The sequence below is a fragment of the Falco rusticolus genome, chromosome 2 (assembly GCF_015220075.1).
Source record: "Falco rusticolus isolate bFalRus1 chromosome 2, bFalRus1.pri, whole genome shotgun sequence".
Lineage (NCBI taxonomy): Eukaryota > Metazoa > Chordata > Aves > Falconiformes > Falconidae > Falco > Falco rusticolus.
The window spans coordinates 100,829,690-101,107,446 of NC_051188.1; the positions used below are offsets into that span (position 1 = coordinate 100,829,690).

At 41.3% G+C, this 277,757-nt stretch overlaps 2 protein-coding genes across 6 annotated transcripts; one reads left to right on the forward strand and one right to left on the reverse strand.

Moving 5' to 3' along the window:
• The first annotated feature begins 4,269 nt into the window (after nt 1-4,269).
• Nucleotides 4,270-181,595, forward strand: GRIK1 (glutamate ionotropic receptor kainate type subunit 1). 3 transcript variants are annotated; one of them, XM_037377668.1, is made up of 18 exons: nt 4,270-4,535; nt 97,087-97,254; nt 99,659-99,916; nt 107,443-107,624; nt 116,965-117,018; nt 118,688-118,861; nt 122,360-122,503; nt 139,196-139,303; nt 140,054-140,098; nt 143,122-143,235; nt 144,450-144,653; nt 145,279-145,502; nt 150,777-150,895; nt 155,074-155,291; nt 160,779-161,004; nt 165,313-165,563; nt 167,964-168,129; nt 178,133-181,595. In XM_037377668.1, exons 1-17 carry the CDS (start codon nt 4,397-4,399, stop codon nt 168,111-168,113), a joined length of 2,778 nt encoding a protein of 925 aa, XP_037233565.1. In that variant the 5' UTR covers nt 4,270-4,396; the 3' UTR covers nt 168,114-168,129; nt 178,133-181,595. The 3 variants fall into 3 exon arrangements, with proteins under 3 accessions (XP_037233565.1, XP_037233564.1, XP_037233567.1); XM_037377667.1 differs by lacking the exon at nt 167,964-168,129; XM_037377670.1 differs by lacking the exons at nt 140,054-140,098; nt 167,964-168,129 and having other exon boundaries at nt 178,133-178,620.
• Nucleotides 181,596-211,152: 29,557 nt separating this feature from the next.
• On the reverse strand, nt 211,153-255,802 carry BACH1 (BTB domain and CNC homolog 1). Of its 3 annotated transcripts, XM_037377672.1 has the most exons (6): nt 255,646-255,802; nt 252,231-252,382; nt 238,437-238,734; nt 233,428-234,816; nt 231,470-231,676; nt 222,939-226,427 (listed from the first exon to the last, which is right to left on the reverse strand). In XM_037377672.1, the coding sequence occupies exons 3-6, from the start codon at nt 238,674-238,676 to the stop codon at nt 225,966-225,968; spliced, it is 2,298 nt and encodes a 765-aa protein (XP_037233569.1). In that variant the 5' UTR covers nt 238,677-238,734; nt 252,231-252,382; nt 255,646-255,802; the 3' UTR covers nt 222,939-225,965. The 3 variants fall into 3 exon arrangements, with proteins under 3 accessions (XP_037233570.1, XP_037233569.1, XP_037233568.1); XM_037377673.1 differs by lacking the exons at nt 222,939-226,427; nt 252,231-252,382; nt 255,646-255,802 and adding exons at nt 211,153-212,842; nt 251,484-251,616; XM_037377671.1 differs by lacking the exons at nt 252,231-252,382; nt 255,646-255,802 and adding an exon at nt 251,484-251,616.
• Between the last annotated feature and the right edge of the window lie 21,955 nt (nt 255,803-277,757).

Consider the following 277,757-nt stretch of genomic DNA (forward strand, 5'->3'; position numbering starts at 1 on the left):
TGCTGATTTGGTGTGGCTGGTTTCAGATGATGCGGAAAACACAGCCTTCCCAAATGAATGCTAACTGCAGCCTGTGGTCTCAACTTAGTAAGGAAGTAGTTTAGACTGGATAAGGTCTGGTTAAAGTCCCAAGGACAACACAACACAACACAAGTAAAATTTCTCAGAACTTGACCAAGAAATTGAGAAAATTTCCAGGTTTTCCTACATGTTTGCATACACTTGCCCTGATATTTTGACTACATCTGAACTCAAAACCAAAATTCTGAAATGGATGCAAAATGTGAGGGAGGTGGTTTACATCTCCCAACTCAGTCATGAGGCCCTGATATCAGGCAAGGTTTTAGCTATTAGCCTAATAGTATGACTTACACTGCAAATTGCATATTGATTGCACTTTATATTTAACTGGAATTTGATACTGTGAAACAAGAATAAAACCTTCAAATTCCTGTGTAAAGAACTCTTGTGTAACCATTTGTAATATTAATGTGCTATGTGGTAAGAACAGGCTTTGATTACACACACTACCTTTCATTCTCAAGGTATTCCAACATATCTCACTAATAAATTCATCTAAATTTTGGCAATGCAATGAATGAGTAAGCAAATGGGGCAGCCAGTATGAGCTGAACAACAGCTCACATGTTAAGGCTCTGGGCATTCGAACTTGCTTAACTGGGAGAAAAATAATTGGCAAGAGACCCGGGCTTGTTCCCTAACCTTTCTGAACAAAGTCCAAAAGGAGATTAAAGATTTGAGACTATCACTAACTGAAGAGCAGCAAGATGAACTGCATTGAGACTTCTCATTTTAAACATTATCCAGAAATAAAGCAACACTCCCTGTAAAGCATGCCATGATTTTGTGAGATAGAGCTTACTGGGTGATTTAATACATCGCAAACAAGAGCACCATATGGATTAGAGTTTACTGTAAAAATTTGAAACCTGGAGGACAATTCCAAAGAAATTTCAGTGAGTTTATATTTTTTTCTGTTCTTTCATGTTTTAAAATGGCCCCTTTCTAATTCTAAAATATTTTTTCAGAAACAACTCTGAGAAAACACAACCTTCCACTTCATGTCTGGTCTCACCAGTACAGGACACAGGGGTCATATACACAAATAAAACCATCAAAACTGAGAAAAAAAAGATCTTCCACAATAGAAAATTGGCTATTTCTCATTATAAAGCTTGAACTTTTCCGTAACTGTTTGTAGCTGTTTTAAAAGCCATAGGTCTTCGTGTATTAGGCTGTGGAATACAAACTAGGCAACGCTTAGCCATACCCTGAAGCAGGAGCTGGTACCTCTTTCAAGTTTCCTATGAGCCACTCCTGTCACAGGGGTTAGCAGAGTTTGAGCTGTCCAGGTTCAGGTTCCAACTACCGGTAGCAAGTATCTGCAGAGCTCTGCCACCCTCTCGCAGTCATTACTGAGCTCTTATTTTCCCCATTCTGTTCAGTCCATATTCTTAAGGGCTTCAAAGAAGCAGAAAGCTAAAAGCAGTGGTATTTTCAAAAGCATATAGCTCTGGCCAACTTCTTATCTCACTGAGATGAAAGTTGAGGTGTCTTTGACTTTTGCAGGAATCCATTTAGGCTGGGGAGAAGTGGTTCTGAAAATACAGGTAGGAGTATTTTCCTGATAAAGTATTTTCCCTTTTTTCCTTCAAAACATTACCATTTCTCAGTCAAGTGGAACTAATATGACCTCCCTTCAGTAACCGGTACTTGCTGTTGTATCCCTGTTATTTGCCATGCCAGCGTGACTGTGAAAATAAAACTTGGCAGTCCAGTCACAGCTGCTTCTCCTGCACGGGTTCCTACGGTGGTTGAACATGTACCCCAAGGGCAGCTGTTACTGGCCATTGCTCAGGGGCTGAGATTTTCCTGGGTTAGTAGGTGGACGCCTTCTCTCACCTATAGCGATTTGAAAGGCAATGACAGGTTATAAAATTACGTCACATTCAGTCCAGTCCAGGGTGGCCTGACAGATTCCTTCTCTGCCGCCTACACGAGAGCGTACGCTGCAGTTAATCACACAAGTGATTTAATGTAATTGTCACCTTTAGCCGGTGTGACGTGTGTGAGGCAGGCGCGGGCGTGGGCTGAGCCTCTCTCACCCCCTGTTCGGGAACATCCCGCAGGAGCAAGAGGTGGGGGCGGCTGGAGCAGTGATGCCAACAGCTGCTGCTGGCCCATGGAGCTGCGGAGCGGCGGTGGCCCCAGAGGAGGCACAGGCCAAGCTACGTGCCAGCACTGTGGCAGGGAGCAGGAGAGGAGGCATGAAGGCTAACGGGAAAGGTAGCAGCATCACCCTGGGGGGCTGGCAGGGAGCTTGCGCCTGCTGATGGACTTAGCTCTGTTCCTAAGGAGACGACGGACGTCTCTCAGGTAAACAAACAAGAAATAAACATCATGAGCAAAAATCCTCCGAGATGCCTGTAAAATGTGCTGTAAGAAATGTAAAGTGGGGCACTAAGCAGCGCCCTGGCTGGGAATCTCGGTAGCGGGAACTCCTGAATAGCCTAAATTGCTCTGCAAACAGTAGAGGCAGGCTTTCCAGGAAACATTTGAGCCTGACTGGGAGATATAATGTAGGTGCTTACATTGCCATTGCACTTCAGCATGTGCTTCGACTGCTCCGAGGAGTTAATTTCTGGAACAATAGTTAGACAGACAAGAGGGGAATACAAACCAAACAAATTTAAATTATTTCAGTTTTGGATCTCAGCTATGCAATTTTAGTTCTGTTGCTAGGTGGGAGTCATTCTCCTGTTACATTTTTTTCCTTTTTCAGATCAGCTCAGGACCCATATGTTTACATAATAGTGAAGCATTTTGAGTTTCACCGAACCTTTTGAACTGAGATTTTAAAAATAATCTGGGAACGTCCAGAAAAAAGCTATCTGCTGGCCAAGCCAAGGATGGGGAGTGTTACGGTTCCTGTGCCCAGTGGTTCAAAACTGGCAAACTGGCTTGGAGCTTTCATCACCCTGTGAAGTGCTGCTCCTCGGTGAGCAGCCCTGCAGTCCCCTTCCCAAGGCTCCTGCCACACCTGGGGAGATACCCTGTGTGGACATGTCTCCTGTCCCTGGCTCTGCTGCAGAGGTCCAGGGTAGCACACGCACCTCAGAAAGTGCTGCGTTCCTGCCACCGTGTCCCCACGGGCTTCCCTCAGCCTCCTGACACCACGCATCATCTCCTTATCCCGTGCCCGGCCCCCGAGAAGGGAGTTGCACACACATGGGGGCCTCCTGCCCCGGCTTCACCGCCTGTGTTTCCAACCCCCGTACAGCCAGGGGGTGAAAAAGCAGGAGCTGCGGGGCCGACGGGCCCGGGTGTGTGTGTGTGGGGGGGGAAGCGTCCCCCGGCCAGGGAGGGGCCTCTGGCCTTGCGGGGAGAGACCCGCGGGGCCGGGGCGGCAGGCAGCGCAACGCGGGGCGAGCAGGCTGGCGGGACCGGGGGCATCTCTGCCCCTGCCGTGCCCTGCCCTGCCCCTGCGCTGCTCCCGCCCCGTCCCTGCCCCTGCCCCTGCCCCTGCCCCTGCCCCGTCCCTGCCCCTGCCCCTGCGCCTGCCCCTGCCCCTGCGCTGCTCCCGCCCCGTCCCTGCCCCTGCCCCTGCCCCGTCCCTGCTCCTGCCCCTGCCCCTGCCCCGTCCCTGCCCCTGCCCCGTCCCTGCTCCTGCCCCTGCCCCGTCCCTGCTCCCGCCCCGTCCCTGCTCCTGCTCCTGCCCCGTCCCTGCTCCCGCCCCGTCCCTGCCCCTGCCCCGTCCCTGCCCCTGCCCCTGCCCCGTCCCTGCTCCCGCCCCATCCCTGCGCCTGCCCCTGCCCCATCCCTGAGCCTGCCCCTGCCCCGTCCCTGCGCCTGCCCCTGCCCCATCCCTGCGCCTGCCCCTGCCCCGTCCCTGCGCCTGCCCCTGCCCCTGCCCCGTCCCTGCTCCTGCCCCTGCCCCTGCGCCTGCCCCTGCCCCTGCGCCTGCCCCGTCCCCGCCCCTGTCCTGCCCGGCGCGGGCCCGGCCGTGTCGGGGCGAAGCGGGACGTGTTACTGTGCGCGTGTGTCGCGGTGCGCGTGTCCCCCCGCGTGCGTGGCGCCCCACCTCGCCGCCTCGCCCCGCCCGGGGCCGCCCCATCGGGAGGAGCCGTCCCCTCCCGTCCCCTCCTTCTCCCCCCCCCCCGGCGGCGGCGGCGGAGGGGGGCGAGGGCAGCGGGAGCCGCGGGTGGCGGCGCAGCGCAGCGCAGAGCGGCAGCGGCGGGAGCGCGGGCGGCGGGCGCGGAGCCCCCGCGCCATGGGCGGGCGGCGCGGAGCGGCGGCGCTCAGCCGGCCCCGCCGGGGGTAGCCGCCCGCGCCCCGCACCCGCGGAGCCCGGCATGAACTGAGGCGGGCGCGGAGGATGGCGAGCGCCCTCGGCCCGCGGTGGCCCCTGCGCCCGGCCCCGGGCGGCGGCGGCGGCGGCAGCGGGGGGCTCCTCTTCGTGCTGCTGTGCGCCTCGGCCGGCCTGCCCTGGAGCGGCCAGCAAGTGCTGCGGATCGGTGAGTGCCGCCCGCGGGCCCTGCGCGCTCCGCTCCGCGGGCGCCGCCGGCTCCCGCCGCCGAGGGCTTCTCGCTCCCGGGCGCTTCCCCTCCCGCCGGCCCCGGGCGCGGCGCGGGTGCCTGCTGGTGCCGGGGCAGCGGGACCCGCGCTCCTCCCGCGGGGTGCGGGGCTCGGCACAGCCCGCCGGCAGCCGCCGCGCCGGGGCCGGGGCTGGGGCTGCGGGCGGCGCCGGCTGGGCAGCCCCCAGCCCGTGGCTCTCCTCGGCGGGGCGTTTGCCCGCCTCGTGTGCGGCGCTGCCGCGCTCTGCGGGGCTCCGCGGGTGCCGCTTCCGAAAGTTTGTCCCGGTGCGCGGCAGCGGGACGCGGGAAGTTGGGCGCGGGGATGCCGGCGGGGGCGGAGCGGAGCGGGGCCGGGGGAGCGTCCCGGGAGCATCCCGGGAGCCGCCGCGGGCGAGGGGGCGGCTCCGCTGAAGCGCTCCGCGGCAGCGGGTGTGGGGTGCGCCCGGAGCCGGTCGAACCCCGCTCCCCGCGCCGCGCCGGCGGGCCCGCAGGAGCGGTTCGGTGACCTTAAAATGCGGCCGAAAAGTGCGGAGGTGCGCTGGGGCGGAGCGGAGTGCGGGCAGCTGCAGCGTGCGGAGGGGTAAGCTGTTAGGGTGGGGGACGTGTTTGCCCCCGCTTCGCCCTCGGCCCCCAACCCGGGGCGGGGGGAGCTCCGCGAGTGCTGGACCTACGTGTAGCCCCAGAAAACAGGAATTTATTTTAAGTAGAAAACTCCGCACCATGGAAACGGGGCTCGGTTCACAGGAAGCCTCTCGCCCTACAGTGGGTTTCTTGTGCCAGTCAAGTGAGACAGTGAATGCAAAGTATCAGAAGAGTTAGGGGTTAGGAGAAACTGTGGAAAAGATGTAGGCAGAATCTGTCACACGTCTGTTTCTCTGCCTATCCCTCTTTTGCTTGACAAACACTGAATATGAAGCAACATAGAAGGAGAAAAGAAGCTGTTTGTGCCACCTGGGGAGATGCATTCCGAAAGGCTGTTCCTCTTCGAAGTAAAGGATTGATGCCTTTTGGCCCGGCAAGCATTAACCCCACTCAGCTTTCCTCACATGAGTTCGTCTTTAAACATTAAGTGGAAGGCTCCTGGTATGCTTAGAGAACAAGGGACCCGATGACTGAAACATTTAAATAAATTAAGGGGCACAGTCCCTCAAAGTGCTAAGCAAAGGCAAGGGGTGGGGGGTGGGAAGAAAAGCTGAAGGCACTCAGCACCTTGCAGCTGAAAATTTATAATTAAAGTTCATAACTGCACATATTCAGTGTGTGCTCATTTTTTTCTCCCGGGATGCAGGTGAAGTTCGCTGTTTCTCAGCTCACCACTACAGTGTAACCGTGCCACATTTGGAGCCGAGGGGAATGTCAGTGCCCATGCACAGAGCACGGGAAGCACAAAGCTTTGCGCTCTCACAGATGGGTAAATTCAGGGCCAACAGAACTTGTGGAAGAAAGTAAACCATGTTCAAATAACTTAGTTACATGCTACATCAGGATGCTTTGAAAATACACAAGCATCATCACTGCTAATAGGCAGCCTTAACTTGCTTATCTTTAATGGGAATAAGGAAAAAGGAGCATGACAGAGTTTAAAGGGAAACATACTTGCTTGAATGTAGTCTAAATGCTTAGCTCTGTGCAGGATGAAACCTTGGCTTCACAGCTGGCATCAGCATTGCAGGGACCCAGGCAGAGATTTAGGGTGTGCACTCCTCCTCCCTCTGTCCACCTCCCCATAGCATAACTTTACTGCTTCTGCTTGGTCTAGCGAGGCTCTCAGGCAATTGCCCACGTTGCTTTTCCCTAAAATTACTCTGCGTGGTTTGTAGACTCTCTCCTGCAAGATCTGTGTGTATCTCTTGTTCGGATTCACTCTTTCAGTGCATGCAGCGACGGTACCCTAATACTGCTTTGACCCTGTTATTTCCACCCCAATATAAACAAAAATAAGTACGACAAACTGCTCAGCTTTCAATCGCAGCAGCCAAATACACGTCCAAAGAGATGCTGCCAGGGAGTGAATGCTCCTTGTGTGTTATGTGGTTGTGAATGCATAAAATATTAAATGTATTCTTATTACAATAGTTATCCTGCCTATAAAGTAATGATGTTATAAAATATTAATCCTTCACATCCATTAACAGCAGCAAGTTTCTCCATGGAAGCTGTCACTTTTAGAGGTGACAAACAGAAGTAATGGCAGTAACTCCTCCAACACTCTTTGTGATAACATAAAATAATCTCAAAGCATTTCCGACAGTGAAGAAAATGCTATTAAGCCATCAGATTTTCTTCTTCATGTTCTAGTTAATTAAGGAGAGGAAAGCACTGCTATAGAATGGTGCAGCAGTTTGCACCTGAATTAATACACTGGTAGTTTAATTGCATTTTCCACTGTTAGGGAGCTTTTGGATGTGTGGTTTTTTGTTGGTTGTTTTTTTTTTTTTTTTTTAGTTTTTCTGGTTTATAATACAAATGAATGGATTCTCTTGTTGGTATTAAATTAGTTGAGAAAGGACATGAGAGCGATAGAAATTCTGGCTATTTCTCAGCTACTTTTCTAGCCATCTAAACAAGGAAATGAGGGATGGCAATATGACCAGTAAAACTAACTCATTAGGATAAAAATAATGGATTTTGAGATAAGATACATTTTTCAGTTTCAGGTAATACAATACTTAATTTTTAGTGTCTTACTATTTCTTTCATGTTCATGTTAAAAAGCTTTTCCCTTGTTACATGAACTAATAGAGCTGTCCAAGGAAATACCATCTTTATCTACACATAACCCACTATATTATATTATATTATACGAAGGTATATTTAAAGTTCATGACTTTATATTTTTTATTCAATGCCAAGGAATTTCTGATTTTTACGCTGAGTCAATCTAACCTTATCTGTCCTACTTGTACCGCTTATATAAAATAAAGGAACTCAAATAACAAGGAAGAAAAGAAGTTAAGACAAGCAGGTGCTAAGTTGCAGAAACAGCTTCCAAAGCACTGAAGTCTCAGCAGCAAAAAAATTTATTTGTTAATACTGGGCACAGAGCTTTCTCATTTCTTACTGTACATCCTTAAGGCCATTACAATTTCTGGCTAGGTTATAAGAATATACTTCAGCAATATTACATGAAAATCTATAAATGGTAGTCGTTCAAACTACGCTGAATTAGAACTAACCAATAGTTGAGAAAAAAGTTATTAACATATCACTGGAGTTAATTAAAAAGAATGTGGCGGTTTCAACAAATACCTGTAGGAAGTTATACTTGGATCAGTCTTGGAATTAATCTCTAAAATTAGCAACTCCTGAAAATAAGCCAAAAAGTGATTTTTAGGTTTCGTAGAAGCTGCTTTAGGTGATGAAATAGATAGCCTTCAGTTTGTACTAGAAGTAATTTTCAGTAATTTGTGTTTCTGAACTGAAATGGAATATTTAAGTGTGTGTTCATACTCTGCACTGATTTATTGCTTACTTACGCAAAATTCCCAATGGTTTAGTGAATTGTATTTTCAAAGATGCAGGATTAGCCCCATAATATTTCTCTCCAAATATTGAGAAACATAAGTTTAAAAAAGACACACGTAAGTCAGTGTAACCTGAAAAATATTATTTTCTAATAAGGTAAAATTTTCAATTTCAATTGGAATCTGTTTCAAAATATAGGTCTCTATTTCCCCAAGCAGGGCTAGAGCTGTGATGTTTTTCCTGGATGATATTACCGTTCCCACATTGTGAGAATGATAAAGACAAAAACCTAATTAATTTCACCACAAATTTGCTACTTTTTGTCAACTCTTTCTGAGATTTTGTTTGTGAAGGGAATGGTATTAATACACAATTGTATGCATATCATATATGTATACATATAACACATATAATCAGTGTTATGTGGCAAAGCCTGTATTTGGAAAGTCTCAATCAGATTTGAACATAACTAAAAATGTTAATTTTCAAAAATGTTTAAATGTTTCTTACTAGGTGTCTACAAGTTACCCTATTCCATAATATTATGGGAAGTAGGACTGCATTTTCTATCATTAGATGATGATGCATTAACTACATTTTGTTCACCAGCTCCTGAGTGCTCAGTTTATCATTTCACTGTAATACAATTTGCCTGAATTTCCACATTTTACACTTAACAGAAAACTAGTTTGCTACAAATATTTGTAAAGGATTGCTACTAAAACATCCAAACATTAATTTTTATGCATCTTCCTCCTCACTGGATTTGACAGTACTGTACGAGCACGAGCCAGTGCCCTGGTTGGCTTGCATGCTTTAAATGGGTAATCAAGTTAATAATACCCTAGAAAAGGCAGATGAAAATTGTATTACCAACACCTTAGGAGGGCACTCCAGCAAGGCTACACTTGTGCAATGAAATGTCAGTGGAGCCAAGTGGCCTCAGTGCCTACAGGGAGCTCAGGGAAAACACGTTGATTCCACGATGATTTGCATGATTTCACCCTAAATTATTAAAATCAAAATCTCATTGGTGACGTCTTTGTGTTCTGCCATTTAGGCTTGATGATGCAGAGGGACGGGGTACTTCGGGTTCCATACAGCTGTATTTCCAGGCTTTTATACCATGGAAGGCATTTGTCGTACTTGCTTGCTTTGTTGGAGAGTATTAAAAAGTTGTGAAGCCAGTGCTCAGCTGATGAAATGGGCATCCTTTCAGTGAAGTCAAGGGAGCTCTGCCAGTTTGAATTGCCTGAAGAGCTGCCTGGACATACTTAATGTATGGAGAATGAGGAAACTTTTGTAATTCCTTCAACTGACATACCTACTTATCACCCTTCTAATGGTGGGTAGGATCCGACAATGTCAGGTCCCATCCGTCTTTAGCTCATCTTACGCAGGTGTACCTACAGAGCATTTCTGAAGCTCGCCTCTGAGGCCGAGCAATGGTGGGCATGGGGTGCATGAAGCTTGCCAGCCTTGTGGTGACCCACTACTCCGTCAGCTTGTGGTGCCTCAGTAAGGGTGTTTGCTGAGCGGCTGTGCCGTGGCCAGAACGTCCTTATTGCTGGGGCTGTGGAAAGTGCTGCTCGGGATTTGAAGAAATCATGGAGGAGACCTTTACTTTCCAGAAAATCAGCGGTTTGTGTCTCTGTTGTCAGCATATACCTACATCCAAAATATCTGCTTTAGTATGAAATAGATGAGTTGTAAAAGTGCATGATAGACTTCAAATAGTCTATAATAGTGTGGGTTGATGATTATGCAGCAGGCAGCCAGCCACCCAGGGCTGTATTAACAAAAACATCGAGCTTGAGTTGCTTCTGTCCTGGACCACTGGTCAGTAAAGGCTGATGGAAGGTAACAAAGGTCCTGAGACCAGACAATGAAAACTAAGGAAGCAAGGCTGGATTTGCCTAGATTGGATCAGAGCTAGGATGGTTTAGACAGTGCTGAGGGAGATAGAAACATTTAAAAAACACATCATGAAGATATGTTAGTCCTGCCTTTCGTGTCTTGGGAGATTTGTGGTTAACTATGGGAAATTTAACATAGCTATCTTGGTGAAAAGTCAGGCGGGTTGTAGGAGAATGAAATGGAAGGCAAGTCAAGGCATTGATATCTGTGCTGTAGTATTTTAACAGTTTCTCTTATACAAGGCACATCCTATTGTGTCTCTGTGCAAAATAGGTCCATAGTGCTGCAGTGAGCTCCAGGTGGGCAGATAAATAGGACATCCTGCTGTGGTTCACCAAGGCTTCAAATGCATTTATGTAACATGTGTGCACCAGTTCAGACAGTTAAGATTTTGGTAAAATACAGAATGAAATCTTTAAAACAATGAAATCAATGAAATTTTGCCAAATTATAAGAATTTTTTATCAAATATTTTGTTTATGCAAAATGTTTGATGCTTAACCTAGTACTTTTTCAATTAACAATTCGTGCACAGTACAGTGATCATTGCAGGGTGAACAATCCTTATAAACAGAATTTATATTAATAATATAAATTTCTCTGAATTTCATTTTTTCCTTAATGGTCTGTTTGTAGTGTTCAGGTATAATAATTTTTCTTAAATTCCTGAGACTTTCCTATAAATCCTAATTTCACTTATTCAGAGGGCATTTGCCTCAGCATCAGTTCTTGCTGTAACTATAAGCTCCTCCATATGGCCCTGTCTTTGCTTAATATTTTCCATTCAGACTACAAGTACAATCTCAATGCTGTTTTTTCATTACAGTCTGTTTTGTAGATCCTGGTCAGTAATAAAGCTTAAATCCTGCTTCTCCCCCAAATATTTTAAACAACGGCCTCTAATCTTCTTTTCTCAGAAAGGCTTGATTTGACCAACTAGACTATAGATTGTACTGCAGTAAAAAAAAAAAAAAAAAGATATCCTATCCAAGAACTGATTAGTTTTACTCCACAGCTTTGGATCTGTAACCTGCAAGCCCAGTATGTCCTAGTTTTTGGTTGACTTTAGATTTTAGTTTACAGTAATGAGTTTATGATTTTGGGAAAGCTTTGCAGTAGGAATGTTATTAACCTTCTCTCTCTCTCTTTCTGCTGAAGGTGATACAGTATTATCTAGAACATGATTAACTTTCAAATGATGAATTTGCTTTCACTGAGCAAAATCAAAATTCAAAACTAAATTCATTATTCCAAATAGGCATCTTTTTTACTTCAGCTAAAGGAGTGAGTATCTGATAGGGCTGCTAAAATATATTTCCTTTTTTTCTTTTTTTTTTTTTTTTTGTTATTCCTCTGACAGTGCAGAAGGTTCCTTATATTATCTTTACAGCTTCACCCATACCAAAACACTAAATTAGGGTGTCACAAACATGGGGAAATGTGAATCAGTTATATGGCCTGGCAGTATGGACAAAGAGAAGTGGTCTCAAAGACTCAGTTTTGACCTTTTTTTTTCTTGGGTTCATCAGGCTCTTTACAATTACATCTTCTAGTTGTTTTTTCCTTTGGGCTTGCAGACTGCACCACCACAAGTTTAAAAAAGGACCACTATGAATTCGGTTAGCGTTGAAATTGTTCCCACATTCTGCCATCAGATCTGCACATGCAAACTTCGTCTATTTAAAGGAAAATTATGTTATAGCACGTTGATTCTGGCTGGGGTTCAGGACCAGCCATCCTTCCATATTACTAAATGGCACGGAGATCCTGGTGCAATGCTGAATAGGTGGAAGTGACAGTCGGCATCCAGAATTACCTCTAGAAACGTGGAGCAGGACTTGTTTTGAGTGAGCAGGTATGTGAAATTCATTGTTCTACCTACAAATGAAGGAGCAGTGAAACTTAACAACAGCTGTTATGTCCAAGCGACACTTCTACTAGAAGCATTGTCACAGACGCTGAGGCTTTGCTTTGGCTCTCAGGTGGAGAAGTAACAGAGCCCTGCCTGAATTCAGTGGTATAGCACTGAGGCCTTAAAGTCACTGTGATTTTTGCATGCTGTCCTACAGAGGAAAAAAAATCCCCAACAAACCTAAACCAACACAAACCCAACACTCTTAAAAGATCAAGCATGCTAAAACACAGTAAGAGCCATTCATTAGGTTAACTAATACAGACTTTTCAGCTGTAAAAGTTTTGGACAGAATAAGCAGGAAAAGACACGTAGTGTGTGCTGTGGATCAAAGGGTTTGGAAAAAAAATGCTATTTTAGAAGAGCATTATTAGGTAGCTGCAAGAAAATAAGAAAAAATGTTTGAAGATATGAGTTTATTCTCCCCTTCCCCTGGGATGAGTGATGGAGCACAGCGCTGCCAGGATGTTTGTATGGCGCTTGCTGCCACTCACTTCTACTAAAGATCACCTCCCCATCCCCTCCCAGAGAGAGATGTGTCATTAATGTCCACAGCATGCAAGCCAGATCCCCAGGTGAGTAATTAGGCTTGCCTAATCTGCCACCGCTGTTTCTGCAGTTAATGGCAGCCTGTAAGTCAGCCCAAAGTATCCTAAGTATTACTTTAGTTGCTTACTTCTTTAGTGCTGTCTTCTGCTACCTGAGAGCTTTGGCTTTCATGGTCCGTGAGACACATGGCACACAGAAGCCAGTAGGTTTCTAACTCTGCTTTCCTGCAGTGAATGAATAGCAAGAGCAGCCCACGCATCCTGGCTTGCAGCTATGACTCTAAGCAGGTAAATCAAAGGATGCTACTTCTTTTTACAAGTCTTGCCTTGCCATAGCTTTGCCTAGCTATAGTAACACTACTACTGTGTATTGTAATTCAGTAGAACAATTAAAACAATGAACAACTACTATGAATCGTGCTATCTTTAGGTGAAGCTGTATTATATAAATTGAGTTTAGCGTGATTCTGCAAGACAGTACTGAGAAGAAAATCTGTATGTACCTTATATTCTTGTATCATATAATTAGAAGGCAAGTCCATGGATACTGGTGCTTTTGGAGTCTACCATGTGGTGAAGGGTTGTATTGAACTAGTTTTCTTACTGCTTTGTCTCATGTACTATAAACTGTGTTATACTTCAGTAAGAATTGTAATGAAAAATAACAACACAGATCTTCTGAAGCAGTAGAGCTCAGAGTACTTCACAAAGCACATACAATTAATTTTATTTTATGATTGAGGAAGCCAATGCCAGATACCTAAAGTGTTTTGCTGGCAGACTTGCGGCAAAGCTGGGAGCGACTCCAGGTCTCTGGAGTGCTGTCACCCCAGACCTCTGCCCACTGCATCACAACTTTGACATTTCCTTATAGTTTGTGTATTAGCTGAAGATTTGCATAGATACTTTGGAAATTAGTAGTATGAAATGCTAAGTGTTGCCGCTACACAGGCCCAAGTGTATTTAACTAAATTTATAAGTAGGTGTTTTATGGACTGAATGGTTTGCACATGCTTGGAGCTCAGCCTTGGATGTGCAGCGCAAAGCGACAATGCTGAAGGTTTTCCCTGACACCGGACGGTTCTCTGAAGAAGCAAAGCACATGCCTTCCTCTCCCGATCTGGGTAGTTGCCAAATAGTAGGTGCTCTGTCTGACCTTAGCAGAAGCTCCCAACATCCATGATCCTTGGAAGTGTCTGCTCAGATTTCTGCTGAGCATCTTTTCAGCATGGTTTGCCGTGTCTTCTCCAGCCTTCGGCTTCGCATCTGCTGAGCAGGGTAGTGTTCTGTTGAAGATAAGGTGTGGTGAGTCTTAGCAAGGATGGACACCTTTAGGGTGCAGATTAATTTCAGTTTTTTCCCCCCGTTTTGGCACTTCCATGGCACACTATGGCACACAAGCCCTCTGTGATTATGTACATTTTGAATACAGAAACATTTTGCTGTTTATGCCCTTTCTAGAAGGAACTTATGTACATTGGCAAGGTGGTTAAGTGTTTTACTAGGCTGCAATTCCCAGGCAAGTACAGCAACCAGTGTGAATTGGCCTGACTCGTTCTTTTGCATTGTGTTTGTTCCAGCACATTGTTTCCCTTTTCTCCCTGAAGAAAGGGTCTAAGCAGTCCGAAAGAGGCTTTCAGAGCATTTGAGCCATGTGCAGTGATGTAGACTGTACCATCAAAATTGCTGAAGTCTTTATCAAATATTCAGGTATCCTTATAAAATTCTACAGCCCTTAGCTAGGAATTAACTCTGGCTTCAGGAATTACACATCTCAGTGCTTACAGCCCTTTGCTTTAACTGTCTTGGTCTCATCCCTGATGAAGATAGGGAGAACTGAAAATTAGATGCACTGAGATGTAGATATCCAGAGGAAAAAAAAACCCAAAACAAAATAACTTTTGCTTTCACAAAAAGAACCTTTTCTCTGCTTACATTAAAGTAAAAAAATACCAGAGAAGCAAAAGCTTAGGACTGGTGGAATGTGAAAAGTAGTTTACATGTAATAGTTCATTTTTGAGCAACTGCAGATTAATCCTGATTTCTTTGGAATGGTCCCAACAGATTAATCTCAAGACATCTGAGTCCATGTCAGGCTTAGAGGCTCCCTATCAGTAGTCAGAGAAGAGGAGGCCAGGTTGCTGCAGCAACAGTGTGACACATGTAAAACTCGGTTTGATTATGTCAGTATCACAGAGGAAGCTGTTTAAAAGTTAGGTCAGGTTTTTTAGCTGTACTATACTTTTCCAGAGACTGTCAGTCACTGTCAGATTGGCCAATGAGTCAAAATGCATGATGAATAACTTCAGCAATCTCATGTGGATAAAAAGTTAGCTGTCCACATAAAATAATATAGTAATAAGCTATTGAGAACTATGAAAGAAACTAGTAGTAAGCCACTTAAGAATTCTTCCCTGCAATTTGGAGACAAATAAAATTATTGGTTCAATTTCTGATTAAAATATTTTCATGTTTTGCTTTTGAATGCTTTTATTCATCTTAGGATTCAGAAGGAACATATGAAATTACTTAAATATCAAAGAGATGATCTTTGATAGTCTTTTGGAATGGGAGATAAATGAGTAAAAAACTTGTACAGGGCACAAGAGGGACAGGGAGTCACTGCTGTACTATTTTGCCTTATGATTCTGCAAATGGATTTTGCATGATAAGCCATGCTCATGCTAAGAAAAATGGCTTGCTTAATAGAATACATTATCCCCAATTTATTCGTCCATACTTAAAAATATTAAATGCAAAAGGCTTTAGTAAAGGAGCGCAGTAAATGAGGCAGAAATCCTGAAGAATGATATATATAGTTAGGTGATAAAAGATGGGATTTTGAAGTTGCTCAGTCAACATTAGTTTGATATTTCCCATCTTCTGGGGTTTCACTTTTTAATCTTACACGTTTGTATAAAAAAGCTTGTGGTGTCATTCTCTATTGCTGTGTAAAAAAATCAATCAGAAACACCAGGAACATTTCCCACTTGCCTTGCGGGCACAGCAAGGATCGCTAGTGCAGTGCAGGATGGAGACCCGTGCCACCCATCACCAGTCAGTCTGGCTGTTCTCCCTATGTACCTGGCCCTAGAGAAGGAGAAGGACAAGACAGCTTCTGCTGGTGTTTTTCCAAAAGGTATTTGGCTGGGTGGCAGTACAGCAAAGGGGCAGCGCAGGCTCCTGGCTCCAACGGCTTCAGGAACCAAACCAGGCAAGGAACATGCTTGTCTCTGCAGCTCTGGGCAATGCGCGTTGTGCAGATGGGGTACAGTAGGTGCCTCCCTGGGCACTGGTAAAAAGCTCACCCTGACTGCTGTTGGTTTTTAAGTCCCTGCATGAAGATATTCTTGATGAAAACATTCTTGCTGAAAAGATTATCAGGATGTTTGTAGTTTGGGCAAAAGACCTGTTATTCTCGGGAACAATTAAAACCTCCTGTACTGAGTCTGAGACATCTGCAGGACAGGGGAAATGTCACTGTAGATGGCTAACATTTGACAGAGTTATAAGCAGCTAAAGACAAGGTTGGATAGTGGGCAGTGTCTGGAGTCCTTTCTTACTGACAGCTTCTGCAAGGTCTTACTGACAACACTTACAAAAGACGAGGTAGAGCTCCCAGCTGGGAAAGCTCTTTTGCCTTTGCTGGGGTGAAGCACTCCCAGCGGCTAAGTGGTCACCAGCAGGAGCCGTGCCAGCACTGCAGGTCCGATCTGGACGGTCTGAGTGTCAAGTCTGCTGTCTGGTGAAGGGCCGTGGTGGCTCGAGGTGCAGTGAGGGGATGGTGTCCTGTGGCAGTGCTGGCAGCTGTGGCAGGGCAGTCTGGCTTGGCTGGGACAGGCCCGCTAGGGCAACCCAACACGGGCCATTCCATCTCCTGACATGCTGCGTGGTGAAATACCACAGTCTTTACAGTGACACGCTGTTCCCATTACCGGAGCTCTCTCTGCTTAAATAAACCCATTAAAGATGGGCATTTGTTCTTTCTTGAACAAGTTTCCATTTGTTTGTCTGCTAATGGCCAAGTAGTGCAGAAAGGACAAGTACAAAGTTTCCCGCTTCTGCATTTGGAAACGGTTGGGTGAAGGTCCCTCTGAGGACACGCAGCACTCTCGTCTGTAACACTCATTCCCTCAGCCTGGTGGCAGGGACAGGGCAGAGAGTGAGCTTGTTGCAGAGAACGGTTTAGTATCCAGTGTGTATAAGCCAGCCTGTGTGGCGACTTTGAAAAGAGACCGCTCAGCTTGTGTCTGTGCTGAAATTCTGTGACAGTGACTTGCTGGTCTGTGATCTGCCGCTAAGCCATCACGGTGGTGACTTCAGCGCTCACCCACCCTTCGCTACCACGCACAACAGCCCGTGGGGCCGAGCAGGTGCCATTGAACGCAGAGTTCAGCGTGCACCTGGCTAAAGATTTTGTCCACAAAGCCAAAGGAGTCCACAGCTACAAGGAAGCCGAATGTCAAGGCAGCTCAGTGCCTTGAGCGGATTGCTTCTCTGGGCAGGAACCTTTTATCTTCCCAGCCTTGTCCCCTCTGTTTCTGTTTCACCTCTCTAGGAGAGTGGAGGTGCTCAGCTCATCTGGCCACATGCTCTGGCATATGATTTGATCCTTCCACCAAGGCCACTGTCAGAATTTTGATGTAAAAATGATGTCTCTCTTCTTGCTATCTCTGGTCCAACAATTTGTACACAAAAAGCTTTTTATTCATCTGAAGCTACTTCCTTTCGGCTATGCCAAACCACCCCAAAAACTTATCGATGGGGCACCACAGCTAAAGTCTAATATGAGCTGATGCTTTTCTGAATGTAACTATCTTGAAAATTTTCATTTCACATCCAAATTGTTTACTTATCTGCTGGAGACATATGTTAAGAGAAGTTAAGGCTCTGTTGCTCAAGGTGCATTTTAATACAGGGGAAGAACTGCTTTGGGTATTTCACATTACATCTTTTAGCTTTATCTGGTGCTGTAAATTATAAAGCTGCTCCATTGAACTGAATGAAGATTAAATTTTTGAACACTGTTTTCTGAAGAATGCAGATTTTTCTCTTTGAAATGAAGAGTCTGTCCTGCATCAGTGTGGCTCATTGCATACTTTGCTGCCCAAGCCTGCCTTTATTCTGTTAGGGTGCCAGGATGTTCCCTGGGGACCATGTCTCGTCGTTGATCCATGTACTGACATTAAAAAGCATCTGCAGATGGGGTCAATGTGGGATGTGCCCTGAACAGCAAGTGGTCTGGGGAACTGTAATCCTTATGCTGTCATCTTGAAATCAGAATTGTCATGAAGGAAAACCAGCAAGAAACAATTTCCTTCTCATCTGTGCAGACCTTCTTCTGTAGATGCCTGATGTATGTGTGATACATGGATGTGTTTTTAAAAAAACAGTTTCTTGCAGTGTCCAAGTGAAATACTTATGCACTGCTGTTTTACCCAGACACATGCCTCTATCAGGCTGCATTCCTGGCTTCCAGCCCTCCTCTCTTAGCTCTCCCAATGCGGGGAGATCTCATCGGTGTTTGTTTCCTTCTGTGCCTAACGCCGGCCCCTGGGAGGAAGCTGAGTGGGTGCCTCATTTAAAGCAACATAGTACCAGCAGGATCAGGTGTTGTAAACAGTTCTGTTGCCTCTGTATAAAAGGATGAATTCAGTCCCATTTCCTCTTACGGATTGTCTCCCATGTATGCACATGTGCAGACAACAGCCAGACACTACAGCTGCCCCAAATGCTGCTTGCTCAAAATTGCAGCACGACTGTCTTGTGCAGACGCTTCACAGGGCTGGAGGTTGTTAACTGGCGTGGGAAGAGCACCAGCATTGAGGTTCCCGATGGCCTCTTCTCTGTGTTGGCCTCAATCAGATTCACAGGGGAGGGTGGCGGGGGAGACGTGGTATCACGGTGTATCTCCTCCCCCTGTGACAGTTGCGCTCTCCTTTTGGGAGCAGCACATGGAGGAGCAACAGTGTGTCTTTTACATTGAAGAAGCAGTGGTGGCAAGCACGCAAGCAAGTGCTGCAGGCAGTGTTTTTCTGGGTGAGTGGGTTGAGGCCATGTCCACTTCATCAAATTCTCCATCAGTAGAGACACTCAGGATGTGCAGAATATGTCTCAGCCTTTTCAGCAGTGCTGGGGTTAGCACAAAATTGGAGGAAGAGGAAGAAAATGTTTTCTACTAATTAGATGGCTCTATGCTTTACGCCCTCTGGTTCTTTGCTTTAAATGGGAAAGTTTCTGTGTGTAAGCAGATTACTTCTGTGTTAATCAGTGTGTTTCATAGCCTATTTTATATAGGCAAAGTTAGTCCAGTTTTCCATGATGTATTGAAATACTTTGCATAGCAGGATAATGAGTGACGCTGATGAGGGAAAAGAGAAGTGTCCTGCTAAAATCCAGAATATTTAATACAGCTACTGTTTTATGATGACTTCTGTGCTAATTTATTTCTACAAGTCTGTAAGCAAAAGGGTGATGAGTCCCACCTTTTCTTCTGTTTCACAAAGGTAATTTCAGGAAGCCACGCCATGTATCTTTGTCCTGAGCATTTCTGTGAGTGCTAAATTGTTATCATGTGTTGTCGGTAAACAGGTGAATCTTGTTTCTGGGCAGCTGTACTTATCCTTAGCACTTTCTGCTGTGAGAAACTTCACCAGAGTCAGGCTTGGTTTGCCTTCTGGGTTGCATGTTGTTTTACAGGTATCATGTGCAAGAAAACAAGAACTTTAGAAATAACGCTTATGACTTCCTGAAACTGCTCCCAGAAGCAAACACAAAATGCTGCCCAGCAGTGAGGGGAAAAGTGTCAGAAACCACCCTGAGAGCACCCAGCTGAGGGGGGCAGGAGGGGCTGCAGGCTGCCCGCAGGGATCCCCCGCAGCCCCGGGAGGGAGCACACTGGAGCAGGTACCCACACTGCAGCTGCGAGGAGCCCAGGCTGGAGCAGGTGGATATGCCCTGAAGGAGCTGTGGCCTGTGGAGGGCCCATGCTGGAGCAGGTTTGTCCTGGAGGACTGCAGCCCATGGAGAGGACCCATGCTGGAGCAGGGCAAAAGTGTGACGAGGAAGGAGTGGCCGAGAGGAGCTGTTGTGGACTGACCACAACCCCCTGTTCCCCATCACCCCTGTACTGCTCAGCAGGGAGGAGGTAGAGGAGTTGGGAATGAAGGTGTAAAGTTGAGCTGGGGGTGAAGGTCATGGTTTAATTCGTCTTTCTTTCACATTATCCAAATCTATTTTCATTGGCAATAAATTAAATTAATTTTCCCCAAGTTGAGCCTGTTCTGCCCACAACAGAAGTTGTTAAGCTGTCTCCCTGTCTTTACCTTGACCCATGAGCTTTTTAATCTTAGTTTTCTCCCTCTGTCCTGTTGAAGAAGGGGAGTGAGAGCATCTGTCAGCCAGCCAAGGCCAACCCACCACAACTAGGATGTGGAATAAATGAGAAGTATTATTTCTACAGCATTTATATTGGATTTGCTCATTTTTAACAACTTCTACTAAGAGTGTGAGCCCACCTTTCCCCAATGGCTTTTAACTGTTGTTATAAAAACTGGAGCTTCTTAGGTAGGAGACTGAGCTGCTCTGTGATAGCAGCTGACTATGCATTTGTACCATAAGAAATGGGATTTTTAAATAATTTAAATAACTGAGATGGTTTAGAAGATGAAAACTTTGCTGGGGAGCTTTTATTAATGCTAGAATTCCTGGCTTTTGTATTTGCGACTCAGCTGTTTGCAATGCCAAGAGCATGTTTTATTACAATTCTTAGAATGATGCACTGATTCATGGTGTTTTATAACTATGTAATATGAATGTAAATTTATATTAGTAAACTCTCTTCATTGATTATTAGACCCAGAATTCCAAATGCACAGGAAAAATCTAAATGAAATGTAGTTACTGCTTGTGCCAAATTGTCAGTTTTTATATCTTGTTATCACTGCTGAATTAATCCACATTGGAGAATTAACAAGAATCAAAGCAGCATTTTAAAAGGAATATTCAACTTTAGTTGCACATGTTAGAATTTTAATACACACAAGTCTGTTCCTTCATTACTCCTCTAAGTTAAAACAGGCAGGTGGGATATAAAGAAGTGGTGGGCAGCCATGCTTCCGATTTAACCCCTTGAAAGCAAGGCTTATTAAAATGTTGATTGCTACTAAGTAAAGTAGAACTGACTGGCTCCTTTAGCATACATCGTACATAAAATCACTTCCAACTTTTGGCAGCACTGAGGGAAGCAGGCACAGACTTTCTTAAAGGTTTAAAGCTTGGTCCTTCTTCCATAGCAGTCAATCTGTATAAACTTCATTGGCAGCAGGTAAAGCCCAGTGACTGCATATACAGATGTTTGACGTGAGCTTTAAACTGCTCATCTTTAGCAGATTTAGCTGTAAAACTTCTTTGAAGACCCAGCACTCGCTTTTATCTGTGAGTTGTTTTGCAGAAAATCTGTGAGAAAAGGGGGTGCAAAGTCATCTTTTCCTAGTCTCTGTTCTTTGTTTTAAGAGACAGACCACTTTTTCTCAAGTTCGGGGCGGGGGTGTGGGGAGAAAGAAAGAGACCCAAAGGCCACTTTAGCTCTGCCTTTCTCAGAGTCAGTGGAGCTGTGGCAGTTTATAGTCATGAGTTTCTGGCAAACATGTTATTCTGACAGAAAGTGAACAGTTGGGCAATTTACTGCACCTCACCCAAACCGCGAATGAGGGTTCTGGATTCCATTAGTTTGAGGAAATCAGAGGTAAAAAGCCTCCTCCTACTTCCTTTTTCTCCAGCTGCTGATTTTGTCAAGGTCTCCCACTTGCACAGGTCTCCTTCTCTGCCCTGCCTGCTCTTACCAAAGCAGAGGCAGAGGCATGGAAAGAATGTCAAAATTCACTAGTTTGCAGTAAGAGCAGATGCTATCAGGTGTAAGTTATTCCAGCTGCTGATGGTGCTGTAAACAGTCCTGAATAAGAGCTGGAATGTCTTCTAGCCACAGATTCTAGAAATAGCATTATTATTTACATACAATCGCGTGGTTGGAGCTAGCACAGCAAACACTAAAAGCACAAAACTCTATTTATGTAGAAGAATGTCTTGTTAGAGAGGAATCTTCCTTTGCTTTATGCAGCTTAGCACGGAGCTTCTGATTCAGTACACGAATATATCAAATAAGGTCAAGTATGATACAATTTTGGTGTCACGCTGAATTTGTGGTAGAGCTAATATTGTTACAGTCATGTTGTGACTGACATAAACCCATCGCATTTTCGATAGGGTGATTGGTGAAAGATAAGAAGAATCAATGGAGATAAAAATAGGTAATGCAATAACAGCATCCATCTCATCATAATTTTGCTTGTATTATACCGAGTAACCTGATTAAAAGGGTCATATTTAAATCTAATCTGGCAAAACTGCTTATAAAAAGGAGAGTGAGAGAGAAGGAACCCAAAATGGTGAGGTTTGCAGGTCAGCTGGGGGTAACACATCAGTCCCCACAGGGATGTAGCCCCCGTCGGTAGCAGCTAGTTTCCCATGTGAGGGGGGCAGCAGGCAGCCCCCGCTGTTTGTGAAACCTGCACTTGGCTGGAGAACGGCAGGCAGCCTGGCACCTTTCTACTCTATGAGAGCCAAAGTGAACTAAAAAGACGGTGAATGGTATACTACAAAGTAAAAAAAATCTCCTTTGTGTTCACACCCAGGATGGTACAGGGATCTCCGGGTCCCCTGTCTGAATATTTTGAGGTTGTTCAGTCACTCCCACAGCTAGCAGGGATGGTGCATGCTGTATTTTAGGATGGATTAGCTTCTGCCATTCTTTATGACATACTCGGTGGACTCAGGAGCTTGTTACTCAAAAAAAGGAAAGACAGTAAAGAGAGCTTAGTTACAATGTATTAATTTTAATCCCACCCCATTACTGATCTCTAAATACACGGGAATCCTTTGGGTGAGGTCTGATACAAATCTGAAGAGCTCCCTGACCTCCAAAGAGCCACATGAACTTAGACATTATCCAAGGATCAGGATCTGTTCAGTTTGTTTGTACTGTATCCTAAAAAAAAATACTGCTTGATGCCTTTCGCTGGATAATGATGCTTCATTTATTCTGAGAGACACTAATGCTTGTAAGTAAAGGAAAGAAAGAAAGAACGAAGGAAAGAAAGAAAGGTAGAAGGGTCCAATAAATGACTATTTGCTGATGAGCTGACCTAATGAAGCCCAGACATGTCTTCTGCTTCTCTCCATCCTATAGTTACTGTAACCTCAGCTGCCTTTCTTGTTCCCTCTTGACCTCCTCCCTGCAGTAGCACCTGTGGTTCTCCTCTTCCTTTGAAGTCCTCCCACCTATCCCCAAATGACACACAGCCAGCAGACCAAATCTGCAGGTAACTTGAGCTTTTCCTTCGGCAGAGCCATTTACTACATTCCTCAAGATGGTTTTCACAAAACTTGTAGGAAGTGCATGCCTTTGAGACCCCTACCATTTTTCAAACTTGGCTAAAGGTGGCCAGTGGTTAAATTACTGGTTCTAACAGGACTGAGATGACCAGATAGCATGATTTTTGCAAACATTGTTTTCATAGAAAATCTGGCTGAAAAAGAGACTTAAAGTTTTTGGCTTAAGCAATCAGGTGGTGCATCTGTTACCCACAAACTAGGTTATATCTGGGATAACCAAGACACAGGTTTCCCCCATTCTACACTCTGTGAAGATGTACAATGCAAATCAAAGTGTCAGTGCTCTTGCCATAAAGCTTGTGCTTTTGTAAAAGATTAGATCTGGGGAGATCTGTCTTGCTTGTGGGGCAAGAGTCGATTAAGGTGTGATGCTACTTTCATGCAAGCCATACAGCATTATGCCAACAGTCTCTTTCCTTCCCCTCCAGCGTGGCAGACAGCGCAATCAGGATGTAGACACACATCAAAGGGAAAAGCTTTGGTAGCAGCTTCTGGAATATCAGGCCCATTAGCGTAGCTCGCCTTTCTCTTCATTACAGGGAAACAAATTTCAAGAAATCAAGGAGCACAGGAAGTTCAGAAGTACATTGATGTTTCTTATTCCAAAAGTATGATCTACATCCTTCATGCATCTCCAAATTTACACTGCCCTGTTATGCTGTTTCATCTTACTGCAAAAGCCCTTTACAACGCAAAATATTCACCTTAAACATCTATGTTTTAATTGGAAGGAAAAAAAATCCACCTTGAAAGACCACAGAGTGCAATTGAGGGAGGTTATGTCCTGTGCTACCTAAAGTGGTGGGAGAGGAGCTGGGACTTGAGTGTTGTTTTCTCGGTGACTCAGGCTGCTGCAATGTGAGGTAAGGACATGGAGACATTAGGAAAGCAGATGATACATTTGTACAGTGATAGCTGCATATGGTGGTACAGTTTATATGTATGAACCACATATGGTAACAGCAACGGCAGTCCTTCTGATGCAGTACTGTACTGTTTGGCTGTAGTCTTTTGCTGACATATTAAGGTAGGTTATAGCCCTCCAAATTCCTGCCTGTCACCATTTTTCAATCTGTGCTCCTTTCCCCTGCCCTCACAGCCCTAAAAATTGGAGCTGGAGGCTGCTTCTGAAGCCTGCAGACTTGCCTTATAAAGGTGATCATTTTTATGAGATTCAGTGATTGGAGTTCTGCTACAGTAGCTCTTTACCGCAGCCTTGCTATCTCCTGTCATCATGAGCTCAAGCACCGGTATGCAAGGAGGATAAAGAAAAGGAAATGGAATGAAAAAAAAAAAAAATAGATAAGAACAAATTGACAGGTTGATGATAATCTTAAGTATGTGGAACTGTGTTTATGCACGTTTTCTAGTTAAACTCTAAGTGCTTTACAGCTTAAGAACATGCTTAAGAATTACGGAGTGTGGGATTTATTACAAAAACTGTCACGAAATTCTCAAATACACTTGTCTTATCCTGGCATATTGTGTTGTGCCCCAGACTTGAAAAAGCACTGCAGTGTGAACTCGGGCATCTAGCAAGTCACGTGGATGTGCTTGTAAAACTACCAAGACAGTGTAAGAATGGATTTGCAGCTAATGGGGAATAAAGGTTTTATTCGTTTTCCTTTCAGTAGGGATGCCTTTGTTTAAGTTAAGACTCAAAGATGTTCAGTATTTCTGCCAGGACAAGAAAAAAAACCAACAAAACCACCATTTGTAAGAAAGGCAGCAAGTTTCCTGGTTTTGTAAGTTTTAAAAATTCAGATAACTGGCAGTGACAAAACAATGACAACTCTGACTGCTGCTGGCAGTCTGTTACATTTACAGTCACCTTCCAGAGCTTTATTGCTTATCATCAGATAGAACAGTTGGCTCCAATGGAAAAGACAGGTTGCTACAGATGACAGGGTCTTTACAACGGGCAATCATGATGGCATTAGTGTTTATCCACTGCAGTAAGTGTATAAATCACAGCAAATGGGCTTCCCCTTGGAGTCAGAATCTGTTGTGTTATTTTTACCCAGCCACAAATATTTATCCACCAAAAGGTGAAATTGCCAGACACACTTCGTGCCTAGTCCAGTCCAGTGAGCAGTTGGAGGTTACTGTCCACAGATCACAAACCTGATAGTGGAATGCTGCTTGGAAACACAGATGTTAAATTAAAGGTGGTTTGTGTATTTATTAGAGCTCACGATCCGTGAGCTAGAGGTGTTTTGTAATCTGCCAGTGTGAGTGAATGCAAGGTTTAAATGGGTGCTCTTCCTCTTGTGAGGTCTTTGGTGGGAGACTGAGGTAATGTGTGATGAACACGGGCTGCATGCTGTTCCCAGTTCACGTATGAAACTCACTGTTGTCAGCAGCTTAGAAACAGAAGGTTAATTTTACCTAGGTAAATACTGATAGGCAGTTTTAGCGCAGTGCTCAGACAGTTTATTTTTATGGAACAGGCACTTACCAGAAAATGTTAAATAAATCACAGGAATTACAATATAAGCATCCTCCGGAGATTTTTCATTCCAGTTTTCAATGTCTGACAGTGTCCAGTGTTAGAGATTTGAAAGGAAGAAATTAGAAATCCTGTAATGGAGTATTATGGAAAGGTATCCCTCAGGAAAGCTCTTTCCCAGCTTATTACCCTCTGGTGTTTCACCTATTACTAACTTGCATGAATTCTGTGTTTATTCTTATCTGATGTAATTGTAGCTGTTCTCATTCTTCCTGTGTCTCATCTTTTCCCGAATCCCACTGAACTCTCAGTTCTTCGTATCACTTCGTAGCAACGCATTCTCCAAGTTAATTATTCTTTGTATCAAACAGCATTTTATTGTACCCATTTCAAATTTAGTGCTTTCCTGTTTCACTGAGTATCTTTTTGTATCCATACAAATGAAAAGGATAAACTGGAGAGGATAATCTTCTGCCTGTATCCCTCCTGCTATTTTCTCTATCTGCATCACATTTGCTCTGCTCGGTTCCATCTGTTGGCCGCTCCATCCCCAAAGGCAGAGCCTGAGCTGTGAGCTAGCCTTCATTCCCCTTAGTATTAACAGTCAAATCCAAATTTTAGTTGCAGCTAGACAAGGTGCTGTTTTGTTGAAAGGAAAGGAAAGAAGCAGCTAAGAGAATGGAGGGCAATTACTTTTCTCTCTGGAGGCATCCTAATGGGGAATTTTGGTCCTGAGAGGAAAATTCCAAGGTTAAACAACAGTAGCAGAAATTTCACAGCTTGGAGCGTGCATCTGTGCTTTCGCTTCTGCTCTCTCTCTTCCCTTTTTGAGAAAAGGATGCCCTGAGAGGAGCAGCATCTTCTGATCTCCCAAAAAAAAGCCATCCCATTTCCCTAACGTCCCTGCAGAGGTGAGCTCACTCCTGTAAAACCCTACTGTGGCATTGTAGCTTTTTTGATGTGGCACTCTGAGGTCACCCAAATGTGCTTTTTATAGCACTCCTCCCTCTGCCGCTGGGGAACACTTTCTTGTACAGAGCAAAGCTTAACTTCTGTCATATAGAAAGCCTGTGAAGTTAAACCTCTGGAGATACAGCTATAGATAGGTATCGACTCCTGTGTAGGCACCGATGTAAAGGAAGTGGTAATTTTCCCTAAGTAAATTATATAATATCAGGCCTTCCAACCAACATAAAGTTAACTTTTCTGAAAATGGGTTGTCCCACATGCTAGACAAGGTTTCCTTTGAAAACAACCTCCCACCTTTTATTCAACGCCCTGTTTTGTGGAGCTAGCATCTAAATTGTCCTGTTCTGTGTGGTTTTGGTCACTTCATGAGAAAGAAGAGGTAGAATCTTGCTGGCTGTATTTGTCCCCAGGTAATGCTCTAATACATATTTTATTCAACAGTGAGATAAGCACCCGTATAAAAAAGACACAGGGGCACGCTCTCTGATCTTGTCTGGAAAGGCTAGGATGCTTCCCTGGGGCTGAATTCAGATCTGGAAGTAAAACATGCAGTGATCGAAATGGTCCTGTGGGGTTTTAATGGAGGCATGGCTTACTGCAAAAGGAATAAATATTCTGGTTTTCTTTAAGTTCAGCAGCTCTCTGTGCGTACAAGTGAGAGGCAGACATGAGCAACCACAGAGCTGAGTCTGTTGTCTTATTCAAAAAGACAAAAGCTGTCTGTGAAATGGAAGAAGCAAAAGGTGTACCCTTGGCATCTTACACTTGTCATCTAATTTTAGTTATACAAAAATCAGGGGTCTAGTTATTTGTGTCCACATTACTGTTACCCTCTTCCTTTCCCGTTTATGCTATGTATCTCATCCCTATGAAATGGGTTCCTGCTTGCAGCAGCAACTGTTTTCAGCTTTTTCTTTAAAAGAGGTGTTACTCCTTTTTTATTATAAACCAGGGAGCTACTCTGGTAGGCACGCTGTAACCAAATACTTGCATTTTCAGTGTGGGATTTACAAAAGTGCTGTAATTTGACTTGCTTACACCAAATGTTCTCAATAGTAAAAACTCAGGCTTCATTGGAGTAGGATTAGGCCAATGTCAAGCACTTCTAGACATGGCTGTCTGTAAGTGTTTTGTCATGAGTACATCAATAGATGCAAAACAGGACTGTACTGGTAAAGTGAGTTTTTTCAGGTATGTGTTACTGCGAATGAATAAAGATATTTATAATGATCCATATCGAACTATCATGATGCATATCTAGCTGGGTGCTTGGAAATGCGCCAGAAGTTTTTTGTGGTTGTCCAGCCCTACCAGTGTATACAGCAATATTAATATTTACTAATCCCATTGCTTTTACTTCCCATGCAGGCATTCTGGCAACTGCAGAATTGCTGAGAATCCATTTTTGATAAAGAAAGAAGAGCAACTCTTTAAGTACATAAATCTACTGAAAGCCATGTCAGGAAGAGCTACTTGGGTTTGGGTTGGGTTTTTTTGTGTGTTGGGGGTGTGGTAATAACGGGAAGGAAGAACTTGCACTGAAGGGCTGCGGAGATCATGACAATAGATTACATGCCTGCTCCCATAGGAGAGCCACCCCTGCAGCGACGGGGTCTTTTTAAAATGCACTTTACAACCACAACAAGCCTGCCGGTACTCCTTCTTTCTTTTCTTAAGAAGAGAAGGAAAAATTAAAGAGCTACACATAGTTAGGTGCCAGGAACTGAATAAGTGGTATTTCTTTTTGTCCCCAGGGTGAGAGTTAATGCATTTCACGGAGGAGAAACCCTGAGGAACACAAACATACTAGAGAAATTCACTATTGTGTGTCACAGAATCATGGAATCATTTAGGTTGGAAAAGACTTCCGAGATCAGAGTCCAACAGTAAACCCAGCACTACCAAGTCCACCACTAAGCCATATGTGCTTGTATAAATAAAATCGCCCTCACTTTTCCTGCTTTTTGCTTTCCCCAAAACCTAGTTTTTCTGAACCCTGAGAAATACGAAGTATACAATATTTACCAGCATAAGTGCCCAGAGATTTGTAAGGACATGCTCGCTCGGATGTGTGCAGGCAGACACAGCCAGCTTGGGCCGAAGGAGGTATCAGTGAATCATTGCAGAACACAACCCAGGCAAGCGTGCTGTGCCAAGGGAGCACTAGCGTGGCTCCACAGTTTGACTCCAGTCCTTGCTTTTATTCTCCCACCTTGGGATGCTGATAGAGATGCTCAGTATCTGTGTAGACATGCCCCCACAGGATGTCTACTGCACAAGGTACTACACAAGCACATATTTCCCAAAGAAGCAATTGTAAAACGTAATTCAAAACAGGAGTGAAATCCTACAGCATCAAGTTCGTATTCACTTAATAGTCTAAAAATTGAAAATATATAGAAATAGAGAGGCTCACTATCATTGTGACCTTGACCCATGCCTTGACAGAGTAATTTGTTATGAAGGGAACAGTGGGAGGTTGCTTAATTTATACCTGTAGTAAATAAAAATAACCCTTTACTGCTACTGCCTAGGTCAAACAGTTCATTCTATATGGAAAAAACCACATCCTCCTACTGTTCTTGTGATGAGCCTCTTGTCCTCATAATCGGGTGCTGAGAAGCCATCCCCTCTTCAGTTATGGTGTATTAGACATGTCTGGGCATGAGGCTCTCCCTGCATTAGCAGAAGATGCTGTAGAGCCATCCACCAAAACAGGTGACAGCCCCACTTGAGTGGCTGCAGGCATTTATGGTGGCCAACCTCTGCTGTGCTCTCACGAGATGCCCGCTGGTGTAGGCTTGCATTAAGTTATGCTTCTGGAGCGCATCTTCCCGTTTAGCTTCATCCAGCTGCAAAGTAGCTGGTGTGTCTCAAGACTGTTCTAGGATGCAAGCGAAAATATAATAACTGGGGGCGATCAGCAGATTAATTTCAACTCTAAGCTTTGGCCGAGCTAAAATGCTACACATACCTGTCCCGTAAGGAGCTTTTCACTCAACACCTAACAGCAACAGCAGCACCATCACTACTGAGCAAACTATGTATATGCACTGTGCGCCCCATATCCTGAAAAGGATGTGCTGTAGGTCTGCGTGCTCCAACTTTTCTCTCCATACTGGATCTGTCACTCACAGGCTTGCATGCCAAACATTGTATTTGGCAGGTGTCCTTCTTCAGTAATTCAAGAAACCCTGGTTGTGCTAATAACAGAACAAGACCAAGCCACTGTCAATTGTGATGTTTCAGACTGCAGCTTTTAATGAAAGCATGGATGAATCTTCATAGGAGTGCAAACATCATCAACATCGTCCTAGCAGCCAGTCCTGCTGAGGAGGATGTGTGACTATAAACTGGGGACATTGACAAAAGTGGCAGTAAGAGCAGTCAAAGGAAGTGTGAAAAATTGCACACTGGCTGTGATAAAGTTAGATAAGGAAACCAGCAAATTAAAAAGCGCATATACTGTCAGGAGAGTCATGCTGTGTACACTGTGAAAAACTATAGCTGCCATAAAGCAAGGATGGGCTGGAATCCCAGTAAAAGAATCCCCAGGGGACCAAGGGCTAATTTATTAGGTAGGATTTAAATTTAGTTCAGCTTTGTCTGTTATAATGGGAATCAGTAACAATAAACTGCAATTTCTTAGAAGTTTCTGTCCAGTTTGGGAGGTACATGAAGGCTGAAAGAGAAAGCAGAAACATTTTTATTTTTATTTTAGATTCCTTGAGTCAATTATGGATACTGCCTAGCAGAAAAATAGTGAGCCACGGACCAGACTCCGGATCCAAAAATAGAAGAGATTTATCATAAATGAGTTGAAAGAGACAGAAACGTGTAACTTAGCTTCAGAACCAATCTGGTTCTTACAGTGGTTGCTTAACCATCAGACCCTGAACATAAGCTCTGTCACTAACAGGGATGTTTTTGGGTGTGGACAGGGAACACACAGAAAAAAAAGAGGTTCCTGGGCAGAGTATGCATCCCCAAAGAGGACACTGAAAACACTGGATTCGCCCCCTGAGCTCACTTGTTAAAGCTGGTGCAACATCAGATGGCCCCAGGGTGGGCAGAGTGGTCACACTCAGCCCCTCTGACATGGGAAATTTCTTGGGAATTTGCAGCCAGACAGGAGGAACCTGGAGCCCTCCATGCCCTGTGGTTTAGCCGCTGTTCGGTAGTTAACCACATGTCAGGGCAGTTGCAGCAGAGTGTACGTTACGGCACCCGTGCTACCATACAACTTCACATTATTTACTCCTCCAATCCATTCCTACAGGGAGCACTTGGTGGAAGGAAGAATACAAACCAGTCTGTTTGCCTTCATTCACACCACTGGCCCGAGGGGCTTTCCATAGGTTTTCAAGTTTAGGGGACTATAAAAAATCCTCCTTTGCCCCCCTTTTTTTTCTTTTTGCAATCTAAGATGCTGGTTTGGACACTTTGTGCTTCCTTACTGTATATATTTCCCAAAATAAGTTCAGAAACAGCTGGGAACTCTCACATACTGGAAATCTTGTGAAATGTTAATTCTGGGGCAGCTTTTCCCCAGGTGATGTGATCTTCGTTGTCCCAGGAAGCCTACTGGAAGTGCCATCTGCTGACATGCCATTTGCGGCTCCCTGTTGGTTTGCTTTAGTTTAGCCATACAGATGCTGAAGAAATGATCTAGCTGGAAGTTTTCTTCATGCCTAGAAGATGAAACCCCTATTTATATATTTCAATTCTGTGAACTATAAAGCTCTTTTTGGCTTTTGCTTTTTTTTTTTCCTTCTTATCAGCTTTGTTTTTATTCTGTCTTGTGGTGGCAAGCACAAAGATTTTCATGAGGTGTCAGTCATTCAAGTTTGTGAAGATGTCCAGGAGTCATTTGGTGTACAGATGGGACTGTTGTGGGGAAACTATGAGACGAGAAACTTCAGACAGAAGCACAGGACCAGTGCTTTTGCAGTGTGCACACACATTTCCCCCTGCAACCTGTCTCTATATAGAGCAACCAAGTAATAAGTAAAATGAATAAAAAAACAAACAGGCAAATAAAATATTTAGTGAGCTTATAGAGAATATCCTTCTCGTGAACCCTGCACTGGATGGCTCAGCACCATCTGGCCTGAAATGTCACATTTTTTTTAAGGTTTAATAATTTTTCGAAGAAAAGATCTGTGTGGCAGAGGGAAAGATGAACTCACACGAGCACCGTGTGCGAGTCGGGTAGTTTGGTGGCTATGGTCCCTGTTAATGGTGGGTTATGGGAGAAGTGGATCCCAAAACAAACTCTGCCTGTGTCCCTTTCTTAGCTGGTTATTTTTAAAAAGTTCCTTTAGAAGCCATGAATGACAATTTGAGCTGGCTTATAAGAGGGAACAGTGCGACATTGCGTTTTTCCTGATAAATGGCAACCAAGGTGGGTTGGTAACTGAGATGTCACCAGCTGCCTCAGTGTTGACGCCTGTGTGGTTACAACAATTCACCCTATGAAGTGGATTTTTATCATTTTTGTGTGTGTGCTTAGAGATCAACGTAAGTACCGTCCTCACATTAAAACAATTTTTTTTGTAAATGCAAATATTCTGCCATGGAGATATTAATCTGCTAAAAACAGAGTTTGTTATGTGTTTTATTTCCACAGGAATAAATAGTCTATTTGGTAGTTTGGTTTCCATTTGAGCGATACCTCATATTTTTGATTCCTGAATCAAAGGAAATTGAAGGATAAACTACATTTTTATCTGATGGGGATAACTATGATCCGATGAGGCATTTTCCTAGAGACTGGATCAGCCTCAAGAGCTAAACTGATCACAAAGGAAATTTATGGGAAAAAAAGCCAGTTTGACAGGATTCATTTGTCAAGATCAGTGGTGTGCAAGCCTGATGAAAAAATAGTAACTGCATATTGTCCATGTGGAATTGTGGTATTTTTTTCTGCTACTCTCATAAGAAATAGGAAGAGTGCCACCAGTACCTTTCCAAGCTGAGATTTATTTTAAGTGGCAAATAAGACTTAATTCTCTGAAGAGGTTTTTTGTTGTAGGTATTTATTTGACATAATAGCTGGAACATTGGAAAATTACTTCAGTTTGCATTTCACGCTTATATTCCATTCCAGATTTTTCTAAAGAGATGTGGTGTCCAGGCAAAAATTAAGCTGTTTACTCTTTACTGTGTGTGCTTATTTTTTGTTGTTGTCTTTTGGATGCATACACTCTTACACAGAACTGGCATTTTTAAAATGGATGCAACTTCTTTTCAGATACACAGCACATTAGACATTTCGCTCAAGCAAACCTCAGAGCAGACTCAGCAGGGGGAAAAAATCATCTGTCACAAGAATCTTTTTACTTCTGCTGTTGGGTGAGCTGAATGTCATAACATTGTTGGTTTCCAGTTGTTCACACTTGGAAAAGTGAAATCTCATCTGAAATAAGCTGAGTTGGCCATAACGGGCTCTCCAGTGTCCTGAGCCCTACAGGGACATTGGTTATTCCCAGTCTCCTCTGCCAGCTGCACTTGCACTGGCTCTAGAGAGGACATGTCTGACACGTGGGAAGTGTGAGTCCCTTGGAAGTGTTGTCTAAGCAAAAGCAATGAAGTAATCTTGTGGATTACTGCCACAACTCTTGCGACACATTGTATGTGTGATAGCTGTTGGGTGTTTGTGGTGTGCTCACGCACATGGCAATGCAGGACAAAGAGATCTATTTATTTATTTATTAATCAGGAATAATACATTTTGTGGCTACATTTGAAGCCGCCAAACACATGCTGCTGTGGGAGATGAGATTTTCTGTCTAATTTGGAATTTAAATGGCCTTGGCATCACGATAGGATTTCTAAGGGATGCATGGTTTTGCTTGCAGTTACGAGGTAGCATTCTGCTTCTGCTTGCAGCTCTCCAGCTGATCCACAGATAGATTCTCCCAGATTGTTTGATTTCCTTTGTATGAGTCTTGCATTTCAGGTTATGAGAGGTTCAGGCTTCCCTTTGTAGGCAGCAGACCCGAATAGAATATTCTGCAAGGTTGTATCCATGTATAAATAGGACATGAGGGAAGTTATTAACACTGCATGAAAATAGCAGTTGCCTTCAGTAAGAGAGCTTCTCTGTGGGAGCATGCAGGGAGCCCAGACTGTCAGGGAAATTCGGTAGCAGTGAGCTGGGTACCTTCCTAGCCACATCAAAGCCACCTCAGTAGCGTGCACCCCTTTTTCCTTGCCTCCACACTCCTAGACACTATGGTATTTTATATCTGCAATGTTATTTAATAAGTGCTCATCCTCAATTTATATACCTTTTTGGTTTTGTCTCAGAGAACTGTATAATAAATTTGGCCATATTTTCCTAATATTTTCTTTTCCTCAAGCACAAAGTCTTTGTAAAACTGGCAGATTGCTTAACTAGAAGTAGGGGTAATGGCATCACTGACATATCCTGTGATGTGTGTCCAGTTCTTTCCAAAGGTGCAATATATTTTGAGAAATTAATTTTCTTTTGGGATAGTCAGTAGATTTTTAGTGTTATTTAATTACACCCACTTGCCTTTTAGACAGTGCTCTCTGATCTCCATAGCACCATCCTTTGTATGAGAATTAGATGTGCTGCTTACAGAAAGAACTTAACATCTTTTTCCCAACTTCACTTCTATATTTTCCTCTTCCTTGCTTTTGTTTCTTCTGTCTTGCCTGTCACGACACTTTCATTATACTGGCTTTTCTTTGCTATTGTATCCATTTGATCATTTTTTGATTTTTGCTGAATTTTATTTCCCCCAGTGCAATCGTGCTGCTCTCCCCTTCGCCCTGCTACAGATCCATTTCTCCCTGATCTGTTGGCTTCCAAGTGCCATTTAATAAAGTTCTGACCACGGTGCTAAGTGCTTGAGATAATAAATTTCCTTTACCTGCCAAAACAGCCCGTGCAGAGCAGAGTGGTAGAGATGGAAAAGACACGCCAAGCCTTACAGCTACAGCCATCTCCTGCCCTGCACCGCCACCTCTGCAGAGCTGGGATCTGGAGCGCCCTTCCTGCAAAGGACCCTCAGACATAAAAAGTGGCTGAGAATGGAGCTGCCCGAGGGAGTGCACCACCCCCGTCCTTTGCCGGTGTGTAAAGGCAAGGCTTAGCCGGCTGACATCCCTCTCGCTATGGAGAAAAGCATTTTTCCAAAGATATTTTCTATCACTTAGAAGTTATCAGTACGGAGCTGGTGAACAACTGGGGAAAAGCTTGAATCCAGAATATAATTATGTAGATTAATATTGAACGTAAAAAAAGTGCCCTTCTGAGAAACCAGACTTTTCTTCGATACTGATGTGCATGCTTGCAAAAACTTGAAAATTCGTGTATTAAGACACATAAACCACCTCTTAGTTTTCTTCCCAGAGATGTGGTATTATTAATTCAGGGAAAATTGGAATAATAGCATAGCTAAGAAATAATTGTGCAGTGCTAAGGTCCCTGCTCATTGTGTCTCCACATTGTACAAACTTCTTTCATAACGAGCTCTTCTGCCTGCTCCTGAATTTCTTCTGAGTCCAAACTCAGGGAAGTGTGCTTTAATCTTATGATCCAACCCTCCTTTAGGGTGACCCCATGCCTTTCTGCTGCCAGGTTGCTTTGAGCCTTGTGTCCTGGCAAAGGTGCAGGATATACGTAGCACTCAGGGCGTCCCCTCAGCTGGGCCAGAGCTGTGTCACGACTGGCAAGGCAAGGTGCCCACCTCTGCATCACCCACCGAATGCGTTTTTAAGGGACTGTCTGGCTGTGCATCTGTGGGAGACCACACACACTCCAAAATGTGCATGGACCACCTGCTCCTGCAGGCTTAGACTCAGCAAAGCAAGAGCACGTGCAGGTTCTCTCCCGGAAATGTGAGGGTCACGGTGTATGCATCCAGCATGGCTTTTTTGGACTAAACTCACCATCTTCTTGTGACAAGCTGGGATTTGATTACACTGCTGCATCTCACTGGGAAAATATTCTGTGGAACAGTTTTCACCGGCTCTACCTGCAAGGCAGAACTGAAAACTTAATCCTTTTGGTAGGCATCATTCATTTATTCAGCAGCACCCCTGCCTCTGTTTTAAATGGTAACCGCTGCAGAAAACAGTGATAAAGTTAAGAATTATTATAGCTGTTCCTTAACATATTATCCTGTAGTGTTTTGCCATGATTGCTGCCTTAGAGAGCTGGAATATTCCCACTAGTTAACTTCGGGCACCTGGATTTGGTGCCTAGGTTAGGAACCCAAGGGACACATCGCCAACGGAGCCATTTCTCTGTAAGGCACTTCCCTGTTATTCAGTTAGGTACCTACCTCTTTCCATTGACTTTATTAGACTGCTAATTTAAACACCTTAATTAGATGTCTAAAATGCAGTGGTGTGAATTTTCCACTTGCTTAATCTGATCCTATTTCTCCATCTACCAATTCAGCTGACACTTTGCCGTTCTGATCTGGTTTAGTGGAGTCTACAGGCAGAAATATAAAATCACAGGGAACCTGCTCTGTAAATTTTTGAAGGAAAATGAAAAGAGCAACCAAAAGATTATTTTTCTCACACATTCTTCTTATCTGATTTTATTCCTTTCTCTAAGGAACATGAAAAAGTGAATAAACCACAAATTCAATTCTCTTCCTTATGTTCTTATCACACACATCCCGATGTGGTGTGTTTTTTCTTGCCTTGTGTTTACTATAAAACTGGAAAATTGAAAAGTACAAGTATCAGATTTATCTGTACTCAAAAATTCAGTTGACCCCCAAAATACAAATTTAGCCTAAAAAATGGATTATTTGCTGTCATGGCAAGATAAGGAATTTTTTTGTGTGTTAATAAATCCATGATTTTGCATCATATTTAATTAAAAGACAAAATAAAAAACAGTTTCCAAATTAGAAGAATTAATTAAAATGTAATTATGTGTGAACTACCCAGAACTGATGTTCATGATGAGCTGAGCAAATCCTGGGCTGCTTTCAACCCGAATGGAATTGAGACGTAAAAGTCAGAACTCTGGGAAGCTGAATACCTGGGGAAGTTTGAGTAGGTGCAAACACTAAAATGATGTAACATTTCCTGGAGTGTTATAGGCATAACCAAAAGACCACAGAAATCTTTACACCTCCTAACTCCAATATAGTATTTGAACACTTAAAAACGAAAGTAATGTTTGTTCTGACACTAGGCGCGACTGTGCTAGGTGGCATACTTCAGGACTTGGGTATGGATCTGAGCTCCTGCTGTGGAATCACCACTGTGTTGCCATGGACAGTTCTCCGAGGGATAGGCGTTGGTAATCATTCTTTGCATCCTTTCCTGGTGCCTGTGAAAGTCTCTGCAGACAGAGTATATACAGAATATAAATTATGTTTCCAGAATCAGTTTGTTCTTCCCTCACAATTCTGGAAGGAATAGGAGAGGTAAAGGTCAGAGTCCAGGCCAAGCTAATTAATGGTGTCCTTAAACAATGATTGATTGATATCCGAATACAGAGGCTGCTTCCCCTGCCTCTATCCCCCTGGCCCTGTGCAGCAAGGGACTTTTAAACCTTTGTGTTTCTTTATCCAGATTGTCAGACAGCTCCACTTTTAGGTGTATTGATAGAAGAAAATCGATCATTTATCCTGGCTTAACATCTCATTCGGGTGTTTGTGCCAGCATGCCAGAATGGGATTTTGGATCCTCTCTAGAGTGTGGAGGTGAAGAGAGGCTGAGACATGTAACATCCTGAGACAAAAAAAAAGGGCAAATTATTTTTCAGTGTCTTTTCTGAAAAGCAATGTGCTGTGTTACAGGCACATAATGACACCGCTGATATGCAACATTTCTGTTCTGATTAATTTACTGCATGGATGAGATCATTCTTTATTTCAAGATGTCTTAAATGATGGTTCCAAATGTTTGGCAGGGCTGTTATAAAGCATTGTTCTGGAAAGCAGTATATTCAAAATTCACAACATGGGGATTTTTCACCCTTGCTAGACCATATGCAAGTAGACAGTTTGCATCAGGCCCCCAGTGCCTACTTCTGAATTACTGCCTAAACAGGGAGTATTTTGATAAAAGCAAAAAGCTTTCTGATGGCATTTCATGCCCCATTAGAAACTTGAGGACCAATCACTAATAAGGTTATACCAAATGTGTACTTATTCATGTTCTTTTTTCTCACTGTGCAAATGTTTCCAGCCTTGACCCATTATGAACATTACAGCGTATGATGTGCACATCAATCCTATCTGTGCAGGCACAGCAGAATGAAAGGTATAATGATGTGGGAGTGAAGTGTCAATGCATAATTCATATCCGACAGCGCACTCTGTGGAGTGCTATCCAGCAGCCTTCCATGGCAGAGAGGTCCTCACGCGCTCGGGAAATTCATCTGCATCAGCTCATTGTGTTTCTGCTTGGGTGGCAAGCTCATCATTTAGGATGAGTGGAATGCCATTCAGAGGCACTGCTGTAGCGGAGAATAAGGGCAACGCAGTCCTGCGCTACCTTGTTGACACCTTTTAGCCCCAAAAACTTGTCTGGGGAAGAGTTTCTCCTCTAGCTAAAAAAAAAAAACCAAAACACCTCCAGCAAAGATCCGAACCCCTTTGACACAGTAGTTTAGTGTTACCAAATTACAGAATAGAACAGAATATTTCAGTTGGAAGGACCCTACAGTGACCATCTAGACCAGCTGCCTGACCACTTCAGGGCTGACCAAAAGTTAAAGCAAGTTGTTAAGGACATTGTCCAAATGCCTCTTAAACACCGCCAGGCTCGGGGCATTGACCACCTCTCTAGGAAGCCTGTTCCACTGTTTGACCACCCACTCAGTAAAGAAATGCTTCCTAATGTCAAGTCCGAAAACTTACTATAGACTTGTAAACACCCCCATCCTGCAAGCACTAGCTCCCTGGCCTGCTGTGGTCCAGGGGGCTACCACAGTGAGGGCCAGCAGCTGGCTCTAGGTGGTTGCTGCCTGCAACCTGTAGCAAAGCGGAAAACTCATGAGCTAAAGTTCCTTCCTCAGTGCACCCGAGCATGTTTATACTTTATAAAACTTGGGACCATCAGACTGTCAGGACACTTAAATCTAGACCGTGCACATAACGATGGAGCTGTGCCAGTTTACACCTCAGCAGAGATCTCCCAAACAGTCATTACATGTTGGCGTAAGGACCCTGAGCTTGGTCTCTAGGAGGCAATGGGAACAAATCCTCATTTTGACACAAAATATCCAATGGCAGCTGAGTGCACTTTGTGAGCCTCTTTGAATTTGAAATTTCACTTTATCTATGGGCTTTTTTTTTAAACTTCACTTTTCTGAACGAATGTTTTTGTGTACCATGCTTAGCAATTTCTTGCTATTCCTGCATCACAATAACAGGTTTTATTATGTTCTAACCCAGCGTGTTGTGACAATATTGCAAAATTATTTTTTTTGTTTCTCCTAAACTAAAGATTTTTTGTATCAGTAATAATAATAAAAGACTTACAGGCTGTTGAGTTATCTACTATATCAGACTGCAGCACAATGGAATCTGAAATAGCTGAGAGAGTAAAACTGAAAAATATCTCAATTTACAATGTGAAACACTAACACACACACTAAACTTTTGCTGCAGTATTCCTCATCTGATTTTTAGTTTTGTCTTCACAAGTAGACTAGACTCACAGTGTTCCGGTGATAAATTTTAAGCAGATTCTAGGAATTTTCAGCAGAGGCTTTCTCTGGAACGGATAAATTGCATTCTTTGTGCAAGTTAAGGCTCAGAGAAAAGCAGTACTTCTCAGTCTGGTAAGACATGTATTTCCGAACGAATAAATAATCACTGTTGGTGCACAGCTAGATAATAGCTAACTTCTTCTATAATATATCAGGTAGAGTAATTTGAAATGAAATTACTGCTGCTGAGTATGTGCAGTCAATGTTTCCCAATATATAATTCTTGCGAGATTTACAACTTCAGCCACGGAAGTTTGGGTAGCTATAATTTGTTTCAATTTACACCAGTGGGTAGCTGGATCGTCTGAAAGCATAGCAAGAAATGTGCACTAGTGTCTGTTTTTCACCTAAGTTAAAGCTTGTCTCATCCTGAGATCGTAGGAAAGTGGAACAGGAGCAGTGGTATGGCAGAGAGAGGCGCAATGCTCCAAGCCTGGACCTGCTCTGGTTCCCATAGCTGTGGATGCTGCCACGTCTAATCTGCTGTAGCCCCTGTTGAGGGAAATTCCCCACCTGGAGTCCCAGTACTTTTTGGGCAGAAAATCCAGCTGTTCTGGGATTTTTGTAAGCAGAAACTGTCAGCTGTGCAGTTTTGAGGGATGGCTAGCCAAACCCCTTGGTATCCTTCCTGCTAGTGAGACGATTTTAAATCTGAGTCTTCATCTCAGCTCCTGTGGTATAGTGCATCATCTGCATTCCCCCTCTGAAATAAGATTCTCGTGAACATGAGGAGCATGGGAAAGTAAGTTATTCGACAAAATTCCTGAGTAAAGGTAGTGATATTAATTTTCTGTCACTGTAGCAAATATTTATGTCTTACAAAAGGTTGCGTCTATTCTGGGAGATAGGGCATGCTATTTAAGATCTGTTAAGCTCGCACAACTACTTCATATTGAACTCCACACACCCTTTAATAAAATTTCACTGGTTCTAAGGCATGTTAAAGATACGATGCTTTATCTGCCTTGGAGGATTTGGAGGTGGCTGACACATTTAGGCATCCTGTGCTATTTGAAATCATGTTTGTAAAAAACCATGAAGCCTCAAAATAGGACCCTGGTGGGATTTTAAATGCATGTGTGCCCTTTGCTGACCCTCTGTATGGAGGTGAGATGCAAGCAAAGCCCAGGCTGGGTGCCTACCTACCTCTCAGTGCCTCACAAGCCAGTGTGCCACCAGAGTGGGCTTTTAATACCAGGCTCTGGTTTCCATTTCAGCAAGTAAATATACAGAGAATAGCATTAAGTACAATGTAAGTGAAAAAGAAATTGAAGGATTGTTCTATTTTTGCAGAGGAAGTGTTGCTCTGCCTGAGATTTGAGGTGTTCTGTAAAGGCTGGTCATTTAATTTTGTTACTCACCTTTGTTGAGTCAGGCTATAACTTTGGGGGACAGAAACCATTTCTGTGCATCACTTACAGTACCTATAGGAAATACTGATTTTTCCTGTATCTCTGGGTGACCTTCAGAACTACCCAAACTACTTGATTTGTTTAAGTGAAAAAAATCTTTTCATGGAAAACTAGCAAAAAAGAGGCAGATTGAGGGTAAGTGTGCTTTGGGTGTCAGACTATGGTGCAGGACCTCTGAGCTAGAGAAATAGTTTTTGAGGAGCTGGTGCTAAATCATGATTGAAGATCTTTGTAGAGTCTCAAACTGTCTCCTAAAGAATGATGCAGATCACCAGATCGTGCCATCTACGTACACTGGAAACTGAAAAAGGGGAGGGCTGGGGGGAGCCATGTTGCATACCTGCAAGAGCAGGTTTTGCAGGAGAAACCCCATGAGAGTGACCTCTCGACTGACACCTCCATGGGAGTCAGTGTCTAGATGGCAGGCAGTACCGATAAGGTGTCTGTAAAATGATAAATACTCTTTTCAAGGGAGTTAAAATGTACGCTGTATATAGTCCTCACCTAGTATGCCTTTTGAGGAGTCTATACCTGGAGATGGTGAATAACTCAGCTCTGCTAGCCTGTCTGGCACTGGCACTGTCTGGGGAGGTGGCTGCTACTAGTTTGCATCAGGCAAAGTAAAGGAAGAAAGAGGAACATTAAATAGGGAAGGAAAATGACAGCAGGGTTGGTCAAGGGGCATTTAAAGAATCAGTCCCACACCTCTGCCCATAAATATGCTTTATTCATCTGCCATATGCTCTGTATCCTCACTGGATCCTTTTCGTGCTTTCCTGTGTGCAGAATTAACATGAATACTCACTTTGTACTGCAAAATTGTGAAGTCAGTTTAGTTTTGATTAATTCTAGTTGCAAGTGGATGCAAAACATGCATGAGGGACAGTTACCCTTTAATGTCTGCTAAATCACAGACTTCTTAATAAAATATAGATCATTATCTTCCCAACTGCATATGATAAAAATGCAGCACTCATTGATTACAGAGGAAATAATTTTATCTGTTGCAGTTAGGAAAGTAATGCTTAATATTACTACACTGAGCATGTCTAGAATGAAAAGGTACTTTTCTGTGCAAACACCCTTGAGGAAAGTGAGAGGAAAAGGCAGGAAAACCTACAGGATTTTTCTTCCATTCATCCCCTCCTTTTTGCATCTCCTTTGGTGTCACAGAAGGCTGTGGACAGGTGGCATCTTTGATTACCTGATGTCGTGGTTTAACCTCAGCCGGTAACTAAGCACCACGCAGCTGCTTGCTCACTTCCCCCCCACCCAGAGGGATGAGGAGGAGAATCAGAAAATAATGTAAAACTTGAGTTTGAGATAAGAACAACTTAATAGTTGAAATAAAATTAAGAAAACCCAACAATAATAGCAAAAGTTACAACAAAAAGGAGGGAGAAAAGGAAAGGAATGAAATCCAAAGGGAAGAGGGAAAAGAAAACAAGTGATGCACAGTACGATTGCTCACCACCCACTGACCAATGTCCAGCCAGTCCCCCAGCAGTGACCGACAGGCCCTGGCCACCCCCCCAGAGCTTTATATACTCAGCATGATGTCTTGTGGTATGGAATATCCCTCTGGCTAGTTCAGGTCAGCTGTCCTGGCTGTGTCCCCCCCCACTTTCCACTGTCCCTCCAGCCCTTTTGCTGGCAGGGCCTGAGAAACTGAAAAGTCCTTGATTTAGTACGAACATCACCCAGCAACAACTAAAACATCAGGGTCTTATCAACATTGTTCTCACATCAGAGCCAAAACACAGCACTGCACCAGCTACTGAGAAGAGAATTATCCCAGTGGAAACTGGACACCTGATACTCCTGGAAAAAAAAATGGTCAGCTTCTTAGTCCCTTCCACAGGATTTCTTAGTGTGAGCATCCCTGATGTGCCTCCCCTCCATGCACATCTTTCTATATTTGAGCAATACGGTATCCTGCCAATGGGTTTCTTTCCTTAATAAAGATTATTGCAGTTAATTTGATCGTGAATTAAAATGTCATTAATTCTCTGATAACGTAAATAGATTCAAAATAAAGTTTTGCCCGAAGAAGATGTGATGAAGAGTCATTGCAGGGATCCATATGTACTGTGCCCCCCTGATTCTGTATCAGATTTACCCAGAATAGAACAGCATTTTCCTGTGCTAACCTCCAGGTTCTCTGTGGGTTCTGAGACTTAAGGGGGTTTCTTTCCTCTCACTCATCATCATTGTAAGTAGCTAAATTATGCCCTCGGGTCACTTTGTGCGACCCTATTACCTTCAAAGTGAATCCAGTGATGTACAGCCTCATTAGATTTGAGGGAGTTTGCATAGGTTTCTCCAAAGGCACAGTCTGAAAGTAATGGAGTTACAGAATATTACATTAGCTGCAGAATATCTTTCTGCTGATGCTGGGAAGGACCCAGCTGTATTGGAAGAGCCTTGGTTGAACTTTCAAGGTGGAAGAAAATATTTAGCAGGAAAATACAACATGAAGAGGGACAGTGATTATGTGGGTTTGGTGCATTTTTACAGCCCATTTGAAGCTGATTTACATTTTCTTACCAACATTCCTATAAAGCTAAGGTTTCAATAAAATAAGGATTTGAGTGACTAGAGCTTCTGGTGATTTACATTTGCATGGTGCATCTTGCATCTTTTATATGTCTCTGCTAAAGAAGTCATTTTGAAGCACAGCATCCCAAATGATTCCGGCATCAGATTAAATAGCTATTCAGAAGCGCTAAGCAAAAGTAAACATCAGAAATCACATGTCATAGTTGAGGAAAATGAAGGATGTATTAAAGGCAGCTTACTTTTTAATAAGAGTTCTAATTACTTTTCTCATGTTATGTCAACATTACCGTAGGAAATCGAATTGCACATCACCTTATGTGTCCTTTTAAAAAGTGCACTTTTTGCTTCGTTTTTTCAAACATTTTCCGGAAGGTAAATGCTCAGTGAGTTCTTGAAGCTGGGGCTGTGGCTATGCCAGTTGTTCTTTGTGTTGGCAGTGCTGCCATCACATTACATGATGTCATTTTGAGCATCTGTTTCGAAGAGCTCCAGTTATGACTTTGTGGCCATGAAGCCCAGTGCCAAACTAGGCACTGGTCAGTGTCTCAGGAGAATAACATCCATGCCAAGCTGACTGAAACACCATTTGATTTCAGTAACATCTTTGGTCTTCGGGTTTTCATTCTGTGCCAGACCTTCTACTTTTTCTCTGACTGGATGATGAAATATTTGGTTCCTCTCACACGGACCATGCAGTGCCTGCTGCAGGGTGCCTCCAGGCTCAGCTGGAGCAGTAAAGGGAACCATCATCTTCACTGCAGAGACAAGCACTGGCAAAGTCTGGACTTGACCATAGTTTTGCTACTTTAAAATTTTAGGAAACACTTAAACAGCTTTAAATTTTAGTACACGCTCACGTTTATTCAACTTCATATATTTTCTTAGTAGAATTTAAATATGCATATCAAATTTATTTTTGTCTGTTTTTTAATGGAGAGATGCAAAATATGGTATGAAGAAAAGACCGTTATAGCCTGATAGCTGTGTCTCAGGCTCAGGCCACATGCAATTTAAAAATAGCTACAAAGAATCATTCTTCGGTGAGAACAGTAAATACTGATCAAATTCAGTAAAACTTACCTCTAATCAGACTGAAATAATTTCTCTAAATGGCTCTATAAATTAAAGTATTTGCTCCATGTTGAGCACCGAGGGAAGACAGATTTCAGCACATTCACCATAAAAGGTCGGCAGACCCAAATGAAAATGCAGAAACATCAATTGTTTCCATTCACTAATCATATATAATTGGTCTGGCTCACCTGAAGTAGAACACATTTGTTATTATAATGCACAATTAAAGTTCTTTTCATTTTTCTGCCTTCCAGTTGCAATTGTCTTTCTTTTAACAAATGTATGAAAAGGGAACTTCTTGTAAAAGTGAAGATACATGTGACAAATTAGTATAATTAAGAAAATGTCCCTGAAAGAGGAAAAAATTAGTAAGTATGAACATTTTCAGTTCCAAATTACTTATTGACTGTCCTCTGTGAATTCCATGAGGCAGAAGGAATTCTGATTTTGTCTCCTATAGATGCATTCAATTTTCTGCATAAATTTAACATGCAGTTAGACATATTGGGGGATCAACATCCTGAATGAAATCATTAAAGGACAGGGCTAATTCTGATTTTGACAGAGAAGTTTAGCATTAAAGTGACATGTAAAGACAGCAATAAGCAGGGTAAAGACATAATTCCCTTGAGTAACTTGAGGAGATATTATAAAGCAACTGAGCACTAAATGTTTTTGTGTTCAACAGCATTAAGGAGGTCTAGTACATAATGTGCCACGAATAGGACATTTTATGTTCTCCACCGCTGTGTGATATCTTTGTGAAGCTACACGTCTTCTCTCAGGAGGAAGATTACAGAGCTCCTTTGCTGGACCTTGCCCAGTCTTCTTTCCCCCCCGCCCCCAGCACATAATTGCGAGAATTAAAACTTCGCTGTGGTTCCACTTGCACAGCAGAGTGACAAATTTGCATGTGAGGAATGAAATTGTACAAATCAGAGTGGCTGAAACATATACAACTTTATTCTGCTTTTCACTTTTAAATCTTCTCATGCTTTGGTTCTGCTTTTAGAAAAATGGATTTCTCCCCTTCTTCTCCCCATTCCTCTTGAACCAAAATGCCCCTCAAACACACAGCATCCCCTACCTCCCTGGTTTTCCCCAGTCCCACATCCTCCTTTCCAGTTTCCTGACCGAGCTGTGTACTCAGCGTTTGGAGCTCTCTTCTTATATATCCTATCTAGACAAGATGGATTAAAGTAAAAAATGAAGTAATGCACTTTGGGAAACCAGAAGGAAAAAAACCAACCAAACCCTTACAAATTGAACCTCTAAAATGAGATAATATTTTAAGGCAAAGCTGAAGGCATTGCTTTCAGGAAGGATGTAGTGCCAGTGAGAGAGACTGAATTTTTGCCTTAGAGACAAAACCCTTCAGAGCAGTCCCAGCCCACTGTAATGTTGCACACTCCCCAGTGTACCTCCAGGCTGCTGTGCACGTTAGGATTAAGAAAATTAGGGCAATCAGTGTTACAGCTTTGAATCTGGCTTTTGAAGGCAGGTGGGGCTGGTCAGTGTCATCTGTTAGCAACAGCTTTTAAGCTTGCTCAACATGGGCTGGGATTTAACTGCTGAACTAAAGGCTCTTCATCCAAATCAAATACCCCAGGCTACTTAGCTCCTTTCTAGAAGTAGCATTCTGGAGACTTGTGCATGTGTTGGATACAATAGATGTAATAATCTATTCAATATGTAAATTGGAGCCCATGGGTGCAGATGAGCCAGAACAAGCCACTGATGCTCTATCACTGCAGTGCTCCTGTAGTGAGGTCTGGAATGAAACTCCGAGAATAAGATCTTCTTCCAAAAGGCACTTGTTTATTGAAGGTGGAAGGAAGCGAGGATGTGTCCCTGTGAAAGCAAGTGGTTGAGGGGAAGGGGAATATGGACACCTCTCTCCAAAACCTGACTGTGAAGTGAAGACTGAAGGTGAAGATCTCTGACTTACTCAGGCCTTGATAGTCTCAGTCTGTGGGAAACAACTAATAACTGGTACTCTCCTACACACCATCCCACACCCCTTGTGCTACTTCAGCCCTACCCTTTCCAGGCATGAATGAAAAAATCCCACCCTCAAAATGATGTCCATGTTCAATGGCAAGCTCTGCCATCACTGGAACAAAATTTCTGCCTGAAGTCTTAGTCTGCCTGCCTTGTTTGTTTGTTACCGCTGCAAGCTCTTTCAAGGCAGCATTTTCTGCGAATGTGAAATGATGAGAGGGCACTAAGTGCTACCTGAGCCTGCCAAGCCCGTCTTCAGAGGAGAATAAGCTAAATTTGCACAGAGCAGCCTCTTTTAGGCTAAAGCAAGAAAGAAACCACTGCAGCTGGTCCTGGTTAACGATGAATGCAACATAGGCACTCTTAATACAGAAGTTTAAGTGAAATCTTAGATTCTGAGCAATCTGTATTTGGATTTTTTCTGGTGTACAGTTATTGCCTGCAACTTAAATCTTAATTTAAAATTTTAGAAATAATTATAATTTTAAATAATGATGTTAAAGTCAGCGATGGGTTAGAGACTATTAGTATCTTCAGGGATCTAAGATTAAAGATTATAATATTAAGAAAATGTATGCAGTCATTAATGTAATTTTGAAGTGTAAAGCCTGTCTAATCTAATTTACTGTATTACAGCATGATATATAATTTTGACAAATTAAATGTCTCTAATCTTTTTTTCAAGCTTAAGCTTCAATTAACCAATATTTACTTTATTAGAGTAAGATTAAATACCTTGATTTCCAAGAAAAATCTTTAAAACGTCTAGCATCCCAATTTCAATTGAAGCAATGCAGTTCAGGGATACCAAGAGCCATTTTAGAGAATCAAAATGCGTTCAATGATTGAGTACAGCATTTACATAAGGAGGACTGTTAAATTGGTAAAATTAATTTAATAGAATATTATAAGTGTAATACTTTGGTAGCACTGTTATCCAGAATTTGGGATGTAGAAAAATAAAATGACTATATTCTTGTCTGTGCAGCACACAATGTAAGGCAGGTTTAAGCTCATTAGCAAGATGCTTTAAGGCTTACCTTCTGCAGGTTTTCACCCCAAAACGGAATGGGTAATAATTATTTCTGTGTGAAAAAAAGGAGTCACTGCAGAAAGAAAATGCAGGATGACTGGAGGGCAATTTTTTAAAATCCTCGACAGGGTTACCTGTAAAATGAAAGTTGCATTTACACACCATGGAATGCATCAGGCAAGACAGGGTATAATAATGATAAACAAACTACAAAGCAGAAAACTTCCTCGCAGAAACAAGCAGGGGCATCACTGCAAAGCACTGTTTAAAAATGTGTCTGCTATCAGATATTTCATGCAGCACAGCAGCAACTCATATTTAAGGCTTGTCAAATATACCTATTCTCTGTATAATAAAATACCCCCAAACCAACACAAACAGTTTTTAAACAGTCACCAAAAGGAGAGGCAAAAGCCAGGAAATCATTGCCTGTCATTTCCAGCTGAATGATGAGACCATATAAACGCAGCTTCTCTTCCCCTGAAGCGTGGCTGGGAATCCTGAGCAGTCACTCCTTTCTGCTCCCCGTCTCCCTTGCCCCCATCTTAACCAGCACCATTTTTTTAGGAAGGGGAGGAGGCAGGGGGGAAATGGGGTGTTTTTTTTCCTTCACTCCCCTCTAAGAACATAACTTTTAATTTGTGAGCAAGAGGGTGCCTGTCGGGATGGGAGGCTGCTCCAGAACCTCATTTTCATTACTCTCCTTGATTTATTCATGACTGCTTCATACCCACATCTCCATGTACTGGCCGTGTCCTTCAGCCTTTCCCTCACTACGTATCAGACCCCTCCATGCCACCAAAAACTGGTTTTTGAAAGAGAAACCTTGTTTGCTTACAGCCTTTATTTTGCTCTGTGATGAAGCCTTTCTCATCTATTCCCCACTCAGAAGGTGGATTGCCCACCTCCCGATCACCCTGGCAGGCCATCTCTGCCCACCTTTTCAGAATATATAGGTGGTGAGGATTGTGTGTGGTCCTCCTGGTGAGCTCTCTCCCTGCCTAGTGCAATTGCACCAGTGTTTTCTTCTCTGTAGGGGATGAGCTTAACAGAGACATCCAAAGATTTCATTTTCCTCGTTCATGGGAGCACAGTCAAATAAGAAAATAAATCTCTATGTAAACACCAGGCTGCTGTAGTTTTGGCACTGCATTGTGGGCCCCAGAAACTGCTCTTCGTTCGGGAGGGAATATTCCCTTGCAGCAGCAGCTGTGGAAGTTCAGTATCACTTCGAGGTAAATCAGGCTGCTTCTTGTCCAGTCACCATCTGGCTACTGATTGCATAAAACAGAATCGGAGGTTCATTTCGTGAGAGCTACAGACAAAAGACAAGCTTGTCAGGAGGAACGGAAGGGAGGATGACTCACTTACTCGTTGAAAAGGAAGATTTCAGAAAAGCCAAAATTGTTAGTACATTCAGGTCTATGGTTTTGAAGAGTGTTCATTTTAGTATTTTCAGCATTGGGGTAGGATCATAAATTATGATAACACTGACAGAAGAGGAAGGCAGGTGCTCTCCCCAGGCTCTCCCTCCTGCCGCCCCAGCATCTCCTCCAGAGCCTCCCAGGAGCATCCCTGAACAGTTGCACTTGATTCTTATACACCTCCCATTAAAGAGCAAGTAAACACTTCTGGTATATCAGTCAGATCTTAGGTTTCCAAAGATACTTCGCTTTTATTTAAAAAAGTGCTTGAAAATGCGCCAGACTATTTTTTGTTTGTTTCTTTCTTTGTTTAAAAGGTGTTTGGTTTCAAATCTGCCCTGCCAGTATTTGTTTTGTTTTGGTGTTCTTTGCAGGCAGTCCTAGCCCCAAAAGACGTACCGTGAGAAGCATTTAAATGCAGCCTGTATAAATAAACTCACTTTTGAAACCTATTATGGAATAATATATGGAATAATTTATCTTTATTTCAAACCTTACTATTATGTATTCTGTACAATTTTGACTTACAAACCAAAGCCAGGCTATGAAGCACAGAGCAAGTATAAACAAAACACAAGGAAGATTTCTAAACTTGAAAATAGTGTGGTTTAAAGGCATTTTCTTAACACTTTGTAGTGTAAAATGTACCATTTCATATTTGTTTACAATAATTGCTTTTATTTGGATGCCCGATTTAGTAAGGTGTAACAAATGGTAACATGAAGTAGTAGACTGCCTGTTTTGATCACTGCAGTGGAACATAAATGATCAAATTAAATGGATATGATTGCACTAAATATTACTGTGATGGAAATAGAAGTTAGAGCAATTATCGTAAAATGAAATGAAACCAGGAATAGAATAATTTCTTTAGCACAATTACAAAAAAGATTTCCATAAAGTAACGCAGATCTTACACAGTTCTTGTGCATCACTTGCAATGGTTGTACCTTCCTTTAAAAATGTTTTCACACTAAAGCACTTTGTAAGAAGAAACATCTTTGTTCATTGCTGAGTTAAAGCAATACCTGTCATAATGCACAGGAATTTTTAACAGTGGCTTGGGCTGGGGAGAGATGAAAGATGCTGTATCTAATAGAAATGACACAGGAAGATGTGGGTGGAGACAAAACCTGCCCCATGAATTGGAGCTGGCCATGGCTTTGGGTGTAAGACGCTTCCACTGAAAAGAAGTAACAAATGGGCTTTATTTTCCTTGAACAGTCAGAAATACTGTTATTTTCTGTTTTATCCAAGAAGAAGCATGACAGAAAATTGGTTCAGTGCTGAGTGAGAGCAATGTCAGTTCCTGAGTCATCACCACTTTCTGGGTTTACCCTGGAAATCTGCCACTCAAGAGGTGGCCAGAACTGATCTGTCTCAGCCTGTCAGGAAGGGAGAAAGGCATCGGTCCTTTAAAGGAATCTTTGGACATTGCATAGACCTAAAGTTTCCTGTGGGTAGAAGTCTTACAGAAAACATACTTTTGCTGATGAAGCATGCATATGGGGGAATTATCACTTCCTAATAACAATTCATGAAGAAATAGGTTCATGTATCATAATGTTAGGGATGTTTATAACTATATTTAAAAAGCAGGAGGGGAAATTGCTGGCAATTTTGCTTCCAGAACATAAGTCAAGTGTGTATTATTAAGCCTAAATAGACTGGATTAATCAAATGTCATACTGGCACTTCTAATAATGATTTTACTTTGCAAATTCCATTACCTAGCTTTACCAGCCAGGAGAAAAGTTACAGAAGATCAATTAGACAAACAGGAAATTAGCTTTTTTCTTTATAGTCCATGACTTCCAGCACTTACAATGGTGCCAAGATCCCTGAAAATTAAACAGGCATTTGCATAAGATTAATAATTTGCTTGCTTTCTGCTGAAGTCACTGTGGCTTATTTAGGACCCCAGAGTTATCTAATGTCTACTAGAGAGGCTGGAGATGATGAGAGCAAATTAAAAATGGCTTAATATGTCAGAAAGGATCACAGCATTTTAACATGGGGCTCTTACGTTAATAAATGCACCTGCAACATCCCGGAGATTAATGAGTAAGATCTCAGCAGAATTAATTTAAGTAGGACGCTGCCTACCGTGTTCACCGGTACACTTTCCTGGCCTGAAGCAGGAGGTGAGGTGCTGCGAATGGGTGGGAATGACCTCTTTAGAGACAAGACACCCTGCCTGCGAGGAGGGAGCCTTACATTTGGCCCCAGGGGCCATGTCTAATTTTGGGAGGAACCCGAGACTGACTGGTTTTAGAGACAACATGCCCTGCCCCATTAGTAGGGTAACCTCTTTGATGCCCAAGCAGCCAGCCTGAGTTAACTGGTACATCTTCAAGTAGGACTCATTGTCCTTGTTGTGTGATGAGTGCGTTTTAAAGGGTGCTGTTGGGAGGGATTTCTTCTGCCCCACAGAAGAACGTGAGGGGTGCATTTTCCTGCCCCCAGTTTTGCCTGCTTTCCCCCTCACAATGCTGATGGCAGGTTGGGGTTTCTTGCCACTGGCCACCTGGCACAGGAGGTGGCATGGGGGGCCAGTACATCTGAGCTCACATGGCTCAGAGTTCGGACGAACCTGCATGGGGAGCAGTTTTTAGGATCCCAGATGGTCTCTTTGCTTCACCACTGCATCTGTCCAATGAGCGGCTCTATTCATCTCTGCGGCTTACAAATCCTTGCACTTGGGGAGAGACAGCATCAAGCGGCACGGAACTGGTGCTGTCGGAGGCACAGGGTCCCTTTTCTGATAACTGGGCTCATGAACACTAATCGATAATAATTGCTTTGGGGGGGGCGGGGGGGGGATAAAAAGAAAATAGTTTGGCTTGACAGTCGGAGGGGAGGGGAACAAACATTTCTTGTTGTTCATTTGACAACCCCGGTTGCATGTCCATGCCCCAGATGGGGCCAGAGGATCTTGCTGGACCCAGGTTCGCACAGACCGAATAAATGATGTGGTTGTTACTACTTGAGCTGCTTAGCAACGGTTTGGGGGAAGAGAGTACTTCCTCCTCCTTTCAGCGGCTGGCTCCTAACAGGATGTTTAGCCAGATGGTGTACATAAGATTACTGGAAAATGATTTTCAGATAAACCATGAGCCTGAACAAACTAATGTAGTTCCAGGTGCATTATCTGGTAATCCATAGCAGAAGATCATTTCAGAGGAAAGCCCTACCGATTCTGTCTGTGAAAAACCTGCAAGTTTCTTTGTATCTATCTATCTGTATACAGAGCCCCAGCAACAATCTTACTTCTTTAAAAAGTGAGTAAGGAGGAGGCTGGAAGGAGGCAAAAGTTTCCTTTAGTAGCGGTTCTTTGAAAAGAGGCACAGAATGTGGGAAGACAGGATACGTGGGGATGAGGGGATGAGGGCAGCAATCCTCTTTGTCCAATCTGAATGAGAATTAAGATTCGGTTAGGGTGAAGAATTGTGGGTAGATTCATCAAAAAAAAACAACCCAAACAAACCACTATCACTCCTCATTTCAGTACATGAAATAAATATATTTTCCAATAAAAAAATAAACAAAAAATGCCAAACAGGATTTGGCAGCTAATTCCTCCATGATTAAGGGATGCAGAAACATATGAGGCAAAAAACAGCTTTTGAGGGTGATTAAATGCTGAAATGAATCCAAAGACATTTGATAACTGCAGAAGCAATTTACTGAGAATGCTGCTTCTACTTTTGACAGTAACCATAATCTCCACTGAAGGAAAATAGGCTCAAGAAAACACAAAGCACAGGTTATATGTATGTATATGTATGTAGTACTTATAAAAGTAGGAGTTTAAAAGTTTATATTGCTGCTGGGGGTTGTTTTTGGTTTGTTTGTATTCTGCATGTTTGCCACACTGAGATCAGACTCTGCTGAGTGTTTATTTGAATGGAGCTCACCAAACGGGTAACCCTTGAGAACAGGATTTAAAAGCCACATAACATTCAGAGAGCGATGTTGGAAATGCGCAAGCAACTGTATTGGCAAGCCACATTTACAAAGGTCATTTGATCCCAGCATGTGCAGAATGTATGCACATACTAATTGAGAGGCATATCTGAAAATCTGACAGCCTGTTATTTGTGAGAGCATTGCTTGTATTTTCAGGAATAGGGGAGGTTCACACGAGGGCAATGAAAATAGCTTGAAGCATGACAGGAAAGTGCATAGAGCCGGCATGCAAAGATGGTAACGCTGAGACAGAGGGCCATGAAATCACCAAGGTGGAGGAGAAGGTGAATTGGGAATGAGCTTTCCTTGCCTTTCTGAATTCAAGGACTAAGGGGCATGAAATGAAACTAGCAAAGGCCAAATTTGCAACAGCATTATAAAGTGGTTCCTCGCATAACTTGCAGTTAAACTGTGAAACTCCTTGCCACAGGGCACTGAGGAAACTAACAGCCTTTCACAGGTTCAAAAAGGCATTGGAAAAGTCCTGGTAAAATAATCCAGCAGATCCTGCTATAAATGGCTAGACATCACCTCTGGCTCTGGAGCTGAGTGAGCTACAGACACGCAGACACTGAGTTCTTGGGGGAAAGACTGCTATATGTTTCCCAGATACTCATGCTCTTTCCTAAACATCCACGGTTTGCTACTGTTGGAGACAAGAGCTGGAGAGCCTGCCCTTTGGCCTGAGCCAGCACGGCTGCCCTGTGTTTCTCTTCAAGAGATGGCTCTCGTTAGCAGTTGACTAACCACCACAAGGGTATCAGTGAGGTACCAGCGTAAGTGACTGCAACAAAACCAGATCTCGCCCCTGAGCTGCATGAGCCCCTTTCATGTCCCCCAGGCACAGGAGAGGAGAGCTGGAGGGCCCTCGGGTGGGCTGCTGGCAGCCTCCATGGAGGGATCCAGAGCCGACCAGTATGGGCCTGGAGAAAGGAGAGGCAGGCTATGAAGGTAAAAGACCAAATCAGAAGTGTCTGTCCTTGGAGGCTAGCAAGGGTGTCGTCATTGGGAATGAAACAGTCCTCCTTTTGCTGAAGCTGGGGATAAGCTCAGTGGTGGTAGAGATGCCCGTGCCCTCCGGGAGAGAGTGATGGGTGTACCCCATCAGATGATGCACTGAGCATCAGGTGAAGGAGGCCTAAAGGTACTTGAAGCAACTTAGCAGCAAAGAGAGATCAGGCAGGGAAAGAGTCTAAGATAATTAATAGGAGGAAGGCCAGTCCAGAGTCCTTGTTCATCCTGTTACATAAAATTCCTTTTATCATGCCATCATCCAGATCCCAGTGATAAGTCACAAAACAAAGGTGCTGGGGTCTGCCAGTCTGGATAACGTGTAATCAACAGAGGGAGGGAGGGGGGTCAGAAATGTGCTGTATTTCACCAGTAGCTTTCTTAGGGCTAGATTCTCTCCTTGCATTAGTTGTTTTGTGATTTCCAGCTATAGTGGAGGTTATGTAGGCTAATATACCATGGTACTCTTGTACAGAAGCCATGTTTTCGTAGTCAATTGCATTTTAAAACTCCTCTACTTTCTTCTCAACCATTTGACGTTGAGTCATGTTTGCAAAGGTTTTCAGTGCAGGCTAACTGCTCATCTTTTTTTGAAACTCATTATTACTAAGAAAATCAGGCCTTCTCTCTCCAAAAACTTATTCTTACATTTGGGCATCTATTCTACACAGAACATGCGCACTCGCAACAGAAACCATTTAGGTTACCACTGATTTTATAAAAGAGAACTTTAAATACATGGATTTTACTTTGCACAGACTGACGGCAGCAGCAGATCAGTGCAGTTCAGTATCGCTGCTCATGGAGCCCTTGACACTTCTGCTCATGTTGGCAAAGGAAGGTGTCAGCTGCAGGTGGTTCGGTAGCACGCAGGCTATCTATTACCCACCAGCACACTTCATGTATGTAAAAAGCTGCTGATGGTGGAGCCTTTAATAACGTGATCCGAATTTCAATAGTTTCTTGATCCAAACGTGGAATGACTTTACTGTACCTTTTCCGATGTGTTTATTTTCCTTCTGTAGGTCTGGGTGAATAGGCGGTATTTCACCATACACATAGTGAATGGGCTTACATTTTTAGGGTTGTTATTTTGCTTGGAAAAACTTCATGTTATTTTTGAGCTATACAAGAATCAAAAAGCAAAACCACCAAAGACATTTATGAAAACACATGTGATGTAGAGTTTAACCAAAAAGCTTTATTGAACTATGGTTACCCTGAGTAGTACCTGCTTATAGGGCACACCAGTGCTGCTAAACCAGAAAAGATAATTCATATGTATATATTGGGCACAGTGTGCAAATACTCTGCACACTCTCAGAGTAATCCAGGAGCGTATTGACTGCTACGCCAGCAAATTAACTAATAAAATAGCAACATGCACACAGGTACTCAAGGGCTTAAGGGGAAATCTTACTTTGATTGTTCCTAGAAGAAGAGTGCATTTTCTAGCAAATTTTTAGAAAATGAGCTGAATACATTCTAGGATATTTTGCTGAAGGTTAAATCCAGGTTCCAATTACTCATGTGTACCTCATTGCTATAAATGATGTTTTGCAGACTATGGAAAGTGGTAGCTTATATTTAGATAGGAAGCTGATAGGAACTATAACTCATAAGAATTTTCCACTTAGATGGAGAATGAAAAGAAAGCAAAATAATCCCACAAACCCCACCCACCCCAAAATAACACAAACAAACCACCAAACCCTACAAACCCTAGACCCCTAAACCCAAACTCAGCAAGACTGAAACATTTCCTTTGAGTTTAATTTAGATAACTAACTTAAACACTTGGCTTCTGCGTAACTTTGTCTTCTTGAGCTCATGCTGCATCAGTTACTGGAAGTGTGTAGATTACATTGCACACACTCACCAGAGAGCTGCTCAGAGCTGAGATCTGATGCAGATCTCATGTATCAGTACCAGTAACATATAAACCCAAGTATTATGTAACATATAAGAACTCAAATATATGTTCCCCTATCATTTTTATGTTGGTAACATATAAGAACAGCTTTACAGGGATTGAGACTTCCATTGGTACTAAGCATTTGAAACCTACTGTATTCAGAATTGAAAATGCATTCCAAATGAATCTAAAAATGTTCATATTTGGAAATACTCAATTAAGTCATTCTAAATAACATCTAGTCTGTCTTTAAATTAATGATATGTATGCACAACTTTTATGCCATATTAATTTAGTTTTGTCCTAGCATCTCCTTGGTTTTATTAAAAATTTAATTACTTCTTAAGCAAGGAGATTATGCCTGCTATTGAGTTAAGTTATGGCTAAATTAGAAGTTACCAGTCTACAGGAACAGCTGAAATTATGCCACCTTGAAATCTGACTGTTTAAATCACAATTCCAGACTAGAATTCATAGACTGTCTTTTCTCTCCTTAAAGGTTATAAAACTATTTTTAGGGTAGAACATGTATCTGTAGTTGATTTTTAAAATAATATCAAATAATAATGCCATCTGGTTCCAGTTGTGGTTATATTTTTAAGACCTAACACAAGCCCCTAAAACAAGATCTAAAACTACTCACGTATCTTCAAGTGTAGCATGGAGATAGTGGTGCTGCAGTGATTTTAAAGTTATTAGGAAATGTTTCTAAAAACAACAATGTATTGGTGATAGCAAAGAAAGGTCTTTGAAATCCCTCAGTGCTATCAGTTTTGACCCAGTATGACTTTTACATAATCTTTACATCTTTGTGTGAAAGCCTGTGGCAATTAAGCGTGAAAAACAGTGGCTGAGGGCAGCATCGATAGAAATGTGGTCACCTGGCTTCTGATGACCAGTGCATACCAAACTGTGTCAGTTCTGCATCTGAAGGGATGCTGTGATGGGAATATTTAGCTGCCATGCTCTCCATGCTGTAATTCCCATCCCAGGTGCCTTCTAGCTGACCTAAGAGATTTCTTGTTCAGGCAGCAGTCATTTAGTTTTAATCTGAGACCAAATTACTGCATTTGCTTCCTTGTCACCTAGCAAAATCAAACAAGCTTCACGGTGAGAGACAATTACTGATGGATGTAGGGAACAAAACAACTGATTGATGGTTTTGCGCTTTTTTTTTTTTTTTTTTGTGTGTGTGGTTTCACACATGCCAGTAGGTATTGCTGAAGCCAGTCTGAACCACAGTGTGCCCTCTACCCACAGAGACTGCTCCTGTCACCAGGCTGGCCCTCCGTTCCCCCAGCGGGGTTGTTTGTATGGCTCCATGCTGAACCATGCAGGGAACTGACTTGTCCAAAAGGATCTCAGTTTGAAGAAACAGTTTTTTCAGCTGAACCTGTTCCTTCATCTGTCCCACCACGTGGCTGCACACCCAGCTGTGCTGGGCACAGACCTTGAGCAGCAAGGGGCAGGGCTTGCTTAGGCACTGAAAATTGCGTGGTCGCGGGAGTGGGGACAGTCTTGGACAAATCACTTCCCTTTTTTGACTCAGCATTTCCCAGAGAATTTAGGATTTCTGGAAATACCTGTTTATCTTCATTTGAAACAGTCAGTTTTCAGCTGTCTGTGTAGAGGCCATCTAGAGGGGAGGCCATAAAAAATAGACAAGGAAAGGTCTGAAAGATGAGATCAATGCTAATAAAGATCAAGTCTCTTATCTCTATGCTATCGTCCAGTCTCGAGCAACTACTGCTCTTGGATACTGTGGTAAGGATCTCTTCACCCATGTCAAAACCTAACTGTACCCAGAAACAAAGAGCCAGCACAGGAGAAGAAATTCATGGGTTCTCATGGAAAAGGAGGGAGGAGAGATGAGACTGCAACAGGGACTAAGAAAATACAGGAACAGTTGCATGCCTGAGTAATAGAAACTGAAGGGGAAAAGTGGTACATGGGGAAGAGTGAAGGGGAGGAGGTGAAAGTTAAATGAAAAGTGAGGGAGAGGTTGATAGCAGAAGGATGATGACATGAGTTAGAAACCAAGACGAGGAGCAAAGTAGCTGAATGAGGGTTTGAAGAGAAAGATCATGGCAGTTATTGCCACCTTTGGGGAAAATGGGCTTTTTAGTAGAAAAACCTCAGTTTTCTGCAAGAGTGAAAAATAAAATGTGAGACTCAAAGCACTGATTAATATTGGTTGGGATGGGCTGAAAAAGGGAATAAAGTGATTTAGGAAGGAAAATATTTGTGACGAAAGTAAATACTGGCACAGTGTAAAATAACAGATGTGAGAATACTCCTCATGGAGAATGAATAAAAGTAGAGATGAGAAACAAACTGTTGCACAGAAGGAAACAAAATGGCTTGTCTTGAAAGCAGGGACCACGACACTGACAGAAAGGAACAAGAGCACCAAGGGAAAGGAAGCAAAACTAATGACCACAGATTCAGATGTCACTTTGGTAGATACTGAAAAAGAAGTGATGGGATGGAAGGAAGACCAAAGGAAATGAGAAGCAAATCAGAGGAGGAGAGGTCTGAGAGGTACCTACATTCAACTTCACAATTCTGGTGATGTTAAGGGCAGGGGAGAGGTGCCTGTGTTGCTTAAAGGCAGCTACTAAATTCCTGCAAGCACTTAGCTTCCTCCTTCCTGAGGAGGACTTCATTCTCAAGATGCTTAACTGGCGAAGAGGAGAGGTGTGCAAGGAGACCCAGAGAGAGAAAATGGCTACCTCAGGGAACACACAGCATGGGAAAGGAACATTGTCACTGCTTAAAAACACCTAAGAGACAGCCTGAGACCCATAAAAGCTCACTACCTAATGAAAAGTAGTATCTCATGATGTATCATGTAGAAACTGCAGCCAGGACTCAACTGATTTTATGGCTGCCAAACTCCCGGCAGCTGGAAACCATTTTCAGCTCTTGCAAGGCAAGGCAGGATCACACTCATGATTTCTCAGGAAAGTTCAATAGCTCATTACCTACATGAGCACTTATATTATACCTCTGGGAATAAGGTTTCTTTTCCAGAAAGATAAGGCTGTTAAATCAGCTTCTGACCTCCTTGAGGCTTACACAGACAAGATTATCTACTGCCTGGAAGCAGACACAGAGAAAATCCTGATCTGCCACATCTTGTAGAAGAGAACTCCCATTAAATACATCTAGCACAGTAGCCTTAAACCGCACATTTTGGTCCATGCACAAGTTCACACAAGTGTCTTTTGAGATGTGGCATCCACAAACTCTTCCAAGATTCCAGGGCTGAACTTTTGTCTTTTCTTTCTCTTTATAATACTGTAAGCCATATGTGAAACTGTAATGTGTGAGTCTATCTCAGACTCATAAGGCAAACTTTCTTCCATGTACATCACATGGATAAACTGAAGGAAGTGTGCTTTGATCCATTACGAGCACTACCCAGTAAAGGCAGATGGAGCACATTTATTCCAACATTTGTCCAAAGGCTACAGGGCAACATCTTTCTTACTTTCTCCTTCTGTCTATGAAAGCAGGACATGGACCAGTAACTGCAGAATATGCAGTCAAGTTTACTTGCACAAATGCACTAATTTGATCCCTCTCCCGATAAAAACACGAGGCTTCATCACTTAGGCTCACAATGAGGAGATGTTAGTGTTACCAGTCATACCGCGTGGCATAGTCCCTGGTGTGGCACAGAGATTCATGCTGTTCAGGTGGCTTACACAAACCTGGCATTGGCCTTATAGACTGTAAGGCCAGATGAGACTTTACCCTCTTATATTTCAGCTGGCCTCCTGGCTCTGCCTGAAACGATCCTTTCATGATTTTAGGACATGTACATGCTTAAGTGTGGAGACCTCTCTACTCAAGCTTGCTCCCTGTTGCACATCACATTTGTCACTGCTGACATTTCAGTAAATATTTGTCAAAAGTTAAACTGATTTAGAGGACAAATTTTATTTTATAATTTTGTCCTTTATACTGGTACTATACTGACAGTCTGGTGGCATAAGTGGTGTTTACTGCATTGCTGCTTCCTTGGGACAGGGATGTCTGTGTGATGAATGTCTGGAAAAGGGAAGAGGGTATCATCAGACTGAAAAAAATCCTAACCAGGACACTGTTAATTTGCTTGGTTTTAGCATAGGAACATTGCTCTGATAAAGGGGATTAAGCGATGTTTGTGAGAAGATAACCAGCATAACGCGTTATAGTGGGGAGTGCTCAGCAGATTGGCATTACTGTTGTGCATTTAGATGTTAGTGCGAAACTGTATTGTTCAGTTTACTGTAATTATATAATGCAGAGTCTGCACTATGGCTAGAACAACAGCAACAAAAGCTTCCATTTCCTTCATTTTTTTTGTTACTGGAATTTCAGTGTTAATATTCCACAGTTTTCTTCATGTACTTTTCCCATAACTACAACAGCTGCCCTGTCAGGGAGTGAAAAGCAGGCAATGATTATGTGACAGCTTTAGGGTATTTACAAAAATCAAATATTTTATAGATGCTTTTATGACCTTTGCAGGGAAAGGCTGAAGTCACAAGAATAAAACCCGCTGTTAAAAGCCTTACCCCTTCCCTACTTCACAGCACAAAGCTAACACCTCCACTCAGCATGCTAAGGCTATGCAGAAAATAGAGCAGCAGCCTCATTGCAGAAAGACATATGCCTGCCACAAGGATGTTACGGCTATAGACACAATCTGAAAGAGTAAAAATGTGAAAGCCTTCACCTAGAAACCTGAAGTATCTCATTCTTCAATACTTCCAACCAGCTGTTTTGCCTTGTATTGACTTCATCAGGGACAGTGCTGGGGGCAGAGAGGAAGGATTTTATTTCTGGCTGCTCCCAACCACCTTGTCCCTCATGTAGCTGGGAATAGCTTCCCGACAGATTTGCTCCATAACCTTCCCAGGGACTAAGGTGAGGCTGACCAGCTTATACTTACCCACATGCTCTTTCTTGCTCTTCTCAGAGACAGGGGTGACATTTGCTGCCTTCTCATCCACCAGAAACTGTCCCATTTATCACAACCTTTTAAGGACGATGGAAAAAGGCCTTGCAATGGCATCACCCAGCTTGCCTAGCACCCTCAGACACAGCCCCTCTGGGCTTATTGATCATGCCCCATTGGCCTAAGCAATGCCTTATTGCAGCACTCTCCAAACTATCAAGCTGCAACAAGGCCTCTTACCATCTCATATCAGTATACCCTTCATACCAGTCCCTCTGCTGCCTTCCCCTTGTCTCTCCTCACCCAGGGCCCACGCTCTCTCTCCTCTTGCTTCTTCCTCCTCTCTCTTCCTTGGTTGCTCCCTCTTCCTTGGCTGCCCAACCTGCCACAGCTGCACCTGATCTACATCAGCCAACCCGACACCCCTGAAGCCAGCCCACAGCTGTGTATTATCAATGCTAATTAACCCAGCTTCATTCCACTACAATGCCTAACTCCTCCTTCCCTTGCAAAGGGAAGTGCTACACTCCCACGTACTTTGCATAGGCTCAGGAAACTGGAAGATGAAGTGGCAGGTCTTATCGCTGAAAACTGAGGCAAAGCAAAGCATCAGGTACCCCAGCTTTTTTCTTGTCCTTTGTCACAAGGTCCTTCCACCAGGATGCCAGCTAATAAATACCTCTGCAATTTCCCTATATGCAGCTGAGGTTGCCAACAATGCATCCTTGTGTCTCCACATGTTGGCAGAGCTAATTTGAATGTCAGAGAAGCAAAAATTTCTTGTTCTGGCTGCATCTTTCCTTCCCCGTGTGCCCCAAGCTTTGCGTTGCTCTTTGCTGAGGTCTGGTGCAGGAGCCAGGCTGCCGAGGCCACCCCTCAGGCATTTGGGCTGGACATGAGCTCAGAGGAGGGAAGCTGCAGTCTGAAGGACATGTCAGAGAGACCACACAAGAAAAGGATGGATGCAGTCCTTGCGAGGGATATATGGCAGATTACTGCCTTCGCCTTGACTTGTCTTCTGAAGCTATAATCAGACCTGCTTCTGCGGAACTTAGGGAGTATGTCCTGTTCCCTTTTCTCTCACCACCTCCAAAGGCAATCCTATGCAGATTTATTCTCATCACTTTCAGAAGAGGATGAAGCATCCTGCCACTACGTGGGCCAACAGGACCTGACTAAATGCAACTGTTCATGAGTTGCCTCTGTGGCATTGCCACATGCTGCTTGCTGAGTTATCTCAGTATTGCTCTTTTTAAGTGCTTTATAGCTGTTTTTGTCAATAACTGTCAGGTTTCAAGACACACTGCTTGTTATGGTGCTTCATCTCATTACAGTACCAAGAGGCAAATCCTTGCTTGTTTTGGGCACTCAGAACTCAGCCTGCCTTTGGGGGAGGTTTGGCTGAAAGTGTACAAAATTAAACACTACACGAATTTGTGAAAAAATGAATTTCAAAGCAACGGTTCACATACGCCTAGCAGACCTCTTTTCTTTTTCTCATATTCTGTCCATCCTAAATTCAGAATAGCTAAAAGAGGAGAATTAATTTCTATTTAACAAGCTGACTTTGCGACACACTGGCATGAGAGCTGCTTCGCCCCATGACAGAAGCTTGTATGACCATAACACCTCTGTGGGGCTGTCAGTTTTTACCTTCATTAGCGATGGAGAGACAGAGTTCACAGCCATCAAAAAGCCTAAAGACATTATCTGTCAGTTATCACCTATGAAGTCAGATTTTCTTCATCTTTTCAAGAGATGGCAACAGTGCTTCTGGACAACAGAGACACATTATTATTTGCTCACAGATGCAGGCAACGTTGCAGAAGGAACTGTAACCTTCGCTATATTTGCATATTTCCATAAATCCTTTCCATTTATGTTCTCAGTCAGTGCAAGCTTTCTGGAACCTTAACTTTGAAGAAAGTTTAGCCTATGGTTTAGAATGAATTTTTGAAAGTTTGAATAAAACATTGATTCCCTCTCCTTTCTGGATAGAATTCCTACTTATTTCACACATTTTTTTATTGATTTCAGAACTGTTTCCCAGAAGTCTCTCCTGTTTGGCATTCTCTACAAGTACCAAATGGAAGACATAGCAAAAAATGTTAGCAAAGTCCCACTCCAAATATTTCAATTGAGATTACAGTTAGAATCCATCCACCACATCCTGCCCTACGATAACTTGTCCTAGAAAATGCATGGTATATTTATGGTATGTGCCATTATGCAAGCTTGTGTATATGTATATTACAATCTCTTTGTCAGTACCATGATATTTGCATTAAATTTCATGGTAGCTACAACCTTCTCTGGAAGAATAAAGTGTCACCCAATTTGAAAGCAAAGACAGGACCAAGTTTTAGAATGGAAGCTCAGTAGGAAATAAAATTCTTATTTTCATAAGTTAATTAGTCCATAAAGCTGGGCCCTGGTCATTACGAGTAGTTTGCAGATGCCAGTAAAGAGGTTATGTCAGAAATTACAAGGTGATTTTGACTAGGGAACCTTTTAATAAATCTGAATGCTGCATCACTTAGTGGAGGGAATCTCTCTGCTCTTCAGTGTTTATTAGGAAGCATCCTCTTCCTACCTTAGTAACTCACTGCCGGCATACTTACTCACCTGAATGATTAAGAATGTCATAATTTACATTTTTAAAAATGACCTTTTATTTTACTCCAAGGGAATTAATAGCCCTGACAAGTTTTTCCAGCTACACAGTGGCTCCACAGGGCAGGGAAAAATAAACATTAGCTCCATCCATATTTCACTTTCCCTGCCCTGTGGAGCCATAGTGTAGCTGGAAAAACTTGTCAGGGCCGTTAATATTTGTATATTAAACACTGCTGCTTTGAAGGAGGTGCAGACTGTCTCTCTCATGCAGAAAGCAGACATGGGCATTTCCGGGTGAGCAACATGGTTGCAGCTGCAGGCACTAAACCTGGCTGGCCCATAAGGCAGGGTGGGGAGGTTGAGTTGCCATAGCCACTTACCTGCAACCATCTAAGGTTACAAAGACAGTCTGTCTGAAATATTTTTTCCCTACTGCCAAAACCAACCAAAATCAGAGGATATCTCAAGGAGTAGAAGAACTGGGAATAGCCCTGGCCCAATGAATCATGCCCAAAAAATTTGAACGTTGTAATTTCCTGAATTGCCAGCTGGCCATAATTTCGGGGGCAGTGATAATCATTCCGTGTCAGATGTTTTTGACAAAACATTCCCTTGTGGAACTTTATGAAAAAAGTGGCATCAGTAGGAGCATTTACTACAGGAGGGGCAGAAGACCCAGGCTGAAGGCTTTGCTCCATCTGCCTAGGACACTGGAGCCTCACTCTCCCAGTGAATGAGAGTCTCTGGGCTACTGGACACGCTAAATGTTTTTCCACCACTGACTTTCCCCAGTGCCATTATCCATTAAAATCTCTGTCAAGCTGATGTTTTTTCATTGGCACAGAGGATCATTTTTCACTAAGACTGGCTTTAGATGGCATGTCGGCAATATGCCAGGTTCCCAAGCTTTGTCCTGCCTCAGTGTGTGTGTGGCTGCCGGGATACAGTTAGGCACTCTTTCTTGCAGCAGATATTTAACTTCCAGTTATACATATAAAAATTTCCTCCTGAAAATCGTTAGAAATCTGACCAGAGCTTACAACTTCAGCCATGGGCTTCTGGAACAAAGATCGAGACACCACATGCTTTTTCTAGGCAGCTGAGGAGAGAGATAGCACACTGAGATGATAATAGATAGTTAAAATTATTTGCAGATTTTTATGTATAAAACTCTCAGCTTTATCAGTTTATAGTTCCACAACATACCAAAATCTGACTGTAAGCATCTCAGACATTTCAGTTCAGTCGCTCACACCCACATGCCCACTGCTTCCAGAGGGCACACTGCCTTAGCAGTGGCTCACTGTAAGCAGAAATTTGGAATTAATCTAAATAACCTCTTCACCCTAATATTTAGATGTAAACTGTCTCAAGCCCAAGGAGCAGGTTGGAAATTAAGCCTTATAAAACCTGTGATGCTTTGCCTCCTTTAACATCATTCTTTTTTTTTTTTTTTTTTTTTTTTTTTTTACTTAATGGTAGCCCTATTTACTTTTTGTAGGTCTACTACTTTAAAGAAATTTATATAATACATATACACTATGCTTCATAAATCCAAATGCTGGAACATGAAAACAGTTTTTATAACAACATCAAGGAAGATCTATCTTTCTTATGTGTACCAAAGGCATCACACTGACATTTTTAGGTGATGGACCATAAGTTTGCCCATGCAGCAGACCCCAGGGAAATGATGATGACAATAAAGAATATATTTAAAGAAACATTTTTAAAGCTGTGCTCCACAAAGATAAACAGTAATCGTATAATCACTTTTTAACTTTGGGTTTTTTGAGAGGACTTCAGCTCAGGCTCCATCATGGAAGAAATTTGCCAGAGACAGATTACTCTGGGAACATTTCATAGCACATAGCCATCTTTTTGCGGCATAATCAGGTAGGCAGAGATCTACGTATCAGAAAATGCCCTTGCAACTATTTACTGTGAATTGTACCTGTAATTATTTGCAGGCACAGAATTTGAAGCTAATTCTGAAAATAGAGGCCTTAATATCTTGAATAATTTCTAGCAAATAGGTTTGGGTAATTTGCAAGTTGTAAAGCGCCATAAAATCTAAGGCATTTCCTATATCCATCTGGCATATTGGTTAATATGGGCCAACTTAGTCAGGGTGTAAAAACAATTTCAACACTAAAGAGGCAAATGGCTTTTTGCTATTTGTATCAAAGCCACACCAAGTCCCCTAAGCCTGCTTTTCTCTGGCACTGGATAACCATAGCACTTAACTATTGTAATAATGGATGACATGCATAAACATTATTGAAGGTTACTTCCTCCTTTGTGCCTAAAATGATTCCCTTGAGAGCACGTACAGCTTCAGTTTCACCATTTCTGTCATCATTCAGACATATCTGGTGGGATTTCAGATACAGTGGCTTATTAATAACAGAGAAAATCCTGTACATATGCACACAGTACCAGGACAGACAGTTACTCAGCGATTTTAAGGAGTTTAATTATAATGAGTTTCAGTATTTATGTTCAACTATAGGCCCTCCAGTGGAACACAAACTGGTGTGTATTGGCAGCGCTTTATATACATAACGGGGAATTAACCATGAATAGACATGAACTAGCTGTGAATAGTTTTATGTGGCGTACAAGGATGAGACCCTGGAAGGCTTCTCCAACATGTACAATGAGTCTGAGTGGGGATGATGCAGTATACAGATGCACCATCAGAGCTGATCCAGGAGAGTTTGTTGCCATAAAAGCTTAGTTTAGCAACAGCATGACTTTTATCTCGCCATCGCATGCACAGCAAGGCAAGCCTGCCTTAAGCATACAGTTGCATGCACAGTCGCTCTGTATCTCAGCAGCCATGATGCTCATCCTTACAGAAACAAAACCCAGACTTAATTCGACATACAGAGCTGCTTGCCTTTTCTCCTCCAAGTTAGAGCAGTGCCTACAACTCACTCCAAATACTCATAACCTTTCGATGTGCTGTCTGGTCTAGCAGGTTACTTTCCCCACTCCTGGGAAACTAATGCCTCCCTGCCCTCCTCCCCATGCTCAGGGAGGAAGGAGGGTAGGGAAGCACCAGTATGCTAATGGTCAAACCAGCATCAAAGCACAGATGACTTCAGCACACCGAGGGCAAGGGCTCGCATGGTTCTTGATCACCTATCACAAGCAGAAAAGAGGCATTTGGTAAAGTGAGAACATCCATGAATTACTTGCAGTTAAGTACTTCACAGTGTAGTGTTTAAAGGCCCTTGTTCATCTCGGACATTTTGGTTTGCTACATTTTTGTTGTTATCTGTCCTGAAGCAGAAGCAACTGTTGTCTTGTATGTTATGCTATTTGACAAAATTTTCTGTAGTCTACATGATTGTGCAGAACAACAACAACAAAAAACCAAACAAACAAAAAAGAAAAAGCTAGAGGCAGATATCAGCCAGGTGTATAACCAGGAGGTGTTATAGTGAATTACCTGCCAGGTACTTCTGCTCTCTATAGTTACCTGTCATAAGCAGCAGCCAGGGAATCCAAATATTTTTTCTTCCTTGTGCTGTGAAGGTGGCAACAACCAGTTAGATGCAAAGCTCACAACTTTCCTCCCAAAACACAATGCAAATTGCTGGAACAGACAAATATGGAAGGCAGTGTTTGCATCTGTAAATGGAAGTGAGTCACTGCAGTTCTGCCCACTTTCCTACATCCTTCCTGATATTATTAAAGGGAATAACAGCCTTTGTGAAAATCAAAAGCTATCCATGATACAAAAGAAAAAGAATAAATAAAATATGTAAAATACATATTCCCTTTTCAGAACTGAACTATGCATTGAGATGGATCCTTGAAAAATACAATTGCAAGTAACTAATCTGCAGAAACTATTCTGCTCTTTCTGTTTACTCCTTGCTACCAGTCACGTAGAGGAGGTGCTGGATACTGCAGGGATTTGCAGAGCCAGATTCACAGCGCAGACCAACGAAAGGTTGGTATAAATGTTCTCATATTAAGAGATCAATCAAACCAGTACTGTATTTGCTCTGAACCACCAAAGCAGTGCAGAAGGATGTGTGTGCATGCAAAAATGGAAGAAGAGCCTATGCAATACACTGGAAGGGAACATCATCTGCATTCTTTCAGCTAAAGGCCACTTTCCCAAACTGTGCTGGCTAACTTCTGTCCCAGAAAATCTCTCCAGCTGTTCATAGGACAATGAGATCATTGAGGCTGGAGGAGACCTTGGGAGCTCTCCAGTCCAATCTCCTGCCCAAAGCAGGACAGTTCTGGGATCAGACCAGGTTGCTCAGGGCTTTCTTCAGGCAGGTTTTGAAATCCTCCAGGGATGGAAGTTGGAGGCCTCTCTTGCAGATACACAGTACCACAGATAGGAGTGGTAGCTGTGGCAAGCGCATCCCTACAGCCGCCACAGGGCAGCTAGGCATTGGGCCACTTAGGTCCACCAGATACCAGCAGGGCCTTCATCCACCTGCCCCAGACCTTGTGGAACCTCATCCCTCTGACACATGGGCCAAGGAGCTGGTGCAGGGTCCCAGCAGGACTGTGGCAGGACTCACTGTCTTTTTGCATGAGGATTATTCAGATTGGATACCATCGTCCCAGGTAGAAAGAATTCAAAGCCTTGACTGACTGATTTCCTCTTTGTTTCAAATGCTTCTCTCAAACGTGCTGCTGGATGTTGAATAAACAACTAGAAAATCGTGGAACACTTAAGAATTTACGGTTTTATATTTATAGCAGAGTCTGAAATGTAGGTCTGCTCCTCATAAATGAGACTGATTTTTTTGTCTCCTTTTCTGCCCAGTTTGCAGAGGGGAATGTAAAACCAATCTTCTTAGAAGAATTTCTGAATGCTGCTTTGCAGCGAGTTTTAACTTCAGTATTATGCTCATAACCATACCTACATGTTTTAATGAAAATGGTTCTATTTTCATGAAACTGTTCTATTTGCTGCTGTACATGTCCCCCCATAGAGCAGAGCTTGTCCTTCTGCATGTCCCCATACTTACTGGAGCTTGAGAGTGACTTTTGATGTTTAGAAAGAAAATGGATGTATCAAAATTTGTGTCTGCCTTAGCAAAGCCTGCTGAAGACTTGCCAGATTTCTACATGCTGTTAACTTCTCCCTCCGTGCTTAATACAGTATTGTCTAAGGTCCTTTTCTGTGACTGAAAAAAAGAGTCCTTCTACCACCTCTAATCTACAAACTCTGAATGATCTTAGCCCTTTTGTGGAATAAATACTCCAAGATAGTTATCATGGAACAGTGGTGGCAATCAGCCACCACTACCTATTAAGATATGCTAAACACAAAAGGCCTCCTGCTGCCCTCATCCCACTCACCGATCCTCACAGGGAGAGGCAAGGGACTTCAGCATGTGGTGCTCTGTGTCTCTGAGCCATTTCAGTACAAGGGAAATGTTGTGCACAAGGTGCACTATTCTTATGCGGAGATTTTGCAATTAATTGTCACCAGGTCTGAATAATGCAAAGGAATCACTTTCATAACAAAAATCCCAACTTGAAGAAAAAAACTCTTTCTTAAAAAAAATCTTCAATCAAGAAAACCAAGTTGCTTCTAGCAGGTGATTTAGATACAAGAAACATCTCCAACACATACATGTTTCAAATACGCTTTTCAAAGAAAGTCTTTTGATGAAAGACGGGAATTAAACATCAAAACCAACGTCTACCAATTGCAAAAGACAGTCCTTGGTGTGACAGCTGGTCAGCTGAGGAGCGGAGAGCTGACAGCTCTATTACTCAATTCATTATCCAAATGTTTCAGAACATGAGATAATTTTATTAGAACAGTGATGTCAAGAGTTACTAAGAAAGCCAGCAGAAAATTGCTCTTAAAAGAGAAAACTAAAACACCGAAAACGTGTTTTTCAGTTTGGATGGAGCCACACAGCTGCTCGCTGAGCTTTGCCATCAGCCTACAGGAGCAAAAAACTTCACCCATGCACAGTGGTGAACCACTAAGTACTTTTTGTAGATGTCCTCCCAGGCATTGTCCCGTGAGCAGAAACCTGACTATCTGCATGTTCCTGCAGGTTTCTGAAACAAAGTTATCTAATGAAACCTGGTTATCTGCAGACAGGCAGCAGATTTCTCTCAAAGCTCTCCTTTCCCTCACTCCCCACTTTAATATCCTCTGCTTCAGCAGGGCTCCTGGTACCTGGGCTGCCCACCCTGCCTGCCCTGCCTGCCCTGCCTGCCGAGGGGCTGCTGCTCTTCTCTCCCCACCAGCTGCTCCTCGCCAAATTCACAGAAGAGGAATTATCTTCGTGAAAGCTGCTGTTATTTTGTGAGGACAGGTGGAAATGACTGACAGATGGACGGAGGGCTTTTCTGAGTCTTCTTGCCCTCAGAGAGAAGCTAAAAAGTCTTGGGTTTATGTGGCATGTGCGAAGGATATAACAGCAAATGCCGTGCTGGTGGAACAGGCACAGCTGTGTGAATTTATACTGACAGGGCATATCGCTCACACCAATTTACTGTACCTTGTTACAGCACGTATTGAGTTATGTGCTGGGCAGACATGGGGTCAAAGTGGCACCAGCAAAGATCTCCCTGGGTAAGGGCTGAGGAAGACTACGCTTCTTCATCCTTCACCCAGTGCTAATGCTTGCAGTATTCTGTGCCTGCACATTTCTGAAAGCTTTCATGCGACACTAGCAGCAGCAACGCCAGATGAAGGGGCAGGAAAAATGGCTACAGTGTGATCTATCAGCAAGATGGTCATAGTTTGGCAGTCAGCCCACAGACTGGTTTCTCCCTTTTTTACATCTGTGAGCAGTCTGCAGTTGCCCCATTACCAAGAGATTAGTTTTGTTTGTTTGTTTGTTCATGTTAAATTGTGGTAAATTGCATGGAGCTGTATCTCAATTCGGAAAGGTTTTTTGTGTACCCTTTTAAACTCTTCACTGTGCTATGCACTCCCCTGCCCTCCAAGACACAGCCCATTTTCACCACTCTGGCTGAGGAGTTTTTCAGACCCCTATGCTGCCAGCAGATGGGAAGCTTTACACGTCTCTCTGGAAGGGAGAATGTCAGTGGGTGCAGCAGGAGCTGGCAGTGCCCTGCTGCCTCCTTCCCCAGCTGCAGGCTTGCGTCCTGCAAAGGGGGCTCTGGCCACCCGGGAAGAAGGGTGAAGACCCCCTGGGGCATGTGGTAGCCATTGCCCCCGTGATAAGCTGGCAGAGCCTTCCTGCGTTTTGCTCACTCCTGCCATGCTGTAGTTGCCGGGGAAGCTCCCAGGGGCATTTCCAACTGCAGTGACCTCTCTAGCTCTTAAGACTGTTTGAGGAGTGGGAAATCAGGCACAGAGGGAGGCTTCTGCTAGAAATGCCGTTAAGTTACCTTGCCAGGCCATTGAGTGATCTTCCTTTGCTGTTTGGGTAGGAAGCCGGAATATGAGCATGCTCTGCTGAAGCAGGGCATGCCATGCAGGGTGCGCCAGCTGCCCTCTGAGCTGAGCAGATGTGCACGCACTGGGAGGGGGAAGCACAAGGGGTGAGAAAAGGAAAGAGGGAAAGGCATTTTTGTTAAAAACTCAAACCAAGCGGTTAGGGAAATCCACCTGCATGATTTTGGATCATCACATAAAGACATATTTGTGTACCATGGTGCAGTACCGTTCAGCATGCAAAGCCTGTGCTGATGCCACAAAGTTGGGGACCTGGGACCAGGTATGGCAAAGCTGTGTCCGTCGGGTGCTGCCGAGCCGGCGTGCATGCTGGTGTGTTTGAGCTGTGGCCGGGAGCCAGAGAGCCAGAGCTGGTATGCTGCCCAGCTCCTGGCCACCTCTGCGGAGCAGCAAACAGAGCAAAATTCTGACAGACCTAAGGAAGCAGACCTTTACTGTCTTTCTCAGTGTCATGGCTCCATAAAATGGCATTCATCCAGACCTGTCTGAACTTTCTCTGTTTGTTTTGTTGTGGTTTGTTTGGTTGTTTTTTGGTTTTTTTTTTTCCCAGTGCCTATAATATAATTTCATGTGCTAGGGAGAGAAAACAGTCTCACTAATAGGACATCAAAGCAAACTCAAGCCATGCTGTGTTTTAAATAAAAAGACAAAACAGTAGTTTCTTCATGTCATTTTCCTCTTTGCTGTGTATCTGCATCAGCAATATTCAGAAACTGGGAAACCTGGAAAACCCTTTTCTGGCAAATAACCATAATGCTGATGTAGTGTTAATTTATGCATGTGGAAAGTATGAGACCTTCAAGGAAACTGAACCCTCACCTGCATTCCCAGCCTTGTTACCCTGCAATCACAATAAGAAACACGGCAAATCTACAGAAAGGTGCCATACCCCTTAAAAGTCCACTATGGTTTACCTCTGTGGTGGGTTGACCCTGGCTGGATGCCAGGTGCCCACCAAAGCCACTCTGTCACTCACCTCTTCTGCTGCGCATGGGAGAGAAAATATAACGCAAGGCTCATGGGTTGAGATAAGGACAGGGAGAGATCATTCACTAATCACCATCACAGGCAAACCAGACTCAACTTTAGGAAATTAGTTTAATTTATTACCAATCAATCAGAATAGGGTAATGAGAAAATAAATCTTCAAATGCCTTGCCCCCAACCCCTCCCTTCTTCCAAGGCTCGAATTTACTCCTGATTTTCTCTGCCTCCTCCTCCTCAGCAGTGCAGTTGGATGGGGAGTAGGGGTTACAGTCAGTTCATCACATTGTTTCTGCTGCTTTTTGCTCCTCAGCAGGAGGACTCCTCACACTTCCCCTGCTCCAGCCTGGGTTCCTCTTGCTACAGGTCCACAAGTCCTGCCAGGAGCTTGCTTCAGTGTGGGCTTCCCATGGGGTCACAGCCTCCTTTGGGCATTCACCTGCTTCAGTGTGGGGTCCTCCACAGGCTGCAGGTCGGTATCTGCTCCACCGTTAACCTCCATGGGCTGCAGGGGCACAGCCTGCCTCACCGTGGGCTTCACCACGGGCTGGGGTGGAGTCTCTGCTCTGGCACCTGGAGCTCCTACTGTCCCTTCTGCATGGACTTGGGGGGGTTGCAGGGCTGTTCCTCTCACATATTCTCACTCCTTTCTTTGGCTGCAACTGCTGTTGCACAGCAGCTTTCCCCCCTTCTTAAATATGCTGTCCCAGAGGCGCTACCACTGTCACTGACTGGCTCGGCCTTGGCCAGTGGTGGGTCTGTCTTGCAGCCGGCTGGCATTGGCTCACAGGGGAAGCTTCTGGCATCTTCTTACAAAAACCACCCCTGTAGCCCTCCCCTACCAAAACCTTGCCGTGCAAACCCAATACAACCTCAGTGTAAACCTACTTCCTTAGTGCTCTGCTTGGGTTTGCTTTTTAAATACCTTAATTGTGGCTGCAAACTGTTGTCAAAGCAGCTGCCTCCTTTAGTGAAATGAGTGCCTATTTTGTAGAAGGGCCCTTTGATCATAAAGGCATCAAGAGAACATTCATAGTCAAAAATAATAATAAAAAAATTACTTCTAATACTAAAAGCTTTGCTGTAATTTAAACATGGAAAAGAACAACCAAGGAAATGTCCAGCCTCTGTGCGTTTTCTTCCGGTCAGCAGTGAGTGAGAGTCTGGGCAAAGTGTAGAGTCCATTAAATTTCACATGCATGTCAAAGAGGGCTGTCTCCAGTCAAACCCATCACCATGTTTTAAGATACTTTTGCAACCCTTCTTGCTCAGTTGTCATCTTTGAGATACCTATGGTACCATAACTCCAAACCTTTTCTTGTTTCTTTCTGGTTCTCTTTTTTCCTCTTTAGAGTGAAGTAATTGTTTTTTTTATCAATGTCCTTCCTAGTGTCATCTGCAGTCAGTGCTCTGCGAAGTGTCGTCTCCTACAGTGAGACTGTAGTTAGGTCTAGCTTTCCGAGCGCTCAGTTTTTAAGGTAGATTATTTCCATTGAACTGGGAGTGTCGTCAGGCTTTTCTAATAGCCCTTGATAAAGATGTTCTCAGGCACAGACCAAAAAAGTGAGGAAATTGTCCTCCTCCTATATAGAAAAAAAGTGGCTGATTTTGCATACACATACAACTTCTGAGGTTTGGAGACCCACGCTGTGCATCCATCTGCATAAAATCTCTTCTACAGAGTTGAGAATATTTTAGCTCTGTAACACCTACCTTGCGAAGAAGTATGCACTGGCTTAGCTTTAACTTTAGTCCCATTGAGCTCAGTAGGAACAGTCACATGTATTAAGTTTAGACATACGAGTCCTAGCATAATGAGAGAAAAAACATTTCTTCAGAAACCATGTATGAAATTTTTACTCATTTGAATGTCGATAACAAAACCTCCATGAGCCAGGACTTCAACCATGACTGCTGTGTAAAGTGTCATTCAGCTTATTCTGCAACTAATTTATAAATATGGCATCTGTCTTGTCTTACTAAGAACTAAATCTGATAACATGAAAAGAGTATCCCACTGTTTTTCAGACAGTTTTCACATCTCTCCATTTTCAGTGAAAAAAAGAGGAAAAAAATGAATTGTATTGCTTTTGTGAAAAAAAACTTTTAATTTTGAATTTGATGAATGTCATAGAGAAATTTAGGTAAAATTCATGTCACCATTTCCTAAATTCATTTGGCTTTATGTAGGGCATATGGCAAGATACCTTCCAAGACAAAAATATAATGAAATTAATTTTTACAAGCTTTATAAAAAAATGCATGATGTCCACACTAAAACATTTACAAACATTTCATGGGGCTTTCAGAGAAAGAGATTAATTTCTATATTTTTTTTAATCGCCAGAAAATGCCTTAAACAAGGAAGCTGTTTTTTCATAGGGTACACATGGAAGGGTTAAAAGAGATCACTGCTGAAGTAAAACATTTGCCACATTAGGCAAGGAGAAAGGTTTTGTCACATCCTGATGGGATGGACATGATTAAATGTGTGGGCTCCACACACAGCTTTCAAGAGGAGGCGTCTGCAGTAATAAGAACTCTTAGGCATTATAAGTGTGATCCATTTACACCCAAAAATGGGAAAGAGGGATCATGCAGCTTTGTCCGCCTCAGGACAAGACTCCTGAGGACTTGTCCCCTGATGTGTGGCCTCCTCCTTGCTCACTTCTTTAGTGGGAAACCCATGCAAGTGTCTCAGCTGGGAGCCCAGTTGGCGTATAGCTAATGCAGTGTGTTGCCGTGCTGCTCCTTTTCCCTTTTCCCTTTTTCCTTTTTTTTCTCTTTTTTTCCTTTTTTTTTCCTTTTCCTTTTTCCTAGAGTCATAGAATCTTAGCATCACAGAATTGTTTGGGTTGGAAAGGACCTTTAAAGGTCATCTAGTCCAACCCCCCTGCAATACATAGCTGGAACATCTTCAACTAGGTGTCCTGCTTAGAGCTCTGTCCCACCTGACCTTGAATGTTTCAGGGATAGGGCACCTACCACCTCTCTGGGCAACCTGTTCCAGTGTTTCACCACTCTCATCATAAATCCTTTTACCACCCTTTTAGTTTTCTTTTCCCTTCTTCCTCTTCCTCTTCCTTTTCTTCTTTTTCTTCCTTTCATCCTTTTTCACCTTTCACACTGCCTTTGGCGGAAGGCGTGACAGTAGGAGGTGCAGCTGCAGCACCTCTGCAGCTGGCAGGCAACCTGCTCCCAGCTGTCACTGCTGTCAGAAATTACCACAGCACCCTGAGGGTGGCACATGGGACAGAGCTGCAGCCGGTGTCACACTGGGCGCAGCCACGTGTGCTTCTCTGGTTCCCTCCACCAGCATCATCTCCAGTAGCAGGGATATTGGGCAGAATAAAAGCAACCTCCAACATAGTAAGAACCTGATTTTCAGAGCCAAGTGAGGGTTTGTTAACAAATTCCAGATCTGTCCAACAAGCGTGTGGAGGGACTCTCTACCAGCTAAGGAGAAACTTTCATTTGGGGTTATCGGTGGATAAAAAGTTGGATGTGAGCCAGCAACGTGTGCTTGCAGCCCAGAAAGCCAACCATGTCCTGGGCTGCATCAAAAGAAGTATGACCAGCAGGCTGAAGGTGGTGATGCTCCCCCTCTATTCTGCTTTCATGAGACTCCACTTGGAGCACTGCATCCAGCTCTGGGACCCTCAGCATAAGAAGGACATAGACCTGCTTGAGTGGGTCCAGAGGAGGGCCAAAAAGATATTTTGAGGGCTGGAGTATCTCTCCTTTGAGGACAGGATGAGAGAGTTGGAGTTGTTCAGCCTGGAGAAGAGAAGGCTCTGGGGATACCTTACAGCGGCCTTCGAGTACCTAAAGGGGCCTACAGGAGAGCTGGGGAGGGAATCTTTAACAGGGAGTGTAGTGATAGGACAAGGAGTAACAATTTTAAACTGAAAGAGGGCAGATTTAGATTAGGTATTAGGAAGAAATCCTTTCTGTGAGCATGGTGAGACACTGGCACAGGTTGCCCAGAGAAGCTGTGGGTGCCCCATCCCTGGAAGTGTCCAAGGCCAGGCTGGATGGGGCTTTGAGCAACCTGGTCTAGTGGCAGGTGCCCATACCCATGGGAGTTGGAAGCAGATGGTCTTTAAGGTCCCTTCCAACCCAAACCATTTTATGACTCTATGATTCTATGATTACTTGCTGCTAAGAGCACAGCTTGTGGCATGGTGGCTGAGCACACGGTACACTTCTGGCCATGGCAAAGCACATGCACCGGCAATCACAGCGGCACCGGGTGCTTTGTATGTCTTCTGCTAGGGATGACAGGCAAGCTGTTAGGTTGGAGCTGCTGTCCTGAAACAGAAGGCTGCAAAACTCCCTCCTAAGGGCAGAGAGTGTACCTGCAGAAGTGCTGCTGCTCTTGTTCTGGGTCTGCCCCAGGCAGGTGGAGTGGACGTCCTGCAGTGATGCCAAGCAGGCTGCAGGGCTCACCTCTGCTGCTCCAAGTCAAGATGGGGTTGCGCTCTGCTAACTGCACAAAGTTGGGCTTTAGATGCCACAGGAGCCAGCGGGATCTGTGGTCATTTTTCTTGATCTGAAAAGATAGGGCCCATGGCGTGAACTTGTGCCCTGCTATAAGGAGTATTGTCTGTTCTGGACTGTATTTCTTCTCTAAAACTCTCCACTCCATTTTCTTTTTTGACTTTTGCTGCATGCGGCACCAATATTTTCAAGACATTATTCCCAGTAGCTTTGAGGTGTCCTTTCTGAATAGCAAGACCTAATGTAATTAATTTCATTTTTAAATTAATCATTAAATATATATAACACAGGTAATTGTCATCAACTCTTCTATAAATCCCTTATCGTTATTTATCCTTTCAATCGATCTTCTAAGTAGTGAATTCACTAGTAATTCTCAATATCAGTCCCAAGCACCTTTCTTAAAAAAACAATAGAACAATGTTTGCTACCTCCGAGTCTTGTGGTAATGATTCCTACGCTAATGAGAAACTGCATATTTTGTTAGCAGCTCAGCTACTTTGCTCTTCTGCTGTTTTTTCCCCCCAGACTTCTTGAATACATGCCATCTGGGCTCATTTGCTATTTAAAAAGTCTTCTGTCTTCTACAGAAGAAGATTTTAAAGATATACACACCTTTGAAAAGATCCAGATTACGCTTTATAAGCTAACCAGACAGCACATGAAAAAAATAAACAAAATATTAAGGAAACAGGATTTTGTCAGTCAGAAATTTTTTTATGACCTTTTTCTTTTTCCGCTTTTTATTTTTGCGAATTCTCAGACATTGAATGAAATGTAGCAAGGACCAACAGCAGTTTCTTACATTAATAAGGTTATTCAGCTTACTGCTGAAGTTTTATTGAACAAAAATGAATTGTAAATGCTTAGAAATATATTTTTACTGCCTTTTCTAGAATTCAAACCTTCAGTCTACCTCTGCTCACAAAATAATGCAGATGACAAAAATCTAGCCACAATAGAGAAAAAACATCTGCCAGAGTTCATGAAGGGCCAATTTTGTAGAATCATAGAATCATTGAGGTTGGAGAAGACCTTTAAGATCACTGAGTCCAACCATTAACCTAGCACTGACAAGTCCACCGCTAAACCTGTCCCTAAGTGCCGCGTCTTTCAAATACCTCCATGGATGGTGACTCAACTGCTCCCTGTCCCTGTCTTCCAGCTCAGGGGGCTGGGCACCCAGAGAACAACTGGTTTTATGGTTAAAGACTGATGCAAAGTAGGCATGAATTACCTCAGCCTTTTCCTCAGACTTTGTCACTATGTTTCCCTCCTTGCCACATCCAGTTTATAGGAACATTTTTTATTGCCTTTTACTGCAGTAGCCAGATTAAGCTCTAGCTGGGCTTTGGACCTTCTGATTTTCTCCCTGCATAACCTCGTGACATCCTTGTGGTCCTCCTGAGTTGCCTGCCCCTTCTTCCAAAGGTCGCAAACTCTCCTTTTTCCCTGAGTTCAAAAAATTATTTAAATGATCTGAGAAATCATTTTTTGGCACACTAAAACTACATGTTGAAAGCCTGTCAAGATCAACTGGTATTATTTTTGGCAGGATTAACCATATGAAGGCAGAGATTAAGAAAAGAATATCCCATGATTATGAACAATGCATGTGTTGTCTGAAAGTACAAGCAATGTGATTGAATTCCTGACATGGCAATTTTATGCATTGCATTCTTCATATATCAAACAATTTGAAGAGAAGAAATTATTGAAATATATATATAGGTTTTTTAAAAGAAGAGTTATATTAATAGCTTTATATCTTCTTTTCAGTCCACATCTATGCTCAGATCCCGATTTGTAGCTGAACTCTACTTCTAGGCAAGTCAAAAGTCAGAACTCCAGTATAAATGGGAAAAGTGAGATTCAGATTTTTCATACCCACAGCCTACTCCAAACCTCTTGCCTACAGTTGCAGTTTGTTTGATTTTAGGGAGCTGGCTTTTGGATTCAGCATTTCTGATTTACATTATTTTAAATAATATTCTGGAGGCTAGTATGATTATGTTTTATGTATTCAGCAAAATGTTCTGAGAAAGATATCTTTTTAGTTTAGTGGAATAATTTATTACACACTCGCTATTTATATGCAATTGATACTTCAGTTTTACCAGTTCTCTGTATTATTACCTGGGACCCCCATTTTCTTGAGGCACAATGAAAGTCAGTGCCTATCCTCAGAATTGCAAGTTACTTTTCCAGGACCAGGACCGAGCAAAGCATCACCTAATGGGGTGACTCCAAACTCCCTAGCAGGAGTACTTCCACCAGCGACTATCCAGGAGGTGCCATAATATAATAACTTGTATTTCTTTTAATTTATAATTAATACCATAAAACTATAGGCTCTATTTTAATTGTCTGAAACCATTTAATATTTCAAGGATTGTCATTTGATACAGTGAATATAAAGTCAACAGTGTGTCCCAGAAAATACTCCGTATTTTGTCAAGGGGAAATGTAATAAACATTAGCGAGCAAAGAAAAAACAAAATGAAAGTTTACAAGACATCCACACACTGAAAAGCATGAAATTTCACATGCAATGTGTGCAAACTATTCTTGTTTTCCTAAAAATGCTTAGTGTTTGCTCTCCTCTCAAAATCATTAAGCTAATTTCTATTTAATACTCTTTTAAGTCACAGGTGGCTTTCTGTTAGGGTTTCGCTGAGCATTCAGTCTATATTTTACATCTGCTTTAGCTGGATGTACCTGTACCATGTGCAAGAAATGTGATATACCTAGAAGATATGCATAATTAGCTTCAAGCCAGCAGAGAGGGCATCCTAGATCTGAGTCAGAGCCTGTACTGGTACATGGACTCAGACTGCAGCAATGGCTTTAGCAATGGGAATTGCAGATCCCTGCAATGGGCTCATGCCAGTCCTGCGTGCTACCTGTAGTGGGTTTCTGCGATGCACAGACCTTAAGCTAGCTAGCTTGCTTCTCCCTAAGGAAAAAGAGTGTTTTCTGAATGTTTCTGGGTTAGTAAGGAGTGCAAGTCTTCTCTGTATGGGCTGGGTTTTATAAGAAAAAGGGTCATTGGCACAAGCGATGTGATTTAGATGCAAAGTGCTCCAAGCTTCATGGTTATTATTTGGTCAAGACAAAGCAGTGCAGCAGTTTGAGTTTCTGTGTTGCACTCTCTCCCAATGCCATCACCCTACCACAACCGGTACAAGCAGCCATCAGGTGGATTTTTTTCCCCCCTATGCATTAAGGGACTAACATGCACAAGGGCCCACACCACCCTTTGAACATTTGGAGAGCCTGCACTAATAGGGTCCTGGAAGAGTAACCCGCTCCACAGAGCTCCTAGAAACCAGAACAGAATAGCCAGCTACCTGACAAATCTAGAGAGCACCTTCCAGAATTCAAACAATAATGAAATAACCATTGAGTTGCCCTCGGCCTTTTCCGAGCCAGCTGGCATTGTGCTACAGGGAAATTACACATTCATTTTGATTATTTACTCTCATCTGCACTCTGTATTCCCCACCCTCCTGCTGGATTTAACAATCATTACTGTTAATAAGAGCCAGCCCAGTGAATGCTGAGGGGCCAATCCAAAGGCCAAAAAAGTTAATGGAAGACCTTTATATATTGGATCCAAATAATACTTTCACACTCAAACAACTTCAGTGAAAGCTATGCACTTGGCTCCCATGTCATTCCAGCAATAGATGTGCATCTGCAGATGTTTTATGGAGAACGTATGGCTGCGAAACACTGCTTAGTGGAGTTTATCAACATGGGGAGATAATATCACAGGGAAGGTTACTGGTAGCTACATACTGCAGATTAAGTTCAAGTTGCTACCAAATTTGATGGTGACACTTCTGAATCTGCAGGTTCCTACAACCATCAGTTCATTGTTGAGCAGTTATACAGATAGACAGAAAAGTGGAGAGTTTAAAAGCTTCTTAAGGGGCTGGTTGACCATTTCTTGCTAATTTTACTGGGAACTAGGTATCCAAAACTTGTTGCTGAAGGAAATAGATGTGGGGGCTTTAAAAACTGCAGACCTAACACTTAAATAATTAAAAAAATCAAATAGAAGAATACAACAATTTTGTTGTCACATCTGATTTTACAACAATGGCTGATTGTCCTGGAAAATGGTTAAAGAATACGGACAGAGAGAAAACTGTGGCAAAAGCCCACAGTTTAGATCCTGCAAGAGATAAATGAAATGTACTCAGCGGATGATCCTTAGCTGAACACAAGCTTCAGGGTAAAATGTAAGCTTCAATCAACCCTTGCAAATAATTTGAGCCCAATGCCATAAGTGCCTTAAATTAAATCCCTCTCAACAGGAGCCAATCTAAATCATTAAACATATGTCACGTAGAGAGCTATAATCACTAGAAGTGTCATCTACACAGCATTTAATTTACATAGAAAATGTATTGCAGTCGTTAATTTGACCATTTTTCAATGTTCAGTATCTCAAAGAAAACATACATAGTTAGAAGCAATGCTTGTTTTGTCACCAAGTGAAAACGACATGTGTCTATAATTCTGTTATCCAGTTTATTGTGACATACATAACTGTGAAAGCTTGCCTGTCACATAGAAGCATCCTACCTCTTATTTGAGATCTCCAGTATGATTTATTATTGCCTTTAGAATTTCATAACGTTTCAGGCCAGGTAGGATCATTAGAGGATCCACACCTATCTTCCATAATAAACAAGCAGCAGAATTTCATCCCCTTACCTCAAAAGTGGTTCCGATAACTTCTGTGTTACTCAGAAAGGCACTCAGGGTTGATTTGAATAAATGACAACCATTCAGAGGGTAGCATTCTGGCTTATGGTCTTTAAAACTGTCTCTGTTTTTAAAAATCATATAGCACTCTGTCAAGTGTCACATCCTTGGGGAAAAAACCCTCTCTCTGTGTGACTCATGTCATATGAAACTTTCACCAGCCTGCAGGCACCCAGGTCTTTGGAGGCTTGTCCATCCTCAGGTGGCATGCACATTGGTGATGCTCCAGGTTTGCATGTTAGAGAAAACATCTCTGTTAGGGACATCTCTATGTTCGCTATGCTTCCTGCACTGTGTGCATCTTTTAAATACAATAATCAACAAGCCTGGCTCACTTGTCATCTTTAGTGTATGTTGGGAGTAAATCATCTGGGATGGTGAATAGGGGTAGCCTAAGAAACTTCAGTGATACTGAGATCAGTCTCATGCCCAGCAGGTACTACCATTTAGAAGGCACAAAATAACTAAGCAAAACATAAAGGGAAGAAAAGGTGTGTTAACACGGTAAACCTGAGCAGCCACTTTGCCACATCTGCACCACTCAGCAAGAGTTCAAATATCAGGGTTTGGCTGTAATAGCTTATTTCTTGACATACTGAAACCAATGTAATACTAAAGAACATGCATATGGGGTTAAATACCAATGTTGCTGAATAAAGGGGAGAAAGTTGCCTTTACATCAGGAGGACAAGAATCGCATACTCTGAGAGACGTGCTTTCTTTCTTCCTACAAGTGACTGCCTGAATCTGAAGAGTTTATAAAATAATCCGCAAGACAAGGATGCCCCACTTCAGAAAACATTTTAGTCACCCACTTTTTTATACCCTGCTCTCCTTGAGCTCTGCCTCATTCCCCTTAGAAGACCTTCCTAAGTGACCTTGGGCATCTGAAAACCCTAGTCCAGTATTTCTCTTAAAGCTGCAATTCGTGCTTGACACAAACTGGTGCAGTTGCTCAGGCCGTTCTGTTCCTCAAGTTTCCACATCCACAAAATGCAACAGCTTCAGCAACCTGAAACAATCTCCATTGTCTTTTTACAGTAATCCACTCTGAGGTTTCCAAATGTGTAGACACGAGGAATTAAGCTCTGTTTGATTTTCAGGGGAAGACTAGCCTTGGTGTCACTTCAAAAAAGACATAATATATAGCTTCAAAAAAAAATATAAGCCTGTTCAAATGTATAAAATGTCAAGAAAATTTAAAGTAACACAATGTATAGGAAATTTTACATGCAGAAATGAAAAGTGAAGTCACTTAGCACAGAAAAACAATGTAGTGTCTCCTGAGCTGAATTTTTAATTTTATTTTGAAATTTACGCTTTTCCTTCCTGATTGATGGTAACACATTGAAATTATGTCCATTGTGGCCATAATTTATTACATAAATTAGGTAATTATTTAATTGAATTAAAGCTGTACTTTATGCACTGTACTATTTATGAGTAATTACAGTTTTTTCTTCATGGCAAGGTTATTTTATGGACTTCTGATTGAAAATTCTGACTAAGAATCTATAAGGCTAAAATAAATATCTGCATAACAGCTATACCTAACAGCATCAGCTTTTATATTTTAAAAATCTGAGGAATGATTGGTTCACAGATATTCACCTCCTGGAGCCCAGAAATATTGTAGTCAGTTTCTTAGAGAACTGTCTTTTTCTTTATTTTTTTTTCTTATTCATTTAATATTATGCCACAGTTTTAAAGCACTTGTAAAATTTTCCACGAATTTTCCTGCCTTTTTTTTAAAAAAAAGTACATGTCTAACTTTCTTATCAATAACTATGATAAATACAACCAAGTATAAATATAATATAATTTAGTATTTATAACTAACATCTCTAACTAGTGTCAATAATTCCTGATGCAGCTGTTGCCACTGAAGCTGTCTGAGTGTTTAGCTACGAGGAGATGGAATATCTAATGCTGCACCACATCCTGTAAAAATTTCTTGCAAAATTTGGGCTTAATCCATAGTTCAGACAAGTCAGTGGAAAGACTTGGGTTTCAGTCACATTGATTGCCTGTAACAGGTAAGGCTAGATCACACAAAAAAAAAAAATTAAAAAGGAATGAAATAATCCTGCAGAGACAGAATGTTGGATGAAACAACCAAAGAGAACTAAAATCCAAAAGTATATTTTCAGTGCAGCATAATTTTAAGTGTGCATTGTGCAAGTGTGCACAACTGCTAACATACTCATTGCACATAACAAGCAAGTTTTTCAGGAATGTAAAGTTTACCTGCATATGACATCTCTGTACAGGAAACATAATGGCCAGTGCACTTGCACATCGTCATGTTGTTTTGGCCAAACCACTGCTGGTGAAATCTTTGCTAATGCAAGAACAGACTTGGTTTGCGGTAAAAATCCAAGGACCATTGTGTACAGGCATGCTACCATAATTTCATTTGCAACCAGATATGAACTAGGATACATTTTGAATTCTCACTTAACACTGCTGATAAGCAGGGATGTATGCACATTTGAGGGGGGGTGTTTTGTTTGTAAGAATATTATGAGACTTTCACAGACCCCCATTCAGAGAAATCACGTCTGTTGCTTGTAGCTCTTGGAATGCAGAAAGAAGCGCTATCTGCAAAAACAATCTGTAGAAGAAACAAAGAAGAAAACCAGATATAGCTGCTATAGGCTTTCCTACTCAGTTTTATACTGAATTCATCCCTGAGAATTGGGTAGTAAGTCCCACCACTAGAATGCCTCAGTCTGGGTTTGATTGCTGGTGAGAGACATTTCTGTGTACACACCAGATACGAATGTTAAACATTTCATGTTTGGGGTTTATCTGGTTATAACATTGGTGGCTCAAGTATCCTGAAATTTTCCTATCAGCATGAAAGGGGCTTACCAAAAAGATACCACTTTTGCAGGTTTTCGGAGTGATTTGAGAAGGAGCCTTTCAAGTCCCCTGACTCACGTACAGATGAAAAGTTTGGTTCCAAAGAACCTTTAGGGATATTCAGCATTAAGAAAAGTGATGATAAAACCTGGAAAGTTCCCTCAAAGCAAGAATTTCTGGAGTTAAGGCTCTTACATCCCCTTTAATTTAGGCCCCATTATGCATACAAATTTCAACACCATATGCTTCTCCATCAGACAGTTTAACACTGCTGGGAAGTCTTGGTTTCCTCGGCGCATTCTAAGTATTTTCAAATCAGTCTTGGTAGAATATGGGTTTTTGAAGAATATATGTTCTTTTGGCAAGGGTCGGGGGGAAGCATTATAAGAAAACAGTGTTCCTATAGTTGTTTGGGTACCCATTCCAAATTTCTAATGAAGTTGTATAATTTAACACTTCATGTAAAGTTGTGATTAGGTGCAGATGCGTTCCGTTTACACTTGTTACTTTTAACATTTGCAAATGTAGATGTGAATAAGATATTTTTCAGACACAAATGGCCCTCAGTAGGCTGAGGAACAGAAATGTTCCAGATTGATAATTACCAAGAAAGCTTTAAATTGCAGGCACCTCAACTAAGTGTCTTTTCAAGAGCCAACCATCATTATTATAAAGAAATACGGCAGCTCAAAGTGCAGATGCTGATTAAACATTATTTGTAAGAGTGGATCAGTTGCAAAATTGCAACTCCCACCCTTAAAAGCATAATCCTAGATGAGCCTACTTAGACATTATACTTTCCAAGACTGAAAATGTATCGTGGTTTTTTTCTTTAAAGCACCTGCTATGCTGAGGCTGCAATATAAAGAATACTTTGTTTAGAAAAATGCCAGCTCATTTTCTATGTGTTCCTTTTTGATACTTGAGGATTTAAGGATGAAACCATGTCAATACTAGTCAGAGAGGTACTGAATAATCCAGCAGTGTAGAAAAAAAAATAATTCTATAAAATTTAAAAAGTAATAGGTCAATCCTGAGCAAAACATGCCAATTTCCTTGCATCTTACAAACTGTCAGTAAAGTACCCCATGCCAATGGCATGTTTGGAGTTTCAGGAGAATCAAAACAATTGATCCAATGGGAAACCTGACATTATTTGGTTTTATATCCTTCCTCTATTAAAAAAAAAAAAAAAAAAAAAAAAAAAAAGATAAAGGGGGGTATTTACTTGCATGAAAATCAATCAAATCACTTCTGTCTTTTTTAAGTTTTTGGTTTCAAACTTCAGGTTTATACTTTCGTAATTACAGACCTGACATGATCTGAGTGGCCTGTGGCACTCTTACCTGTATTTTGTCACTCCTAGAAGTCTGCGAGTCTTTCTGTCATGTTGCAACAGGCTCAGCTGTGCACAGAAGCAGTAAAAGATGCTTGGGAAAATCTCCCACTAGGTTAGCTGCCGCATGAACATACTCTATACACAAAAGGGCTATGCAGGGTGTCGGTCCTTAGGGTTTTTTTGGGGGTTGTTTTTGTTTTTTGCTTTTTTTTCGTCAGAGGAATTCAAAGGCTTCTTCCACAGAATAATCTTCTCCTAATAGACATGTTACATAGTTCCCCTGTAAGCCAAGACAAGCTCAGCAAGCAGTATGTCAAGCTGGCTATGTTTTATTAATGCACGTCTTCTGGGTTCTGAGCATCCACCTTTATTTAATAGCTATAAAACATAGCTGATGTTCCCCTTTGCTGAGATGTTACAAGAAATGCCATCATTTCAGTCTGATGAGGACTGAAGCACAGACGTATTTCTGTAACAGCCGCATTTAAATGGCTGTTGGGCCAAACCCAATTTGCATCTAAATGAAGCTGAGCAGACCTGAGGAGAAGAAAGGCAGCCAGGCTGGGGCTGCATATCGAGAAGGTGTGAGTGAAAGGTGATGCTGAGGGAGGAGGAGTGGGGAACAGCAGTTTCCCTGCACTGATCCCTTTCCTCTGTGCTCTGCTGGGGGGCTGTGTCTCCCAGAGTTAGAGGTGTGGACAGTGGAGGAAGGTGCTAAGAAGTTCCCAGGTGTTGTCTCTGGTGTACTTTTGAGGCTGAATCAGGAAGATTTTTGATTCAATTGCTTGGTGTTAAGAGTACAGAACATGTTGCATCATGCAGGAGAGAGGCATTGGAAAACCACACAGGTCCTGGGCTCAAATTTGTCACGAAAATTTTTATTATGCTTTTCACAGAAACAGATCCATACCGTCACCATTTTGTTGAGAAAGTTTTTTTGAGTACAGACTGGCATTCACTGGTAAGGCTGGAGAGAGGGCGCATGTACCTCAGGGCACTGTCCTAGTCCCTGGTCGTTTGCTGTCCTGTGCTACACAAGTCTCTCATATTGCCATAACAAACAAAAAAAAGGTATGAGAGGCCTCATTTTCCCCTCCAATGAGAAGGATAAGTACAGCAGAACTAAAGCAGGTTTCTTGTTTTCTTGCTAGTCCTACCCCACTGCCTGCATTTACTGCCTGTAGCAGCAGGGCAGAGGCTCCAGCCCTGAGCTGAGACTTTGGCAGGATTAGTGAAGAGCTCCAGCCACCATGGAAGAAGGAAGGGTCATAATGGTCACAGGTAAAGTCCTCTCCATTTTAACTGAATGATTTTAAGCCTTTTCTTCAGAGTGAGAGGACCAACTTCAGACTCAGAGGAACCCACCATAACCAACTGTTGCATATTAGAAGGGAAGCAAAGTCAGAATTCACTATTACTTCATGCGTAGTGCATGACAACCAAAGCTAATGTAATCTTTGTATCCTTAGTGCTTAAACTCTTGATTAGGATACTGTGTTTTGCATGCTAAAACAGGCAAAGTGTCCATAGTAATCTGTAAATTAAGATCTCTGCTGTTGCTTGCTAGCAGTGGGCTTCTTGGCGTTCCCCATGTCAATCATTTCCAGACTGAGTAGGTACCATTGCCTTGGGAGGAGTTGTAACAGCTGGGTTTCAGAAAGAAAAGAGTGATTGACTAAAGTTTGAAATGCCTCCCCTACCAATTTTAACCACCCTCCACCACCACCTCCTTTCTGGAAATGATGTACTTTTGGTTAGTCTGTGATCTGAGTTTATCCATGCTTTTTCAGGATAAGCTCAGATTTCTTCAGCTTTAATAAAGACCTTATGTTCCTAAGCATCTTACAGATAATAGTGCTTAATGGGCCCTCACAAAAAGAAAGTGTATAATTTTTAAAGATATAACCCTGATGTTTATGCATTAAAAATACTGTTTACTGAATAACGTACGTTTCAAAGTATAGCCTAGGATTTTTAAATGTCTTTCTATTTCCACCTAACAGCTTGAGAAAAATGGCTAATTTTGAAGTAGTTTCGTTGCATATGCAAACTCACAATAGCTTTATAGTAAGGCTATTCTTCCACCTCAGGATAGCTCTCCACAGTAACCTTTTCAGAACTTCAGTCAAATGAATCTGTACATCTTTCTATGGGTGATCTGCTGTCATAGTGCAGGAAAAAATGTAAAATGGCTGCACATACTCTATTGATTGCTACTTTCTGTAAAGTGTAATATCTCGTAACCACTGCAAAGGAAGGTGGTAAAGCACTTTTTGCACAGATATACCTCCTGTTTCAACCACATGTCTACATAAAAGCAGGTGGCAAAACACTTCTGGATTACATTTTCCTTGCTGTTCTTCTAGATAGGGTCTCTATTGCTCGGTTTGTTTCAAGGTTTCCTCAATTGTAAGGTACAAATACTTTGTTTCTGCAACAAATCTTACCATATTTTTAAGCAATCTAATAGTTTTGAGAGGGAACTAGGTACAATCAGTAAATAAAACTTCCAGCAGGTTCTGTAGCTGAATGCCATCAGTCTTCTGGTCTCCATTCAACCAGCTTGCTTTCCATTCTCCTCATGTACTTTTCATTTCTGTGAAATTCTTTTTCCCTTCGTTTACTCCTTGATACAAACATTGAGCTTTACCTGTGATTGTTCCTTCCTCTCTACTTTGGTGTTGCCTTTCCATCCCTTTCCATTTTCAGAAGGACCTTGTAGTCTAGCACATGATCAGCAATTAGTATGTCAAGATGTCTGGATGTCTCAGAGGGAAATCCTCTGACTCAGACAAATATGTGGGAAAAACATCTGTGAAGGAGTGTTCTGAAAGATCTAAAAAGACGCCAGAGATTAAGTTTCTTTTCCAGTGGGACTATTTAAGTTGTTACCGCATGGTGGGAGAAATGCTCAGGCATGAGAGAATTTGATCAAAACCTACTGAAATCAGTAGAAACATTTATCTCCTTCAGTGAAGTCTTATTTCTTCTGAACAAAAGTGATGGGGGGGGAGGTTTAAAAGCCTGTTATATTTTTGATGGGAGCCTTAAAAAAGGGGAATTAAACCACTCTTTCTGCAGAGTTCTGGAGCATTTTTTTCACAGAAATTATATAAAGCAGGAGGATTACAGCGCAAGGCATGGGGCTGTGCGTGGATCTGGCCACAGACTTGCAGCCAATGCCTGGTTAACAAACACATGCACCAAGATCATCTCATTAACTAAAAGAATGGCTTTATTACTTCATACTCCTAACTATTCTTGCAAGCATTTTGGCAGTGCTCACACTGAGCCAAAACACTCATCTGGAGCATTTAGCACAGGACCTGCATTGGGCGAGGGCTTACTTGCTGCGCGGCTGCAAGTGCATCTCGTGACACTGCCCTGTTTCACTGGGTTACTGGGGAGCTCTGAACAAATCAGCTCTGTTTGTACCACACATCCTGATTAAAATGTGGGTCTGTTGGAGGTGGAGGCTGGATATGCCATGTACTTTTGAAAGAATGGCACACGAGCCATGCTCTGCAAGGTGGGCCGCATCATATGCGTGGGCAGAGGGAAAAGGCCAGTACCCTCCCTGCTCCTGGAGGAAACATCTCGTTCAAAATCTAACCCTGGGTTCTGCAAGGCTCATCTGCCTGATTCTAGCTCCAAGAAGAGAAGGGAAACAATTCCTATTGCCTCCTCCTTGTTGCATGGCCAGAAATACCGCATGATGGGACCCAGCGTTGCCTGTGTAACTGGGTGATTAGAACCAGTTTTCTCCCTTTCCTGATTTTGTCTTGTTTGAAATTAATGCTGCAATGCAGGATAGATAGTTTGCCCAAGTAGATATGGTTATGTGGGGGGAAGAACAGCAAACAATATAAATATGTATTATCCTGCATTTTCAGTACTTCCTACCTAGCCCCTCCATCAAGTGAAAACAATAAAGGCAGCAAGACAATAGTTTTAAAAATTTCTATCAAATAAAGAGTTTGCATCTCTACGATGATCCTTTAGTTTCCAGCTGGTACTGTCACTGTATTGCAAGGGATACCTAAATCAGGTCAACCATTTTTATTTTTTCCCCTTTAAGAAATGAAATTTTTCATTACTTTGAAATTCTATAACATGAATCATGCCAATTGAGCCTTTGGGAAATATCTCCAAACTCACAAACTGAACTGAAACAAATCCCATGGGAAAAGGCAGATCTTTGTATCTTAATAAGCTCAACTTTTTATATATGTACACATACATATTTTTATCCCTCTGCTTTCCAAAGGATAAAAGCATTGCTGAATGCAGTACCTTGCTAGAGTGCAGATAATTATGAAAACCGGCCCTGGTTCTCATAGAGAATGTTTCAGATAGAGAAATGCTTTAACAGTTTCTATTTAAGATCTTTTCCTTCTTTCGTGCTCTTCATTTCAATCTTTAACTGTGTCTTGTTTGCTGTGAGTTATGTATTCAGACCTGGTATAAGGGGCTGCAGCTCTTCGGCAGTCACAGACCTTGCACCTGTCTGCACAAGGGCTGAAACCGAAATGTGATTTCTACCAGTTTCATTGCGGTATAATTAAGCACTAACCATGTTGCATGAAAATAACAGAAAGGCTGAGTCCCTGTGAGAGTTCAGTCTAAATCAAGCAAATTTTGAATCAGACTGCAAAGACTGACAAACTGTATCTTGCCTCTTTTTAAAGCTGAGAGCAAAATCTTCCCAAAAGTGACTGGAGTACAATCACATCTTAAACACAAGCCCAGAGGTGGATTTCAGATGTGCAGTTTTGAACCTAGGAGATACTCAATTTATCAAATAGTCAGTGACATTTCTATAAACAAACCTAATCTTAAAAAAAACAATCCTCACATTTGCTGAATTTGACACTTAGGTTGCACCCCTTCCATCTTTCTTTGTCAGGTTTCAGGTTATGAACCTGTCCCAGGTTTCAGTTTCCCAGTCCTACCATGCAGGCATGGAAAGCAAAATGTAACCATCACCCCAACTCCCCAAAGCCAGCCCCACTCCAAATGATTCTCTTTGCTTGCATATTTATCTTGCAAACTGGAGAAGCTTGCAATCTACAGAGACAGCAAAACAAAATAATGCAGAGATGGGGGTAAGGGAAGCAGAAAATCCAGGTGAGTACCAAAGTGGGATATTTGCCTTTCTGTTTCCACTGTCTCTTCTTTTATCTTAGAATCTGATGGCTGAAAACAATGAGGGTAGTGTGTAGAATCAGCAAAGGTATGGCTTCGAGTTTTGTTTGAAGTGCATCCTAAAAGGAGGAGCCCATGGACAGATGATGAGTTACAGAGGGAAAATGATCCAGCCCTAGGATCTGGCATAGGACATAGGTGATGAAACAGCAGTGACATTCGGCAGGGTATAGCAATGAGGAGTAAAATCGAAGACACGCTGGACAGGAACCAGGCTGGGTGAATGCAAAGATGGTGAATGCCGAGGTATGGACAGGGGCTTGAAAAAGGGCAGGAACAGGCTGAAACAGAGCACAATGTATGGAAGGTTTCCAAAACAGCTTTTGAACAGATTGAAGAGGGAGTGATGGTAGGAAAGTCACTCAAGCTCTCAGTTTCAGTGTCTGTAAAATGAGGATGATAATAGCTGCCTAACTCAGAGGTCCCTGTTGCAAGGCTAAATTCACCCGTGCAAAGAGTGCTAATGCATTCAGTTTGCGATCTGTGAGCCAAATGCAAACCCCACGCATCTAATTCCACAAAAAACCTAGGGGAGTAAACCCACTTCAGCCTGGATTTGTAAATGTAAAATGCAATTACTGTGAGTTATAGGATTGTGATCACTAATGATTCTTCCTGGGAAACTTTTTTTTTTTTCAATACACACACACACACACGCATATAACAGTATTTTATACGTCATGGATAAATTAGAGATAACAGTAAATGTCTGGACTAAAAATCTGGACATAGTCAGTGAGCTAACTTTAAAAAGAAAGATCTTGTTAAACTGTCTGCTAAAGGTAAGCCTCTAGATAATAACTCATTTGATTATTTTTTTCCAGCAAGATGAATGCCCAGACTTAGCTCTGTAATGAGTGCACTTGCACTGGCTCTCAGTCGAACACCTTGTGGCACAGGAGAATATGTCCTCTGGTAAGAGGCAAGGAGGATGGAAAAAAAATATGCTTGGAGGGGGTTTCCAATAGCAAGTGGCATGCTCTTTAACTCTGTAAGTGGACATTATCTCAAGAAAAAAAAATCTTCATAAGCACTGTTTTGCTCTGTCCTGTTCATTTTTGAGCTGGCAGGTCTACCCCTATCACCCTGCCACCCTCACTGAGCTTCAGAAGCACGTGTGAGTCCGTAGCCATCCCGGCAACAGAGTGGTGTGCGGCCATGTCTATATCGACAGAGAGCAAGGGCAAACTGCATGTTAATTTGGCTTTATGAATCTGCTACATTAACTTGGCATCAGCAACAGCTACTCTTTCGGGAAACCAGTGGCACGTAGCTGCACAGTCATTAGGATGTTAACTCTCATTTCCCTTCAGTGACTGACAGGTGGGTTTTAATGAGGTCTCATGGACCTCCTGGTGTTCAGATGGTGCTGCGGAAAGGAGGGGAGACGTCTCACAGCATAAATCCCTCCAGGAGACAGATGTTCAGATGTTTCTGGAAATCCTGCTAGCAAATCTCCTGCATGTCATGGCCCTGGATTGCCTTTGAAAGCTGTTGGTGGCTCAGAGCTTCAGTGATGGAGCAGTGGCATTCAGCGGGCCTAATGCTTCCACATCACTTATTCAATGTGTCATCCTGTGCAACAAACACCTCCCCAGGCTGATGAGAAGGTGCACATCTTATGTCTGGGCTATGAAACTAGGAGATCCTTTGAGCGAGGAAAGGAAACCTGGACACCAACCATGTAGAAACAGGGGTTTATCCTTAACTGGAAGAAGCAGTAAACCATAGAAAGTCCCCATCTGGATAGTTGATAGCTGGTACACAGTGGAATCCCGGCATGAGAGGAAGGCTGACTGCTGGTCCGGTGTGTAAACACGGACACGGACCTGCCATAGAGCTGCTTTGCACTGCCACCAGTGAGCTGGAGAGACTTCTAACAAATTTAATTGGGAAATATATTTATCCACCAAGATAATGAACATAAGAGTGGCCCAGAGCAAGACTTGCATTTGAAAAACTGCTTTTTTTGGCATGTCTGTGGTGACCATGGGGCCTTAGGCTGGCTTAAGAGCAGAACACATTTTTTCTCTTTCAGGTGTCAGAAGGAAATACAGATCAGCCTAGAAAAGCATGGCAATTTCACAGCTCTGTTTTGCAGGCTATCAGTACTGTCTTTCCCTGTAAGCCTACCTCCATTTCACCTGGCTTTCTGTAGTATTTTAATAGAAAGTAACAAAGAACAAAAATCCCCAATGCAGGATGATGCCTGTGGAGTAATATTTGCTGTGGAGTAATAATACAAAAATAATAATTTGCTGTGCAAGCAGGATAAAGTGTCTAAAAGTGTCTTGAAAAGTTAGCATTTTACTTTGAAAGCATTAAAGTGATACCACTGACTGAAATCATACAAATTCCTTCAAGGCTACCCAGGCAATTCTACATATATGCAACTAAAATATATGCTACATCTGCTGTATCAGGACTGAAATATGTTAGTGAGAAATTTTGTGTTGAGGAAACCTGACCAAAGAAGCTCAGGGAGACAGGTCGATAGCTGCCATCAGAAAGGTCAAAAATTTTGAGCTGTTGCTGTTTATGACCAGTTTTGAAAAAGGGATAGAGATTTTTTTCAATAACAAGCTTTTGCTCTCTGCCTTGTCTTGAAGCAAAATGTTGAGACCCATTGAGAGGTATGGAAATTGATTCAGCCATGACCTTTTCTAAAACTCTCTCCGTCCGTGATGACCCCTTTAAATGGAAACATTTTGCTCACTCAGAAGGACTGGAGCTGCTTTTTAAGGTGTGCCTACTGAGGTGCGCTTTTATATTTTTGACATTTTACTTGCTGTAGATTTTTTTTTATCTTCAGAGGATGAATGGGGCTGATGCTTTGTCATACTTGTCAGTTTGGCTCCCATCCCTTGCTCCTGGCTGAAGAGCAGTCACTCAGGTGGCTCACCCCTCATTTCTCTCAGAGCCACCTTAGCTTAGTCATTTTCCTCTTACTTTGCACAGCTAAATTCAAAGCAGGGGCAGATAGTGCTTTTTTGCTTCATCCTCATAGACATCACTTTATGAAGTAAATGCTGAAAGTGAAAGATTTCCTCACGCACGTGCACTGAAGCAGGATTACTGGTTAAGTGAACATGAATGCTGGGTTCTACTGATGTCCTCCATGTGGCTGGTGAAGAGTTACTCCCTGCATGCAATAGGATCAGGTGGCCCATATCTGGCATTGCTCCTCTTCTGTGCCTGGGCAGACATCGTCTGGGAGAGGCTGACATCCTTGTGAAGCAGAACAACCCCTGTAGCTCTGGCACTCACCTGGTTTTAGGTGGTCAGCTCTCTGCTGACTCAGGTGGCCAATCCCACCCATCATGGGGACAGACTTAGTGCCTGGGCAGAAGAAATGTCAGGTCTGATGCTGACCAGGACTGAGCAGCGTTTGGTCAGCCAAAGCTGCTGCAATGGACTCACTATCTGGCTGAGTAACTGGGAAGAAGGTGAAAGGGAGGACCCTAAAATTTAAGCTTTGTGTGTGCTACCAGCAGCCTACCTTGAAGGACAGTGCTTGCTTTTGGGCTTAGCAATAATAGTCTCATTTCTGGAGCATCATTTATATCTTGAGTTACCATTGATTTTTTTCCTTCCCTGGTAGAAACCTGTGGTTAATTTGTTTTTAAAATGTTGTTCAGTAATTACTTTATTTAAATGAATCATCTGACAAACTGGGTCTTCATTAAACTTGTCACTTACTCTGCTATTTCTCTTTTAACCTGGACCTTACAATAAATTCTAAGCTTGACTGTCAGTCATCGGCAGAACATGGAAGAAGATAAACTATTTACTAAACTGCTAGGTTTCATTAAGGATACATGGATGAAAACACTACAGCATGGAACAGCCAGATTTTATCGCTGGCTTGTTCGTGATGCAAATTTATAAACTGGTTCAACTCTTTTTTACACACATAGGTCCCAACAGATTTGATTTTTCTGTTGTCATTCAAGTAAACATATAGTGACTTGGAAGGATGACTTTTGAGGTCTCAGAACTTCCCTATCCTAGCAGAGAGGGGGAGCATCAGCTTTCAGAGACTCTAAATGGCACCCTGTTCAGCATCTCCTATTCAACTGAACAAAATTTCCTGCCTACAATTATGAACCTCTGGATTATCTGTCCCATTCTTATGGGACCCTTGTCCAGGGTATCTCAGCAGCAAATAAAACCATGTAACAAAGCTCTCTGCAAGCGCTGTACTGCTATGTTGACGAGTGCAAAAGGAACCCAGAAAATATTTTGAAGGGGTACCAACATGCTGATTACACAGCTGACTTTTTCTGAAAGACCTATATGAATACATTTGAAGTATATATGTTAGTACATATGCAGTTTTGATTAGTTTGCTTAGGAAATGCATCCATGCAAAACTCTCACTCTTTCCCTCACTCCTCCTTTCCTTCCACTCTTTCCCTCTGCCCTGTGAGCTTTTGCTCTTTTTTAAAGGAGACCAAGCACAAATTCTGCAAAATTCTGCTAATCAAGTATAAATACATCAATTAAGATTAATGTCTATTTAATAGGCAACGGATTAGAGGTCTGAAAAAAGTTCTAGTCCTAGAAGGAGAAAGTGCTTTTGTACATTAAGATATGAAGGTTACCTCAAAGGTGTTGTTTGAATTAAAAAAAAAAAAAAAAAAAAGGTAGAAAGTAATACAGGCACAGAACAATAAAGATTTCCAAGATGGAAAGATTTTTTGCCAAGATCAAATGGTAAAAGACTCATCCTGTTGGAAGTGGGGAGGGATGGTGGTCACCTGGTCATCAAATAGCTCTCTCAGGCTATCCATCCTACTCAGTGACATCTGCCTTGCCTTATGAAACAATGTTCTGATAATTCTAGTAGGGGTCCAAGCAGAATACAACGGTTGTGTCTTGCTGGTCCAAAACCAAACTGGCATTATAGATAACTGAAAATACTTGTCTTCCTGAGGTGAAAGGAGGGAGAGCAATTTTTTTTTTTTTTTTTTTTTAACCAGGAAACTAATAAAATTGTTGGTATTGTCATTAGGATGAGGAATTATAGGATCTGAAAGAACAGACTTTAGGGTTTTTTTCCTTCTGGTGATCCTATAGTCTGCAAATCTGGTCCTTCTGGCTCTTCACATTCCACTTGAGGTTTTACATTTGGTTCCAAAGCAAACTTAAACTTTTTCCAGCTGTTTCTGTGTGTCGTGGTCTCCTGTAATCACTTGTGTGTTTTGTGATGAAAAGAAAGAAAAATAAGAAAGTCCTGAAGATTCTAATGTATGCATATAGTAAATGAGAAATACATATAGTGAACAAGAGAATTGTTTAAGTTGGCAAATTGCTGAAGTCACGTTAAGGTATTGTTATATATGGTTGTGAGAGATAATATAATGCTGCATATTCAAGAGTAGCTAGAGATTACATTGCCAACTTGGGTTTGATAGCCTCCAGTGTTTTCATTGCCAAGTTAAAATTCGAAACGGGTTTTAATTCCACTGTGTTCCCATTTCCTGATTGTCAGCTAATGACTGCACTATTCCTATACTGGTGACATCAAAATTGCAAGAGATTGCAGCACATTAGCTGAATACATTCTGATGCTCAGAAAATATAAAGCGATATCTTGGGCTCAAATTTGACATGGGGAAATGTGAAAATATGTAACTGAGAGATTCAGAGTATTCTCTAGTGACTTGTACTAAATGAGTAAATTATACTTGCAAAATCAAGTACTGAAGCTGGAGATTGCTGTTTAAAGGAGCTATTTTTTTTCAAATTAGCTGTGTTTGTTATGCATTCATCAAATCCCAGGGCTCCTAGACAGTCTGAATGTGTTGTTGGCATAATAAAGTCTCTAGAGGCTAGAGGGAGTAGACATCCTAGTATAAGTGGGACAGCCTGTTGACTAGAAACACAGCCACCCTCCCCATCTCAGAATATCTGTGCCAAAGAATTTCATTATCCTTCCAAAATTCAGATCGGTTATTTACAGGTCTTCATTTGGAAAACTTGCTTCCAGGTTAAAGAAAAGCTCAGACTCACCTCAGTTGTCTTAAAAAAGAGCAAGTAGTACATAAAATTTCACTTTAAAAGGTAGAAAATGCGTTCTCACAAATTGAACAGTACTCAAAGAGCAGCTGCCCGGCTGGAATTGCACTGAATGGGTTGTGACACCTCTTGGTTCAAATAGTTCAAAACAGATGCTGGAAGAAGAGTCTGGAGGAATGGCAGGAAGTTGAGAGCGACTCTGCTAGATCCAGCACTTGTTCTTGCAAGGAGACTTTCAAACCAGTGTCGTGATGGCACTAGTAGACACTACACCACTGGAGAAATCACTCAACACTTTGGCACAGAGGTGAAATCTTTTGTGGGAGCAGTGGGTGGCTCAGCTATGTTCTATATCAACAAGTTTAGTTCATTTAGCAGCAAGCCTTGAAAAGGTAAAAATATTCACCTGTCCCTTAGAAAACTGAGAAATGACCAACAATATTGCCTAAGGTTTATAAAAATCCAAAGTCCTACTAAGACACAGACCTCAAGTGGAAACTTTCAGTCCGTTTCTACTCAGGCTCCTAAGTCACTTCTGAATGTGGATCTTGTACTGCCAAGATTTACAGTAACGCTTCAGAAAGCATCTCCAACACATCCAATTTTCATCTCCAAACATAGATTAGATTGGACCAGGAGGAACAAGACCTAGGAATATTACTACTTTAATTAGTTAGGAACCTGATAGAAGTTTTCACAAGCATTTAAAAATTTTATTTTGAAAAGACTGAATAATAAACGTGCATCGTCTTTCACAGATGTTTGTCTAAGCAGCATTCATAATATTGAGTTAACCTACAGTGACATTGTAGATAAAAACTAATGATCCAATATGCTTTTTCTGTAGTGCTTTTAACAGCGATTTTAACTGTTTTCCTTTATGAACACTCAGATTATTATTGCTCATAATTTATTTTTCTCTTTTTATGTACATTGATGAAGAGGTGAATAATGCTTCTCATTTATCTCTGTTTCAACAGGAGGGATATTCGAAACTGTGGAAAATGAACCTGTTAATATTGAAGAATTGGCTTTCAAGTTTGCAGTCACCAACATTAATAGAAACAGAACACTGATGCCTAATACCACATTAACCTATGACATCCAGAGAATTAACCTTTTTGATAGTTTTGAAGCCTCAAGAAGAGGTAATTATCTCAATTACTGTGTTGGTAACGTACATGTTCTATACTACCTTTCCCCAGCCTGGTCTCCTTTTTTGCTCCGATTGTAACGTGTATATAAACAGCAACACAAAATTCATGTTTCAAAGTACTTTGAACTGAGAATGAAGCTGGGCTTGGACTTGTCATCTAGTTGCTGATAAAACACCTACATCCTGTCTGCATGCTAAGAGCCTCAGATGGAAGGTGGCAAGTCCAACCCATTTTTCTTTCCAAAAAATAGATTTGCCACCTGGAATTCTGCAGAAAATGATCACAGACTAACAGGGAACACAGTGGGATGTCACAGCCCATAATTAGCACACACACACTGATATCCTTTATCCATAACAGTTTATTTATACCGTACTTTAAAGAACAGAAGCCAGTAGTCTCCCTGTCTTGAAACATCAATGCTTTAGTGGCTTAGAGACAGAATCAACTTTCTCTGTTATAACCAACTGTAAGAATTGGAGTGGGCAAGTTTGGAATTTTTTTGCCTATTCTTTTATTTTTCTCAGAGGGAAAATTATGGTCCAATTTACTTGCACCTAATTTACTTGCAGCCCAAAACAAAAAAGGGAGGTGGAGAAGTCAGATTTCTTTAAACACCGTGTATTCCCTCACCTCTAGGAGGCAGCCTTGAAGTTTGATAAAAATTATATACAGCAGTCTAGTTGCTGGAATTACATGGTGTGCACACAATCTCAAACAAGTCTCGAGAAAGACCCAGTAAGTCGCTTTGCAGTTCACTATAACATCTGCCACTGTAAATGGTACAAGATATGCCTGCTATAAGGCAAAAGATGTGTCTGCTGTAAGGCAACTGAAGGCTAGAAAATAAACATACTTCACATCACGAATCATGCTAGAATGCTGGTGAGCCCTCGCCTTTCAAACATCTAAGTTACTAGATTATCCTTGTGGTACATTAGTTTCTTATTAAAGACTGGGGAAAAAAAGAATGCTTTCAAAGAACATAAAATATAGCTTTAAATTGTTTGTTGCATTCTCAAGTATCAGATATATGCTGGATCTATACGCTATCAAAAAAATCAAGTAAGGTGGATATAAAATCCATATAATCCACACTGAGACTAGGTTTTAGATTTCCTGTAGATTGGGAATGTCTTCTGTGACTACTGTGAAAGTACCTTCTCCATTTAATCTCTAGCAAGGAGTTCATTATAAATATTTTTGTAAATCTACATGCAAGGAATCCATGCAGACAGTAGTAATTTCTTCTCATCATGAATTATTGATATTATTGATGCCATTTGCACATTAAAATCTGTGATCCTTTTGGAAGGCTTCTGAATTAAACCTTGAAAGCCTGTGCATTTTATGCTGTCTATATAATACTCATTTGTAGACTGAAAACAGAAAATAATTGATTTTCTGTTATATTCTATTACTATCAGAGAGGTAAATATTAATTTAAAAAATCTCAGGTCATTGTGGGTGTTTCTGTACTTAGTATTTCAACCAATCGCAGTCATTTCTAAGTTTCCCACAAAGAACTACCTTACAAAGAGTACAGCATTGCAACTCCGTGCAGGGCTTGGTTCTTATTGATAAAGCTTATTAGAAATATTTGCAGTAGATTTTACTAATGGTCAAAAACAGTTAGTATTACTTCATCTTCTGTCTGTTAGCCTGAAAAGATACAGGAGGGGGAAAAAAAAATAAATTAAAAGACCTACAGAAGGGATTCTTTTGGCTGAAATATAGGCAGGAGGAGAAAGAAACCTTTGCTGGTACTAGCATTTGACTGATTTGGAAAGGCACTAAAATGTCAGTGTGTGTTGGTTCTTTATTTCCCTGTGTCATTACTGAGAGCTTTAGGCTTTACTGCCTGTTTTGTAAACACAGATTATGGAGCACCATGAATCACAGTGCCCTTTACTGTTTATATTCCTTCTGTAGCCTGAAATTAAAGCAACTCACATTGGTAGAAGCTTACCAGTCATGGAGGAAATCCGTATCGTGTCTGTTGTGACTTCATGAACATATTTCCTGACATGGTGCCATGAAACTTAATTCATGTGACATCCCTTTGGCCAGCCCATAGCCAGAAAGTTCCTGGTTTCTCCAGGATAATGCCATTTTGAGAAAGGCGATTTAGGAATCAATGTGACATGAAGGTACTGAGCAGAGAAGTTGCTTCAATTGTTATTTGTAGCAAGCAGGTTCTAGGATAGAATGCTAATCAGCAAAGCCATTTTCGGGAACCATTTGCCAATGTCTCAGTGGGTTTGGGAGCAACATGGTTACCCATTCCCACTTGCAATGGGGGTGGATGGAGCACAGGTAATCTCAGTAAATATCATACAAGTTACTTGCTTTTGCCAGCTAACAGCATCTTCCTCTCCCTTCCTCTCCCCCTTAGCATGCGACCAGCTCGCGCTTGGTGTCGCTGCTCTGTTTGGACCTTCCCACAGCTCCTCTGTCAGCGCAGTGCAGTCCATCTGCAATGCACTTGAAGTACCACATATTCAGACCCGGTGGAAGCACCCTACGGTGGATAACAAAGATGCTTTTTATATCAACCTCTATCCAGACTATGCAGCCATCAGCAGAGCAGTTTTGGATCTTGTACTATACTACAACTGGAAAATAGTAACAGTAGTATATGAAGACAGCACAGGTAAGTAGTATGGGTGCACTGCAGGTCACGTACTTCTATTAATGTGCATGTATGAATAAATTCTGTGAGAGAGATGGCCTGTGACAGTTCAGCCATTTTCCCCAGAATATAGAAGAAAAAAATCTTGTAAGGTGCAGCTATTCTTCTGCTCCTGAGGCTTTTGGAAAGCTGTTCACTTCATCAGACCTTAAGAAGTCACTAGAAGGTAGCTCCTGGATTCTGAATACTCAAATCATGTTTTGCTTCAGCATGGCTTCAAACCAATAAATATTCTAGTGTGAGGATGATTAAGGGATTTTCCCTCTCAATGAGGGGTTGATCTTATAAGGGACGTATCTAAAACCCCAGTGTTCAAGCAGCAGCATTTTTAACATAGACGCTACCTTGTTCCTTGAAACTGTCTCAGAAACAGTCAAGCAACTTGTCAGCTGGGTGCCAAAGACTAAATCTGAAAGTTGCAATTCACCTAAATGTTTCCAGCCTGGGACTCTTCACTTAGAGAAGATCATTCATTGTTTCTGACAAGAACCTCCCCTGGGGCACACAGCAGTCATAGCGGTCCGGCGACATCTCACAGACAACCGCTATCTGTAACACATCCCTTTTTATTCACGGAACAACAACCAACAAAGTTAATTATTAACTCGTTTCTTGGAACAAGTGATTTAAAGGCTTATGAGAGACTAAGCCTTTTCTTTTTTAATCCACAGAGACTGTGGAAGAGTGTTGATGTTATAAGGAAGTCCAAGCCACTGTTGCATGTCTTCACCTATCTAGGCATTACACATCTACCCCTGTTGTCATAGATTGTACCAACAGCCAAAAATTTTTCAGGCAGCATCATTTCCCTCACTGGAGTGGGAAGATACTGTTTCTGAGAAATGCATTTGCTGCTCTGGCCATTGAGAGAGCTGTGTACCTAAACTGCTCTCAGAAGGAGCCCAGTCTGTCAGGATTACACGTCAAAAATTATTCCAAGCATGACTGCAGAGAATATAATCTCTCCTACAGCGTAGACTTAGTCATGGATTAAGGATCCATAATCTGACTTCACAAGAAAAGGCTTGAATGTAAACAAACCATTAAAAACAACACAGAACACGCTAAGCAAGACCTTCCAATGGTCTTTTTTTTGCAGGGCACAAAGTTACAGGTAAGGGCACATTCTAAGCAGCAGAAAATATTATCTTGGAGACATATCTGCAGAGATGAAGAAAATAAAGCCAACTAAATAAGATTTACGCTAACAGTTATTCCACTGTAAACTCTCATCATCATCCTTTAACACTATCTTTCTATGGTAAAGATGTAGCTGAACTGTACTGAAAAACAGCATTTCTGGAAAAACCTGTTGTACATTAGTGGTCATTGGTGGAAATTAAGCACTTCACTGTCAGACCCACTCTGAGACTTGCATTCCCCTTTCTCTTCCCATTTCCCACAGAAGTATAACAGCTTCTAGAGCCCTACAGATGTGCAAGTAATATTATAATTTATTCTTTGATAATGGCATAAAACAAACCTGGGTAAGGCATGAGCTCAGCATCTGCCTAAGCCTTTAAAGGGAGTATAAAAAAAATAATCATGCCTTTTAAAATCATATTGTAAAAACACGTCTGAAAGACAGAATCTGCTTAAAAAAAAAAAAAAAAGAAAAAGCCAAACCTCAATTTTAAGGCTAAAAATGTTGAACTTCTTTCTGCACTGTCAACAGCACAAAAGAAACACGTTTCCTCCCTGATCCGAGGCAGGTCTCAGTGCCAATGTTCTGCTCACATTGGACTCAGAAAGGACACCAAAGGGATGAGGTAGAAGAGAAAGAACAACTTAGTCTGGGCTTACTGCAGCTGTCTTCCTTCATTTCCATTACGATGGTCTAGCCCAGCAGGATTTTTGCTGGACTCCTTGCACTGTACACCAAAATACACTCAAAATAGAGGTCTTTTTCAGCCTACCCTATTATCAAATTATCATTCTAAAGCAGTAAGTGCTGTGTACAAGTTCAGTTACAAAAATGACTGATATTAAAGGACTTAATTTGCAAATATATTTACAAAGTAAATTAATCATCAATCATCTTATTAACTTGGAGTCAGAAAAGTAAACAGATCAACTTTGATCTATATAAATAGCCTTTGGATTTTGGATCAGAGTGACGCCATTTAGTTCAAGCTCTTTTTCATCTCTTAGGTTTGACAGTTACACAGCAAGAAGGAAAACTATACCAACCATTTTTTTTTTTCTTGTATGTGAAGAGCAGCTTCATTCCTAAACAAACAATGAACTCGTAGCTGTAACAGTGACTTTCCAATGATCCATACCCAAATTATTCAGGGTGAGATTAGTCCTGCTCCAGGTTGAGTCTATTTTGTAGTTTTAATTGTGGAAAATCCTCCTTTCATGCTTCACACTACACCACTGCTCCAAGCCCGTGTGCCATCATGGCCAGCTCCAGCACAGAGACCACATACTGTGCCAGTCTGCCAAGCTGCATTTGCCCACCTCCTGTAGTTACGGTTTGCACTGCTGCATGGACACAGCCATCAGCGGAAACACAGTTACAAGTCTAGACTGAGCAACATTAAAAAACCCCATTCATCTGGGGGTGCTCATATTTCCAAATGATCCAAATCACTTGCACATACCCTCCTTATCTCAAACACTATTTACCATGCTGCCAGTTTTTGTCATCCAAATGTTTTTCAGCCGTAACTTTTTTCCAGTCAATGATTTTGGAGTGCATGCAGAGACAAGAGCACTACAGACATCTGAACGGCTTAGCACCGGCCTTCCCAGACCTCTGCTGTTTAATAAGGCTTTCTCACTGACATCTGCTTTTTGAGATCTGGCAAATGATTATTTTATAGTCCCACATTTTTCATGAGCAGGTTGTACAATATATGAAGATGGACACCTCCCAGGGACAAGTGCTTCACATGTGGGAAGCTGCCTGTGTTAACAGAACTTGTAACACCAAAGGCATTGTGTGATGCAGAGCTGTCTTCCCTTGATACCATAGCATCTCTCAAGTATAATCCCAAGTTTTCATTTTTCAGCATTTTACCACCATATGAGGTTTACTCATAGCTGGTCCAATGCTTACTGGGATAAGTCATTCTATGTTATCTCACATACCCCTCCTGATATTGATGAAACATTAGCACTTTCTTCCAATCTTCTAGAACTCATTCAGGGTTCCAATATTTATCACATTAGTTGTTGAATGTTAGTAACCTGCTGAGTGGACTCTGTAGAACTGTCAATGTTACACAAATTTTATATAAGCAGGTCTAGAAAACCTGCAACCAATAGTGTTGAAAATTACATTTGGAATAAGAAGCGCTTACTCATCCTGCTTCTTATCAAGCAGCATGTTAAATGGTACCACATGCACCATGTTAACCAACTTTACCATCTCCTCCAAAGGGACCTTCAGTACCTTGTATTTTGTTCCTGAAATACATTTGTAAAATTTCTTCATGTTTCCTGAGCTGATCAGAATTTTTCTCCCTCTTGTCTTTAGACTTCAGTATAAATAAGAATGATAAAGCACACTGCAGCCGGTTTTCATTTCTTGTTGCTGTCCTTAATCTGCCATCAAAAGATGGACTTTCAGCCAAAGTCATCTTTCTTGATAGTAAATTAATGGCTTCTGGCTATAGAGTAAATATGTATTTAAACATCTCATCCCACTTATTAAAGCCTATAGCTTTCCAGTGCTAGGGAAAAAAAAAAAAAAAAAAAAAAAAGACTCCTAAGCAAATGTGTTTATTTTTCAGGTAGAGACCGTGCTCCTTTTTTCCTTTAAGTGTAATCCATGTTATGTTCGGAGTCCCCAGGCCATAATCAGTCTTCATTCTGATTATTAATTCCTCTTTATTTTTCATCAAGGTGTTAAGAAAGAGTTTGTTTATATCAAGTGCAATGCCTTTGTCTAAGGTAAAAACTTGTCTCCTGAAGTTTAAAGACAATCTAACAAAGCCTTGCGAGAGACTGCATGATACATTGAAGATGCATTTCCCAAACTTAGGTACCATAAATTATGGTTTATCTTTCCACATGCTAGAACTGTGCAGACATACTGTTCTCTGGGTTTAGTGGTTTGTAATAGATCCCTTCTGATATCCCACTTCTGCAGTTTGTTATTTGGCACATTGATCTGTAACAGACACATGACACTGTCTCAGTTATCAACAGCTCAAGCAAAGGGAGTGACACTGCCTTCAGAGCATGTTTGAGACTGCTTTTGATTTATCTTCCCTGAATTCAATAACTTTAACCTACCAGGTGCTGAGAAGGGTAACTACATCAAATTTCTCATTCTCTGCAAGAATCCTTGACTTTCCCGACTTGTTAGCCTGCTCTCCCAGCATTTGTTTAAGGCTCAGGGGAACCAGATCTTTTCATCATATCAGTTCAATTAGTTTGCACAGGGCAGAATTTGAGTTCTTACCAAAGTTGCTTTCTTTAAACTTGTGGTTACAAGAGACATCTAAATTTGCTAAACCTAACCCAGCTTTCTAAAAAATAAAAAAAAGGAGTGCTTTCTCACAAAGCAGTAAAAGCTTTCCTCAGGTTTGAGTCTGGCCGAATTACATATACATTTTATTAATTAAAAAAAAAAAAAGGGGTGTAATTGGGGGGGTGAACACTTTCTTCCAACACACACTGCCACCCTTACTGCCAATGTGTATGATTATTTGCCTGTTGGAACATTGTGCTTGTTAGTCATGATTGAACTCCTAAATTTGTCACATAGAAGTTGCAGTAGTTTGAGACATTGCAAAATGATATGAAATATTCAAAGACTTTCACTTATTTTAACATTTTACTCAAGTGTCAGAGGATACTATTTGTCTTTTTTAAACCACTATCTGAAGTTGGAAATCCAACCCCAAAGCTTACTGCATCCATCAAGGTTAGAGACCACAAGATAGTTCCTTAACCATACAGAAAATGCCCAACCCCGTTTCTGAAGGAAAAAGGGAAAGTCTTTACAAGTCTGGGTAAAAGGCAGCAGAATGGCAGACAGTAGGCCAAGAAAGTTGGTGAAACAAGCCTGCTTTCCATCCTTGTAGATTTTGTTTCAAATCCCTAACTTGAGCCTTTCCTTTCAATAGTACTGGCCAAGACTGTCTCCAGGCCCCTCACAGTTCACGCTCAGCCACCACACTTCCACCTGGCCGGACTCTACAACACCTTCCCTACCCAAGCTGCTGCTCCAGTGCAGTCCTGCATTGCTGTTCAGGCCACATCGCTCACTTTGCAGAGAGGGGGCTGATGCCCAGGATATGTCACTTCTGAGCCATTCCCAGCTTGGCTACTACATCCTTCTCAACTTCACGGGCAGTCCGTGGTGCCTCCTGCCTGTTGGAGGCTGAGCTCCAGATGGTCTCACCAAGCCAGAGAAGGGTGACTGCCCTAAGCACTGCATTTGCCCAGGCCTTCCCATCCCCCCAGGAGTCAAACTAACCATTTCACAAATCCAGACAGGGTGGTATCATGCCCAGGGGTCTGGATTTGTTGAGCAGGAGGAAGAGGAAGGAGAGCACTGATGGTTATTCCCCTTTATTATTTATTATTATGCTGGCAGTCAGCTGATTCAGGCTTTTGTCTGGGCCTCCAGAAAAATAACTGCAGTCCTTTTCACTGCTTCTTTGGCTTCTTCAGTGCACTATAGCTGGGCTTTACCTTCACTTCATGTAGCAGTAGGAGGAGATGGGAAGTGCAAGGTCCAAGTCTCATGCGACTGATATAGTTTATGGCACACAGCGTTTTCCTTCCCCAAGAAAGGAGATGGAGGTGGGTAGGCAAATCCTTTTCTTCTGCTCTTCACTACACTTGTGCTTAAGTACTATTTGTTGCTGGAAAGGGAAACAACAGTACTCACTCTGAGGCTGTTGATAAGATGCAAGATTCCCTGCATGCTGGGCTCTTCCTCTCAAATCTCAGTTTTCCCTCTTAGAGTTGCCATTCATTATAGTGGCCAAGACACTGCAGTCAAGGGCTGAACACTTGAGTGCACGGTACAACCAAGCTATGGCTTTACAGCCAGATTACATAAACTCCCCTACTTGTTAGTCAATGTTGGAAGCATGTGCCCTGTTCTCATAATAATGAGCTCAGATCGTTTCATATTTACACAAGCTGGCTTGCAGCCAGGCTCCGATCTCACAGCGCGTGCAGCAATTTACATTTGAATACTCATAATGCTTAATATTCTATATTGGTTGTTGATACTTGAAAACCTGCAAAGAACAGACCAGGCAACTACAGGCAGAGGGAAAGATTAGTTTTTTCAAAACACATTGCCCGTACTTGAGTGAAAGCTGGCAGTCCTCGACATAGCAATCACTCGCTAACCTCAGAAGAAATACGGATGCTTCATCTCGCCTTACACATACCATTGGACCATTCAATCAAGAACATTCACGCAGAAGACAAAACCACACTTGCTCCCAGGAGGAGTTTCATATTAATAATTTGTTTGATTTTTGTTCAAGAAGTGCTTCTTGCCTGCATTCTCTCTCTTTATGCATATTGTTAAGGCAGCCTTTTACTTTGACTCAGCAGGAGATCACGAGCTTTTGTGGGTAAATTACATTCATGGATAATGAGAAAGAGACTGTAATCACACACCTCAAAGAACTCTTAACTATCATACTTGGGTTTTGGAGGCAGTACAAATTACATAGGAGTGCTGAATTAGCTGGTGGAATTGCACTGTGTTTAAATACTTGGAGAAATCTTCAACTGGTTGAGCTCCACTGACTTCAAATAAACCATGTAAATCTGTACCAGCCGAAGACACGGTCTGAGAGATCATGTTCTTTTGTTTACATATGTAGAGCTAGATCTCAAAATATTTCAGTTCTTTATAAGATCTCAGACTTGCTGAGTGACTTTATGCAAGTCACTGTGCCTTCATGCTTTTTGTCTCTAAGTCGATGATAAGAAAAATGTAAGGCTTCTCCTCTGGGGTATTGCAATGTGTGCTGAAATGAGGGCAATGAGAGACATATGGCTGCTTTTTTAGAATAATTGCTGGTAGGTGCCACTCAGGGTAGCCACTGGCTTCTAAGTGAGCCACAATGGAGTCGCTGGCCGTTGAAGATTTTTCTCCCTCTACCACCCGTCATCTGCTCATGCTTAACATTAGGCAGGAAAGTTAGTAAGGGGGTTTCTTCAAATCTATGTTCTTGTGGTTTAATACCAAAATAATAATTAGTTGCCAAGGAAGAAGCATTCTTTCCCTTTAGCAGTAAACCATAGCAATATAGCATCAATACAAACATATCTTAGAGTCAACCAATTAAAGTGCTTCAGAAAATTAGGTGTTAAAGCCAAGTATAACCACAAAAAGGAAAAGCTATAACAATATTAGTTAGGAGGCTGCCAAATACAAAGGTAACAACTACCTTTTAGGTATATGAAATATTTTGGGACTGATAAGAGACCCTGTTCAAGTGACAATAAATACTCATTGCACAGAATGGTTAATTGCATAATTGCATATAATTTTTCAGGTCTAATTCGCCTGCAGGAGCTCATCAAAGCCCCTTCTAGATACAACATTAAAATCAAAATCCGCCAGCTGCCCTCTGGAAATAAAGATGCCAGGCCTTTACTCAAGGAGATGAAGAAGGGCAAGGAGTTCTACGTGATATTTGATTGCTCACATGAAACGGCAGCAGAAATCCTAAAGCAGGTAAGGGGGTGAAAAATCGTGACATGCATTTTGTACCCTGAAAGTTGTCAGCCTTTCTGGTTTTCATTTTCTGGGAAACACTGAAACCGAATGCTTTTGCCAGTTGGGCCATAGGCTTGTGAATACCAGGGACAGAAGCTGTTACAGAATGTGCAGCAGCTTCCTAACCTGAGCACTCCGTACGACTTCAGGGCTTCACAAAGCAGAGCCATAAGGACCAGCAGCAGTACTGATGTCTGAAGAGAAGCCCATAGATATCCCACAAAAGGAAATATGTATTTCTTTTTAATACTTCAAGTTCTGTTTGACATGGAAGTTTGTTGCATTTATTTTAGCTTCTCCTAGTTTAATCAACAGTTTTTATGTCTTTCCCATAAAAAATGAAAGAGCCCATTTTGGAGCGCTTAGGGAGCTGCTGACCTTAAGCTATTGCCTCCACAAAGGCTGCACATCAGGTCAGTGTTGGCTACAGTAACAACAGGGCATTAATCCACTGCAGACAAGAGCATAACTCTGCATTCACATCCCTATAACAAAGCAAGTTTTGGTCTGCTGGCACTGCCTCATTACACTTTAAACTCTGGAACAGCAAGAAGATGGAATGGAGACAGTATCAGAAGAAAAATGTATACTTTACAAGAGGAAGAGAGGCTATTGTTGCAAGGTTTGATATAGCCCTGACCTAAGCCTGAGAGTTGGACAGCCACACAAGGCAAGGGCAAACACCACAAAGCCTGATGTTAATGGGCTAGGACATTTTCAGGGGCACAGAGAGAGTGGTGTAAATTGGAATTTACTGTTGTCACTTGCGATGTATTTCAAGACAATCAAAGTCAAAAGCAGCAGCTCCTGCAGTTCATTGACCTATAGACAATAATACCAAGCAAGTAATACATTGTTAATGTCATTTCCCTTCTTGCTGTAATTGTAGGTATGAGGGGTTGTTGTTTTTACTGTCAGTCGGTCTGATGGGAAACCCATCTGATCCCAGAAGACCATCAGAGAGGTTCCACTGATCTAAATGCACAGATATGGGCTGTCCCATAAAGGTTAAAACCTATGCTTCTATCCCAGTATGTTTTGCTGGAATATTTAAGGTATGCAGAATAACATTCTGTATCAAAATAAGTAAAACAACTTACTGGATGCATTAGGCTGCGGAGCCTGGAACCACCCTCTCCAGACTGGAGAATCTTGGTCCTGTGAATACAGTTTTGCAGGATGGTGTCCTAAATCAGATGCACTACAGCTGAGAGCAGCACACAAGTTCCCATGAGCTGGTAGGGTTAGATTTACTGCTGTCAGGAAAGTTGGCATATACTAGATTTTAGGCTTTTTCTCAGTGCAAGTTAGATATTTATGCTACAGCAGAGTGAGATGCAGGCATGATGCTGGGAATGCAAGCAAAGAGTGAGGGGAGGGTGCACAGTCACGCGGCTGCTCTTCCGCATGATGGAGCGTGCTGTAGCAAGTGGCAGTAATTGGGCAGGGGGCTGGGCAGGAGGGCTGCTGTCCTCTCACTGTGCTGCCTGTAGGACTGTCCAAGAGCATTAAACCATGACAGCAGGAACAAGCTGCTCCAAAACGAGGTCTGTGGGGGAAGAGTTAAAATGACAACAAAAATTTTCAGGGATCTGCAAAAACAAAGTACAGATGTCTGGCACACTGCAGGAGGCACAAAGCTTCAAATATACAAGACTGAGTATGAAAAAAAAACCAAACACCAAAACCAAAACAAACCTTAGTGTCAAAAGCAGAAGAGGAGAAAGCGCTAAAAAATGCACTAAGACAGGGCAAAGTGGCAGAACAGTTTGTGTGGGAAATGGATCGGGGAGACAACCGACAAGCTGCAGATACTGATAATGCCCTCTGATGCCTTAAGAACTCAGAGCAAGATGGTGAATGGCAGTGTGGGAGAAAACAGGAAAATTAAGAGAGGTACACCTGTGGGTCAGAGCTGCAGGAAAAGAAGCAACATAAATATAGGCTAGAAAGAAAGGAAAAATGCCTTTTATGTAAGATAGCTCTGTGGCTGAACCTAGATGCTGGCAGCAGTAACTCAGGTGCTGAAGTTCCTCTCTGTCAAAGGCAGCTGTGAAATGTGGAGGTGTGGAGGGCTCTGAATTCACGTGGACTCATCTGATTGTAGGTTAGCTACATGAAGTACCACAGTTCACATTCTCATGACTGTATACACGTAATTTTACACTGAATGAAAACAAGACATTAAAGAGACTGCTATAGAAATTATTTTAAGAGAACTGCAATATTAGTAGAAAATGTTTTTGACTTTGTAAATGATCCAATAGATATTACAGGAACAATATATCATATCATTGTTAATTTATATAAGATTTATAACAGGAGTAGGAATCAGGGCTAACAGTCACCTAAACCTGTCCCCAAAGCAATAATTTCTTGTCTGCCTACTGTATTTACAATAACATAGTAGATGCTTAGTAGCCTATGCAGAAGATAAAGAAAGTGGGGACTTGTAGTGGGTTGGGGTTGCAGCAGGTATTTTAACAGATTAAAAATGCAACAGGGTCACACAGGAACATACCTACCATCGCTTATGCTCAGTTCCTGTGTCCTGTTCACCCCCCAGACCTGGACAAGTTTGCCCCAAAAGTTTTGCACAAGGGTCTGCATTTCCCCCCTCCAAGCCCAAGAGGGCCTCTGCACCAGGATCTGCTCCATCGCCTTTGGGCGATCCCCCAGCGCAGGTGGGCAGCATCCCTCACCTCCTCCAAGCCTTGCCTATGCTGGGAAAGAGGCAAAAGGCCACCTCTCACCTGCTCTGGGTGCATTTCCCTGCTGGGAGGCAGCCAGGCATACTGCCAGTAGCATTTGTGCTGCCAGCCTGCCTCTGAGCTGAAGGCACGGGCAGGGCAGAAAAGTTGATGCCCTTCTTCCAGCAGTGCCCACGCCACTGGGGCTGGCAGCAGCAGCAAGGGCTCTGCAAGCAGGGGCTGCTCGCACCAGCCCTAAGGGGGCACTGCCTGTTGCACAGCTTGTTACCCAGGAAGGGAAGGCAAGGGATGCCCAAAAGCTCTCTCTGGGAAGCAAAAGGATTAGCACATCCAGAATTATGTCCTGAAAGAGTCAGTATATAGAGCTGTGTTTGGGAATGCAGACCTACCTGACCTAGCCTCCTTACCGGGCTGTGGGATGAGGGGAGGTGACCTCCTCACTTGCCTCCTGCAGCCTTTTCTTTACAAAACAGCACAAAAGACAGATTTCTTCTCTTAAACAAGACTATCTTCTGCTTATTTATAGCTTTAACTAAAATACCATTAGGCCACACTTGTTTCTTGTGCAGAAGAAGAACAGGTGAATCAATAACCTAATTAAACAAAATACAAAGCCCACACACAGCTGAATAACCTATCCCCTAAACTCACGCATTTCCCTTCTCTCTGACATGCTGCAGAGAGCCAAGGCTTTCACAGTCCTGACCAGCTTAATGAGGTCTGGCCCTCTGCTCTGGCCCTCTCCCAGATCTGGAAGGAGCAAGAAGAAATTGTGATTATTAATTGCTGCCTTTCTCAATAGTCACTGTGAATTTTCTCTCCATATTCCCACATGAGGGTCGGTAACCTCATGCAACTGGTGCACAGTGGCTGAGGGAGTTTTCCAGCTCTGTTGCCTGTAACCAGGTAGCTACCCAAACTAGCAGTTCTGCTGCCCAAAGTGACCTGCTCCACAGGGAGCAAGATATTCTGAAATTACTTAAATTGGGAGGTTATGCCATCAGAGTTTCCAAACCAGACGTACCACACCAGCAGAGCTGATGGAAAATGTTGCAGCTGGTCTGTCACTCCCACAGTCTCCTTGAAAGTCTTGGCTGCTGGAGCTGTAAAGCTCGTGAAGACTGAACAAATCATCTGACAAGGAGTGAGATCTAGCAGAGAATTAGATGCCAAAACCAGGAGCTAAATGCAGCTGTGGCTTTTTAAGGCAAAATTGTGATCTCCAAAGTCTGCTCAGGATCTGTTGAAGCTCCTTAGGAACCTCCCTGTTTAACTTCAGCATTGCCTGTCCTGCTGTGCTCCAAGGGTGTCTAGCACCTCTGTCCTTCCTAAGCCTAGAACCAGTTATCCCTTAAAGAGCGTGAGATAGTAAGGCACCCTTCAAACTTGTCTAAGACTAGCAGGACTGAACCCTTTATACAAGGAAGCTGGAAGCACGTTCTTAAGGAAAAATCTGGTGTTTACAACATTTACCTGAAATATTTTGTGGACAGACATTTGGTGCTCTGTCTAGACTAGGTAAGAAATCCCACAAGTCAGTTAAATCTAGCTATTGCAAATTGCAATGTTTTATGTATGAATCTTCCAATATATCCTGCACATACTGTATTTCTTCTGATATTGTCTTTTTGTATGAGGAACTTAGTTCAAGAGGTTAAGTTGTTACGGTTAACCTTCAATTTATTTTGTTTAATACACCAATAGTTGACATAGCTTTTACTGCTAGGCAAACTTGTCTCATAAATTATGTTGCTACTAGCCTTAAATTATCTCCTCCTTCCTCCACACCTCTAAAATAAATTTTATGAAAATTACTGTATATATAATCAGATTGAGGACACTCACAGAGCATTTTATAAAGACTTCCATGGTCATTTTTACTACGTGACAGACATATAATTAATAATAAAATGAGATGTGAGATGGTGTCCACGCTGGAGTTTGAAAGGTAATGCTGCAGCCCTAGCTCCCTGGGATCTCTTCAGGAAGGAGAAGGATCCAGCCACAGCTGGCTGGGACCCTGGGCCAACACATTTGTCCTGTCCTATTGTTATGGCCCTTGCTTCCAGCTGGACACCAATACTATACTAGTGAAGTATTTACGGAATATATCTTGTTTCTCGACGTGGCTCGTGTCCATGTTGGAGGAACTCTATCTGTTCCAGCTGGACCACTGCTGTGACCGAGTGGGATGCAGATTTCCAGTAAGTGAAGTCATGTCCAAGTAAAGCTGTCCTCACAGGGTGCCCGGAAGCATTGCAAGCACGGTATAAGCCTTTTATCTTGAACACTTGAGAGGCAAGGAGGTGGAGGGGCTTTTGTTCTTTATGGTGTATCTTGCTGATCTTAGAAAACAGTAGTGGTACTAATCCATTGAATAATGAAATGCATTCATTTAATGGTCATGGAATTAATTAGTAGCATGAGTGAGGAAAATGCAAAGTGAAAGCAAGCAAAGTGTTTGATGCAGTTCCCACTAATACGCTTCACCATCATTCCGGTTTCAGCCCACCTTGAAGGAAGACTGACACTAGTGAGTCTGACACTAAGTGAGGTGGTGATTTTTTTGATGGGCAAATGCAGGTTGGAGCTGGGATATGATGCAAGCCAGGAACAGAGCACCCAAAGAGATTTATAGACATCAGAGAGAATTTTTTTATCCAGCTTCTGTCGGCTTGCCATATACGACCACTGATACTTTTTCAGATTCACATTGCAGTTCATGACCCTCAGCTAAAAATGCAAAGCTACAAAAGACAAGGCCAAACCTTCCTATCTGAAATGGGTAGTTAGAGATGGAAGTCTCTTTCTTATTTGCCAAGATAATCCATAATCCTACCACATCTGAGTTTGGCTGAAGAACAGATTTTATGCATGGTAAAATGAGTAGGAGATCTACAAGGAGAAAGGAGAATATTTTAGCCTGGTTTCACTAATTTAAATTCATCTAAGTTCCACACTACTAAAAGCTGTTATTATTTAGCTAGAAATTTTATATCAGATGCATAATTATTTTAACAATTACATGCAAAGTTATTTAAATAGGAATGTGTAATGAAATCTCATTCCAGTTTCTTATGGGCAGCTATATGTAAATAAACCAGTCTTGCCTTCCCTTCTCTGTTCTGGGCTGCTGTGCTTATTTTCATCATTGGGGAGGACACTTGCTCTTTGGGAAGAGCCTTTGCAGCAGCTTTGCAAGGTACTTCAGAGGTGTCCCAGCCTGAAAGGAGTCTTTGCTCCTAACAGGCTTTTATTATTTTCTCACTCCTGGTAGTTTCTAAAAGCTGCTTTTCCTGTATCTGCTGCACTGCAAACACACAGCAGAAGATGACTCCTCACAACTCTCCTGTTTACACTAATAGGACACCCAAGTCATTGAGACCTGGGAGCCATTAGCCCTTTGGGGTCTCTAACATGATACTCAGCATTCCTTTTGATTTAACTTGTCTTTATCTCCTGGTTTCCTAATACCATCCTTCAGAATGGTGATTTGTTACTGTCCTTAAATCGTCATTCACTGGGAATTTTATTTAGCTACCATGTTACCCTAAAACACAAATAAGTTATTGTTGCAAAGTCTTTACAATCCATGAATGAAAAGTACCCTATTTAGGTCAATCTACAGATCTAACCCACATGTCACAGTGATGTATAAGTGCCATATAACTGTTAACCAATTAGCATCCTTAATGACTGTTAGATGGGAGGACAACCAGTTAAGGCTGTTCTTGTAACCAATGCTAAGTGAGAGGGTAGATCCCAGCCTGGGACAGATCCAACACCAACTCTTATTCCTTAACCAAACAAGGACACTATTAATGTGTGCATGCACTTACAAGCTCCCTTCTAGCTGTCTGTATCTTCGTATCTTAATGAGTCATTGTTAATATAGAAAATACAAAAATGACACATTGATTAAGCTTTCCTGGACTGCTGCAATATTTTATTTGGAAGAATTTCAGCAAACATCTCTCATGGAGCCCTTGGGTGCAGGGTCCTTGGCAAATCCATGGCACCCTTCCAGCAATTGCCATTGTGAAACTGTGTCTTGGTTATGGCAGCTAACATTGCTGGCTGAACCTCACTTTTTACATGCAGTTGCCTTTGATTTTCAGGGGGTTTGGTTCTGGGTTTTTTTCCAAAGACAATCCTGTAGCATGGCTTTTGAAATCATTATTATTCACAGGTATGTCCGTGTCCTTCCAGCTCTGTTTATAGCACATTACTTAGGAATCAATATTCTCATAAAAAGTTTTAATACAAAATGTGTTCAGGAGGCAAACACTCTTCTCAGGATACTACCCTTGGATTTGCGAGGAAAGTAATAACTGGGCTACTTTGGATTAACTACCAGGTTACCCAGTAACAGTGTAGCTGCAGCAGCACGAGCTAGGTAATGCTTCCCAAAGATCCAGGCTAGACACTTTATAATCATTCTAGTTAATGTATCTGTCTAGTTAATGTGAAATTGTATTTTAAGGCATTATATGGCTTAGCACTGTCCTGGTTCCCCATTGTCTTAGTATTTCTGTGCAGGCAGATTGGAGTTTATAGTTTCTGATAACAGAAGTGCAGTCAGTTGATGTCAGCTCTTCTATCTCATGCTAGAATTAAAACTATGATGAATCACTAATTTAAATCTTGGTATCTGCACTATTTACACTTACCAGTATAAACCTGCTTTCATGCTAATGTAACACCATGGACTAACTGCAAAATTCCTGTAGAGGACCAAATAAATTCAGGCATACAGAGGATTACTGGGAAACCACATTTATTTAACCTAGCTGCTGGTCTGCACCCAGTATGAAGCCATTGAGTTACTTCAGTACAGTTTCAGCTCGGAAGAGACCTGCATCATAAAAATCCTGACTGGCACCTCCTTCCCATAGCAGGGACCGCAGACACAGAAACCCAGTGGCTCCAGGGAGCAGAACTGAGTCCAGCCCAGTCAGCTGGGAAACACAGTATGCAAAAGCTTCCACTGATGCTACCATATATCACTCTCTGTTTGTAAATAGGGAAGGAACATCAGTCTCCAGGATTGCTAGATTGCTCATTTCTACAGGTAATAATATAATGTAAGAAATGGAATAGAAGAGGATTAATACAATAGGAAATACAAAAGGCAATTTTGACATGTAAATTCAGTGGAGCATTTCAATAAATTACTTGCCTTCTGGCTTAATTTTTAGTGGCTGGAAATAGATGGGTTGTTTGTGATTAACACTGAGCTGTGTTTAGTATCTGCTACAGCTTAGAAAGATCAGATTCTTTCCTTTTTTAGGTGAGGCGTTGCCGTACACAATCACACAACTGATTTTCAGAAGCTTTTGCCATGAAAGGGAATTTTGGCAAACGAATCACACTGTTTCCCCCTGTTTTTCAAACAGCTCTTCAGGCTCTGCTAAAAGAGTTCTAAAATGCCATTAAAAGCAGATGCTTACGTGACTGTGGTCCAGACTAAATAACATTTAACCTTTGTCTGTGTTACTGTCATGATAAAAAATTCTTCAGTAGTTTCCTAGCTCATAATTACTCCTCCCACGATCCCAGACAGGGCAAAAAGCCTGCATCGTGAAAATAGCGAACATGGACACAGCGACAAGAATAGGTGATACTGGGATGAAACTGTAGAACAGGGGTCCTCAAACTATGGCCCGCAGGCTGGATACGGCCCCCGCAGGGTCCTCAGTCCGGCCCCCGGTATTTACAGACCCCCCTGTCCCCCCCACCGGGGGCTGGGGGGGGAAACCAAGCAGCCGCAGATGACAGCCTGCCACTGCATCCGCGCGCCGGCCCCCTGGTTAAAAAGTTTGAGGAGCCCTGTGTAGAGCATCCTGCTATACACCATCAGGGGTGTTTTATGCAAGCATTTCCAATGATTTTTGGAGTGGTGCTGATGGAAAAAACACATCCCTCTAGAAGTTTCCTGCAATGTGAGGGCTGGAAAAAAAAATTTCATCCTTTTCCACCCAAGGTGGCCAGTCAGTATGCATTTAAATGCCATCCTTACCTTGCAGACCTTCAAAAGGTCTAACTCTAGAAAATTAATCCAGACCAGAAATCCTTTTGTACTAGTTGTTTTGACAACCTCCTGCAGACCTGCATTCCCCAGGTGGGGAAAAAAGGCATTTATACAAGCTTTTTGTTTTTCTTGTTTACTTCAGTAAGCACTCACAGAGTGTCTTGTTCTCACTTGGCAATGCAGAATAAAAACACCTGCATCTTAGCACTTTTCCCTACAAATTCTGTTGTCTGCTAGTAAATTCCTTTTTAACACTTCTAAACCACAGACTAAAGAATTTCACTTTTTAAAAAATCAGCTTCTCATTATCACTAGTAATTTTTCTTCTCCCAGAGGTTTTGCAATCTTTAATCTCTTTGCTGAGCAGAGATGATAAACATAATTTAAATACAACAGAGTATCTTTTACTCCTAAGAAAAATGTGGGTTTTATTGTAATTGAGTTTTCATGACCTGTAATGTGTTGTTCCAGATTAACCCGTACTTTTCAAAAGACAGTGGAGTACACTGAAAGCATCCAAAGTAAAGTATATTCACCTTCCAATCTCTTTCAACAGATTCTTTCCATGGGAATGATGACCGAATACTACCACTACTTTTTTACAACACTGGTAAGGAACAGTAAAGATTTGGGAGTGAATTTTGTCTGTTGCAGAAAAGACAATTAAAATTCCTGCTTTTTCTGGGACATCTTTGTTGCCATTATTCAAGGAAACCTCTTGAGAATGAGTGCTGACACTCCTTAGTAATATCAGGACTCACAATTTTGTGAGAAAGCTGTTTTGCAGTATCTGTGGGACTAGCTAAAACTTCAATACAATGAAAATTAATTTCAGTAGTGTGTTTAAGGAGGAGCTGTCGGTACCGGTGGATCAGAGTGAAAAAAATGGCTTTACAATGGAGCATGAGGTCAAACACCATAGGTGGTGCAATTTGTCACTAAATGCTTCGTTTACTTATAAAATCACTTGGTGGTTATATATAAAAAACCAAACCAAACAAAACAACCCTACGTTTTCTTTTATGGAACAAATCTATAAATACTTATTTCACTACATACTTCCTATATTTTAACTTATATCCTATATATAACTATAACTCAATCCATGTTCAAGGTATATTTGTGTTGTAGACTAGAAAGACAGAAAAGAACCAATATTGCTAGAACAGTCCTAGAGGACTGCATTATACCATTGTGCATCATTTTATTCTTAATTTTCTTTCCATATAAAATTTTATGTGGAAATGAAAAATTGTTTTTAATCCAATAGTCAATTCATTAGTGAGAAAAGACTCTTCTAGCTACTCTCTAGAAGCAGTAGCTTGAAATAGTTCTCTTTGAGGCCATTCTAACAACAAGAAAAATGTGAAAATTTAGGATTCACTGTGGAACTTAGAGTTTTATGCAATAAACAATCTAACATAAAACGGTAACCACCAACAACAATATGCATGAGCTAGTATAGAGCACATATTAGAACAAGCAATAAGCAGTGCTGGTGTGTCTCAACATGCTATTGTAAATCTTTACATTTTGATGGTTACTGTGGTAGTAAACCACGACCAACACGTTTGTCATTTTACTTGCCTGCTGGGATCAGCAAAAAGTTGTTTTGGAAAACAGCCTTCAGGCTTTGAGAAGCAGTTATCATGTTTCTCCTGCCTGATAAATACAGCTGTGGAGTGTGGCACACAATGATATAATTTAGAATACCCGTTATTTTCCTGCCCTGTAAACAGTGAGCACTGAAGCGCATGGACTTACTGTGCACTGGCCTGACATGTCCATTAGCCGTACTGCCAGCAAGTCACCTGAAGGAGGCAAGGCAGGAGAAAAATGGGATTCATAAGTAGTAAAAGTGTATCGCTTTCGACATCTCTTGGAATTTTCCTTCCCCGAGTTGAGAAATAAGCTTGACATTGGCCAGCTAATTCCTCACGTTGGTTTGTTAGAGCTGTAACGCTGTAAGAGGACTGCTATAAACTACAATTAGATACTGCTGTGCAGGTTGGTTGCAAAATAGTGTTGTTGCAGGGAACTGATTTTAATGTTCCAAAAAGCAGATATGCAGTTTGTCATAAATTTCACTCGGCTCTGGTTTATTCAGATTTATAACTGAAGCAGTCATGACTGGGCTTTTAGGGCAAGCAGAGCGTTCTCAGGAAAAAAAACAAACCCCAACACTCGAGCTTTGAATTGAAAATCAAATACAATGTCAGCCTAATTTTGCTTTAAAAATACTACATCTGGTTTTGTTTGTTTTCTTAATGGTGATTTAGGATCTATTTGCATTAGACCTGGAACCATACAGATACAGCGGAGTAAATATGACAGGGTTTCGCCTGCTCAACATTGAGAACCCGCAAGTTTCATCGGTCATTGAGAAGTGGTCAATGGAGCGTCTGCAGGCACCACCAAAACCAGAGACTGGCCTCCTCGATGGCATGATGACAGTAAGTGCACAACCACGATGATGCTGGGGTTTCCACAGCACGCTTTGCAGTGCTTTTCTAGCAGATGCGAACTGATCCCTTTGCCGCTTTACTTTACAGTGCAAATGCTGAGGCAGCATCCCCAAAGCAGACTTTTACCCGCTTCTACACAGAATGGCATTTGCCCCTGTTGTACTCATCTGTGTGACAAACCACTTCCAGGCAGCTCTAGAGATGGGTGACAATTCTTTGTCACAGTGCCATCCGGCTAACATCATTCATCTTATTGTTGTCAAATGTATATACTGCTGCCTCATTTCTTTAATAATGTCCTGCATGGAGTGAAGAACATCATAGGAAATAAAAACTTTCAGAGCAGGTATATGATTTATAAGCTGCAAGGAAAGATATTGTACATGTGGACAGGTAATAGTATTTTTAAATTGGAAAAGTGCCCTTTCTTTTCATTTCCAGCATCTACAGCAGCTCTGGCTTATAAAATACAATTTAAAGATAAATGAAAGGTATCATCAAGCCAGGAAATTAGGATTTCCTCCCTACCACTCCCCCAAGAAGTAAAGAAAAGAATAGGAACAATTACGTGGATAGTGTGACTCCATTCAGTTTTGCAGGGTGAAGAGTTGCCATCTTTTTGCAATATAAGATAATGTATCTTATGTACTGAATGGAGTTTGAAGTGATATGAAATAGGCTTTATTGCAGATTATTGCAGGGGAAATCTTGAAACATCTAACATCCTGAAGAGAAATGCATTATGTGTGCTATCTCTAGCATTTTAAAAAACAATGTTGCTCATTTGGGCAGTGCCATTGTGCTCATTCATATGCAAAGCAGGGGAGAAAGCTGTCCCTGGGAACTTCTGATGTGAATATGCAAGACCTGCAAGGGTAACTATTCACACACAGCTGTTCACCTGCATTCACTCAACTGTAAAACTCAGAAAAGCAAAGTTCTTACTAGACTCTTATGCTCTCCTTTGTATCTCTGACTCTCATCCTCTCCTTTGCATATCTATAATTTCTTGGTGTCCTTGATGCTCTGAAACAGCAGGAGCACCAAGACAAGCATCTTCCTGGTGAATCATTTAAATATTCATAGCAAGTTCTGCTTATTCCGTTTGATAGAGAGCTGCAATACTGCTATATTTCATTAGACAATAAGGCTATGACAAGCTGCACAGTATGAGGAGTTCAGGATTACATGTCCTATTGTTAATTTAGGATTTCTCCCTTATGGTTCATGCTATAGTGTTTGCCCTGATGTCAGCTTGTGGCAAGTCACAGGGCATGACCAAGACAGTTTTGAATTCATGTCCCACTTTATGCCCAAACTGCACACAGAGGTGTAGTTGTTTGAATGAGATCTTTGGGTTTCTTATAGAATATGAAAATGAGAAAAGCAAGTTCCAGGGCTAACTCTTTGTCCCTTTCTTCTTATGCACAAGTGCAGACGTCAATATAAGGCAGTTTCAGAAACTGAGGTGACCTTTTATTCCTCCATGCAAAGCCAAGTCCTAAAACAGAACAACAGTGAGGGGAGAAATAACAGGCTGAGGGAGGTTATATTACCTCCCAGTTGCTGCACAGCAGGATGGATGAAAAACAAGTTACACAAGCACAAGATTCAAACAGCCAAGTCTGGCAACGTTGCCAGCGTGCCAACACTGCAGAATGTACCGTCTTATCCAGTCCAAGCAGTGGCGGGCCCAGGTAGGAGTGCAAAGTCAGGTGCACTGAAGCATTTTCACCAAGTGTGTCCAGAGTCTCTAGTCCTGGGACACAGGCAGACTGGAACTCCAGTGAGCAAGTAAAATTCAATCCTGAATGGGCATATCCCCCATCTAATATAAACAATTATCTGAAGTCCATTGACATTGACAGGAATCTTTCCATTGACTCTGAGGGATTTTGGATCAGGGCTTTAGTCTCCAGGTCCACTTGAAAAAACTACCTGTTTTAAGACACTTGACACTGAGAATAGCTGTTACTATCTCCCCCTGCTTGACTCACCATTTATAATGTCTTCAGTGTGCTGTGACTGTGGAAGCATTGTTTTGGTCAGATCCTGATTAGTGTGTCAAGAGCAATTTCTCATCTGCAGTATATTAAGATTAGTTGATAAATTCAGATCACATTTGATTGCCAGCAAAAAACCTCCAATGCTGGTAAGACTGATGTTGCTGTAATTTACTTAGGTAAATGAAAGAGACAAAGAATCAAATCTATTCATTTCCCAAAGGAACTGCATGGGAAAGGAATAAAAAATAGATTAGCTTTGCAGTTCATATAAATTAGTCCAGTTTCTCATCTGCAGAGTTAGAATTCCTTTTTCTTAAATTCCCTGCTTAATTATTCAGTAGCTTTACAAGAAAGGCAAGGACTTCATTTTCACAGCATCCCAGTGCATTAAGTGAAACATGGCCATTCCCACCTCACACATGAGAGCACTGAAGTACAATGCAGGTGAAGGCAAGATTTTTCTAAAACTTCTCAGTGACAAAGGGTGACAGGGTGTGCGATCTCTGTTTGAGGCTTACTGGGCATGCTTTTAAACCAGCAAACCTGTTCTCAAAAGAAACACAGATGCATAAACAGCATTCAGTAATTTTAGTAATATTTAATTATCTTAGGGCTGGATCATCTGCCCTGTCTTAGTCAACTGGAAATTAGATGTATAAATCCAACTTAATCACCAAAACCCATACCTCAAAAGGACAGTTCACAACTCCGCATGGGAGGTATGGCAGGGGAACTGCCCTAGCCAGATCTTGGTGGGGCCATTTTACACATTTATGCCAAAAGCCAAGATCCTTGAGGACACTAAACACTTAGAGACAGTAAATACTTTTCCAGTGGGGCACCTACCAGGTGTTCGGTGAGACTGATTTCCCTGGAAAGCCGGGCCAGCCTACCCTTCGTGGAAGAAAGCAATCCCACAAGTGCCGTGAGAAGAGCAGTGGGGGGGAGCTGGTATGGGACCCCTGTGGGAGCCCTCCCATGCGCCCCTGTGGCCAGCCTGCAGGCTCGGCAGGGCCTGGCCTGAGCATCCACATGGTGCTTTTGAGTGACACACCTGGAGGTGTGGATAGTCTTTGGCAAATCCCATAAGAAAACTATAGAAGACTGAGTACTGCCAAGTGCTTGGCCCTGGAGGCCTGCCTGGAGGGTGGGACCTGGGCTGCTGTGTCACCTGAGGTTTCTTAAAGCTCCTCTCCATGCCACAGAGCTACCCATGTACTCCTCCCGGCACTGGCCTCGCGGACCTCTCTCTTCCTGTAGCTACCCAGTGTACTTTTCTTCCAAATGCTCACCTGAAAACACTCTGGAATTAATACAAGCTTCAAAAAAATGGGATTTGTTACACCTCACATTTCCATGGAGAGCTTGGTAGTGACCTTTTCCACAATGGCAGCCCAAGGAAACAGTTCTCAGTAGAGAAAAGCAGGGACTGGGCACACAGATGTACATTAAAGAAAGCCTTTCTGTTTTTTTCACACAGACTGAAGCAGCTCTGATGTACGATGCTGTTTACATGGTAGCAGTGGCCTCCCAACGTGCCTCCCAAATGACTGTCAGCTCCCTGCAGTGCCACAGACACAAGCCGTGGCGTTTTGGACCCCGATTTATGAATCTGATAAAAGAGGCAAGTGTAGACCATCTGCTTATGGTCAGCATAACCCTTCCTTTCTTCTTTAGCACCCTGGCTTGTGTTCTTGCTCCCTACTCTTTGTCATATGCTATGCTCTGGTTTCTGGCACTTGGATATCCAATTCTTCCTCACCTTCCTGGCAGGCAAATGTTGATTTACAGACACAAGGCTGTGGCTTGCATTCTGGTGGAGACTTTGTCTGGTTCTTCAAAACCAGAAACTGCTAAACCCTAGGTGTGATAAAATCTCAGACTAACACACTCTAAGACTTCCCAGGTTTTTTTGTAAGGTTAATGCTCATTATGAGTGTTTATAATTTCTAAAAATATGAGATAACTAACAACTGCCATTCTAAAAATTGAAAGAAAAGTGAGTCTGTAGCTCTGTTCTTGTTTCACTGCTTAATTCCAATTATTTTTCAGATTGTTTGATCAGTAATCGATACGCAGACAAGCTGAGAGAGTTGGGGTTGTTCAGTCTGGAGAAGACTCCAGAGAGACCTTATATCACCCTTCCAGTACCTAAAGGGCACCTACGAGAAAAATGGAGAGGCACTTTTTACAAAAGCATGTAGCGATAGGACAGGGGGCAACAGCTTTAACTGAACGAGGGTAGATTTAGATTAGACATAAGGAAAAAATTTTTTACTGTGAGGGTGGTGAGACACTGGCACAGGTTGCCCAGAGAAGCTGTGGATGGCCCATCCCTGGAAGTGTCCAAGGCCAGGCTGGATGGGCCTTTGAGCAACTTGGTCTAGTGGAAGGTGTCCTGGCCTGTGGCAGGGGGTGTGGGACTAGATGATCTTTAAGGTCCCTTCCAACCCAAACCATTCTATGATATGATTCTATGATTGCAGCCAGTAAATTGCTTCATGAAGTCATGCACTATCTCCTAAGAATCCATCACTGACCTAAGTTGATCCACAGGTGTTCTAAAAAATACACATTTTAGCTGATTTGCCTTTATTCTTCCAAAAAATCAGGTTTTATTATGAATTCCAAATGGAAACTTTTACTTTAGGCAAAAGTGTGAGAATTAAGATTTGAAATTATATGGATGGTGTGTCCTATACATATTTAATCTTTTCTCCCGATTCTTGTCTATGACGGTGTGATTCCTATCAAAGCCATGTTCATTAGCACTTGTGTGGGTGGAACAGGACCTGTAGGCTGAGGTACAAGGTAAGTGGTAGCAGCACATCAGGGCATACACCTGAATCCAGAAATATTGTAGTGGCAAACTGAGAGACAAGACGTGGAGGTTACAGAACATGTAGAAGAGCTGTCATCACCTTCTCCAAACCTTTCCAAGTAAATTTTTTAGAATTGCCATAGGCAATATATGACATGGTGATGCACCTACACAGAGCATTGAAAGTTACTGAAACAGTACTCTCCACACAGGGTGTTCTATGAATTTGGAGATTTCCTTGTAAGCTTCCGTCTTTGAAAATATAATGAAAAGATGGGAGTTACCCCAGTACTCAGGGACCTGACTTCAGAATTAAGGAAGCTTTGAGATACTTTCCTCACTGCAACACCATCATGGGAACACCCAGAGGAGTCAGGCAAGCAGCACTGGTAGAGATTATTTCTTGCACAGTGACATCAGCCATGCTGCATCCAGCTTCCCTGTTGGGGGGGAGATGGGAAGACTGTAGTAGGAACAGCAAAAGACAAGAGAAGATTGTCTCAGAAGTGTCTGTAATAAAGATTAACTTCTTTCTCTCCCTCCCTCCCTCCTGATTTGATCTGTGGTAAAACTTGTTCTTCTAATTCTCAGTCTCAAAGTAAATGAGGTAGCATTGCTACTCATACAACTTCTGGTGCACTTTAGGAATAACCATAATGAAACTGAAAGTTAACAAAACACTTCTTATCTGAGAATGCACCTGCAGTTGTGACCTACTTATTTTGTGTGATGCTAAGTATGTAACGTAAGGATCCTGAATCCTAAGCCAGAAGTACCTTGACCGAGAGTACCATACATACTCATCAGGTCCAATTCAAAGTTTAAACAGTTATGCAGTTCACATTTATCATGTACAGCAAGCTTCTTGTGCATGGAGTGAGATATGTGAACTAATTACTGATCGTTTCACTGATAGTGTCTTTCATGGTCAGTAAAACACTGATTTAAATACTCCAAGAGTCTTATCTTCCTGGTTTTGTGTAGCCAAAAAAAGATGGTTGTTAAAAGCAGAGGAAAAGGTTTAATAAGATAGTATTACATTTCCTGTAAAGGCTATAACAGATGTTGGAAACTAAATAGCAAATGCATTTAGACCTCCCTAGTTCATGTATCTTTGCTCAATAAAGATAGATGAACTTCATAAAGTAGGAATCAAGTGAATAGGTATGGACAAAAAAAGTCAAGCAGGCAGAATGATAGTTTGGGCCCACATAAATACAATTCCTTTTTGCTATTTTGTGATATGGTACTGACAGTCTGGTGAAGGCATTTTACAGACTGGTCTGAAGACAAATACTCTGCACTGCAGTCTAAATAAACAAATGTCAGACAAAGAGGTTGCCTGCAATGAGTCCTGCAGGTGCTAGAGCTTAGCAAATACTTCAGTGGCTCCATGGTGGGTTTTTGTATTTCATTTTAGTGGGGATAAGAACTACAGTCATCTCATTTGCTTTGTGGGCCAATGCCAGGCTGATGGTAATAGGACCTCAGAACCTGCCTGTACATGAGAAGAGGTTAAGGTAGAAAGCCTCTGACTTGTATAGCAGCTCATAGACTGCTTTTCTCTTCACTCAGCAGATAGCAAATTAGTTTTTTTCAGCCTGTCACTGTCCTGTTGGGAAGTCAAGGTTCAGGTCATATCTGGTCCTCAGATACACACAAGTTAGTTTCTTCCTGAAAGCAACTGGAAAGTGGACATGCTAGGGCAAAATACTGCCTTTTGATTCATGCTGCTCTGAAAGTATGTGCATGGAGTTGGTTTCTGAATTTTCAGAGTATATGAAAACAAAAGATGGCTAGTTTAATGTGAGAATACTATTTTCTTGACCTTAAGACATCAGGTAAGTGTACCAGGTAACAACAGTAGATATTTTTCTTAATGACCAATACTTGAAATGCTACCAACAAGGCCATAGGAGAAAAGCATGAGCAAAAATATCTGAGGCTACAAAATAATGAATTACAGCAATAAGAAGAGTAATCTATTTTCTACAGATCTCATGAGATAATGCTGATTGTAGGAAGCATTTGGAAATTTGCAGAGAAAAGCAAACCTGACCAAAGCCCTCCAGCCCTGAGGACAGCATTGAGGTCAGAGAGGTCATCAGCTTGTTCCCATGAAGGAGGTTATTATATAACATACACTGTCTAGGCTCAAAACTCTTCTACAATAGCTCATTAAGATCTTTCTAGTGAAAAGTAAATCCTTGTGAGAAGATTTTGTCTCTCAGTGACCTAATGTCATTCATATCTAAATGATATTTTAATCTCTTAGCCCTTGTGGAGATATTTGCAGGGAATACACCTTACCCATGCCCAGAAAGAAAAAGGAGGTCATTGTCTCTCTTCAGAGAGAGAATACGGAGAGAAAGGATGATTCCACCTTTCCTAAAAGGAAAACGTGTGTAAACGTGAAACAGGTGTTTATAACTAAATGATCGAATTCCCTGGTCATGTTTCCTTTAAGGCATGAGATAAGCCCTAAAATGATTGTTATTCAATTACCATCTGAATCAATGTGAGCTCCCCTCACTCAAATCCAGTAACAATTAAAAGAAAGCTGCATAGAGAAGTATTTCAGAAGACAGAGATGCAGACTTTATCTTGAGTGACTTTATTAACTCCCCTCAAACAGAATCACGCACACAAATCTCAAAGATTAAAAGAAATCTAAAGCATTTACCCCTACATCAATTTATGTTGTGTTTTTGACAAGATACATTTCAAGCACATCTCGTTAGTAGAGACCAGGAGTGAAAGCAATCTATCTCGATTCTGCATCCAGTAATTGAATACAGTCTTCCTTTCATGGTGTGACATAAAAGCTCTCAATAATCCTCTGAGCTGAGGATTTTTTGCATATGCTAATGTAATGGACACAGAAAGCAACAAGATAAGTGGACTTGGTCATTGAGGCACTACCATGTCTGTAAAACTTTTAAGCCTCTGTCTCAACTTATTTGTAATAATTCTGAGTGAAGATAACCCAGTTAGACTGGACAGCCAACCTTGTTGAAATGCCTTCAAGCTCAAGAAACTTTCCTTAGAATTTATAAAGGGTTTTCCAGCCCTCTGTGAGCTGATTCTTGTTTCTACAAGTAGTAAGCGGTATGCCTCACAGAATGTCTGCAGCCTACAACAAAGACAAGGATTTGTAAAATTTGGCATAAATTAAGTCCCTGAAGAAGCCTGCTTAAATTCTCACATCATTTTTCGTTGCTAAATATTTAAAATGAGACCTTAATTTAGCTTATTTGTATACAGTGAGAGTAAAAGTTGAACACATTCTACAGGTTTTAAGCATCTAGCACTGTGTGACTGTGGTCTGTGGATGACACTGCTTCAAGACTAAAATTAATAATAAAAAAAAAGATGTATCCAATCCTTCCCTGTACAAGAGGACATCAACTGATTCAGCATCAAGATATGAAATTATGCAACAAGACCATCTTTATTTTAGATTGTTATTTTGCCTGCTTTTTGAAATCATGATGGCAATTCAGAGTGTGGTACTCTGTGTTCTGGTTACATTGGCTGTAAAAGTTTTTATTTCATATTTCTTATTTACAAAAATAAAATTAAAAAAAACCCACCCTTATCCTACATGCAGAAGAATTTAATTCCTGGAATCTTTTCTTCTAAACTCAAGGCATTTAAACAAATTTTAGCCTTGCTCTGTAGAGAAAGAGGCCTCTTTATCAGTATAATTAGGAAGACTGGGGAAAAGGGAGATGTTAAAATTTCCAGCCATTACAAAAGGAGCTGGGAAGGTCTGCACCACAGGAAAGAAGTCTTGACAATCCTCTTAGCTGAACCACTCCTTTACGTAGACTAATCACCTTAGAAAGCAACAAGATGGGTGGACTTGGTCATACAGGGACTGCTATGGCTGTATATCTTTCGAGCCTCAGGCTCAACTTCTTTGCAGTATTTTTTCTGAGGGAAGATGATTCAATATGTTAGTCACCTGCTAGCACACACTCACCTCCAAAACCAGCTGCATGTGTACCTCCCCTGTGCTGAGAGTGTACAAATGATTTACAAACTCCCATCTCATCTACTTGCTATATGCATGCTTATCCTAGACCTGCTTGTTCTACAATAAGAAAATAGTAAATTTCTCTGTTTTCTCACAGTTTTAGTGCTGTATTGCAGCTCTCAGATATTGGGGTATTTTTCAGCACATGCATGTTTGAATGTTTAAATCAGGGCTCCTCACACTTTTTAACCAGGGGGCCGGCGCGCGGATGCAGTGGCAGGCCGTCATCTGCGGCTGCTTGGTTTCGCCCCCAGCCCCTGGCGGGGGGGACAGGGGGGTCTGTAAATACCGGGGGATTGAGGACCCTGCGGGGCCGTATCCGGCCTGTGGGCCGTAGTTTGAGGACACCTGATGTAAATCCTTTCAATCTCTGAACTGTTTGACATATATGCAGCACTTTAGATGGGTGACAAGTTCCTACTCTCTCATTCTGATCCAGCAGTGCAGGTGAGGTCCTGCCAGTTTGTTTTTCTCATGGCATGGAGGAAGCAACCAGCCATCCTTGGAATCCTAGATTTCCTGGGAAGTTCCAGTGCAGGGAGAAGAAGGCAGAACTAATAAGTATGGCACAACCACATCCAGTTTGATTTTGACCAAATTAGATGAGCTGATTAGCATTTTGAGAAAGTGACAGGAACACACAAAGTCTTGATTAACTGGTATCAAATCACAAGGTGAAATTTTCAGGGGATTCTTGAGCATAACTAACTAAATCCAAAACAAACAGAGAACATCATTGGAAGAAGGAGAAACTGAAGATTTTTCATTACAAGAGAGTATGAATTTAAAATAAGACAGAAGGGAAAGCGATCCACCTGGGGAGATATTAGTCAAATTTTCTTGGTTACAATTAGCAGCATCTCCAAAGAAGTAAAAAAAAAATCTTGTAAGAGAACAGAACATTTATTTTATTTCACGGTCTTTTGTTTTTACCAAAGTCAACATGTAAGAGTATTTTCATGGGACTAAAAATCTACAGAGTGGAACAAAGAAACAAGTGAGCAGTACAAGACTCTGGATTTCGGAAGACCCAGGAATTCACCATCTCCCCTGCTGTCTGAGGAAGGATCTGTGTGTGTCACCCAATCTTCCTGCTGCACAGAAATCTCTACGCATGTGGCTGGGGAAAGATGACAATATTTTGACTCCAAAATGTGAAATAGCATCTGTTCTGCTGCATCTTTGTCATTGTGTTTTAGTGTTGAGTCAATTACAGCGTCTACAGATACTGGCTGCAGTTAGTCTCCAGGCTCTGGAGCTGCAATATTTAGTTGATTCAAAGAAAAGCAGTTAATTACTTTGGTAGGAGTTCTCTCACCAGATAATTTCATATTAGGATTTGATGCACTCATTAAAACAAACATTTTTCTTTGTGCTACTTTTTAAAAACTTACTTCTTGTCCTTAAAGTAACAGATGCATTTCTGATATAAGCCTATTACTCTCTGTTACTTTGAACTGGAAACTCTTAATTAAAAGAACAAACAAAACAACTGATAGACTTGCATCTCATGATGATTTATTAGGAAATAAAGGTCAGCTTTCCAAGAAGATAAGGTATGGCTGAGGTTAATGCCCATAGGGATTCCTATTCTGAAATCAAATTTCAATTGGAAAATCACTTAATTTACAGAACAATCTATGCACAGATTGCAAAATAATGGTCCTAGAACTTGCATACTAAGAATAAATACATATTGAATTGCTAAAAAAGTTAGGTGCAAGGTTCTGATACTGTGATATCTAAAATCAAAACAAGAAATCTGAGAAAAAGATTATGTATGTTTTCTTCCATTCTGTTTTTACTTTCTTAAATACTACCTGGAAATTAGATTTCTTTATAAAAAATGAGCAAGAATTACTACAATGTGATTTTATCTGACTATAAGGCAGATACTTTGATATTTGCTATACAAACCTTTTTTTTTCAGAACATATTTTATATGTCCTGTCCTACTAAAAGTGCTCATCATTTATCCACACTGATATTTCAATTGAAGTGTTAGTGCATGGCCTGAAGTGGATGATACTCACTTGTACTCACCTAGTCACATCACTGTGCACGGCCTTTGTTCCAAAGAACTTCCAAGATAACTGTTAAATGCAGATGATGTAGGTTTTGGAGCAGTGTACTCTCATTGGAACAATCTGTTCCTCAGCCACACAACCTCCTACTCCTTCACAGATTTGCCGGCACTTGTGTCCCATTATGTCAGGTGGAGCACAGTGCTCAATGAAGCTTTGATTTGTGGTGCTTTGCACTACATAAGCACACAGATGCTCCTTTTCAACCCCGTAGTTCAATGGGTCAATGTCACTGTAATAGGACAACAGCTCAGTTAGGGAGGACACTTCCCACTCAAGATGATGGGCAGGAACGTCAGAGCTTTGGCTTTGGCTCCTGGCTCTACATGGACACCGCAACCATGAGCAAATCACTTCAGGACAGTTCCGAAACCTGTGCCGTGGTTATCTGACGAGGCAAACTGGTTATTGCTTGATAGGCACTTCCAGAGTGCTGATATGATCAGGCTGTTCACCATCCGTGCTTGTAGCTACATCACTCTAAAAGAAAAGGGGCAGGACCTAAAATGTAGGTGAAGAAGTCTTGTAGAAGAAAATGCTGTGATTCCCCTCCATAAAAGATGGATGACAGCTTTTGTCTACTTAGTGTATATAGCCTGTTAGCTGTGTGGAACAGGATTTCTCTACATACTGTCTTGCCTGTGCAAGTGATACCTGTTACTATGGGATCCCAATCTCCATTAACACAGTAGTGTAAAGGTATGGTTTCCAAGTTCATAGTCAACAGTAATCCCACTGTCCTGGTTTCAGCTGGGATAGTTGATTTTCTTCCTAGTAGCTGGTACAGTGCTGTGTTTTGGATTTAGTGTTAACAATAATGTTGATAACACACTGATGTTTCAGTTGTTGCTAGGTAATGCTTACTCTAAATCAAGGACTTTACAGTTTCCCATACTCTGCCAGTGAGCAGGTGCACAAGAACGCAGGAGGGGACACAGCCAGGACAGCTGACCTGAACTATCCAAAGAGATATTCCATACCATAGAACATCATGCCCAGTATATAAACTCGGGGGAGCTGGCCAGGAGCTGATCACTGCTCAGGGACTGGCTGGGCATCAGTCAGTGGGTGGTGAGCAATTGTATTGTGCATCGCTTGTTTTCATGACTGTTGTTGTTGTTGTTATTATTATATATTTACTATTCTTATCTCAACCCACGTGTTTTACCTTTTTCTGATTCTCCTCCCCATCCCACCCATGGAGGGAGGGGGAGGGGGGGAAGAGTGAGCAAGGGGCTGAGTGGTACTTAGTTGCCAGCTGGGGTTAAACCACTACACTCACCTAGGCGCTTCAGTGTCAGTCATGTTCGTGCATGATAAGACAGACTCTGCTCTTACTAGGAAGAGAAACTGGCAGTTTGACCTTCCCTTCCAGTTCTTCATGCCTACTCCCTCATCTCTGGTATCGATATAAAGCGATATGATAGGTGTAAGCTTTAAAGGAACTCAAAAGCTTTTCAAACATATGCTCTGAAATGAACCCACCTAAGCTGTCATCCTTAAGTATTCAGGGTTCATCTGTCAAATTTGTCACACCAAAAATGTTTCATATGACTATCCCTGAATGTCATTAAGGTCAGCCACTGCTCTGGAAATGAGTTCTCTGGAGTGGCTCACAGAACAGCCTCTGACTTGCCTAAGAAATCCCCCTTCAATATTTCCCTCTCTTGTTTCACAGCAGGGGTGTGCTCAGTCTTATAACAGCTGCTTGACCAGTTTCCTAAGAACAAGCCTCCCACACACACCCTCTTTTCTGTTCCAGTCCTGTTTAGTGAAAGTGTGTGACTGTTCCAGTCCTGGACCTCTTCAGAGTAAAGAGACTAAGAAGCATCATGGTTTTCAGTGGGGTAGATAAAATCCTGTAATGGTGAATGTTGAAATGTTTTTTATTATATCTCATGTTAGATCTGGACCAGGATAATGGAAAAGCCATACACTAACTCAGTAAATTCCATAATCCTTGAGGATCTCTTTTAATAAGAGGATTAATTGTAAGAGCTGATAAGTTGATGTGTGGCTCATAGCACATTATGATTTCCACTCTAACGAGAAGCAATATCACTATGACTTAAATCTATAAAGTGTCTCTGTAATTCTAATAAAGCAGGAGCCTTCTCTTCCAAAAGGATAGAAAACCAAAGGAAAATTAAAGTGAACTTTTCCTTGGTCATTATTTTTTGTTTAGTATATAGCAGTATTATTATTTATGGTGTTGGAAGATATTGTGGCAAAAAGTGATCCGTATTCTGAGCGTGTGGCTACAGTAGTTTTAGGCGTTCCTATGTTTTAAAAAAATTTCAGATACCTGATTTTGTGTTCAAGAAGCAAAACTTTGGGGGGGGGGGGGGGGGGCGAGGAACCATGAGAAGAGCTCACTCGCTGTCTTGTCCCTTACCATCAAGAAACACAATTAATGTCCTCAGTATATGTGCATCAATCATTGTTAATAATTCTGTAACCATCAGAGTTCAGCTCTGTTAATAAGTCTAAGACCCAATGGAAAAGACGTCATTGCCAACCTCTGCATTTGCATGTCAGTTAGTACCACAGCCCTCATCAGAATCCCTTTGGGTTCAAAACTAAAGTAGATGTTCACCTTCTTTATAAGCAGGTAATACTGACTAAACAGAACAGGTCTGTCACTCTGGTGCACCTGATATGTTGAGGTCCCCATATGTACTTCTCTGCCACCTTTTCTTAAAAGCTGAAGGAAGCTTACCTATAGTGGCATGGAGACAGTAGCACTTGTGGAGGTTGCTTTGCAGTCATTCACTCTAGGTTGCTGTTTAGGTGAAGGAAAATGTTCTAGTGAGATGGTGGCTGAAGGAAATTATGATGTAAAATCTCTCTTCAGGACAAGACTGATTTCCTTTCAAGTTTCTCATTTTGGTAACCAGCACAGAAGCAGAATGAATTTCCTAATCTCAGTCCAAACACATAATGATTTCATTTTAGAAGCTATATAGGTCCAAAAGACCAAGATGTTAGCATGTCTCTGCCACTAATGCAATGGTAAATGAGCAAGCATAATTTGGGGAGTTGAATACTAATGCTTCCTGAATTCCAGGTCAGATGATTGCCATTAATTTTTTCTATTTTTTCATTCATCATTAAAAAGAGCAAGACAAACAATGGTATGATTGTGGTATAAATTATTACCTTTTACTTCAAAACTGTGGTTAATTAGAAATGTACATTAGATCAATAACTGATGTTCAGTTTTGCCTAGTAACTTCTGATAATAAGCAGATTATAACACCAAGAATTAAAAATACAAATATACTTGGCCAATAAAAAATAATAATAAAAAAAAAATTAGTCCAATTATACTTGGCTTTGTAGGTTACCTTTAACGTGCTTGGGAAAACAACCTACCAAAGGTCAAGATAATGCCATTGAAAGAACTGACCGTAAAGAAAAATATTCTTATCTTCAATTAGGCTTCACCCTAGCTTCTGAATGCCCTTCTCCCACACTGAAGAGCCCAGCTAACCCATCCCTGTTCCACGCTCCCATTAAATCTGTAGAAAAACTGCTGACTGTGTGGCTTTAGGATAAGGGTTCAAAATGTTGCAAACAAACAGCAAGAGAGAGAAATAAGAATATACAGAGACTGTTTTACAGAATCTGTAACTAAATATGGCTCATTGTCTACTTGGGGAATTTCTCAAGTCAGTTGTGGTAGGGGTTTTTTTGGGTGTGTGTGCCCAGATGCGTTTGTGAGGCTTTTGAATGAAGAAGACTGTAATTTAGCATTGCACTTATCTCCAAAAGTCTTTATATAAGATGATGTTTATCATCAATTTATGATACTTTCATATTAAACAATAATTCAGACTTTAGCAGCAGATGCAAAGTTCTTGAATAACTTGCACAAAGTCAAGCTTGAAATGGTTTTGTGCAGGGGTTTGAAGCTGAACAACGGAACAATTCATCTTCTGCCACAATTCTGTGCTGAAATAGCTTTTCTTCTTAGCTTTTCACTCCGAAGTTTTATCAACTCCTTTTGTCTATATATTTAAAAAAAAAATTAAGAGTTATGACACTTTCTTCTTATACCACTTAAAGCAGATTCAATATGTACACACATTCTCTCAGTAATACAGTCACAGTTTTATTTGCATTTCCAGCCACGTATTTGTGTCTCAGATGTTTTTTTCTAGCATTAGCTCTGGACATACATTCAAAATAGCGGGTCTTATTTTTTGAATAGTGGGAACAGTAAAAGTTTAGAACTTGAGTTCGAAACTCTAAAGAGATTGCTTGATTAATTACAAGTGGAGGTCTAATGAAAAGGTTTAGAAAAACTTGTATTTCACACGTTATTGAAATAAGTGGAGTATCAATAGAAGAATGGAAAAGTCTGCACATTCTGAAACTTTATTAAACATGATAGTGTAGAATGTTAAAATAAGATTATGCCTTTGCATTTTTGTATTGCCAGGGCACTATGAACAATTTGAAAGGGACCTTGAAAAATTTAAAGTTGTCTAATCTGAAACACAGCTATCCAGTATCTGTCAGTCACTGCGACAGTGGACTTAGGAAGAGAAAATATGCCATAGGCAGATAAACTGTTAACTAAAATATTTGAATAAACCTATATTAAAAAAAACCCAAACACAATAAAACCATAATCAATTTGTCTGAGAAAGATTGACACTTTTGTGTGCAGTATTGCAATACAGTATCTACAAAATCAGTTATATCCCATTGGGGCTATATCATCAAGCTGAATATTTACTCAGTCAATGGATTATATACACTGTGCATTATGATTTCTTGATGTAGTCAGTCTTGCTAATACAAATCTGGGAATACAAGTGAGGTCTGGTAGAGACAAAAGAAACAGAATATGAAATGTACCTGTTGTTTTACCTTAGTAAGTCTGGTAGCAGATGAACTAATTGATTCTGTGATTGAACTGTTGATTTGCTTTGGCTGAAACTAAGGCTGCTATTGTAATTGATTCAAGATGATGAAGTGGAAATTTATATAAAGACCATATGACGGTGGTGTGATCTGAAGCAAGTTTCTGGAGTGATTGCTCTTAGGAGCTGAGTCAGCTTCATTTTCCTGTTGTTATGATTTTCCATCAATATATTTATATGGAAACTAATATTGTAATTTCATTATTTAAACCCAGATTTCAGTTTGTAGTTAGCCTACAATCTTAGTTTTTTAAAGTAGTAAAGATAGAAAGTTTCACAGTTTTAATTAGGTTTCTTTGGGTATTTTTGCCATGTCAGGTAACCTTTAGCCTTCATAGAGGACTGAAGAGTTATCTGTAATCTGTTCTGTCTACAGCCTTTGCAATGCTTATTAAGAAAAGATCTGAGTAGCTGCTGGTCCTGAATGGTTTGCTTCTCAACTACCAGTTGAAACCAACATATTGAGTTAATTCCCCATTTTGTTTAATAAATGGGAGCAAGTCATCAATTGTTTACAACTTAGAAATAGGAATAATAATTAACTGATAAAACATAGTATTGAAGAATGCGATACTTTATTTTGAATACAAGATGGACACTGGATTGCTCTACTGCTAACCAAACTCCTGAAAGAACAGCATTTCCTCATGGTTCTGTTGTCAGAGGCAGCTTGCAACCTTGGGATCTAAGCCAAGCAAAGGACTTTACAAGCAGAAGCCACTGAAAATCGCATTTTTTTAATTAAGCTACAAGCTCTACTCAAAATTATACAAACAAAACCAAAAATGTATTCTCTCCCTAAGAGTTTCATATTGTGCCCTTAGATCCTCCAATATTAAAGTAAGGACAGAGTGCAAAAAAGCAATTTTTTTTGATGAATTCCATGAATAGGTTCCAATCCAACTTCTATTATATCCTGTAACATTTAACACGAGTGTCACTAGAAACATTAAAATTGCTATAAATCTTGCATATAAAAGCATGAAATCTCATTGCTGTGTTAAAGGGTCATGTGGTTTCTGACTACTCAGAAAGTTCTGCTTCATTTCTGTTTGTTAAATTGCTGCCTATTCTGTTTGCCTGAACACGGCACCTTAATAAGTACTCGCATCCTTGATTTACCTGACAGACACCTAGACGTGGTGGTATGCAGCTATGATTTTGGAGCAACGATGCAATTCATGCAGCAGGCAATTGTGCTCTAGACTAAAGTTGTATTAGAAGCTTGGAAGTTTTACCGTAAATATCAGATGGCCTGGGATGGACCATAGGTTCCTAGTTTCTTAGGGAAAACTTTTGTTTCTGATCAGGACAGAAACATCACCTCTCTGTCTAGATGTGCTGCCTACACAGGCACCACAACTGTCTTGAAGACAGAAATAAAATTATGCTCACTGGGTTCAAACCCAGATGTTTTATTTTTAATTAGAATAAATAAAATAAAAATCAGAAATTAAGTTTAGAATTCAAATGGTATTTGAAATGTGTGCCTCAGAATTAAGGTCTGAAAAAAACTTCAATATTTTAGTTTAACTCTCCTGAGAAATGTTCCCTGAGTTCTGTTTACAATTTAAGTCACATTTGGGTCATTATTTGATGGTCTAAGTGGAACTTAAGTTAGACAAAAGCTATTTGCACTTCTCTGCTACCCTGAAATGTAAGCATACACCTATGCACCTTGTAACATTTTTTCCTTCCATTTCTTTTAGTGTGGGGGTAGAAGCACTGATGCCTATTTTCAAAAGTGAGCTAGCATTTCACCATATGAATCTTTTTTATGAAAATAGAGATGCAGGCTCCTGATACCATTTCCAAAAATAACATATTGGTTCCTTTATTCAAGATCATATCACGTTAGCAGAGAAGCTGAGCATCTGATATGTAATCAATAAATCTGAGCATTTCACAGAAGTAAATTGCCCTCTGAGGAGGAATTGATCTCTAAAGATCATATTTTAAAAAATGTTCCATCTTTATGAATAAAAGATGGGGGTCATGTCACAGTAATAAAAAGACAGACTGGAAAAGAGGTATTATATAATGAAATTCATTATGTGTCCTCTCGTGCTATCTTAATTATATCAGCAGACAAAACCACAAGTGTTTCACTGTTTACAGCTGAGATTTTTGTGTGTTCACGCACCATTAAGATGGAAGGTCTCATAGCAATTTCATTGTATTTGTGCTTTTCATTCTTATTTTACTTAAGCATGCTTCAAAATCCTGCTATATTTCTGCAAAATCCTAGATACACCAGAGCTGTCTCGCACACATGGTAGTAACACTCCAGCATCTAAGGTTAAATCCTTCAGATTCAGAGCTAGAATTTAGGTTTAACAGGAAGGGAAGACACCATTCTGTAAGTCTGCTGATTTGTAATGCAATTTTCCTTATGTCATCAGTCCACAGCAAATTAAATGAAACAAATAACAATGTGCAGTAGAAAAGCTTGTAATTTAAGAATTATGTGGATGACACACATGAAGAAGCTATGACATCATTTGTCATCAGCCTTTCTTGTATCTTTAAATAATTCTGTCTAATGTGGGAGCTCCCAAAAATAAGTTATAAGAATCATCCGCAGTTTGAAATCCAGAAAATACTTTCTTTTATATGTAAGCTTCAGCCTTGGAGACAAAACAGGGGCTGTATGAGAGACAGGTCTCATTTAAAAGAAAGTGAGCTTGTTGGGAAGCTTACAAGATACAAAAAACTTAAATTGCAGAGAAAGTTAGTTCTGGACATTGATCCTGTTCTGTTGCGCTGAAGAAGCTTTCGCAGCACAGGGAATCATCGTGGCTATACAAACTGATACACGAAGTCCACCAATCTAACTTACTCTGTTAAATATTTAAACTAATGTTTAATATATTTTAAAAATGAAAATGTGATTTCACTTAATTATGATGGAACTGTAAAATGCTTCCTGGACCAAACCTGATCATATGCAACACATAATGCTGTACTTTAAACACGTATGTAAGACTTGTGTACCTTACACTATAAAGGCAGTGGCAGCGCTCTGCAATTAGGAATGATACACCTTGTTTGCTGACTTGGGAACTTGTGTCTTCTTCCTTGGGAGTGCAAACTGAGTGGGGATTAGTGAAACAGCTCACCAAAGTCCAGGACATTAGGAGTCCAGTGCTGGTGGGGGATGTTTAACCACAAAATGTCCAAGAAATCAAGTAAGAAAGACAAAAGCCCTTCTTTCATTTTTCTCTTCGGGGAAAAATCTGGATTTCTTGTCCATGAGTAGCAGAGGAAGCATCTATCACATGAGGCTAGGGAATGCACAGCTGCAGTGTTGAGAAAGCTTTGGTGACTTGGGATGGTTAGCTACCTTCCTTCACTAAGGACTTTCTGGGGGATCCTATTCAGCACTGATTGCCATTTGTTACCCATTCACCATGGAGAACTTAGAAGGTCCTAAGCTGGGCTAAAAAAGCTGATGGATTTAGGCTGTCATAATCCAAGGTTCAGACCCAAAGCCTGGACAAATCAGACTCCTTTTTTAATTTCTTGGTGAATTCTTATTGTCCTGGTTTTGTCTCTGATAGAGTTTTCTTCTTAGTAGCTGGTACAGTGCTGTGTTTTGGATTTAGTATGAGAATGATGTTGATAACACACTGATGCTTCGGTTGTTGCTAGGCAATGCTTACTCTACATCAAGGACTTTTCAAGTTTCCCATGCTCCAGCATTGAGTAGGTGCACAAGAAGGTGGGAGGGGACACAGCCAAAACAGCTGACCCCAACTAGCCAAAGGGATATTCCATACCATAGAACATCATGTCCAGTATATAAACTGGGGTGGAGTTGGCCAGGGGCTGCCAGTCACTGCTGGGGGGCTGGCTGGGCATCGGTCAGTGGGTGGTGAGCAATTGCATTTGCATCACTTGGGGATTTTCCCCTTGGGTTTTTCATTACTATTATTATTATATCCTATTTTAACTGTTTAATTCTTCTTATCTCAATCCATGATTTTTATCTTTCTTCTGATTCTCCTCCCCATCCTCTTGTGGGGTGGGGGGAGAGTGAGCAAGTGGCCGCGTGGTACTTATTGGCCAGCTGGGGTTAAATCATGACACGCAGTGCAGAACTGCCCCATCCTTGGGCACATGTAGTGCATATTTCATTTTCATTTTCTTTCCTTTCACAGTATACCTTTTTTAATACAATACCAGACATATGTAAATGAATACATATAAACTGTCACAAACTTGTGCCTGATTGTAAAATACAAAACATATTGAAGAGAAACTAAATAACAGAAAAGTTGAAGAAAGTGTTTTTTATTGAAGTAACAAAGCCACACATCTTTAAAAAAAATGATTTGGAAGTGATTCAATGCTACTGTTAAACTAAAATGCAAAATTTATTATGGCTTTGGAGTAGTTCGTACTAATCGTTACAGGGAGGAGTGCTTTTGTATTCACACAGGCACGGTGGGATGGTCTAACAGGGCGCATCACCTTCAACAAAACGGACGGCTTACGGAAGGATTTCGATTTGGACATTATTAGCCTCAAGGAGGAAGGAACGGAAAAGGTAACCAGATCTTAAGTAAAACAATGACAAAAAGCTCATTTGACAGGGCCGTAGGAAAGGCCATTCTGCTCAGCTTGAACCTCCCACGCTTGGGGTAAATACAGATACTCTCAGGATTATTTAAGTCAGAGTTAAAACAGAGCTAATAAGGTTTTTTATTATTTTACAATGCATACCTTGCAATTCAGGGTATGGGATAGGAATTAGAGACTAGCAATGTTTATCTGAATGGAAATAATTATTTTAAGTGCACATTATCCTCAGTTCTTGCCGCTATAACTTGGTGTGATAAATTCATATATACAGATAAAACCTAGACTTATCTTACATATGCTACTTTTAGTAAATGTGACATGAGGGAGAGAGGAAAGAAGGTGCTGGAATAATAACCTCAACGAGAGCTGAGATGTTAAAAATTCATCATGTTTTTGAGATTAGATTAGGTTTTTTTCCTTTTCCCTGGCCCTTGGCGAGCAAACACAGGCTCCCGATGGGCACCGCAGGGCTCCCTCCACCACCGCCTGGGAGGTGGCTGCTGGGGGTATCCAAAATCCCTAACACAGGGAACGCCACCAGCTCATGTCAGCTGGAGACAGCGCTGTCCCTTACTCTGCCTACACTGGCTTGACTGAATGATAATTGCTGATGGGTTAATTGAGACTTTACGTATAATTGCTCCCACACAGCTCTCCAGACTGGTTCTCTTTTCATTTTTAATGAAGCACTCTGTTTATTTTTCTCTGTACCAAGGCTGCTGGCGAGGTTTCTAATCATTTATATAAAGTGTGGAAGAAGGTTTGTACACAGACAGGTGATGCAAAAAACCTTTGGGCTGGGTCCTCAGACTCATCCTTTGGGTTTTGATAGCGACTCTCATATTGCAGTTTAGAGACAACAGTCTATTCAAAAGTATGAATTTTTCTGGTAGAATAGGTTTCAGTCCAACTTGAGACACTTTATTCCAAACAGTAAAAAAGATCTTGTCAGGATTCAACATTTTCACCAAAATATTTTTTTAATTATTATTTTATTTCTTTGGAGCTGTGCTTTTTCCCTCTTTGAGTAGAGGCTCCTGGCTGCAGCAAAAGCAGTCCTTTTCTCAGCTATTATCCTTGCTGATTCACCTAAGATTCACCAGGAGTGGTAAATTTACACCATTTCAAATGAACATCAGCAGCAAGGACTGTTTTAACATGTGGGGTTGTGGGTTTTTTTGCCTCCCACAAAATGCATACTGTGCAGGCAATGTTTGAGTATTGTTGACTCAAAATTTTGACAAGTGTGTTATTAGCTCCTTACAGAAAATAATATAGATGATTAAGTGGGTGCTGACATTCACTAACATATGGAAATTGGAACTAAGCTTGTTTATAAAAGATCTAAATTACCCCAGGAATCTCATCCCTCTTTTAACATGAGGTGCCTCTGCCTGGTGGAAAAGGCACCAAAGTGGGAGTCAGAGACCAGCTCCATGCGCTGCTCCCCACTGGAGGTACAACCCACAGCTGCCATTCTTTAAGGAGACGATAGCAACTGCATTCACCACCTTTAAAGCATTCTGCAGTCACAAAATAAAAATTTCTTATAATGCTTTGAATTATATTTTGTACATATTTCACACAGATGTTATTTCCCACTCCTCCCACATTCACAGTTTAAAAAGGTTTTGGGTTTTTGTTGTTTTGGGACGTTTTTTAATGCCACAGAGTAGACCAGTGTAAAACATCTTACAGCACTCATTTGGTGTTCTTATAAAGCACATACTTCATAACCCTGTTTTAATCTTCAGTGAATCAGGTTGAGGCACAAAGACCTCCATTTCCCTCATTACTGGTGAATAGATCATCCTACCTGACATGCAGAATGCTATTGAACCAATCTCGCTTTTGACTCTAGGCATTTTGTGTTACGCTGAATTGATTTAAACCAAATTACAACTGGTTCAGAGCACAAGCTTGCTGAGAAGGACATATGACACCTCTCAAACTTGTCACTAAACTGCAATAAATCCCCCAGATTCACCATAGTGATGTACTACCTTGATCTCATTCTTCCAGTGCCCCTCCAACCTCCTCCATCACTCTAATCAAGGTTGACCTGCGGTGTCATTCTTTTATCCAGACATAGAGTGGTCTCTTCTGGTGTGTTTTGTATGCACTGTGACTGTGGCACTCCATGTTCTTCATGGTTGTTCTCCTCTTCCCTGCTGTGAGCCGATAAAAGCATATCAAGTCCATAACAATGAGCAGAATGGCAAAAAACTCAACCACCCTGATGTAAATTCAAGGGCACTGGTTATTTACTGTATTCCTGACACAAGCTATCATAACGTCCAACATTTTATTTCCTGTGTACTTTAAAGATCAATTTCCCAACCTGATCTACTTTTGGAAACAAAAGGATTGACTGATAAATGCTTGAATAATTAATTTTAAAAAACGGCATGACTATCCCATTAAGGATACCTTGGAAACAAAGTTTGGGAAAGGTGAAAGTAATGGCACCCAGGGACACAAACCCAAAGTTTGTTTGAAATAATACATTTATTACCCCAAATCCATACTCAGCAGGCACAAACTAATCTGCTGGGTTTGGCACAAAAGCAATGCCATCTCTGCTTCAGTTAACATCCCCCCCCCCCCCCCAAAAAAAAAAAACAAAACCCAAAGAGCCCAGCCTGGGTCTGAAATGACTGGGCATCTGACTGCAGATAGAGACCTTCAGTGCACCGGGCAAGTCAGTCAGTTTTGTCTTAGACTTAGTTGGCAGCTTTACTGAAAATCCCAGAAGGGAGGATCTGAAAGTGGTTCCCTCTCAGGTAGAGCTGAAACATGCTGGCAGAGCAGCACAGGGATGTGAAGGGCTCTGTGGATGGCCAGTGTCAGTGCCCCAAGACATCTGTCTGTTGCTCTCTACAAATCTCCGATACAAGCTAAATCACAAGAGCCAGCTCCTTGCCTGGAGTTTTCTCACATCAGCCCTCAGCCATGCTATGTAAGTAAATCCAAAGGAGAAAAAAAAAAAAAAAGATGCTTTCATTGTGTTTAAGTAAATGTTTATCTGAATAAATCAACAGGCTTATAATTTCTGCCTTCACAAGGTGTAGATCCAAATCCACTGAAATCGCGAAGATCTTCCCCTTGAGGCTTTGGATTGGGCACTAAATACTGAAATTTGTCAATATCTCTGGGGCTAGAAAGGAATTTGCCTTTGGTCACTTGTATTTACTGAACAAATACTGATCAGTGTGTGAAATGGTATCACCTTGATAGCTCTGACATACATAGCATTCAAGAAATGACAGAATAATCTTTGCTAAACCTGCTGAAGGCACAGCGGAAGCAAAAGGCCAATGCATCCATCAATCTGCCTCAACATATTTATTCAAGCTTTTAATCTGTTGTATTGGAAGAGAGAGGTCTTGCCATATGTTTCAACTCTACCATTTACAAATTTTTTAAAAAAATCATAAAAACAGACATTTGACATTTTTTAGCAGGAAACAAAGTCAACATGTTCCACTTTTGTAGCACATTGCCTAGTATGCCACAGTATTGACATGCCTTATACTCTTACAGCTTGTTCATTTCCACCTGCTTTTGAAAGGGCAGTATATTCCCTGTGTTTTCTAAATCAGCCATTTGATGTTGCTGCCTTACTCGGACCTACAGTTGTTTCCCTTCTTTAGCATTTCGTACTGCTGGTGTCTCTTTCTGTGGTGACTAGAGCCAGTGCACCTTTCCTAGGTGGTGAGCATTTAGGGAAATGTTTCGGCTCACTGCAACCAGGCAGCCGCTCACCCATTCTCTTCTGTGCAGATCGGGGTTTGGAACTCATACAGTGGCCTTAACATGACGGACAGCAACAAGGATCGGTCGACCAACATCACGGATTCATTGGCTAACCGGACACTGATCGTCACCACCATTTTGGTAGGTCTCACCGGGCAGAGGTGGCACCGTCAGCCACACTGTAGGATGCAGGGACTGCTGATGCTGAGTTGCAGGGCTCTCTGTGGCCACCTTTGCCACCTCCACATTGCACTCCATGGCTGTTTTCTTCCACACTAAAAATGATTTGTTAAACTAGCCTGCTTTCAAGCAGTTGTTTTGATGTAGACTCAGAATCGACGTACACGTTCATCTACCCACAAGATCGATTCAAAAATACCCTGCTGCCAAAGAAAGGCTCTTGGGAACCTCCACCTCCAGAAATGTTTAGCTTACTTCAATATTTCAGAGGCAAACCCTGCACACTTTTCTTACCAGAAGAATTATCACACACAGATACCCAGCTTTGTAGTCAGTGCTTACGCATCCTTCCTTTTTACTGAAAATGAGATGAAGAGGACAGAAAGAAAATAGCAAAGAGCAGATAGAAAGACTGAGTTATGGCCTTAACTATGATAAATGGAAAATACGCAGCTGGGTATTTATGAGTTGTTTTGCCTCATGCTTTCTGCCTGGCCAGTAATGCCACTTTTTTTCAATTATTCTGCCTAATTCCTCAGGAGGAGGGAAAGAGCTCAAAGGCTCCTCTACATTCCTTTTCTGTTGCCAGAGGTGTTTTGCCACATTAAACTGCAGAAACCTGCTTGCCCAGATATTCTTCTATCCAAAATCCTTTAAACAGAAAAGCAACAAGGTACTTTACAACCTACCTATGCTGTTCTCCACTCCCTCATGTGAATACCCAGTCAACTTACAGTGACCTTGTACATTTGAGGGTTTTTTTCAATAAAGATTCATCTTCCACAGAATATAAAATTTTAGATTCCCCTTATGATCCTCTTTTCTGTTATTTAGGCTTCTCTCTCCTTCAGTATCCTTTCCTGTCCCTTAGGATGGGACAATGTAGAGCACAGATCTTGGGTCTCATTTTGGTGCTGCTAAGCACTACTTTAATTGAAGCTCCTGGGAGCTATGAATGGTCTGTTCCACTGAAAATTAGGGCCCTTTTGCTTATCACTAATTGATTCACTCAATTTGTTAACACACCTAAAACAGCTTTTAATGGACACAGTAAATTACTGGTTTCCATCTAATTGCAATCCATTTTTAAAGTATCAACATAATTTAGGGAAACTGATATAATCCAAAATAAAACCTTATTTCTATTGCTACATGTCTACTGTCTTTTCCTATAGGAAGATCCCTATGTTATGTACAAGAAGTCTGACAAGCCCTTGTATGGAAATGACAGATTTGAAGGTTATTGTCTGGACCTACTAAAGGAGCTGTCAAATATTTTAGGCTTCATCTATGAGGTCAAACTAGTTTCTGATGGTAAATATGGAGCCCAGAATGACAAAGGAGAGTGGAATGGGATGGTCAAAGAACTCATAGATCATGTAAGTTTGAATCCTCTCTTCATTCTTCTTTCACCTGTGGTACTCTTTACATGAAGCCAGCCCAAATGAAACATTTGCTTTAGTTTTCATTTTTCTAGAGCCACTGGTCTGTCTTTATTGACACTTGTCAGAGCAGGAAGTCATCTCTACACCAGTACATCTGAACCAACCATTTGCAGGTGTGGAGGGAAACCACCCCCAGTGGGGCAACGGCACTGACCTAGCACAGGTCCTGTCCACACCTTGGCTACAAACTCCAACAGCAAAGGCTAAGCTTCCAGCCCATCTCTCCCCTGTGGCAGCCTCTGCCGTGTGAATGTAGGATGCCCCTTCCCAGACGCTCTGGCAGCCCTCACTCGCAGTCTGCCCCATTACACAGGACCGAGCCCCATGCCCCTGGTCATACCTCTCCTACTCATGTGAAAGTCACAGATTTCCCTCTGCCTGCAAAAAGAGGAAACAGTATTGTGTACCAACTAACACCCCATCAATGTTAAATTTGGTTGCACTCTTCAGATTTATAGTCTAATTTGGCTTAGCTTTTAATACTTGGGGGAAAAAATGGAAGGGATCATAGTGTGATGAACATGAAAAAGAATGAGTATTTTCGCTTTTGTGTTTTCAGAAAGCTGATCTGGCCGTTGCTCCTCTCACTATTACCTATGTAAGAGAGAAAGTAATTGATTTTTCCAAGCCCTTCATGACTCTTGGAATCAGTATCTTGTATCGAAAACCCAATGGGACAAATCCTGGTGTTTTCTCCTTTTTAAACCCTCTTTCTCCTGATATTTGGATGTATGTTCTCCTAGCCTGCCTTGGAGTCAGTTGTGTCCTCTTTGTCATTGCAAGGTAAGTCAAAGATGTAGTTTTAGATGCATCCACATTAACTACCTCTCCTCCCGCAGGTGTTGCATGGGCTATGCGAACTAGATGTCGTATAATACTATCCTAAGGGTTTTATCCAGCCCTAAAACATAATGTTCTAGAAAGTCTCTTGCTGTTTTCACATCAACACTACTATCACTTTTATATATTGCAATGTGGTGAGATTTTACTTTCCTTAAGGGCTGAAAGGAGAGAAATATCTGATGAAATGTGTCAGCCTTTCTTTGTCAGTGCGCAACACCTCAGCAGACTACATGTTGAAAAGCACTTTATATTACTTGCATGTAAGCACCTCTCTTTTCCACTAGCAGTCCATACAGTTAAAAGGTAAGAAAAAGGATGTGAACACCTTTTTGCTGAAAGATGTTAATTAGGTCAGGTAATATCCCCTTGAAAATACAAAATAACGTGGCTTGGACACATTTTTCCCAGAGAGGACAATCTGCAAGGTGAAGTATACTCCGGTCTCTCTCCCAGCGCTGCCCTGAGGTGTGCCCTGCCTGCCAGTGGCAGTCTCCCAGTCATGTCCCCATTCAAAACCAGCAGTAAATAAGCACATACACACTGCTTTTCCAGATGAAGCCAAAGCTCATAAAGTTCGCAAAGGCAGGTGTGCCAGAAAATGTCTGGGCCAGTGTACCACACAGCCACATCTCCGGAGGGCCAGCAGAGCACTCTACCCTTATCATTGAACTTTACCTTAAAAACTCTAGACAGCTGATATGGTCTCACAAACCTGGATACAAGCTACTTATCATGGCCTTCAGAAAGCATGGACCACAGTCTGGGAGTCAGTTGCTCTAGGGCTTTAAACAAGAGCAAACCAAGCATGAAAGAAAATGAACTTAGAAACTTGTCAGAGGAAATTGGTCATTTGAGGCGTACTTTTTTTCTATGCTCTTGAATACACCTGGACTCCAAATTGACATAGTTATTGTCCTTTTCTTCAGATAGTGGCCTTGGAATTTCATTTCCAACTCTATTTATTTGATCTCATCCTTTATTATTGCCTTCGTATGAATTAAAACATAGATATTTTTATTAGCGCTTCACAGACATTCACATTGGGGTTCCTTTTACTGAGGATCGCTAATTAAGCCTTTCCCCAGTTCCGCTATGTATTGTTTTGCATACACAACAATATATTCCACATTAATAAAGTGCATGGAAAATAGCCTGAGAAAACATTTATGCTATGAAATATAAGAAAAGAAGTGGTGTATCAGTGGAAGTCCACACATTCACATCACAGCAAAAATTACAGAAATGCTGCAGTTTTTTATTGCAAATAATGGCATTTGACTTTAGGAAGTCAGCAATAATGTATATATTCCAATGTATAAATGCACATACCTCATTCAAAAGTCATGAAATAATTGTAATCTGAAAAATTAACTCTGATAATATATCACATTGTGCCTGACTTCCACTTCTGTGTGAGCCAGGTCAAATTAAGCTCTTGCTGCTTTGCCTCCAATTCACTGGTTTCCTTTAATCAAAAGACACAGCCCTGCAAAACTTTTACTGACATGAGCAGTTCTGCTGAGAGTGACTGGCCCTGGACATACATTTCTCTGTGGTCCACTGAACAACCCTTGTTCCAGGTGGACAACTTATGTGAATGCTTTGCTTGTTTGTGTTTTTCTATACTGGTACCAAAGCACAGAAATTTGTGGGATTTGCTTTTTCCTCTAAATTGCTGAGAATGTGAAGAAGGAGGAGGGAGTCTGAGGAGGAGAGATCATGGTTTAACTTATTAGTGTTGGCTCTAGGTAAAAGGAAGAGTTTATCCATCCCTGGCACCTATGGGGCTGTATACGATTAGTCATGACTTCCCACAAGCTCTTGCAGTGGCTCACTGTACCATAAATAATAGCTCTTACTGTATGCAAATCATGATCTCATTCATGACTAATATTAAATCTGCTTGACTGTGAGAGATTGACTTCTCTGCAGTTGTGTGCCAAAACTAAAAACATCCCACAATTCTCTCCACCTCAGAACAGGCGGAAGGGAAAACAAAGCCCGAGTTAACCTCAGTGCTTCTATTTTTTTAAATAACAGCATCGAGTTTACAAGAATAAATAAGCATCAGGGTCCTCTGTTTGCACGCAGAGATGCCTACATGCAGATGTGTGGCCCAGAGCAAACCAAAGGGAAACATACAGTGCTCACAAATCATCGTCTATGAAACCTGTTCGCTTTTCTTTCTTGGTTGTTAAATATTACTCCAGATCACAGTGTAGCCTTTGGGTAAATCCATAGGTTTGCTCTGTGTAACTGTGATACATTTTGTTTCCGGAATCTTTCTAAAAAGCAGTAGTTCCATGAACAGCGTAACTAATGAAGCCTGATTTCCCTACAGATTTGTGTCTCATGGTGGATTGTGATCGCCAATTGAAGTTTCTTTGTCTGTTTATTTGCTTTCCCTGCAGCTGAAGGATTTATAGGGGATCTTTCCCATGCAGATTAACTGATAGATAACAAATTGTGAGCTCATCCTGCAGCTTCTCTCCTAGTGGGGCTGCTATTGGAACGTTTCACAACACTTGCAGAAGCATAATAACCTCTAAGGCCTCTACCTGTTTGTCGAATTTAGCTAAAATTAACTAAAAGGCTTAAATGTCATTAGAGGTATAGACCCACACATATTCATAAGACAGCACAAAATCTGACTTGTAACAACTGAAATATAACAAGTTTGCATATCACTCTCATAAGCCACCTATTCTAGGAAAAGAGGAAAAGAACGTACCAGTCCAGCAAAACAGTTAACTGATTTTTTTTTTTTCTGAAACAAATGCCTTTTTTGAACTGATGCCTAAAAGCAGTGCCTGATTAGATGGCAACTACATAGGCTGAAGAACTACACAAAATTGTGTTCACATGTCATCTTAATTTACTTTAGACTTTATAAATGTTAATCTATTCCATGAAGCTAAGCCATTCTTACAGTCCACATCTAGACCTGTTCATGTCTCCAAATACATCAAAATTTCTGTAAGATTCGCCGAACGTTTCAGCAAATATTGGTTAGATTGGTTTGAAGAACCTCAGGAAGCATCCACTTTTTAACACTGCTACAGTAAATTAAACGGTTAACAGTATTTTGACATCAGTTCATGGAAGACAAATACTTGGGAATAATTTTCATAGACTGGGATAATCTTCCTGTTATTTCTTCAGACTTTTCAGCAGCTAAATAATTTCTCGTTTGTCTTTGAGCCTTATGTAGCACTGTCGTTGTTATATTAATTTTTAAACTCAAACACTGAAATTTTTATCACTGTGAAGGGTTACAGACTGAAAAAACTCTTTTTGTAAGTACCCTGGCAGTGAATGAGCAAGGCATTTTCTGCCTAAATTTCCTTTTACTGTTAATGCCATATAAATTGTGCTGTTGGTGTCAATGTTGTGAATGACGGTAGAGCTAGGTAGCTGAGGTAGCCACCAGTGGTGAATAATGTCACACGGAGCCTATATAAGAAGGTGTTTAGGTGACCTTGAGCATCTCATCTTTATCAGAAAACTCAGCATAGCTACTGCTCAAGGCCCAAAGAGGGAGAAAACCAGGGAAGAATGGCCAGAAAAACAGCAGGCCTGAGCACTGACATAGAGCTGTGTTGGAAGCCAGCCTCTTCTTAGAGCTCGGCACAGCAATAGAAACACAGAAGAAAATCAGCTTTTGCTTCAAGGTGAAAAAGAAATACATACCCTGGTACCACATTGATATATACACCTAGAGCTGTAAAAATCCAGTCTGGCAGGAAGAGTTTTGCTGCCAGAATTTCATTGCCACTTTCTAGCAATGGCTGTTCTGCTCTTCCGGTGATGGAGACATTAGAGGCCAACCTACTGAACATGGTGGTTGTGTGAAACAGTGCAAGGTCCCAGCCTTGGACTTCCCAGTGAGGTCAGGCAGAGTTATTTGTACATCTTCTTACTGTCCTGTGTTAACACTCCGGGACCCTGTGGGTGAACGCTTAGCGTGGGACCTCTTCAATTCTATGGCGGTTGGCAGCTCAGGCAACCTACAGGTCCTAATTCTGGGTCTCTTGCTAAGGTTGTTTCCCCAAATGTGCACCAACAGGGTTGGGGACAATTTTGTTACTACACAACAGTTGCTTCCATTATTCTAGCACAAATCTGAAACATATAATTTGGTGATCGCTTTTCTTTTAACTGGTGTATGCAAAACTGTTGTATCTTAAACCTGAAAACTGTGCCTTTTGTTACGATTTTTAATAGTATTGTACTAGTAATGGTAATATTGTGCAGCTAATGGCATCCTAAGCTACATACTGTTTCAATTAGTGGGTTCATTATAATCAGAGTTCATTGCTTCAGCTAAGCAAGGCACTCTGCTTGCAACTGTGCATAAATTCAATGCTTTATTGTCAAAACAGTAATTAAAATGTATGGGCATGACATTGTCAATTTAAGCTATATTCATAAACTTTATAAGGAAGTATGCAGCAAGCCACACAGCTGTGGGAAGCAATAGCAGACAAGGTACCTTGGGGAGAAATGGTCCTTAACTTAGCTCTGCCAAGTGTTGTGCAGAGCAGAAGGGGCACAGTTTGCAGTTGCAGGATGGTGTGCGGGAAATAGGGCAGAGTTCTTCCATTAAAGGTGCTCCTCTGTGTAATTCTCTCCCTGCAATGCCGACAACGTGACCCTAGAATGTACAGGCACTGCAATTGCTCCCAAATGCCTTCAAAGGACCGGCAGCCTTTTTTCCCACTGCCGTGGCAGCCTCGCGCAGGGAGAGCACGTTCAGCATCCAGCATCTCGGCTACAGACAGCTAATGATGGTTGCCTTTAGAGGACTTCTACTCCTTCATTATTTTTTAAATGCTTTACCAGGGAGCAGCCATGTGATTTCCAGGTGTCCCCCTGCCCCCGCAAATGTCTGTCTGTCTGTCAGCAGCGCGGGCAGGGAAGCCGTGGGGCACTGCAGCAGCCTCACCCCCGAGAGCTGTAACGGAGAGCTGGAGGAGTAAGGAAGTAGCCCTGTGCTAGATCTGGGACTGTGAAAGCGGCTCCTGGCATTGCAGCACTGCTCCACAGCTTGTACAGAGGCAGCTGTGAGACATCCCGCGGACAGCCTTTCGGCTGAGGTTTTCTTTTTCTTGTTTCCTTCATTAACCTCCTCACTTTGTGCGTTGTTCAGCAGGTTTGCTGCCGCTGTGTGTACTCTATTTAATGTTTACAGATTGTTTTTGTTAACTGCCACAGGTTTACACCATATGAATGGTATAACCCCCACCCGTGCAACCCAGACTCAGATGTGGTGGAAAACAATTTTACTTTACTAAATAGTTTCTGGTTTGGAGTTGGAGCTCTCATGCAGCAAGGTACACCGGTTACACTTCGTTATCGCACACGTCCCACAGTCTGCTCAAGGGCTTCTGTGCTGGTAAACTCCACCCTCTGTAAATACAACATATACTGTAAAACCTGATCTCAGAAACTAAGCAGTAGAAGAAAGGAAGATGACGACGAGCCACTGCAGCCAGGGGCAGGCAGAGGAGGGGAACCCGTGACACCCAGAACAGGGCTGCAGCGGGAGGAAGGAGGGGAAGCATCTGAGAGAAAGGGAGGTGGACAGGGCCATGTGGGAGTGTCTGGAGCTGACATGTAAAATAATCACAAGAGGGATATGAAGCACTTCATGCTGAAATTGAGTTTATTGTTGTAAGAGGCTTGGCAACAGGAAAATGTTGGGCTCCATCCCAATGGAGACAGTAACAGCCTTACCTACCCTAGAAAACCTTTTACAACTGCCAAACAAAAAAAGATGCTTTTTCTTCAGAAGGGCCATTAAGTTTGTTGGCACTTGTCAAAAACTTTGTTTAAACACAAAACCAAACCTTTTTTTTTTTTTATGGCTTTTCTGCATGTATAAACCCCATCCTTCTGTAAATGCATCCAACCCTAGAAGCATTAACTTAACCCAGTCACAAGGCCCTGTTGCTGATGATTTTGGAAACAGCTGACGTTTTACTCAGTTGACAAGAAAGGGCAGTGAAGCTTACTCCATATGGGAAGTCAAACAGATATGTGTACTAAACACATTTGTTTGTGGCAGGTATGTTCTAAGGTTTTGAATTAAATCGCTATTCACCAAAAATGGGGTTCATAAAAAGAATGGAAATATTTTCTGACAAACATTTCAAGTTGAATAAAAGCTGAACCAAAAAGCCCCACCCCATGACAACAACCAAAAAGGCAATCCAGAGGAAAGCCCAGCAGTACCTTAGCACTAAATTTCTAAACGTTTAAGTAAGGAATATAAAACCATCTCTACATTCATCCAGGTACAGTTTATTCTTCCTTCTTTAACAGATACGAGTAGCAGTAAAAAAAAAACAAAAAACAAAAAAAAAACACAAGGTGGACTTTTTCGTAGATGTGGTAGAGAATAAAGTTTGTATTGTACCTACGATGCACTTGCTTTGATTGGTGCACTAATGTCTTGACAGGACGTAGAGCTTCCTCATAGAAATTACTTTGAATGAGGTTGGATGAAGGAAGAACCATTCTGTTTTACTTTTTATATTTTGTTTTCCTACCAATTTCTCAGTAAAACACAGGCTGAGGTTTTACAGTATCAGGCAGGTGTGTGTATATAACTGTGGTTGCCCTGTGTGTGAAAGTGCCCCAGGATCTTGTGTTTCAATGTACTGCCTTTTTTGGAGTTTACCATCACCCACAGCAAACTGTGGGATGCAGTGTTTGCTCGTTACCACTACCTTGGGTACATGACAGTCAGCCCCAACCAGACTCTGCTTGTCTTTCAAGAAGATTAAAAACAAAACAAAAGAAAGAAAGAAAGAAAGAAAAAGAAAGAAAGAAAGAAAGAAAAAAACATTTGTAAGGCAACACAAATGTTTCCATGTACAAACTTGTGGTGCGTGTGATTGTAAGTTCATCATCATTAATGTGAAGAGTTTGAACATGACGTGAATGGTTGTGAAACTCTGCATCTAGTGTTACGCTCTTTCTTGTTGGCAGCAGCTGCTTGTTATGCTTGATTGGAAGCCACTTGTTATTAAATTTTAAAATGTGATGATCAGACTTTCTCTTTTCTACAGAGCGTGAGCAAAGTCTGGATCAGGATTGGCTGTCATGTCTGCCATAAAAAGGCACTAGAGAGACTTCAGCAAGTATTGTCTCTGACCCCGAGTCTTGCTAGCAACTTTTTATTTAGACATTATTTCCCCTGTTTTCCCCCTGAAAGTCTCAGATGTGTTATGCATACTCTGAAAGCATCCAAACAGGGCACATTTCACCCAATTCATTCAGAGGCACTATCACTTTCAGAAAGGAAAGCTACCCATCAGAGCCCCTGTTCAGCAGGGCAATGGGTGAGACAAGAAGCGTCTGGTTAAGGAGAACATGTAGGGCAAAGCCAGTGAGCATGGAGCAAATATTAATGATTCTTGCTGAAATCAAGGCCCTCCAAAAGGTGAGCATTGAAACAGTCATGGGAGCGATCAAAAGAAATGCTGGGCCTGCTTGGTTCAGCCGGGAGGAGAGTGTGCTCAGCACCTCACGAAAGCAAAACAGTAGCTCACTGCATAATTAATAGGCTGTGGCGTTTTAAGCTTAAATGAACTGAACGTGTTCTGCTGCTTTTTCACAAACAACTTCTTGCTAGAGGAAATCACAGGAGGTTTGGCATCTCGCCTCACAAATTCAGCAAACTGGGCTTCTCTGCCTACTCTCTTGTGCTGCCGTAAGGCTGCTCTGGCAGATTTCATGGTTACTTATTAAGATATCTGCAAGTTATCTGGCTATTATGCATTAGTGGGATGTATATGTCAGAACTAGGTATTGCATCAGGGTCCAAGTGTAGAAATTATATTTGTATAGCTGTCTAAACTTAAAAGAAATAATACCTCCAGGATGAACTGAATCAGCACTCCTAGAAGCCAGCTTTTGCAGGTCAACCCCACTTAGAAATAAACACACACATTCCTGAGGGCAACAATACAAAAATGAAAAAAGATTTCACTGTATTAAAAAAAACACCCAAACCCCACAAAAACCCACCAACAAAAAACATCCTAATCTGAAGAGCAAAAATTACAACAGACCACAAACACAAACCTGTATAGAGCTACAGCTCTCAAAACAGGTACATTTAGACTCCAAAATTTCAAATGAGAGTTTTAGCTTTTAGACTTTGGCTTAATTTGAAATCCGTGCAGCACCAGGGCCACACAGGGCTGCACAGGCAGAGCATCTGCTCTCGCAGTTTGGCAATTCTACTTAACTGACTTAAACCCTTGGGCTATGTTTAGTTTTGACCTTTAAGACACATGTCTATATGTTTACAAAACTAAGTTAAATCTGCTGGTTGTTTGGAAAGTTTTCACCCTTTTGGTCTTTGCTCCAAAAGTGGCATTCAGAGTTTTTGCAAAGTCTGAAAATACTCTCTGTCACATGTTTAAATTTCCTACAGAAATCATTAAATAGCTGGGGAAAGATAATAGGTCGACACATTTTTCCAATAATAGAAATATGTTTGTCATATCGAAAGGTTTACGTGCTGACATCTCCATTCACAGGCACTTAAGTACTTTCTTAAGTCCATCGTTCATCAACAAAGTAATTATGCAAAGGCTTAGCTTTGAAATCAAAAGTATTCAAGTGGCTGTCTAAGTGCTTTGCTGAACCAGATCCTTGAATCCCACATAATGAGCTAAGTTCAGTGGGAACACCTCTGGAAAAAACAGCACAAAACTTGCACCAGAATGCTTAGAAACACAAGTAACTGTGTGGCTTAAATGCAGATTGTCTGCGCTGTTTAGAAGCCATTTCAGTGCACTTAACACCCACATGTGCTATTTGTCTGTGACATGCAGGCAAATCTGCTAAAACCTTTTCAGTAATAATGAGTGTTGAATACACTGTCCAAAACTTTGCATTGCCCTGTAGATCCAAAGGATGCGTCCACTCACCCTCTGAATTTTCAAATGTAAGTCACACATTTGTAGTAAGACGTATTCAAGGTTTTGAGCTCAGGTTCCTGTAGGCTGATGAGTTCACTGGAACCGTACTGATGGCTCTGCTTCTGCTTGGGTATGTCAACAGGATGCACGGGGCAGGTTTCTTTTGTAAGGTATTTCTGCCAGGTAGCTTGTAAGCAGAATAGCATTCTGCTAAAGATCTCTGTTTAAATAATTGATTACAGTATACTGGCAAAAAGGGATTCAGGAAATGGACAAAAATACTAGTATAGCTTGCTGGGAATGTAAGAGGTTAGTATCACAATGAGCATTAGCTCAGAGATGTAATGGGGCTTAGACCCAAGGATAATTCCATTTGTCATATATCATGGCATACATCCCCTTCACAGTGTGTTACCATTATAAATGTTAGCTGTGCATCTGTGAGATTATTGTTTAAATCATTTTATCATACTACAGCTCATAAAAGCATTCTGTGCCTAAAACCAGTCTGCGGTATCAGGAAAGGCATCTCTCAGCATCATTTTAACATGATTGTTTTGATGATATTGTAACAGGATCAGAGCTGATGCCCAAAGCTCTTTCTACCAGAATAGTTGGAGGAATATGGTGGTTTTTCACCTTAATCATAATCTCATCCTATACTGCCAACCTGGCTGCCTTCCTGACTGTGGAGAGGATGGAATCCCCCATTGATTCAGCAGACGATTTGGCAAAGCAAACCAAGATAGAGTATGGGGCTGTTAGAGATGGATCCACAATGACCTTCTTCAAGGTAAGATGGCATCAGCTAGCTCTGTACAGTCAGACTGACTCATGGCCCTCCAGTGATAAACAGTGAAGCGGAATTGCAACATTTGAAAGGATTAAAGTAGTAGGTAAATACCTCACTTGCCCAAATCCATAGAGGATCCTTAAGCAATTGTAATTTAAAAGATGGGAATTTTTCCCCCCAAGATATATGGAGAAACAACCTGTTGCTATACTGCTGTGAGGAGCAAACCCGTGCCTTTGATCTGAAGGGAACCAGGGCATGGACCTAGGGACATTCTCCTCCAGGTTGCTTCTCGGGGTGGGATTTCAGCTTTTTCCAGCGACTTGGCTAAGATCACTTTTGAAGGTCACATTTGCATCGCAATAATACAGCAGGCAGTCAAAATGCATGTTTGTTTGTCCCTTTCTGAAAATGGTCCATGGTCAGTATTACACAGAGTAGTAATACGGGACACATACACACCAAACACATCTGTAAGTAAAAGACTATTTTCTGTGGCTAGTTGTTTTGTGGATAACTGTATTTTTTTCTTCACTATTAGTATTAATTACGTATCAAATGGGTTAATCTCATAAAATGTCAATGTAAAAGCCAGCAAGCTATAAATATAGAATATATGCACAAAAATCCTCTGACAATTAGAATTAATTAGCAGCTTCAACAGCAGTCTCGGCAGGGAAGTTAAGCATTGAATGAACTGGTACCATGCTTTTCACTGTAACATATAAGGATGGCGTTCATAGATAGCCCAATATGCAGTGCCTTTGAAGAGAATGAGGCACTGTGGGGAAGCAGTATTTGGGGCAAAATAACCCTCATGCCATGGACAAGCCCTCTCCCCTGCTGCTCCAGCCCGAGCCCCCTGCCCTGCTTTAACCACAAGCCCTTCATGCTTCCACATGAGGCAAAATGCTTACACAGAAAAATGATCTTGGCTAAGGTATTTGGTTCATCTCTCAAAACAAATAATGCTCATCAAGGACATTTCAATCACGTAACAGATCTGATGGCAGGCTATCCCTGCTGGAGCTGTCAAGGGTGAACTGCCCTTGTAATGGCTCTCCTGTGGCTGAATAGAAATGTTTCCATGCTGAAAGAAATGCACAAAGTACAGTATTTTTCAGAGCCTTGTTATAGTCAGTTCTTGAAATGATGAGCTGACGTTTCCATTAAGATATGCCGGGAAACCCAGCTGGAGATATTTCTGGTAACTGTGTACGGCAACTACTGGACTCTCATCGGGAATATAAGGTGGGAGGAAGCAGCCGTGCCACCTTCTGAAGGACTCTGGGAAACTCCCTTGGTCTAAGAGCTCTTCACTGCCAAAAGATGGTTATTGCCATTGCTATTCTGAAGTCAAATCCAATGTCAGAGAGAAAATTGAAAAGTTGCTTCCATTTTTTTTACAGGAAGTAGCTTCCGAATTTCAACATGAGATGTTCAGAACAAATTTCTAGAGCTGTTTCCAGATTTACACTGATATTTTATTTTCACCATTAACCCCCTGAGGTTAAAATTTCTAGGCTGAAAAGAATGTAAGCCTTTAAAAAAACCCAACAAAACAGGCATATTTATATGCTATACATGCTAGCTTACTTGTACCTGAAATACATGTGTCCACAAACACAAGTGAAAGGACACTGTTTTTTACAGAACGGAGATGGATTCTCTGGCAGAGTGAAGGTGACGTAATGAAAGATGCATGAAAAATACAATTTATCACAGTTGTAAACCAGTGAGACGCACACAGTGTTATGTAAAAGGTGTTATTTTTATTACAGAGGCCCTTCAAGATCCTCACAAAATTAAGATTTCTTTATGCTATCCAAAACTTAAAAAAAAACCCAACAAACACACAGAGGAGGTCTTGGTACAATAAATACAATAGATGCTTATGTATGCAAAAGGAAGACTGTGTGCTCTGTGAGGGCATGACTTTCCCTCCCTCGGACTGTAAAATACTGCATATACTTCTTGAGCTAAGTAAGCACACACACACACATCAGTGAGAGACCTGGAATTGGGAGAAGGCAGAAGTGAGGGCTTCTGGGCAGCAGTTACTCCTGTTCCCGCACCGCATGTGCATTACCGTATAGTTTAAGGAAAAGCACCTTTGCCATAACAGTTCTACAGAAGACACCTGAAATAACTCTGCCTCTTTTTGGCAAGCTGTGAAGTCCTGACCTGGTCTGGACAGCTTCCCCTGGGCTGCCCCATGCCATGATGGACTCTGGGAGTGCCCCAGTGCCCGGGGGTACCCCTGGACAGCCGTGCCCTGCAGTTCGAGGGCTGAAGGAGCTGAGCTGGGGGGAAAGTTGCTTTTCACAATGGGCAGCCTGTGCTGCAGAGACAGTCCTGCCACCTGGGAGTGCTGGTGGGATGGGGATAGGGAAAGGAAGAATCAGCACAACCAGGTGCAACAGCAGTAAAGATGTCCTGCAGGAGTGTAGTGCAGGTCTGGGTTGCACTAAGGATGGGTCACTGTTCCAAGTGCTTCCTGTGGTGCAAGATTCGATTTATCTAAGGACTGTGCCAAGAAATGCCAAGAGAAACAACAGATTCTTTCAGACGAACATTTTTTTAAAGCAAAACCATGACACTCCGGGCTTTCGTCGCTATGGAGGAGAAAGGAACATGAGAGTGCCTGTGGTGTGGGACATGATATGAAGAGATCAGACGAGTCTGATTTTCAGGACAATAAGAGACACACATGGTAAAAGGATTTCTAAAGACGAAGTGCAGAAAAAGATCCTGGCATGAAGCAAACTCCAAAGAGCTTTGGTTTAGGACTTTATGCTTCCAGTAGCAGCAGGAAGCCCCTGAAAGATGTATTACGCAGTGTTCCCATGGATGGGATGCAGGTTGGGAATCATACAAGAAAAGCAAGGTACTTCCACTGCTTTTCTGAAAACTCTATTTATTTAAACTTACATCACTTTTTATTTAGTCTTGTTTATATTGTATATACTAACAGTTGTGGTTTTCCACTAATTCTGAATGCCTTACACTAGTATCCCTGTTGTAATAGTGTCCCCAGAAAAACTATTGCTAAAGAGGCAATATTTTCAAGAAAGTTTCTGCAGTGACTGTGCCTTCTAGCCTGGTAATGGGGGGAATGAAAACAAAAGCAATTGAAATCATTTGTGGGGAAAAATGGGAGTTCTGACTTTGAAGGAACCTCAGAGTCAGCCTCCTCCCTGTACAGAGATCCCAGATCTGTCCATACCAGATGAAAATAGCCAGAAAACAGGGCCTGGACACTTAAGGAGTCCTCCAGTGAGGGGATGGGGTTCTAAGCAGGCAAGCCAGCAGGATCTCTCAGCATTCACCACCTGTGTACACATCCAAATCTGGGAAAAGTCCAACTGAAGGCAAGGTGTTTCACCTCCATAAATTGTGACACACTCATATTTCTCCAGACTGCTGTCCTGCTCCGTTTCCAACACATCTATAAATCTTGCATGGCTTTCTTGCCCCTCTGTGATAATAGATCTTAATCTCATGTTACAACTCTTGCCAGCTCCTACCTTCTGGTGTGCAGCCATGTTTCCCCTAAAATCAATGAGGATCCAAAGGCCAGAATTTGGTATATGGCCTATCCTGAAAAAAATGGGAATTGGCAAGTCGAGAAGCTAAGATCTTTCTTTCAAACTCATCTGAATAAAGAGCACATCCTTCTCGTAAATTCAATATCAGACTCCATCTACTGCATAAACATACCATCAATTTCAACAAGTATTCCCAACTGAGCAGTAAAAGTGGTTTCTACCAGGAAAGAGCCACTTAACTGCATTCAAAGTTTAGTGGTATCCTGTGACTTACCAAACTTAGGCAGGATTTAGCTGACATTCACAGGTATTGAATTTACAGTTGAAGCATATTAACATTTAAAGCTCAAAGAACCAGAAAATCAGCTTCTCACAGGAACACCCCAGACACTGGCGTTTAATAAGTACATATGGCCTCCACACAGTGAGCCTAAAATTAGCTACGATAGCTGTAAACCAAAGATAAGGCCCACAATGGAAGTGAGAGTATACTGCTCCAGAACTGGGGAAACATTAAGCGTGTGGAACATCCTCAGCTCATATTTACATTAAAAAGCTGGTTTGTCTGGTTCACGCTAGGCTATCTTGAGACAAACTCCTTTCTGTTGACAGTTTCTGATGATTCAGCAGTCTGTAGGTCTGCCTTGATATGTCATCCAGAAGTGGCATTGTGTTTTCAATGTTGTTTGAGAGCATACAAGGAAGGGAGATGTTTAATCGTGTCAGTACTGTGTCAGCATCACAGTGCTCTCCAAACTAACCGGCCACAACAAGGTCTTTTACCACCACATAGCAACACACTCTTTTACCATCTCATACCAACACACTCTTCATGCCAGTCCCTCTGCTGCCTTCTCCTTGTCTCTCCTCACCCAGGGCCCACACTCTCTCTCCTCTTGCTTCTTCCTCCTCTCTCTTCCTTGGTTACTCCCTCTTCCTTGGCTGCCCAACCTCTTAACAGCACCAGCCACAGCTGCACCTGATCTACATCAGCCAACCCGACACCCCTGAAGCCAGCCCACAGCTGTGCATTATCAATGCTGATTAACCCAGCTTCATTCCTCTGCACATGAGCACTTGAAGATTTTGGGGTTTGTAGGCAGCACATCTTGAGTATAGCAGGCACAGGGCTCCAGCACGTCCCTGAGCAGGTTCAGTTTTTTTCTTTTTGTATGTCCCAACAAAGGCAGAAGTGGGAACAAGGGGCCACTGGCACTGTCTTTCTCTGCAGGGTGCCTGGGTCCTTTGTGGGCTTCCCCCAGCACAGAGAAAGGAGCAGGGAGGAAGGGATGTTTGACACTGTATGGAGGTGGCTGGGACTTCCAGCATCTCTCTTCCCTGTGCAGCTGGGTATTGACACAGGACACGTACACTGTCAGGATTCCTCCTGGCAAACACCTTAATTACAGTGGGAGAAGGATGAAGTCCTTGAGTCTTGATTGCAAGGAAAGCAGAAAGCAAAAGTTTTCTTAGGAGCTGCTTTGGCTTTGTTTCTCAAGCTTTACCCTTGAAGTGCATGACTTCTAGGCAAGTGATACAATACAAAAGAGCCAGTACTTTATTCATCATCAGGCATTTGGAGTAGTGTGTTTACCCTGACAGGCAGAAGCACTGCTTCTATGAACAGCAGGATGCAGCTGTGCTAATTTAGCTGTGTTATGTGCTGTAATCCATGTAACAGCATTAGCCCAAAAAACTTAAAGCACTTTGCAGTCGTGCCAGTAATGAAGTTCCTGGCACTGCAAAGGAAGTGAAAAAAAGAGATTCCTCAGCACAAAGCACAGTAAGAGAAAAAGGCCGTGGGAAGGAAAACCCTGCTACCGATTCTCTTGTGTTCAAGATGTGCTATTGGCATCAGCCACAACAAAAGGCTGAGGAATATTTTACAAGTGTAATTTGGGTGCTGGTGTGATTCTCTGCCCTTGTTTTCCCTCCTTAGAAATCCAAAATATCAACATACGAGAAGATGTGGGCGTTCATGAGCAGCAGGCAGCAGACAGCGCTGGTGAAGAACAACGATGAGGGAATCCAGCGTGTGCTCACAACAGACTATGCACTGCTAATGGAGTCAACCAGCATAGAATACGTGACTCAGAGAAACTGCAATCTCACCCAGATCGGGGGGCTCATTGATTCGAAAGGCTACGGAGTGGGAACACCTATAGGTAAGATGCTTTCCAGCATGGGTGCTGTGGAGCACACCCAGCAATGTCCCCTTCAGAAGTTTAGGTGGCCGTTTGAAACATGTCCTAGTCTTTCAGAAACCTTTCTCATCGAGCAGACCCTAGGAGCCTCCTTTTAGGCAAAACATCAACTCTTGCCCAGCTCATCTGCAAGCAGTCTCTGCAAGCAAGAGGGAACGTGACAGTGCAGGCTGCATCTGCAGAATGATGTCGAGTGACCTGCTTGCCTTCTGGAGCATCCCATTTGTAGCAAACTGGGTATCCTCTGTGCTGCTTGAGGTGCAAGTTGCTCTACTGAAATCAAATTTAGTTTGAGAAATCACATAGTGTCTCTGGGAACGTGGAAGTGGGCAGGATAAATGTTATGTCCCATGTATGCATCCCAAAGAAAGCTGCATGAAAATAGATGAATTTCTGATCTATTTACCTCAGAGCAACACATAAAACCAGCGAGAAACAATTGCAAGTTTTTGCATCTGTATCAGGGATTTCAGTGTTCTGATCTAAGAAGAGTCTTAAGATTCCCGATCTCCGTGAACTCTTTCCAGTAGACCTTTTTTAGCATATCCAGTGTCCTTTTCAATATCTTGTAAAGAATTAGAAAGTGTTTCAGTTTTTTGTGCTGTGTTCTTGTGAACAACTGGCACTGGGCAGCCAGATCTCTTTCCTGTGTAATATACTTCTCCATACTGCTCAAAAACGCATTTACTATGCCATGCTTAGTTAAGAGCTATGCAGTTTTATTGTCTTCAGGGAAATTACTCAAGGCAATATCAGTTTACACAGATATAACAGGTGAAGTATTTGGTCCATCGGTTGCTTGGTAGACCAGATATAAATAAAAGAGAAACACCACTGCACTTTGAACTGTGATTCTTTATGCTACTGAGTACCTCAGACAGATTGTCATATAGATAATATTTTAAGTATATCTTTCCACTGGCTATGTGAGAACAGGCTTCTCACCCTGAGGAAAATGATACGAAAGCTAAAATCCTGAATAAAGACAAATGTACAGCAAGAGTTTCATTGCAGTTATAAAGCTGCCACAGTTTAAACCAAGAACAATGAAGGAATAATTGGAACAGATGGTAATCCTCAGAGAGAGTGCATCCATTGGAAATACAGCTGTGAAATATATTTATAAGATGTTTCTCAGATTATAAATGTACCTTTTTTTTTTTTTTTTCCTTAAGGAAAACCAGCAAAATTCAGGGGAATAGATATATCCAAGAAATGTGGAATAACGCAGTGCCATCAGGCAGCTTAAATTCTTAAATGATGGATTTCGTAAAACAAAATAAGCCATGGAGATTCTTCCACTATTTAAATGGACCCTAAAGGCTCTGTTGTTTTTCTCATAGCATTCAAGACTAGTGATTGCAGAAGCTGTATGAAAAAGAAAAAAAAAAAAAAAAAAAAAGACTTGTTTGTAACCCTTAACACCAAAGTTTCAGCATGTCTTAACTGGTCTGCATTTGTTCCTTCAGGAAAATGCACAACCACATGGCTAGAGTTTGCAGCAGCAAAAGTATGCCTTGCACTGCAAAATTTCCAATGAATGAGCTGAATATCATCACTATTTAGCTTCCAAAGAAACAGGAAGGTGAATTTTCAAAAGTTCTATAAATCCAAGAAAGCTACTATTTTAGCAGAGCATCTTCTGCAAGTAAAGAACTGCAGGTATAGGCTGTCTTCCTACTTCTTTGTGCTGAGTTAGGATAAAGGGGATTTAGGTGTATCAACAAACATCTCCATTTATGTTTATTACGGAGCCGATGGGTTGCAGAAAGGAGGGCTTTCATCAGATTCTTGGCAAAGACCATTAATGAAAAATCTGCAACGATGGTTGGTGCTGAATTTAATGCACTCTAGAAATATGCAGTAGCAAAGGCACCTCTAAGCAAAACCTATGCAAAATGCCACCCTGGGAGGAATCTGGTTGAAGAAAGCAACATTATTATAGATGTCAGGACAGGTATTAATTCCAGTGTCACTGCCAGTGCTGATGCTAGTAATTCTAACACTAAAGCTATTGCCAGTTACTTGGGAGACCGGTAAGAAAGTAAATTGATGCGCTGCTTGGCCTGAGAGGTAGGTTGTTAATAGCTCAGAGGTCGTAAATGATACGCTGAATATTCAAAGAGATTTGTTGAGATGGATTTGTGTGTGGTTTTAGTGCTCACCAAGAGAACATCACCAATCCAGCACTCCAGGCACACCTGACAAACTTTAAAAGCATGTGTAGAAATATAGATGTACCTGCTACCCTCAAGATGAATTGTGGTAATCCTGCTGGCAACATAAACATCAGAAGAAAGAATGAACGTCCCCACAAATCCTGTGTTGAGATTCAGGCTGCTTCACTTTACCTAACAGCTATGCCCTTTCAGACAAGGGAAAATAAATGAGTCCTACAATCTAACAGACTCTAGCTGTAGACACAATTCTGCTCTTTCTTCTGAGAGGCACTGCTGTTTTCAGTGTGAATAGTTAACTTTTTTTCCCCTTTTTTTTTTTTTAATTTTTTTATTTTTTGTTTTGAAGGTGTTTCTGTTTTGGGGGTTTTTTGTGCTTATTTTTGGTTCTTTAATAGCATGCATAGAAATCATCTATTCTTACAGCAGGCGTATTTTCCTTTCAAAGCTGGTTCCCTCAAGGAGTGGCTGCTGATTGCTGGCTTCCCAGATGGACTTTGTATAATCTGACACATGTCTCTTGGCATCTGTGGTCACAGCATGTCCCAGTGCTGGCAGTAAGGTATACTGAAAAATAGCTGAGTGTTGGCGCAACAAATGAAGAACTGCAATGTTTTTCACACTGACTCTCCTCAGACAATGCTGCAGGCTAAAGGAAATGGAAAGCAGAGAGAGGGACTTGTATTCATGGTACAATTATTTTTACTAATGTCCTGCATGGCAATATAAGGAAGAGAACAGAAGCTGTGAGGTCAGATTTCCAAGGCTATTTAGATGCGTATTTTGTTTACCTTGATCAGATTGAGACTTGTAACTGCTTTAATTTGCAGGAAAACGTAACTTTTCACTATCGGTGAAATAACAGCTTAAGAAGATAGTCTTATTAATGCACTAAAGGAGACAAAGGGATGGATGGTAGTTAGCTACATGGGCAGAGGACCGGTGACACCGTATTTCAGCCCAGACACTAAATGCTTCCAACTGTAGGAAGTCCAACATGGCAGGATCTGGGGGCACATATATGCCTTTAGAGCCAAACAGCCTTTCTTGTAAGCCTCTCCCGCTTACCATCATAAAATCCTTGCCCCATAAAGAAAAGTCTCTCTCTCACAATGCCGAAATCAACTTCCACTTGCCTATTATAATTAATAACAGGATTACTGCTATTATTGTTGATAACTTTGGCTTTTGGCAATGTGGGAAAAGACAACCGTAGCAATTTCCTTTAACTAGGCGCTGCTCCAGAAGCGGGGCGAGAGGCAAGCCTCTCCTTTGTCCCCCTTTAGGGCTACAGTCATGTGCTTCTGCGACAGCACGAGTTGGCTGAAGGGACTTAGAGGTGGCAGAGATTCTGGAAGATGGAGAGCCAGAGCTGAGCACATGAGAGGCAAACCTAAACAGATTGAACCGCCCAACGTGACCCCACTATTTGCCAGATACTGGCCCATTAATGCTGCTGAGCCTGAAGAGACACCGTTTAGCAAGCTGCTGGCCTGCAAATAAAAAGCCTGAAATAGTTGCTATTCTCAGCTTGCAGTGCCAATATTGTTGCAAGTCACAGAAAAGAAGACTTGGCCGTCTTGTGTTCTTACAAGCTGTAAGGCAGCTGAAGTGGATTTGTGGGCTCATACAGGTATAAATGAGAAGAGAATGTGTCTGACTGGGCTTTTCTTAGCTACTCATTTTACATGCAGTAGGAAAAATAAACAGATGTTGAAGTAAATAGAAAAGATGGAAAGCAGAAAGTCTCAAAGGATGCTCAAAGCAATATTCAAACATGATCTGGAGGAATTACTTGGCAAGAAAACCCACTGCCAAGGCTTAAATAAACCTCAGCAGGAGACCCTAGAAATTATAATGAATTCTCAAACAAATAACCACACGGAAGCAGCCTTCTCTTTCCAGTCCCGAGGGCAGACACCAACAGAAAGTTTTCTTTCTCCTTCCAGGTGAAAAGAAACCAAGACTTTTTAGCTGGAAAAATCAGTCTTGTGATCAGGGAGTACTTTTACTTCAGACAGCAGCAGCTTGATCCCTCCCTGCCTTCGGTTTGCTGCAACGAGCACTGACGGGTGTTGCTCTCACTTTGCAGGGTCTCCTTACAGAGACAAGATCACCATCGCCATCCTCCAGCTCCAGGAGGAGGGAAAGCTGCACATGATGAAGGAAAAGTGGTGGCGAGGCAACGGCTGCCCCGAGGAGGACAGCAAAGAAGCCAGTGCTCTTGGGGTGGAGAATATTGGGGGCATCTTCATCGTGCTCGCTGCAGGGCTTGTTCTTTCCGTGTTTGTAGCCATTGGTGAATTTATATATAAATCAAGGAAAAACAGCGATATTGAGCAGGTGAGTCATCCATTTCCAGCTTGCTTATGTTTCTGGGAGGGTGAGGTTTGTGGATGTGGAGGTGACTGCCTTATATGTCTCTTTGCTGGAGCGCAGATTTTGTATTGCTGAACTCTCGCCATGCATTTCTGGCACTAAAGATAAATAATTTATTAATAAGGGTAGGGAAGTACCTTACCCACAGTCCAATTAGTTTTGCTTAGTATGGCAGTGCAGAACAAGAGCAATTAGTTTCTCAAACAGTTTCTGCTTGATCTTTAAGACTTCAAGTATAAATTACATTGGAAAGGAATAAAACACAACCAGATTCTTTTTTTATATGGCATTAGCATCGGCTCTTGGAGTGACAACAGGAATGTACTTCCAAATCCACAAGTGTCATTTTTCTCTTGCTCTAGAAAGCATTTTTTTTCACAGCCAGGGGTTTACACGCTGTGCTGAAGCATGCATTTCAAAGCGGGGAGACCTACTGAAAGGTGATGGATGCCACAGTAAAGTAAGATTATGGAGCCAAAGAAATTCTAGTTATAGCTCCACTGAAGTGTAATGAGCAATTTAAAAGGAGAGAGGGAAAACAAAGGAAATGCTGTGTATAAATCACGCCTTGAGTATTACAGCAGTTTGTGAGATAGAATCAATCATTAAAATAGAGTGTAAACACCCGTTTACTGAACCACCAGCTGCTGTAAAAGAAACAAGGCATGAGCAGCAACTTGGAGTCTGTTCTTGAAGTTGCCGTCCAGCCCTCTTACTCTGGCTGCCTTCCCTAGTGCTGGTTTGGTTCTGGCCATGTCCTAGACCCTAACATGGCCTTGTTTTGCTCAAGTGCTATAGCTGCCCTGATCCTCTTCACTTCAACAGGACTTGTCATAGGGACAAGGGTCACATTGCACTGCAGGATTGGCGACCCCTGATGCAATCACCAAGAGCAAGGTATCACCTAACTTCAGGTTTCTAGGCATGAGGCATCTACTTAGGAGTGAGCTGTTGAAGCTCACTTTGACTTTTAGACGGCAAAGGCAGTTGTTTTTCCACAGGCAGATCATCCTCTTCATCCAAGGTGTAATCCTGCAAGGCTGATAACATAAATGTCAGAAATGACTGTTGAGAAAAATAGTCTTAACAAAAGCAGCAGGGATGACTGGGAGAAGGAGATCATTCTCAGAGGGGCAGTTTACACTGCATACAGCAGTGGTGCTGGGATATGAGAGGGATTAACATCTGGGTAAAATCAAGCAGAAAAGGTAACATCTGATTTTGGGTGGGAGAAATCACCTGTACCTTCCCGCTGCCAGAAAGGGATCAGTGCAAGCTGAGGCTACACGCCTGCTGTTCAGGCAGCTGAAAGGAAGTGAGCTGAATCCTACCACACATCCTCATTTTCTGAATGGCACTTGGTGTTATTCTGTGTCCATGGCACCTAATGCCAATGTCAGTGGACTTGGTCCTCACAGTATCTTGCAGGAAAGAGTAGCTCCTCTCCATGCAGACACCTCCTTCACATGTGCCTGAGCAAGCCCTCATTAAAGGCAATGGGACTATCTATGAATAACAGGTGCAGCTCCTGTGGAGCAATTTTGCAGGCCATATTAATCAAAGTGTTCCTGTTCTGGAATAAGCCAGAGATAAAGAATGAATGTATTTTGCACATATTGCAGCTTTCTGATTAGTACTTTAACCCTATAGAACAGTTTTAGCACAAAATACATAAAGGATGTATCAATATCTTTGTTTAATTCAAGTCTCAGGAGATCTTTCATACAAATATGTTTTGGAGAACAGTTGCAGTCAATTAAAATGTTTACTATAAATGCCAGTACAGTGCAGAATACCCAGGAAACTCTTCAGGAGTCTGGGAAAGGCAATGCAGTCCTGAAATCATAATTAAAGTAGATATGAAGCTTTACATCATGTAATCGTTAATTTACTTAGCAATATGTTGGGTGAATAACATAATATTCAGGAATACATATAGGCATATATACATATACCATTTCCGAAAGTGTACTACTGTTTCACAGAAATGTGTTGCTTATTATAAGCAGACTCTTAAGAATTGAAATCTTTAAGTGAGTTAATGTGGCAATATCATACTTGTTTTCCAGAAGTAATTTTACAGAAAGTAGAATACTAGCAATTCCAGTGTAACTTTCTGATTTCTCTCAGCTTGTTTTATTTTCATTCTGGTGAAATAAGAGGCTTGGATGGAAAATGCTATACAGTGTATATTATCACTAAGCTAATCCAAAGCATGAGTTGAATGCAATTTATGACTTTTCTGTTTCCATAAATAGAATATCTTTTGATTTAAATAGCTTTTGTATTTCATTTTCATGTTTGTTTTTAATTTTACTTCTTTCATTTATTTATTTTTCTCCATTTTTTTTTCTTGCATGCAAGGCCTTTTGTTTCTTTTACGGACTACAATGTAAGCAAACCCATCCGTCCAACTCCACCTCTGGCACCACCTTATCTACGGAGTTAGACTGTGGCAAGTTAATCCGAGAGGAGCGAGGGATTCGAACACAGCCCTCAATTCACACTGTATAGTCAGGAAAGAAAAAAGGTGTGTCCAATGTAAAAGATTAAACTTAAACAGCGCACATAATGACAAAGGTTGTACTCACCAACCCATACTTAATGACCACAAAGTGCCACTTGCTTCAGCAGGAGATAAGCTTATCTAACACAAATTGTCAAAGTCCTAGAAATTTGGGCAGTTTAAATGCATATCACAGAGAATAATTACACCTACAGCAAAAAGTGAGTGTAATAGACTGTAGCAGATTTTAAGAATTATCACAGTCTCTATGTACAATTGTCATCTTGTCATTTTATGGGGTGATTCACCTTTCTCAGGTAAGAAAAATTATTTACCTCCTTTTCATCTCCTACCAAACCTGAGTAAACCAATGACAGTTTCATTACAGAAAGCGTGGAGAAATATTTAGCTTGGTCGCTGCTGAAGCATTCAGCAAGTGGGCCAGCCAGTTCTTTATAAACCTCAGAAGATAACCTGCAGGGCTCCATTAACTTTCTGAACCCCTGTTATAAGCAGCCAGAGATTTTTAGCTGGCATATCTTATTCCCAGTGTCAATATTTAATGAATTTTAATTCATCCATTTAGAATTCATTAGCCAAAGCCTCCAAGTAACTATCACAGCACAAAATCATATCTATCAGTTACATTTTATGCCATGCAGCCATTAACATTTAAGAACATATTCAATAAAAGCACCCTCAGGCACCCCTAGTACACACCGTTCACAGAATAACTCCACTGGCTTGAGCAATTCATGATGTTCACTGTTGGAAGGCTTTGTAACATAGAAAACTCCTTTGTGGAGAAATCAGGGTATAATTTTATATTAAACAGCAAAGCCTAGGCATTGCTTTGCATATTGAAATGCACAAAGAAACTTTTGTGTAGGAGGTTGGTACTGGATGCTTTTTAAATCCTGTAAGGATAACTCTGGCAGGATTTCCTCTGGTCCTCAGCTAGTCTGGGGACTTATAGGGAAGGAGACAATGGATTGGATCTGTTGTTGCCACCAAGAAACATGACAATTTGGGATATACAAAATGTATAGAAATGACAGCTCACAGGATGTCATGAACTGTGGCAAACAACCATGTTTTCAAAACCTGATTACCTTTTTATCTGTATGTCATTACACCCCAGCTTACCACCAGTTTCACCAATCCATTTCCCATCCCTCACACCCACTTTATGTTTTCTTGCCCACTGCAGTTCCTCCTCATGAAACAAGTTAATGGTCTGTTTCATTGAGGGTCACTTCTGGACTCTACTGCAATTAGAAAAGTTGTTTGAGTGGATTCCTTCACACTCCATCGCTGAACTGCTGCGGCAAAGCTTTGCACTCTTCTTGAATTTCTTCGTTATACCTGGCTCCTGAGAAAAGCCAGAGCGTACAGTGACCTGTATTTTTCTTCTATCCATGTTATAATTTTTGGTCAACATTATTTATGCTGGCAGTAGGCTTAAGTAGTTTTTGTGACTATGACATACTGCTCATAGCTAGACTATACCAATTCTTCTCTGTCAGTGCTCATCCATGTACATGAGTGCTGATGCTATATTCCAGATGCTGCAAGAAATTGTCTTGCTCAAAATGGCATTTTAACTTGTTTGAATAGGTCCTTGAAAGCTTTGGTTCTTCATAAAGAACACTCATAAAATGAGCCTTCCTACCAGCAAAGACCTGAATTAGATCTTCTGTATATCTGGTTTAAGAAAGCACTTTTGTATGCAGTTTCCCAGTAGAAGAGACTTAAAACTAATTAAATTCAGCTTCTCTCAGCTCTCAGAGGAGAAGGAAAATTTCTAATGTGTTTATCTCCATCATTGCTCTATGCAAGAAATCCGCTGGGTTGCAGCTTTGACCAGTTTTCTAATCACTTTTTAGGTGAATGAAGAATCCAGAAATTTTCTGTCACTTTTTGGGTAAACCTTTTCATATCTGTCAAGGAAACAGTGGCATTGTTAGTAACAGTCATTGTTTCCCTGTATCTAGCTGTCCCCACAGACAACCTCACAGACTTTGTCTTGCCTGTGGGAATTACAAAGCAGCTTCTCCTTTCCCTAATGGAGCTTCATACCTAGTTACAAAAAGCGTTATTAAAAAGCCTTACTTGCTTCTTAGCACCTATGCCAGAAGCTGATGCAGTGAAGAGCCAGCATGACACCTGAGTGCTAACAGATCTATGCTTGTAAAGGCAATTTTTGTGAGGTTTGCTGTGGCTGCAGGAAAATACAGGTGCCCTGAGGTTAACAGCAAGATTTGAGGAAGGCACAGTCCATAGCGGGGGTCCTCAAACTTTTTAACCAGGGGGCCGGCGCGCGGATGCAGTGGCAGGCCATCATCTGCGGCTGCTTGGTTTCCCCCCCAACCCCCGGCGGCAGGGGGGGGACAGGGGGGTCTGTAAATACCGGGGGATTGAGGACCCTGGGGGGCCGTATCCGGCCCGTGGACTGTAGTTTGAGGACCCCTGGTCCATAGCATCTCCCATTAAGTGTGTGACACCTGGGAAGACTCCTGCATAGACATAAAAATCTTCAAGAAGTATTAGAGCATTCAAAGATTTTCTGCTTATCAACTTCTCAGCTTCTGTAACTGCTATACTTTGAAATTTGGCCAGAAAAAAAATATTTATTCACAAGTACAAATAGTGACCATTGCATCTGTTACTATCTGCATTACATGGTGGCAAGTGCCAAAAGATGAGCCAGCGGGGAAGAAGACCATCCTGGGTGAACAGCGAGCTTTGGCTGGAATTCAGGGAAAAAGGAGAGTTTGCCACCTTTGGAAGAAGGGGCAGGCAACTCTGGAGGACTATAAGGAGGTCGCGAGGTTTTGCAGGACGAAGATTAGAGAGGCGAAAGCCCAGCTAGAACTCAGGCTGGCCCCTGCCATAAAAGACAACAAAAAATGTTTTTACAAATATGTTAGAAACAAAAGGAGGGACAAGGGTAATCTGCACCCTTTATTGGATGTGGGGTGGAACATTGCTCCAAAGGATGAGGGAAAGGCTGCGGTACTTAATGTTTTCTTTGCCTCGGTCTTTAATAGCAAGACCAGTTACTGTCAGCTCCCTGAGCTGGAAGACGGGGATAAGGCTCAGAATGAAGTCCCCACAGTCCAGGAGAAAATGGTCAGTGACCTGCTGCTCCACTCAGACACACACAAGTCTATGGGGCTGGATGGGATCCACCCGATGGTACTGGGGGAGCTGGTGGAAGTGCTCACTGAGCCACTTTCAATCATCTATCATCAGTCCTGGCTCACCGGGGAGGTCCCAGTTGACTGGAGGTTAGCCAGCGTGACAGCCATCTACAAGAATGGCAGGAAGGAGGATTCGGGGGGGTACAGACCTGTCAGCCTGGCTTTGGTGCCAGGGAACGTTATGGAGCAGATCATCCTGAGTGCCATCACACGGCACAAACAGAACAACCAGGGGATCAGGCCCAGCCAGCATGGGGTTGCGAAGGGCAGGTCCTGCTTGACAAACCTGATCTCCTTCAATCACAAGATGACTCACTTAGTGGATGAGGGAAAGGCTGTGGATGCTGTTTACCTGGACATTAGTAAAGCCTTTGACACCACCTCCCCCAGCATTCTGCTGGAGAAACTGGCTGCTCATGGCTTGGATGGGTGCACTCTGTGCTGGGGAAAAAGCTGGCCAGGTGGCTGAGCCCAAAGCATTGTGGTAAATGGAGTTACATCCAGCTGGTGCCCGGTCACAAGTGGTGTTCCCCAGGGCATAATGTTAGGGCCAGTTCTGTTCAATATCTATATTGACAATCTGGACAAGGGGATCAAGTGCACCCTCAGTAAGTCTGCAGGCAACACCAAGCTGGGCAGGAGTGTTGATCTGCTTGAGGGTAGGAAGGCTCTGCAGAGGGGTCTGGACAGGCTGGATCGATGGGCTGAGGCCAATTGTACAAGGTTCAACAAGGAGAAGTGCCGGGTCCTGCACTTGGGTCACAAAACCCGCACACAGCGCTACAGGGTGGCTGGGAAGCTGCCTGGCAGAAAAGGCCCTGGGGGTGCTGGTCGACAGCCAGCTGGACACGAGCCAGCAGTGTGCCCCGGTGGCCCAGAAGGCCAGCAGCATCCTGGCTTGTACCCACACAGCGTGGCCAGCAGGCCGAGGGCAGTGGCCATCCCCCTGCACTCGGCACCAGTGAGGCCGCAGCTGGAATGCCGTGTGCAGGGTTGGGCCCCTCACTGCAGGAAAGACACTGAGGGGCTGGAGCGTGTCCAGAGAAGGGCAACGCAGCTGGCGAAGGGTCTGGAGCACAAGGCTTATGAGGAGCGGCTGAGGGAGCTGGGGGTGTTCAGCCTGGAGAGGAGGATGCTCGGGGAGACCTTATCGCTCTCTACAACTACTTGAAAGGAGGTTGCAGGCAGGTGAGGGTCAGTCTCTTCTCTCAAGTAACAAGCAATAGGACAAGACGAAATGACCTCAAGTTGCACCAGGGGCAATTTATATTGGATATTAGGAAAAAATTCTTCACTGAAAGGGTTGTGAAGCATTGGAACAAGCTGCCTGGGGAGGTGGGAGAATCACTATCCCTGGAGGTGTTTAAAAACAATGTAGACATGGTGCTTAGGGACATGGTTTAGTGGTGGACTTGGCAGTGCTAGGTTAATGGTTTGACTTGATGGTCTCAAAGTTCTTCTCCAACCTAAATGATTCTATGATTCTATCTTCCTAACTTGCAGCCTTGCAACTACATCCAGGACCTAATATTCAAACCAGATTGTTTCTTAGGTGTGTGTCAGCATGGAGACCTTGCTGTGCAGTCAGCACAGGACCACCAGCTCTCTCTGTGATGGATAAGCCACAACAGACTCCATCAGTTTCTGGTGCTGCAGTACCAGTACAGCATAGCCAGAGCTGTATGTGGAGAAAAATCGCTATAAGCATACCCTTATGTCATTTTATATTAATTTTTGGTTTGCTATTGCTACATTTTACTCAGAACTCCCAAAACATTCAAATTAATAAGTGTTTGCAAAAAATGGTATACAATTTGACACACAAAAGCCACCTACCCCTGAAAGCAAACGGGCTGTGAATAAGCTAGTCCGAAACCATTACCAGGTTTTTTTGGCCGGGTCGGTGTGCCTGCCTGCCTGTATTTAGTGGCAGTTCCTGCCCTCATCAAACAGTCTGCAAAACAATTAGGCAAAGATGCAGAGAGAAGGCGGGAGAGAGGACTAGAGAAGAATGAGAGGAACAAAGGCAACACAATCACCATTTCAGAGAGCCAGGAGGGTGCGTTAACAGCACACCTGCACCATGGAACCACACCAAGCACAGCAATAACACTTGCCACAGCTAGGCTGATATCTGCTCAAAGTACTGCCATGGCATCATGTGCTTGTGCCACCTCTCTCGGATCAAAGCCTTGAAGCTTCACATCTTTAGCTCTTTGGAAACAAAGGAGGAGAAGAAAGGGGAGAAGGAAGAAACCCCCTATCTCGGTCAGGTTCTTGCATAATAGATTTTTTTGTGAAGTTGTCAAGCCTGTAAATTCCCCCTCTTCAGTGAACATCAGCTTGAGCCCCTCCATTTTCAGGCCATAAGCCCACCTTCAAACATCACTATGGCCATCTGTGCCTTCCCTGAGCAGCCCATGGTTCGGGAGATGAGCAAACAGCTTTACTGATGGTTTTTTTCTTGTAAACAAGAAAAAACAGTTTGTATAACTGAGGAAGAGTTAAAATAATCCATGGATTATTATCATACTGTTTTGACAATCACTGTTCAATAGACTATGAGCTTAAAAGACTTAATTTGGTGATCTCCTCGTGCAATTACCCATCAGTGACAGAATACTCAGATTCTTAATGTGCCACAACAGCAGTTTGCTCACTAGGATAAACTATTTGGGATATTCTTCCTCTCGTAGGAACAAAAAAATCACTTTTCTTTCAGCAGAAGACATATGTCAGTGTCCCAGCTATCGGTCCTTCACAGTGACGAGGGCACTGCAGAAGAAAAAACTTGACTTCTGCACTTCTTCCTCTGTGCCTGCACGGGTCAGGTGTTCTTCCAGAATAAAATCTGGCCCACATCCTTTGATTTTCATAGTCCTCAGTTCTCCAACACAGTGCACTGAGGTTTGGTGTTTGGGGTTTTTTTATTTGTTTGGGTTTGCAAGGTGTTAATAAAATGCAACCAAAAAGCCTTTTCCCCAGCAGTGGCCCAGCAGCATAAGCAGCAGATCAATAAATACTGACTACAGATTCTTTTTTTTTTCAGTCTTGCTTCTACTTTATTAGATGTTATTTTTTAAAAAATTCTGACTCTATAATTATCTTAAAGCTTAATACAGTCTCTTGTATGGGAGTGTAAGGAGGGATTTGGGAGTTTTATGACCAAGCTTTTATAGCCTGCTGAAATGACCAAAGAGCAGAAAAAGTATCTCACATCACAAGGAAAGCAAAATCTATTCTGTTTTTAAAGAATGACATTTTCTTCTAACCTCACATGCCATGTCCTGCATTTTGACACTGCTAGAATGAGAAAGTTAAGCTGACTAAAAGCAAAATGTTTAACTTATTACTCTGTTGTTAAATGTACTGCTCTGTGCCTACTCTGCTCTCATTCTGGGCAAGACCTCAAAAGTGGACTTAACAGCATGTAAAAAAAAAGCTTTTTAAAGAAACCTTTTCAATCTGGCTATCCGAATAGGAGACTAAAAGAACAGTTTATTACCCTTTTAAATGGAATTTTAATGTCACCATCCCCTTTTTAAAGGCTACTGTAATTATACTGCAGACATGGTGCTGTTCAGAGGGTCATCTTGGGAGTCCCCACTGAATGTGTTCCTTGTCCCTTATTTTCCCATAAATCTTACAGCATTCTGGCTGAGTTTGTACTCGCTCTGCACCACAGCCTTCTACGGCTTGAAAAGTTCAGAGCAATTCAGATTTTCAGACATCTGTTCAGTTTCCTAATTGCATGCACAAGCTTGGAGATAAATAGGATTTTGAGCTACACTTCCTGGGGCTCAAAAGAAAGATCACATATAAGTGTCCTTCTGAATGATTAACCAAACCCCTGAAAGTTCACAAAGTATCACCTCAGATTGCTCTTTTAGGCCATCTGAAGCTCTGTGTGAAGGAATATGCATAAAATTGGTCAGTCGTAGTTAGGTCCATAACCATTGGAATATCTTTGAAGGATCAGTCCAGGACCTTAAATCTACATTTAATTCATTGCTTCGGGTTGACAAAAATCACACTGATGGTGTTTTAAGTCCCTTGGAACTAAGTGTAACGTAACTGTAAAACTGCTTTTGTGGTTTAACAAAGCCAGGAGCAGGAGCTGCAAGGTGTAAGACCCAGGAATACAGCTATCACTGTCTCTGTAGGACGGCCGAGCCCACTCCCGTGTGTGTTGTGTGTGTGTTTTGACCTCTCTCGAGGGTAGCCAGCCCACTGGGGCCTCGCACTGCCAGGATGGGATGAGAGAGTCTTGGTAAGGCAGAGACCTGTCAGATTTTGAATGCCTTACTTCCATACTTTGTTGGGTGCGTAAACATGATCAGTTTACAGAAAAGTTCATCAACAAGAACAGTAATGCTTTTATATTCGGTATGTAACTGCTATTGATGAACATTTAGACAAAGGTTTAATTCTCAGACAAGACCTAAACATCAAAGTATTCCTAAAAATAGCTTGAAGTCTTTCTGATAGTATTTATTTTAAAATTCAAAACAGAGTTGAAGTGGAACCAGTAGGCACTTCACAAATCATGTACTCAGATATTAAAAACCTCACATATTTAATGTCAGTGATATGTTTTAAAAAACTAACTGCAGATGTAAAATGATCTTCATGGGACTATTTCGTTGATATGAAATTGAAAGGCATTATGATAATTGCATAGTCTGAATAATGTGAGTCAGTTTGGAAAATTAAAATACATCAATGAGTCAGTAAAATGTACTATTTTATCTGCAGAAATCATCCCTGCATGCACATTGCAGAGACTGATGGTTATTATTAAATATATAACATATAGGTTAGTAAGAACAACAGGGAAAGAAAATAAAAATAAACCTGACCAATCAGACAAATGGATAATATGATCCTTTCCTTACTTGCCATGGAGTTCTGGCATTGCTTTGTAATCTAAATTTTGAAAGCTCAATTAAAAAGATAGCAGAGATAAATTATCCATGCTAAGTCAGCCACTTAGAGCATGCTAAGTAGCACTTAGAGGTGCTACTTTCTAAAAAAAAGCCTGAAGCAATACAGAAATGATGTCTGTGTTAGGATACCTGCTTCACACGCTGCTTCCAGAGAGCATGGGGCTGCAGCAGATACCTTTGACTCTAACTCCACTAATGCTGCAAATCCTATATTACATTGTCAAGAGGATATTTAAATGATAATTGCACCAGCAGATTCCTGGATATTACCAGACAGTAATTTGAAAAAAAAGCAGTACGCTGACCTGGCCTGTGTCTGTTACATTTTAGGGCTGGCATGAATTAATAGTAGTTTAATTTGCATATACTTAAGAATTTTAGATGAACAAAATTTAAGCATCTCAAACAAAGAGTATATTGAACTATAGATTTAACATACTATGGAATCTTAGTCTGTATGCAGCCCGTCCCACAAATGAGCATGATGACATACACAAGATCATACACATTTAAAATACACACACATGCTGATGCACTGATGTCTTGAACTCGTTTGCAGAACCAGGGTTACAGACATTATAGGGAGGGTTTATACTGGAGACAGAGGAGCACAGTCTGTGGGATTCACTTCTCTGGGATTCCTTTGCTACCTTAAAAAAAATTGTTTAACCCTGATCCAGGCTACCCTCATAGTCTCTTGTGGCTACTAGGAAAGCTTGGGGCTTCTCCTTTTTGAATCATATATCTGGTTTTACTATTCTTTAGCCCTGTATAACTGAGGCCACTATTGGATTATTGCTGGTTAGGAGCTGAACGTTGCTTACCTTCCGCTGGAATTACTCTAGAAGGGAATTTGTATTTCATACAGAGAACCATGCCTGTGTGCTGTTGCTGTCATTTTACAAGAACTGTAGTTTTAACCAGTTGTTTTAAAGCTGCTCAGTTCTGCAGTTCTAGAAAGGGTTTGGTAGGAAGGATCTCTTCAACTTGACAAAGGTAAGGTGGTTAAAGCTTTGTTTCACTCTGCTACCATCACTTCATTTTATATATATGTAATCTATTTATACATGTTTGCGTGGATCAATTTTATGCCATTGCTAGATACTTCCACTTAAAGTTTCTTTTTATTTTCTTGTGTTGCATGTAATTATTTCAGCTGTAGAGTTTAAAAGATGTTTCCACTTGCCCAAAATGTCTTTGCTAATGTTGCGATGGTGGGGAAAAAAAGATTTCTGCTTTCTTTCTAAGCTAGTCAGCTACCTTATTCTTGTGGTAATTTTCTCCTTTCTTCAACACAATATTTGAATAAGATTCTTTCCAAAGAAGGAAGAGGATTGAGAACTGTGCTATATTTTAGAAACATCTGTTAATTTTGTGAGGGGGAAAAAAATGAACCACAAAGAAATCTTCAAAACTGGTGTTCTTTATTTTCTTTAGTATACTCTTCTTTTTTTTTTTTTTTTGTGGCTAAGGTACATGTGATTTAAAAAAAAAGAGAGATCTTTTTTCTTTTAAGGTCAGGAGGAAATTTAACAACTGAAAAAAGGTAAGTTTTATTATATGAAGTCACCAAAACATCACAAATGCATCTGTGTAGAATTTCAGAAACATTCATAATCAGCTTTATTTAAGCGAAAGTTAAATTAAATTCAGTGGAAGCCAAGTTAAGCAAAAACCATGACTTACACAGACTCACCTATGACACCTTAGGGGCTTATTCAAAGCTGGCAGACTGAGACAAAACTCAGCAGAGAAGCTTTCTGGGCCCTCCAGTAAGAGCTCAGGTCCTTGCTTCTAAAAGCCCCCATTTGTGCAAAGAGTGTGGTTGAACTCTGCCTTCGAGGAGAAATGCTTAATGCCATTTCTGTCTTCCACCAGTGTCTTTCTTTCAATGCGATAATGGAGGAGCTTGGAATTTCACTCAAGCATCAGAAGAAGCTAAAGAAAAGGTCAAGAACTAAGGCGAAATCTTCATTCACAAGTATCCTTACTTGTCACCAGAGGCGGACACAGAGGAAAGAAACCATAGCGTGAGCAAGAGAGACCCCTTTGAGGAAATACCAGGAACAAAAAACATAACAAAAATGTTGTTGCCTATCAGTTGATTGTGGTGGGATTTCTGAAATATAGACATTGACCTTGTTCGTCAGAAATTCTCTGTGGTTTCTTTTTTTAATCTAGAGGTACAACAGTTTAAATGCTCACACAGACTGATGTACTACTAATCATCTGGGAAGTGTCTCACTATTTCTTTTGAGATGGATTTGTATGCTCACCTGTTTTGCATCTCTCTTCCCCTCCCCATGCATCGCTGTATGTGCTTTCTAAATAAATAAATAAACAAGAGACAGGGTTCTTTTTTCCAATAATCTGGGAGTGGAACTTTTTTTTTCTTTTGAAGAAAAGATTGCAGTTCTACTGAGCATAGTTGTTTAGAAACCAGGGCTCAGACAAACAAAGTCAAAATTCATAAAATTAACTCTTAAACAATGACTACAAAAACATACTAAATGCAAAGGTATCTAACAATGAGTTATTTTTATTTTCCTGATATTGTAAGGAGCACTCTTTGGGTTCTTTTCTGTGAGAAACTTGATTTTCCTTATCTTTTTTCTTTCTCATTTCTTTTAAAATATGATTATTAGGCAATGCCATGGCTCCAGGTGCTAGATGTTCAAAAAGAAAAACCAAAATCACACAAGTAACAATCAGCGGACAAGGGAAGGCAACACTGACATCCTCACTCTGCCGTATCCTCCAGCTTCTGATACCAATAAAACAATTCTTCACTTCAAAATGAAAATGCATTAGAAATTAGAGCCAAGAATATTCAATTGGTAACAAATCTGACCACAAAGATAACAACATCTGACAGGAATACAGCAATGCTTGGGAACTGAAACCTTTTCTTGCAACTGCCGGGGGGCACCAATAAAATGTTTTAACAGTGAAGGAAATATTAAGGGTTTTTTGTGAAGAAACCTCTGTCTGAAGAACAGTGATGCGTTATAGCAGCAGATCCTTCCTCCCCCCAAACGGTACCTTTATATTGCAGTGAGGTGAAGCACATATTTATTGCTATGTTGTCTCTGTGATTAATTCTGTTGTTCCTGTGTTTTTTATTGGTGCCAGATGGTTAGCTGAGGATGTCTGTGAAAGGAAATGGGTGAAATGCGGGCACATCCACACTTCAAGGGACAAGGGTGGGTGTAGGAGGTGGGTGCCCCTTGCACCCAGCACTGGGAGCTGGACATCTGCCTTCCTACACACTGGGTTATATATTACAGATCTGGTCTGTCCAGGGCTATCCCACCACTATGACCACCTCTAATCATAAGGCAAGACTGGAAGGAGGGAAACAAAGGACTGGAGCCACAGATTGCTTTTCTGTACAGCACACGGAGCTGGGTGAGCCTCAGTTGTATCAACAGCATTTGCTTCAGCTTGTGGCAAAATCACCCAAAATTTTATTTTCCTTCTCATATTGCCCCAGGAAACTTAGTGCTTACCACTGACTACCTTTCCCTTGTATCCATGGCTATTTCCTCTGGAAAAGGAGAAAGTAATGTGAAAGCCTTCAAGTGGAGAAATCTCTCCTCCACCTTCACCTCACACCGTCGCTCCCTATAGTCCCCTGTGAGCTTTTACACTATGCTGCATGGCAAGGTCAATCTGCAATGAACAGTATTGCTTACAAACCCCCTGCATTAGAAGTGGAACATTTTAGTATAATTATAGATTATAAGACACCTCTGTTCATTTAGCCATTCCATAGGTATCAAGCTTTCTAAACCTCTCGCCATTACCACCACTTTCCCCAAGGCTCTCTGTAATTACTCCATATCCTTCTCCAAACACAATGCCCAAAACTAGATTGCTTTTCCACCCACGTTGAGTTGGGCAGAAATATCTTCTTGTGTCTTGAAGGCTATAATGCCATTCACACACCATGTGAGGACATCTCCTTGCCTGAATTGGATAAGATGGGTGACCCCTCCGTGATACAGCCAGTGACAATTTCTGCCTGAGTTTAGGGCTGTCACCATGTGGAATTGAAATTTTTGTGGCGCTTTTGTTTTTTACCAAATTGTTTTTCCATTTTGTCAAGATCAGTCAGTCCCCAGTCATGCTGGTTGCCTGAACCAGTTTGGTGGTACCTGAAAATTTAGCAGACGTACTCTCTAAAAACCATCCATAAAGGAGCCTCGAATGGTGGACAGACCCCTGTAGATCCTCCCAGTTTTGACAGTGAAGCTCTCAGAGTTAATAGGACAGTTAATACCACTTTCAGCTACCGTACAGTATATGTCACCTGGCCTGTTGCCCTACTTGTTTATGAAAATGTCATGAAGACAGGATCACAAGGCTTACTAAGGATGCCTTCCCTCACCCACAGGGCCTGTTAAGCTGTTAAAGAAGGAAATTAATCAGATTAACAAGACCTGGTTTTGACAGATCCCTATTAACTTTTGCTCATTTCCTACCAATTACTTACAAAATAGTTATTTCATGCAAGGGTTTGCCAGGCAACTGAAGTTGAGCTGGCCAGCCCAAAACTCCCTGGATTCTTCTTTTCCTTCCTTTGAAGATAGGAATCATTATTGCTGTTTTCTAGCATTTCTTCTGGACTTGGTCTGTCCCTCAGGAGTTTCTCTCAGAAGGTTCAAAGCAGTCAGCCTCTGGGAAAGGAAGGAGAAGGGTCTCTTTTAAAGTGACTACAGTAGGAAGCTCTAGCATCTGTGCTTGCTTTTGGGAAGTTTAGTCTGCTACGTTCTGCAGTGACACGTTGGGCTGATAAGCAATAATTAAGAAAATCAGCCCCTGGCTGTGAGAGCTCATAGAGGATCTTATAATAAGGTGCTTTCGTACTTCCAAAGGTAGTTTCATTTATTTATGTCATCAGGGTACAAACAGGCCATTCAGACCACCAGCACCAGCACTAATAGTGTGATTGAAAAGCAGGTTATTATTTTTCAGTCTGTGCAACTCTATTGCTCAGCCATCCACAGCCTTCAGCTAAGATATTTTTAAATTACTAAGTTCAAAGTGATAAAAGATTTATGATCAAACTCTGCTTTTTTTTCTTTTTTTTTAAGGAACACTTCTGCGGCTTAGACCTTGAGGTTAAAGGATTCCAAGTTCAGTTTTTAAAAAATCTACTGTGTTCCTGAAACTAAGAGACAGTACTTTGGTTACTTTTACATTTCAACTTTCCCATCAGTGTTAGTAGTCTACCACTTATAAAAAGGTGCTGGGAAAAAAAATGAAGCTCACTGTTGTGTGGGAAGAAATATGTGACAGTGGAAAAACAGCAAATAAAGCACATTTGGTTCTTCTTTGATTTCTTTTCTTCCTTTTTAGTAGCTTCACAGAGTCACAATATTTCAGGAGGTTTCTGTGTTAAACTCGGGTGGCAGCTTAATAATCTGCATTTGCTGCAAAGAAGCTAACTAACCCGCTATAATTTCACGAAGCAGTACACCATGATGAGTGGCTTTGCCTTTCCCTCCCAGCTCCAGGAATGCAGATTGGTAACTGGCTACAAATTCCCCCCAATATCCGCCCCCGCCAATATAGATTTTCCCCAAAGTCTGGATGGATTTGAGGTGTGAACTACCCCATGAAATGTGTCTTCCCTAAGACCTCCAAGCAGCCACAGACTGGCAGCCTAACCCACGGTTCTGCTTTCTCCCTTGACATTTGTAGTGATCCAGAGATAGGTTACCCTATCAGTCTGGGGATTCTTCTTGCCCCAGGCAAGATTTTATTTGCTAGCCACTATATGTGTGTATATATATATATATGTATACATATATACACACACATGTGTAGTATCAGCAGTACAGCCCCACTTTGGTGGCCTGTGACTCTCATGCTGATTGTCCTCCTTTTAACAAACTATGGGAAGGATTAAGATGAGACTGTGAAGGAGTTCAAAAGACACTTGCTCCCAGTTCTTGCTCCTGCTTCAGGCCAGCAGTGACCTGCTGCTCTGCGGGGACTATTTTCCAGGCTCACAAGTGTCCCCATGCCCCCCAGCGTTGGCCACGAGTGCAGCTCAGAGCACCTACAGACCTGTGGGGAGCTTAGGACCAGTGTCTCCCACCTTGATTCAACAGAATATTTTATAGTTCAGCTAGCTAAAATTGTAGCTAAGGAAAACACTTAGGGATGAATTTCAGTCCCACCGTTATTTAAGGATTCAGCCAAGTGCTTTCCTGATTTGGAGCTGTGACCTTTATACCCTTCTCCAAACGTGTTTAGGTCACTGGCTAGGTGACTGTTTATGTCACTGATGGGTATACACCCCCTGGACAGGTCCGAGCTCCACACAGCCGTGTACATACAGCCACTGTGTCGGCTATATTCACAGCCATGCTACTCTTCATATTTTCTGTATGTAGATGTGTTTAAAGCAAAACCAACTCCTTTCCCAAAGCACCTTCCGTCCTGCACACCAAGCTGTGTCACTAGAAACGTTTTCCTTGGCTTCATAAGCTACTTGTACATTCACTTCATGACTGAGAAAGCTACTTTGTCTTGAGGGAGAAGGGACATGCACAGGGCAATCACGTACTGATGTAGTAGCAGATATGATTACTGTGTCCTTCTCACTGTATCCCAACAAATATTATTTTCCTGCCTTTTTCCTTTGTGGCAGCGTGCAATGGCAGAGAAGCTTGTTTACAGTTTATCCATTAGGGAAGCAAATGTCCTCATTAGATGTTTATCTTGACAGCAGCAGGCACGCATCCTCATTGTTTATAAAAGAGAAATACAATATTGATGGATGCTGATGAATGGCTTTAATATGTTTCATTCCAGAAATGGCCTTGTTTTAGTGGCAGCTGATCTTTCCTATACAGCTATCCACCACCAGTCTGTGGGCTTAGTAAGGATTATTTAACATCCCTTAATTTTCTTGAGATAGTGGGAAGACTGGCTCAGTAGAAAAGAAGCAATATTGGAAATATACCAGTGACTGTTTAAGCTGTGTGCTCAGGCCCCAGCTCAATAGCATGATTGATAAGCTACTGCAGAACAAATGAGGATCGGCTTACCGTCTTTTGGGGCCTTTGTCAGAGGACTGATTCTCATGGGTCTGCCATGAACCTGTAATCCTGTGGGGCATTTATTGACTGCTGAGCTTGTCCCTTAATTACTCTCTGTCAAGCTTGCAGGAGTCAGGATTTCTCAGTGATCAAAACTGCCACTATTTAGAGATACATCACTTACAGCTGTCAAACGAATGCAATTTTATTTTAGCCCCATTGATTGATAAAGATGCAAATGTTTTTGCCTGCTGATAAAATCTGACTTGAGCCACTCCTGTTCACCTCCCGTCACCTCCCCCAAATCCAAACTCTGTTACTGTTGGTGCAAACTTTATGCAGCTATCAGTGTTAAGATGTGATGCTTTCCAATTTCTGGAGTTTGGCAGCAGTCAGACAGCCCAGGAAACGAGACCTACAGTCTGGCAACCCATTTATGGTGTGTATGTACAGCCCAGACCCACATGCAAGCTCAGAGCTGGTGGCATGGAGGAGCCTCCCAGAAGGTGAGGTCTGGGGGGAGCTCAGATTTCCAGCCTGACCCTGATTACCATGAAAACCACAGATATCCTCAGCAAGGACTAAATATCCTTAGTCCTTCCCTTGCCTGTGAGTGGAGGACAAGTGGTTCACTGGGTAGAAAAGACTCTGTCAGCTCAGCCTGCAGCTGCATGGGTCCCTGTGGCAGCCGTGCACTACCGGGAGCAATGCATTGTCAGGAGCAATCCTGCTCAGGCAGGATGGATAAAACTCATCACACTGATCATGCCCCTGGCTCATTTAAAGGCTGCTTGCAACAGCACCTTCAGTGCTGCAGAGGCCAACAAGTACATTGCAAAGAGACTGCAAAAGAAGGAAAAAATCTGGAACCGGCCAGTACAGCCATATGCTACCTATCACAGCTGAAAGCACTGACACCAGCCCAGCAGGAGCACACAGGTGCTAGCCACCCAACGCTGTGGCTATCCTAATGAATCACAATTACAGAAACACCTGAACCAGATAATGCTGTGCTCATCTGCTCTAAAATGCATAAAAGTGTGCAGCAGCATATAACATTTCTCAGCTCCCCAGTGGTTTCAGGTAAGGTGCTGTTTGGAAACTGCTAGGGTTTTTTTTTGTGTCAGACAGACCTGCCTTGCGTGGTGCAGTACGCATCTTTAGCCAAGGCTTTCAAAAGCAAAGGGGAGCTTGGATAATTTTTCCAGGAGCTTGAGTGCAGCTCAGGACAGGGGCCCTCCAAGTAAGTGGCACCCAGAAACCTTCCCAACTTTGGGGAAAATGCAATCAGCATACTGACTTCGTACAAACCACAGTTGACTACTGGTGGTATTTCTGTTCCTCCATCCTGAGCCCCCTGAGGGGCAGAACGTATTCACTCCCAAGCAAACATGGCCACCTGACAAGTTTCCCCATCCCACCCTGGATTGCTATGCTGTTGGGATTTGGGGAAAGCTGTATGTCTGCAATCCACTTTTCCTTCCCCAAGCAATCATCCTAGGAATGAGGACGGGGCTAACCTTGACCACAGGGACTCCCCCAGTCTACAACCATTCTGCTTTAGTGCACAGTGTGTCTCACCACCACCACCAAAAGGCAGATCTTACAGGGCTTTGCGTTGCTAGAGGTGTACGTTGTACCCCCTTAGGTGTCTTATTGAGCAGGCCACCAAGTAGGTGTCACATTCATGAAAGATTCAAGTGCTGGCTGTCCCTGGGGTGCTCACTGGGACTCTGGGGAAGTGCTGAGTCCTTGGGCATGGCGGAAGTATTGCTGGGAATTGCCAGGGAGGTCTCACTCCTTCCTTCACCACCCTGCCAGACCAGGGCAGCTGTGCCTCTTTCCATGCAGGTTTGTGTACCCCTGGGGCACAACCTGGACTGATGGATGGGAGACAAAATTCAACAGAGAGGGACAAGGGTAGATCTGATTGTGGCAGTTTCCCTTATTTCAGAACCATGCAGTTCTGGAAGCTGCAGGCACACAACACCGGGGCAGCCAAACCTGTGTGGGGAGGCTGCTGCAACAATCCTGCACCTCTAGCACCTCCACTCACGAGTGCACTTGAGCATCTGTTAAGGAAATGGGGATTTTGTTCTTAATAGCCCCAGAACATTTAGAGCAGGGAGGACTGTTCACCTTGAAAACTGCAAGGAGAATTACAGGGATGTGCTAAAAGCTGGGATGCTACTCAGCTTTGCAGAGGGGTAAGATAAGGAACACTTGAAAGGTTACTGGGTCTGCACTGTCCCCAGCTTCCAAATGAGCTCCAGCCTGGTGAGTCATCATTCAGAGTAGTAATTGGTTCAAATAACCCAATTACTCATCAGTTGACCCATTTTATCTCCTCTGGGTTTTGCCCACAAGTGACATCAGACTATTTATAAAATATATAGTAAAGGAGATATTGTAAGAGGCTTAGATATTTTTTTTTTCCCCCCAGCACTGGGTTTTCTACAAAGCAATAGCATGCAAAGCTGCCATGTCTCGTTTAGGGGTTTTGGGTTTAGGGGTGGGATGGGGAGGTGGGGGTGCTTAGTTTTCTGCAGAAAAGCACATTCCTGCACCAAAAGTATTCTGTGGCTTTTGAAAATTGTGAGAAAAACCAACCCTGCTCCAAAGGTGTTAAGATGTTTTCAACTGATTTCTAAGGATATCCCAAGAACAAATATAGATTTCCATCCTAGAGCTGTCTACCATCTCTTCCTGGAAAAAACAGCACTAAGGAAATATTCTGATCTCAAAAACCAGTGAGACAGGACCAGATGAGAGCACGGTGGATGAAGTTTTAACCGTGTGAAGTGGTGTAGCAAACTAGCACAATTAGAGGGAGAAAAGCCACATGCAGGGAGAATTGTTCCTGTTTGTTGCAAGATGGCAATGGAGAAGATAAAGACTTATAAAGCTTTGCTCTGGCAAACTAGTCAGGAGCTCCTTAGTTTGCAAGCAGTGACAGTAGAAAATTTTTAAAGAATTATCCACAGATGGAGTTGAAACTACTCCCCACAGGCTTTTACTTATGCACACAGCACCATGCTGCTGAAAATACTGACTAGAAAAACTGCTCTGAGTAATGTCCAGAGTGCCTTAGTCACACCACATGAACCCTTAACTCTTTCTGTCTGTGTAGGGGAAAAGATGCCTTTGTTTCAGTGGGCGTGAGCCATAGAAGGCTATCTAGCAAAAGTCTCTGCTAAATCAAATGTGAGCTATGATGCTTCCAGAATTTAGAAGCCCAAAGATACAGTTAGGTCCTAGCAGACTATTCAAAAGCAGTTGCTTAAATCAAGGTTGTCGGGAGGTTTTTTTTACCTCAAAATGACACCTCTGAGTGTGATTTAACTTAATTCTAATTACTTACCTATTACATCTCTGGAAAGGGAGTAGCGTGAGAAATCACATTTAATGCTGCCTGTTAAATGTATCCCTAATCCATCCTCTATGAAGTTTTTTGGTTGGTTTTTTTTTTTTTTTCCCCTGTTCCTCATTCCTTGTTTTCATTTTTTAATCATCATTATTCTGTAGAAAAAGGGAACTTGGTATAAACACAGGTATCCCCAAAAGCTTTCAGTTCAGGTTTCTACAAAATATTTTTACTTCCCTTTCATTTAATAGTTACCACATTTTCAGGTTTTATGCACATGTGCTTAGAGCAGTAGGATGCTGAACTCTCACCTGGCATTTGGAAAGAGATGCAGAAAGATTTGCAATAATTTTTATGATATGTTTTATAAAGCTCCTGCTTGCCATCTCAAAGCAAAAACCAAATACCATGTCTATACTGCATTAAACTAGTCAGTTAATTTAGCATTGCCTACTAATGCATGTATCATCTTTCAACAATTATTTTTTAAATTATAGCTTTGCAAGTGCCACCAGAGGAGATTACTGTAACCTTTAACATCCTGCGGTAGATTTTCAGTAAACAGCTCAGAAAATTGTGGGGAACCCTTTGATCTTTACAGCCACATCCTTTCTTAAAAGCTCTTGTACCCTACCTAACAAAATGATAAAGCCAAAGAGAGGGACTTCTGCTCTTTATTAGAGCCAGCACCAAATTCCCTTTTCTTCAAAGAAAACCGCATCTTTTGAGAAGGCAAAGCTTTAAATGTCCAGACAAAGAAAAATGGGTTACCTAACAAGCACAGAGAAAGAAATACTGCTGTCAAAGTTATCTTAAGCTTCAATCGCCCTTCTGCATGTCAGCACGTTTACAGTTTTCTAATTGCTAGGGCAGTAGTTTTTCATGGGCTACCAGCTCTAAATGAAAATGGAGGTTTACATCTGAAGGAAGATGTCTTTAGCAGTTTATCTCTCTAATCACAAAGTTTCCTAACTGCTAATCTAGCATTTTGTTATCCAACAGGGATTTACCCCATTTCATTCAATCAGATTGTATGTTAGATTAACAGCCTACTCAGAAGGCAGGGGCTGGGTATCAGTCTCCCATGGGCCAGCACAGAGGGATGGGGAGAACATCTGCATCTTGCAAATCCTTCCAGAGGATTTCACACTCTGAGGTGTTGAGTAGTCTGCCATTTCTTTTTAACAAACATTGTGTACACCCATCTCCACCAGAACAAAATTAAGTTGTTCCACTTCTATTGAGAGGAAAGAGAATGCACAAGGATCAAATTTTACATGCATTTGACAGACACTTCTCTTGTTAAAAAGATGTCACCACATTAAGTCCACAGAAATGACAGTTTTCTTCAGAGGCATACTTGTTTTCTGCTACCCCAGCTTCCCTTTCAAAATAAATAGAAAATTGCTTATCTTTAAAAGTTAAAATCCAGGTTCAGGATAAATAATCTTTCTGTAATGATTAAATCAGTCTGAGTATCTCTAGGGGATGCTCTGAGGCTTGAGGAAAGGTTGTCCAGCATACTGTCACTTTCCCTACATTTCCCAAATTATTACCTACCTCTCTTCATACAACAACATTACCCCAGTCAGAAACTGAACCCTGCAAGGTGATCTTTGCTATCCACTAGATGTCTAAGTTATCTACTCATTTCAGTGCATATCTGGAGCTCAGTAACTGCAATCTGTTTAGAAGATCCTCAGATAGGGCAGTGATATAAAGTCAGATATAAAGCTTTATCTGACTGTTTAATTAAAGACAGCAAACTTATCCAACTACTGATGGATAAATTATCTTTTCCAGTTTCTGTTCTTAACATGCAAAGTACCCACACCTCCACAAACCTGCACAGAACTTGACTGTACACCCCAGAGCTAGCACATTGGTATTATAAGGGTCAAGATTTGTTCACCTATAGACAAAAGTGAACTGGAAGACAATCCCTGCTGCTCTTAGTGACAGCTGGCATTATCAAAGTAAAATTGTTTCAAATCACTTCCTAACTAGCATGACCTGTTTGGCCTTATCTAAGGCCTAAATTCAGTAAATATATGTACTTTTGTTCTCTATTCCTTCTACTGATCTTAATGAGACCCAATGATGAGTAAGAGATATTCAATGTTATATTATTGAGGAATAGATTATTTATATTGCTTTCAGCTTTATCTCTGCAGATAGTTACCAGCGTATCACTAACATATCTACCTTACATGCATGATTTTTAAAAAAACTAAAAGCTGAAAAAACATGTCCACAGTGGTCTACCTATGTAGCAAATGCCATAGTGAAAGCAAATACTCATTACAGTGGTTTAGAGTACTTCCCTGCCACAGAGTCGAAGGCAGTGAGGCTGGAGGGGCTTTTGATCTTGGGCTTTCCTGCGGGGGTATGGACCCACTAAAGGAAACTGACGGTGTTCTGTGGGGACACTGGCCAAGGATGCCCATGCTACCGGAGAACTCACTAGCACCACAACTGGAGGCAATTCCTAACCTAATATATCTAAGCTGTGCTGTATTATGCAAAGGCACCAGCTTAACTTGTTTGTTTCTGGCTTTGACTATTTTGCAGGATAGACAGACTCAGAGTACCAATTTCTGTCAAGGTTTGAGCAACTTTAATTACTTGAAATTCATCCATAGGATTTAAATGTAGTAGATTTCAGGCAAGTGGATGGTTAAGTCTGGTAAGTGAAATACAAATTGTTCCTGCATTGTGCACACTGTCTGGATAGGACATAATCAGCTGTTCTATGAAAAAGTTTGAAAAGTAGCTGGTAACAGATCCTAGCAAGATAGCAGGCATTACTGAATCACTTTTCTATGCCACAGTGGCACAGCAGGCAAAAAGCTTACAGACAAGTTATTTTCAGTTATTGAAGAACCAGAGTAGTTGTACACCTAATGGTTTATACGTCTAATACCGTTTGCATCACCTTTACTATCCCAAGGAATTAGTTCACTGAAAATGTATCACACTGAAGAAAATGTCAAAACAGACATTCAGTACTTCAGTAGCAATTTCCATAAATACGTTGAATGGTGGGAGCCAATACACTTATTTGGAGACTATCCCAACTTTAGAGTATCCACAAACACTCTGGAGGGCAGGATGATAAAGCAAAGCGATCTTGCCAGAATGGAAAGCTCCTCTGACACAAGTAGGATGCAATGCAGGAAGGACAAATGGAAAGCATCACCCTAGCATATGAATAACCAGCTGCCTATGTGTGAGACAGAGCAAATGAGAGTGCAGAAGTCCTTCAGAAGAGGATCAAGGGATTGTAAATGACTATTCATACTGCTGTGTGAGAAAGCAAGCACCCAGGCTGGATGTATGGCAGTACATGTGCAAGGAACATGCTAACACCCCCTCTAACTAGCGCGCTCTGCTTCAGCAGGAGCCCAGCCAGCGTACCATGCCCAAGCCTGGGTGCTGTACTTTGAGATTAAAGGGAGCAGAAGGTAGAGGAGAGCAGTGACAGTAGTCAGAGGTCCAAAAGCATCACCTGTGTGGGCAGATGAAAGAACTGAGGTTGTTGAGTCCAGCAATGGCTGAGGGGAAACATGATGATTCTCAAATATACAAGAGGTTCCTTCAGAGAGTTCCCTGCCTGCAGCACAGGAACAAGAAGGAACAGACTCAGGCTTCAGCATGAAGGAGGACACTGATGACACAGAAGCACTGGAGCAGGTTGCCTGGAAAGGATGTAAAAGGCCTGAAACTGAACAGTCCAGATTTTAGTCCAATCTTTTAGGATTGCTTTGGTCAATGTGAACCTGCCTTGGAGAAGACAAATGGTCTCTAAACACACCATTCTCATAATAAAGTTTTTCTGAGTTGGCAGCACTACCTGGCAGACAACTAAAACAAACTTTCTGTCTTGCTTGCCATTAAGAAGCGGAGACGCAAAGCACTGGGCAGAGCCACAAAGAGAAGGAAGACGTGAGGAGAGTCGGCATGGCTGAGCAGAAAATGTCAGATGAGGGAAAGAGCGTGTCAAGGGGACACCAAGCTGCACTGCCATCATAACAGAAAATAATGTGTATTCTCAGTTATGTGAGCTACAAGCATACTCTGAAGTCTGTTTTCTCCCTCAGAAAAATCCAGTAATGGGAAAATAAATGGGATAAGGTCCTTGGATAAAGATGGTTTAACACTGTTCTTCTCACTCAACCTTCATCTCACTTCCCTGTGGTGACCAGTAGCCAGGTTTCCTTTTATGTGTCTCCCTAGCCCTGGGCTGAAACCACACTCTCTGATTCCTGGGGTGAGTTGCTGCTTTGCCCCTCCTGGGAGAGTGCCTGCAGGATACTGTGACCGGGGGCAGGGGCTCCAGAGCCCTCCACAAAGTGGCCCAGCGCCAGGAGAACATGCCATGTCAGTGGAAGAGCCCTGGAGTGGTGACCTAGTTCAGTTACAAAACCCCTGATCTCAGTGCAAGTGAGAGGAGAGCTGGCCTTCCTAAGAGCTCAAGGGCTATATTTGGACAGAACCAGAGAACCCACACAATTCCTCACATGCCATTTTCCATCCTACAAAAAACAGGGGAAAAATCCAGGGTTATGGTAATTACACAAGTTTGGGGTTTTTTCTCAACGTTTGACACAAAGTATTCTCTAAACGAGTGACATGGATCTGCAGAGAGGCTGATTTTACACAGCAAGGAATTATTAGCTAGGTCTACAAAAAGTACAGTTATGCTAATAAGATCAAATATGACTTTTTAGTATAATCCACATTTCTGAAATTATTTATATCAGAGCTTTTCCCAGTTTAAATCAGCCAAGGCAAGTGTATGAAGTGACTTTCCATGAAAAATACTATCTACATTTAGCTGAGGTTGACAATTTCACCAGAGTTTACATGAGAATCTGCATGCCATTTACAATTGATTAACTATTATTTGGCAGACTATTTGCACAATGAATTGCTGACATTTTGAAAAGACCTATTTGATGACTTAACATAGACTTAAAATGTGACCTTTGATATATATAAAATACATAGAAAGTGGGTAAAATGAGGTGTTGAACTTACTGCATAAGTCTTGTCTGATAGCTATGCATCCTTTCTGTTTCTGCTTTCCTCACCTCTGAACTTCTCTGCAGGAAGATTTTGGTGGATTTTGCAGATACAGATTTGAGCATCACCCATTCCGCAGTGCTATTTCAAAATGTTAATAAACGATGATGCTTATCCACAGCTGTAACAGCAGCAAGACATGTCATTCTTAATATTAACAGATGATCAGTTTTTTATTCAACTTAGCCAGAGTGGTTTGGATTTTTTTAACAAATGACTGGACTTCTACATTTATTTGAGGAATCCATCATCTCTGTAGGTAGCAGCTTACTATGATAGATAATGTCAAATATTATTTTTCCTTTGAAACTAGAAAGAGATGTGAGGGTTTCTGAAGTTAGCTTTAGCTCCTGAGTCAAAAAATCAGATGAGGACAATCTATTCTGAAGCACCTACCAGACCGACTCCCAGCTGCACCATCTGAAGAAATATTATGACATATACCACTGGTGGAAAGGAGAAAAGCTTTCACTTTATATGCATACAAGAATCTAATCTGTACGCATTTGTTCTTTTAGATGTTTGGCTTTATGCTTATTCACCCAAGCCTGCTGTCCCTACTTCAGTGGCTCCATGTACTTCCAGGTGATCCCAAGCAGAAAACCACATTTCCTGTCTATGAAGCATTTCTGCATGGTCAGACTCTCTCTCTTTCTGCTGTTCAAGAGCACAAATTTCTGCTTTTGGTGAAACATCTGTCTGAGTTTCCTCATGCAACTGCTGTACACCTGTTTTTATTCTGCTGCTTTTTGCTTTGTTGTGATCTTTATAAAAATATAGAAGACTAATGTATCAGCAGCAATATGGTAGTTAAAGGTTGCATAGGGATTTTCCCTTCAAATCTGACCTTTCCAGTGTTATTGAAAAAAAAAAAAGCACAATAATGGGATATATATGTACATGCAAGATCTTTTCTGCTTTTTCTAGACATATCACAATGCCATATAGGGAGGCCAGAAAACTGAACTGGAAGGAGTCTTGAGAGGTCATTTAGTTTCCATGCACCAAAGTAGAGCTGCAGATATCCATGTATTCCTGACAGATGTTGATCTTTAATTCCTTCAGTCAAATAGAATCCTAAATGTCTCAGGGTGGTTCCCTTCTGGGGGAGAAGTAGGAACATTGGTTGGACTCGACAGTCTTAAGGATCTTTTCCAATCAAAATGATTCTGGGATTCTATTAGTGGTTTCCTGAGGGGTTTCCCGAGGAGATAAAAGCAATAAACTGTGACTTTTTTGTTGCTGGTGATTAGATCAATAGCAGATGTAGGAGAAGAAACGGGGTGCCTGGGTCAGAAATCTAATCCCATGAACTAAGGAAGGTCCATGGGGACAGAGGAATATAATATCAACCTCAATCTGCTTATGGACAGCAATATATGGAGGCAGCTATCTCCACTTTCCCAAAAAAGGCGTTTCAGCCTTAATTTTGATTCCAAAATATATTGCAGCTTCAAGGCCAGATAGCTTTTGAACTGCTACAAGCCACGAATTTTTCACCTTTATTCAAATCCTGCCCAACCCATCTTTAACTCCATGTACCAAATTGATCTTTGAGATCTTTACTATAGAACAACCAAGGAAATCAAAGTTTGCAACGCTATTGTCCAGAAACAAAAGTGGAGGTTTCAAAGAAGTTTTTTCCACTAATGTAAACGGATAAGACAAAATTTGATTTCTCCACTCAACATACGACCCAAGAAGCACCCTAAAATAGCCAGTGGGGTCCTGTGGATTTCTAGTTGCATGAAAGTCTCAGAGGTAATAATTATTGATATACATGTGGTTTCCCATAAACTCTGAGAGACTGAAAAACTGCTCTTCAGATTTCATGGAAGAGAGGTTCCTCCTGAGATTTTCTGTCTTATTTTGGCTAGATCAGAAAGACTGTTTGATTGATAACTGCCTTTTGGAAACTTGGCACTTTGAACCTACAGACTGCTCCAGCTTAGGTGGAAGCATGGATTTACAACTTTTTATTGACAAGTATGCATTAAAAAACAAACTTTCTCAAAAAGAATTAAAATACGGTTGTCACTCGTATCAGGTTTTCAAGCAGTCATCATTTACTACATCATTTAAACTGAACTGTCCAGTCCCCAGTCTTAGCAGTTCAAGACTACCAAAGGCTTCAGCTGAAGTCAAGCCACATTATGGTAAGCACTGCTCATAAGAAAATATAGAGCCAAAGTAAGCAGATGACGCTTCCCATCCACTTAAAATAGAAACTGCAAGTGAAAGCAGAGAAAAATCTATTACCACTAATTTACCCAGTGTAACCCATTTCAAAAGTGTTAAGCAACTTGATCAAGGTCACACAAAACATCTGTGGCAGAGCCAAGAACCAAAGTTAAGAATAGCAATGTCTCACAGGAATTTCTGAACTCATTTGTCTTCTCCTTATTTAAATCCTTAAATAGTAAGGACAAAAGCATAACTAACATGCCCAAAGATAACAGATAAGTGCTAAAGACTGTATCCTATAGTCTTTATAAGCACACAGACGGGCACGGTTAGGCTGCATCTATCAATGACATCTTCTAGTTTAGATTGATGCTTCTTTAAGCAATTAGACAAGCAGCACAAGTCTAAAAAAAGTACTTTGTCACTCTTATTGACATTAAGCAGCATTCTCTTCTTCAAGAGTGATGGAGTACATGAGTCCCTCCTAAAGAGCATTGTACCAGTCAGCAGAGCTCCGTACTTAAAATTATAAAGTACCCATTCACCAAGACAGACTACATACACAAAACCAAAGCAAAGATGGTCACAAAGTGATGTGCCTGAGACATGAATCCACTTCTTCTGCCAAGAAGGAAGATGAGAGAGGGCAACATGCATCTGTGCATGTGTGTGTCCGTCCATGCAATGTGAAGACATGCCTCCCTGGTGCTGCAGTCACACCAGCACCGGGCATTGCTCCACAGCAGGGACTGCCCGAGGTTCCTGCTTGCCAGGGTCAGCTCTGCAGCAGCGAGGGACCTGGGGAGACTACTGACATTTGAACAGCCTAGCTAGTTTGAGGGAGAAATTTCGTGTGTGCTTTATGTTATACAGTTGTTATTCCACCTACTAACAAAAGAACAGTGCCCAGAAGGAAGGTGCATTAAAATACTACCCCCAAATGTGCATGATCTATGCTGGAACATGGCAACAAGTCAGCTGCGAGATGCACGGTCATTATGCACATACATGGCTCTAAACATGTATGTGCTTCTCTTTCACCCCCTACTCCTACTATTGTAGCAGCATTAGCTTAGCTCTTAAACCCAGCTTTTTCAATTAAACATTTTTCCAGCTATGAAAAAAAAAAATATTTCAAAGACATTTAATTTCAAAATATTATTTATTTATTTCTTGCAAACTTCTCTCTTGTGCCAACACCTTTTCTGAGGATGGAGAATCTTTTAAGTGATGCAGGTAGGAAAGAGGTGGGAGGAAAGAGAATTTTTCTAAAAACTGGGGAGAATAGGTAGGCATCATTCATCTCTCTGTAGTTGAAAGATATGACAAAGGTGAAGAGAATGATGAGGGAAGGCAGAAAATAGAAGAAAAAGAAATCCGAACCTGTTTTTAAAAATCAAACTAAATAACTATGAGATTCAGTAGTTTCTTGTAAGACAAAAGGACTTGGTTCCTTTAGAGGCAGTTCTACCTTGTGATTTCAGACTATTACACCTCAGCACTGTCAGACCTCAGCCCCTCCATGCTCTACAAGTGATAACTCCTTCCTCCTCCTCCTCCTCTTTCCTTAGCCGCCTTTCCTGGCACTAAAATCGTCCCTTTCTCCTTACTTCTTACCCTCTGTGTCAAACAGCCTAACCACCAGCAGGGCAAGTTAAACTCAGAGCAATTCTTCCCAGTTTGTATTTCACTTTGAAACTGGCTGTTTTCATTTCAGCAAAGGACACCATGTGTGTCAGAAAACATTTTTACTTTTCCCAGCTGTAACAGTTTGTCTAATAAAAGACATTACCTCTGTTCCCAAGCCCCACCTGGCTAATGTTCTTAGCTCATAATAACCAGAACAACATGAACTCTTCTCCCCTTCTCCCAAAATATTAACAGGGAGTCTTTTATGTTAAAATTGAGCAACACTTGGGAGAACACTTCACCATTTGGGGGATGTCTCCTGTTTAGGAGTACAAAGATGCTAGGAAAAGACAGATTTGATCACATAGTGAACTGAAACTCTGCTTCAAATATTGCAATATAGTGCCTCTATTTAAGACCCACTTGTCAACATTATTCATACGACACTCCACACGCTACCATCTGAATCCCTTTAGTGGATCACTCTCCGCTTTCCTGTTTAGAACCTGGTCATCAAAAATGCACTTTGGGTTCAAATATTTTTTTCTCTAACTTTGGTAAAGATAAGGAAGGGAATTTCAGAAAGTAAAGACGTCTAGGCTCCTTCCAAATTAGTTTTTGCTTTGTTTTTGAAGTGATTTAAGAAAGGCAGCTGCATTGACTTTTGTAAAGGAGCACAAAATATTTTGCTTCACACATATGCAAAGGGCAACGTAAAATTTTATATGACAAAGGTGATGTAAAATGCCTTTGCCCAACCCCAAAACCCCATACAAAAAAATTATCATCATTTGCCACCCAGCAAAGATGACAACATTTTTCTGTGTCTGACTTGAGCACAGACTCTGCCTACCAAAGACTACAGAACAGCCCAGGGGTCTTGGAGAGAGGCTGTTGCGTGCTGGTTTAGCTTACTTTGCAAAGTGTATTTCTTCCCAGAAAAGCTCCCCCTCAGTGCAGCTCACCCCTCTACTCCAACATGAGTGGCTTTTGTGCTGCTACCTGTGGGTGACAGAGCCCAGATTCACACTATATAGCTCCATGCCTGGGCAAGCTCCAACCTACATTTTTAAAAACAGGAAGATACCAACTGACAATCTTAACATTTAATTTGATATTTTTGTGGAGACCTCGGGACTATAGAAAGTTGATTACTTTCCTTGAACTGGTTTTCCCCCATGTTTTCAGCATCCCTCCTCTTCCCCACCTTCCTTGTAGCTTTATGTCTATGAACAACAATAGGAGTAGCATTTCATCTCATAAATACGGAGAGCTCTTTTTGCAAGAAAATAGTGCATATGGTACCTGACACAGTCTAAAGATTCATCGGCTTCTGCTCTGCCAATAGCTAGCAAAAGAAAAATCTTCGTAAAAGCAACAAAACTGGGAGGGAGCTCAGGATCTGGCCCTGGGAGAAGCCATTCTAAAATCTTGGGGAAAATTGAGTTTTAACATGCTCGCTAAGTGTCATGGACAAGAAAAAAAAATCCATCAGAAAACACAGTGGAGACAAGAGAGTAGGAGAGCTCGTGAAAGCCACATGCAGAGCTGCCAAATTAAATGTCATACCAATATACATTATTTGAGGAAATTGCTATAGATTGTCCTACTATTCTGTCATTAAGAAGAGCACCCAGAGGTGATGCTGCCCACAAAGCTTCCAGCAACATCTGCAGCTCCTGAGCCCTGGGGCAGCTGCAGTAGCTGGAGGGCTCTGTTGGCACCAGCACCACAGGGCAGCTGCTTACACACCTCTCACCCTCACTCCAAGGTGGGCGCAGGCAGGGGCATCTCTAGGACACCCCTAGACGTGCACATCAGGATTTCCTACTCCTGAAACGTGTGTGGACGTCCAGGGCAATGGGGACATCACCAAGTCAGCACGCCCAGGAAGGGCCAGCATAGCCATACTGCTGCAAAGCCAGATTGTGTCCCATGTTGTTCGGTGGTGTTTACACACATGCTGATGAATAAACACAGCCTGACTCTGGAGGAGGAGTACACTGGCCATGAACACACCTATGTGTATGCATACTCATGGTGCAAAATTCTTGATGACTAGAGCTGATACTTTGTTTCTCTCAAAAAGACCTTTTTCATGCAATAAAAAAAAAAAAAGATGGTGTGGGAAAAACAGCTCTCCCTGGCCTGAGGATAGTTTGCTTCAATAGAAATAACCAGTCAAAAACATAGTTTATCTCCCAGTGGGAATCCTTGTGTAATGTACGCCCATGTATGTATACCACTTGCTCTTCTACCTTTCATGCAGTTTTAGGTCTATGATCTTTCTCAGCAGCTATTATAAGTGTCATGTGAGACACAATAAACTTTTCACAACTGATAAAAATAAATATGTGTACAGGTAATAGCTTGTACAGGCTCTATACTGTTACAAGATAAATCATAAATACCTCCAGGGTCACAACATGCACATTACCACCATACAAACAAAACAAAACAAACACACACAAACTAAAAAAAAAAAAAAAAAAAAAAGGCAAAGACAGACAAGAAAAAGGATATTGTGAAAAGCACATGATAGGTTTGGCTTCAACAGCAAGCTCTACCACATGCTTTCCGAGTGACACTGGGCAAGTCGTGGCTTCTTCCTGCGACATCTGATGGCAATGATCATCTGATTTTAGTGTTCTTTGTGCTTTCCCCCCATTTAAATTTTATGTCTTTAAGAAAAGGAATTTCTCCCCCACAGTGAGTGTCTACGGCTTCTGGGGATAAAATGGGGACTGGAAGTCTCTTACCAAAAAAACCCCATAGATACCAATCTCAGCATAGGGTCCCAAGTAAAACAGTGCAGGCAATAAACTTTCCAGATACAGTCTAAAGTTAGTAGAACAGTACTGTGTTGAAGTAAACTACAAAATATCCACAAAATATAGCAGTCATTTAGGAACACAGAAGCTGTTCTAGAGTCTGTACTTCAGCACAGCACCCGGAGGTCCCTGAGCCAGCTCCCCAGCAGTCTGGTCTGTAGCACCATACAGCTCGGTGACAGCTACAGGGGTGCTGCACTGCGGCCATTCAGCAAGGCTTGTGTTTCATGTTTTCATGACAGAGAATGAGCCTGGATAAGCGTTACAGCACAATTAGAGATGTCTTGTTCAGACAAATTGGTTTTGGTGCCCATATTCCTCAGCTCTTCAGTCCTGCCAAGGCAAGTCAGATGATAAAAAAAATCAAGTAGACAGACTGCAAGCTTACAAGCAGACATAGCCATTGCCTTCATTCCTGAAGGGGAACAAACCCACCCTTGAAAACTCAGTTTTTTAAGAAGTTGGCAAAAAAAAACCCCAAAAACAAAACATGGCAAAGCCCAATACTTAGACATGTTTCATCCATGACTTGTCCTACCAGCCCCGCCAATGCACTGCAGGATCTGAGATGCTTCCAGCTCCAGCCCCATCCAGGCAATGGTCTCGGTGCACAGCTGTCATGGGGGGCAGCATCACTGCCAGGCTTGGGCAGAGACCTCCCCAGCCCCGTGTCTCTGTGGGCCTTGTCCTTGTTGGAGCCAGCTCCCCTCCACTGGTGGTCACACCAGGGCTGATCCTAACTGGCTGGCAGGGCAGAAAGGCACTGACATTGTTGTGCATGAGCTGACGTAGCTTTGGATTTACGCTGGTAATGCACTATGTCTGGAGGTGTTTTTCAGGCTAGGACTGTACTTTCAGCCTGACATAAGCAGTGTTTGGGGCCCACAGGAGGCAGGATTAGCATATGTGATCAGACAAGACTGCCCGCAGCACGCTGGGCAGCCCAAAAAGGCAAGCCGATTGATTTACTGTAGGGGAAAACATAGTGCAGTGTCCTAGACCATTGTAATTCCATTCTGTCTTTGCCAAGGTTTTCAACTTTCCTCTTTGTCTCTTGCTCTTTTCTTTTTCTTCTCTTTTCTTTTTCTTCTCTTTTTTTTCCCCTTTAAGTAGGAGTATCTTTATTCTAGGCACTGGCCTGAGCTGCAACCCCAGGATTTTTGTCCCAGGTATGTACAATTTCAGGAGGAGAGGGAACTGCAGACCTAGTCCATTGTACTCCTCCTGACCAAGGAAAGGCAGAGGTTAGGATATCTTGTACCCCAAATGTCTATTAACTACTCACTTCATTCCACATATGAGAAGTGAAGTCAGGTATTTCTTATATGAAATGATAGTAAAATCAAGAGGACTTTGGAGAAATATTACAAAGCATTTAGAGACCAGATTTAAAAGTGCTCCAATGGCACTTCTGGTAAAATAAATTCTTTGTTATTCAAGATATTAGATGTACCTTGGAAAAACTGAACACAGGCATCAGAAATCAAAGTGATCACTCTACATCCGTGTTGCTTGTATTTTGCTGGTCATGAACTTATTTTCCTTATGTTTTCTCAGAGGCTTAAGAAGAAAGGAAAAGATGAAAAATAAAAAGCTGAGATGTGATCTGAATGTCTAGGGAACTAAACCTCTTGATAAAATATTATAAGAAATTCACATAATCTTCTTTTCCCATCACATGGTTTCAGTTTGGGATTAATGCTTTACTTCCAAATTGAACTACACATTTCTTGTAAAATAATAATTAAAATATTAAGAAAAGTCACCAGAAAAATAGATTTTAAGACAGCTTTTCCTATTTAAAAATGTAGTAGTAGTAGCAGTAGTAGTTAAAAGAACCTGACTATTCCCAGTCAAAGGACTTTACACCACGGCATATTACTGACATTTATCTAGCTATAAACAAACACCCACTGAAGAGCAGCACGTTATGGTTAATTAAACAACAACAGGAGGGTGGGGGAGGGAGCAGAAGGAGGAAATAATAGTCATTTAGTTTAACTGGAAAAACGTGAAGAGCCTTGTAATGCAGCTACAAATTCAGCGAGTCAAAAATACAAGCCTCTGAAGTTAGCTCTCTAAGTATTACAAGTAGCAAACCATGTCAGCATCTCAGGGAACAGTCTCAGCTAAGTGATCAGTCATCTTTTGTTAGTGGTACCAGACAGAGATTTGTAGCATCTGTAATTTTAGAAGATAAAGTGAATATATCTAATCAATATTGGTCTTTCCACTGAAGTTCTCACACTTTATTTTCTTCCAAATGCTGCAGGATGGGCTTCCTTGTCCATCAAGCCATTTCTGCCCCAAAAGGGAGATGAAGCTCTATGGCAAAGTTGCCAGTAGCCTGGAGGGAAGTGCTGAGCATCACCCAAGGGCATGCAACTCAAGTTCACATTCAAAATCATTCTCAGGTACTGGCTGGGATAAAGCTGCTGCACAGGACTCCTGTCACACAGTCAGCAAGGTCTTATTGCTGGGGTAGCTCAGCCCCCACCCATGAATGGGCTGTGGTCTGGAGCCCCTGCACCAGTGGGGTATTTGGGTGGCATAAACCTATGGTCCACGTGCAATTAGCCTGGTGTCTTCAGCGCTGGGCTTCCTGCAGGGGTTCCTTCTCAGCAAGATTTGAGACGGCACCTCCAGAGATGGCAAGCCCCAGGCTCAGGGGATGCTGAGGCTGATAACTCTCTTTCGTTTTTTTAATTTCAGCTAGCTCTAATGTAGAAGGGCAAAACCAGCCAGAAACACAAATATTTGTAGGATGGAAAAAACATTCCTACCCTACATTAATTCTGAGCTCATCTCTGCCCTTCTTTTTAAATAACACATTAAAAATACATTATACAGCAATTTAATAATAACTCTTCATTCCTAAAGTAAGCAAGTATAATTTATTAGTCTTTTACAGACCAGTAAAGAAGGACAGAATGTAGATGTAGCTCAATGCTGAAATATCAGCCCAGGTTGCTCTGCCCTTGACATCCATCCATTGTAGGACAACTGCACCTGAGACAAGATGCTTTAGCAGTCACACCATCATGGTTTTTTTTTACCTTGCCTCCAAATCAGGCAGCCAGAGAGAAAAGCAGCAGTGCAGACAGGAAAGCAGGGACTGATACCTCGTACCCATGGCACCCAGCCAGCTCTGCACCCACTGCTGGCAGGCAGAGGGATGGCCTTCACTGCCGTCTCCGAAGCTCAGCAAAGCTCTCAGAGCAACATGGATAATTTGGGTGGCAGGGAAAACTGGGAGGGCTCTGGTCCTACTTCCCACCCAAATCAACGCCAGCTCTGCCTTGCTCACACCAGGATGCTTGGGGCTTTGCTCAGCTGGGTCTTAGAAGCTCCTTCAAGGCTGAAGGTTGCACTCTTGAGTGGGCTGGGATGCTGCTGGGCACTGAACTTAAAGAGGTTTTCAGCACAGATGCCCAGTGAATCAGTCCAAGCTTTAAAGACAATAACCCACGTTAACTGGGAACAAGGAATGTTAGCTCTGGGTGACAACAGACCTAGATCATAACTCTACCCTTGCCAAAAGCTCCCTGCATCGGCGCAAGGGGTATGGGGTTTGGGTGCCTCAGATGCTTCCTCTAGAAAAGAGGAATAGTCAGTCCAAAGTGACCATTTAAACTTCACTGCTTCAGTCATTCATGTTTGTAAAAAGTTCTTATGTTTCACAATAAAAGGTGCCACAGATGAGATGGAAGATTTTTCTCCTGTGATAATCAAGGAAGGATATCGCATCTGAGCATTTCTATCTTCAGCCTCCCTGATTAGACTGTAGCCAGCATGTATTTCATTTGTGGTTTTATGGGAAACGTATATTACAGCATTTTTGCCAAAACTCATTAGCTCAATCAATTTTAATCCATTTTCTGTCTTCCCACAGGGTGAGCAGAGGGGGAAAACATAGATAAAGGGAAGAAATGTAAGCAATACCTGCAGATGACATCTTCCAGCAGTAACACTTATAGCATCTGATAACCTCCCACTGACAGTCTTTCTTGTGGTAAAGGCTGTAACAAACTGTTGCTGGGCAGAAGGAAAATGTCAAGTGCATCATAAAAGTCATAGCAAACGTATACCTCAAAATGCTCAAGGATTTATTGCAAGTGTGTATTTCTCCTTTGTATTGCCGTATTTTGAACTCCCTAGATCTTTCATAAACCCAGATTAAATGGAGTCATATTTATAAGACAAAATATATGTTTTTATTATGACTTCTTCAATTATTTTTTGCTATCAATGTACCAGAAAGAGTACTTACATACTCGATTACCTAAAAGGGTCTATCCAGGCTCAAATGTTCAGCGCTGTTCTGCCAGTTAAAGAAAAGAACTTTAGACTCCTCTTCCCTAAGGCGTAATAAATAACAAAAAGCTGCTTTGTTCCATAGCTTTTTTTCTTCCTAAAGAAAAATAGAAGATTTTTATGTTTTGTTCTTGCTAGCAAAGCTGTACCACTGCTTGTATATGAAAGAGCAATATTCAATAACTAGGACTTTTAATTTGTGATAGTAATTTTTGGTCTGTGGTACATGATGTACCTCTAATAATAATATAGTAGCAAGCAAGTGCAACGTGGTGGGCACTGTATTCAGAATACAAATGAACTGATAGTGTTTTGAAAAAGAGTAAATAAGAGACCTCTAGTGCCCAACAAGATTGAAGGCTCTAGTGCACTTGAAAGAACTAGCACAATGCAACAGCTGAATTGTATGTACTGTGCTATTATTAAAATAATAGAGCAAAAAGCTTAATTCTAATATGTTTTTCTAATATTAAAAATATACTAATAAGAACTACACTTTTAAACTGCTTTTTGGAAAAGGAATTGAAGGTCTTTTCCTTCAACATTCAGCTGGCCCACTGTGACCAACCCCCACAGAACGGGAGAGCTCAGAGGAGAACGGGAAAAGCCAAGAACAAATAAGCCCCTCCCCACTAGAACTCAACAAAGAACTAACTGAGGGAATAATGTGTCATAAAGAAGGCTAAACTTATCTCACCACCAGGGAGACTGGAGAGCAACCTGGGTTTTAGATAAGGCAACTGCACCGGTGAGTCATTAGGTTCCCTGAGACAATTAACAAAGAGGAACGAATTTCTCAGCCAGCCAGTCCAGTGTGGGGCAGGGAGTGTGTACGTGGTTCAGCCCAACCTAAAGTATAAAACCAAGACAAATAATAAAGCAAATTTTGAAAAGAACAATGATTTGAGATGGCTTCAACCCGTGTATACCACTCTGGTGTCTAGGGACTCCCAGTGCGGTGACAGTGAGCATATAGACACTGGCAATGGGAATCACATTTCTATTGTGATTCAACAGTATATTGCAATTGCTATATTATATTTCTCTTGTGATCTCAGCACATTGTTGTTATCGCTTTGCTAAACTAAAATCCCATATAACACCAAATAAACCAAATAAGTAATTTGACATTAAGTAAATTCAGTAAAACATAAAATTTGATAATAAGTAGATTTGATATAAAGCTCTCCTTGTGCAGAATATCTAAAAGAACCTGGGCAGAGAGTATCTCATTCTAACATCCACTGTCAAAGTTTATTCTGCAGAAATGTAAGCTGTAATTTTTGTGCCTTCATAGTCCATATTGTAGATGAAGCTTTGTGACAGCCCACTGTAGCACATAATGCTCACACATACGGGTTTCAAAACAACATGCCAATTACTATCAGAAGCATCAAGATGTATGAATAAATAAAATGAGCTATATAAATTACAGTAGTTTTTGAATGGACATAACTATGATCCTCTTTTTTTTTTAAATTCAAATGAATTTATTTATTCTTAGGTTCAAACACACAGGAATCAGTGGACCACACTGCAGCACTTTTTCTGTGTTAGGAATACTCACGATAAAACTGAGTGTCTGGCAACCACTCAGTGGTGAGCATCAACTGACACAGTCTTACGGCACTATCCGCAGTTATGCCTTAGCCTTAGCAGCATCTCCCTTCTGAAATAATCAGTCAAAGCAGCATTGTTAATTGTGAGAAAGTAATGTCACAATAAATTTCCTACACACAACACGGCAAGTGTACACCACAAATGGAAAGAACATAAAAGCAGCTACACAGGGTCAGACCAAGAGCCCATATAATACATTGTCTCCAACAGCAGCCATAAGCAGATGCCAGGGGAGAAATGTGCACCAACATAGATGGCGTTTCTCCTAATACTCTCTCAATAAACTCCTCCCATTACATGAAGCTAGAAAATTTCCTAATCTAGATGTGGTTGTACAGTGGACTTCCCTAATTACTTCCTGAAGCACTTGTCCATGCTCTCGTTCAACCTGTGTAAAATTTTTGCACCAATACATATCATGTGAGCAAGAAGGCAAAGCCATCCGTTAAGTCAAGACTCATCTCTTCTTTGTTTTCAACTTGGTCCCTGCTAGTTTCATTTGATAGTTCAAGGAAAAGATGTGGAACAGTCTCTGACTTCCCCAGGCTATTCACGATCCTGTAGGGCTTCTGTAACATCATCACGGGATCTCCTAACACACTCAAGCAGGAGCCATTCCCACTTTCGATCCTCACAAGCCAGGCTCAGGGATAACCAGTCTATTTGTGCTATTCTTTTTCAATCAGCTTTCAAGTGTAGCTTGTTTTCTTTGGTATCCCTCAATGATTTACCTCAATTGTCAGATGATAAATTGGATGTCCTTGTCACAGTGGTGCTGAAAGGATATTTGTGGTGCGTGTCAGAGGTGGGGTCTTAGCCCTAGCCTGAGCCAGAAAGTAGGGTTAGGGTTACGGTTAGGACTGAGCCAAAGAGACCCTAGAGGTGTGGTTGGAGTGTGGCTGGAATTGGGCAGCCCAAGTGACAGTGGTGACATTGATTGTTCAGGGACAACCAATAGAGCTAAGCAGAAACATCCAGTGACCCTGCTCTCTGAAGAAACTGCAGGATTTCTCAGTCTTAGCCCATCGATGTAGTAAAGATTTCATATCAGAAACACAGAGATCATCTCAGAAGGTCTTGCTTGCTCTGAATTGTGATTCCTCAGCTGAGTAAGGATGGGCAGCAAGGTACAGTCAGATCGCTTTCCATGGATTATTCCACTTCTTATTTTCATTACTAGTCACTGAATTTTCCATGCATAAAAAAACAGAAAAGGTGCAAAGAAACAGCCAGCATCCTGCAGCCTTTTTAGAAACCTTGGCAAATTCCTGGCCATGACTATGGCCTCTTGGTCAGGCTGCGGGAACACCAGTGTCCCCGTAGCCAGGGTGTCAGCCCAGCTGCACCCACGCTGAAGCCTGGCAGCTGTGGGAGGCCTAAGGGCCCCCCTTAGAGAGGAGCCACCTCTTGCCTGGGGGGCAAAGCGCCTGTGCAAAATTTAGACAGCCAAGAGTCACTGAATCACCTGAAAAGCCTTTTCCAATGTTTTCCTAAGCTGCACAGTTTCAAGCTGTTAGCACAAGACACTTCATCTCTTCCCTGGCATCAGTTTGCATGCAGCATATTCCTGTGCAAAATGTACACCGCACGGCACCACGCCTATAGCCACCAGCTATCGTTGGCACACTGTGGTTTGATACCCCGCCCTCAGGTAGGGCAGACCCGCTTTTTCCACCGCCTGCTCTTAGCAACTCAGTTTCTTTGCCCCGAATGCAGACAGACGAGCTCCTGCATACAGACGTTCCCTACAAGGAGCCAGCAGCTCCCTGCCAGGTTTCGGGCCAGAAAACTGCAGCGCCGCCAGGCTCCCTGGTGCCCAGCAGTGCTTCCCCCTCTCTCTCCTCCCCGCAGGGTGGTGGGCTGGTGGCAGGGGCTGCCCGCCAGCTGTCACCACCCACCGCAGAGGGGGGCAGGACGCCCCAGCCCTGACTGCGCCGCCATGTCGCACCATGCTGGCTACACCCAAGGGAGCCGACAGATGCCATGACATCAATCCTGCAAACTCCCTGGTGCGTTCCAGCACCCACCTGAAGCATAAACAGAAAATGAGGCCAAAAGAACCCCCGCAACACCCCCGACCTGTGAACACCCTTTCCAGAAGGCAGCTGTCCCTCCAGCAGGCCAGTGTGCCAGGGTTCCAGCCATTGCTCTGAGGAGCGAGGCACACAGGCGTCCCTTCAGCACTCACCGTGACAGCCCGACCGGAGCCTGTTGAACATGTGTTGCTGGTAACAGACAGGACTTAATCCTAATAACTGTGTGATGCAGATCCTGCCAGAAGCTCAGAGTTTAACACCACCCAGACTGATTTTCCAGCATTTGCTCATCTGCTTGTTTCAATTGCTCTGTAAAATTTTCACTCGTTCCAGCTGCAACCATACGGGCCTGGTAAAGAAAAGAATGCATTTGAAATGACGCGTCAAACAGACGACATGTCAAACTGCAAGCAGCACCTAAAGGGCCCAAGTGCTTGTGGGTGATTTGAGGGTACACGAATGCAGCGTATGTGAGGCTCCAAACATAAGCATCCCATGTATCAAAAATGACTCTGAAATGATTGCTGAAAATGCTGGTGTGGTCAAGCAGCAAAGTAAAGAAAGCCAGGATACTTTAATAGTAAAAAGGCATCCTTCCAGAAGTGGAAGCCATGTCCAAACAAGGAAAACAGAGAAGCATTAACTTTAGCTAGTTAAATATAAAGCTATAATAAGAAAAACACTGCAGACAGATTTTTGAGAATTTTTCAGACTTTTTAATGTGTGGAAAATCAACCAGCCTGTAGAACCTGGAAAAGAGAGAGATGTAAGAAAAATACACAAGTAAGTTAAAGCCAGAGCAGAAATGCTAGATCAATTCTTTGCGTTTATTTTCACCATGTGGAAGAGCGGAGATCCCTGCTTCGGCTTCCAGCCAAACAGTCCACTTGAGAAGATGCTAAATAGAAGTGTCAGTAGAAAAGTAGAATAAATAGATAAAACAGATAGTAACAATTCATGAGGACAAGACAGTTTATGATGATGTCTTAAGAATCTCAAATATTAATTCTTGAAGTAATTAAGTGGTGTGTTTTACCACATGGCCATCAGAGAAAAAGAAAGTGACGACAACCTCTGAAAAGAGCTACGGGAAGATGTAGGGAGCTGCAGTTTAGTAATTCTGCTGCCTGTAGAAATTAGATTGGTTGAGATTATAACGGGAAGAATTACAAGAAACTTTAGTGATATGATGAGAAGGGGCAATATGACCAGAAGAGGGAAGTTACAAACCTGTTCAAGTTCCTCAAAGGGGTCACCAAGCACGTGGCTGTGAGCAAACCATATTTGGGTTTCCAAAATGGGTTTGTGTAACACTACCTGAACAAAGCTTTTTGTAAGAAATAGGTCCTCTTAAGGATTAATATCAGGTTAAGAGATGGGAAATAAACAGCAGGAATAAATTATTAGCCTTTACCATAAAGGAAGTTGCCACACACGTTCCTTTACAGATGAAAGAGGAGACATCTCTGTGTTCAACATGCTCATCAATTATCTGGAAAAGAATAAAGATTGCTGATTCAGCACAGTAAAAAGATAAAATGGACTATGAAGAATTGCAGAACGACACTAAACAGCTGGATGGTAAAATAGGCAGATTAAATTCAATGTTGCTGAAGACAGTGTTGCATACAAGGAAGAACAATCTTAATTAACCATACACACTAATGATCTCCAAACTTGCTGTGTATCACTAAGGAAAAAAAAAATACATACCCAGAGTGGATAGGTTTTTGGAAACAGCTCTGTGCTCAGTGGTGGTCAAAACAATGAACAGAAAGTTAAACAAGATCAGGAATAAAGAATAAACCAGAAAGCATTCTTTAACAGTATGTGAATACACATCTTAAACAAGGCATGAAGTTCTGATCACCATATCTGAAAATGGATATACAGCTGAATTTAGGAGGTAAAGTGAAGAGAGACAAAACAGCAAACGTGAACAAGAAACCTGTTAATCTTCCTTTTACATAATGCAGACACTTAAAGGTATCAGAAGAATTGGTCAGGCAGAAGATGTAGAAGCAAAATAAGAGGAATGACATTTTTGAGGGTGTACTTACACGGTGACTCTCACTAGCATGTTAAATGTACACCTTGTCTAAAAATCAAAAGGCATACCAAACCATTAAAGAGAAAAATGTAAATGCAATCTCAGGCTCAGGAAGCCCATAGCCTTCAGATCACTGGGAGGAAACGGCAGGGGAAGGATGACACTGTATTTGCCCCAAATGATGTAGCCACTGGCAGGGAGTGCACACACAGCCAGATGGGCCCATGTATGGTCAGGATTGCTGTTCCTACACTCCACATTTTGAAAAAGTCCACCAAAAGGCAGGAACAAATTCATGCAAAATGGTAGGGAGTCAGCTGCATCCCAGCTTTACCAGTGCATGAACAAATTTACCCAGACTCTGCCCAGTCTTTATCTGCTTACCCCTGACATGAATTTGGCAATATCGTTTTCAGGAGACGGAGTTTATTATGAATACCGTACCTGCCATGATTGTTGTCGGTTGGAAATCACATTCTTCCATTTCCATTTCTGTCTGCAACTTGAATACCAGTAAGTGAAGCCAGGAACAAGGGAAATTCAGATATAAAATAACTGCAAGTCTGCCAAGAGCAGGATGCCAAGAAATTCATAAGCAACAACTGTTTTCCCTCCTTCATGATTCTCCCTGTTCTGCATTTGTTTCCCCACATATTTACTAAAAAGGCACATGTTAAGTTCTTTCAGAAAACCTAGCTAATTTGAATTTTATTTGCTGAATGAAAGCATTTTCCGGTTGTATGCAGTATGTCCAAAACAATTGAGATCAGCAAGCAGTTTCCAAAAAAGATTGTGGAAAACTATTACCAAAAAAAAAAAAAAAAAAGGTAAATTTTTTTTAAGCCCAATAATTTATCGCTTGTCTTCCACCATCCTGAAGAATATTTCTGAAAGATACTAGGTACTGACAACAGTATAGTACGTTCACATAACTTGTATAGCAGTATTTTTCAATGACCCTTAATAAAGGCAACAGTTTCAAAAATGATCTCAAGGTACAGAGCAGAGAGGGAAGAGTGTGTATTAATACACAAATGAAGATACTATATTTCAATAAAGAACACAAATTTTACTTTGCCTTTTTCAAAAAAAGATGTAATTTGGCATAGAAGTTTGATGTTTTGGATAAGACATTCTGCACAGATACATAGGAAAGCTAAAATGTGGGTTCAAAAATTTGCATTGCTATTCTTAACTCTTAAAAAAATCACAAGTCTTAAGATGAAAAGTTTTAAATAGATGATTTGGCACACTGTCTTACAAGGGGGAATAACTTCAAATTAAAGCTTTAATTACTACAGCATTTAGTAACATTATTAAGGTATCTTTTGTGGTTACAATCCTGTAAAGCATAATTTTAATGTAGCTGAGATGTCCCAAATTCTATAAATAAAAAGTGGAAAGGACCTAATTTATTATACTGAAAACCAGGGGAACATTTACTTTAATGCATTACAGCATGAGCTTTAAATAACATTTATGACAGTCTGTAAATTTATTACCAAAGTAGTTATTTGCATTAGCGGATTCCTGGATATAATCACTCTCCAGACTTCCGCCCTCCCCATCCCAGGTTTTCACTAATTTCAGCTGAAATGATTTGTGGTTCCAAAAAGAAATGAACATCAATTATGGAGTTTTAAAACTCATTTTCAGATACCCAGTGGTGACAACTGTATTAGCCTTATCACATTCTAGTTACTCATTACATTTTCCTTCTTTCTGGATCTTTGGAATCAATTGGCTGAAACGTACAAAGGAACTGGGACGTATTTACTTCTTGGGACTCATAGGAATACTCTGTAATTATCCGAGTGACTAAGACCTTTTTTCTAAACCAGACACATTTACTAAGCTTTAATGCATTTCGTGACAGTGCATAATACAGACCAATACATTTCTGCTGGAGTATAAACTGAGGGTCACAAAAAAATGTAGGGTTCCTAGATTAACTGGGACACAGGTATAAAAAAAGAAAAAGTCAAAGAAGGATAGGGGTGAGATGAGCTCTAAATACAAGACAATAGCTGGTTTTATGCCGAGCGCACAAAACTGCAAGGAGAGTAACATTGTTGACTGAAGGACATCAAATCAAGCTTCAGGGAAGCTTTGCGCTAATCCTGTGTTGTAATGACAGCTTAAAAATTTGGTCCTTTGATGAGTTCTGAGATTGACTTAAACCTCTTTAATTTGGCTTGCTGGTATTTAATCTTTTAACTTTGCATTCTTAATCAAAACTCAAAGCAGATCTTTAATCTTATATGTATAAAATGGAAGATTAGAGGACCCTGACCTGCCTCTGGTAGACAGCTGTTTACTTCCCCTTTTCCTTCTCCTTCCCACAGTAATAGCAAGTGAGAGTCATTTCAAACCTGTAGGAAGGTCTTAGGAGAAAAGGCAAAGTACGTAAATATTCTCTGACAGAGAAGAATTGAAACCCTTCTCTCTCTTCAGTGAAGAACTGAAATCCATCAGAGCCTCTGCATGCGGGTCTTTCAGAACATAGTTAATGTGATGGGAAAATAATTCTCTTTTGCTCAGATTCCTCACAGAAGAGGGAGAGCTATATTCAGATTTCCTTCACCTCTAGAACACCAGAGACATCTGCAGACTTCAGTGCCTACTCAGGTTTAATAGCACACAATATACAAGACAAAGGTGAGTCAACAAAATGCTATGTACAAAGTAAGGAATTGTCTTTACCGATAAAAAACAAATCTGTGAGGATACACCTACCAAACATGTCTGATTTTATTGTGAATTCTTCGCAGTAGAGACAGGGTTTTTTAAACAAGAAATGTATACAGCAACTCCTTTAAGACGGCCGGTGCTCTTACACATCAAGAAGCACCTTTAAACCTATTTAGTACTCAGAGGAGATTATGGTGCCATTAAATCAGGGCACCTTAGATGGCCCCAGTTGCTGGGACCTCACTGTGGGTTCTTATGGGAGCTCACAAAAGACTTTAAACCAGCACTTCAGCAGACATGCAAGGCATCACAAGGTACAATGACATCTCCTTTCCTCTTCCTGAGTGTTTCTAGCCAGCTGGACCATGCATGCAACCTCCAGCATCAGAGCATTTGAAAAGGCAAAGCAAGGACCCTGGACCCAGGTCCTTGGAGCACTGGGCTAGAAGCTTTCTAGGACACCAGGCTGCTTTTCCCTGTGACCAGTCCAGTAATTCATCTCACTTTGCCACAGCAAGACAGCCCCACTCCGGGGTTTTGTCTCAGGCTTAGCATGAGGAGAAGGATCATTACGGTATAAGTGACTAAATTCACGCAAGAGCAAGTGGATACCAGGTATTGCTAATTGCAAGAGAGACCTAAGATAAAAGAAAAAGTCACCTCTCCTTTTGTGAACTTCATTTATTCCCCGTGTTGAGTTCCCTGTCTTGTATGGAAATTTCCATGTGTCTGAGTTGCCTGAGCAAACAGTTGTTGATTTTCACTGCACATAGCTGAGCTGAAGGCATTTAATGTCACGAAAATCTTAATCAGACGCATTAGGAGAACAACAATCTTGATTTCACAATTCATTTTAAATTCCTTACACTCTCCATCATAGTCCTGGAAACACTGTATTTTACATCATGTTATCCTGGTTTATCTGTTTCTGAATTATTCAAATAACTTAAATAGAGGCAAAGTCTATGGAAAAGTAATTTCCTGAAGTTCAGTAAGAGTTTTGAACTATGTTCAACTTAGTTTGATGCGAGTGAGCTAGAATTAAACTTTTCTTAATCTGGATTGTTTCCTTAAAGAGCACATACAGCTGGACAAAATAGCAAAAATTATCTGGGGTTTTATTTAGAGGGGGTAAAGGTCAAAAGGGAAAAGACATTTTCTATACAGACCAGCAAATGAACAGAAAGAAATTCCTCATTGAATAAAAATGCTTCCAGCATGGCTTCTGACATCATGGCTTTTATGCAGTGCATTTGTAAGCATAAATGTCATTCACATAATCCAAGGATTAAGATGAGATCATCTTCCCTCCCTTGAGGAAGATAGCTCAGGGTTAAGAAATTTTTTAGAAACAACCCTGACCAACACAGGTTAGACCTTTCTCCTCCTTCCCTAATGAAAGTATATACAGCTCCACTTAATGATCTCCGTATTTAGCAAGAGGTCTATTACGGTCACCAAATTGGTAAGATATTTTTTTTCTTGCAGTGGCTCCTGTCACAACTCTTGGTCTTTGAAAGGAACATGAAGATCTAGTGTGAATAACAAAGGAGATCTTTAAAACAGAAGTTGGTTGTTCAGTTTTTTTGGAAGTTACAGTTGGGGTTTGCCTACGTGAGAAATGAAGAAGTTGAAGTGTTCTGTAAATATTCAGAAGTGTTCTCACATCCTTCTTATGATTTCTGGAAGTATTAGCAGTGAAGTCAGTAAATCATCATGTGATTGGGCAGTCCTAAGTAGAATGAAAAAAACAGCTGATATTAAAATTTTGCTATTTATTAGCTGTTCGGATGCTCTTATTGTTCTACTGCTTTTTTTTCTTAAATCAGATGAAAAGTATAATTTGTCATGTCAAATTTTTAGTAACTTTTCTCAACATCATTCTCCTCACACAATATTTATAAAAAAACCCCAAACAAACAGTGGCTGCACATACACAAATCCATGGTAACACATGCCCTTCCCGCAGTGTGCTTGAGCAAAACAGACTGGTCATCTACAACATGATGGAGAAAGAAAAGAAGGTGCCAGTCCACCAAGAAATCAGCCTAACAGCAGTCACCCTCTGCTTCCCTCCCCAGTCAGAACTGGCAGAGGTCTTTCACCTTCAGCTTCTGAAACAAGACATTTCCTTGAATTCAGGTTCTACTATTACAAACAGAAGTATTCAATACTTGATTCTTCCTGGCTGTGGCTGTCATCTATACTTCTGTATTACCCCTGGCTCTCTTCCTTGGGAATCTTACTTTACTAAGTAGGTTTCTTTGCAAAGAGGAGGGAGGAAAGAGTAAGGAAACAGTTCTTGTTCCATTCCCTTTTAACTTCGAACCAAATAACTCTTTGAATCAGGCTTTCAGTGGTACTTAAGACTAAAGGATTGGACTCACCTGTTTCAAATGACTGCATGAACTTTCCTTCTCTCTACCTGTTTCTTATTTGAAAGCCTACATTAAAATAGATCAAATTATAATAATCTATTTTTTGTGGTTTTGTTTCTTCCTTTAGACATGATGCTGCGCACAGCCAACAGACAGTAGGAGGAAGTCAAGAGCTGAACTATGGGATTGCTCCCCACAGTCTTGCTATGCTCAAATGCAGCCAAGTACCTTGTAGACAGGGATGGTGAGGGTCAAACTTAGAGCTTCAGCTCAGCTTCTAGGCCCAGCTGACAATCTTTAAGGTATAGCAGATATAAGACAACTGTCTGGACACTAGGCAGCCTCAAGTACCGAATTGGCCTGCTTACAGGCTTAGTTTACTAATACATACTATGGAGCTAATATATATTGGTTCTGCAGCACTTGTGAAAATCCATTTGCTAACATTTGAAACATACAACTGGCAACATTAACCCGCTATACAAAATGCCCAACTGGAACAAGACCTTGCTTTTTAAGCATTCAATTCAATGTAGATTTATTTGAGGAATACTTGAGAAATACAAACCCCGGAGACTTAATCTGCTTTTCACGGAAGCTGTTATCCCGTTGTCTAACACTTTCAGAATATTTGATGTCCACAGTTACTACAATGAATAAAGCTTTAACTAAACAAGATGTCTCCCTATGATTTTTTCAGATTTTCTTTTCGTCTTTCTAACTATGCCAAGAAGGCTCTTGATGAACAGTCACAGGGTCACTAGAAGCTCAGCAGATTTCTGATCCACTGATCTCATCCAGCTGAAATAAATGTCTATGGGCTGTCTGGATGTGCCCATCAATTCCACTTGGCCTGATGTTGAACTATGGGTGTACTAACTTATCAGACCTGTGGAGGTACACTTGGATGAAAGCATCATTCAGTAGCTACCAAGGCTTGCTTCCAAGCTCACCATCTGGATAGGTGGGTAGTCCAGTTTCAAAGCCAGCCTTACAACAGCCTTTAAAATGCAACACCAAAATTGTCCATCTCAAATTATACAACACAAGAAGAACTACTTCCTTTTAGCAATGTGTAGGTTCCCCTAATTTCAACTGTATTTCCTGATTCATTTTTCCTGAATTAAGAATTCTTGTTTTGTCTCACAAACTTGTGATTCTTCTGATTCATTCAATCTGAAGTTCCCATTGCTGAAGTTAATCTGATTCCTGGAATGACAAGTCTTCTGGGAAAAACCACCACTGAGTCCTTAAACTATAGTACCTACATCCACTTCCAGCCTCCCTTGAATGAAGCTGGAGAGCTGCCAAAGCTTCCACTACCACCATTTAAAGTTATCTTTCCCAGTTTTGTTAGGCTGACTAGCAGCTTTCCATTGCAACATGTAAAGGTACAATGTATGGGAGATCCACATACATGAAATAGTACTGAATGCCTATCTTTAGGCAACCAAATCCCTCTGCCAGCATCACTGATGGCAGTAGCAAAATTATGCACAGTCACAGGTACTTTATCTTGGAGTTTACTAGGCATCTAGTTAGGTAGGGATATTTCTGTGCAGCAGTCAAACTGCTTATTGCAATGACTGTTCCCAATCTTCTTCAGTTTCTTGACCCCTGGAAGAACACAGAATTTGAAAGCATATGCACTGAGCTTTTCAAGCTAGCTTTAGTTCATTCAGTGTACCTCAACAACAGGAATCCTTTCCAGTTAGCAAAATGCTTCAAATTGTTTTAATACTTATTTTGCAATTTTGCTGCAAAGCCTCGTTTTAACCTACATTTTTGTGCCCTCCTGCCGGATCCACTAACATTGCAGCCATATTACACTACTTAGCCATGAGACAGTTCAAGCCTCAGAGCACAGCTGAAGAAAAAACACCTGGCCTTATGATTTCCATGCTTGCAGCCTTCTGCATAAGACAGCTGAAACCCATGCATCGCATGCACCAGGGGACCAGACGAGAGGTGACAACAATTCCATGCCATTACAGAGCAGATCTGGCCTCAACAAAAAGAGGGATTTCTAAGTGGCCCGTAGACTTTGGCCACGGTGATGACTGCTGTCTTCCCTGCTTCCGATTATCTGTGAAGGAAGGAAAGGCAGTGGATGCTGAAGCTGTATCTCCTGAGCTACACATGTAGTTTGCCTTGCCACAATAGTTTACCCGTTTAGATCCTTGACTGCTCATTGGAACATTGAAGACAGTGGGAATAACGGAACATAACACAAAAGCACTTATTTTGATGACCATCATTTAGTAAAAAAACCCAAACAAACAAACCAAAACCAACAAAAAACCCATACCATACCTAGTCTAATTTATAATTTAGAGTTACAGTTGTAAAAACCTGAAATGATTAAACCATCATCTTAAAAACTGTGAGAGGAGTCATGAGTAATATTACATCACTTTTTCATGTGTTTTACTTCCTATATGAATAGCATGAAGTAAGTTTTAAAGGGGATAAAAATAGTCGAATAGTATCAGCAAAAGCACAAGACTTCTCTTAAGTCTTGCACAATATTTTTCTGATTTGTAAAAAGTAAATCATAAATCACATTCTAGTGAACAGGGAGGGGAGTATAGTCCTGGATCCTACTAATTCATAGACTTGACAGGTAATGCTGCAGGATGATGGTCCTGCAGCACACACAGAATTAGGATTCTTCTTTTGTATGACTTGTCACAAACTCGGGAGAAGAGAAAAGCAAAAAGGACATTACAAAACCAGGAAGCTTGCGCAAAGGGTGGGTTTTTTCCTTCATTAGCTAGCTAACAACATGGAAGCAAGGTCTGCAATCTAGCTGACTTCTATCAGCATATAATCAGTGATTCTGCACATAAAAGACATTGCAGTGCCAAGAGACATCAAACTTACTCATCAGCATCGCTCAGGCTGACTTGAGATTTAAAGGGAAAATTTAAACCACCAAAATTTAAATTTGACTTTTAAAGTATTTTTTTCAAGCATTCATAAATGCATCATCTGGAGCCACTGTCTCCAGCTGATGCAACTTGTTTTCTAATGGGAGAACAAAAATCCAAGAACTGTTTTTTTAAGACATGAACTTAACATAGATAGCTACAACACGTTCAGCACCAACATGACTATTTTCAAGTGAAAAGCCACCTGTAGAAGATGGCTGTGAATGAACAATTTAAACAATGCAGTGCCTCCTGCAACGGTATGTAAGATCATGTTTCTCCCGGAGGTATTTTCCCTGGAAGAATTTGCACATCAAAAAGTTGTAATGCCAAAATGCCAACTCCAAACAGCAGCTGTTGGATCCTTAAGCCTCAGCTTCAAATCACACCACCTCAAATCCCAAACTCCCAACAATGCACAGCAGCTGAGTTCTCGGCATAACATTTATTTTGATTGACAGATTTCCTAAATTTGTGAGCCTACAAGCAAAATCTCAGCCATAAGAAGTCTCCAAAAGTATTGGAAAGATGGCATGGCAAGTGCCTCAGCTGCAGCATTGAGCCTTCCTACCCCCAGTTTATTTTTTCTCCCATTAAGAGCTCCACAGGGCAATCCAGTCAACAAACAATATTTCTGGGATCAGATACCAGATCTTCAGATCAATATAATGGGAACATAGTAAAGAAGGACTAATGTGCTGTCTTGTTTTATTGCTTGGTTTCATCAGTGTTTCAGGCTACATTTTCAGCATTTTATAGTCCAGTATTATTCTCTGGGCTGAACCATAACCTTTTGATTTTAGGATGGGGTTGAAATAATTTTTGACAGCTCAAAGATTTTTTTAAGCTATTTTTGAGATGGGAATTATACACAGGTCATTTTCCATTACTAAGAAAAAGCATTTAAATTACTTGGGAAATTTCTCGCAACTGTAAAGTAATAATCAGCTTTGAAATAAGGATTTTCTTTTTATGACATCTGTACAGCCTTGCTTTTACCATTTGCATTTTAATACATTGAGAATAAAGACTTTTCTGTATATTGTTCAAAAACAAAGCTGTTTTCTAGTTTAGATTGTCATTTTTAAAGCAAATTGGTATCCCTAAAAGCATTTTTATTACTGTGTCTATAGGAAGAGCTACATAAATGTAACCAATTTTGGTATTATTATGGCAGAAAATTTTGCCATATACACACGAACTAACAAGTTTGCATTTGTTTCTTTTTTTTTTAAGCTGAGAAGGGGGGGGAAAAGGATATGAGAGAAGTTACTGTTAGCATCTGTGTGTTACTGAGTTTTCAAGTATTTTATCTATACGAGTGCTTAAGGACTACACAAAGCTTCAGCTGACAGTTTGTAATTTCTCAATTGTTCTTTACACTCAGGCTTAATCTAGCATACTGACATCAAGGTGAATACTAACATAGTTTCTCAACAAAATAATTAAATGTAGGCATCTTCTATTTTACCTCAACTAATTCCTTCTTCTGCCCCTTTTCTTTGTGAGCAGCATTACACAGCATCAACTGAAAGCTGCAGCTGATGCTGTGTAAAATGTGTAAAAGCAAATCTTTTCTTCCAAAGTTTGGTTCGTTCTGTTTGTTTATACCAAACACTTGGCATCACCTGGTACCATTTGGCTTGTTTGAAAACAGCCTTTTCCCTCTTCAGAGCAGCACCCAGGAAGAAGAGAGTCCACCAAGATGGGGGAAAGAGGGAACAGAATAATCCTCAACTTCGTTTGTGGAAATTACCTCCCAATACCTTGCTGTGCAGCGTGCACAAGGTGGCAAGATCGTAATTTCTTGATCACAAACTAGGGATGCCATCAGATTGAGTCTCTTAAAGCAAACTCGTATGACTTAGAAAGTAGTAGCCTGATTTTCAAACCATCATCTATTTCTGTCCCTATTTATATTTAAAAGGCCCAATGCTGACACAGGACTTAAAAACCTCTTCTCTTTCAGGAAATAAGTAACGTAAGCTCCATGAACTAATAGCACATTTAATATTAAGGCGGCGCTAAAACACTGTTAGGCCAGTCCCCAAGGCAAATTTCAGCATACTCTGCAACTTCAGTATATTCACAATGCAGAAAGCCTCTGGAAATATTCTGTTAATTATTTTTACTGCTTTTCTCTCGAATACAAGCCCGTAAGATATGAGACACTTCACAAATTAAGTTATGGACAGAATGTAAGCTCTTGGAATTCAGACCTGAATTCAACATAGTAACATCAGCAATCAGTATGCCGCATTTGCATCACTAATACATTGAAATACATAAGGTGAGTGTTAAATAGGATTTGCAGATTGAAAAGCTAGATATTGACATTTGCATCCTAAATTATTTTTTTAAATAATTTAAATTCACTTTGCCAGTAGTTTGGGTTGGTTTGTTTTTTTTTTTAAAAACCAACGAGTGTCAGTTTAGTTGCTCTCACTTTGAGAAGGCCTAATGCAGGCAGTACGCGGCATCATGCTGCCATCTGTAGTTTAAAGAAGAAAATCGACTGCACAATCCAAATAAAAGTAGCCACTGGATAGGCAGCATCCGTAGAATGAAAACGATCCAGGCTTCTCCAAAGCCATGTGATGAAGGACGGATGCACATAACACATTTTTGTGCTCGCATTCTAGCTCACGCCAAGACTCAGGGCCTCAAACATCAGCGAGACCTTCATAAGGAGTCCTAGGTTGGCCTAAGTCCTAGTTGGTTGCCCTTGTCCCCACCACCCCATGCCAAATCAACCGGTCTTTTTGATGCAAAAGTATCTGTTCACATCATGGGCACAAGTAAGAGAAAAAGCAACGGTACATCAGCACTCCTGAAAAACAGGTTCTTAACAGTATGAAAGAGAGATTTGGAAATCTCTATTACTCATGTAAGACACTCACTAGCCCTTAATTTCAAAGCAGGCATCAGCAGCTTGGAAGAAAACAGTTACAGAAACAAAATATTCACATCCCAAATTATTCAGACATCAAGGTTCTTCTAGTCTTAAAGAGTGTCTTCATAAAATTATATACCTTTTTGCAGAAATCTGAGTTTTAAAAAGTGAAATTGTGATAAATTTCCATGAAAACAAAACTAGAAACCTGTTTTCCTGTTAAGAAAATAACAGAAATATTTTTTTGATGCGGAAATCCTGTAAATTACAGACTTCTACCTTCCAGAATCTGACACTTCTTGGTTTTATTTCCTCTGGTGGTGGTTTGTTTGAACTTTTAATTTAAAAAAAACAAAAACAAAACCAAAATATACCACACAGAAAATAACCACCCACAGAGAACAAACAAAGAAATTCCTTGTTTAATTCGGTTCTGACTGAAATCCCACAAGCAGATGACACTTTTCTGATGTCCTGTATAGGCATTATGAATACGTTCATTTTTACCTTCTAATTTTGGAAGGTTATGAAACCACCAATAAGTTTTTCATTAGCAAAAAAAGCACAAGTTACAAGTCTTAAATTACTACTAGAACCTATAAAAACTTATTGACAGTTTTCATCTGTATCCTCATTTTTTAAAATACATCTATAGATACATAGAAAGTTGGAAGCTCTTTACTGGCTGTAGCACTCAGAAAAAGCTTCTCACTAGCTGACACTGGAAGGGTTGTCCAGCACTGGAACAGGCTGCCCAGGGAAACAGTTGAGTCCCCATCCCTGGAGGCAATTTAAAAAGATGTGGAGATGTGGAGCTTAGAGACAGGTTTAGTGGTGAACTTGGCAGTGCCAAGTTAACAGTTGGAGTTGATGATCTTAAAGGTCTTTTCCAACCTAAACTAGTCTACGATAGGGGAAAGAACCCACTACATGCACACAATACTTTAAGAACTGCAGTTCAAGACTATCTACAAGCAAATATTCAGCTTCTAGTGAACTTTACAAACAATCTCAAGACTTCCTAGTGCATCTTGACCACGCAACGTAGTTTTCTCTGCTTGACACTGCCAGAATGGTATCATATCAGCTGTTCTGCTCCTCGGTTTCCTCTAAAAAAACTGATCCAAATGCAGTCAGGAAAACAATGACACATTAAATCCTACATAGATGGCATGGCTCACAGAACATTCTAGGTACTCCATGATGTGTGTCAATCCAGCTGTCTAGCAGACACTAGCACTTCTAATGAGCTCAGGGAAAGTATTTTTCTTTTATATATATATATATTTACTGCTTAGCACACTAGCTGGTAATAACATCTTTAAGTGTGAGGCAATATATGAAGCATCAAGTAAACCTAATTTTAGACAATACAATCCTAACAGCTTTATGTTAAGTTATGGTCTAAAGATGTTTTTACCCTCCCACAGCCATGTTATGAATGCGTTTCATGAAGTGTATGGTAGGTAGCAAGTCAAAACATCATCTTAAAACCAAAAATAAGACTATAGTTTATCTTGTACTTTACAAATCCTGTTATTGGAATATCTCACAACCCTTACTCTTTATTCCAAAGAGACTTTTGATTATTTGTATGTATGCCTGCAATACCTAGCATATATGAAAGCTTTTTTTTAAATAGCATCCTTAGAAAGCTACAGTGCATTCAGAATGACCATTATTATATATATATTATATTCTTCCACTTTTCTTCAAAACGGTAGAGAAGGGATAGAGAAGTAAAACTACCTTCTCTAAGCTGGAAAAAAAAATGGGGGTGGGGGTGGGGTGGGGTGTGTGCCAGCATGTACTCTTGACAAGTTCTATCCTGAATCTCCTGGCTCAACAGGACAGTACTTTCCATTCTTTATTTTTAAACCCATGACACAGCAAAACATTTCCCAGCTACAAGTACCATTACCTGGACTTTCATCCACCACCTCGTTCTCCACAGAAACATTTGTTTAAATATCCTTGTCATTTCTAAACGTTTGGTCCCCAAGGTTTCCCAACACTGCTTTCCCTGCCCTATCCCATTTATCAAGAGGTAGGGGGGAAAAAAATATTGCTAGTGCCCACAATCTGTCAGATTATTTTTAATCTTTTAAAATTGCAAATATCAATTAAAAGGCTTAATGCAGTGTATACAAATTTAAGAGGCCTGGACACCATAATACATGATTAAATAGGCTTTAACAATATTCATATTCATGAAGTCTCTCTTATTCAAACCTCTGCTATAATAGCTCATTTTCCTATCCTTTTTTCTTTTAGTTCTGTCCAAAAATATTCAACCAGTAGCAAGTACCAATATCAAAATCCTCCTTTATACATGCTAGTGAATTGTAGCTTTGTGGTTTTGAGGCTCATTCTTTTGAAGAATAAAAGCAAAAAAACCAAAAACATCATCATGCAAACAACAGAATATCAAACTTGCATCAGGGTCAAGTTTGTCCAGCTTCTATTTCAGTGCTAAAACGGGACAACATTCACTTTGCTCTGTAAAGATCAACTAGTTTATGTTCAAACCTCTGTCAGAAAAGCATTAAAGATATTTGTTCAAAAAAATGCTTCAGTTGAAGTATGCGCTTTTATCTTCCTCACAGCTTTTGGAGAAACTTTGCTATTTCACTTTAAGTAAATCTCACTTAGCTTGGTCATGCTCAGATAAAAATCCACAGCTGACAAAGGGTGCCAGTTATCAGCAGTTCCTTATTTCTTACTTCCTAAAAAAGACCCAGAGGCAGAACTAACTGTACAGTACCGATCCCTGGCATACATACCTTTTAGCTTTCATGCTGTTGTTTCCTGCCGAATATTAAGAGGAGTTTTAACCATGTCACAGACTCTTGTATCAAGATTTTATGTTTCCTCAAAGAGAAACCACACGAACATTCTTGTGCAGGCTAACATCTTGGTTTTTTAAAGTCAAGAAACACACAACACCCTGACTAAATCCAAGTGACTAACAATCCAAAGACAAACTCTCCTGGAGAAAGGATACACAGCTTCTACTGCCTTATCAATTATAAGCAGGAAGTTGAACCTCATAATCATCTTGCTTCCCAGCATTTCCCCCCCCAAAAAAGACTATTTCAACTTTTAAGAAAGGGTCTGCTGGTGGGATTGAGTAACTTCAGACTTGAAAGCATCAAACACACAGGTTACAAAAAACTTTAAATGAAGGGAGACTTCTAATGAAAAGCTTTCAGAGCAAGGTCAAACACAACACTGAAAGGCTAGATCGAGTATTACAGCTTACTGTTAGGAGGTACGGAGGAAGATTACTATAAATGCAGTTTCTTACTATAATTGCAGTTTCTCAAGGGGTAATTTTTCCACAATCCTTCTGATTATTTAACAGGACCCAGCAGATTTTCAGTTACAAACATACTTCTTGAGCAGCTTAGTAAACATACATACCATTACAACTTCCCCTACGGTAAAGCTCAGTTTCACGTGCTGATCTATACTACACACATAAGCATCACCTCCAAGTTTTTTCTAGACCAAAAAACCCTACACTATCCCATTAATCAGCCAGTTACATCTTCCTTCCCTTAAAATAAATAAATAAAGCTCCCCAGAAAAGAAAACCCACTCAAACAGAACAAGACACAAAAAAAGTCAAATAACCTTCCAGGAAATTTATTCCAACTCAGTAATATTTGCTACTGTGTATATTTAAGAAGTTATCAACTATATGGACTACTTTGCTACTGTTTTCAGAAATGTTTTAGTAGTACTACATAAGTGAGTAACAAACACACCAGTAAAGACCTCTGCTGCAAAAGACTTGTACAAAAAAGAAAAGCCTTTGTAGAAAGGATAGTGGTTTTTATTGTAGTCTTAGAAAATACTGAATTATGAAAGATACAAAATCAACTGTTGTAATTATCTGTTTATTTTACAATCTGTATGCCACCATACCCTTATGGCTTTAAGATAGTTTGTCCAAAGTATTTTAAAACATGCTTTAACAAAGTATTTTACAATTTCAAAATTGAGTATTTCTTTACTGAAAAACAAAAACAAACAACGAAACTCCAAAACATTTACCTGAGAATTCTGTTATCATAAAATTGTCATTCATTCTTAATTTTTGCAAGTTGATGATATAGGCTATAGAAGTCAACATGCAACTTGTAGGTCTACTGTATTAAATAAATATTTTAAAAATTATTTAGATGCAGCTGGTTAGGCAAAAATCTACCCTTAATCTTCAAGTTCATCATAGCTTTAAAAACAAGATATGAATTTTATTGTATGTCAATGTCAGCCATGATTTCTGCACTGGAAGCCCTGCACTGTTTGCTGGGTGGAATTCAGACCCTGGCTGACCACCAGACTGCAGCAGTGGAGCACATCTCTTTGGTGGACAGTCCAGCCTCTGAACTTGGTCATCACCGACCTTGTTTTCCAACATCCACAGCCAAGTGTGGCAGGGGTTTGGGCCACTGGCTATGTTTAAGTTCTCAGCCAGTCATTCTCTGCATAGGTGCTCCACCCCTTTATAACAAACATTTAACCCAAGGAATTCCATTTCAGAAGATGTGTACTATTAGGACAATGCTTTAATGTTATTATCAACATCATTTCAGAATATCACCAGCTTTAAAAAGTGATATTATGTATGGACAATAGAGAGGTTTGGGACTTTATGTTTTGTCTTTTGTTGGGTTTTTGTTTGTTTTTTTTTAACTAAAATGGAGACTTAGGAGCAAAACACTGCCCAGGGTGGCACTTGGGAGGGAGGCAGATTAGTTAACCAGGCATATACAGATGCTGGAGAAAATACATATACAGGATCAACATATATCAATGATAGTCTTTTAAAGGATTTTCAATTCAGTTATCTGAAAATATATGTCCAAAGCAATAGAACTCTCATGGTATCTGCCACATAGTATTTATTTCTGAATTTCAATTACTGCAAGCACTGTGATTTATACAAGCTATGCTCTATTAACATAAAATTTGCCCTTAAAATAATACTACATGATGAAAATCCAAGGGTATCACTAGAGATTTGAATCAACTTTCAATCCCATAGGTGAGGTAGTGTAGTCACTTGTATTATGTGCTGGTTATGAGAAGTAGTTGAAATCTGTCAAATTTTTAAGTTTTGTTTTAAATAAGTGGCTTAGTCTTAATACATTTATTAATGCTGTGTTACCTATGGGGACAGGGAAGAGCTAGCCTTGCCAAGAACAAGTTTTGTCTCACTGCAAGATAAATCTGCAAAGCAGTATTTACAACAGTCCTTTGCTTAGTTGCTGCCTACTGTACATGCACACAAAGACACAAAAAGCTAATATACATTCTGAGGTAGGAAATGAAGAATTCCACTGGCTTGTACAAGATTCTTCATGTTTTGTAAACCAGCAAAACCAAAGTTTTCTGTGGTGAGGTTCAATACTTAGTTCTGGTGTAAGAATAAAATCTCAATAACAAAGCATCATTGGTATACGATATGCATCCACTGCCATGTAAAAATTGAGGAAACAGGGATTTGTTTTAGTGGCTGAATTCCTCCTTCACAAAGTAAATAAAGGAAATCTCTCCAGCTCATTTCCTTATTATACCTTCTATATGTTTACACTTATAGCACAAGCCATTGAAAACATACTACAGATTTAGCCATAAAAGTATCCTGAAGAATAAAATTCTGAAGATTATCTTTACTGGTCCCAGTGATCAAAGAACAAATATATTTGTAAATTTCTTTAGGCAATTAGGCACTGAAGTCAAAGAATCTGGTGCCCGAATACCTTAAAAAAAATAAAGTCTTCCTTAAACTTTCACAATACTTTGATTCCAACTTATCACAAACAGCAGCGAGCTTGAAGGTGCTAGGACAGTAAGTCACAATACAGCAATGACTTTTAGCAAGCATATGGGATGCACAAAGCACACGAATCAAAGAACTGCATCAAACTTCTGCCTTTCCCAGTACGTTGTTATGCCTCCCACAAAATTTAGAGAAGAGAACAGTAAGCTGCAGCACCTCTGCTGTTCCAGTTGTCTTAACTACATGCTGGAGAGCTAAGACAAAGGCATATATTCAACAAAAGCTGGCTCTGGTACAAGGATAGCAACAACAGGAAGCAATGAGCTGTTCCAGAGTACACTTGCCAGAATCTTCTCATACTGTCATGTTATCCTAACCCATCTACAAAATAAACATTTACAGAGCTATATACGATTCTTAAGGTTTGTCTACCAGGAAAAAAGAAATCTTGAAGAGATAAGAATTCCAGGTATATAAGTCATTGTGCATAAACACCTGTTAGGAGGCTTTTCTTGAGATGCAGAGTGGCATTAGGTACTGTAGCATAAGTCAGAGTGAGGACTGCTCTAGATCCGAATTGAAAGCTTCCTTGCAAATAAACATCCGTGCACAGAGTTTATACTTTCCAACAACTTTCTGAACTCTCCTTGGTATTACCACACAGGAAAAAGCTCCTAGGCTGACACAGACAAATTACACTCTAAAACTACACAGAGCAAACCCAAAGCTTGCCAAGTAATATAATGACCATGTAATTGTCAATGTAGTTTCACCTTCTCTTTCACTTAGAAAGTTACTTTACAATAATGCTCAATCTCTTTTAGTTGCAATGTTGAGAGGCTGGCAATAGGAAGAGCATAGATTCACTCATCTGTAGTGCATTTGTCAGTCATTTGCTGACAGAAGTCTGTGATACCACTGCTCTGTCCACACTGTTCCACAAGCGAAGTTTTCTCCAGTGTTCTTACAGAAACCGGGTGCAGTTCTTGTACTTGATCATATGCTGCATCACACACACTTTTCACACACTGGTAACAAGAACTCTGCTCATTTGTAGATGTAACACCTGAAAGGCCATCTGCTAATTCTGTACATGGCGGTATCACAAGCTTGCTATCAGATGGAGGTGTTCGTTCTCTCTCCGGGAATAAAAACGAAAGTGGACAATCTGAAGAAGAATATTTTGCAAGTATTTGTATTTGCTCGTGACTCAAGGCTGCTTCCTTACACACCTGCTGGCAAAGTCCTGTCAGATTCTGCTTTGTCTCACCCAGAGTTGACAAAATGTGGTTTCTTTCCTTCAGCAAGTTTTCCTTCTCATTTTGCTGCAAATAGAAAAATAGCCTTTTAGTCTGTATTTTAATACAAAAAACATGGTTTGTGTTTCTATCAATACTAAAACAAAACTAACACTAATCTGATCTGCTGAAACAGAAGCACTTTGGCAATAAGGCGGCAACACAATCAGATGCCTATCAAAAGGACAATCCTAATCACTCCTGAAGCATCAATGACTCAACTACTTGAAGTGATTTTTCAGACATACAGCTCTTACAAAACTCACGCTGGCAGCCAAGAGAGTAATTTGTAGTTATTAAATAAATTAAACCTAGCTTCGCTTACTATAAATATTCCTCAAACACCAATTCTGCAGGGTAACACATTTAAACCATTACCACTGGGTCAACGAAACATAAGCAGAGCAGCGTTCATAGAGATTTATATTTTAAAAACCAGACATCACATTTTTACTGTTGATACTACTCTGCTAGATGAAAATAAATTCAATTCTCAAGTGCCAAGTCCACTGCAGAACAAACAATGGACTGAAGAGTTTCCAAAGTAAATAGAGAATATAGGAAAGTCAAAGAAAGAAAACATGCTAAAACTGTAAACAAAATATTTTCTCTGGATATGAAGCAATCTGGTGTGTTTCATGGCACTGACTAGAACACTGGAAGTTAAAGAATTTAAAGTAGAGTGACCGAGGAGTAAGATTAGTGATCTGAAGAGACAAAAACAGAGGTACCACTAGGTAGGTAACCTACTATCGGAACAGAATACTGGCTGAATGCTTGCATTTTAATTACACAGATAACATGTTTAAGAGTGGCAGATACCTCTCAGACATGAAATAACACTGTCCTTGCTCTGAAGAGCTTACAATCTAGCTACATAACGCAAAAGGATTTCCCAAACACAGCAGTGAAAGGGATTACAATTCACTAATGAACACCAAGTAGAAAAAAAAGTATCATTCATTAAATTAGCTTTTTTTTTTTTTGCTTCTACTTTAGTGTCAAATTTTTCTGAGACTTCTGATACAACTGGCTGAAGATGAAAGGACATTGATAACAGATCTAGTGATAGAAATAAGCAACATCTGGAATAAAGAAAAAACAAGGAATTGGCAAAGGACCGGAAACAACCAGGACCATAATGAAGCAGTTTAAAGAAAAGAACAAAACAAAAAAAAACCAAACATGCCATGACACACACATTTTTAGTTCCATAATTAATTAAAAGAAGAGGCAAAATTTTGAAGACATACAAAGCTTTAAATAGTTTTTAAGAAAGAAATTTTAATCATAGGGACTGTATGTTAATTCACTCTTAGAAAACTTAATTATTTTCAGTCCTCCTCACACCCTCTTTTGCAGGAGAAACTCATACTGAAACCTCTACAATTTTTTTTTGAAAGAACTGACTAACATTAAGTGGCATTTTGCAAGAGAAGCCGTTGTTGCCAGTCCTTTTTGCCTAAAACTATTAGAAAGAGTGCTTAGCTAATAAACTTCTACTTGTTAGCACGCTGGGAGCAGCTGTTGCCAGATCTCCTAATCTGAAATCACTTTATGTACATTTTGGGTATGCACTCAACTGTGTACTATGGACTGATGAAATTATCTAGACTGCTTTTAACACAAACTTCAACATTCAGAAACAGTTATTCCAGTGTAAATTCCCCACTCCCATCTGAACTTACTAACAGATTAATACACTTAAATATTATTGTTTTATTTTAGCAGCATTATACGACTACAGCAGAGTAATACCAGCTAGTTTTGAAGTCATAATAATGACCAAAGAGAAAGATCTTTTGGTTATCCTAGTAAAGAATCTGTTTAGTTCACACACTTCTTCTCCCTGCTACAGCATATATAAAAAGATCCCAAATACCTTTCTTGGTCACAGCTTATAGTATGTCACTCACTGACACATCCTCCTCCTGAACTACAGAATCTTCAGGAAAGTACTGTTTCTGGAGGACAGCTGTCCTTTACACTGCTCTCCCTTACAAGTATCCTCATTTTAAAGCTTTGAGGTGAGAAAGTACAAGGCACACGAATATACACAGGTCTCTGAAAGCACTGTTTCTGACAAGCCAACACCTCCTTGAGCGGCCTGCATCTATTCTTAGATATGGAACACTGGTGAACAACAAGAATACGTAGGTTCACCTGAAAGATCAACAAGCAAAGACTATGTGGGGGTCAAAAATCATCAGTACAGAGGGTCAAGAGAAATGACCAAACTTCATTCTCCCAGATAACAGTTAGATTCAGCATCAAAGAGAATTTTTCGTCAATACAGGAGAGCTTAATATAAAGACTTTCAATTTTACAGAATCACTTGGGTGAGGAGGTATCTCAGGAGGTCTGTAGTCAGACCTCCTGCTCAAACAAAGTCAGCTCTGAGTAAGATCAGGCTGCTCAGGGCTTTGCTCAGTCACGTCACGAAAACATCCAAGGATAGAGCATACACAACCTCCCTGGTCAGTAACCTGCTCCATTGCCTGCCTTCCCCATTGGAAAAAAAGTGTTTTTTAGTATCCAGTTAAAGCCTCCCATTTTAATTTATGACAATCTCTCTTGTTCACCTGCTGCAAAGTACTACCCTCCAGGAAACTGAAGAGCTTCCACTCTGGATAGCTACATGATCTTGAGGACTTCCCCATAGATATGGGCAGGTGGCTATTAGGTCTTCCCACAGCCATCTCTTCTCCCAGCAGAAGCCCCGTTTCCACTGCCTCTCGCTATAAGAGAAGTACTCCAGGCCTGACCATCCCAAAGGTGGCCTTTACCTAACCTTACTCCAGTTTGCCAATGAACTTCTGGTACTGGGAGGGGTCAAAGCTGGGCAAAACATTCAGTCTTACACGTGCTAAGCATAGGAGTGCAATCCCTGCCCTCAAACCACTGGCCCAGGACACTGACAGCAAGCTGAGCATGGGTCAGCAGTGTGTCCAGGCTGAAAGAAAGGCTATCTGCCCAAACCACCAAGGTCCTTTTCAGCAAAGCTACTCCCCTGTCAGTTTCCAGCCTCTTCACATGCAGGGACTTAAGTCTGTTCCACATAAAGGACTTCCCAATAAACATACCACACATACTGCGCTTTAATCTGAGAGAACAAAAACCTGATAAGCAACAATGAAAAATTAATACAACGCAACATGCCACCCATACTGGAAGTCAGGATGAGTAATTCAGCCAAACAGTATTTCCTAACAGGCTATAACACAGAGAATTATCCACTTGTCAAGATTTTTCAAAGTTACAGCTGCACCATATTATCCTCTTTCAAAGCCACATTACAAGGATACCATGAGAAGATCAAAGACTAACAGGTCTGAGACACATGACTGACCCAGAGAAGCAAGACTGTGGCAGGAGTTATCAGGCATGAAGCAACCTGGATGCACCACATGCCTTTTGCAGATGTCTCTTTTCTTCCACCCACCGGGAAATTATGCCTAGACGGATCTTAAAAGTTTCTGTATTTCACACAACTTACACAAGTTTGATGTTGCATAATAACAGTTGCAGTCAGACATGCTCAACAGCTCCAAACAAGGTCTTTTCAGGAAGTTCTGAAGATATTTAGCTGCACACTTGGAAAAAATAAGCAACTGGAACATGTCTGTGCCTAGAGCACGATTCGTAACTCAGACCTCACCTCACAATTCTCAACACTCCTCGTCTAGATCTTGCACAGCCTTATCTGTCAAACAGCAGACAGTCATGCTGTTCTAGCACAGGTCCACAGAAGAAAGGATATTATACTTTGATTATCAAGCACTTAGTCAACTACAGGTCTAATCTTGCAGATGAACCTCTTCATTCCTGCCCACCCACCCACCCCGCCAAGTGTTGCACAATATTGACAGTTACGTAATGAACAGAAATGACAGTATGACAACAAACGCAGGCAGAAAGTTCTGAACTGTCAGAAATGCAACTTCTCTCTGTAGTCAGTATAACTATTAGTAACACCATCACCTGACTGCGCTCCCTCCTTGAATATCATCTTCATTCAGCACAGTGAATTACTTGCTCTGTCAACTCATCAGGACTGTATGGCACTGCAGGCCTTCCCTCAAAGTTTATCTCCTTTGTTGCAGAAATGCATGTAGTGAACGATGATGGAACACTTCAGGAAACTAAGTTTTTAGGCCCACGGCACTTTGCTCTACTTTTAGTTTCCTTTTCACTCCAAAGTTGTATGGAGAAAGGTGTAACATGACTGCATATGTTCCTAGCTGATGCAGATATCAAATTAATGTACATAAAGTCTAAAATACTCCATAAACCAGAATTAAGAGTACGGTAATCCTAAATCACTGAACTATTTAGTGCACATGGTACAATCAACTACAAAACAGGTCAGAAACAAACGCCAGAAAAAAAGCCACTCAATTTTCTTACTAGGAGAACTTCAGATCATCCACATTTCTCTTAGATTTCATATTTGCCTTTTTAAAAGCAGAAATCATATTAACAGATGGTTGCAGAAAAATCTGGTTGCATTAATTCCTCAGCTAGACACAACTGCTAATAAAACAAGCATCTTCCCAAGTTCTGCTGTATCTTCTGCCTTTCTGCAAGTGTCTCATTTCTAAGGCTGAAGCCTCAGGAAACATTTCACCAGTCCATGTTTACATGTTACAAGAACAATATTTACACAACTAACAATTGGACAACTGTAAACTTGATCATGAGCAATACCATGAGCTGAAGAACAAAAGCACAAAGCAAGAAAGGGGAAAGAGGCAGAAAAAGTACAGTGGGATGATGGTTTGGGAATCATTCTGTACAATTAAGCTCAATGCTGATGGTCTTCAGAAACACCATTCCCCCAAAATTATGCTGTGGTGCACTTTTTACTTGAACAGGAACAAGTCCACAGAAGAAAAAACCAGGTACTTTAGAGTAAAGCACAGAAAATCTACATGACTCCCTGACAGCAAGTTTTCCAAGCTTGAGTAGAAAAAGTAGTAAGCCACCTCACTCTCAAACTACTGCCAAATATCCAGTCAAGATGTTTAGAGAAATACTCAAGTCAACAGTAATGAATACTTAATACATACCAGTTTTTCAATTTCAGATTCAAGATTCTGTATGCAGTCAAGTTTTCTCTTCCGACATCGCTGTGCTGCAATTCTATTTTTACTTCGTCTTCGGATATCATGAATACAGTCCAATTGTTCAGGAGTCAATTTATGCATTTTCAGAAATGACTGGAAGTCATTTCTGGAAAGTGAGATAATTCTCTGTGCATTAAATGGCAGTTTAACCTAGAATGTAAGACACAGTTGTAAATCAAATGTGAAACTGATATACACAAACACCAACAGGCTAATTAAAAGTTTTCATCTTAAGCATTCTTAACCACACAACCCATCTTCTTTCCTAACTCTGAGACAAGAGCAAGCTCATGTAGCCATCAGGTGAGCTGGATGAAACCCAGAGGTTTCAACTAGATGAGTTCAAGCACAGGTGAAATAACTGAGTACTTTGCACATTTACACTAGATCCTCAAAAGCCTATTTAGAGTAGGATGAAATCTATCCATGCATGCAGCAAATAATTAGGTGACAGGCTCTAGGAAAATAAGTTATGGTTCGGTCATGCACAAAACAGATGTCAACAACCACTTATACAGTCTAAAGTTTCCCTTAAGCTGCTATTAAGACTGCATCCTGCATCCATTTTTATACCTATAGTTTTCTGCAGAAGTTCATCAGAAACAGGCATATACTTAAAATACAGAAGTTACAGTATTGTGTTGTAATTCTTAATGCTGGAGAACTGAGAGAACCACACTTGCTGCTGTGTGCACACCTGAGATTCAGAAGCAGGGGCTTCTGAAACATATATAGATCATGAAGTCCTGATTAATACTGAAAAACATCTTTACCTTTACTAAAATAATTGCCAGATTTTATGAAGTATCCAACTAAAGACACTTTACATCCTTACATTTGAGTATATTAAAGAGCAGAATATGTTAGCTGGCTGTGGTCAAAGATCTGAATTTACTTTAACAAGCAGAGAAACCCTTTTTGTGTTTGGCTACCACTAGTGACAACAGGCAGAAAAAAAGAAAAAAAAGAAAAAGGATAGAGTATTGCCCTCAGCAATGATGCCATCTACTTCTCCATAATATAAAGATGAGGAATATATTTAACCAATTCTGGACTTTTGTTTGGCCTGCTAACTTTCTATATTGATGGTAGCTTCCACTCACTTTAAGTCTTAGTAAAGCCTTGCACCTTGAAAAGAAAAAAACCCCAGTGCTTTAAAAACAACTGAGTTTTCATGACATTAAATGATCCATCATACAGAGTCATACTGCAATTCCACAATTCTAAGAACTGTGACAGAAATCATTCTAGGCATACAGTAAAATGTTTTGGTATTGGACTACTTACATATGGCATCTGCCTAAAACACTGCCAAAGCAGTGACATAAAGAAGTGCCAAATAATTTCAGCAGTTGGAGTAACAAATGTATGTTTCAGAGAAGGTGATACTATTAAAGCAGTCTTAAATACACAGCTACTGAAGCCAGCTTGAAAACTTAATTTTCATTTCACAGAAAATCTGAAGTATAACTTCTCCCACCTTTTCTCCACAACTCAGAATACAACCAAGAAAACTTAAGTTTCTATAAAACAAAGGTTCCAAGAAGTTTGTTTTCCTAAGTTTAATTGAAGTAAACAAAAAACACATCTAAAAACAGAACGTCCATGCCTCAGTGTAACGCTCACAACTTCTGATAAAAGTTTTTCCAGAAAACTATCTGAAGAGATCTAATACCCAAGAATCTACCACTTCAGTATCCTTGGGCGGGGGGGAATGTTTCCCTGAATTAACAGTGATCATCCATATAAACCTCTGAATGGTTCAAGTTTCATTTTCCAGATTTTTTAAACAACCAACCTCAATCACCACCACTACCACCCTGGCCCCGAGAATCAGAATTAGGTTTTTCAATAGGGCCTTAAGAGACAGGGAAGCAAAGGATACACCAGGGTTTTCTTACCTCACATTCTTGTTCTCTTGCTGAACAGGACTCACTGTCTCCCTCAGTGTCTGTTTCCGAATCCTCTCCCAAACTTATCACATAATTATAGGGACACGGTTCTTGTTGCTGTCCCTGCATGTAATCTCCGCTGCTTATTTCGGAGCTGTTGGAGCATCCTTCAGTATTAAGGTTGCTTATAAAAGGGCAGTTGACAGAATTCAATGTTGTAAAAGTTCGTTGAGAGCAAGGTTCAGGGCTTTCACTGATCCTGATACCCAGCCATGGACACTCTGATTTTTTCCCAGAATATACGGGCTCAAAACATTCTTTTGGAGCTGCAGGTGGTAAATGTATTTGACAGGTTTCGGTGCTGTAAATATCACTCCAGAACCCTTTTGCTAGATGTTCTGCTACCTCCCTCTCCACACTGCTTCGATCACCAGCTGGTGTAACATTAGCTGCTTCCTTAGTGCACAAATCAACCTTTGAAGGCATGTCATCTTGACTTTCAATTTTGTCATTCCCAAGCGCAGTACCCGATACAGTTTTTTCAGCTAAGACTGTGTTGTTTTGCATACTACTGAAATTCAAGTTACCATATTGCTCACAAGTATGTAAAAAAGACACAGAATTGAGTCCATGAGGTGCAGGAGAATTTTGGGGGAAAGCAGCAAGATCCATTTTCTCCATAGGACACGACACGTTCCGAGTCACAGAATCTCTCTTAGACTCTTCCTTTTTCTCGGTGCCTTCCTCCCCTTGTTCCATTTTTACCTGAGCCTCTTCACATTTTGAGACCAGCTGCATAGGTACACACTCCTGAGCTTTTTGTATGCCATCATTATCAAATATTTCCTTCTCAAGAAAAGTTGCAATTGGTGGCACCTGAATGTCTTTAATACTGGAATTGGACTCCGAAGTATGAACTTTGTCATTTCCAAAAGCTTTCTGGAATTTCCTATACTTTGGGCATTGAGAAGATAAGCTGGGAACACTACCCCTTTCTAAATGTACAGGATCGCATGTTTGATTGGCATTATCTTGGAGAGCGGGCGATGATTTAGCATTTTCTTCATCTTTACAGAGCTTTGTGTCAGGAGTTTGGATATATTCCTTTTCTAGTTCTTCTGCTTCATCATCTATTTCCAGGTCTCCGTCATCCACATTGCCTGTTTTAGGGTTCGTTTTCTGACAACGCTGTGTACAACACTTCTTCCTAGGACATTCCTGCTGATCCAGTTTAAAGTCCAAAAATTTGAATTTGAGAAACTGAAAGCAAGACTCTTCAATGTTGTGTACACCCAAAAATTCAGCACATTTGCAGACTTCAGACACATTGTCTTTATTTAAAATAAGTTTAGCTGTGTATGCAAACTGAAGCAAAGGACTAAATCCTTTAAGTGTTACCTATTTAAAAAAACAGAAAGAAAATATTAGTGCAGCCAATATGGGTTTAAATAGAGAAAAAACACAGAACCCAAACCTACCTGTGAGAAAACCATGCCAGCAGGACAGAGTACAAGACAAAAGCAACAGATTTGTTCCATAGAAAACCTGACCATGCTCATTTTGAAACAAATCTTTAATACAATTTTATCCTGTACATTTTGTGGCAATTATCTTCTTCCCTGTGATCAATCACTTAATAAAATGTTCCAACAATACAGTACCAACAAGTGAAAAATAGTGCTGTACAATGAAAACCAGTAACTGGATTCCAAATTTACAATGATATCTTTCAAACCCAAGTTGTACATTAATTACTCTAGAATAAGACCAAAACGCTATTGGTATTTAATTGTGCCTTTAAAAAGCATTTACTGTTATTTGCTCAGACTTATGCATTATTGATATAAAATAGTTTGGAAAAAAAAAGGAGTTTGACCACACATGATTATTCATTACTATAGCCACCTACTCCTTTTTTCCTCCCACAGATGAGAAGTACTCTACTCAAAAACTGTACACCAAAACTAGTTATTCTCAGTTTAAAGCCTCTTGGGAGTAGGTAGTTTAATTGAACATTTCCAGCCACAGAACAGCTGCTTAACAGGGAATCTAGAGATAAAAACTATATCATCACAAACTGAACACAATTATCTTTCTGTCTGATTCCTTAGTGTTTTCATGCATGGAAGCTGTATACAGATCACTATATTACAAATTATTTCCTTTAGCCTTTCTCTGCAAGTGAAGGCTAAAGCAGTATGTCCTTTATAATTAACTATACATGCAATTTAATTTAGGAATCAGTTGAAGTTTGGGGTTGTTTTCTGTTTGCTTTTTGTTGGGTTTTTTTAGTGGTTGTTTAGTGGTTGTTTTTAAAGAACACAACCACCACATGAAAGGAAGTTGAAGAGATCTGCAGAGACAGTTCAGCAAAGCTGTCTGTAAAAACTTATTACCTATCTAAAGAATTCTTAAAATAGCATTTGAAATATACTTTGGAGAGAAGACTACTGATTATACCACCACATTAATTCACCCTTAGTAATGTGGGGAGGGGAGTGTAAAAGACAGTTTATCCATAAGCTTGCAAGAAGCCTTCAAACCTAGTATAGTCAATAAATCATCAAAGTGGGTGTACAAACAAGTGACATTCATACATGAAAATAGAACACACATCAGTATTTCAAAATTGTATGTTCTTTCTGTACAAGTTAGAAACTTAGGGCTAAAAACTGGAAAGATCAAGAAGGGAAAAAAACACTGTACTCCTTTCACTTTCTCTTACACATTTCTAGCTGGCTATCCTCAAACAAAGCAGAATGCTAGAAAGGCTCTTGGTCTGACTGACCTAGAAAAGCAAATCCTGAAGTAGTCATTTATTTAATTTGTATTTGGGCTGAAAGTCTGAGTTAAAAACATTGGTAGAAAAACACCACAGTAACTACACCAAGACATTAATACTTAGTCTTTACAATATAATACATATGTAGCTCTTTAATTCCAAAAATATTTTGGTATGTCAGACTGTGGACTGGTATCTTTCACTTTAAAAATTCAAATACTCTGAATGATTAAAAAGATTAATTTTTTTTAATTGCTTGTCAAACCATGTGATCAGTGTTTGCCTCTCAAATATACAGCTTCATAAACTGACTCATTTTGAACTATTTACCAGTTGCCAAAATCAAGTTGCTGGGTCTTAAAACGATTTTACCAAGTGATTAGACCAAACGATTAAAAGATTTACTGTTAGTATTTTAATTTTTTTTACTGCTTCAGTAGATTCAGTTCTTACAACAGTAATACTAAATTATATTAAGAGTCTTCTTAAGTCTACATTGTAGCAATTATTAGGATTATTAGATTCCTCCATTTTCTTTACAAACTCTGGTCCCTTCTAACTCAGGCTTATTTCATGGATTCAGTGGTTGGGAACACTGTTGCTTTGTACCAGAGACTGGTTTTCCCCTCTCCAGCTCCGACATACATTACTTATTCTTCCCCCTCTCCGAATTTTACATACATTCCTGTTCTTCCAATATCCTACTTTTTCCCCATTATCCCAAAGCAAAATTCTCTCTTCAATATCAGAAGTTTTACAGCCCACTCATTCCCCTCTTTTACTCCAAATCATGCCTTTGTGTCCCCCAGCATCCTACTTCCCTTCCACATCAGCTCCCATCATTATTTTTCTTTTAATCTGAGAGATGTTCAGACTATCAACACATTAAGCCATTAGGGAAAAAAGTATAAGAAGAAACGAACACACAGAGACACAGCAAGAAGCTTGAGTAAAGGTGACATACTGGTATTACACTATAATGTAATTTTGTAACAAATTCATTGATCAATAATGAATCACAAAGACTACTGAAGCTCTTTAAAGAGACCGCTCAATGCCTTTCAGTTTCCTATAGCTTATCAGAAAGACTCTGGTAAGAGAAATTCCTTGTGCTTACCTCAGTATGTTACAAAGCCAGCAAGGTAGCTACTTTACTGAAGTAAGTAATCTCTGCGTTAAAACTCAACACTGTCTCATAAATAAACAAGTCTATAATGTCGTCTCCAATGGCACTAATATTTATTAATGCACACGTTTCCTCCAACTTTAATGTTTCTAGTTGCCAACAGCTTTATGTTATTCCCCATCCCAAAAATTAGTTACCATAAACTACCTCCCAGATAGCCATTGATTATTTAACAGCTAACTGTGAAGATTACACCTACCATGGGTGCAATCAGAGCACTTGGAGGCTCTTCACTCTTCAGCTACAAGCACAGCATTTTGCATAAAAATCCAGTCACTTGCTTGCCTCATGCCTCTTATAATACTAGCTGGAATCTTTACAAGTCTTTGATACTTCAGATATGTAACAATAAATTTTCTTTCCTACAGATGTCAGGTTCTGGCTCACTCCCTTTAAATTAATCTGATTTAAGAATACGTATTATATGAGTAAAAAGAAAAGCATGTAATTGCAATAAATTTTTTCAGTCTTAAAAGTAATGAAACAGTAGGAAAAACAAGCTGCAAAGGATCAGTATGTAAAAAGGATGGAGAAATCAGCAGAATAAAATTGTTAAGAGCAATAAGCAGCAAGCAAGGAATATAAGCACAGCTGTATTACTCAAACATATAAAACCAAATCTTAACAATACCGATTTAAGGGTATTACCATTTTAACCTTTAATTTGTTTATTACTCAAGAAGTATTCCCTTTTCATATAGGAGGACTAGTTCTGCAATATCTCTTTAACATTTAAGGCCTGTTTTTTTGACGGACTTATATGCTCTGAAACATGCACAATTTTAAAAGTAGTATGTACTTAACTGAAAAGATCTCCCCTGTACATTCCCTAAGACAGCATTCACGTATCTTCAGTCTGTAACATGCCCTCTGATCTGTTCAGCCTTTACCTCAACCAACAGCAGCTTTACAACTTCAAAATTCCTACTCTTCAGTTCTTAAATCCCTTACGTTAACTTCTCAGTTAAGCACCAGCCTGCTGTAAACTAGAACTGGACAAAATGGATTAGAAGCACTGGCAGGTAAAATACAGAAGGGAGTGACACTCACCTCTTCAGGTAAAGTGATGATAAGATCAGCATCCACCTGGCCCACAATTCTTGCAAGGAAGTAACTGCTGCAAGCTGCAAGCACAGCTTTGTGAGCTCGAAATCGCTGATCTTCCACTAAAATAGTAACATCACAAAGAATATCTTGCTTTCTCTGATCATCAAGGCTGAGAAGTACATTGGTACTGTGTACTGAAGATTCATATGCAAAAACCACACTATTCTTCTCACTTAGAGACATTCTGTATCACAAATGGTAGTGTAAGTCTCAGTGGAAAGCATGCTTCTGTTCTTCAAATCTAGAGGAAAAAAAAAACCCCAAATTAATTGTACACATTAGTCATATCCCAAAAAGAACCTACTGACACTAAAACACAGGCAGCCAACTTTTAAACATGTATTGCCTGTTCCAATTCTTTTTAGGACTAATACTCAGTATATCATACCTGTTAATATATAAATACATACTCATGGACATTTAAAGTACACAAACCTTAATAAGTACATCTTAAAGTACTGCTTTGGTAGTCTCAGATCAAAAAAGGGAACAGTTTTTCATGTGACTTCAGTGATAAAGAACAGATTTTTCCTCAGCAAGCGATTGAGTCATAACTTTACCACTATCCTAAAGATTTATTTAAGCTTTCATTTTAGTTATCAGTGTATTCTGACTCCAACACTGAAAACGTAAAGAGAAAAAAAACATGTATTAAGTCAAAACACACCAAAATACTCCGTGACTTCCATTTACAGATTCACCCAGTACAAACTAAAATATTTGTGTTCTACATTCTTTCAAAAGTAGTTTGGTAAACTCATCAGGCATCGGTAAAACACTCATTCTCTCTAGCACGTTGGTGTTTAGGTTTTAAAGCAGATTTGTTCTCCTATTTTCCACCTGCCTTAATTCCCTAAATGCAGCCTTTTTTTCCCCCGCTCCTGCTCATGACTATTTGATTTGTCATGCTTGTTAGAAGTTTGCTTTCCTAATGGATCATTATGACTCAGATCACCTGGCAATGGAATCCCTATTATAACAGAGCATCGAAGTTCTGAAATAACAGCCTTTATTGCATAACAAACAATAGTAAGAGTTATATGATATTTAAAACCTTGAAATAAGCTTACATATAAAACAGTCCTGAAGCTGCTCCTCACTTCCGTAGTATTTGGGGGCGGGGGGGAGAAAGGGAAAAAAAAAAAGCATTGAAGAGAAGTCAGCCCTCCTACAGAGTACAAAGTTCAACAGCATTTCCAAGTCTGATCTTTAGACTGTATTTCTAAATTCCTGTCTTCTTTGGATCAAGCCTTTCTTCCAGTTTAAAGAAAAAAAGAAAGAAAAAGAAAAAAGCCTAATAAGAAGTGTGCTTGTATCTAAAGCTCGATCAAGAAACCTCATAATCACATTTGGAACTGTCCTGCAAAGAAAACGTGGTGTTACTACAGCAAGTGTTACCTTAGCAAACCAAGCATTCAGATTACAATGGACTATTCTACCCAGGAGTTACTGTAACTGAGCACAGTTGCTGAGACTCACTTCAGCTGAGACAGGACTACCCGATCATTACATTGCTCAACAGAGGTTGTTATGATATGTCAGCTCCCAACAACAATAAAACTGTAGCCAATGCAAATCCCCAGTTTTTAAATATGGGAAACTTTCACAACATGGGGAGGGGGAGGAGGGCACGGCCATTTTTAAAGGCAGTGGGGAAAGCCAACCGCTCTGCCAGCTGTACTCCTGGTTACTCATTACTCAAGTTTTTTTTCATGGCATACAGGTGTTTTCAGTGATGTTCTGCACAGAAAGAGAGAAGAGAGATCCACATTTCCAGTGTCAGTAGTAGCACAGGACCAGCCTGGACTCTGGTGAAGTGCAGAGCATGAGCATTACCTGCCCTTCCCACTCCCTCATGGAACTCTGTACACTCAACTTCAGTCAACTCTACCAACAGAATGTATAGATCATACCTTGGCAAAGATAAACTAAGTCTGTTTTGGAGTATTTCTTAAATATACAATATCGGGGTTTTGTTTCTAAAATGAAAGTTCTGAGGATAAAAAAAAAGTTGCAGAAACTAGTTCTCCCCACTAATAGCTATACCACATGTTGTTAACCCTAAAGGGCTTATTTTTGGAAGCAAAAGAAACAGCTTAAATGTTTTCATATACCTAATGACAAGACTACAGAGATTTGTTTACTTAGGAAATATTTAATTTCCAATCAGCTTAAATGGGAATTATTCAATAATTCCCTGTGAAACAGTTACTTATTAAATTCTACTCTTATAATAACTTATGAAAAGCAAGCAGCGCAATATAAACAAATCACGTATTCCTAATTTGTTTGCTCTATATCCTTAACTTATCATATGCCTGAGGTATTACAACACATACAGTTTAACAAAGTATGACTCCATATTTGTTACTGCAAGGTTTTTTTTAAAAAAAATAATCAAAAGGGAATAGAGGACAAAATGGAAGACTAAAGCCAGGGTGGTGGGGAGCACAGGGAAATACTCAAGATAAGGACATATTTTAGGGCGAACACCTAGGAAGGAGACTAGTTACAGAGAGACCTCCGAAGGTTCTTTCTTCTTCTGAAGTGCCAAGTCCTCCCAACCCTCAGATAGACAGCCCATGTATGATATATGCTGCTCTTGAGTCTTCCCTTATAAAATAATCAGTTCCAATAATATCCACTTCAGCTCAATACACTTTCATAGCGTGGAAGGCTAGAAGGAACAGTAGCTTGTTTATATATAGACAGATACACAGAGGACAGTCAATCCTCCTTTCCACTTGATGACCACAAGGCACACAACATGCTTTCAAAATAGTATGCAACCTACTTGAAGCATCGATAGTGAGCTTCCAATGTTGCTACTGCCAAAAAAAAAAAAAAAAAAATCAAGTTTCAACACTGAAACACTACCTTCTGTTTCTCAAGACGTGAAAATAAATATTTAATTTAAGTATAACTCAATTTAGCACTTTACTCTGACAGAATGTTGTACTTCCCAATGTTGAAGACTTCATCAGCCAAACTGTATCCCCACTATATTTAAACAGGATGCAAGGTTTTTTTGAAGTATCTAAAATATAAAATGCAGCAGTGTATTAAGCATTTCAAAATTTAAAAGAACCTTTAAAAATACAAACAAAAAACTCACCACATTCAAACACTAAATTCCTCTCAGTCTTCTTTATAAAATCTAACTGTAAAACTAACCACATACACAACACAGAAATCAAATGGAAAAGAACCAGAAGACTGAAAAAGCTGGTGAAAACAAAAAGCATCAAACAGGAAAGGGAAAATGTAACCACTGTAAAAAGCTGTAACACTGTAGAGAAGTACTAACAGAGGTCAAACTTGTGAATGTCTTAATTCTGTTCTCCAGTTGTGCAATAAAGGCATGGTAACACATTTATCATATTTGTCATGACAGCCAACTAGATTTTCTAGTGGCATATGAGTACAAAATACACTTGTCCATAAGTAGATTTGTTATATACATATCCACAGCAATAACACTTTCTGTTGTACCAAAAATGAAAAGTACATCTCTCTTGTAAACTGTTTAATTTTTCTTCAACTGTTCTCCTGGAGCACTCAAACTCTTAAAATTAGTTTCACTTATGGATGGACAGAGAGGGTGACAAGGTGTGGAGAAAACAATTCACTGGCACTTTTTAAAGCCGATTTTTAACTCACAAGCTCATGCTGCAACTGTCCTACAAGGACAGGCCCTTCTAGGCTTTCTTCCTCCCAGTACAGGTATCCATTTTATGTAATTATGTAGTCTCTGTATTTTAATTTGCTACAAATATCACCAGATTAATTTCCGCTCCCCCCCAACAATTCAAATGAAAGGAGCAACATGTTACCTAAAAGAAGGCAAACTGATACTACAAACAACAATAACACAAATTATTTCCTTGGAAGCCAGACTAAAACTCCTATTCTACCATGCTATTTTTGTTCTCAAATTAACACCTAAATAAAGAAAACTAAAAGCAGGTACAGATAACTTGTAAAAGTATTTCAAAAGTCAGCAGATGACTGTATATTTAAATCACTGTTTGCTTAGTCAGTGCCAGTGAACAACCACATGACTGAATGCAAAAGACTCAAAGAAACAAAAACATCCAAGAACATTCTTTAAAGATATTTGATACAGCAGTTACCATCAAAAGTAAGTTTTGGAAGATCTTTTTGGATTCTCATTAAAATAGTCCTTACAATGCAGGTTGAAAGGATTAAAGAACATGAAAACTCACTAACTACAAATCCTCAGTTAGTGCAAGAAAACTAGTACTGTTAGTACAAGAGCATTCCTCAAATTCCTCTCACCTGAAATTCCGCACACCTAACAACCTCATTGTCTTGAGAGGGAGAGGGGAAAAAAAAAAAAAAAAAGAGAGAACGCATATGAACACATGCTAATATAAAAACTACATAAAGAAACACTTGCAGCTGAATCAACCAAGCATGCTATTATGAAGTTCCCATTCTTTAGACAGTGACTTTGAGATTAAAAAAATGTTTTGACTAAGAGGAAAAAAAATATTTTCTAAATACTGGCTATAAAAAAAACTTTATTCTGCTTTATCAAAGTGAAGCAACTCAGTATTTTTTTTGGCGTACAAATCAACAAGAAAACTATACCTAGCCGTTACCTGTAAAATGACTGTATCTTCAGTAAATTTGGACATCTCTACTTTTAATTGACCAGATACATACAAATTTATTTTCTAAGAACATACAAAATTCTTATTGTCTTAATGTTAATTATCTTAATGAAAATTTGCACCGCAACATTTTAAAAAGGAATATACATTTTCTCAAGTACATCAAAGCAAGATCAAGACTCATTGGCAAATACAGATTTCATCCAAGGCTCATTTTTCTCATGCATTCAAATTATTAACGTGGAGGTAAATTTGAAGTCTAGTAAGTGTAAGGTACTTTAAGACTGCAGGTGTGCTCATCTGATCGCTTACAACCTGTTACCACTCTCACTCCTAGCTGACTGCAGAACAAATAGTTACTTCCTTCCCCCACAACCTCTGCTTTAGTCACTTGGTGCAGATCCTTAGGTAAACGATAAAGTCTCCTCGTTCTATACATTTTTTTAAAAAAAAGTATATATGCAAAAGATGACTATTATGGCTGACACCAGACAAAGCTATAAGGAACTGCTGTTGCTATGTTACAGAAGGAAAATAATAATCATATTACCTTGGAGTAGATAGCATAAGAATAGGAACATATTACTAGGATATAATTCATAGCAGCGTGATATATTCCTCATCCACACATACAAATCTGGCACAAGGTAGATTAACTGATGTGCTCAGTAGCACAACTGCAATATGTAAAAGTCTGCTCTCAACATCCTGTGGTCAACACAGTGTTACACGAGGGGTGAAGGAAGCTTTGAAGCATCAAGCTGTCACTAAAGCTGACAAAAGCACGCACAGAAACCAGCTTACCCCCATATATCTGTGACAGGGCAAAAGAACTGCTTGATGTTTAAACAGGTGTCTGAAAAATCAGAGAATCACTGGGTCCTGGAAAAGAGTTCTACATTGCATTTCACAAAAAAACCCCACATGCTTTTGAATAATAGATATAGGTGTAGAAATAATGTATTATATAATAATACCTACTTTAAAATATAATATGTACATACATAGTAAAATAATAAAAACAGTAAATGCTTTTACAATAGGTCTTTCTAGCAAGTCACTCCTAAGAGTCAGGATTTGACGCAGTACCACCGTCTCAAGTATTTAATGCTGAGGAGCAGTTTTCCCCATTATGCAAAGGACAGTAAAACAGTCTTGAGCATACTGACATACAACACTCAATATGAGCATCTGCCTTTTTTTGTTGTTGAGCCCAAACTTCACCATGTGCCATAATGATTAAATCCTTTGTGGTTGCAAAAAGCTGATTAACAGAAATCCCATTCAAAGGGGAAAGTTACATGGCAAACCAAAAGCAATAGCAGTAAGATGCAGATGTTAAGACAACATTCAAAACCTTGGTACAACAAAGCAACTGTACCACCCATCAGCTCACTGCAAATATTAAAATCAGCAGCAATTATCCCATGTCACTGCCACTTACCCAGATTCCCACTGGACAACTAGGAAAAAATTCCAGCTTTTCTGTAGAGAATTTCTAGAACATGAACGCACTGTCCAAAATGTTTTATTAATAATGAATGTCAAACATACAGGATCATAAAAATCAACCAAAGTGACTAAATAAATAAAGCATACTAATATGCAATGCAGTGAATTAAGAACTTCCTCCAAGCAGAAGTGAGGATTTAAACAGTATCCTGCATTTTGCATCAATGTTACAGAATCCCCCAAAATGCCATATTGTTTACAACTAAGCTTTTCAGCACTTTAAGAGACAGTTAACACCAATTCTGTATGCCTATAGCTGGTTAGTTGTATACTTGCACCATTCTTTCTGAACAAAGATGACAAAAATAGGCAGGCAGATACCTCCAGCTGTTATGACAGCTGCCAGGAATTTTACTACAGAATTAACTCAGACAACAATAAGACAGCTATCAGAAGTTAATTCAGTGTCCTTTACTTTATACTCAAACACCACAAAAACTGAAAAGGGTGATATTTCAACATACAAAGAGGCACGCTTTACAGCTAAATAGCTTTTTGAACATTGGACCAGCTGATGCTGGAAAGATCCAGTGGTGGTGTTAGAAGAAAATTCACAACTAGAAAGAATGAGTGAGTCTCAGAAATGAGCTCCATAGGCTCTGAGACACTTTAAGGTTGGCTAAAATGGCCCTTAAAACTGAGATACAGGTTCCAGAGTGCAAATCACTGCCATTACTTCTTCTATTTACATTATGATACACCTATGATTTGTGTACACATTTACCAAAATACTTTTTGAACATTCTGAGTTTGAATGTTTAACATGTCTTTAAAAATACCAAATCAGAGCACAGAAATACATGGAAATCAACAACGGTCACGCCTTTCCTACTTTAAGGCTTACATTTTCAGGAAAGATATAGCCAATTTGCCAAACTTACAATTTAAACACTTGGTGGTAAATCTACGGACCTGAAAAAGAAAATCCACTATCTAATGGTCACCAAGATACAATGGGAACCCACAGATACTTGGATTCTCTCCAGTCTAGCATCCAAACCTAATGACTGTCTGTGAAAGACTCACTGTCAAATGAAACACAGGACTGTACTTTGTTACCATCACCTACAATACACTTAAAAGCAAGCAGGGCAATAAACCAAAACAAACTGACCTGTGGTTCTTCTGTCTTAAGCTCTATTAAGATCACAATAATAGCAGCAAGAGCCAAGAAAAAAATACAGGAGCTACAGGAGTTAGATCCTATCAATTCAGTGCTTTCTCTTTAAGAGCAACAGCCTCTTACTTCTTTGCCATCAGTCCATAAATCCATTTCAGATACTCCTAAAGAGAAGAGCTAACCTTTTATTTCTAGACCTAGATATCAATTATGTTGCTCTACCATCACAATCAACACAGTCTACATGTATGGGTTTTGGTTTTTTTTCTAACCTTCAGCTACCATGCATTTCCTGTAAATGATCCAGCCCATGAGTTACCCAGTTTACTAAAAAAGTATTCCTTTGTCTTTACTTACTTAGTGAAGAACCATACACTAACACCACGCTGGATATCAATCCTCTCTAGTAATCACAGTAACTGGCAGTTGTACACAGGTAAAGTTCTTGAAATAAGAGAAAGCAGACAGTGAAGCTTTCCTTCAGTAGCTGCAGAACCCAGGTGTGACACCTTTGCTGTCACTGCTATCCCAGCTGGGTGAACTTGGATGCACAACCAATGCAAATTCAGTTGTGATCACCATCATGGTATATCTAGCAAGATCAACCAAGCACACAATAAAGGTCTGCTCAGCTATCACAATGCTTGTATCATATCTGTACTCTTTAGAAACTTTGAATTCCTGAGCAGTTGGAAAAAAGGCATTGTAGACCCTGCCAAAAAAGAAAAAAAACAGTTTGGAGAAAAACTCTGGGTACTATTTCTGACTCCTACGCTGATCTACTGAGTAACTTCCAGCAGGTCACTTATCTCCCCCAGTTCCCTCAGGGTGGAGATTTACATTTACTTTATCCTACAAAAAAATTCTGTCATCCACAGCTGTAAAGTACAAAGGGACGACAGCTATCATTTACTACTGCTAAAACAAGACAGTTTGGCTACAAGACAGTTTATTCAAAATACACTGCAAAGGCTTTTTTCTCAAGTGTGGCATCTATGTCCTTGCCCCTGGCTACCTCTCCTTTTAAGGAAATAAAGTTATGTTACAGATGAACGCCTACAGCAGCTAATAGCTGCTGATTCACGTTATGCTGACAAGGAATGAACAAGCATTTTAGTGTTCATGTTTATTGCTTCCCCATCTTCAGTTCAAAATGACTTTAAAAGAAAAAACCGATTAAAAAAGCAAAAAGTAAGCTTTGCTTCGTAAGGGCAGTGCTTTCACCACTAGAAAAAAGTAGGTCTCATCTTCAGATGATTAGCATATTCATAATTAAAATTCTAAAGTGTAATCTTTATTAGTCTAAACACCAGGATGATATTGCTCACAGCTTAATTACATAGATGAGCTTTTAAAAAAGTATTCGGCTGTATTTCTGCAACATAATTCTTACCACAGCATTTGGACTCTTTTCAAGTCACAAGTGAGAATTAAAAAGAATCACGGGAAGTCTGGCAAGTTTTAAGTCTGCGCTGAGAGTCTTAATTTGTTTTTCCAGGTTTAAAGCCTGAATATTCATATTTTTTTTTAATATTTGCAAGTTATATGAGAACTCTGAGCTCAAAGGAGAGCAGTGGAAGGGTGGAACCTGAGATTCCTAGTAGTCACAAGGATCCAGAAGGTGGGAAAGGAAAAAAACAAAGGACTGATACCATGTAATCATAGAAATATTCCACAGAGCAGAGGTTTGAATCGTTTCCATCAGAAGATGATACAAAGCAGCCCATACCAAAGCCAGAAAAAAATATTACTACTTTGCTGTTCACCATTACTTTTCACAACACTAATTGCTTAACTTTTGGATCAGGGGTAAAAATCATGTTGTGGGACATGGTTTGTTGCACAGCTAAAAAATGAAATGGGACTGAAGGTATTTCAGAGACTCCTTTACAGCAAATTCCCATCACTTGTAACCCTTCGATTCTGCTGGTATTCAGAGTTAACTTTGAGAAGATTACAACAATGGACAGACTTCTTAGAGGCATGGTTCACCTAAAAAGAAAAACCCCAAAACACGTAACAACAACAAAAAAACCAAAACCCCACAAACACAATGCCAAAAAAAAAATTACTAGTAGAAACTGTGTGTGTGTGTTGTTTTTTTGTTTGTTTTAAGAGCTAGGTTAGATAATAAAATATTCACTTAGTATAAGGGCTTGACTGGCATAACATACAACACTCAACTAACATCTACTGTCAACCCTCATCTTTACTTAAAGGACAAACACCTTTGCATTTATAGCTACATATTCTACTCTGCCACAGTTAAACCACAAGAATTATTTTAATGACTGCCAGAATCCATTCACAAATATGTATGTCAAAATGTTTATAACAAATGAATTTATAATAAATTAACCATCTGAGGTTCTAATGTATCTAACTCAAAGACAGAAGAAACCACCTGAAAGAACTGAGAAGCAAATACATCGCAAGTCAAATGAAATTCTTTCAGGAAATTATATTCATAATCTTGTTTCTGGTACTAGCTTTTTAACTCCGATTTGTTTATACAACTGTTCTTCACAGTATGCAGAACAAACAAAATTCTATGAATATTTTAGATCCAAGTCAGAAAGAACTTCACAAGCATTTCTATGAAAACAGGTTCATCAGAACTGGCAGTACTTATATATTAAGAAAAAAAAAAAAAAAAGCAGACTACCAGACTTCAAATGGTAATTCTAGTAAAGACCTCCACCAAATCACATAAAGCTGTGTTTCACTTTCTGCATCAGGAAACTGTAGACCATTTCCTATCTGACACACAATATTAAAAGACACGGCCTTACTAGCTGAGCTAATAATGAAGTATTTTTGGGATGGTACCATATACAATACTAACCCTAAAATAAGTGTAAACAGGGAAAACAGACACTACCTATTTACTTATCAAAGTATTAGTCAACGGGTCAACACTGGAATCCAGACAAACACCTACAAACATTATCTTGACAGTTCAAATGAAGTTATTCACAAACAAATTACCTCAATATGATTCTAAAGATTAATTTAAGACACAAGCTCTCATTTAAAGAGATTTTGAGTGACTGATACCCTAAGGCTACCTCTTCTGCTCTCCAATGTATGTCTAATGATTAAAATCAATTTATTTGTATTTCACCAATGCTTCTAAAGTCAATTTGCCCTTCATAGAGCCCCCCTCTTTTTTAAAGCTTCAGTAGCTGAGCCTTACTGTGACCTGCTAACCAACATTTATACAAAATATTAGGGCTTCCCTTCATAGGACTTAACAAAAAAAAGACTTACTTTCACCCTGAAAAGGGCCTTAACCAAAAAATACAGCATACTGCTGGAGATGGAGTTACTTTTGTGACGCAGCCTATGCGTTGTTACAGCAAAATGAGCCTTTCTGGTTTGGCTGGGGGTTTTTTTTTCCCCTCTCCACACTGCTAACCTCTGAACTGGAGGTGGGGGGCAGGGAAAGCTGCAGGTGGGCTCTTCATACATTATCCCCACTGTGGTCATACTACAGTGAATTCATACAACTTAATGGCTGTTTCAGCAGTTATTTTTTGCTCACTCAAAGTTTTGGTCCTACCCACATTTTTGCATTGACTAACATGTCACCTATGGTTTAACTAAGGAGTGCATATAAACAGGACTTACACTATAAATACCACTAAGGTTTTTTCTACCCCTAAACCTCCCCCATGAAACTTTCAGTGGTCAAATTCTAAGGGACAACTACAACACCCGCATTCAAACATAAACATGAATCCTTTGACTAGCGCACCTCTCCTCCCGCCTCACACTAGCATGCCTAGTGCAGGGAGAAAGACAGGTCTATAATTAAAGGGACATCTACGAAGAATTTATATTAACACCTCTTCTCATCTCATAGAAGTGGCAAAGTGGGGAGGGCAGGGGGGGAATGACATGACAAGGAGACCAGTTATCTTTCCCTAAAACGTAGAGCAAACTTATTTGGGACTCACACAACCCATTGCAAAGGCATGCCCACTCTACACCCAATGAGAATGCCACCTGATCCAAATGATCAGGCAAGGGGTATGGGTTTTAATACTAGACAAGTCTTACACTAACCTAAGTTCATTACTGTTCAAAATATCCTTAGCATAAGGATTTTTGAACCTACTAAAAGCAAATAAATATTTAGCACACTAAGATCTTGCAGATTTTTTTAGTATAACACACTCCAAAATACAGTAGACGGAAGTTAAACCTCCACTTGAGCATTCCAGTTAGAGTCAGGAGTGTGCTAACGAAGCCAACTTACCGAACACCCCACTTACTGTGCTTTTGTTCATTTCACAAGATGGACGAGGCCAACAAGAGTAGGTTCTTTTTTAGACTAAACTGGGAAATGTACTTTAGAATTACTTCTAAACAAGTCCAAATACTAAGGGATTCAGTGGAGTTAGCTGAAAGGAAGCCCTTCCGCCAAAGCATACAATATGGATATTGTTTTCAGCAACAACTGTTTCTCTCTGCAAATCTGCCACTTTTAGGCCTCACTTTTTGTTAACATCCACACAGGCTTACTCACATGGGTTAGGACAACCAAGAGTAATTATGCCATTTCAGTAACCTTTAAAGTTAAACTCATAAACCACAAAATACGACTTGGAGTATCTTAGTTGCTTTCTTTGGAACTCACCATGGTTGACAGGAACATACTCTTTTGTTTTCTCTTCAGTGTGGCATATTTGAGATTAAAGAACTGACCATATTACTAGAGTATTCAGAGTGCTGTGTAACTTTAATTTACAGTGCCTCTAGACTACAATTATTTCGTTACTAGTCAAATGTTTTTCACACACTAGAAGTGCCTTGTTGTAGTGCCTCAAACTGATGTCTGTCAGAAGTTACCACATGATTAAACTGTACACACGTTACCTTTACTCTTCCTTTACTGCTAGAACGTGTGCTCTTTCCTTTCTTAACTCAACAAGCATTTAGAGGGCCCAGCTGTATATGAATCTGGGATCGTGGGATCGCTGTTACGTTGCCATACTAAGATGGAAGAGTGCAAATAGAATTTGACAGAAAAGCGGGTGACGGTTCTGTCACCATCGCTGCCTCTCCAGCACGCCCCGGAGCTGCCGCGCACCAGCCGCACAGCACAGGGCGGACAGGATCCGCACCTCCCCGGTTACCACCCAGAACCCACCTCCCCCCGCTCCCGCGGAGACCAGCGAGCACCGAACGCACCGGCTGCGGGTCCCCGCGGGCGCGGCGGAGTGACGCCGCACCGCCAGCCGGGCCGCGCTGCCCCGCCGGGGGGGAGGCACGCCCGTGTCACCGGAGCGCGCGGGGCGCCCGCGGGAAGCGGAGACGAGAGGCAGAGTAACGACTGACCCCGCGGCGGCGCCCCGGGCGAAGGGGGGCAGCGCGGCACCGAGGGGGGGAGGGGGGCTCCGCCCCCACCCTGCGCCGGCCCGGAGGCCCCACGAGCGCAGGAGCCCCCCCGCCGCCCCCGCCCGGGGTCCGACAGCGCCCGCCCACGCCGCGGCGGGACGGGACGGGACACCTCGCCGGCCGCGGAGGGGGGTGGGGTGGAGGAGCGGCTCTCTAACGCCGTGAACGCGCCTCAGCCTCCTCCACCCCCCCCGCCCGAATGGTGTTGCCCTCGCCCAACCACCACCACCACCACCCGCTTCAGCCCAACGGGCACCGGGCGGCCGCGCCTGCTCCCGACGGCGGCCGGTTCGGTTCGGTTCAGTCGGCTCGGCTCACCTCAGCGCCTGCTGCCGCTCCTCCGCGCGGGGCCGCTGGGCAGCGCTGTCACCGCCTCAGCCCCGTCCTCCCGCGGCTCCCCCCGGCCCGGCCGCCCCTGGCACAGCCTGCGGCCCGACTGCGGCGCGGGCGGTCAGGTGACTCCCAACAACATGACCCGCCCGCCGCCCCTGCCCCCCGCGCACACCCCGCCCGCTGATTGGACGCGGCGCTCCCCACCGACGCGCAGCCGCCCACGCCGCTGGGCCGTGCGCATGCGCGCCGCCGGCACCCCGCCGGCCGCCGCTCCCGGGGGTCGCGCTGGGCCCTGCTGCCCGCCTGCGGCCCCGCCGGCGGCCTGTCCGCCCGCCCGCCCGCCGGGGCAGCGTGAGCAGCCGTGGCGGCCGCGGGGGGTGGCCTGGGCGCGGGGCCGGCTGTTCGCCGCCTCTCTGAGGGGAAGGGGCTCCGCGGGCGGGTAGCCGTGGCCGGGTGGGAAGCGCTGGTCGCGGCGCGGCGTCGCCCGAGGCCCCGCAGCCGCCGCCCGGTGTGGCCGCCGCGGGGGGACGGCGGGGCGGGACGGGCTGTATGTGTTTTGCTGGTGTCAGACTCTTGCGCTGCTGGACACGCGGCTCGAGGCCTGTGCTGGGAGGTGCCAGCAGTTAATAGGCTTGACAGTAACGCGATTAGTGACACGTGTGTGCCAGGAAATGTTCATCTAACGTTTTGTAAAGGTGCCATCCTGAGGGAGGTTTTGCGGGTATAACTTACTGGGTCGCTGGGTTTACGTCCTGTGGTCCAGAATGCTTTCCAGAAGCTCAAACCGCGTTGATGTGAGAGTGATTTGCTGTCAGCAGGACCCACTGACAGACCTTGTCCTCGTTCTGGGTTTGATTTGTCAGCCAGCTACCAGGCTGTGCTGCCTAAGAGGAGATAAGATGTCCAGTAAGGCAAAAAAATACAGTGGAGCAAGCTGTGGTGAGGAGATAGTCTTCAGCTAACAACAGACACACCGGTGGTAGAACTGAAAATGGTGCGGTGTTACGTTTGAGCTAGTATCCCAATTGAAAGGCAGATCGGGGTGTCCAGTGCTATGTGTATGTGGCTTGTGTACTGTTTTCAGGTCCCAACAAGTATTTTTGTGTGTGTCATCTACAGGTACAAATTCAGTCTGACAGGATGACTTAGAAACTGCTGCTATGTGTTATCCTGTCCAGGACCAGAGAATTTTCCGTACTTTTAGGCTCTGGTAGATACTGTGTCCTGCTAAGGAACGTTGAGTAGCAGTAAGGTCTTTCCTTCTGCTAAAAACAGCCAGAGAGCAAGCAGCTTTGTTCTATGCAGTGTCATCTTGAAGGCAATGCAAAGGGAAACTGATTGAAAGATGGAAAAAAAACCCCACCCTCTATTCTTTTCTGTATTTAAAGGAAAAAAAAAATCTCTGTTGGCCAAATCGGGGGGAGAGTAAACTCCCATGGACCTGTTTATTCAAGGACACCACTGAAGGCAACCTCCCTCCAGAAGCGCTATATATCCTGAATAAAACATTAATGATGGCAAAAGGTGCACTGCCAAGAATACTAATGGAAATTTCATTGCTCTGACATTTTGACAAAGTTTAACCATTTTATTTACGTTTTAATTATGAAATTGCATTTATGCCTCCTATAAAATAAAAGCAGATGAGCAATATACAATCTGTTTTACGCTGTATTTAAGTGTCACATAACTTTGCTGAGCTGTTTTTACAGTAGACATTTTAAACTTCATTTTAACCTTCCTGAGAATTTTTGGGGAAGGTGAGCAAAGATCTTGCTGGTAATATTTAGTAATGATAGGTGTGTATAAAAGGGGAGGGAGTTCCCCTCACGTTTGGGTGTAATGACTGGCCTTGCATAATTCAGAAACAGATGAAACCACAGGGAAAAATGCTTATGGTGGAAAAGCATGGAATGTTTTTCTTAAAAACATACTTTTATATATTACTTTACTCCTACATACTCTTTCCTACAGAGTTATTGCCATTACAATGGTAATGGTAATGAAATTCTTCTTTTATTTACTTTCAGTGGCAAGCCAGTTAGAAAATACACAGGCAGGAGGTCTGAGGGATCTAGAACTGATTCCACCCCCACCCAGTGAACCAGTTTCGTTTTCACAGAAAAAGAGAAAGGAACTTTTCAATAGCTTTCTTCAAAAGTCATTATACCAGATTAAAACTGATAACAGACAGGAAATCCCTGCTGCTTTATTGATTTGTTTGCTAGCTGAAAAGAGGGTTCTGAATGGGATTTTTTTTTAAGTGGGGAGTGGCTGCATTTCACAGGCAGGCTTCACTTTTCTTTGGATCATTTCTAATCCTTTAGGCTCAGTTTTGTAAGGTGCATTTTGTTACTATTTCTTTGTCTCCATTTCTTTAATCGGACATTCTTCATTAGCACCCAAACTAAAAATGACAACCCAAAGCACTGTAAAAGCAGATGTGCAACCATACCCCAAGCAGTAGCTCCAGATTACTTACTTGAGGGTTCCCAGTTGCTCCTGGCTCTGAGAATTTATAGTGAAAATTGTGTGTGCAGATGAAAAAGTCTGATAAAAGAAAGCTGTCTTTTCCTCTGTCGATAACATTCAAGTGAGATGTTAATGCCTTGTCTAGATTTGCACCAGGTGAAAATCTTGTCTTTTTATTACACCTGCTGTAGGCCTGGCATGTAAACTGCAGTTGTCTTCCAAAGCAACACACCGTTCATTTTACTCTTACATGTGCCTGGATTCTTAAGCGTCTTTATTGTGGGCTAATACAGCCGAGTAACAGTTGTCTTTTAATGTGACAATCATGCAAAACAAATAAAAGCAACATCAATGAAGCAAACAATCTACTGTGTTGGCTGTACCTGAGATTAGTCAAGCAACTCTTTCTCTGAAAGGCCTGCAGCAAAGAGGATTATATACCAATATAATCAGGATTATATACCAATATAATCATCCACGCTAACAGCCAGGACAAAAATGTTGCACCTATGCCATGCTGGAGCTAGTGAAGCAAAGAGGACATCAAATCAAGAGGTACTGAAAGAGTATAAAGAGCAACAGCAGTGTAGAGGATGGGATCAGGCAAGAAATGGAAGATTCAAAAATATTTGCTGAATTAAGAGCAAATCTGGATATTCACTTATTAATTTAAAAATACACTTGTGGTTGTTACGTGTTCATTTTACACACGGATCTTGTGTGCATTCTCTGAGATGGTATGATGCCTTTGAGGTGAGAAGAATCCACTGTGAAGAGGAAAGATTGCCTCTCCACTACCCCCTTTCCCTTGGGAATTCTCTGATGAATCTGTTCATGTGTATTTCTGCTAAAGGAACAAGTTATGTCCAGTGCTTTGTAAATCAAAATGACCACTCTAACAGTTTTCTTTGTATGTAACACAACTGTTATTACTGTGTTTATACACTCCACAGTTTTGATTAAGCAAGGAATTATTGATGGCCCCAATTTGCTAAATACAGCTATGTTATAAAATGAGCAGCTGAGATGTTTTTAATCTAAGCAGGAATCAGCAAAATTGCACATGATGGAGGGAGGGTGTGGTTCTCTCTGCCATTCATATGAAGAGTATATTGAACAAAATTCTGAGGCTTTCAGTTTTGACAGAGGCTAATACAGATTTACCTTCAATGACAGTTCGATAACTGCCTTTTACCTTAAATGTTAAGAAGGCAACATTTAATTTTTTTAGTTATTCATTAGTTATTCATTGGTCAATGTATTCACCAATACAACCAGAGCTTCATTACAAAATAACGTAAGCAATTTGTTGGCAAATAAATTTAAGAACAGCTGTTTGATAATGATATCCAAATAGTACCTTTTTGCTTGAGATTTGGGTACTACCAATTCTTAATGTGTTCTGAATCAAAGTTTCTGCGGTTGCTCTTTATGTTTTCTGTGACTTGTAGTTGTCATGCTCTAATGCATGTTGCTAATTCCCAGTCCCCTAGTACAGTAAAAATTGAGTTGCAGAAATACAGGATGTTCTTGATGTTTAAGCATAAGCAGAAAACATAAAACACCTACCACTAAGACTAAAAGGTGTGGGGGGGTTCTGCTCTTACACTTAAGATTTTTGTAGGGAAGAGAGGGGAACAGAAGAGAAAAGAGTATCAAAACAAAAGGAGCTTACCAAGAAAGGATCTTCATCTCTTGTTGATGTGAGGGATGACGCAATGCTGACTTCCCACACAGCAGGGAATGAAATTATGGCGTAACAGCTTGCTTCTCACTCGTAGTCAGACCAAAGAACTGAGTAAGTACTTTCGTCGTTGAAATTAGACACAACTGGAGAGAGGAAAAATAAAAAGTCCATTTTTTCCCTAAAAAGGAGAAGTAAAACCAACAAAAAGGAGATCTGGAAGCTAAGCTGAAAAACGAGGAAGTACATCTTCCTGCAGATGAATAATGAATATTTTAAAGATAAAACAATATAAAAACAGATGATAAATGCTCACATAATTAGCAAGATGAAAGAAAATAAAAACAGTAAGAGGAAAACAAAGAAAAATGTCCTTTTTTTTTGCAATAGGTATTTTTTTCTGATAAATTGACAACATTCATGAGATTTTAAGTCCCATTATATCAAATGCTGTTATTTCCCTGTGAAGCCTGGCTATAGTTGTGGCTTTGCTAGTGGTGTGCACGCTGGATGCACCAGCCTCAGCTAGCACTAGTTTGTGGCTCAGTTTCACTGAGCTCTGGCTAGTCTATGGTAATGGCCCAGAGAGATGAAAGTGACCTAATCTCTGGAGGTTAGTTGTGTTGACTAAAGGGCACAGCTTAAAATAAGGAATATTTAGGCCATCTTCAATAATATGTGTGATTTTTTTCTGCCTTTCTTCTCTATTCCTGTGCTGAAGCTGGTTTCGTACCATAGAAACTTGGCTAATGTATTCTCCAGCGGTAAATTGCAACATATCTCATATCTATATGCTAAAGATGAGATTGATCTCACCTGTCTTTATCCATCTAAAATTTAGCTCTCTAATCTAAGCTACTTATCTAGGCTGCCATGCACTCAATGGAACTAGATAGGCATCTCCATGGGGTAATTCTTCCCTTCCTATGGCAGATGTCTGAGAGAGGTGTGATGAAACTCCTTTTGGAGATGCCTGTCTCATGCCTGTGTCTGTGGCAAAAGTGTGGATAACTGGGTTGGGCTAGAGGCATAACTCCCAGAGGACTGCACATTGATTGAACCTGTGCTCCCATACTTCTGCGGGATGTGGGGGTCAGAATCCTTCAGAGCAAAAGTGTTGTGGGGTCACTGAGAAAAATAGTTGCTAAAGGCCCATCTTCCTTTCATCTGGAGATGTCCAATTTTGTCTGGCTGAGCAGGACACCTGCCTCAGTGTCAGGAGAGGGTTTCTGTCTTTGGTCCCTTACCTACACTGTACCAAACTGATTATACATACGTAAGAATCCAGCATTTCTGGTTGTCAGCCAAATGAGCGTGCAGATTACTGCAGTAAATCAGGTGTAATAGACATACTGTTGTCCTAGAAGCACCAGGTTTACATGCATAGATTGAATGCACTGCATATATGGAGTACGTCTGATGCTTTCCTGTAAGCACTGGCCATAGCGGTGTAAGCAGCGCTTTACATTCATGCACGTGCAGTAATTCCAGTATTTCCCTGGAGCCACAGATTTTCTTTGCATATATACAGCACGTCTTGCACATCTGCAAGACATGCATGCAGCAGTGGCAGATGGAGTGGGACAAAATCCCAGCTGGGACTGGTCTGGCCTCTGGAACAACAGATAGAGCTCGTGGCCTGCTTCTGGTGTACTCCTGCGCTCGTCGACACCACGAGCTGTGTCAGGAGTCACCTGGTGGAAAGTGCCACCCTGGCTTCACTGAGCAGAGGCTGAAGACCCTGTTGTACGCACATCCACGTCAGATACGACTTCTGTAGGCTATAGGAGACTAGTCCATTTACACTCTGGTAAATGAAAACCAAACCACTCCCTCCTGTGAACTTGTAAACACAAAAGCTGTGGTTTAATCTAAACTTAGATAACATTTGCTATCTGTAAATCAAGCTATCAGGGAGCTACTCTGTCATGTGATGTATCTAAGTGACTGAAACCACTGGGCTATGTCAATATGTACAAGCTGAAAATCTGACTCTTATTTTAAAATGGTTTTTGAAGTCATTAAATACATTCTTTTAGAATTTATTTCCATACTGTCTGTTGCTGTATGTGTGTGGTACTGTTCTTAGGAACACACGTGGTTATTGTTTGTGGTTTCTTGCTTACAAAAGTCTTTTGTTCATTCTGGGAAAGCATACTGTTAATCACAGGAAAATATTTTTTAATTCGCTGTTTATAAAAATAAAGAAAAAGTGCTTTTCATCTAGAAGTAAATCCTATTCTAGTAAACTGTCTTTTAAAATTCAATTATAAAAGTTATTATCTTAAATCTAAAGCTAATTTGGTCCAAATTCTCAGCAAAGCATCTTGAAAATGAAAACTAGCCTCTCAGTTAAAGCTGCTTTTTTTTCCCAGGTATTATTTTTAAAACAGCAACCTGAAATTAAACAGTAATATTTCAATGGGGGAAAAAAAATGGGATTTTTTTTTCTTGAAAATAATGAGATATTATTTTTTATTATTTTGCGAGAAGGGTTATGAACTGTGTATAGACAATGGCAAAAAGGTGGGAAACAGATTTTAAAGTGGAAAATAAGAGGTCTGCTTAGATAGGCTGGGGAAGGTGTATGAAAAGACCAAAGAATGAGAAATGCAGTAGGACAGCTGAAAAAAACTATCCGAGTACTTAGCTTGAAAGAGGAAAACAATTTATTCGTGAAAAATGGATTTCCTTTCCTGGAAACCGGGTGTAAAACTGTTAATGACTGTAATTTTGCAATCAGCAATGCCTGATCTGAGGGATCTGGGAAGACACCAGGATTGCTCAGGATGTGAGGTGAATTCATTGCAGCCAGACTGTCCAGCCCAGGCATTGTCACACAGTGGCTCTTTTGAAGCCTGGGAGAAAACCTCAGCGTATGTGGGAAAGCCAGTGTATGTCATCCAGGGCTCGATGAGTGTGTGCAGTCCTAAGTACTGCTGTGGGATTGCAGCTGTGTGGGCTTTAGACGAATTAGCTCTCCGCAGCAGAAAACCACTAAGCCTGAAACCAGCAGAAGCCTAGTGTTCAGCCAGCTGCACATAGACTCACGGAGGCACCGAGGTTCTGGGGAAATGGGGGGGAGACCTGGTGAGACACCTCATGCTTGGAGGGCTGAGGATTCACAGGGCCACAAACTAAACGCACAGCAAACTCCACCGTCTCTGTGTGCCCTTCCCCTACGAAAGGGTCATGCTGGGGGAAGAGAGCCATCTCTTCAGAAAATAGCCTTTGCTGTACTAAGGAAGGAAGAGCCACTCTGTTTACTTTAATTTATATTATAGTCTATTGACAGTCTCTTGAATTAGCAACTTGGGATGGCACGTGCTCACTTTAGGAGGACTAAGATCTGGTAGTCCGTTATTCCCATGTGTGTCTGGTTCCGGGCTTTTCTCTTGCTTTCACTCTAAACTGCTGTAACTGAGGAGTCTGCTCATTGGTGCTACGTTATCAGGGCTATCTGGAGTACTGGTCTGTTGCTCTTCTAGTAAAGTGCAAACCCTCCCCACCCTGCCCCAGATGAAAACCCTGGGAGCGTTCCTTATACCCATGGAAGGAGGTACCCTGAGTTCTCTTAAAGGACAGAAGTATTTGTGGGTGAGGCCCTTGAAAGTGGGAAAGAAGTGGCCTCTCTCTCACACACATGCAGATTCATAAATCTGTGCCATACTTGAAACACTGAAACTTTGGACTGACTCCCTAAGAACTGTAGTCATACCCCTGAGAGGAGAAGGATGTTGAGTCATAGTGAAGAAAGGAAAGAAAAGCTGAATGTTTTTTCTATTACAATCATCCCAGAGGTCAGACGCAACGAAGACAGACAGATGAACAACAAAAACACTGGTTAAATGATTCAAAAGGCTAGGTTTTCTGGCATTAGACAGAAACATTGCAAGCTCTCTGAAAGAAATTATGGAAATGAATTGTCATTCCAGTATATATAAGCATATTTGCCTTTTGAGTCTAATGCCTGAAGAAGGATTCATTTAAAAATGTTTTGGTAGAAAGCTTCTGAAGGACTTGCACTTAGGCTGTCTGAAGGCTACTGTAAATATAGCAGGACCAGAACAGTGAACAACGAAATTGCATTTGCTTTTGGAGGTGGCTGACAGTGGCATAAAGTAGAGGCTTTTTGCAGCATGGTAAAACGTATTTTTTTGAAGGTACCTAATTAAGCTACTCTTTTGCTTAAATAGGTTCTTGATGATCACCCAGCTTGCTTTTGCTACACAGGATGATTGCAAAAGTGACTGAGGTATTTGAAGACCTGGCTAAGGCTGGAAAGCATACCAAAATTAGGAAAGAATACCATACATTCAAATATTTGGGTAGGTTTTAATTTCACAGCATAAGGTTCTTACTGAAACTTATTGCTTCTGTATTGATCACACAACGATTTCCAGGATGATAGTTTGACTGTTTGACATACTAACTCTAATGTTACAGCTTTCTGGAAAGGGTATTTATTTTTCTAAGGTTGTACACTTTCCCATTTGTCCTAACAGAGGAAAAATTGATTCAGTGCCTGCTTGTTTAGAACTGCGTATCAAACGCCCCACAAAAGAAGCTGTTCAGTTTCTGCAACTCATTAAAGTTGGAATCTCAATTGAGAAACTGGAGTGATTACTAGTTTGTTTGTCACTGTGGTGATCCAGTAAGAGGAGGGAGCCAATCTTCACCCGTCTGCTGTGTCTATCTGGATTTCCTCCTGTTCTCAAGTGACTGGCCACTCAGCTCATCGTGTGCTTGGGTGTGACTGCAAGCCGTGGTGAGTCATGGTTTAAGTGCACAACTCATACGGAAAGGAAAATGAGGCCAATTTTAACTCTACTTTTGATTTTATCTCTAGCTTAGTTCTGTGAAAGTAACAAAGAGCCCAAAACTGCTGCACACTGCAAAAAGTAAACCAGTGCAAATAAGACACGGAGCAGGTATCATCATCAATACCTAAAAAGAGAGAGAAAAGTACCTGCAATTTTCTGTATTGGGTCTGACTGTGATGGAGTCTCTTCTTGAAACCAGTGTTAGATGATGCACAAACTAGTGGTCATTTCTTCTCAGAGGATGAAAGCTGCTGCAAACAGCAAGCTGACAATTGGAAAGTGTACTTGCAAATCTGGAACTCGTTATATAAACGATGGAACTGATTATATAGTGTCATTTCCTGATAACTTCGTTCTTTGTTAATTTTTTTGTCTTATGAGGTGTTGCCTTGGACACAGTGGTCAGACAGTTTCCTTCTGTTCCTGCTTTTCCTCTCCCTTCTTTGAACAGCTGGTGCTTCACACCTGTGGAGACTGGTTCTGCCAGCACTGGAGGAGACTCACAACCCTTTTTAGAAACATTTTGGAGTTTGGTGCAAGGTAGGATCTTCTTGAAACCACTTGCAAAGTTTATCTCAGGAACACCCTTTCTTTTCCCATTTCCCTTCACAGAATCACGGACTGGATGAGGTTGGAAGGCATCTCTGGAGGTCACATGGTCCAACCCCCCTGCTCAAGCAGGGCCACCCAGAGCTGGTGGCCCAGGACCATGTCCAGATGGCTTTTGAATATCTCCAAGGGTGGAGACTCCAGAACCTCCCTGGGCAACCTGTGCCAGTGCTCAGTCACCCTTATAGTGAAAAAGTGTTTCCTGATGTTCAGGTGGAGCCTCCTGTGTTCCAGTTTGTGCCCATTGCCTGTCACTGGATACCACTGAAAAGAGCCTGTCTCTGTCATCTTTATACACTTCGTTCAGACATTTGTACCCATTCATGAGATCCCCCCTCAGCCTTCCCTTAATGGTGATGAAGTACTAAAGGAGAGCTGAAATAGACCAAGGTGCCTAGTCAGGGACTAAGGTGATGTATCTACTCAGCAAAAATCTCTGGTGCTGTTCTTGCTACTGTCAAATGATTAAAACACTTTTTGACACTTGCTGTTTTTTCAGGCAAATGTGTAAATGTTGCACTTAATGACAGTGTAGGTCTTGGGAGCCTGGATGCTGTTCCAACCAGAGCATCTCTAGCCTGCTAGCTTCTTAAAACACTCGCAAAACCACGTGAAAAAGTCAGTGAAGACTTATTGAGACATCCTGGATCACACAGCAGCCTCCCATCACCTTATGTTTTGTGCCAGATTCAATATCCAAACTGGACAAATGGATCTTAGGCCTGAGTGTAGTTGTGAAAAGCAGCCTATGGGTGTGTTGGTGATAGTTCCAATTGCGTATTTCCTGAAATGAACCCGTATCTCTTGTTTGCAGAGCTCACGTATGGTCTTCAGTGCCCAGAAGAGACCAATTGAGTTACATTGTTGTAAGTTGGCTGCTTTACCTCTCAACAAGCATTTGGAGGGGTGAAGAAGAGGAGGGAAGGCAGAGGGAGCGAAGGGCTGCCGCTCTACCAGAAGGGTGGGAGAGAATCAAATTCTTGTGGGGTGCTTCTTTGCACACAGACTTATTTCCTGATAAGGACAATAACAAACATGACTTTGAATTCCCTGTGAGGTGTTTTCCAACTGTTGTTTAGCTTAGGAGATTAATTTTTATTTTTAATGATTTAATATGCCGCTATGATCTCCTTTCTCCTGTACTAAATCCTCATCTTTTTATCTACCTAGCAAATTGTGGCTGTATTGACTCAAAGGCTACCCCAGTATGTAGCTGGCTGTACTAGGAATTTGTGCAAGACCATTGCCTATAGTTGGGTATACTCCATAGGAGGTCGAGACCCTTGCAGCCTTTCAAAGGGATATGACCATTTATAGGGTCTCCAGAGCAATATCTCCTCTACCTGCTTTTGCCAAGCACACTGCTGCTACTGGGGGTTCAAGGGGGAGTGCTCAGCAGAGCAGTCTGCTGTTGACTGACCTCTCCAAACACCCTTGGTCAGGTTAGGGTATGTGAGTGGCTCACAGGAGTAATATTCTCAGGGGGGTGTTGTACCTGTGCATGTTACCCATTTTTCCTCACGTCCATCCACCTCAGAATGACTTGGAAAAACTGGGATTCGGGGGTTCAGGTGTAGTTTTGCAAGTCATGGTCAACCTGTTTACATCTCTATGTGCAGCCACAGCAGAGCACAGTCATGTTTGGTCCTGATAAGATACAAGCCTTCAGCTGAGTGCTTGTTTGCATGTCTTCCCACCACGTGAAAGCAAGTTGCTGCCTGAGAAAACACAAATGCTTTGTACTTTGTGACCAATGCTGTAAATCGGAAAATGTGGTAATTGTCTCACATGAAGTCCTTCTAAGAAAGAACAAAATACCAGTGTTCTAGTTAAATGCTTATGAATCACTACCCAGTAAAAAATGACCCCACCTGTCACATTTCACATACAGTCTGAGGAAAAGGGGAGAACACACTGAACTGAGCAGCTAGTGACTCTGTTTCACGGTGGTTATTATATGACACCAGGAGATACATTATACTGCACATTCCTTTCAGGCAGAGGAACATAGCAGCCACTGCACAGCTGACAGAGTGCTAGGAGAAGAAATCTTAAAATGATAATTTAAGTAATAAAAATGTGCAGTTTTTTGCATGCCAAGACTAGAACACAAATTAGGTGTTTTTCTCTAAGATCTTAATAAATACACGCAGAAATTGCATATAGATACACAGTGGTGACTACTGCCTTATTAACAGACAGCAAGGTGGTGTGGTTTAGCCCCAGCCAGCAACCAAGCCCCATGCAGCTCAGTCCCCCCCAGCGATGGGGATGTGGGAGAGGATCAGGAGGGTAAAAGTGAGAAAACTCATGGGTTTAAATAAAGACACTTTAATAGGTAAAGCAGAAGCTGCACGCCCAAGCAAAGCCAAACAAGGAATTCATTCACCACTTCCCATGGGCAGGCAGGGGTCCAGCCATTTCCAGGAAAGGTGGGCTCCATCACATCTAACCATTGCTTGGGAAGACAAACACCATCACTCCAAATGTCCCCCACCTCCTTCTTCTTCCCCCAAATATTATTGCTGAGCACAACATCACACAGTATGGAATATCCCTCGTGTCAGTCAGGGTCAGCTGTCCCAGCTGTGTCCCCTCCCAGCTTCTAGCACACCCCCAGCCCGCTCGCTGGTGGGGTGGGCTGAGGAGCAGAAGAAGCCTTGGCGCTGTGCAAGTGCTGCTCAGCAATGGCAAGAACATGCCTGGGCTGTCAACACTGTTTTCAGCACAAATCCAGAACACAGAACCCTACTAGCTACTCTGATGAAAATTAACTCTATCCCAGTAAAAACCAGCACATAAAGCATAGGTAAGGATGAACAATCCATTGGCATTTTTAATAATGTTTCTGGAACAAAGCAATGAATGAAAGAGAAGCATTCAGGAACACAAATGAGCTGCCACTCCAGTGGGGAACATAGGCTTTGTGATTGGCATTTATAGCCTATGTAAGCATGTTTATGCAAAATTACACAGCTCTAGGGTTGTATGGTAAATACTCCAAAGGGAGAGTCAAATGGAAAATTGTATATGCCAAGCCCCTCATCTGCTAAGGCATTTAAGAGAGTATATGTCAATAAGCAGAGTAATCCCACTAAGATCTGAATGAGCAAGCTTTTAAAAATCTATTCAAAACATACCTTGTTCTGTTGCATATCAGGAAATATCAGGATAGAGATTTTTCTCTTATCATTTTGATTTGTGTTACTTTAATACCACTTGGCAGTTTCATTGGTGGCACAATATGATTTAGAAGACTGAAATAATGTAGCAGAGCAGGAAGGAAACTTGCAAACACCAATCTTAAAAAACAAGAAATAGTAGATATTTTGTATAAAAACAGTCTTGAGAAAATGTTCTTGTGAAATAATCCTTAATAACCAATTTTTCTGTCTTTGGAAAATTACTTTTTTCCCCAGCTGGTCCTTATGCAAGGTTTCTAAACCTGTCTGTCAAAGTTCATTTGGATCAGCTAAAATGTAAACTGATATGTAAATAAAACACAATTTGAGGCTCTACCAGTTCTGTCTCATTGTGCAAATCTTGTCACTTTGCAAGAGGTCATGTGTCAGCACAGTCATGTTTATTTGTATTAGTGGCTGTTCTTCTACCAACAAGAAACTTGTAAGTGCTTTTATGTTGTTGGCAGTTGTATTTGTAAGGGCATAATGACTAAGCTTCGTATGTTTCTATTAATAAAAAGTTGGCCATCATTGATATGAATACTTGCTGTTGCATAAAGTGAGAAATACTTTAGATAACCACTTAAAAATGATTAGAAACTTCTCAAATCACATTGCAGTATAGATTGGTTTTAAAAGTTCTCAGCTGTACAGTGCCAAGGAAGCCTTAATTCTGTCAGAACATGAACAGCTTGCTTGTTTTTTCGTTATTTGCCAATTGCAGTGGAAATGATGCAGCACAAAAAATCTGCTGACTGACGAGTCAGTTGTATTTTCTAGGTACTTTCTGGTCTTGAAATAACACTATAGATTATCAGAAGTGGTGTTGTTGTTTGAATTCAACTTCTGCCAGTTTTTTACGCTGCCGATGCTGGTAAGAAGAGAGAAATCTACCTTAGAAGCTACTTCTTAAGTCATATCTTGTTATTTTCAATATTAAATACAAAATCATGTTTAAATTAAATGTTATCTTATTTGTCGTGACATTCCTTAAATGACATTGTATCTTAACAGTTATGTGAAGAATAATGTTGTGTGTTGTAGAGCCGTGTCCCCACAGAGCAGGGGAACAGCCAGAAGGATGTGAGTTAATGTGGACTGGTGCAAAGGGACACAAGTCCACCAGTACACTTATAAATCAGTATACCCCAGTGAACGTTAATAAAGATGATAAGGTTTTCAAACAAAAAAGACAGCACTTTGCCCAGATGAGGCCTGTGGTGGGGCTCTCTGACAAGCAAAGCATGATCCTACAGGCCCTTAGTCCAAAGCGAACGCCCTCAGGGAGAGCTGAGCAGACTCACAATCCAGGAACTTCCCAGTGGTTCACAGACCCCAGCCTTGAGGGGGTCCACTGTGCTCAGTGTCTCTCCTCAGAGAGATCACAGTATTAGCTGGGATCTGTGCACCCACCTGCACTTCCACCCTAAGTTTAGGCAGGACATCTAGCTCATGCCTAAATAATTAGCAAAGGCCTTAAAAAAAGCTTGCATTGGAAAATTAAAGAACATTCTATTTGCAAGCATTGCTCTTCAGTGATTCTTCTGGAAAGCTAGAAGATGTAAAGTGTTAAACAGAGAAAAAGAGGAGGGAGGCAACTTCACAAATCAAATAGCTAGTGTGTTTTAAACACACTGCATTTGGTACAGCCATCAAACCAGCAGTTGTGAGCTGATGATAGAGTAGCACAACTGCAAATACTGGACTGTGAGAGGAGTTTGGAAACATACCTAGGTATATATGGATATATCTGGTTATCTAAAACTGGGGTCCATTGACACCCAAACTGTTAAACCAAGCGATATGCTCCTTGCTTCTCCTCCTGAATACCGCTCAGTTTACTCCGTCCTTCCCTGTTTGACCTGAGCATCCTCTCAGTACCTCTGCCTGTGCTTCTCAGCATGCACAGGCCAGCCGCAGCCCAAGAAGGTAGTGCCTCATCCCTGCTGAAGTGCTCTGCTGGAGTTTAGGGTGTAGGAATGCTGAGTGGCATTTCCAGTGCCCCAGCCCATGAACCCAGCGCACCTGATGGGCAGAGGCAAGGCATGGCCTCCTGCAAGCTGCAGCACCTTGCCTTCTGAGTGGGGCACCTAGCTGGACACAGAAAATACTCAGCCCTTTACCTCAGGGCTGCAAATTATATCAAAAAAATAATAGCATAAAGTTCGGATGGGAAGCCCCAGCACCTAAATGTTAGGGCTCTGTTTCTTGTTTGCTCTCCTGCTCACAAATTTTGCAAAATTTGCTGCATAAGGACCCACTTCCAACCTGAGAAGATCCGTATTCATCCTCCATATGTGTGCTTTGACCTGTTTAACCTATTTTCTGGTGATGGGGACACTGTCTTTGAAGCTGACAAGGTTCTCCATTTCTTTCCTTTCCGCATTTTTTTAATGATTTTGGTACAAAATGGATTACAAAACTGCCATCACCAGTTTTCATTAGTTCTTCTCATCTCCTTCTGTTCATTAGTTCTCCAGACATTAGCCTGTTTCTGTTGACCAAACCGCTACTCTCCTGAACACATCACAAGAATGTTCTTTTAATCTGTGTGCATTATTTTAAGCTTGTAATTGGTGGGTTATAAAAATAGGCAGCAGGACATTAAAAATGTAAAAATTGGCTTGGATTAAATTGAGCTTGTTCAGATGCTGTCAAGATTTCAAACAGCAAAATACAGCGTATTGCCAACTATGCTAGCTAACTTCCCGATCCGAGATGTGCGTGATTCACTGACTAAATGCCACCATAGCTGAGCAAGTATTATGGGAGATATATATATATATATATCTGTGTGTGTATACATACACATATATATAAAATGAAGCTTCATTCAAAGGAAAAAAGTGATATTTAAGTAGGTAATGCCCTGGAACACCCTTACAGTGAATGCATAAAATTTAACCGCTGATGGAATGAAGTAGAATTAGTTAACAAAAAAATTCTCCAGAAAACAAATTGGAAGTGCTGAGAAAAGTTGTATTGTTGCCTGTTGAATTTTAAATCATCTTGCTTATAGAAACTGTTGAAGCACAAAATATGTTTGCATTATTAGATCAAAGTAGGAAATAAAAATCTGGGAAAATGGGTTCCAGGCAGGAAAGGTACCTCTAGACTATCAGTGCCAAAGCAGACATACCAGAGAGAGTCCTGTCTGTACCCTACAGATCATGAAAGAGAAATAAGGTTATACTGGGCATAAAAATGGTTGCTGTTGGCTAAGGAAAAAAGGAAAGAAGGAGCTCAAAAGAGCATTGATGAAAAATAAATCAACTGATCAGTAAGAGATGGGAAAGCAGAATAATTATAAAACAAGTAGTTGTTGCTAGAGACGTGCAGTCAGGGTAAAGCTGCCCATCAAGAAAGTTACTTGACTGTTAATAAATCAAGTGTTAATATGTTGCTACCAATAAATTCCATCTTTTTAATAAAGTTTTGGTGTGGGTACTAAATTAATTTTTCTACAGAAGCATCCATCTGACATCAGGTTGGAGCAGTTTTAAGAAGAAATGCAATGAAATCATGCAATTCACAAAAGGAAATGAGGAAGCAAAGTTCTAGCAGAAAGAATAGGTAACAGAAAAGTTCAGCCTTGGAACTGTTTATAGGCAGCATTAGAAGTAAACATTTCTGCTCTATCCAAATGGGCTGTCAGTTCATACCAATGATGCATGAATAAGCTGCACACAGATTTTCCAGAAATAATTAGGCAGAAGGAAGGATGAAATAGGAGCTGACTTCACAGGCTGCATAGCCCAGCTTTAAAGAAAATCAGTAACAAGATCCAGGAAGGAATCACCTGGAATAGCAACTGAAAGAAATAGCAATCCAGATCAGCTGGTCAGCTGTCAGAGTGAACGGACAAAGTGGGCTGCAGGTGGGGGCATGGCAGAGGATGCTGGGGAGCCTGGGTGCTGTCCTTCCTTTGGGGGTGTGCTCCTGCTTGGAGTTCCCAGGAGCTCCTGCAGCAGTGAAGGTGAGTTGGCAGAGGTGTCCTGGGTTTTTAGGTCCTACAGACCAACTCTGGGGAGGAGGGTGGTAAGAAATCGCTGCGTGCTTTCCTCCCCCTGTCCTCTGCACGTGAAGGAAACGGTCCAAAACAGTTTTCCAGGGAAGCCCTTAAAAGACCATTGTACACTGTCACAAGGTTTGCAGTGTGTATCGATCTTCTTTCTAGATCTTTATGACTCTGCTAATATAGAATAAAAAGTCTGTTCTTAAGCTGAGACATCATCAAAACCCTCTGAAGGTCAAAGAGTTCAGATGAGCAAACTTGTTTGTAGGGCATATTTCCTGTATTTCTTAGCTCAAATGACTGAGTAATTTCTTCTTTGAGCATATCAAAAAAGCAGTCCTACCACTGGTCAGCTGTCTGTCTCCAGGATTTCCAGTTATCAGCCTTCAGACCAGAAGCCGTACAGAGACAATATTTCTTTGGTGATTTTTTGTGTTTTTTTCTTTCACAGACTACAAAAGTACCAAATGATCTTTTTCCACTTTGAAGAAGCTTCAGGCTGAATGCTGAGAAAGCTCAAGCTCTTCTTGACTACAGTAGCCTATTTAGTAGAGACAACTGTCTGTTTGTATCCCAGACATCTTCATTGCAGCACCACAGTAATATTTTTGTAAATTGTTTTTTAACAGGATAATTTCCGTCATATTTTCCAGTGTACCTCCTCTTACTTTTGTGGGCTCTAGAGCTTCTGTGGAGTCGTGGGAGCATTTCCTCTGCAGGCTTGAAGTCTTTTTGGCTGCTGCTTTGCCACCTGATGGTACTTCTGGAGCCCTGGTGACAAAAGGCCACACATTTTCTGTCCTCTGAAGACCTCTCTGCCTCTTGCCAGTCACATGAAGAGCAACAGGCAGAATTAGCCAGGCAAGACTGTGGAGCAGTCCCTTTTGTTCCACTTTCCCCTGAAAATGTTGGAGGTGGCTCCGTAAGGAAGTCACCCAGACCCGGACTGTGCGTGGTGTGCGGTGGGGCTTTATGTCAGACCCCTCAATTCAAGAGGGCAATGACTATAGCTGCACAGAAATACCATAAGGATTTCAAGTTCCCTTTCATGTTTGATTTCAAGTTTGTACCCATGCCATACCCACCTGTGTGGTTGGCAGAATACCTTGTTGATATGTATTTGCTTTCTGAGAGGAGTTTTTCAAGTGAAGACAGAACAATTTGGTGCTGATGCTGCTCGGAATATGAGATTTAGGTACTTTTTATGTCCACATAGCATGGCTCAGAGTGCCAGGGGTCTCAGTCTTAACAGCATTCCCGGAAGGTTAATACTTCAGTGCAGAGAGCCAAACTTTAAGTGAATGAATGGCTCTTTTATACACATGCAAGATGCAGTAAGGAAGAGGCCCATGGAGACCCAGCTGGTGGGTGACTGGACCCCGAAGTCCCTACAGTCAGTAGAAAAGTAGAAGACCTTACAGTCTGAACAGACACCTACTCCCTGCTGTTGACTCTGTTCCCAGAATAGCATCAGGCCCAGATAACATGCAATCCGAATTGCTCACGTCTTTTTTGAACTGTGGCACTTTATGTGCTGTCCAAGTCCTTGTCAGATGGCAGAGCAGATCTTCATAAAGTCTAAATTTTCAAAGGTGAAGTCTGGCTTGCTGTGATGTACCAATTTTGATTTATTTCAAAAATAAGACATTTAGAAAGTGCTATTACCCAGTCCCTGCGAATGAAGCCCTGAAAGACCACTGCGTGCTATTTACCCAAACACTGCTTAGTTTTGAAAACTTAAATTATATAGTGAGCAATCTAAGCCTGCTGTGGATTACTAATTTTCTTCTAACCTCATCCTTTAGCTGGTATTGACCCCTGTAACTGAAATGGTATTTAGAAATGTGTTTAATAAATAATTAAATGAGGCTAGAAGTTTATTTATTTTTACATAAAAGTCATCAATAATGCTCCAGTAAGGCTGAGGCTAGCTGAAGATGATGTGTTTCATCAATCCTCTGGTTGCTTCAGACAGATATGAAGTAATTCCTACTCTTGAAATAAGAAAGTGTGTCATCAGACAAAAAGCTCCAAATGCTTAAGATCGTACCAAAATAGCCATTTTGTTTGTTCAGCTGTACATATCATGACAGGTCTGAGCTCACTACCCATCTATCTTAAAAAGGCACTTGAAGTCCCTTATCTTTTGTAAGCATATGTTCTAATACTTCTGACTAGACAAAAAAAAGAAGAAAAGAAAAAAAGAAAGGGTAATGGGGAAAGGGGTGAGGAAGGGGCAGGGGAAGGGAAGAAAGACAAAGAAAGAAAACCTTTGGTTTTGATTAGTAGTGATTGGCGATAAAGGAAATCAGAAAAGTAGCAGTGGGTTCTAGCCAAATTTAAAGGCAGAGTCTTCATCCTTCCTGGGTCCAGGTGTTTGATCATTTTATGTTTGAATATGACATCTGCCTCTACGATTTACAAGGATTAAGGAAGGCTATTGACAGCACGGGAGAATCAAATTGGGATATGAAATCACAGGCACAATTGTCTATGGTCATATATGCCTGTCTGAAGCATGGGGAGAGCCACGTGTGTGCTGAACAGTCACCAGTGCATTGAAGCTCTTGGGTTACAGAGTGAGCTTAGCTAGGAAACATTTTAGCTCCAAGTCTACTTACCACATGCAAACTGAAAGTTTCATATGCTTATTACACGTCTGTATTTGAGCAGGCATTCACGTGGAGGGCAGAGGACATGCCTTTTACCCAAGCAGTACTCCTCTGCCCGGTTCCTACATCCCCAGCAGAGAGGAGTTTCTCCAAGAAAAGGGTGCTGCAACCACAGCTTTGAGAAACATTTTTATTTCTCTATCTCATCTTTGAAGCAGCTGAGATCTCCTCTTACTGGAAGAACAGGGAGTGGTGTGTGATGGGAGAGGAGGAATGGGACCTATCTGACAGAGACACCCATGGCATTTTTGTCCTAGTTCAGTATTTCCAAAGAAAAGAAAAGCAACAGGAGTATTTCTAAAATTCTTTACCAGTATTACGCTGTTACTCTTTTAGTTAAGAGCCATTTCTGGGTGTGTTTTATAGTGCTTTGTAAATATTTGACATTTCTTCTGTGTTTGCTTGTGTTTTTTTAAAAAAACTCATGTAGTTCCATATAATGACCCTACAGAGCCACTTCATAAGGGTTGGCATGGCTGCACTTGTGCAAGTGGGAACAAATGTGCTTACCAGGAATGACAGTAAGAGAATGTTTTTTGCATTACTTTTGACATCTTATGCCAGCATCTGACTTGTTCAGCAGCTGCAGCTGGACCTAGATCCAGCTCAAGGCGCTGGAGCAAGATGCCTGAGTTTTGTACACACCTCATAGCATGAAGGTCTTCCCTGCTGTTAGATGCTGTGAGGACCTCTTTAGCTCATTGACAGACAGCTCGATGGAAAGGCCCTGACGCAGCGTGGTTTTTAAACACTCCAAGCACGTAATTAAATTCCAGTGAACTTTTAATAGTCCAGCTTCAAGCTGAGGTGCTGGTCTCTCTGGCCTCGATCCAGCAAAACACTCCAGTGCATGAATAAAACTTCACCACTGTGAATATTCCTGTTGGCAAATCAGTTGGGGACTGCTCATTGCTTAAAGTTAGGGATGTGTTCAAGAGATTTGTTTGATGTGGCCACAGTAAGTGCTGTGTTGAACCCAGGCCTAAATCCAGTTTACCATGTGTTGCCCTCTTGACATTGCTGATTACCTACCAGGCAGCCTTGCTCACTTAGATGTGGATGCCCTCATTTCAGAAGCAATGTTAAGCACATCTAAATGCCACTTTCTCATGACAAAATTCCCTTTTAGACAGTAATTATATCTGTGACAATTCCCTTTTAGATAGTAATATAGTGGTAGATTTACATCAGAGCATTCTGGCTTCTAATTCACAGTCAAACTGTGAATTAAAAGTCTCTTGAATAGAAATTATAAGATTAGGAGAACATCATAAACACCTGAAAACAGTGCACATACAGGCATACTCAGGAGTTACAGAGTTATCAAAACTTGCTACTAAAAATGTTGTACACTGCCTTTGGTAGAATCCTGCTTATGTTTTCTTTTGTCTTCATGCCTCACCTTTAAACATAGTGTAACTAGAATTTTCTCTCTTGCCAAGCTTCAGCCAAGTGACTAAACATAAACCTCTTATTAATTAAAATGGAATTCTGAAACAGCTAAAGTAGAACAGCAAACTATCATGCTTTTTCTGCTCCTTTTCCTTCCAAAACATTCTAGGAACCCAAATATTCCAGAAATGTGGTTGTTCAAATAAACTGTGGGGTGTGCAAGAGCCACCAAATTCGTTGCTGGTAAGGCACTCCCAATATTCTAGCACAGCCACTTTGGGTTGTTGAAACTCGAACCGTGGCTGGAACGTTGCCCATGCATTAGGGCACCCTTCCGAAGTCTAACACTTCCCGTGTTCAGATTACTTAACCTAAATGCAAAGAGAAAAATAGGAAGGTAACACCTGTGTTTTCTTTTAGAAAAGTAGCTATGAATACCAGGCTGTGCGAGATTTAAAGCATATTAAAATTTGCCAGCAAAAAAGAGGTAATCAGTCAGCCGTTCTGTACTGTGTTACTTAAAGCATATCGGATTCTTAGTTTTTGGACCATTAAAGAAATACTTTTTGCATATCAGTTAGTACTGCCTAGTACTTTGAAAAATTAAAGCTGCATGGGCCAGATTTCCGGGTACATATAAATCTAACCGAGCTCAACATAAGTACTTTGGATAAATAAAAATATTACAATGTAATTTGTAAGTATTATGAACTCTTTCAGCTTCTCTAGGATGCCAGAACTCATTTAACTTGGGTGCTCATGTTAACTGTTGTCCAATGTGTTGTAGAAAACTACACCTTTGTGCACCTATCTTTAGTGTCTTAAAAATATTGGATATCACTCTTTGGGCAGTTTGAGATGTGATCAGATGGTGAGAAATTAGTATACTGCCCTGCACCTAGATATAGAATTAGTATCCATAAACACTGAAATAAACAAAACTCCACTTGGTCAAACATAATTGCATACCCAAAACATTTACTGAGCTCTATTTGCTTTGTCCTAGGTGGTAGATGGGACATCACCCACCAGAGGGAGCTCATACAGTCAGCTGTAAGGGTATCTTTAAACTAAAGAGAGCTATTTAAAGAGTTATAAATAGAATTAAACACATTTTTAGCAGTTAGTGCATAGCTAGATGTAATTTATGTCAGATGGGAACTGTAATGTGGGTTTTTTTCCTTGAAAGAATACTTCTTTTTTGAAATTATTTCAAAAATGTGTTCACATTCTCCTTGGTGCAGGTAACTTCATGAGGAGGTACTATCTCATATGTGAGTAGCGAGTTTTTTTTCTGATTAGACACACAACGATGGAGTAAGCTCCCTGAATAAGCCTAATATTTAGAACAATATTTATAGGAGTACGTTTGAACATGCCTCCGCCTTCCATGAATATTAACACTTGCCTCATATTTTTTTTCTTTACTGACTTATAATCAGTAAACGTATATACTGGTGTACTTGTAGAACAAGAATACAAAAGGGCCAGAAGGCAGCCAAGGGTTTTAGCAGGTAATGTTTTCAGATGATGCATTTACTCTGACTACTTTTAGAAATCCAGAGTGTTTGACTTATTTCAGCTCTCCAAGCACAGCAGAGGAACGTGGCAGGCAGGAGTCAAAGGAGCAAGCTGGGGAGGGCACCGCAATGAAACGGCTGTGGATAAAGCCTGTAGGCACAGGGCAACCTGGGCTGTGCACTGAGGTGTCTCATGCACTTGTAGGAAAGTCATAGGACAGAGGTGGAAGTTTTTTCCATCACAGAACATCACATCACTATCCCTTCACGTGGGTAACTGGGGATCTAGTTAATAAAAGCACCAAACTTTACTTGTGCAATGAAAGCAGCAAAAGCCCATTACTGGGGATTTCAGTACTGAAGTGCTCTAGCTTCAGTGTAGTTTTTACTATACATTGACTATTTACTAAGGCTGGAAGTTATTTAACTTTAATATAAATATAGCAGTTGGCATAGTATTCGGCTCAATAATCATTATGAGTCCCTTCCAACTTGAGATAGTCTATGATTAGCAGAATACAGTCATATACTGATACTGGTTATTCCTCTTTCTATAGAAGAACCATCTGCAATGCTGTGAACATCTTCATCACAGCATAGCTCTGTTGAAATTAGACATATTAGATAAAAACATTAATGAAGTAAATAGTCCAGTATAAAACGTTTGTGTGGACTAGGCTTGGAAAAGCCTTGGGAAACATCCGAACAGAAGCTTAATGCTGAGCGAAGGACTGGTGCAAGCCATAAACTGCAAGAAAGTTAAGGCACAGAGCTCACTTACCAGTTCCTCTTCCTAGCTGTAACTGCTTCCTTTCCATCATTTACAGTTCTCATATCACTTCACTCATTCTGAGCACCCAAGGCACAGTCTGGCATTTGGCTGCACATTTCTTACATCAGCATACACATCCTCATTTCATTTCCCTAATTTCTGTACTAAAATTTAATACAAAATTCAGACAAATCACTAAATCCACAGATCACCTGGTCTCATATTTTCCCTAACCAGTTCCAAGAAAGCAAGCACACCTCACAGCCAGCCCCTGCAGGCTGGTGGGGTGCCTTGCTGCTGTATACCAGCAACAAAACACCAAACTTTGTACAACTGTGATGTTTGGAAACCATCTCAAGTACACAGTGATCATCAGACCACGTCATGGGATCACCAGTCAACCGGATCTGAGCTCTAGACCAGTGCTGCTTACTCGGTAGGGGTACAGATACATGGGTTGTGGTTCGGGGTGGGATTAAAGGAACTGAGGTTTAGAAGGGGGAACTGATGACTGACATGTAGAAAAGCTGAGTGACTCATACACTAAATCTTGTGCTTTTCCGGTGTTTCTACCACCGGACTGTGCAGTCTAGAAAGCCTGCACTGAGGTTAACAGTAATCTGTGAGCGATTGTCATCTTTCATTCATACGGGTATGAGTAACGCATGACATTCCCTGTAAGGAGCACTGAAGAACCTAGCAATGACTGGTGGTGTCCCAAGCAAGGTAGATTTTTTTATTCTTATAAAACAGTTGACTGCTTTGAATTTAAAATGTCAGCTGCACAATTTTGGTGTGCATCTGAAGAATCATCTCAATAACTCCCAGTTTAACACTGCAAAATCAAGGGATTGAGTGGAGGAAAGGGTGAGGTCTCCTTTACAAGCTCCTATCCTATGAAGACAGGCTGAGAGAGCTGAAGTTGTTCAGCGTGGAGAAGAGAAGGCTCCAGGGGCACTTTAGAGCAGCCTTCTAGTGCCTAAAGGGGGCCTACAAGAAAGCTGGAGAAGGACTTTTTACAAGGGCATGTAGTGACAGGACAAGTTGGAATGGCTTTAAACTGAAAGAGTGTAGATTTAGATTAGATATTAGGAAGAAATTCTTTGTTGTGAGGGTGGTGAGGGACTGGAACAGGTTGCCCAGAGAAGCTGTGGGTGCTCCATCCCTGAAAGTGTTCAAGGCCAGGTTGGATGGGGCTTTGAGCAACCTGATTCAGTGGAAGGAGTCCCTGCCCATGGAAGTGGGGGTGAAACTAGATGGCATTAAGGTCCCTTCCAACCCAAACCATTCTATCATTTTATGATAAGGTCAAGGCTGCCCATCCAACTCTGCCTTGCTACTTTCCGTCCCTCCTCAATGTGCACTGCAGTACAGTCGTGCAGCCACAATGTCTGGTCTTGCTGCAGAGAAGCCCAGCAGGATGGACAACAGGGACCAGCTTTTTGGCACTTGTTCAGTAACAGACCTAGGCCTTCATTGCTGACACCTTCCAGGCCTGTCATGAACACAGTTAATAGTTTCATCATGGGTTTTTCAAGGATGTTCATCATATTATCCATGTATATACATGCCAGAACGCTCTAACAGGAGGGAGAAGACCCTCAGTGCTGTGGGTGAACGTGTATGTCTGTGGAAGTATGTGCATGGGAGAGAAAAGTCATACCAGTACCCAGGTTTTTTCACCTCTCCTCACAATCCTGCTGTTCAGGCCCAGCTTTCCTCCTGCTACACTACCTGGACCAAAATTCCTTTCCGTTCAACCCTCTTCTTCAGTCATTGCACACCCTGCACCCTCCATGAGAAGAGAGACAAGACTTCTCCAGACAAGTCTTTCCTGCTCCTCTAGATGCTTCAGTCTTGTGCATTGAACAGGCGAAGAATTTTACGGAGGGAAACCCACCAAGTGAATCCATGACTAAGACTGCGACTAGCTCGTTTCTACAAGGTGGTCTGTGGTAGCGTTGGAGCAGCAAATGGACACGTGCCAGAGCTCCCCAACCGCACAGCCCAAAGGAAGGCTGAGAACACCTCTGCCTCATCCCCCTGCCTGCTTGCACCCAGGAACACTGTGTGATGCTCACAAAAGCCTAGGTGGCAATAAGGCCTCTGGGGGGAGGTTACACTCCAATGACCATTAGCTCACAAAAGCAGCCAGAATGAAGACGATCCTGGAAAGGGAAACAATATATAAAAAAAAAAGCCAACAAACCCAAACCTGCAAGTCTTTATCTTCCAGACTTTTCAAATGTAAAATCGTGCTAATGTCTAGCTGGTTTTGGCTGCATGAGTCATATCCTTGCTAACTGGAATACTTAAACTGAGCTTGTTCAGCATTTGCTATGATGGAAGGAAGTTAGTTAGTAATAATAGGAAATAGAAAGCACAGGTCTTGTTTTCTTAAGCCCATGTACTTCATTGTTTTCTTAAGTGGTCTGAAGCAAATGCCTTTGTCATCGTAGTGGCATGCTTACTTTTGCTAACCTGAATAACCTGGATAATAGCAAGAAATGCACTTTATCTGTGTACCAGACTGTATCTACATAGCTGCATGAATTTAGCAACTACTTTTGTCATCCAAGACTTCTACATGTCTTTCCTTGCCTTCTGACCGCTGGTGAATTGCCAGCAAGAACCTCAGATTGTGCTGCTGTTTTGCAGAATGCAACTGCAGTTGTCACAGGCTGCAGTTGGAAGATATAAAATCTAACATTTCATTGGCAGTTATCACTCGAAAGCTGAAACTGGCTTCTACATTCTTGGGTGAAATATGATGTAAAAAGGTCTTTGAACTAATTGTTACAAAACTATTTTTTACAGTGCTATACTTACAATGGACCTAGCTAGCAGACCAATTTAAGGTCTCTCCTTAAATACTGAAAGAACATAAATCACATTGCTCGGATGCAATTCTTTGCAACCTGCTCCAGGAGAACCTGCTTTAGCAGGGGACTGGACTAGGTGATCTCCAGAGGTCCCTTACAACTCTGACCATGTTGTGATTTTGTGATATTGTCTATTTGGAAAATACAGTATAAATATGACAAATATTTTCTTAAAATTTTTAATTTCAACTATTGACTCAGCAGAGCTATGGAGTTGGAAGTAGTACCTAGAGAAA

Bases quoted from the DNA above. Each gene is read 5' to 3' on its own strand.
- GRIK1 (XM_037377667.1), top strand. From the start codon at position 4,397: ATGGCGAGCGCCCTCGGCCCGCGGTGGCCCCTGCGCCCGGCCCCGGGC. The intron at 139,304-140,053 runs GTAACCAGATCT...CTCTGTACCAAG, and splicing joins AGGAGGAAGGAACGGAAAAG to GCTGCTGGCGAGGTTTCTAA. The intron at 144,654-145,278 runs GTAAGTTTGAAT...TTGTGTTTTCAG, and splicing joins TCAAAGAACTCATAGATCAT to AAAGCTGATCTGGCCGTTGC.
- BACH1 (XM_037377672.1), bottom strand. From the start codon at position 238,676: ATGTCTCTAAGTGAGAAGAATAGTGTGGTTTTTGCATATGAATCTTCA. The intron at 231,677-233,427 runs GTAAGAAAACCC...CTTACATTCTAG, and splicing joins CAAGAGAACAAGAATGTGAG to GTTAAACTGCCATTTAATGC. The intron at 226,428-231,469 runs GTATGTATTAAG...TTCTATTTGCAG, and splicing joins AATCTGAAATTGAAAAACTG to CAAAATGAGAAGGAAAACTT.